This window comes from Cottoperca gobio, chromosome 20 (genome assembly GCF_900634415.1).
Source record: "Cottoperca gobio chromosome 20, fCotGob3.1, whole genome shotgun sequence".
NCBI lineage: Eukaryota > Metazoa > Chordata > Actinopteri > Perciformes > Bovichtidae > Cottoperca > Cottoperca gobio.
Genome location: NC_041374.1, coordinates 4,910,382 through 5,147,543, shown reverse-complemented (window position 1 = coordinate 5,147,543; position 237,162 = coordinate 4,910,382). Strand labels below are relative to the sequence as shown.

At 42.9% G+C, this 237,162-nt stretch overlaps 9 protein-coding genes and 1 long non-coding RNA gene across 34 annotated transcripts in view; 5 read left to right on the top strand and 5 right to left on the bottom strand.

The window, feature by feature from the left end:
- Window positions 1–30,569, bottom strand: part of slc4a2b (solute carrier family 4 member 2b) — a 33,181-nt gene extending 2,612 nt beyond the window's left edge. The window contains exons 1-19 of one of the 4 annotated variants that reach the window (XM_029457488.1): window positions 30,548–30,569; window positions 23,968–24,046; window positions 19,472–19,637; window positions 9,975–10,143; window positions 9,624–9,847; window positions 8,673–8,797; window positions 7,547–7,767; window positions 5,296–5,432; window positions 4,370–4,462; window positions 3,652–3,832; window positions 3,422–3,557; window positions 2,579–2,780; window positions 2,383–2,491; window positions 2,105–2,289; window positions 1,616–1,829; window positions 1,302–1,508; window positions 1,009–1,157; window positions 515–709; window positions 1–61 (exon numbers count right to left, since the gene is read on the bottom strand). The exon at window positions 1–61 is cut by the window's left edge and continues 146 nt beyond it. In XM_029457488.1, the coding sequence (XP_029313348.1) occupies window positions 1–61; window positions 515–709; window positions 1,009–1,157; window positions 1,302–1,508; window positions 1,616–1,829; window positions 2,105–2,289; window positions 2,383–2,491; window positions 2,579–2,780; window positions 3,422–3,557; window positions 3,652–3,832; window positions 4,370–4,462; window positions 5,296–5,432; window positions 7,547–7,767; window positions 8,673–8,797; window positions 9,624–9,847; window positions 9,975–10,143; window positions 19,472–19,525 (2,662 nt within the window). In that variant the 5' untranslated portion in view covers window positions 19,526–19,637; window positions 23,968–24,046; window positions 30,548–30,569. Of the gene's footprint in view, window positions 62–514; window positions 710–1,008; window positions 1,158–1,301; window positions 1,509–1,615; window positions 1,830–2,104; window positions 2,290–2,382; window positions 2,492–2,578; window positions 2,781–3,421; window positions 3,558–3,651; window positions 3,833–4,369; window positions 4,463–5,295; window positions 5,433–7,546; window positions 7,768–8,672; window positions 8,798–9,623; window positions 9,848–9,974; window positions 10,144–19,471; window positions 19,638–23,967; window positions 24,214–26,889; window positions 27,204–30,547 lie in introns of those variants that run through there. The other 3 variants (XM_029457489.1, XM_029457490.1, XM_029457491.1) reach the window with 3 other exon arrangements.
- A 2,050-nt stretch (window positions 30,570–32,619) lies between these two features.
- Window positions 32,620–40,590, top strand: LOC115025249 (uncharacterized). The gene is made up of 17 exons (XM_029457293.1): window positions 32,620–32,764; window positions 33,626–33,732; window positions 33,866–34,005; window positions 34,155–34,315; window positions 34,463–34,621; window positions 34,717–35,167; window positions 35,973–36,074; window positions 36,212–36,302; window positions 36,563–36,786; window positions 36,905–37,147; window positions 37,234–37,332; window positions 37,563–37,756; window positions 37,865–38,039; window positions 38,145–38,301; window positions 38,407–38,560; window positions 38,749–38,860; window positions 38,961–40,590. Exons 1-17 carry the CDS (start codon window positions 32,744–32,746, stop codon window positions 39,134–39,136), a joined length of 2,766 nt encoding a protein of 921 aa, XP_029313153.1. The 5' UTR covers window positions 32,620–32,743; the 3' UTR covers window positions 39,137–40,590.
- Window positions 40,591–40,592: 2 nt separating this feature from the next.
- Window positions 40,593–46,994, bottom strand: abcf2b (ATP-binding cassette, sub-family F (GCN20), member 2b). Of its 2 annotated transcripts, none has more exons than XM_029457295.1 (15): window positions 46,849–46,994; window positions 45,864–46,024; window positions 45,481–45,693; window positions 45,048–45,230; window positions 44,712–44,883; window positions 44,162–44,257; window positions 43,975–44,077; window positions 43,727–43,822; window positions 43,370–43,489; window positions 43,196–43,285; window positions 42,867–42,977; window positions 42,717–42,779; window positions 41,578–41,706; window positions 41,289–41,492; window positions 40,593–41,174 (listed from the first exon to the last, which is right to left on the bottom strand). In XM_029457295.1, the coding sequence occupies exons 2-15, from the start codon at window positions 46,003–46,005 to the stop codon at window positions 41,055–41,057; spliced, it is 1,842 nt and encodes a 613-aa protein (XP_029313155.1). In that variant the 5' UTR covers window positions 46,006–46,024; window positions 46,849–46,994; the 3' UTR covers window positions 40,593–41,054. The 2 variants fall into 2 exon arrangements, with proteins under 2 accessions (XP_029313155.1, XP_029313156.1); XM_029457296.1 differs by having other exon boundaries at window positions 45,864–46,017; window positions 46,849–46,991.
- A 413-nt stretch (window positions 46,995–47,407) lies between these two features.
- Window positions 47,408–52,387, top strand: chpf2 (chondroitin polymerizing factor 2). The gene is made up of 4 exons (XM_029457294.1): window positions 47,408–48,661; window positions 49,286–49,850; window positions 49,996–50,178; window positions 50,507–52,387. Exons 1-4 carry the CDS (start codon window positions 48,390–48,392, stop codon window positions 51,779–51,781), a joined length of 2,295 nt encoding a protein of 764 aa, XP_029313154.1. The 5' UTR covers window positions 47,408–48,389; the 3' UTR covers window positions 51,782–52,387.
- Window positions 52,388–54,526: 2,139 nt separating this feature from the next.
- smarcd3b (SWI/SNF related BAF chromatin remodeling complex subunit D3b) lies at window positions 54,527–85,958 on the bottom strand. Of its 8 annotated transcripts, none has more exons than XM_029457663.1 (14): window positions 85,750–85,958; window positions 69,298–69,497; window positions 66,600–66,689; window positions 64,344–64,386; window positions 62,823–62,945; window positions 62,482–62,607; window positions 61,791–61,886; window positions 59,242–59,370; window positions 58,828–58,989; window positions 58,440–58,537; window positions 57,949–58,084; window positions 57,502–57,624; window positions 57,266–57,367; window positions 54,527–57,158 (listed from the first exon to the last, which is right to left on the bottom strand). In XM_029457663.1, exons 1-14 carry the CDS (start codon window positions 85,759–85,761, stop codon window positions 57,105–57,107), a joined length of 1,494 nt encoding a protein of 497 aa, XP_029313523.1. In that variant the 5' UTR covers window positions 85,762–85,958; the 3' UTR covers window positions 54,527–57,104. The 8 variants fall into 8 exon arrangements, with proteins under 8 accessions (XP_029313523.1, XP_029313520.1, XP_029313519.1 ...); XM_029457660.1 differs by lacking the exon at window positions 85,750–85,958 and adding an exon at window positions 76,970–77,247 and having other exon boundaries at window positions 62,482–62,604; XM_029457659.1 differs by lacking the exon at window positions 85,750–85,958 and adding an exon at window positions 76,970–77,246.
- A 1,964-nt stretch (window positions 85,959–87,922) lies between these two features.
- On the bottom strand, window positions 87,923–97,138 carry nfx1 (nuclear transcription factor, X-box binding 1). Its single transcript, XM_029458133.1, is given in 25 exon segments — window positions 87,923–88,263; window positions 88,420–88,524; window positions 88,630–88,778; window positions 89,632–89,698; window positions 89,832–89,969; window positions 90,253–90,354; window positions 90,449–90,522; window positions 90,861–91,091; window positions 91,189–91,268; window positions 91,344–91,463; window positions 91,620–91,728; window positions 92,067–92,149; window positions 92,236–92,266; window positions 92,370–92,467; window positions 92,641–92,858; window positions 92,950–93,049; window positions 93,148–93,287; window positions 93,431–93,502; window positions 93,753–93,858; window positions 94,009–94,086; window positions 94,372–94,533; window positions 95,258–95,774; window positions 95,776–95,841; window positions 95,843–96,189; window positions 96,895–97,138. Coding segments are annotated over 25 exon segments (3,288 nt in total). The 5' UTR covers window positions 96,914–97,138; the 3' UTR covers window positions 87,923–88,187.
- A 1,724-nt stretch (window positions 97,139–98,862) lies between these two features.
- Window positions 98,863–139,637, top strand: asap1b (ArfGAP with SH3 domain, ankyrin repeat and PH domain 1b). 7 transcript variants are annotated; one of them, XM_029457460.1, is made up of 30 exons: window positions 98,863–99,583; window positions 113,937–114,009; window positions 115,199–115,344; window positions 117,112–117,186; window positions 117,627–117,676; window positions 117,870–117,999; window positions 121,261–121,346; window positions 122,887–122,962; window positions 123,191–123,277; window positions 123,884–123,892; window positions 124,165–124,265; window positions 124,388–124,457; window positions 125,931–126,018; window positions 126,196–126,244; window positions 127,753–127,919; window positions 129,953–130,086; window positions 130,300–130,391; window positions 130,470–130,656; window positions 131,957–132,042; window positions 132,830–132,945; window positions 133,034–133,101; window positions 133,508–133,615; window positions 133,969–134,197; window positions 135,216–135,284; window positions 135,925–136,086; window positions 137,057–137,135; window positions 137,225–137,289; window positions 137,373–137,938; window positions 138,083–138,205; window positions 138,316–139,637. In XM_029457460.1, exons 1-30 carry the CDS (start codon window positions 99,458–99,460, stop codon window positions 138,388–138,390), a joined length of 3,492 nt encoding a protein of 1,163 aa, XP_029313320.1. In that variant the 5' UTR covers window positions 98,863–99,457; the 3' UTR covers window positions 138,391–139,637. The 7 variants fall into 7 exon arrangements, with proteins under 7 accessions (XP_029313320.1, XP_029313321.1, XP_029313322.1 ...); XM_029457461.1 differs by lacking the exon at window positions 123,884–123,892; XM_029457462.1 differs by lacking the exon at window positions 135,216–135,284.
- Window positions 139,638–139,740: 103 nt separating this feature from the next.
- eef1a1l3 (eukaryotic translation elongation factor 1 alpha 1, like 3) lies at window positions 139,741–142,012 on the bottom strand. The gene is made up of 7 exons (XM_029457467.1): window positions 141,759–142,012; window positions 141,500–141,679; window positions 141,133–141,429; window positions 140,901–141,051; window positions 140,425–140,681; window positions 140,112–140,346; window positions 139,741–140,036 (listed from the first exon to the last, which is right to left on the bottom strand). Exons 1-7 carry the CDS (start codon window positions 141,900–141,902, stop codon window positions 139,927–139,929), a joined length of 1,374 nt encoding a protein of 457 aa, XP_029313327.1. The 5' UTR covers window positions 141,903–142,012; the 3' UTR covers window positions 139,741–139,926.
- A 646-nt stretch (window positions 142,013–142,658) lies between these two features.
- fam49bb (family with sequence similarity 49 member Bb) lies at window positions 142,659–170,783 on the top strand. Of its 5 annotated transcripts, none has more exons than XM_029457470.1 (12): window positions 142,659–142,805; window positions 150,788–150,879; window positions 159,249–159,331; window positions 160,444–160,565; window positions 161,445–161,550; window positions 164,293–164,432; window positions 165,904–165,981; window positions 168,376–168,492; window positions 168,577–168,656; window positions 168,746–168,872; window positions 169,391–169,461; window positions 170,355–170,783. In XM_029457470.1, exons 3-12 carry the CDS (start codon window positions 159,259–159,261, stop codon window positions 170,416–170,418), a joined length of 978 nt encoding a protein of 325 aa, XP_029313330.1. In that variant the 5' UTR covers window positions 142,659–142,805; window positions 150,788–150,879; window positions 159,249–159,258; the 3' UTR covers window positions 170,419–170,783. The 5 variants fall into 5 exon arrangements, with proteins under 5 accessions (XP_029313330.1, XP_029313331.1, XP_029313332.1 ...); XM_029457471.1 differs by lacking the exon at window positions 142,659–142,805 and adding an exon at window positions 143,209–143,228; XM_029457472.1 differs by lacking the exons at window positions 142,659–142,805; window positions 150,788–150,879 and adding an exon at window positions 156,017–156,156.
- A 6,270-nt stretch (window positions 170,784–177,053) lies between these two features.
- On the top strand, window positions 177,054–183,342 carry LOC115025554 (uncharacterized). Of its 4 annotated transcripts, none has more exons than XR_003834215.1 (6): window positions 177,054–177,127; window positions 177,826–177,917; window positions 178,046–178,220; window positions 180,420–180,651; window positions 181,537–181,630; window positions 181,730–183,342. It is a non-coding gene; the product is annotated as an uncharacterized LOC115025554 (long non-coding RNA). The 4 variants fall into 4 exon arrangements; XR_003834216.1 differs by lacking the exon at window positions 177,054–177,127 and adding an exon at window positions 177,208–177,297; XR_003834214.1 differs by lacking the exon at window positions 177,054–177,127 and adding an exon at window positions 177,249–177,343 and having other exon boundaries at window positions 177,758–177,917.
- Window positions 183,343–237,162: the final 53,820 nt, after the last annotated feature.

Here is a 237,162-nt window from a genome sequence, read left to right as displayed (position 1 = left end):
TGATATTTGCTTCTGTGCTGTTGTCGAAGGAGCAATGTGTCAGCGGGTGCTCCTTGAAAATCTGCAAGACAACACAAAGGGTTATAATTAACGTACAGAACAGAATACACACACACACACACACACACACACACACACACACGTACACCCACTGCGATTACTCTCCTTAGAGGGATCATCATTTATCACTCTTCTAAGGTACCACAACAACACTTTCTGTAAAAGGAGATGATCCCAAACGCCTTTCAAGTCCGTGCCATAAAACTCTAAAATAGCAAACCTTCTAAAATCATAATCCTGGATAATAGTCAAAATCTTAATCCATTTAACTTTCAAGGACAATCAATCACAACAGATTTCAGGTGCACTCGTTAGAAAAACACTCATTTCGACCCCGAGATTTGAATATTGTCCCAGATTAGTCTGTTCAGTTTAGTGTCGGGGACGTGAACACGCAGCTGGCCTACAAAAACGTCTTCTAATCAGCAGTTGTTATTTCTAGTCTCAGGTGTACCCTGCCGAGCTTGATGAAGGTCTCGCAGATGAAGATGAGGGAAATCAGGAAGGAGAAGATCTCCTGGGTGAAGCGGGAGACGAAGCGGACCAGGAAGCTTCCCTCAAAGGCCACCGTGACGATCACGATGATGATGAGCCAAAACCCGATCCAGACGCGGCCCGTCAGGTACTCCATGTCGTTTGCTTTGCAGAACTGTGAGGACACAGAGCCAAGAAACTCAATTCATCCACTGGAAAATGTTCACAGTTGAAAACTGTGTTGGGATATATTATTTACTATTCCAGTCTTTATATTAAGCTAAGCTAAGCTAAGCTAAGCTAAGCTAAACTAAGCTAAGCTAAGCTAACCAGCTGCTAACTGTAGATTTCTGTTCTTTGAAAGAATATCCTAACAATTTGGATCCTTGAATGTAATGATTCTTAAATTGTAGAACGTTATTGTCCAGAGACACTCGTCGGCAGTTAGTAAGCCGTTACTGTTTATCAACTTACGCTGTAAAAGGCTTCTTCAAAGACCAGCAGGGGTCCGGAGAAACCCACAACGAGGAGCGGCTGCGCTCCGAGCAAGCAGAAGATCACACCCTGCACTGATGTCGACACAATCAGCTCAGAAACACCAATCAGACCTTCCGTCTTCTCACCTAGCAACAGACACAACAAATTAACACTGTAATAACACCAACGAGGTTTAAACCTGTTCTAGAGAGCCATGAAGACAGAAGCACGAGGGGGGTTTGACGTATGAGACGATAAACTCGACTCCAGCTTTCCCACGTGCAACTCACCCAGTAGGCCTCCGAATGTTATGGCTGGAGAGAGGGCGGCAAAGTAGATGAAGATAACGGCAGCCATGCACTGACTGTTCAGGGCGTCCTTGAAGTCACTGAGGTACTTTGGGTAACGACGCCGCACGTCTCGTATCAGCCCACCGAAGGGGCGACCTGTGCGCTTTAAAGGGTCATCTGACTTTTTCAAGGGTGTGAGGAGGGCCTCTGTGTGACAGGAAAGAGCGGGTTAATAATTACGATAACAGGAAGTCATAAAACAGCAGCTGAAATGTCCTTTGATAAAGGCCACAGATATTTCAGGAGATGCTTACCTTTTTCTTCAAGGCTTTTAGGCTCCTTGGCCAGTTTGACCCCCTGCTCCTCCCTCTTGCGCAGCATCTCCCTCTGAAAGCGAGCGACAGAGCGCAGCAGCTCGTCGCCACCCATCTCCGAAGGCGGCAGCACGATGCTGCAGTCCAGGAAGCTGTTGATGGCATTCAGCAGGTCCTGCCTGTCGTCTGCCAGGTAGGCTGCCTCGTGGAATTGCTGGATGGTGATTCGGATACAAACAAATGTTACCAATAAATCTCCCTTTAAGCCTTCAGCTGCTTATCTTTTGTTTGCACGTCTGTTACCAGTTTATGTGGCAATGATCCATTTCCTTTATTGCGTGATGTCACTGATAAAAGTATTATTGCTTTATTCTCCACAATAGGCTGCTTCCTTGTTTGTGTAATTGTATGGAGGTGAGACTTTATGTAACTGATGTGTGATGTACGTTGTGTCTCTAAATGATAACTATCCCTCTACACCTCGCTTACCTTGTCAGACATGAGTGTGGAGATGGAGCGTCCTATCTGGTGATAGTCCATGCTGGTGGTGGGGGGTCCCAGCAGGACGAACAGAAACCTGACCGGCACGGGGACCTCAAGGACCGACTCCAGCTCCACGGCCTCCTGCAGCCGCACGAACGCCATGGTGGGCTGCTCCAGGAAGTCCAAACTGCCTGGAAAATGGCGGGACATCACAGTCAACATACAGTTGATGAAAAGATTTTAAGTTTGTGTGGTTTTGAAGGCTTGAGCAGGAGATAACTCACCCACAAGGACGACAGTGGCCTCAGCATTTTCAGGAATCTTCTCCAGCAGCTTCAGCTCATGTTTGGATTTGGACCGATGCATACCGGACACTAAGGACGGCTCCTTCTGCTGCAAATGGAAAGAAACACAAGAAGCAAATTTAGCATAATGACAAATACTTTTAACCGGGACTTTTTGAAAACACTTCAGACCTACCTGTACCTCGTTCTTCTCCATGTCGATGCGTGTTTCTGTGTCCCCCGCGGTGTGGGTGGTGCCCATGAGCGGGTCGGTCACCGACGGTTCTGGCTGATGGCTGTGATTGGCACTGTGGTGATGCGTCATCAGGCTGCCCAGGCTGGCCGCGGAGATGTTCCTGGGGAAAGGGCTACTGTGCTCCTTCTCATCGCTCGGGTGACTAAGGGAGGCAGGGAGAGGAAGAGAGAGGTTGAGCAGGAGGAAGCGAGGAAGTGACCAGGCGTGAAGCCACCTAGTAGCAGGAAGTGTGCAGCAGTAAGAAAAAAAGTCAGATTTGTCGCCGTTTATCCTCATAACAGAAAGTATGAACTAGTATTAGCTAGCTAGTCAAAATGTAGTTGTGAGTCAACACACTGTAATGATTTAAAGCATCACAAGACGCCTACCACATAACCCTCAACGTCCGTGGTTGGAATCCAGCTAAGGACTTTTATTGCATGTAATCCCCATATAGAACAATTCTGTGCAACAGAAATACAAGATCTTTCCCTTCTTGTCCCTTTTCTAATCTTGCAATGACTGATTTGCATGGATTTAATGTTGTTTAAATCCATGCAAATAATGCCAGGTGCCATTTCAAAACAACTTTCCAGCCAATCAGCAGACATTACAGTGACCAAACAACTAGTGCTGCAAAACACAGTTTTCAACACTAACAAATGACAAGACAGAAACGTGATATTGTGGTAAAAAAGAATGAAACTAATGTATCAGTTTAGCTGAAATCCCCTCACTAGGTTACTTAATATCCTCTGAAGGTAAATCCCAGCTTGTTTGTTGCAGTCTGGTGCTTTAGGTCACCTGTGTTTCAGCAGCAGGGCCCTCAGGACATTGGCTCGGTCCTCAGCTTTGATCTGGTCAGAAATAATCATCTGCTCCACCACCTGATGGGCGATGCCAGGCAGGGTCTTCTGGTCCAGGTCCAGCAGCACGGCACCTGCGGACGCACACATACTGAGCTCAGTACTCTGTGAACTGCATCACGCTGACTTGAAAGCAGTCCACAATTAAACTCCATTTCCACCTCTCACCGTGCGAGATGGTCTTTCGGAGCTCCAGCAAACTGCGGAAAGACAGCGAGGCCACGTGAGGTTTCCCCCAGCGGTCGGTCTCCTCCTCCACGTCCTCCTCAAACTTGATCCATCGAGCCGTCTCCTTCCACTGCATCTCCTGGTTCTTGTCCATGGTCAGCTCATTCAGCTCCACAAACACCTGGAGACAACATCACAGGTTAGGTGAGATAGAGAACATCCTTACCGTCCACAGAAAACCACATGCACGCTTCAGCATGTGCCCAAATGTTCAACTTAATAGCCAGAGCACTTTGTATCGAGCCAGTTGACACAAGCGTGGTTTAGTGGAGTAAACGTTGGTGGAGCATTTTGCATGGCAACCTCAGATACGACAACAAAGATCCATGCTCACTGGTTTATTGAAATTCACTCAACACACAAAAGATAAATCCAGTCCGTGTTATTATCCTAAATGTTCAACTTGGAAGAATTTCCAGAAAAACAGCCAATGACTTAAAAGTTTAATACTAAAAAGTGAGAGGAGAGACCGTAATCTTCAGCTCTCTCAGCATCAAATATCTGTTAACAGGTTATTAATTGAACACCATGCTGGTCGGTCCTAAAAAAAAAAAAAAAAGACTGCTGGAACACTCCCTTCAATTATCGTCTGCTGCTGCATGCCTGTGAAATCACGCTCACACCGATCAAACCTGACTGGCCGGTCACCCAGCCTCACCTTCTGGTACCGAGCCATTTGACCGGAGCCCATCATGTCCATCAGTACGCCTTCAAGCCGCGAGGCAGAGCGATACAGAACCACCGGTGGCGGCTGGAGGAGCAGGACGGTGCAGGAGAGGACTCAAACACTGATACAAGCGACAGCGGCACAGAGGACGGGACCCTCACTTTTACACACACCCAACTCTCTCTCATCACACACACCTGACAGGCACCTGTTGTTTACCCTGGGCTGCTGGGGGCTCAGAGCTGTGTATGAGAATGTGTGTGTGTGTGTGTGTGTGTGTGTGTGTGTTAATAAAACATGGCTCTCTCTCTCTCAGGAGCTCCCAGTGTCTGGTTACCTAAGCTTCTCTCTCCCCTCTTTTCCGTGTGTGAAAGGAAAGAACTCATTCATTCATTTTTAATTGTCTCCTTCCCTCCCTGTCCCATCCACAAAAGAGACAAGGCAGTGCTAAATTTGAGCGAGGGAAAGAAGAGAAAACATTTCCCAGGATTTGTTACAACTTCTGGTAATTTTTGGGGAAATTAAGCAAAGTCTGAAGTATAAAATAAAAAATGTAAACATAGTATTTCCCTCCTCGAATTGCTGCTGAATAAATAAATAAAACAGTCAATGCATTTATATAACTGCAGCATTTGACATACTGATTATTAAAGCGTTATTTTTATTAGCACCTGAAAATAATCATTAAGTTGTCATCTTACTTTTGTTGCATTAGGATCACAGAGTGTGTCTTTAATGTTACCAAAACTAAAGAGTCCTTTATATCTTTCATGAATCTGCTAAACTTCTTAAATGCCAAACTAATTGTAGGCAATGATGAGGCAGAAAAGCAACAGGCTAAAACTGGAGACAAACATCATCAAACTTGGCGTAACGTTAGAGAGGATGGATGACAAGAGAGCTCTGTAATGTCTCACCTCGTGGGGGGTTCGGTCCTGCTTACGGCTGCGAGTGGTCGGCTCTTTGTGGTCCTTGCCGGTGTGCACCACTTGACCCTTGGTGCTCTTTCTGACCAGGTGTCTGCGCACGCCGGGAACATCTTCGAAACGATGACCTGGTGAAGAAGAGGAGAAGGGTGAGATGTGTTAAAGAATACAGAGAGCTTCAGACAGCCACATATCCTAACCGAAAACTAAAAGCATACGCAATTAAATAAACATGATCTCCAAATAATATAATTGGAAATGGAATCCCAGCGCGTAGGCGGAACAATGTTACAGTCTTATTTTATGCTTCTGCAGCCTTCGGCATGCACATGTTGACCTTGCACCCGGTCACAGAGGGCCAGGCCACTTTGCTGTTGTTTCTGGGGTCCCTCAGCGGGGAGTAGAGTTTCTCAGGCTGGCAGCACACCAGGCACTAAAATGACTGTGAGTGAGACACCGGGTGGCACAGACACGACACTGCGAGTAGGAATTGTCCAATCAGGTTTTGAGAGTTAAAAGATAAAAAGAAACTCTGATTCGTTCAATTAGAACAACAAACACTCGTGAAAGATAAGCAAAGTCTTACGGGAGAACCTGAACTACTCTCCCGAAACAAATCCATTGAGAAATAACAATCTTGCAATAGAAAAATCAGAAATAAGTGAGATTACCTTTAAGAATACCAATTGCCTTACCTTTATCGGAGCTTATATGTCCAATGAAACAAACAGTGATGCTTTCAGGGTTCTTCATCAAAGTTTCAACTCATGATGTAAAAACCAGCCAGTCATTGCAAGTTCAAAACGAGATGTTAGCTGCTATCCTGCCTATTCTAGCTTTCCTGAGAGGGTCCCTTGTCAAGTCGCTCCATGATGTCTGAGGTTTAGGGCAGACCCTGCAGTAAAAATGCAGCTCTTGAAGGAAGAGGGGGCTTTGCGGTGGGTGTAGGGTTAGTGCTGGCACAGCCGTCTGACTACGTGACACCCTCAAGCTGGAGCGTGCAACTTGTGCAAGTTTCGTCAAATTAGGAAAAGTTGCCATTTTCTTGCCCGGCGCCTGACCCTGCTGGAACTATCAGAATGCATCAGCGAGCAGAGGTGTTCATTCGCTCAGGTCGCACAAAAGGGGAGGGACAGTGATCTAATAATTCCTATTGTTGAGCAGCAGCCAGAGACGGAGACACTTTCCCAGGATGATTTACGGTGGCGGGAAGCAGATAAAAGAAGACAAAGAGAATATCTGTCGGGGGGCTCGACTCCATAATGACCAAATAGGTTCAACGATATCTTTACTATCCCAGAGGGTGCAGCCAGCAGTAACCTACTGGTCCTGCATCTCGGCAGATTGTACGAGGCCTTCTTAAAAGACCCGACCCTGTAGTGGAAGGTCATTCATGGTCATGCAAGCAATCTTGCTGCACACATCTGGACAATATCAAGTCCATACCTCCATCAACAGCCTTCAAGTCCACTTAACTCTTCCCCTTGTTTCATTCCACTAATGATAAAGGTTGTGAACTGAGATCCAGGTTTCTCAATTAGCCACCACGTTGGCCCGGGCATGAGTCCAAGGACCTCAGCTGACAGCAGGAACGGCTAATTTAATAATGTGGGCCTGTCTGCCACACTCTCTGATAAGCTGCTGCTCTCTGCTGAGGGGTCGACTCCCTGACGTAAATCTCCCCGGCCCTGAAAGCAACCCACGCTGGGGCCGGGGGCCGGGAACGTCACACGGCAGCGGGGAGCCGACTGCATTGTAGAAGGGACTAGAGATTACTACTACTACACTTCTACTGTTCCTAATGTTTGCGACAGTGTTGTTGATTAAAAAAAATTAAAAATTTCTGACCACTAGGGTGCAGCGGGGGAAAGTAGTAAATAAAATACTGACATATTACCACTTCATCATGAAGTTGATTCTTCTGCAGGTTCATCACTACACTACTCCTTACACACACACACACAAGTAGTCATGACCCAATATAAAAATGATGATTATAGCCTGTATTTCTTCACAGAACACAGAGATAATGCAGCTTTTGGGGTTTATTTCACGTGGAGGTGATCTCTGTATCAAATGTCCTTATAATGGGTGAACGTATGCACTCCAAATGCCATGAAACTTACTTTAAAACGTTTTAAAAAGGCACATCTACTTAATTTAAATAGACAACCGGTGTCCTTCTATCCACCTGGTGTACTAAAGTCCTCCAAGAGTACAGTGAGAAATCATCTGTACTCACTCTTGATGCCGTCCAGGTCCGCGGAGGCCAGCGTCTGAGCCTCGATCTCGTCAGTAGGGATGCGCTGGTACTTGGCCTCCTCAGCACCCGTCATGTTGCCTGTGCGCCGGCGCTCTTGCAGGTCGTAGCTGCGGCTGGTGGACGACACCCGGGCCAGTGCTATGTGTTCAGGTGGCACCGACTGGGGGGAGAGGCTGGAAGCGTCGGATGAGGCCGGCTTACTAGATGAAAGCAGAAAAACAAAGACAAAGCTTTAGCTTATGGAGTTGTAGCTATTTCTTTTTAGTTGATCGAACATTTTCCGCAATAAAAGTTTAACATGTGAGGCTGGAAAGACAAAAGAAATTACTTATTTTTACTAATTTATTGCCACTGAACCACAAACATTTCTCTTGTACTGCTCTCCTCTTATTGGTGATTTGGTTGGTCAGAGGAATAATATCTCTAGACTTTGGTTATCATCTTTTCATTGATGTATTAGACCCCACTAATGCTACTCCTAACACAATATGCTGCAGTTTCTCAGGTAAAATGCGCAAAAAACTATAAAAAGTGTATCCAAGATGCTCGGCCACTACAAATCCTTAAAAGCACTTTTGAAATAAACATGATGAACTCACCGTCCTTTAAACGTCAGCGGTCCACAGCATTTCAAGACTGTGAAAAGCAACTTTTTTTACCCAATTATTTCCCGCTCAGGATGTTTTATAAAATGAATCTGCTGTTATTAGGTTGCTCTCCGATCGACTGAAAACAAGCAAAAGGTGTATACACGCAGCTTTATCCCAGTTCAGATTACACCCTCATGAAGTGTAACAGTAAATGTAATGGATGGAGCCTGGGGCTGCTGAGGTGTGTTGTGTCGTCTATAGCGACAGGTGATATATGGGTCTCCGAAGAGAGGATTACTCGGGTCCATCAGATCCTGCCCAGCAGGCCCACTGGATGCCTGAGACATGGTAACGTACAGTGTGTGCCTCACTGGCCTGAGCGGTCTCACCCAATCAGAACGTCTGTGAGAACAATATGGCAAAAACATGCAGTCTTCACAGCAGGTAAAGCATGATTATAAAGTCTCTCACGCCCCCTTTCTTTTCTTTTAGTCCAAGATCTAGACTTGACTCACTCTGAGGAAGATGCATCTTCAGTATCTGCTCCCACCCCAGACTGTGGCACAATATCCAGCTCACGGGCAGAGTGAGGGCTGTCTTTGCCACGTTTGGCCACTTGGTCCTCATCCGAAACGAAGAACTGTGCAAGGAAAACAGAGCGTGAGTGCACTGCTGACTGTAAAAACACACAATGAACACAAACAGTGGAGAAACAAAGGTGGAACAGCCCTGTGCACATTAGTCCAAGGTAGAGAAGAAGACTTTTATTGAATTGAAAAAGGATATTTACTGTTAAAAATCAGGGATTGTTATCTAAAGGAAATAAAAAGAACAATGGATGGACATAGTAAAAGATATATTGTACATGTGATGGGAAAAATGAGAGACCTTTCCCAGAAAACTGGAAAGATTTATCACCTTAACTGTGAACAACTAACACACCATCATATCTCAGTCTGGATAATATGCACATCACGTCAGCAGAGTTGGTTCACACGCTTTGTTGAGGTTCATTTTGGGCTTTTCTTTTGTCAAATATCTTTTAATTAAAAGTGAATAAAAGAAACAAAAGTGTGAAACCTGAAGCCAAAAAGAAAAACAGTTAAATTAAGTGAAACAATTCATCTTAATAATCATTCATCATTAATTAATCATTAATCACTCAATTATACACGTTCTGCAGGGGTGCATAGTGCAAATCTGGTCTTGTTTTGTGAAGCCTAATAACAACCAAACCTGAAACCCACCGATGAATGATTAAGACTATACTGAAATATTCATAGTGGAAAATATGGCAACGCTACCACAGTGAGCCGGTTGGGAATCGGAGCGTGACCTATAGCGATATACAGCAGCATAATATTTTTCAAAAGACTCAATTGAAACGAAAACAAATAATGTTTTAATGCAGAAGTCAGTTCCACTCATAGTTTAACTTAAAGATTAGTATGAAGTCGAATGTTTACCTCCACATCTTTGACTTTCTCCGACTCAGATGGAGCAGAATTCTCCGTCCCCTCGTCCTCCTCCTCCTCTTCATCCTCTCCCTCCTCTATGGGGCCACTGCTGGGAACATGGCTGCTTTTGTGATCTTTGTCCTTTCTCCTTTTCTTGTTGCTCTTCTTCCTGCGTCCCTCGGAGGGCAGTTTGGACAGGGGTCTGTGGATGTGGTGAGAGGAGTGACGGTGGTCTGGGGGGGGGGGGGGGTGATAAAGCAGAGATACACAAACATGAGTTACTTCCATAGAACATTTTTTACATTGCCCTGGCTTGCTGAATGTTGAAATGCATTGAAGAGGGGATCACCAAGTGCTTACATTCAATGTCCTCCTCATGGTAGTTGTGGTGCTGTTCATCAGGTACAGCAGCAGCGGGGCTGAGGATCTGCTGGAAGCGCTGGACTCCCAAGGCTTTGTTCAGGTCCCCATCATCCTCCTCTTCAGGGCGCGGAGTCGCGTGTAGTGCCGAGGCAGCAGGAGCCTCTGGCTGCAACAAAACAAGAACATGAACCATTAATGTTAAATTAAATAAAGAATCAGTCAATTGATCAGAATATTTGACATACACTTTTCAATGAATTAATAAGACATTAGGGAATACATAACAATATAATTACATTTGGACAGATACATAATAAAACCATATAGTGTCCATCAACAGCAGGGCTTTTAGTCTGCACACTAACATTAACACTTGCAGAGTATGTAGTAAGGATTTTGGATATAATATATTGCTTTCCCTTAAACCAACACTAGAGGGAGTTCTGGTTCTGCAAATACTTCACAGTCAAGGACATCATGTGACGAGTCCTCACATGCATACCTTCCTGAAAATGTGTCTTAAATTGGAAACAACAGCCATGTGCTTTGATCAGTTAGTCTTTTTCCACGCTGTGGTGTGACAGGGATCATGTGGGTGGTTAGATATCTGTTTTTCTTGCAGCAGGATGCCGTGCCATGCTGCGCTCCGCTCCGCCGGTGGGATGTTGTGATAAGGCTGGGCTGCAGTGACACAGCAAGTGAATCTACTCTGGCCAACAGGATCGTGCTGTAGCCACGGCAGAGTGAATGTTGCCAGGACTACAGCGCAGGTGCCTCATATCCTGCGGCGAACCCTTCCTGTGGCAAAACTCAGGGGCCAAAAGTCATCGGATGCTCCCACAAATGGTTCTCAGGACACCCAACATGTCAATCATATATTACGTTTTCTCCAGTGCTGCAGGGAGTAACAGCAAGTATGTGAAGACTCCTCTCCCACCCGCAGCTCCGGCATACTTTTGAGTCAGACTCACACTTGTTCAGTGAATACACAGCAGACAGAAAGTATATTTACTCTAGCACTGTGCTTAAGTAAAGTACATGTACTTTATACTTTCTATGGGAAAATATAGAATTTTTTACTCGTTTTTACCTTTCAGATTGAGATTTTTGAACATTTAATAAACTCATAAATACAATGTAATACCCTCTTCTAGGGGCCTTTTTCTCTGCAGAATGAGTTATTTTACTTTAGCTACTTTAGCTGATCAAACTTCTGAGTTTTGAATGCACAACTTTTTACTTTTACTTAAATTTAAAAGTACATTTACAGTAAATTAATACTTTTTTTTAAAAACTGCAACAAACTGTTTCAGGACCCCAAAATAAATCTGGAAATAATATAATAATAAATCAACTCTTTCCATCACATCAACAGATCACATACAGAATTGAGCGTAGTATGTAAAGCAGCTTTGCCACAATGTTTGTTACACGTTTATCACATAAAACGCATCAAAACAAGAAGTATTTTACAGGAAACTCAAGAACTCCTGAATATATCATACTTATAGCTCGACAGTTGTTCCTGAATTAAGGCGTGTCCAAAGAAAGTGTGAAAACCTGATTCCCATGACTCGCATAGCCGTGCAGAGTTTTACTCTTACCTGTTTTTAAACGCAACACACAGGTGACAGAAGCAGAAAACCCTCCATTGACCTGTGGATACGCTGAGACGTACGAGTAAAAAGAAGAGGTCGGCCTGTGAGGCACACATTCAATATTTACCCAAGGTTCAATTCCTCAAATAGCTTTTTTAACTTGACAGATCAACAAGTCTCCAACTATGCTCACCTCAGTGACCTCCAGGACAAACTGCCGTAGACAATTCAGCACTTTAAAGCACCAATAACACCAACGCTGTACGCAACAGAGCCTCTAAGGGCCTCAATGGTAATGTGGCTCTTTTAAACTACACATTGAGTAAAAGTTAATATAATGGAGAAGCACGACTCTGTTAAAGCTAGCCATCACCCCACGCATACTTCAGCATCTCAATACTTCCAACATTTAATTAGATGACCGATCCAACAACCTTGAACCGTGTCCTATCCAGATGTGTGCTGCTACACTATCCGGGCAGTTTATTTTTACAGAGCTCTCATTCATATCAGGGTTTCACAGTGAATCCCTAGAGGTGGGAGAGATGTGTGAGGGATTCTCAAAGAGGTGCGAGAATGTTTCACAACCGAACCCATGTGCAAAGACAAGCCGAGAGGAGCCGAGAGAACACAAAACTAACCAGACAATGCAGAAAACTAAGCGTGTCGGGGACTTACCTCGCTCATGGCAACGTGAGCTTAATTGCAATCAGCGTTTTGATGGGAACAAGTGTCACTGCGCTCCAACATGACAAAACTGCAACTCTGATCCTTAACACCTCTACTAAGAACTGCAGGCAGGAGACATCCCTCTCTCCCTGCTTATCAAAGCCTCGTGATGCCCTAATCAAAGCCCTATCGGCCAACCTGCCACCTTCACCAGTCTGCCTATTGTACCAGGGCAGAATAAACAAGACTCTTGTTCTCGCTTTGAGGACAAATGTTGCCTGAAAGGACAAGCCGTGTTTGAACAGCCAGGAACAAAACCTCACGTTGACTTTCATCTCCACACTTTAACTTTGACACATGAAGCCTAAATATTGACCAAGGTGCTCGTAGTCGGTGCGCATTGAAGGGCAATGTAAATGCATAGGAAATAAACATCTTACAATTGTGCAAGGATTCCTTTTGATGGCTCAGATTCAAATATTGTGTGTGCCAGAAAGGTGAATGACAAAGGATGGACACATTGCATGCATGTTGGCACCTTTCAACAAGATCATTCTCATCATTCTTGATAAAAGTGCAACTAATCTTGTATTAGCAATCAATACGATCCCAATAAAAGAATTAGGATGCATGTTCACTTATGGGAATCAGCAGGCCAGGAAGCTTATCCATTGCACTTATCCAAATCCAAATCCTATTTAACGCTGTGTATTTGAAATTGTAAACCTTATGACATATGCAAAGCAGGAGAAATATTATTAGGCACTAAATATTGTGCTGAAAATAAGAAAAGATGCAGTAAAGTAATGGAATCTTTTTGCCTTTTCTCTTAAACGTAGTACAGGAGAACAGAGTTATGAGTTAAGATATGCAAGTAAACAAGCTCTGCTACCAGATTTGTGAGTTAACGCTAACTTGCAGATTTTCTGCATGTTAACATTCTAATATTTGCTAATTAGCACAAAACACAACTGAGGCTGGTGGGAATGTCATTAGTTTCACATGTATTTGGTCATAAACTCAAGAATTTTGTCCTGATGATGGCGCTATATGGAAAGTTAAAGGATCATCAAAAGGTTGTTGGAATTCATCCTGAAAGGCACGTGACTTTCCTGGAAATCTGTTGAAATATTTCAGTTTGGACCAAAGTGGTGGAAAAGTTCAACACTAATGACTCATACCAGGCAGCCTCAACAGACTGCAGAAAAAATAAAGTAATGTTCTTGCCTTTTAACTTAAATGGACCCTAAATTTATTAGCATGTTAATATAAATGATTAGCTTGTGAAAGAGTTAATCTTGTGTGTGTGTGTGTGTGTGTGTGTGTGTGCACTGGCTGTGTTGTATAACGAGATGGACACTCGACCTTGTGTGAAGGCTGCAGAGGAGATTATCTGTGTCGTGAGGTAGGCTCAAATCCCACACAGTCAGCATTGGAGGGGAAAGGGGGAGATAGCTGAGGATGTTGTAGTGATCATGTCATGCAGCGTGGCTGATGAGTCATTGCATTCCTTCATATCTTAAAGGTTCAATGTGTAATTCCGAGCCACCTGTTCCAGAGAAATAGGGGGCAGTATTTCACCTCTACTACTTAGATATCTGTGTGTTTACCGTGGCACTGGGGGCTGTATGGTCCGTGTAAGTTTTGATAGTTTGTATGTTGGGGTCCCGGCGGCAGAGACAAGAGAACAAATCGTGTTTTACTTTCCTCCTCCGCGCCAACATAGTACTGCATCCCTGCAGCCGCTGCGTGACTCACTATCGCCTCTAGAGGAACAAGTGGTATTACAAAACTGGACGGAGCGGAGCTGGTCAGTTAGCATGCTGTATTCAGAAGATCTCTCTGCGATACAACACATAGACGTCTTTGTTTTAAGGTTAAATTCTTGCATATCTTACACATTGAACCTCTAACATGAGTCTGCAAGGTGGCCCGGGTGCACCATATATGTCCTCAGCCAACTGTGAATGCTCTATTATGCAGGCACTGATTTACACAACCTTCCTATTACATCATGAATTTAAATCAAATACAAATGTTTACGTCAAGTACTCAGTGAATCTAATCAAGAGATACTCCAGACGACGAGAGGCTGGAAAATGCGTCTCCTATTCATTTGTTTTTGCTTCCTGTCTGGTGATACCGTTTGATTATATTTGTATTGGGAATTGGGCTTTTAGCAGTCATGAGCTTTATCAATTTATATAGTGCAAACAAGGTTTTCAGTAGCCAAACACTGAAAAATCATTCGCCTGAGAGATAAAACCGAGTGAGAACACCAAGTTGAAGATGTCCAACTGATAAAATCTTATGAGCAAGGGTGGATTCTGCATGAGGTATGAGATGCACGTCACAGGAAGTGTATGAGGTAAAAACACATGATATGGAGGAGGGTGTGTGAACCGCAATGTACTGATCCTTCTATCTGAGGTCTGATGGCTCCCTCCCAGACAGGGGCTGTGTCATCAAGAGTCACTGATACGGTAGCACCATAATGTCAAAGTTCACAATGGCAATAAATAGCATGAGGATATAACATGATGACAGCGACGTTTGGGTGTATGTCGTGGTCTAGAGCAGGAGTTCCACACTTGGGGGGTCAAGACCAACCAAAAGGGGAAACAGGGTGAAACAGCTAGCCTGTCTCTGTCCAAAGGGTAACTAAAACTGCCGACCACCAACTATAAAGTTTACAAATGAACACCTTATATCTTGTTGCTTTAATCCGTGGTAAAACCCGACGTGTACGTTTAATGCTAAGCTAACCAGCTGCTGGTTGTAGCTTCAATTTTAAAGAGAGACATGATAGTCGTATCAATCTTCTTAAGGAACTCTCAACAACAAAGAGAATAAATGCATTTCCCAAAGCATTGAACCATATCTTTAAAGTTATAGTTTTACTTCTATTGTCATCACTGTGAGACTCAAGGACTGCGGTCCAAAAACTGTGTGTAAACCCACAACCTGATATTACATCCAATTTGTTTAATCTTTTACAAAAACTGTGTAAAACATGTTATTTAGAGACCTTTAGAGTTGCTGGTAGACGGATTTTGTTAAATCTGGACAGAGCCAGGCCAGCTGTTTTCCACTGTTCCCAGTCTTTATGCTAAGCTAAGCTAACCGTCTCCTGGACAGACAAGTGTGGCCTCAATCTTCTAAAATAAATAGGCACATTCATTCATTTAAAATGTATATGAAATGTATTTATTTAAATTATAAAAAGTACACCACAGCAATAATCTAATTTGCTGATTGTATGGTTAAGTTTCTTACCACCTCATAACAAACGTGCAGTATGAACTTGCACTGCGATGATGAGAGAAGCAGTAAAGCAACACTACTATGTCAGCTGGAGTGCGGTTAAGTATATAAAGTTCATCACAGCAATAATCTCAATCTCAACTCAAACAAAGATGTTCAACTCTCCTTTCCATTCCTCAACTCTACATTTCTTACCGCCTCCCTTTGTCCCTTTAAACCCCAACATTTAGCAACATGTTTGATTCATTTTAACTTATTTAAAATGTTGCTGTTGAGACATACTCTGTTCCATTTGAACATTTGTCCGGCATGAAAACGGACACACGTACACACCTAACCAATACCAACGTAGTGCTAGCTAGCAAGATAACGCAATATAATGTAGACAGTTTTCATCCAATGCGTGCATATATTATATTCAAACCCCAATAAGCTTTGAAATAAATTTTGAACACGCTCAAAACATTTTCACAGACTCAGCGTTCAACAACGCACCCCAGCGTAACACAGCCTGCTCTTAACGAACACTACTTATACCTTATATCTACGTACACCAGCGTGTTGCCGATATTGTTGTATACGTTATGCATTTGTTGGGTATTCGTCTGATACATCTTGTATAAGTAAGTGATGCTCTATCAATAGGTTAGACGTGAGTATCTGTATACGGTCACTTTTCTGATCCGATGACAAGTTGGACATATTTGGACTCTGACCAATTGTGAGCTATTTTCGTATACGCCTTAAAGCATGACACTGAATCCCTATCGGATCCAGTGGCTCTGTGCTGCAGCTGACCCTGACCTCTGACCTTTCAGTGTGAGAGGAGAAGCAAAGCCAGCAGCACAGCAGGTTTCTTAATATGACATTTTCCTGTTAATTAAACCAGATGAAATGCTCACAGTGCTCCCCTTTCCAGAAACCTTTCATAATCCCCCGGCTGACATTAGAGAGGTGACTCTTTGAACTAGTGACGCATTACGTTAACATTAGGTTGTAATTATTACCTTGGATTTTTAATGCCCGATAAAAGTCAATGAGCTGTTGACGAAGTAAAAGTGCAACTAGACTGAACATTAACCCGCTGAGGTGTTCGTGTCGAGGTGGAATTGACCTAAAGAACCAAAGTCGGAAGAAGAAAGTCAGTCTACACATAAAGGCTTAGAAAATCTCCATTTGCCCAGTGTCGGATAATGTGTAATAAGTGACGGATTGATAAGAACAAGACTTAATATCACGTTACCTTGAGTCGTCTATTAACAAACTACTACTAAACAAACTCACCTTTAAGGAATACAGATAGTCCATCACTTTACACACGTGTGCTGCTGCAGCCTAAAATACAACAAGATAGCTATATTTGCTTTTCCAATGTCAAAAGTAAAAGCCAGAGTCGTCCGCCCCATTCATGGAAGGACAACCCGTTTCCCATTTAAGTTAGCCCTCGCCGTCACGTGACCGGGGCAGATCTCCAGGGTGGGACCGAGACATTACTCACTTACTTTCACAATGTTAACCCTTAAAAATCTCAAACAGGATTATAAGAACTATCCCTGACCACACACACACACACTGTAAAGGAGATAATAATTAACTTGGCAGAGTTGGAGCCACTGACTTACAGCAAACATTTTTATCTTTCGTGAGCTTCTTGGTTATCAAGCTACACGCGGGAGAATCTTATTATAGCCACGTCATATTGTAGTCTGCAGTCTCAATTTGTTTTATGGCAGTTAACCGTCCTACTGGCTGTAAAGGGCAATAAACAATATCTTTAAGGACGATCGAAACCGTCTGTAAGAGATCCAGGAGATCCTCTTTTGTAGAATTACATTCTACAAAAGAGCAGAAGTGTGTTTCATTATGTGGAGTCAAACTATTTTAATTTAGGTAAATGAATGGAGACCAAACAACGGGATCATCCGAACTTAATGAGTGTTTATGTTAAATATTTGTTTATGTTTTGCTGCGTGTACCTTGGTCTTAAAAAAGATTGTTCTCCTCCCTGCTCCTTTTAAATCATGGGATATGTCTTATGTTACATATTGCAGTTTGTGTTTTATGTGGAATTATGAAGTGATTGTACCGAATCAGTTAAATGTGTTGCTTTAGATATACGACGTCTTTTGTTTCTGACCGTTTTAATAAAATGAATCTGAGAAAATGTAAGAAATAAATCACCCAAATGGTAAAACACAGTATGAGAGGGCTCTCTGTCTCTCTGCACCCCTTCATGGATCAGTAGTTATTCCACTTCCTTTATACTCTGCGTTCTATGAACTGGTGGCGTTGGATTTCAAACTTGTACAGCACTTATGTTGTTTATGTGCAGATTGCATGCAGGTAGATGCAGTGGTTGTCAGCATGACCACACAGTTGTGCAACACTGGAAAAGGAAGCAGCTGACAGCACACTGACGAAAAGTGCAAAGCTATTAAAAGCAAGCATTTGCTACATTTGTGTTGCAATGAAGAACACATCAGATCTGGACAGTTTGAAGGTAGTTTGATGAGCTTGAATGAGCTCTCTCAACAGTACAATAACATATAAACCTCATCAGAAGTGGCCTCTATGCTCTCAGCGCTCTGAAACATCACTGTTTTCACTCACCTACACGTTCAACCCACGACACAGTGAACTCTCTCCTGAAAGACGTTCTAAGAAACATAGAAATCCTTCATTTAAGTGAAAGAACATGAGAATCCGTTGGTAAATCAATGCAATCCTTATAAATCCTGGAATGCAATCGAACATAGTAACTCCTGGAATTAACTAACCATCGCAAACTGATATCTGACAATATGAGGCTATTCGTGGGAGGATTTTGCCTTTAAGCTTGTGATATTTTCTGCTGCAGCATCTTAATCGTTCTAAAATGAACTTGTTAAAAGCCTCTTAGGTTGGGGAATGCAGCTTTCTTTGGCTGCTGACCAGCTGCCCTCTGGGCAGCGTGTTTATCACATCAATCCCACCAGCAGCCAGGCAATTATGTTTTTCATTATATGACAATATTATTTCAGTGTTTCCAACACGGGCAACCCGGCGACTTAAAGAAAGAGGAAGGAAACTGTTTCAGTTGTGAAACATTCTCCAGTATTGTAATGAAAAGGGAAATTCACTGCAGATCTGAAGTGGGTTTTAACTGTTCTGAATGTTTTTATTTTTGCAGTCAGAAGAACTGCATGTTGGCTCTAGGATGGGACTTGATTTGTAGACACATAGTTCTGGAGGGAACGGCACTGTCCAAAATATACAGTCCGATGCCAGAGAGGACTGAGGGAGCTGATGCAGCAGACATTCAGCACACGGAGAATATGAAGGGAAGTAGAGGAAAGTTACACATTGAATAGCTACAGTCTCATGCATTAAAAGACATAAACTGCTAATAGTCATCTCCTCCTGAGGAGCATTTAACAAGGTGTATTACCCGGGTTACCAACTCTGCCAATTGTGTAGGGATGCAAAGTTCCGGGAATATTCAAAGGGAAAACTTTCGGGAATAACGGGACATAACAGGAATAACATGGAAATATAGGGGTGATTTGCACAGGTATTAACCATGTCATATGCAACCTAGCCTTTCACCATATCATAAACAGACATAACCTATTATAATGCCAAATGTATCCATTAAGTGGGAAAATACATACTATGTGGAGAGTTAGTGTAAAGCTAGTTTGCAAGTTATCTAATTGGGAAAGGTACTTTAAGCAGAAACTACTTAGAAAATAAATGTTTTATTCAATCAAGCAACATCCCGCATGGTATCAGCTGGTTAGGTGCACAATAGAAGTGTTAATAGGTTATAATCTGTGTACTATGCTTGAGGCTGCAATCTTCTGGTTAACTAAATTGTCATAAACAAATATGAAATGCTGTGTATTCACTCCAGTAATATAATCAAAACTTTACATGAATGGGATGCTGGCAAATGCTGGTGGACTGAGGCGGTTGTGTACTTACACTGTGATTAACCGACGTGTCTGTAATCTGGTTGGGAGCGCTGGGGTTGCTCATGGCTCCACAGTGGAGTCGCTTGTGGAGAGGCTCGGGAAAGCTGGTTGGGATCGATGTGGCTTTAGCCCTTCTCTTTCTCACTAGGACTCAGACAGCTTTTGGGCAGCATAACCTGGAGACAGACACAGATCCGGGGGTTAGTCCACATGAAGCTGAAGATTTACAACAACAGGCACTGAAATACTGAAGCTGTGGTCAGAAAGTAAAGTGTGTAAAATGTGTTTTTAATTGTTTTGGCTCTTTACTCCAGCACGTTAGATTAGAAATGAAACAATGAATGTGAAGTGCTGATTTTACAGTCATATTGGATGAGCAGTGCAGGACTTGAAACCTTTCTAACACATTGTCCTCCAGTTTCAGGACACTGCAGCAGGAATATGACCTTGTTGTGTTAGGGCAAAAGTGAGGATGTGTTTCACTGGCGAACACCAGGCTGCAGGCAAAACGTTCCCGAAACAAAGAAATAAGGGAAGATTGCAAGCAAACATTTAATATGAAGATTGTTAGATTATGTTATGTTACTTTCTCTCCTAACTTTGAAACAAGATAAGTTTTCCTCCATGCTTGCAGCTCTGCGAGGCTTCACTTAGACGCAGCACTGCGGTTGAGCACGCCAACACACTCACAGTGACAATGCTAACATGCACTTTAACCTCATAAAGTGCTGACTTTTTTTGCAAGTGCAAAGCCAACGAAATACAAAAGTAAAAGCAACACGTTTCCCTGGAGAACTACAGTAAGGAGGGATCAACAATATCAGGATTTCCTGGAAGCCCCTAAAGTACCTTGCAGTGCCCGGACCCACTTTAGAAACTGACGTAATCGGAATATTGTTTCAAGTGGAAACACTGAAAAATGACATGATGACAATGTTAGAAGAAATACATTCCAACATGCTTTTACAAACAATGACAGCTCGTCTGTTTTCATATCTAGGATTGTAGATTTCAAGCCCTGGAGCACTTCCTCGCCGCCATTCAAGGTTATTAACCATTAGAGTCAGATAAGAGCCTGATAACGCCGTGCTACTGTGCAGAGGTTCCTTTGATAAGCGGTGGCACGTGCCTCAGCTGACCTCCTCCGCCGTCACTCTCCGCTGCACGACCTACGACCACAGGAACCCAAAAGGTGATCAGAATTCAGTCGGCCAGAGGAGCTCACAGAAAGAAGCAGAGGAGCTTTACAGAGAGACGGGGCAATATGTTAACGGAGAGAACTACAATAAAGAATAGAAGTAATATGCTGTGTGGGAGAACTATTTTCCTAATTGATCAATTGTTTTAGTCCCAAAAGGTTGTGGCTCGTCAAATAAGAATATATGGTTTTCTACGATCTCTTTGGGTGTCAGACTGCTGGCGAGCAACCTTTTAGTTTTTGTTTTTGGCCATTTTCTGTTAGCAGAACAGCGGTTTTCCCGCAGTCTAAAAGCAGAGGAGGGCCCTCTTATGGTTCACTTTTCAGTGTCACAGTTAGATATCCTTTTCTGGTTGTCCAACAGCAGCTATCAAAGATAACGATAAGCCTCCCTGCTGCCTGACTACAATCATGTCAATGACCTTGTAGATGGCGATGGGATTTCAGAGAGATATACATTTAATTATAGCGCAATCAATGACGAGATATTATATTCAGTGCAGACGTTCTTAGGAGCTGGGCAGCGTATTTAAATGCGGACTGAACAAAGACATTACCTGCCAAAGAGACACTGAAACTGAGACACTGCGCAGACTACACAATGTTTTGGCAACGCTCTTCATTTGCTCTGCCAAAATCTGGTAATCACAGCACGAAATGTTAATGACCTACCAGCAGCTGTTCGATTCAGAACAACAACTTTAACTTGTTTGAGACATTGTAATCCGTGCAGTAGTGGCGATAAAAGGAGTCTATTGGTGTGAGCTCGGGTGTGTTTGAAGATTACTTTCTCAGTAAACCTAGACGCCACCACTTTGGAAGAGGCAGGGGTGACTACACAGGGATAACGTTACAGAACCCTGGGATCCTGAGCAAAAAGCATGGGAACCAGCTTATCTACCTCAGGGCATGGCTGGAATAATATAGATATCAATAATGGTCAGAAGAAGAAAACAATAATGCCAACTACAATTGTCTTGGTAAGCAAGCAGCCCTCGATGATCTTATTGCTCTTGTCTGCAATCAGGTGCAGTCAGAGGACTGAAGAAAAGGGCACTCTTATGTAATAACAGAAAGGGCAAAAAGGACATGGATGAGTGCTGACAGTGCAAGAGGAAGTGAGGACAAGGTAATCAGTGTTTCCCCTGGAAGATGTTCATCATGCCTTCCCAGCGTGACTCAGCAGCTCGCAAACCTTTCTAAAACAAGAAGAACACACATTTTTTTTCCACTTTTTCCATGAAATATTTAGTCACAGCCTCTAATGTGTACACGCAGCGCTTTGGGAAAACTATCCTTCTGGGAGGAAGTAAGTATGAAAACAGGAAGAAGGTAAGGAGGAGCTGTAAACGTATAAAATAAATAGAAACGGTGCACTTTGGGATTCATTCTAGTGAAACTCATGTCAGACTTTAGAAAATGGTTAACTGAAAAACCATGTGTATGTTTGGACCAGACCATAATCTGGGTTAATACAAAATGTGTCAATGTCTACTCTGTGACATAACAGGTTAAAAGGACGTGTCTCAGCATAACAGGCTGTCAGTGTTATCGCCATCGGTCGTCCATAATCACGCCACATGTGTGAAGACGCTACCTTTGACCACGGAAACTCCTCTACAGAAAGTAAGAACCAACTTACAGCTAAACTATAGATGTTTCAGCCACATGAGCATTAGATGTTGCACCTTTTTAAAGGATGCGCTGAAGAGACTAGGAAAAACGTCTCCTTTTATTGGTCAAAATGCATCACAACTGCTATTTGAAGGACATGACAGCTGATAGTGAGTGACCTGCCATTTAGAGTTTCTAAAATAGGACTGCAACGAAAGGAACTAACGTTTCCTTTTGCTAAACTAATCAAGTTTGAAATGTATCTGAATATCACCAAAATGGTGACAGTTGCGTCATACCTTTAAAAGGGAAGTTTTATTTGTCATTACTAAGATCTTGGTGGTGACTCATCTCTCCCACAGAGTGCAAATATACCTACATACATACATTTCCAGTTTCAATACAGATGCACTGCTCCCCTTCAAACTGTGGAATTTCCCTGAAAATACATTTTCCTCCTTTTACTTTACAGACTTTACGGCACATTACAGACACCTTTTAGGGAAGTCAGATGTTAACCGGTGTCTTTGTTTCAAAATGTAAGTGCTTAAAAGGTATTGTTTTTACTTCTGTAGGGCTTTTCTCCACGAAAGGTAAAGGAGCGTGAGAGCGTAGAGGAGTCAGCGCACAGAACAACTCAAGATCTGACAATTTTGTTCTTCAACATCTTTCACTGTAATCTCATGTGACCTTTGAGGTTAAAAATTCTTCGCCTCCTCATAATGGAGCAGAGGTTACGAGTCAGACTCAAGTCACAAGCCGACATACGTCTCAACCAAGTGATCCGCCAGGACACCCGGACGGGCCCGGCTTCAATCAGGAAGCTTAGCACGTGAGTGTCGACCACAGACTTGCATGCTCATCTACAAATTCTATCAGAAAGGGCATAATTAAAGAACGGTTCAATAAAATACACAATAAAAATGCCTGTCCAGGAATAGCAGCTTGATAACAGTGTCCAAACCTCCACCAACACACAGGCCTGTACTTACGCAGGACAATGACAGAGAGGAAAGGAGTGGTTTAAGGTTTCATTAGAGAACTGGGCTCACAAGAAACAAGACAGTGAGTGATTCATTTGTTTCCTTTTAGCAGACAATACATTTTTAAAGAATGATTTTGTCCTTAAACACTGATTGTGTTGCGATATGAAGATAACTCATGGCCTTAAAGTTTTATCTAACGCAATAACAAGCTGCAACTTTCTGAACGCTTCTTTGAATTTACATATTCAACAGCAATGTCGCCCGTTTAAGACGCATGCAAAGTGGTTTAAGAAAAGAAAAAGGAAGAAAACACTGTTGCTATGAATGGCCAATTCTGATTGGCCATCACTTCACAAAAACATGTCCTTTAAAGGCTTTAATTTAGGATTTATAAGAGCATAAAAGCATGTGTGCTACTAAAACTCAAGTGTGCTCAAAGTGACTTGTTTGGGTTTTTTTTGTGCTGTGGAACTAAGCAGGATCTGTTTACAGTTGTCCGTGCTATGGTTGTTCAAGCCTGAGTCACTCACAGGAAGAATCCTGCTAACAAACTACGGCTCTGGTAAACTAATTGAGGAGTAACACATATAAACAATTAATGAAGCAGACAATAAATTACATTGATCAACAACAGGCAGTATAAAGTGACATTCTGACAAATAAGGTAACTTGAAGAAATATAAAATAATATTCATGAATGTACCATACCTTTGTGTGCTCACAGCAGAAAAGCCACCGCAGACATTGTAGTGCAATTCTGAACTCTGCTGTGAAGAGAGACCCGGGGCTGGTCAGAGTGCAGGGCAAAAACAAACAGCGGGAGAAACGAGAGATAGGGAGACAAAAGAAAAGAGAGTTAGAGATGAGGAGCTGTTCATGTGCGGTCCAGCCTCTCGCCGAGCTCAGAGCTCTCTCAGACCAATATGCACGAACTGATAGCAGCAGCCTTCCTCCTCAGGATTATGTTTCCTCCTCTAGCCTGCTGACAAGTAGCCATGTGACTCCTGGACCCATTCAACACTGAGTCAGAGGCTGCTGTTTAGACACACAAATCAATCTGTCTGACACACACACACACACACACACACACTTTGCATGTTTTAGATCAGTAGTTCTCCCCTTGTTTAGCTTGTGACCTCTTAAAACATGTCACTGGTTGCAAATATCTACCAGTTGTGACCAATTCAACTAATGAGTGATTTTCCTCACTAATTTTTTACAGTCCTGAAGAAGTTTCAAATTATCCAGTAATTCACCAAAAAAGCAAGGATTAAAGGCACATCTAAAAGATAATAAGCATAACAGGAACATGTTTTTTCTGCTGTTACCATCTGTTGACTATCTCCTGAGCGACCCGGGGTTAACAGCCACCGCAGACTGTATATAAGACATTTGTAGCCTACATTGTTGTCACATTATTCCACACTGTAATACTCAGTCAGAGATCATAAAAGTGGCTGAATATCAAAACAATGGACCGCTGATGCAGCTGTGCACGTCATATTTAATTGATGTTGATCTGACAGCTCAGAGAAAAGGATGTCTCATTGCCCTGTTGCCTCGACTCCTCTTTCCTCATGCTTCTTCCTCGCCTCCTCCGATCGCATCTCCCGTGGGCGGGACTAAGACGCAAGGAAGGGAATCGAGGATGTACAAACTGGGAAATGGCAAAGGCACAGTGTGTCCCTTGTGGAAATACTGCATCTACTCTATTGAAAGGGTCTATTACAATCTCTTTCTCAATCTACAAGAGGGACATACATTCATGTTGCGACACAGAGACAATATGTGCGATTCAGACAAAGGATTTGCACACTGTATTAAAAGCTCCCATCGATAAAATTCTTTAACTGATAAAAATGGTCAAATCACAGAGACATTAGGTGACCAGCTGGTACGGAAAAGGCTTTCGACATTAAAAAATTCAAGTGTGACATGAAAGGGAGTGCCACAAAAGCCTAGTTCACTACTGCATACAAGCGACATCTCTCATTCCAATAATAATACAGAATGCATGACAGGGAGTGAGTCATTATGTCCTGGCATTCTTTAGAAATATTGGGCAACTTGACTTCTCACCAAGGGCATTGCAACTTTGACAGGAAGCTCTGTCCATTTGCAATACGGTGAATAAGTAATCGCTATTCTGAAATAAGCATTGCAAATTTATTATTGCCATTATCTCAAGTTCAAATTAAAACTAGTGCACATGCTTTTGAACTGCATGTTTATACATGTGCACAGGATGTTTATTCATTTGTTCATATGCGTGCATAAAATGAGTGGGAAAGCAACGTTGCCTAATATGTCTTTAATTATTAACTGGTAATGACTTTTGATATAATTGTGGATGCTGAAATGTCCACACAGAATTGCGAGTATCTTGGCCCCATCAGGAGTTCACCTGGACTTTCTGCTTGTACCGTCTTCAAATACAACCTGGCAAGCCACAGGTTCTTAGTGTGTTTGGCAATGGAAAAAGAAACATGTCATGTCATGGAGGAATCAACACAATTAATCCCACCTAAAGTCATAAAAGCCGCCAGATTAATCGTGTTTTGCAGCGAACAAAGAACAGCCCTGTGATCTAAACAAGTTGCTTACCCGTTCGCCAAATAATCAAGCGCTGCATTCCACATCAGCTTATATGAGCCTTAGGGCTAAAGAAATGCCCAACCTCAGGAGGAACCTGTGTGTGTGTGTGTGTGTGTGTGTGTGTGCGCGCGCGTGTGTGAGATATAACTGTTTGTCCCCGGGATGAGGGATCACTGTGGAGTCACATGCATGTCTTGCGTGGAAAAGAAACACAGTCAAAGCCACAAGCAGCTAAAATTGAAGTCCACTTCAAAGGCTGGGGCTTTCCTCAATCCCAACAGTGTGCTAATAATAGCATTATCCACCTGTGGTCAACCATTTTAAGAGCTGTGACTTCATGCGTGCAAGGTTGATTGACAACTTTTTCTTAACCGTGACCAACAGACGATATGCTTATTTCACACACCCAGAACAGAAACGCGTTATTCTTGCTGTGACCCATTGTTTCAAAGTTCAAGGTGGATTTATTGTCACCATTTTTGTGGCATAAAGATAAAATAAAGACTTCTGTGTTACATCGAAACCATCTCGTGCACATTTCAAAACATGTTTTCTCCGCTGAAAGAAAATAAAAAGATAAAATTAACGTTTAACAAGAATTTGATCAACAAAATCCCACCTAGTTTCTCTAGCTTTTATATAAAGTGTTAACACAACTCGGAAATTCTCCCTCCAGCTTCCTGTAATTCTTCTCTCCCTTCAAGTCTTAAACCAGTCTGCTGGGTCGTATTCGGAGGCATGAAGAAAACACGCTCAAGTGGACAAACTGTTTACTTTACAGAGAACGGGGTATCGTGTCAACAGGTGACCATTACAAACTAAATCTTTGCAGCATTATTTCAAACTCACCAGAACACTGCTCAGTGCTCTCGCCCACTCAGGTCTCCTGCAGCCTGGTAATGCAAAGACTGACTTCGATGCATCACTGATAGCTGCCCTGTTTGTGTGTCTATGGGGATTAGGCCCTGGTGTATATTATATTATATATTATATATAGCCTGAAATATCTCAACAGTTTAGAAGTTACCCACCCACCTTCTCTTTCGACATGCAGACGTCTCTACCGCTCTGCTCTGCTCTTAAACAGCACAGCCACACTAACTTCACTCAGGGTTTGGCAGGGTCCAGCACTTCAGCACGGATGTGCTAAGTTATGTGCACACAGTCACTGGAACACTTCTAGTCTCACGGAGCTAACAGCTGCCATCAGTTAATGTATGCCCATCTTTATCTCGCTCTTTTTGTCCCGTCAGAAGCTTCAGCAAAGCAGCGACTGTGTTACAGCTGAGACAGCACCTGTCTTTGGGGTGAAGAGGGATTGAAGAGGCAACTCAATCTGGGCAGTTTACATAATGCCTGCCTATTGTCCTCTACTCTAGAAAAGAAAAAGCAATCATCACGCAAGTATTTTTATACCTTGAACAGGGTTATAGTGTATTGTAGAAAGCCATAACACATTCTGAAATGGAAACAAATGTCAAGTGGAAACATTTTTACTGCCTGCAGACTAGAAATGTCCTTAAACTAAACCAGCTATATTAGGGAGTTAGAATATGAAATGTTCATGCTCAGGGGGACAGAATAGTTAAAAGAGCTATATGTGCAAGTCAACCATGAGCTCATGTAACATATCATGCATAACAAAAACAATCCCTTCTCAGTTAGATTGCAATAAAACCACTGGAGTGGCACCGAGTCTACAGAGACTTGTTGTAATGCTTCTATTACTGTAAACACCAATACATAATAATATCTGCAAAGTCCATGGTGTATTACCCAAAGGATTATACATCCAAGAGCAACTGAGGCGGATACATTCAAATAAAAGGGGAATACTAAATGTTGATCAAGGCCTACTGCATGTTTTACACAACAGTGCTGCAAAATGGACAAAACACAAGATTTAATGATTCATTTTTAGACAGTAAGACCTTTTTTTACAGTGAGCTACAGGTCCTATTCAGCTCCTGAAGTGGTAGGGTGTGGTACTTTCTTGTCACACTGGCATCCAGGGCTGCTCAGGTTGCACGAGCTGCACAAAAGATAAAGCCACATTCTCACAGAAATACGGTAATTGTGGAGCTTTGACCCAGTGCACTTGTAATAACTGTATTTACTCTCACGAGACTCAAGACTCAGATGGGAATATAACATCTCCCGGGATCCCAGACCCAAAACAAAAGATCTAACATCTCATACTGCGGTCAAATACAAATCAACTTGCTGGGAAACAATGTAAAGCGATTAAGTTTCGGTGGCAAACACAACCATAAAAACTAACTGCTGGTTAGAGCGAGAGAAAAGGCATAATAATTTAAACTCATACCCACATTGGAAAGGATGACAACAGCGAAGGAGGAGGTGGGCAGAGTGGAAAGGATGCCTGACTATGTCGTATGCAGTCGAGTGAATAATTATTGCTCCAAAAAGACTACAAACGTCAGACAGCTTAATGGGGTTTAACGTGAGAGGACGGTAGCCCAAACTATGCACGTGCCAAGGTGTACTGCCAAAGCTCTTAATAGTAATTTAATGCAACTTAGAGCAGACCGACAGCCAAGCAAGCAAACTGAATGATAGACAATGATGCGACTTCACGATTTGTAATAGTAAACAGACCTAAAATAACAGTGTTTAGTTTAGGTTAAGTCAGATTTTTAGGCTTGATGTGTTTAACAAAACGCTGAGTCTGTTTATGTGCAAAGGGGAAGGTAAAATAAACATGAAGAGCCGAGAGGCCATTAAAAAAAAAAAAAAAAAAAGAATAGCTTCTCTTTCCCTTCCTTGTCTTCTGCGTGACCAAGCAATTCACAACAACAACGTGGAGACACTCTGCTCAGCTGTTTGTGCCTTGACATTTTTTTCCTTCAGCCATTGTTGACACAAATCAGTTTACGAAAAGTATGTTTGACATATTCCACTGAGGCGAAGGAAAACAAACAAAAGGCTGAGACTGTGATCATGCAGATAAGATGGATCTATCTGATGTGTTCAAGCACCGCGCAGGATTACACGGCAAAAAGGAAGCCGAAACTCTCTGGAATTTGAGAGGGCAGATCGAACAAGGTCAGACTCACCAAGGCAAACATTTCAGATTCCGCTTTTGCACGAGTCCTTGAAGCGCTCAGGTTTTGCAAGACAAAAAAACATCACAGCGGTTTGATTTACTTTGGTTTAATAATCTCTAGGAAGAGATAATCGCTTTATCCTGTGTCTCGGCTTTACATCAAAGTGAAATATATCCTCAAATAACCTGCAGTGCACGTGGCGATGATATTGGTGAGTCAGCAGAAGGGAGACATCCTTCCTCCATCCTGCCAGAGGGCATGTCCTGACATCTATTAGCCATGTGACAGAAACACTTGTGGGAGAATGCAGTGACCTGGAGGGAGCCTGAACGGGGTTTCAAATGGGTCCGTGGCACACAAATGTATTGTGATCTCATACATTATATAATTAACTATAGTAGCAAATGGAACAAATGGAAAATTACATTTTTACTTGTCACAGCAGGAAAAGCACAGGTGGAGCTACTAATAACACAAACTATGGCTCAGTTCCAGTAATCATTTCTACTGCAGCAATTAATGTTATTAGTTTCACCTGTGTTTGACAAGTCAAAATATCAGCTGATTATTTGCCGGTTACAGTTTTACAAATGAGATTAGTTGCCTGGATTTCCGTTTGATATCATTACACGTTGAATATTTCAACTTGTTTATGGTTGGTCAAACTAAGAAAGAACTTTAATAGCAACTTCTAAGGGCTTTTGTCATTTGTCATGTGGACATTTTTGTAGCATAATGCTATATTATGCTCCCTCATTAGTGTGCTCCACTTTCATCCCCAAATCTATCGTACAATAGAAGCACAGAACAAAAGCCTCAAATGGAGGTCAATGGGATGAAAAATGGGGTTTGAGAATCAATGGTTTACATTGAGATAGATTTCATCTGTTGAGAATGTGCAACACCATTTTATGACATCACTGAGAAAACAGATTAGCAGTTAATGAAAATAGTTTTTTGTCCCTATCCATACACTTTAGAGACTATGTACAGGAATCAATACCAAGTTTCATATGTAAACTAACTTGGCAATGACAGCTGTCACCCTATGTAGAAACAGAAGACATGGCATGCTGCTGTGACCAGTGAGCAATAATGAATGAGTGATACATTAATGATAACGCTGTGTCCACTAACAAAGACTTGATGTGGACAAAATGTGGACAAAATGTGAACTCACCCCAGCCAACTCTTGGACATGCATCACATTTCTACCCTCCAGTTACTGTCAGGAGGAGTGACCGCTAGCTTGCTAGGATGAGGAACTCCTCTAACATTATGGCTTACAACCAACAAGTCAGGGAAGAGACTTAAACCACGACAAAAGTAAGTAAGTCCGAGCACATTTCCAGCACTTTCCCCCCCCTTTATATTACCAGGTTAACAAGTCGAGGAACAAAGCGAAGTCATCAACCAGCAGCAGCAGCAGCGGACACTTTCATGCATGTGTGGCAGTTAGTGGCTGTCAACGCCGTGTGTCTTCGCAGAAAAAATAAGTCAACATTCAAGACCTGTTCATGGCCTTCAAATACCGATATTTCAAAGCAAAACACGCGTTTTCACAAAGTGAACTCCTTCTAAGGCAATTATTCTGGCTTATTTATTCACCGGTGCCTGGTACTCACCTCAAACTCTCTCTGAATGACTAGCTCAACTGGTATCAAAGTGACAAAAATAAAAACACTTTCACTTCCGGTCTAAAATTCAAATTAAAACTCTTCGTGACGAGCATAATTGAATACGTGCATTTAAAACAAAACAAAAACATAATAATATAACTAATTATGAGCTCATACTAAATAAAGAATAACAAAACATCATATTTTAACATCATACGGTTATTGGCTTCTTTAAATATAATTTAACGCGTTTATTTTGAAGTCACCATTAATCAACTTCCGGTTTAACTCTGTAGTTTTTGGCAGCTTGTTGCCATTTTCAACAGATAAAAATTGTTGCGCCTGCGTAAATGATGATTCATATTTCTGATGGAGGCCTGGGGTTGAGGGCATGGGCGTCGTACCGTTATGATGCTCATAAGGATCTCTAACAACATAAACAGGAAGACAATTAAACTAAAAGATCCATTTAGTACTTGCCATTAAGCTTTTGGTTGTTTCACACAATCTTCAGCAGATGGAGCTTGCCCAGGAAAGGAGAAAATAATAGACGTCCTCAGAAGTCCTCAGAAAAAAAGTTATGATGAAGAACTGGGAAAACCCCATTTGCTACTGTAGAACATGTGAATCAATAATGTCCTGGTATCAAGGACAAGAATGAACTTAGAATTTTTACAATATTCTCAGCCAAGAGCCCCAAAAAAGGTCCAGGCTTACTAATTGTCAACTGGGTTGTGGTAATGTTATAACACATTTGTTTAAGAACATGTACCAATAAAGCACAGTATCCACTGGCATAAAAGCATTCAGGTAAGTCCTGCTTTACCTGATCTTGACGAGGGTCTGTGGGTCAAAATTTTGTTTAAATACATTAAAACATTTTTTTAATGCTTATAAGGTGCATATTCCCATTAGTTCAGCATAATTTTAATATATGTTCACAGACCTCAACCCTTCCTGCTGCTCTGTAGTCAACTACCTGCACACCTACCTCTCATTTACCCTAATTAGTCACGTAGTGTATATATACACACCAGTCCATTAACTCACACGCTTTGCCAGATGTCAGATCAGCTATTGTGCTTCATAGCCATAGTGGTACAGGCTTTGGCTGTTTTAGTTTTGTATCTGCCTACCTGCTTCCTCTTGGACATACTTGTCTTTACTAACTGCCTAACTGTTGCTACCCAAGTAAACAGCCTGCTTTGCCTTTGTGTCCTGCTTTTAGTCCCTACCACAACTTATATCAAAATTAACACATACACTCAAACATAGGATCAGGTAGTATTCTGTACAAACTGTACACACTGCATAGAGAGCGGTAGAAATGGGGTGTAAATAGGGTACCAGCAGTTAATTTTTATCCTGGGACCCCATTTTCAACTATGTTAACACAGATCATATCAAATCCACCAGTACATATGTAATTATTTATCATAATTTAGACTTGGGCCTACAATTACTTTTAAGCGAACAGTACAAAACACAGGTAACATTTCTAAACAGTATAACGAAGCAAATACTCTTAGATTCCCACATTCATATATTTTGTTGTGAAAAATTGAATCATGATAATGACACCTTAGTTAAATTTACTTAAGTAAATGATTTGTATCTTCCTTCAGTTGCTCATATAATATTTACCTTATGTGTTGGGTGTATGTAGTATGCAGCATGCATGATGTCACATCAATATAAACAGACCAAGACTGACCCCTGCTGGTGGTGTGTCGCTACTGAAGCCAGGGGTTTCACCTGTTAAATATAATAATTATCCTGTATATCTTTTCTTTCTTCCTGTCTTTCTTTCTTTATTTCAATGTGGTTTAATTATGCAATAATTTACCTGAGAAATGGGAAATGGTACTGTACTGTTAATTTTAACTTTAAACTGCAGTATAGTCCGTCTATATATATATCTACGGATTATATAAACATGTTAGGTATAGATTTATTAATTATTGTCAAGGGCTTGGGGTTTGGGTCTATCATGACTAAGAGGTAGACTTGATTTGTGCACCGCTGCCTCCTCGCGGTGATAGGCTGGTTTCTTGTTGATATGCTGTCAATCCCATAGGGCTCAATCGGTGTTGTTAAACGAGCCTAGCAGTCAGAGCTGCAGACCCATCCAGGAAGTCAACAAAGTTGCTTATTTATATTAGCTTCACTTTGATTTTCATCAATTAACGTTGAAACAACGGCATGAGTTCTGCTGCCCCTCCGGTAAGCTGCAAATTACCGAGCTGCATTTAACATGACACCGCACTGCACGCATATATTAGCTTGCTAGCTGCTTTAGCTTTAGCGTCGCCATCGTTCTCAGCTAACTGTTAGCCGCCGTGCTAACGTTGTTTGTTGACAGCCCTCACTACCATAGACAAAACGACATACCTAGCGTTAGCTTGAGGTTAGCTTGTCATCTTTTGATTCGTATACATTCTCTGAGTTGACTGAATGAATGTGTTTACCCTGACAGAGGCTAACTCACGGCTATAACTTTGCAAACACATTCACTTTGAATTGGACAGTTTAATGGCGAAACTGCAGGTCAGCTCCAAACACAATAAATGAAGGACAAACAAAGAAAAATAAACATGTTGTAGCTAATTACGTTTAAACACAGTTAATTGTATTGGTAGATGGCATGCATATGAGTTAAGGTTAAATGCAAGGTTAAACAACATCTATATAAAGTCTCTATCCTATTTCTATTGTAATATTTCTTTGATAAATGTAATGCACCATACAATAGTACTGGAAACAGTAGATAATGTAATATGTTGTAAAGTAAGGTCCTTTGGTTTTAAAAATAGGAATAACTGGTTGGATAGCAACCACATTACATTGCAATAACATTGGATAGGGGTATACATTGTGTTTTTAACACATCATAAACAATAACTCTGAGTTAGTTAAGCTGAAATGTAAGGTGTCAATAAAGAATATATCTGTAGTCTGACAAATTCATCAGGATTCAGACAAACTGTACCCCAGTAGTCATTGTTTGTGCATCACTGACACGCACAGAGGTCACCCCTTGTTTACATGCCTTTTTGATGCATATTTGATTTGCTTGTTTTGCAGACTATTGGGGAGCTATTCCTCATCCTCAGTGAGATGGGGTTCTCAGAGGAGCAGATCCAGGCAGCTGTACAGGCGGGGCATTTTTCTGTGTCAGATGCAGCTGAGTGGTGAGTTGTCCCAGCTCTTGTTAAATCTTAAATAGTTAGCATTCATTAAATGCTAATATCATTTCCCTTCAGAGTCTAAAAGATGAATCTTTTCAGTAAATGACTTCTATATCCCTCTCTCATATGTTGACAGGCTCTTGCAGGGTCAGTATCCACGGCACAAGTTGGTCAAGCAGTCATCACAGCCAGCTGAGACAGCATTTTCTGCTTTCAACCTTCCTAAAGAGGCAGCAAGCACGTCCGAGACACACACATCCCCTACTGACAGCAGAGGTATAACACCATGTTCGCTAATGATTGGGTTTGGATAGAGAGTCATATATAAATTGAAGCCACCATTGCAATATCCTCCATTGAAGTTTTCAATTAGACTTAAATGAGTAGTTTATGGTGCAAAATTAACTGTTTCTTTACTTTAACAGCGTCCCCTTCATTGCTGCTGAGACCATCACAGTCAGGCACCCTGTCCCCAGACCCACTACCAGTAGAGTCCCGCATCAAACAGGACAAGAGTGACTTTGAAGAGCAGCAGAGACAACGTGTTGCTCAGGAGGCTAGAACAGAGAGAAGACAAAAGAAACAGGTCCGTAGTGCTGAAAAGACTTCGGGTCTGCCAACTCAGCCGGACTGCCATATTCATTGATGCCACACAGAAAACCAAATATTTCAAGTGTCCGAGTTTGTAATGTCAGACCAGAACATGTTGTCTTATGTGTGTTCGGTCTGCCAGGAGCGCGAGTTGGTGTTAAAGCGGATAGCTGAGGATCGGAGGAGCTTGCAGGTGAAGAACCAGAGCAGCGCCGCCACAGAGACGTCTCCTCCCAGTGTTCAAGAGCAGAAGCTCGGAGGAAATATTCAGACTAACGTGGACAACAACTGCGTCCTCATGGTGAGGCTATCAAGATGTTTAATTTATGTGTGTACGATGTGAAACAGTCAAATAACAGAATTGCAGTTGTTTAAACTTTGTGTTTTTTGCTGCAGATTCGCCTCCCATCCGGCGAGTCCATGCGTGAGCGCTTCCCTGCTGATGCTCCTCTGCGCAGCGTCATGGAGCACATCACCGGACGTCACCCCTCCCTATCCTCCTTTTCTCTCCTCCAGGGCTTTCCACGGAAACGCTTTGGGGAGGCAGAGCTTGCTTGTTCACTGCACTCCCTCGGCCTCACACCCAACGCTGCACTGTGTATTCAGACCACTCCTCCAGAGACACCTCAGGATCCACCGAGTCCTGCAGATCCACCATCAGCGGGACCGAATGAGCCGCCTCCTTGTGATGCGTCTCCTCAGCCGCATATCCCTGTCCTGGAGGGGGCGGGAGGGCAGGACTTTGTTCTACCTCCTCCGCTACCCAACCAGGTGTGGGAAGAGGCTTTGAATTACGCAGGGATTCCTGGAGTTGGTCCTTCACTGTCTGGTCCATCTCACTCCTGGGGTAAAAAAACTCCTTACGTATTATACATTAAGGTTTTGCTGCTGTACTAAATGTTTATTCATCAAAGCTCGTTTGTCGTTTACAGTTGTGTTACTGTACTGTAGTAGGTTTATAGAAAAACATTTAGAGAGTTGCAATGTGGGAGCTTCTGGTTCTGGAAGTATTTCTCTAAAGTCCCAAATGTTCTTTTAATGATGTCCTTCAATGTTTCTCGACATAGAAACACGTTCATCTTCCAGATGATGTTACAATCGTATCGGTTTATGTTGGGACAGTTAGTTTGAATTATTTAAACCTAATCAGTTTTGCATGGAGTTTAGCACCGACTGCTTCAAACACTTCGATACCCATGAGCAAAGTAGCAAATTTAAAATGCTTCGTTGTTTGCATTTGGGAACACAACACGGCGTCATAGTTGCATCCAAAATAGTGAAAGTGAACTCATTTAAGGTGCAGATGCAGATTGTGTTTCTGGTTTTATATATATAATAATATAATATAGTCTTTATCTAGCTGCGCACTGCACATCATTTGAAGCTCTGTGATTGGATGTTTCCTGCCAAAATGCATAGTGGTAGTCTTACACCTAAGCTTCTGTACATACATTTTTATGTACATAAGCTTTTACCTAGAACATCATATTTCCTAATGCAGTTGTTCATCTTTTGTTCTGATAATTCAGCCAGCAGAGTGTCAGTCCAAGTGAATCGCAACAATTAGGATTTTTACATCCGAAATAGCTCCTCCAAGATTATTAAAAAAAGCTGTTCAGTCATTCGATGACATTCCTTGTGCTGTTCCACAGGCCGAGGCCAGAAGTTGGTTGCTGGTAATGCTGAGGAAGCAGCTGGCATAGAGGTGGATGAGGAACAAGGCGAAGAGGAAGAACCACTTCACATGCTTAACGGTACTATCCCTCCCCCTGCTCCCCTCTTCCCGCCTCCATGCATTCTATTTATTTATTATCACTTTCAGCTGTTGGAGTAACTTTCATTCAGTTTCATACTGTACATTACACAAGATTCACTTGTGTATTTCTCTCAGGAATGCCGCGGCTGCCTTTCTTTCCGGACAATAGGATTCGTGTAGAATTTGAGCCCAGGCACCACTGGCCAGAGCAAGGCAACCGACTCAGGTGGGTGTATAGACAACATGGCACTAATACGATGTAAGAACTGTAATGCATGGAAATTGATGCAACTTTATACGTTTTACAGCAAACTACAATTGATTTCTAAAGTGTTTTGCAGCTGGTATAATGTATAATGAATCATCCTGTACCGGGCTTTGACACATTTCCAACACTACCAGCTGACATCCACAGTATATATCTGACTATGGAGATGACTGATTTCATATAATTGGACCATGAACCTTTTTATTTTTGTGTTTCAGGGAGGCTCCAGAAGAGGTCCCAGTGGAGCCTGAGGATGCGGGAGGTCGGGAGGCCCCTGGAGCTGCAGGTCTGGCTGCAGTGGAGCGTCTCCAAAGAGCTGCACAGCAAGAAGACCCCCGTGCCTCCCAGGGACAACCGTCACCCCCTAAAAAACCCTTCAGGGCACCCAGCGTGCCGTCCCTATGTGCCTTGGCAACCCGCGCAACTGTCCATCTCATGACTGGTGAGAGACCATGTGAAATATGTACTTGTAAGATTCACTGATTTTCCAGGAAATGCGTCTTGACTGCTTTGCTTCCTCTCTGTCGTCATTCTTTGGCCCTGTGTCTCTACTCTCTCAGCTCCCAGCATGCAGTACAGCAGCAGTCTGGCATGCCTCACCCCGGAGCTAGCAGAGCTTCTGCTGAACCACATGTCCCGCGAGAGGCTCCTACGTCCACGCACCCTGGAGCTTTTCTTCGGCTGCCCATTGCAGAAGTTTGTCCTAAACTGCTACCCTTACTCCACCAATGAGCTCCTGCGGCAGTTGAGGGCCTTCACAGCACTGAAGCATCTGAGTCTGGTCAACTCGCCTCTCATCACTGGTATAGAGTGTTATCTCAGGATGGATTTATTTTTTGGCTTTTTGTGCTATTTAATTTTAATCTCCTCATTTTGTTTTGACTCTCAGACTCTGGGCTGTCAATCCTGTCCAGCCTGGTCAAACTCCAGTACCTCAACCTGGCCTCCTGCAGCAAACTGACCAACTCCTGTCTGCAGCATATCACAGGTTAGGCTTTCTGCAATCTGAAAACAAGGCTCAGATTGTTTCCAGAGGGGACATAATAGATTATGTAACACCACTTTATAGTGTATGTGCGTTCTGGCGTATGCAAGAACGCCAGATTCCAACATAAGCTGCTCTTTGTTAAGTACGTGTATTTAGTGCTGAATGGGTTTTTGCCTTGGTGATTTTTGCCACGTATTAACACATTTTTACCTTCTTTCTTCATCTACAAGGTTTAAAGAGCCTGTATTTCCTGTCCCTGGACCACACCAAAGTGACGGATGCTGGGATGGTACTCTATCTCCAGTCCGCTCCATCCTGTCTCTCTCAGCTCAGCCTGAACCAGACAGCTGTGACTGAAGCCACACTGGCAGTCCTGCCCACCTGCGTGCCACAACTGCGGCTCCTTAGCATCAAGCAAACTAAGGTTACTTCCGCTCTACTGGGCACATCATGCCATCATGTCTGTTACCTCACAGAAAAGTCCGTTTTTAACATTTGTGTCTTTGTGTCTTGATGGGTGTTGATCTGCCAGGTCATGGATGTGTCAGCTTTGGCAGAGATGTCCAGCTTACAGACTCTCAACCTGGATGGAACAGGTGTGACAGAAAGCTCTCTGGAGCACCTCGCCACCCACCCTGCCCTGTCTTCCCTTAGTTTGGCGGGAATCTCTGTAGCGGACGGTAATCACTACCTGCAGATCATCTCAGGTACATAAATGGAAAGGAACATTCAAAAATGAGCAGACAGACGGAGTGAAACTAAATGTTCCAAGTCAATCAAACTCTTAAGAGAGGTTTTTACTTTCCTTCCAGGTCTAAAGTTGACTCAGCTGACCCTCCCTGGACGGCACTCCGTTACAGACAGCGGTTTGACATTCCTCTCTAGACTGTCTGTGCTCTTGGAGCTGGACCTGACTGACTACACACAAGTCACAGACCAGGGAGTCAGCCAGCTCTCCACCATGAACAGGTCATTGGCACACTTTCCAGCTGTACTACACAACACATGCAGGTCATTGTTTGCGTATGATTACAACAGGGATATTGACAGGAGTATTGTGTGTACTTTGTGTAGGTTGAAGAAGCTGTCACTTAGCAACACACAGGTGACAGATGCAGGGCTTCCCTCGCTGCGGGGCCTGCAGGAGCTGCAGGAGCTGTGTTTAGACCGAACAGCAGTCACCAGCCGAGGAGTGGCCGAACTCATCACCTGTCTGCCGCACCTCCAGGTGATTTTTACGGCTGACAGTTCTGTCGACTGCCTAGCTTAGTTTCAGATATGGTAGAGAAATACTATGTGCTGCCCTGTAATCTTAACTTTGTATTATAATAAACAGGTTAAGTTTGGATGTTCAAGAGCTAAATGATCTCATTTCATATGCATGAAATGTTGCTGTTTTTCTGCTGTGGTTTTTAGGTGTTGGGGTTAGCCAGCACTCGGGTGGGAGACACAGTAGTGAGGAGAGGTCTGATCCGCTGCAATCAGCTCGTGAAGCTGAATCTGAGCCGCACACGGATCACAGACCACGGTAAGGTCAAACTCTAAAATAACTAGCCCCTCTTCATCTGACTCGCCCACAACAGACACAAGTTATCTTTTCTTATATGGGTTTTTACGTTTCCCCTCAGGTCTAAAGTTCTTGAAACACATGCGTCTGGCACAGGTGAACCTGGACGGCACCGGTGTGAGTCTGATGGGCATTGCGAACCTCCTCCCTTTCACTAACATCAGCAGCATTCGGGCGAGCAACACTCGCAACATTCCTCCTGATGAGGTGTCCGATGAGGAGTGGGAAGCCCAGTGAGCATCTGGGTTGGTCTACGCAGACTGTACCTGAGCACGCCTCTGACTGCTGCGGTCCCCTTATAGCCCCCGAAACACGCTGCTATCGGGATCCTCTGAAAAACAACATAACTGAAACACTCCTCCTATTCAACTGCAGCTCGTGCCACTAATCTGTCAATCACAAATTGAAACCTTAAACGCGAGCCTGGTTTAAAAAAAAAACATCAGCCAATAATAGCGTTTACATATACAGAATACATTTACTTGCCTACACTGCAGCCCTTTGTCTCTGGAGAAACTCCACCTGACAAACGTCAAAGCTTTACATGCAGCCTTATAGGTTGGAACTATCTGTGTTACTCCTGGTCGGCACTTTTTGAGCCGACTGGCAGAAACATATTATACGTCCGAAATGTAACATATAACACAGCATGTATTTTAAGACTGTAATGACTAACAGCCTGATATATGTATAAGTTCAATGAAAACCTAAATGTCACTTCAACCACATATGGTTGAAGGTTTTTTTGTTTTTGTTAATGTGAAGGCAGATAAGTCACTTATTAAAACAAACATTGCATCTGGAGCTGTATTCATGTCATGTTGGATTTATTAGAATACATTTTAAACTGAGATTTACACCTGATGTTTATTAGAATTAGGACCAATGTTTATTTGTTAGCGTGAATATTTGACAGTATTAATCAACAGTACATGCAGCAACTCCTTAGTTTGGTTTAAATTCATGAAAAGAAAAAATGGCTGTTGCGTCTCTATAGACGTGTATTGTGTTGCCACCATGACAATATTTGCTCAGCTTCTCATTTAAATTAAATGTTAATGACTCTTTATTGGCGCAGTACATACAAATCAGTTATAACATCTTGCCAGATGTCTGTTTTAATAAGTTTCTTTTTGAAACATTTAGTATGCAGTAATAACCAAAATGTTGTACCATCAACATTTTTAAAAGGAATGATGAGAAACTGAACATAGTTGTCATGGTGGCACCAAAATGTGGGCATACGTTGACATGAACACAGCTTTACTGTAAGAGCTCATAATGAAGGTTATATAACTAGTCCGCTGTATTGATGTTAGTTTACAGCAAACCACAAACGCCACCTAAAACTTTCATTGCATCCTGTCGATCATTGGATTCAGTTGATGTTTTAAAAAAAATGGCGGTCATATTCTCCTCTTAGCATTACGCCAAGACATGCCACCATTTTTCTAAGACAGCCCAACCATTTTCAGTTACATGAAGGACGGGGGCAGAAGTGTACAGTGGTCTGTGCAGACACGGGGCTCACGAGCCAGAATCCAAAGCAACTTCTTGTAACCACTTCAAGTTTTGTCCTCTTGTTTACAGAGATGTAAAATAGTTTATTTTCCCTAAAGGCTTTTGATTTTTGGATACGAGCACTGTATTCATTAAGTGTGAAATTAATAATAAAGTCTTCTGAAGCTGAATATGCTGTTTTTATGTTCCGTTTATTTCAGACAAACCTTTATTGCATTACATTGTTAAATAAGGCAGAACTGCTCTTTTACACCAGGGGGGAAAAAAAGTCAACTTTGAAATATCATAAAATATGACCTAAAAAGCTGCTGCATACATGTTGGGATAAAACAGAACATTAGGAAAAATAAAACTTTTCTATGAAGACAGCACAATGGAATGCTTTCCAAAATGCACTGAGATGCTTCAGGTGAATCAGCCAATCAGAGTGCAGGGGTGGGGAGGGATGGGGGTTGGACCGAGATGGAAATACAGTACAACATGTACAAGAGACTTGTCCAATAATATGCATAAGAGATTGTTTCAGTTCTAGTTATGACATTTCCTGCAATGTAAACACGGCTCATTCCTTTAGGAGCTTGCAGGTCAAATCCATGATGAAAGATAAAGGAGTGGCTCAAAGTGTGACGTTTCTTTAGATGTCATGCGCTTGTTGCTTTTCAATCTTTGATTTCAAGTGCTCCTTGTATGCTAGGATGTCCCTATTCCACTTCGTGATGGTTTGCTTCTCACATACCCAGATCTCCTGAGCCACCTGAAAAAGAAATAAAGATTACAAATGGTGCTAGCTACAAATGGTTAAAAGTTAAATGTTCTGTAAACAGTGTAATTTCCAACAAAAATGTTAAATCAAATGAAAAATATTAACCTGCTGAATTAGCCTGAAGTCGTGGCTAACTAGCATCATGCCGCCGTCAAACTCGTTGATGGCATCTGCCAATGCGTCGATAGTCTCGATATCCAAGTGATTGGTGGGCTCATCAAGGAACAACATGTGAGGGTTTTGCCCGGCCAGCCAGGCAAAACACACCCGGCACTTTTGACCATCTGACAAGTTCCTGATTGGGCTGACCTGGAATACATTTCTGGTGTTAGAGCCAATTGCAAACAAAGCACTTTCCTATTTTGTATCATCTTGATGAATATCCCAATCCTACCTGCTGTTTTCCCGTCAGCCCGTAGCGACCAATGATCTTTCTCATCTCCTCTTTTTCTTTGACAGCTGGGTAACATTTCATCATGTACTCCAACGGAGACAGGTCCAGTTCCAGCTGCTCTGTCAGATGCTGGAACATAGGTAGATACATAGACATTTAGTTTTACAAATAATATTCCTTACAATTCATAGCATAGCATGATCTGAATCAAATGGAGCCATTTAAGATCACTGTAATGTTCTGGTTGTTAAAAAGGGATGGTGCCCATAGTATTGCGGTCAACAGGCTCAGTGTTATTGTCAAGTGAAACTGGAGCTGTCCAGATAGTAATAGGACAAACCGGATGCGACCAATCTGCCTGAGTGTTTCCCATTTAAAAGAGCGCCGCTTGGCGTTATGGCAGCGCAGAGAGGATGTGTTCTTGACGATGTCGAAATCCAGAGCAACATTGTGCAGGGCCGAAATATCTATCGAGACCGAAGAGGCAGCCGGTAAGACGCTGAACCTTTTAGCTTGAGAGACTGTTACCTGCTGGAGATCGCTGCCGCTACTCGTTCGATTGACGCTAGATTAAGGTCATGATCGGTAGCGCGCTTTTGTGTGTGTGTGTGTGTGTGGCTCGGTGAGCCGATTGTGTACATGTTTGCAGTACGGCTTGTTTAAGTTCTTATATTGTTTGTGATTTAAAAATGACTGCATAATTGTATTTAATTAAGAATGATGAAGTACTTAAAGTTAAAATGCCATTAGAAGTACATATTTACTTGGTAAAATTAAATACATTACCTGTTAAAATTATGGCAGCAGTTGTGCATTTGTTATTTTCATTTAGTGAGTGCATTAATTAATTAAGGTTCAAATGCTCGAGGAGACAGAAATATTTGGAAATTACAATGTGTGTATTTTTGCTATTTACATTAGTTTGAGTTAGTGTGTAATGTATATTAATTCTCTTTTCTGTTGTTTTCTAGTCAAAAGGTTTTTCACCTAAATACCGATTGCCTTGTCTGACTATTTGCTGAACTTGCAAAAAACAGCAGTTTGGCCTTTGAGTGAAATCCAGTTAAACTTTGGGTAGATGTTTCCATCCCTTTCAAGTAGGGAAGCTGCACATTTAGAAGATAACTTGACAGTTATACCTGGTGATATCTGCCAATCTTGACGTGAGAATGTTTGCGGATCATGCCATCGGTGGGTAGGAGCTACAAAGACAAGAGGAGAATGAACTTTAATTACGCTGACAAACTGCAGGTTGTTGAGGGACAATGGGGAAATAATACTGTACCCACCTCTCCCATCAGCAGCTTCAGCAGTGTGGACTTTCCTGCTCCATTGGGCCCCACCAGAGCCACTCGTGTATCCAAGTCAATACCAAACTCCAGGTTTATATATATGTGCGGCTATAGGAAACATTATCAGATGAGTGAGACTGAGGAAAAACATCTGTACGTCAGTGGACAAAGCTCCAAATGGAGTTACACTGTCCTGTTTTAAAGGCTGCATTACAGTAATTGTATTTATTATATATAGTTTGTGAGCCAGGTCAGATGCATTTCATTGCATGTAAATGTACTTTTGACTAAATATGACAATGGACTTAAATATAAACTGTACTCACTGTGTCGTCACTGTACTTGAAGCTCACATTCTGAACCATGATAACGGGAGGAGGAATCTTCCCACAGGCAGGAAAATTAAATGATAGAGTCTGTGGGAGACAGAGGCAGGTATTAGTACCACAATACACATGTGCCACAATTCCTCAAAATGTGTCACTGGGTCATTACAGTACCTTGTCATTCACAACTTTTTCAGTCAAGCCTGAGGCCACCATCTTCTGCAGTGTCTTCTCTTTGCTCTGTGCCTGTCGTGCCAGCTTAGCAGAACCGTGACCAAACCTGGCAATGTAATTCTAGAATAGGGGGTGTAAGAAGAACAATGTGCCTAAGAACAAATAATGATTGTGAAAAACATAAAACTACACAGAAACCCTAAGGATGACTACACGTTATGAAATAATGTACATCAAGAAGGAGTAGGGTTCACGGTACGACACATTTCAGTTTGGGGGGCCTGTTTTAAAGTGTCTGCTCCGGACTATCCATTCCGTGCGGTGAAAACATTTGATCACATGGCGTCTCTCATTTACCTTCATGTGTGTAATCTGGTCCTGTTCCCAGTTGAAGCGCTTCATCTGGTTCTCTTCCAGCTCCTCCCTGGTCTTTATATACTGGTCATAGTTACCCTTAAAGCAAAAATAGATATGCATGGTCATCATACAGGGCAGCACAGACACATAATTAGTAACAGCCATCCCCAGTTTCCATTTATAGATTCCCATTCAAAACGTTCCAAGGGATGCTGAGGCAGTCAGTTGTGTCAGCCAAGTCTTCTTACCGTGTAGTATTTCAGTTTTCTTGAATGCAGGTTGATGATGTTGGTGCACACACCGTTGAGGAAGTCTTGAGAGTGTGAGATGAGCACAAGGATTCGCTTGAACCTGAAAACAAAAAGCAGGATGAGCAACACAACAATATGAACTGTTAGGACTTATGTAAAGTGAGAAAGTAGGGCGCGAACTTACGAACTAAGCTCCTCCTCCAACCACACACAAGCGTCCAGATCCAAGTGGTTAGTGGGCTCATCCAGCAACAGCATGAAGGGTTTGATGAACAGGGCTCTGGACAAATATAGGATAGTCATTCAAATTAAATTGAGGAAACTTTTCATTGTGAAACTTTATGATGCATTGCATCAGTTTTATATTACAATTCAAGAAGTAATATAGACTAGTCCTCTTACTTCTGTCTTCATTTGACAGCAAAACATGACCTTTCCGAACTTGAATTGGTAGTTACACAGTACTTCAAATTCCGAATCGACATGACATGGTTTCGTAAGTGGAGCTTTAGATAGCAAGCAGTTTTCCTACCACCTAAAATCTACACAGGACAAGCAGCACTACTCAAGAGCACTTCCCCCAAAACATTTCTGCATAGTAGTTCTGAGTTGTAGTATTTTACAGAATCGAGCAAGGTATATCAGAGGATTAGACTGTTCAAATTCATGACAGACAGGAAGGATGCATTACATTATGTCTCTTCATAGTGTAATACTAAGCACTTTGTCTTTACCTGGCCAGAGCAACACGCATCCTCCATCCTCCACTGAAGTCCTTCAGTTTCTTCTGCTGCATAGCAGCGGTGAAACCCAAACCGTGGAGGATTCGAGAGGCTCGCACCTCTGCCTTGTCTGCATCCAGCTCCTCAAGACGCTCATACAGCTCCATCAGCTTCTCACACTCAGCTATGCAGGGGTGAGAGAAAAGACATTTACTATTAATTTCCATCAATATAGCTAAAGGACAACTATGTGATACGTGGTATATACAGTTTTCTTCATCTTTGCTTTAAGTCAAGTTCACGCAAACTAGGGTGTGTTTTGTTGAATTTATTTCAGCATTCACTCACAGTCCTCAGCAGCAAGTCTCTCTGCCTCTTTCTCTAGCATAATCCTTTGTTCATCCACCTCCATGACACAATACAGAGCAGTCTTCTCGCTGGGGGACATCTCCCGGGTCAAGTGGTAAATATCTATGTGCTCTGGAATGGGAATCTCACGATGCCCGATGGCCGACAACAGCATGGATTTTCCTGGCAGATATAAGTAGATAAGAAAATGAATTTTGCGCCACAAAGTATGCAACATCAAAAATTAATTCTGAGCAACATTCATCCCACTTTGATAACTGCTGTAAATGAGCAAATGTGTAGGTGTAGTGACTAGTGTATGTCTTTTAGACTGTCCAAGTTCCCAAAACAGCCAAAGGAAAAATGGAATCAAGTACTGGGAAATGTACAGGCTACTGACTATTAATGTCATGTTCCAGCATAGACCTTTTACCTGTGCCATTAAGACCAATGAGACCATAGCGTCTGCCTGAGTTGAGCTCCAGGCTGGTGTCTGCTAGCAGCTCTTGACCATGGAAGGTGAGCGACAGGCTGGCGACGTGGACATCAGTGCTGTTGGGGTGTGAGGCCAGAACGCCCGTTACTGCCCGTGCCTCCGTCTTTGCCAGTTCAAATTCATCCAGCTCCTTTGTCAAACTTACAATACCTATAAAAACAAAATACGTCTCACCATTTTGCGTACATTTCAAACTAGACATGAACCCATTTGACAGAAATTCAAATGTAGTTTATTTACAAGGAATATATGCAAGTCAAGCGCTGGTGAATCACAACCAAGCCTATTAGAATTGACTAAAAGATCAGTCCTCCTCTCACCATTGCTCACTGCTCCATTACTCTGGGTCTCTACTTGTTCACCCTCCTCGCCCAACTCATCATCAGTTTTCTTGGTACGCTGACGGTTTTTGGCAGCATCCTTCTTCTTCTGTGCCTTCTTCTTGGCTAAATCGGATGGCATGGTTGTGAAAGCCTATTCACTATCAGAAAACAAAAAAAGGGGGGGGAGAAAAAACACAAACACTCTTATTCTGTAATAATACCATGTTGTGGTATGTGTATACCATATCCAGATTCTCAGTTAAGAGATTTCACAATTTTGAGAATACTTTGATAACATCAGATTGGTATAACTAGAATAAATCCGTTAGCTATTCTCCTAACGAACGGAAAGGGGCCTAGAACAATCGTCGCCGATTATGTTAACCGGCGTCTGAAATGTGCCGGTAATTGAAGCCAGAACGTAACTTCAACAGCGGACTTGAAGCAAGGACTAACGTTATTGGAGGCCTAACATGTTTAACGGAACAGGCTAAAGAGCGGTGATGATGATGACGACGCTAACCACGACCGCATTTTGCTTCGTTCCGATCCCACCTGCTTGCACGTTGGGCTCTTCACATTAAAAAGCCTGATAGCCCAACTATTAGCGGATGCCGTTAACATTGACGGTAGATTTTTTTTTCATATCAGAGTCAAATGATTGACAATAGTGCCCAAATAGTAGTGTTAGGTGATAATTACAGGCTACCATATATAGGGGAAATATCATATAAATGTTGATAAACTAGCCGTTGACTGCGTTAACGTTAGTTCTCTAGCTAAGCTAACAACGGTAGCTAACTACAGCTGACAGGCCTGAGCCGCTAACTTGACTCAAGGCCCAACTAGCTAAGACAAACTCTAAATGCGGCTAATTCGGTGGTAATGTTTCTTTTTGAAAGCTATTCTTTATTTTGTCTCACACATGTATATGTTGCCCTTTTGAGTCGCAATTGTCAGACATCGTAAATATATATCTTACCTAGATAATGAATTACTGGTCTCCGGAGCTCACTGATGTCTCGTGTCCACTTTTTGCCGGGTGGATGTAGCTGCACGCCGAACCGCCAGACAGACCATATATGGTCATAAAGGGCGGTGAGAATTTATGTACCCTCCCCTTCTCGTGGGACTGCAGTGAAATGTCCCTTTTCACTCCAAAAGTAGTCGCAGATTTAATTTATAAAATAAAAATAATGTAGTTGCTGTCTGGGACTAACTACACAGAGGCTAAGTTATAGCTAATAAACCTGGCCAATGAAATAAAACCAACGGCTGGAGTGATGGATCCATCTTACTGAGGTGTAACCATACTGATACGGTTTCTAAATGCACATTTATCACATCATTAGAAATATCCATATCTTGACACAGTCTTACATTAAGCATACGCTAATATAAATATGATATTTTCTTGTTGTGGTTGTCGGGTATTCTGTAATAAGCTATCCTTATCTCAAAAACACAGGTCCCTTCAGTCAGTCATAGGTGATGCTGCAGCAGTCAGTGATGATGAGGGTAAACCCTACGTGAGAGGGACGTTATTCCACTCTGAGTGTGTGTGTGTGTGTGTGTGTGGGTGGCACTACATTTTTGAGGAAGTCAAGAAACTGAAGAAAATGGACGACATGTGTATGGCTATGCTTGATGGATTTTTTTACCTGTATCACCGGTGAAATATGGGATCTATGCCTTTATGTCAGTGTTCGTGGAGATGGATCGAAGAGCAGCGACATATCGGCACTAAAACAACGATGCTAGCTTCTTTGCTAGCTTGCTCTCTGATGTTTGTTTCTCCGACCCAACGTTACGGTTGATGTTACAATTTCAGATACAGCGTTTAAAACTTAGGTCCTCTTGCTTTATTACTTACTAATTGGAGTAACGTTAACTTAAAACGGCCAACTTTACCAGGTGACATTTAGCGTCTTGCTAACGTTACATTAGTTAGCTGACTTTAGAGGTAGCTATTGGCGTTAACCCTAGCCAGAATTAGTTAAGCTAATTAACATAATGTTAGCTCAAAAGTCAATGAATACCCAAAGTAACGTTACACAGTTTAGATGACAGTGACTAACACAAACAGCTTCGTTTGTTACTCAGCAATTACGTCGCAATAAACGTCAATTCTGTTAAACTATTTGCAGTTTATTTGTTCTTACAAACGGACAATACCGTTACCTCCACGTTTACAAATGAGGCATCCTCAATTATGAGGTTAAAGGTAAAACATAACTTCTTACGTTTGCAAAATCTGTATTTTATTGTTCTTCTAGGTAACTTTAAGTTCAAATATAATCTTTGCTTGATATAAATTTCATAACGACTAACTCACCGGATGGGGCTGAAAAAAAAGATACTATTTTAGGCAAATTTCTCTGTGTCAACAAATCAGTTTCCTTTATTAAAGTAGGTTATCTAATGGCTAAACTGTGTTCAATTAGGGCAGGAGAGTTGGCACATCTGTAGGTAGTAACATTTTTACAGAACAGCCTCATCAAGTGTAGCTCATAACTACCAGAAATGCGTCTTTCCTCTTTTTTGGCCGTGTTCAGGCCTGCTTTACCCCTTATCCTCGGGCTGTCTCTGGGATGTAGTCTGAGCCTTTTGATGGTGTCCTGGACACAAGGGGATACCGATGACTCCTGTGGAGATGAACTGGTCAATGGGAGGCTTTTCATGGGCAGAAGAGATGCCCAGGGAGACTCAAGGGATGGTGCTGGAGATGAAGACGTCCAGCCACGTATAGTGCCTTATCACAAAGATCCAAACAAGCCACACAAAAAAGTCCTCAGGTGAGTGTCACAGCAATGCTCTCCTCATTATCAAATTATGCATGGTATAAAGATTGTGTCAATAGTTTCTGTCAATTATATAGATAAGGCTTTCTGCAACATACATGCATACATACATAGCTACATATGCAGCCATTTACTTTTTTTTAAGACAGATTTGTAGCAACACAACACATTACTTTGTATTTTAAGACAATTTGAATCCTCAATTTAATTCAGTTACTAAGTTACTTCTCAATTTAATAGGCTTACAGCCAAATCTCCCCTGCAATAATCTAAATTCACTAGGATATATAGTATAGGTGGTTGATAGATTAGAGATTGCAGCTAATCTCTTTGTACTGATTTACAGTAGCTCATATGTGAAGACCAGACATTTGGATCTATGGATGCAAAAGATTTCATCCTATTTTTCATGTCCTATTTCAAATCTGACTGCTAACAATCTTATTTTATCTCATCGCTTTTAAAATGAGTTTTACAATCATTTTAAAGCTTTGTTTAAATTAGTTTGAGTCTATACTATACGTTATGTGACGGAAACAACTTGACTGAAATGATCACCTTTATTCTGTTTGTGCTTTGATGTCCTCTATTTATTTTCTTTACCTACTACCTCTCCAGAACTCGTTATATTCACACTGAACTGGGCATCAGAGAGCGACTGCTGGTGGGTGTACTGACCTCCCGGGCCACCCTCAACACGCTGGCTGTGGCGGTGAATCGCACAGTTGCCCACCACTTCCATCGCACCTTTTTCTTCACTGGCCTGCGCAGCCCTAAGGTGCCTCACGGAATGACTGTGGTTGCCCACGGCGACGACCGTCCAGTTTGGTTGATGTACGAGACAGTGCGTCACCTCCACCAGCACTACGGCTCTGACTATGACTGGTTCTTCCTAGCTCAGGATGACACCTACATGCAAGCAAATCGTCTGTCAGAGCTGGTGGGCCATCTCAGTGCAGGTCAAGACCTGTATATGGGCAGGGCGGAGGAGTTTATAGGTGGAGAAGAGAAAGCACGCTATTGCCATGGGGGCTATGGCTACCTGCTGTCTCGCAGTCTGCTGGCCCGTCTGCAGCCCCACCTTGACACCTGCCGTAATGACATCCTCAGTGTGAGGCCTGATGAGTGGCTGGGCCGCTGCATTATTGATTACCTGGGTCTCAGTTGCGTGGAGGTGCACCAGGTAAAACACAGACTAATGCATGGACACCAACACAAATGTACTACATAAGAAAAGAGTAGTTTTGTCAAATGAATGCACATTTGACACTTTTATTGTCAGAATATCAACACTTCTTTTCTCTGTCAATGGCTTGTGTGGCTCACAGGAGATGACCTATCATTACTTTGAGCTCGGGAAAAACGCAGATCCAGAGCGCGAAGATAGTGTACAGTTTAAAAATGCCTTCACAGTCCATCCTATATCGGAACCAAATCTCATGTACCGCCTGCACAAACGCTTCAGCCAGATTGAGCTGGAATGGACTTACCTACAGATTCAACAGCTGCAGGTTTGTAACACTTAACACTGCTTTGAGTGTATCAGGGGGGCTGCTTTGATGTTGAGAAATTCCTGACTAATACAATATTTAAACATGTCAGAAAACTAAGACCATAGATTAGAGTTTTTGGCTAAGGCATGAAGTGTTACATTCCAGTGTCATCATCATGTGTATACGATCTGCCTGAGAAACCTTGTTATGTAATTCATTAGCTCTCTGTTGACTTAACTTTAAATGTACTTTACATCACAGATCAATCACACACATAAAGGCAAATGTTTACACACTAGACAGTGTGTTCCTTATCTTTGATTTGACAAATGTGTGTACTCATCAGGTGCAGATCAACAACCTGAGTGACCTGACGCCAGAGGGTAAAGCTGGAGTCACGTGGCCTATCGGTATTAACCCTCCCTTCAAACCTAAAACCCGCTTCGAGGTTATAAACTGGGAGTACTTTACTGAGGATCATATTTACTCGTGCATTGACAGCTCCCCAAAGTGCGAGATGAGGGGGGCTGACCGTGCAGATGTAAACGCAGTTCTGGAGATTGCCGTGGAGCGTCTGAATGAACGCTACCAGCCCCAGCTACGCTTCCGCAAGCGGCGACTACTTAACGGTTACCGGCGCTTTGATCCCACGCGTGGTATGGAGTATGTGCTGGACCTCGCGCTGGAGGCCTACACCCAGAAAGGCCACAGTCAAGTCATTGCGAAACGGGTTAACTTGTTGCGACCTCTAAGTGCAGTTGAGATTATCCCCATGCCCTATGTGACGGAGGCAACACGGGTGCAGGTCATCCTACCTGTCACTGCCCAGGATCAGGACTATGTTGGTAACTTCCTCGACATGTATGTGATGAACACTTTGGACACCCACGACAATGTTTTACTCACGTTCTTGTTCATCTATGATCCCTTTGATGCCCAGCGAGTCAGCCAGACCGATGTGTTTGCCGGCATTAAGGCCATGATAGGGGAGGTGGAGAAGCGCTACGGAGACGTGAAGATCCCCTGGATCAGCGTGAAGACGGAGGTGCCCTCGCAGGTCAAGCTGATGGACATCATCTCTAAGAAGCATCCAGTGGACACGCTGTTTTTCCTCGCAGGTGTGTGGACAGAGGTCAATGCCGACTTCCTGAACCGGTGCAGAATGAACGCCATCAGCAACTGGCAGATCTTCTTCCCCATCCACTTCCAAGAGTACAGTCCTGCCGTCATGTACCGCGACCAGCAGCCCTCTGCCGCCTCCTCGTCTTTCGCTTCTGAGTCCCTGCGAGACGGCCACTTTGACCGCCAGGTCTTCGACGAGGCTTGCTTTTACAATGCGGACTACATGACGGCGCGGACCAAGATGGCTGCTGACATCTTGGACAACGAGGAGCTGCTGGAAAGCATGGACGTGTACGACATATTTGTCCGTTACTCGGGCCTACATGTGTTCAGAGCTGTCGAGCCGGCGCTGATCCAGAAATACGTGCGGCGAGCGTGCAACCCACGATTCAGTGAGGATATCTACCACCGCTGTGTCCTCAGCAACCTGGAGGGTCTGGGGTCTCGCTCACATCTAGCTATGGCTCTTTTTGAACAAGAGCAAGCCAACAGCACCTAAGAAGCCTGTTGGGGAAGCTTCAAAAATACTGTCTGGACTAAAGGGTACTCACGCAGAATAATGTGAATTATAATATGGTACTTTTGTGATTCATACACTGAAATGTGCGCCCTTGTATTTAGCAGAAAGAGGTCAGGATCAGCTCGAGAACAGCATCGTCTTGCCCTTGGACACTTTGACAGAGCAAATGTGTGCTGATGCATAAATTCCTCCGGCTGAAAATCTCTCTACTCAGTATTTATGAGTACTTCTGGATTATGAGTCAATAACTTTGACTCTGTCGTGACTCGTGTCTAGACGACCTCTGAGTCATGGAGATGTTTAAGCGTGGACTGCTGTTACATACTGTCGGACTACTTGTATTCCTGCCGTTGATGTATTCTTACAGGAGCCGAGCAACAATATTTATACTCCCAATTAAAAAGAAATATAGGAGGTTGTGTTTTGAAATATTAAATGAACAAAGGCCTTCATTGTTGATGGAAACACTTGAGCCATAAGTCTTCCTTATGTGAAGACATTTAAGATACTGGAAACAGTCTGAAGCCGTTGGCTGCCTTTTCTTTTCTTTTTTTTAAAGAGGTATTAAAGAGTGTTATTTCCGTTCGGAGTTGTTTCTTCATTCATACTCTTCACGTGTAGAAATGCTGCTTTCAGTGTCATTAGAAAAGGAGACAACAGTTTATAGGATCTGTAAGCAGCGTGCGTGAACAGTTACTCCTGGAGGTATCCGTTATCTGCTTGGCAGAGCTGAAGAAAAGGCAATATGGCGGAAAAGTCTTGCGGCCAGTTGTTGATGGTTAGGGTGATGGCGTGCTCATATTCAGAATAATCTAATGTAGTATTTCCGGGTTGCTTAAAAGCTATACTGCAGCGCCTGGAGCCAGTGAACAGTTTGTTCCAAAGCGACCCGCCCCGCCTCGTCTCCCCACATTAAGTCAGTAAATCTCCACCCTGTCCCGGGCCTCCCTGGGTATTGGCTAGTATTCTGTACACACATGTCTTTGGGGAGAGAAGTGAACCCAGCGCCCAGAGGGAGGGTCGTGTCCGCCATGCCAAGGTCTGCCGTGGTGTGGGAGGTTAACCTTCACAGCGAGATGGTTGAACAAGCTGAATGGCTTACTTCACACAGCCTCCTCTTCTCTAAAGGGGTGAGGCGATCGCACCGAGGCCCCAAAAAAAACCTCCCCACCCACTGAACTTCTCCATGTGAGGTTTGTCAGGAGAATAGTGGAGCAGCAGAGTGAAAGAGGTTCTTTCTGAGGTGGGAGCGGGGCTGCAGTCAGCATTACACCACCGCTGCGATACGCTGTGGAAAGGGCCTCCACCTGCTTCCTTGTGGTGAGGTCAGTGAACAATAAAGCGCCTGTCTGCCACCTTCTGAGGAACGCCTCGCTTGTGCAGAGAAATTTAACCCACTGATGAGCTTGAACACAAAATCAACACTTTACTGATGCAGTGTGTGTGTGTGTGTGTGTGTGTGTGTGTTCTTTTAACGAAGGGTTTTTATTTACATTAACTGTATTTTTAGATACAGCTAATAGCATAGATTTGGAATATGGAGGAAACAACCTTCATTTGAAGTCATTTATTCATTTTTAGTCATTTTGCCCCTCAAATGTTTGAGTATAATAACTGCTTATTAAAGTATCAGTTTCTTTTAATTTACCCATAATTACAGAGTCCAGGTAGGTTAGTCTTACTGTGACCTCAAGTGTCTGCAGAACTGAGTGCATGTGCTCATCTGTCCTCATCAAGTAAGCGTATATAGAATTAGTAAACAGCGTACTGCATATATGAAAGTTGAAATATTGATAGATTTAACCTGTTGCTTGATGAAAAGCTTATAAAATCTCATAATAATTATGCTTTGTGCCTTGACAGTACACAATATATGTGTGTGAAGTTAGTAAAAATCGAACAAAAGTGGATTAAGAAGGCAAAACTCCAGCCACACAATCCTCTGCTTTAAAACTACATTGACACGATTGTGTGAAAATAAAAACATTGCTTTGTTTATCCAGCAGTACTTCACTGTATGTTGTGTGTGTGAGTGTGTGTGTGTGCACATGGTGAATAGGAAACACACCTTGGTGCCTGAGGGAAAACATGTAATACACGTTTCATTGTGAATTACTCATCAGATATAAACCTGTGATCACTGCAACAGAACATAGTGCTATTTTATGAAGTCATGTTACGTATAAAATAATCCCTGTCTTTAATTATCCTTATCCCTTTGTGATGAACTTTAGATGTGGAAACAAGAGGCACAACTGGCTAATATCTTGCTACATTTACTATGTAGATATATGTTCTGTCACTCATTGGTAGATATCATTTCTACAGAATGCTAAATCTCTTCAAATAAAAATGACAATCTAGCATTACATAACCAGATGTCAAGCCTTATTTAGATTTTGTTTGTCTACGTATGAAGCAACGGCAGAAACATCACATATTGAAGGATCATTTCTCCTATTTGTAGCTTTGTGAAACCTGTTTTCTCAGAAAGTAAATGATATATTCTTTTGAAGCACATTACCACACTATAAAACATTAAATGTAGCTTTAAGAGGCTCAGTTTAGCACATTAATATGAACATTTTTGCAGCAAAGCACCAACAAAATGTAATTTCATCATTTCCCTACAGAGGGAACCGAAGTAAAGTTTCTATTAAATGCATAAAAAAGTATTTAAAAAATCAACATTGTGGTCATAAAGGTGAAAAAAGACACTTCAGATATCATGGCATTTACAAACTTTGGCAAGCGCTTCTTTATTTACATCCAGGCTGTCTTGCAATGTCACAGCTGTTTTCCCTTTATTTATTTCTTGTTTTTTTATTTTGTAGAACCACCAAACAAGTTTTTGCTCATTACAGATATACAGTGTCGTGTGTATACTAGTATCTCCCTGTTGGTGACGCTCTGACAACAGTGTAAACGGAGACAAAGAGCACTTCCCGCTCTTCACAAACACATGCAGGGAGTGGGACACGCATGTCAACAAGTATGTCAGGGCTGGGCAACAGAAGATAGTTGTGTTAACATTTCTGTCGGGGTATTCTGATGCTGTGGCGCTCAAAGCTGGGGAGCGGCAGCTAGTTTCCTCCACAAGAGGGTGCAAGTGAATCAGTGACTGTATGACAACAATGTGAATGCCCTGGCCATACGAAGACAAATCACCCCTGGTCAGGACTAAGATACTACAAATGACTACTGTTTCTCCTCTAATGAGTGCAGTTAATATAACTTAGTCCTAGTAACAAAAACACAGTTCAGAAAAAAATCACACCTACAGTTAGTTGCTGGTAGGGCATATCATTTTTGGCAAAAGAGTTTCCACAAGGCATTTAAGTCTTTTGCTTGTCACACAGACTGCCAGCTTTTTATATGTACACATACTATCTCATCAGATGTATTAATAATGTCCATGGAGCATGCATAGGTCATCGTGAAATCATCCAATCACTTTTCGTGTATGCTGGGATTATAAAGATGGGTCTCACCCATGACGAGAAGAGAGTCCCGACAAAAAAGAGTTACAGCACAGTGCAAAGAAACCTAGAAAAAGGTTCCAGCTAGAAACTGACTGCTGAGAGAGAAGAAAAACCCTCCATCTGACATTACAACATATACATACAAGTCAAGTGTCATTAAAAAAAGTGTAAAAGGAGATCGGTGCAGATTATATCATGTTACAGCTACTGAGATTGAAAAGAGAGGGAGGTCTTTCTTTGTTGCAGCTTCTAGCTCCCACGATAGTTACGGGATAAACCCAAAATAAATCACCCCAACCCAAGATAGTACACAGAGGAACACTAACATTCCTGCCCTACTAATTCAAAACGCATGGAGCTCCCATAATGCACCATGTAACTCAGCCCCCCCCACTCCCCCAAATCCAACCCAAAACAAACACACAAATAGTCTGTCGGATACTGTACAGTCGGCCCTGTTAGGGGGAAAAAAACATATTTACATTCACATCTCTAAAAGAAAAAGAAAAATGTTTTTCTTCTTCATGTAACATAAAAAAAAAGTGTAGAAATGGACAAAATCCTCCAAGACCTGGGTTTAAGTGTTCATTACAATAACAGTTGTAGGGGTTGTTTACAAAAACCTGAGGCCTAATTGGCTCCAAAAGAAAACATTTGGGACTAAATCCTTATTTTATGACCACCTTACAAGGAAATGTTTTGCAATTTCTGTTTAAACCCAGGTGAGGAGTGTTGCCCACTTCTATTTCAGTGATCGTGTTCTCTTCTTCTTGTCGCAACCTTTGGTAACACCTTCAGGACATGTACTGGCAAAATACTACACAAGGAAGAGGCAGTGAGCGACTTTTGACCAATCAAATCAGTCGACAAGTCCCAACGTGTATAGGCATATTTGTCAGTTTGATTAAGGGAAGAAAAAAAAAGCTATTTTAATGATGATCAATACTTGTTTCTCCTTCATTATGATAATACTTCATCTAATACTGTTGTGGGAATTACTGTAATTACTGGCGGATAAAACTAAAATGAGACACATATGAGTAACTTAAACCTGAAAATGAATTAAATCCACGCCTCAGGTTTATAGATAGAATTGATTCCCTGCAACCCAATGCGTCACACTGTAATCTCGACTTTGCTGGTGTAATAAATCAAATCTTCGCTCTCCTAATGAGAACAAAACAAAGAAACACACGCAGTCCCACTTACAATCACGCAATAAATCAGCTTCAGAAACATCAAATGTGAAGACTCATCCGGAGCGCTGTGAAGACGTCGTGTGTACGCTTCATATCGGACACAGCGGCAAACTCTTTCGAATGCAAAAACACAAGCGGCGCGCGCGCGCGTGTGTGTGTGTGTGTGTGTGTGTGTGTGTGTGTGTGAGCGGCCGCTTCAGAGTTTGTCTCGACGTGTTTGTGATGTATTTACAGAAGCGGAGAGCACAATGTAGAGGATGTTGTGTTTATGAGGCAGGGATGCTTGAGGGGCTTGACCTCTGAGGGTGCAAGCTGAACACATGCGGTTAATGATGATGTCTTCACAGTGCTGCACAAAACAGGAAAAATATGCAGTACGTGCGTCGAGATCTGGGCTTCCATACGTGCTCACGTCGCTCCTGTCGTGAGAAAAAACCTTCGACTTTGAAAAAACCTCTGCGATTCCATTTTCGTTTACGACTTTTTTTTTAAGTTACCAACATTTTAAGAGTTATACGTTTTCACCGGACTACAGCGATGGCCTCACACACATCCAAAACACACACACACACACACACACACACACACACACACAGCTCTGAAATTCAGATGCCTCAGGGTTTAGGTGTTGCGGACAGCTAAGGCCTGTTCCAGCTCCTGTCTCCTCTGCTGGATCTGTCGAGGAAAGAGGAGAAGAAGAAATGAGGAATACGTCCATCCAAGCATCTAAAAGGCGGAGCTGGAGAGCTGTCGTGAAGTGAGTGTAGAAGACAATTCATCACCTTGCAGTAGAAATAGCGGCTGACAGCCTCCTGGGACCAGGGCTCGTGGTAAAACTCCGCCATTCTCTCTTCTTCAGGGTTCCCCACCACGTCTGTCATTAACTGCAGCCAATGAGAAGGAAAATCATCATTAATATTATATATCCAGCATCCCAGTTGTGTCTGTATGTGTGTGTGTGTGTGTTGTGTGTGTGTGTGCGTGTGTGTGTGTGTGTGTGTGCATATAAATATCGAACCTTAAGGTCTCGGCTCTGTGATTTGAGCCAGTCCTGGATGTAGCCCTTGGGATCTCTGGAGAAACTGAGCATGAAGTCCCTCTGGATCTTCAGCTGGTTGATTGACTCGATGGTCTCATGGATCTAAAAGAGGAACATCAGGAAAACTTCCTTTATTCATTCAATATTTTACTGTAACTCAACACTGAATACTCCATGTATCATGATAAAGTAATATACACGTTTAGTGATTAGTTTTCCTGTTCACACACAGCAACAAATCTTTCGTGTAAAAGTTCAAATGTGTCCGTTAAACAGAAATCTTGGTTCCACATTAATAGTGCTATATAATAGTATAATATATAATATAATAGTGCACTTTGAAAACTACTAATATATTCAATACGATTGGATGTTCTCACGAGGCACCTTAAAGGTGAATCAATCCAGTGACGCTGGAGAGCTCACCTTGTTGTCGAGTGAGGCGATCTCCTGCTGGTTGGCGGTGGAGAGGAGGAAGCTGCTCATCTGACCCTTCAGGGGGTCTTCCACCTCCACATCAATGTCGTAGCAGGCCGTCTTCTTCTGGTCGTTTGGATCCACGCTGACAGAGAGCAAACATTCATTTATGAATAAGAAAATCTTTACAGAACCAAGAGAGAGAAAACTTCTCTATGTTTATATATACACATTATTCTTTTTATTCTTATTCTAAAATGGAGCAACAAAATCCTATTTCCCCCCCCGGGGATCAATAAAGTATTTCTGATTCTGATTGGTAAAACTGCTGCCACATATCGTTCATGATGCCCAATGGTGCACGAGTTATTTTAAATTAATTACATTTTATTTCTAATTTAAATGATTCTATTTTTTGTTTAGTAATAAAGAGAATTGAAAATAGAAGAAAGACACAGTACAAGGGAACATGTGCTCGTAACTCGTTGAGGTGAATCTACCTGATGACATGGTTGATGACGATGGGGTCGGGGGGTAAGAGGAGGTTAGTGAGACGCTGAGGGATCTCGGAGAACTTCAGCCGAGGGCAATCAAAGATCTGGAGAGGAGGGTACAAATATATCTTTATTGTTAATACACATAAAATGTATAAAAACACATTTCACATGGATGCATATATAACTATGGACAGGCTCATTGATTCTGCTTAAAAAAAGATGTGGAGGCATGTGGAAGTGTTCAAATGAAACGGCACACTGGTTGATTTTACTTGAGTTAGATAGATTTCATATTACTCACGTTGTCCCAGTAATATCACATTTCTCAACAACGTGACATTAATATTTATGCGACAACAGTGTGATTTATAGCGCATAGAGAGTCCCATACCTGTTGGAAGTACTTGTCACAGTTGATGTATTCCTTGTCATGAGAGTCCTGCAGCTTGTTGGTCTTGACGTACTGCCAGAGGGCCTGGATGATGCAGGAGCGAGTCTGAGTGTGAATACCAAGCAGGCGAGCCAGCCGAGGGTCCAGCTTAAACTGGGGAGGCTGCGGAGACGATATAATCGCATTACAACACTTACAAGTGTACAACCGCCCACCTCAGAGCCTTTTACATCACCACATGATGACATCCTTATCATATTTCCCCGGCTTGGAGACGGATGTCAGGTTGGAAATGCTTTAATGCACTCTGAGATGTTTCTGTAGACCGTTTAGTGACGTGAGGCCTGCACGTTGTCAGAACAACGGCTGGTTTCATGGCATGGATTAGTCACAGAGACTGTGTGGCGCCCTCACCTGGTAGTCAAGCATCAGCAGCAGAGTGCAGCGCACGCTCACGTCTCCCGGCCTTTTCACCTGGAAGCCGTCCGTCTCCTGAGTGGTGGCCGTGCGGTGCCACTGTAAGAGCAAACCACCATACATTGACTACACACCCCAAACTGAGGTGGTTTATTCAGACAGAATGGTATTTGTTTCTTTGCTTCACACTTCATTTGCACTTTGTCAAACAGAATTGCTAATTCCTGCTTTAAAAAGGCATCTCATTCAAATTCCTATTGTAACACATAATCATCCACTTATCTACAAATTACAGATTATATTTTACACACTGTCTCATATTGTAAAAAATGTTTTTTAAGCAGCTCTAGTTCCTATAGAAACACTGTGAAAGTATCAAGATGCTTAATCCAAAGAGAAATGCTCACTGACCGTATTCAGAAACTGTCCCTTTAAATGAGCTTTAAGGACCTTTGTATGGTTGTGATGTCACAACTATACAATATATAGGTGGAAAGTGCCACTACTAATATGTCTCCTTTAACATGTACATATGTGCTAATTAGTTAGTATGCTAACATGTGTAAAGAAATACGTGTTTAGTGGCTTTTAAAGAAGCTGCAGACTGTTTGAAGCGCTACATTTGGCACAATTAACAAATGTACAAATAAGTCATGTATCTAGCAGCTTTGATCTTGACCTAGAGTGCAAAGCCTGTGGTGTTTTTTTTGAGAGGTTACATTTCTGAAAACTAGCCATGCACTGTGTGCTTAGAAACCAAGATAGCAATAGGTTAACCATTTGGCTGTGCAGCTGAATGTTATCACACTCAGCCCGGCCAAATACAACCATTTCCACAAGATTCTGTTTCATGGTCTTTGTGTTTATGTATATCAGAACCTCCTCTGTATTTAACCACAGATGGAATACTTTTTACAACTACTCAGAAAGTGAAAAGAAAAGCACTTTAAGCACTATCTTCAGCACAGTGGATTGGAGTAACTTGGCATGCAATACAGAATAATGTTGTCCTTCAACCAATGGCTGAATTAGAACAGATCAGGTACTGATTGTACCTCAAGGTAGAGAAAAATATTTTTTGATTGAAAATCATTCAAAGCGATGCACCTGAGTGCCTTGCCAAAATACCCCCTTAAAAGGAGGAACCTTGAGAAGTGGTAATTGTTTTCACTTTTGAACTCCTAAAGTGGGTTTTTTAAAGTCTCATTTTGTGAAGGCACAAAGTGAAGGGCAGCGAATGACTGTTTTTAATAAGTAAGCACTTGTCTTCTCCAGCTCTCACACCTACCTGTTACAACAACTGTCCTTTCTGTTGTTATAGAAAATCTAATTATTATTACTTTTATTTTGTATTTATCCAAAGGGGATGTAAAAAAGAGGCAGGTTAGTTGAGGTGAATGACGCTCGAGACTAGACTTCACAAAATAACAATTGTCAGTGAATGCCTCTCCTCTGCACGATGAAGCGGCCATCGCTGACCCTGACTGCATGGATGTACTGTCCGAGTCGCTGAGTTGTGCCGCGTACAAAAGCTCTTTATTACTAATGGATCTCAAATGAAAGCACTGACCTATTAAGTGACAAACAAGTTGTCTGGATGTGAATGTCTAAGAGACCATGACGAAGCTACAGTGCAGAGAAAATATGACTATTAACCTTCATGCAGAGAGATAATAAAAGTATCTGCTTTAGGAGGAGGTCTAATCAGGCAAACGTAAGTGTGGATGTACTGCAGGCGGTGTAAAGGAACTGAGCCATCGCTAGTGACATTAGCTTCACCTGTGATATCACTCACTTCTATCTGAAAGTAGAAGAGAGGAAAAGGTATAACTGCACTAATCAGCTGGTCTCAGGTTGCGTGCTTTAATGTGTATAAGAAAGAAGGATGAAGAATTGGAAAAGTGTTCAAACGTACAAGTCCTGTATGTGTGTGTAAAAATGAGCTCATCTGGATCAGCTGTGTGTCTCCAGCTGCAATCAAAGGTTTCCATGGTGACGGTGACTGATGTATGACTCCCGGGTGTCCTGTCCTTGGACTGTTCATTTCATAGAAATTAAGCGGAGGCAAAACTCTGCTTCCCAGACAAAAGCCGTGAGTCCAATCAACAAGGTTTTATCATCACAAGAGAGAGAAAGACCCGGGCGAACATGTTGATGTAGATTTTATGTTTGTGGTGTCAGAAATGTGGGAATGGGAAGCAGATTAGAGAACTGGCACTGTCCTCAAGAAATGTCTAAGATCTATGAGAGTCAATGCGGCAGCTTCTGGGCACTCGTGTCACTTTAAGGCTCGCAGTACCAAATGTGTAAGTCAAAGAAAGAAATAATAAAGAACAGAAAATACAAAGAGCCACAGCATGTAGTTCTACCACCACTGCTGAAGCTGACATTACTTCATTTAGAAACACACTGGTCATAATAATAAGCACTAAAAAGTCTGCAATCATTTGGTATAGCAGGTAAAAGTTTGATCAAAGTGGGCGTGCACTTCTAAAATGAGCCTCTTCCTTTTGTAGACAGTGTGCACCGGCCATGTTTGAACTAACCTCAACCAGGTGGTTGTCAGGACCATAGAGGTCTTTGTCCAGCTCGATCACCAGGCTCTTAAAAAACGAAGAGAACTTCTTCTTCTGCTTCCCTGGCTGTGAAATGGACAGAGAGAGGTAGTCAATTAATGTCTAAAATCAGACACACAAATGCAAAAAGCACACATTATTCGCCATGTCTTTGCTTATAGAAACGTTACTCGTCGGAAACCCACAAGAGGTCGCGTGAGATCAGAAGGAAAGCGAGACACTAGACATTCTCAAGGTTCACTTCCTCAGAGCTCAACCAGAAATATTTGTGGTTTGTGAAACCTAAATGCTGCGAGATGACGGCCTTGCTCCAGACTGCTAAGAACATCAGAGCTTTTTAAAAGCAAAGGTCCAAAACAGTCTCTCTTAATACTCACAGCGTCAGCCATTCATTTTAAATTCTAAGCACATCATCATCGAGTGGGACTGCTGGCCAGTAACGAGCCAGAGAGGCACACTCTCATACTCAATGGGAAGAGTATGATCATGAGGACACGCAGCTATTTGATGACATAATAGTACACCCTACAGAAGCTCATTATCATACAAACTCTTTAGTTTTAAAGTTATTTCACTTTTAAATTGGCTATGTATTAAATAACATAGGTATAAAACAACAAGTAAAACATGCACTGCATATTTTTACATGAATGAAACTCACGTCATCCAGCAACTTTCCCTCTACTCGCAGTTCCCACGATGCAATGCTGCCATCTGAGTCATCAGCGTCGGGTCTGGCAGGGTTGAAGGTGTTGGATATGTAAAGCCTCAGTTTACGCTTCTGCTGCTGACACAAGGGCACATAGAAACACCACAAATTAGACCTTCCACAAAATCTTGAATTGCAATTTCCTGCTGCAAGTGCTGTAGGTGCCCCATCTGATGGATGTTTAAAGGCAGATTAAAATAGTACTTTAATATATAATTGTTGAAGACAAGCAAAAAGCCAAAAAACGTGCAAATATGACAGTGGTTTATTGGCTCCTGATTTTTTTTCCTTACCTTCATTGGTCTCTTCAGAGCTTCCTGGATGTCCACACGTTTGCGCATGATGGTCTGGTCCAGTTTGCGCTCAAACGCCAGCAGATCCATGTAGGCCTGAGACTCAGGGACCAGCTCACGGATCTGCTCAGAAGGGGAGACAATCTCTTTATAAGTCTTTATATAATCTACATAAGATGAAGAAGTCAGATATTCTTCACGTATACCATCTGAATATCACTAAAAGGCTTAAGCAGATTAGCCGTGTGTTCTGCCTCGTCGCTACAGGGGGCCCGATGTCTTGTTTCAAGGGCATCTAGCCCCATAACATATAGTTTTGTTTCAAGGAATGATAATATATAGGATACCAGGACAGGAAGGAAAAGACATCAAGACTCGGTACTATTATGGCTGCACCTTTCCAACAAATATAAATAGTCCTTGATGCCCTGTGTCATTCAACCTGACATGCATCATACACCTGTGACAAACAACAAGTGAGAGGAGAGTACTGGACTAAATACCTTGTCATCCAATAAAGACTTCATAGCTCACAGTATATATGGAGTAGAAGTAACTGTGTGCATGTCTCTCTCAAACTGTTACCCAGCCCACCATTAATACGGTGGTCCACACCATCCTGGGGACACTGGGGGATAAAAATGAGATGCAGAGTGTGCAGCCAACCAGCCAGGACTCAGACATTACCATACCGATGAAAGTCCTCGGAGCATCAAGGGCTGCTGCTTACTTACCAAACTGTGCACACACACACACACACACACACACACACACACACACACACACACACACACACACACACACACACACACACAGTCCTGCACTTCGCTCCTTCTCCTCCCTCCCTCTTCTTCCGTCTTTCATGTTTCTTTCTAAATGGCTGCCTTCATTGTTCCCTCTCATTCCTTCTGTATCTCCATCTCCCTGCCTTTCACCGGGGCCGAGGTGCCGAGCAGACACAGGAGTGTGGCAGACATTCCCTGTCCCTGAATCATTATTGTGGAGTGGCGCCCCAGCCATGCCTACTGCTATCTCTCTGTCTGGGTTATGTTGTGGGATAAGACTTGAGACAAGACGCGCACAGTCTCCAGACCTCCATAGTTTCAGTGTGAAAGCCTTGTGTGTGCTGGCGAGGACGCGGTGAGGTTATTGTGCGGCACAGGGCCGACGACTGAGACAACGAGATGAAAATCACAACATCAGTCGGCACAGACTCACCTGTGGCAATTCTCTTTCACTTCTAACGTTCTACTTGAGGGTTTGTCCCTGCAACATCCTGCTGTCTACTCCCATTTCAATGAATAAGCCACCATCCAAATAACAGAATGAAACCCTAAAACCTGATCGCGCCCCTCATCCTCTCTCTCCTCATTTGGAAACGACACATAATCATCTGGCCCTCTGCGCCTTCCAGGAACCCCTGACATCAAAAAACAACCAGGATTTTTCATTTCTGCGCGCAAAAAATAACACACGTAAAGAACACAGAAACAAAAAGGTAAAAACAAATTGCAGCCTCACCCTTTGCGGAAGAATCTTGTCTGCCATTTTCCTTCTCTTAGCACTAGAGAGAGGGAGAGAAAGACGGAGAGAAAGAGGAAAAAGAGAGCATGTTACTATGGTGACTGATAGCGTAGCACCCGGGCCATCTGCTAAAATGCTGGGCCATATCCAGCACCCCAGCATCCCAGCTGTGTCTGTATGTGTGTGTGTGTGTGTGTGTGTGTGTGTGTGTGTGTGAGCATATGCGTGTGTATGTGCTCATGTGTGGTTTCTGAAATGCAGCAGCCCACCTGGAGAACGAGAGCCTCTAACAGCCAAAAAGGTGTCACATTACACACACACCTCTTGCCTAATACACAGACACACACACACACACACACACACACACACACACACACACACACACACAGACACCAACTCTTCAGAATCACGGGCCCCCCGGTGCAGCAGGACTCAGATGTTGACAAGATGTGTGTTCAAGAGCTTTTAGGAATGGTTTCACAGAGGAGAATGTAACTGTGTGTGTGTGTGTGTGTGTGTGTGTGTGTGTGTGTGTATATATTTTCATTCATGGATTCCTGGCATTTCCTGCTGTGTGATAACAACATTGTTTACCAAAAGCATGTTTTTTATACTTACCAGGGAGGGACTAAGAACAATGAGACAATCTGTGCTAAGTTGCTGCCGTTGTCAGAACTTTATTACTCGGTGACACTGATTACAAAAACAACACTTCGGCTTCCTTCTCTATTTAAAGATCCCTTAAATATTTAATCTGTGGATACATGTGATATGTGAATTCATGCGTAGGTTCTGCTCTTGGTGCCTGCAGAAGGACACTGCCTGTTAAACACTTAGATGGCACTACACTGCAAAAAGAGACAATCAAAAAAGTCAGAATAATTGATTTTTTAGGATTATTTAATAATATTTGTGTCATCGAAGATAAATAATCTTGCCCAATGGGAGCATTACATCAAAAAGATGTAAAGAAGATAAAGAATTTGAGAGAGTTAGATGAGAAGATAGATTGATACCACTCTGCTAAATATAAGGCAACAGCCTGGTTAGCCTAGCTTAGCATAAATAATGGAAACAACTAGCCTGAAGGTAACAAAATACACCTTGCACCAGATCTCAACTAATTAACACATAACATCTCTTTTGTACAGATTTAACAAACACGATGTATAGCTTTAGTGCTGCTGGTCGCTGGATCTTGTGTCCCACAACAGAGCCAGGCTAGCTGTTCCCCCCCGTTTCCAGTCTTTATGCTAAGCTAGGCTAACTGGCAGCTGGCCTCTTTCATAGCCTACAGGCCTGAAAGTGTATTGACCTTCTCATCTTACTCTCTGGATCAATGTGAAGAAGCACACTTCCCAAGAATGTCAATCGATTCCTTTCAAGGGGGGGGGGGGGGGTGGACTTTTGTAGTGGTCGGATTTCATTTTCTACTTTCTAATCTTTTGCTGACCTGATTTTGTTTGTTTGATACAGGAGGTGGGCGATATGGATGAAATCTTCTGTATCGGCCGTTTGTTTTATTGCGATATGAACATATATTGGGATTAAAAATGTTTAAAAAGCAGGAAAGAGAAAGAGAATAAAAAACAAATGGGAATGTCTGATTTTGGCTTATCCATAATACCTGAACAATCAAAGTGCATGTTGGTTAATAACAATGCCCTCAATGACCTAATAGAGCTATATATATATATGTAAATGTCTCTTTATATGGTATATGTATGTCGTCATCTTGCCCAGCCCTAGCTGATTGTACTTTTCTTTAGATTACATTATATGTTGTCTTGTTTGTAGAAGCTGATTTTTTTGCAGTGTAGAGAAATGTTCTATCACAGAGCACTGCAACGGTCTGTGAAGCAGTGTGTTACATCAGCATGCCAAATACTGAAACAAGCCTTCTGCAAGGAGAATCAAAAGATCCAGGGGGGGGGGGGGGGGGGTGCATTGCAAAGGAAAAGACAAACCTGCATCACAACAATCCGCCATTTTAAATTGTGTTTAAAGGGGGGGGGGGGGTTTGAGATTGGATTCTACTTTATGTTTCTGTTGTGGCTGAAACAAACTGTTCCCATCATGCCATGCTCCAGTCCAAAGCATGCACCACTACATTTTAGAGGGTGAACGTCTAGGCCTGAACGTATGGTTGGCCAAAAACAACTCATTCAGGGAGTGCTGGGCTCGGGTGAAAGGCTTAATAGACCAGAGTCATCAAACGTAAGAAAACGGACATGCAGCAGAATAAACTCCTACTTTGATCCGAGCGTGGGATCTGATTGTGGCTCTCTCATGTCCATCTGCCTCGTCGGGATCTCATTGGCTCCGGGGAATCCGACTGGCTTCCTAAGAATTGGTGAGGATTCGAAGGTTGTCCGATTAGAGTTGTGGCGAGACACACACTCACGTACGATGTCAGAGGGGGAACACCTGGTGGTTCTGGCTGTTTGTATGTGTTGGATGTGTGTTAAGTTCAAGGGTCTGTTAGTAGGTGCAAACTCTAAAACTCAGACAAGGGCAGGCACTGGGATGGGCGTGTAACTGCGTCCATGCACGCACAAAGTGCAGCAGAGGAGGAGCCGGGAGGCGTCCTGCTCGTTCCGAGGGACACGCTCATTCAACAAAGTTTCTCTGTGAACCAAAACAATCATGCTTCACACACACAGACAGACAATACACTGACAACGGACACACTGTGAACTTGTGTATCACAGGAGAAAGAGCAAACAGGCGGTGTGCGAGTTCAGCTCTATTATTCGGCTCTGAAGTGCGGATGTGGATGTGGCGTCGATAAAGTAATGTGCAGTGGGTTGTCAGGTGCAGATGAAGACAACATGCATGTTACTCACACCTTTTCCCTCGTTTCCAAAACCAAATCACAAACCTTTCTAAGCTTCCCCCCCCCCTACTACTGTCCAGCTTAGACCAGCTTCCCTAGCACCAAGAAAACGGGTTCATTGTCACATGAAGCTACAAATGTTCTCACGCAACCTTAAGTGTCCTAGGTAACCACGTGTCGTGAACAGCAAAGATTGTTTTTAAGGTTTCTTCAAGGACAAAGACCAACATTCATCAGGGCATTATAAATAATGCCTTTTATCAAGTTTTACATTTTTACTTTGAGTCTAATTTGAAACAAATTTCATGGAACTAAAAAAGAGTTTTGGCCTCAGACTTTGTGACGCAATACGAGAACTACAATAATAAGCTAAATATATATTTTACAGAACACTTTAAAGCACATTAGATAAATCCACACTTTGCTTTTAAGAAACTTTGTCAGACGCGCTATCTCAAACATTCCCTGCTACGTGACACACTCACCGTCGGGGTAAAAGCCTCTACATTAAAACATATGCTTTTACCTCATTGTACTTTGTGTGGTGCAGAAGTTTTACTAACACGTCTCCTCAAAATCACATCTATTTATAACGGCAAAAGGTTTTCTATTAACATGATGAGAAAACGTTGCGTAACCAAACGTGGCGCTGGTGTCAAAAGTCCGGTGCCTGCCACCTGACTATTAGAAATGCTGTGCTTCCTACAGAACGCAAAATGTTTCCGCATACGGGAAATTAGTAGTATATTACCGTAATTCCTAGGACACAAGGTTGAGTATTCATAGCACTTTATGCAAAGCCAACGGGAATCAAATCCTATTTTAGCAGCAGCAGCAGCAGCTTTGTGTAGGACGGCGTTTGCTCTGCAGAGCGAGTGTGGCTGGGACCATAAGGTCTCAATGACACCGCAAACACAGGTGGCCCTCCCTCAGCTGGCAGGAGCGGGTAGCTGGAGCATCAACTTAGTTTGCCAGAGGACACACACTCTCACAGAGCAACAGAGAGACACCTGGACGGGTCACCCTGGACCATCGATCAGACCCTCGGCAGCCAGCCGGGCCGCTGTGGGGGTTGAGGCCCAGACGCAGGACAACATTTCCCCTGACCTGTTCGACAAGCCGGCCTAATTGTAAGTGGATCAATCGTGCTGCAGATACTGAGAGAATGAAACGCAGAGAGACGGAGGTCCACCGAGTGCGCATATTGATCTCCTTTCTAATGACCATACATGCCACACACTCATCTCCTAACAGACATTCACTGTGTGTGTGTGCGTGTGTGTGTGTGTGTGTGTGTGTGTGTGTGTGCCTGGGATACTGATGTTCAGATCCTTTGTCAAGTAGCAGACAATAGATAGTACTAATAGAAGTACTAGAGCCTGAACGCCTGCAGACAACAGCATGGACAGCACATAGATAAGACCATGGGGCAAACTATACAACAAAGAAGACACAAGAGGAGCGAACAGAGGAGAAGCATTCAGTCACAGCAGAGGTTGGGATGGTGAGAAGTGGATGCACAGAGCGCTGAGCAAGGCGGTGGGGGAGAGAGAGAGGAAACAAAAGTTGAAATGAAAGCTGAACGGAGACACACAAAGCTTGTAGTTTCACTTCGCAGCAATATGATCAATGAGATCAAATTCTAGGAGATCACTGTATGTTTTCTAAGAAATGTTTTGATGCTGGTGGCGGTATGATACGTGTCTAGACTACTATACATTTATTATTTAACCCTTTTCATCCTTTAAAAAAAACCAAATGCGTTGTGTTGAATGTCGTCTTCTCACGGGACGCTGCATGCCCGTTTGCCTGCATGACATCAAGTCTAATATTAGCAAAATGACGAGTTCATTCTGGAATTGAGTGATCAGAAAGTAAGAACCTGCTAAAAGATATTGTGGTTGGGTGCCCAGCTCTTACTGCACTGCCTGCGCATGATTCCATTTCCATGTTTGGTTTGAAAGATCTATGCCAGACTAGTAAAGTTCAAAGTGTAACCACAGCCTCTTCGTGATCTCAACCGTTCCACACCAAAACAGACAAATAAGAAGTTCTGTACGCAAGCCATGCGGTGTTTTGGGGTAGACGTTGGAGGTCGACTGGATTCAGACTCACTTTCTGGTCCGGCCCTGGACGGCCTGCTGCTGCTGCTGCTGCTGGACCTGCTGGGAGGGGGCAGGCCTCTTACGACTGGGCTCCATCACCGGGGTGGGCAGGCCGGGCCGCACCGCCGGGCTCCCTCCGTACGGTGGGCCGGGGGGGCCCATGGGAGCTCCCTGGTGGGGCATCCTCGCTCCAGACGGCATGCCAGGACGCTGCGGGAGACAAAGCAAGAGAGAAGACGGGTCACACATATATGTAGAAAACATTCTTCACTGTGGCGGCTGATTAATTAGAATCACAAATGAGCGCTTCTAAAAATATAACAAAGGAAACGTTAGATCAATAGAAAGCGTTACGCATTTTGAACGAGTGAACTAAGGAGGATTTCTTTGGTAAACTTCATTTTATCTGACAAAGTCGAGCTGTCACATCGACTCCTGCCGCTGCAAACATGAAAGAGCGTGTCTAGTAAAGCTTTAAAAGATGTGCAATCCGTTATGGGATATGTTTGTGTTAGATAGTTGAAATTAGAGACCGACGTAAAGAAATATGGAGCATGTACTTTCATGCAACTTTTGAACCCTAACAATGTGAGTGAAATCAATCTGCCAGCGGTGCGAAATGAAGACAACATTTGTAAACTGATACTAGAGCGGTGATCTTCCTCGTTTAAGGATAATTAACTACGTTACACACACACTGAGAACAAGCAACATTGTTTCTATTGTATTTTCTCTCTTGTCCTGTTGCTTTAAGACAAAAATGTAAGAAAAAAAGGTTTGACGGCTGAAAAATTGAATAAATTAAAGTTTTTTATTTTATACACACACACACACACACACACACACACACACACACACACACACACACACACACACACACACACACACACTCCTCTTAAACAATGCAAACAGTGTCAGAGCCCACAGTTTCACGCCCCCTTTTGACGCCTGGGAACAACTGGGGAACTCTCACCTGTGCCTGTCACTCCCAAGGCAACAGCTGCCTCCCGCTTCAGCTCATTGTCTGAAACCAAATTGGGGATTGTGTGATACCAAGAAACGTATGTCAAATACATCATATTACTGAAGCTAAATGCGCTCTAACTGAAGATTTACTGTGACTTTAATACCTTTAATATCTTCTTTTATATATATTATATTAAAAAATATTTTTTCTCTCTCTACAAAACTCGTTTTAAGGCTTTATGTGCAAGAGAGTTGACAACGAATACAAAATTACATTTGATACATTACCCAGCTACAGTTGATCTTATGCTTACATGCTACATATTTTTACATAATTTTGCATTTAATCAAATTATAATCAAGCTAAATTGGGGAATTCTGATGATGGGCCCGTGGCTTACTTTTGCCCTGGGGCCACCTAGCAGGTTGATCCGGCACTGACTGCATCTTATTTCATTAGATCATCGCAGGGTTTATATATAACATCTGAAAAGTAACTTTAGCTTTCAGATAACAGAACTTTAGTACAAGTACTTCAAAACTGTACTTAAATACATGGCTTGAGTAAAGTACTCCGATACTGAAATGCATTATGAGCACGAATTGATCCAAAAATATGACAATCATTGATGGTTTCTCAGTTAATATCAAACTATAAATATTCTACAAAGGACAGACAGCTTGTCACATTGGACATTTTAAACCATGAAAGATGCTGAGAGTCTATTCTTCTTCTTCTTCTTCTTCTTCTTCTTCTTCTTCTTCTTCTTCTTCTTCTACCTCTCTATTATTAAATAAAACATCCAAACCTTGTTGTTTCGCAGAGCTGTGACTTAACAAACCCAAATGTTTAACAATCACCTTGCAAAAACAATGTCCTCTTTCAAATGTAGCAGGATTTACCTACTACATTTTGTAACAGAATGAGTAAATGCTGAAGAGAGAGAGAGAGAGAGAGAGAGGGGGGGGGTGGGTGGGGGGCGTGTTTGGGTGTGTAGGTAGAGATGAGTCAGGGCCGTACTTGAGAGGGCGCTCTCGCTCAGCTAGCTTCTGGGATCAGTATCCACTCCTTAGACGTTCTATCTCTACTCTATCGTCTCTCGCTCTCTCGCTCTATCTCTACGCTCTCTCTTTGTCTTCTTGTTTCTTGCCTCCGTTTTTTCTTCTCTTCTCGCCTGCTCGTTTCGCTCTCTCGAGCGCTCTCCTTCTCTCGGCTCGCACGCGTGTTATTTTTGAGCTCTTTCTCTCGAGGGCTCGGGATTGGTCTCTCTCTTCTCTCTCTCGTTTCGCCGTGCGCACTCTACGATCTCTCTCTTCTGACTCGCTTCCCTCTGACTCACTTTCTCTCTCTCCGCTCTATCCTCTTCGCGTTCGGCTCTCCTTCTCGTCCTCTCTTCCGCCTCGACTCCTTCCTGCTCTCTGCTCTTCTCTCTCCCGTCGCGCGCGCTCGCGCTCGCTCTCACGCTCTTGTAGAGAGAGACGAGGGATAGGAGAGGGCGAGAGAGAGAGGAGAGAGAGGGGTGACAGACAAGACAGAGACAGAGACAGAGAGAGAGAGAGAAAGAGAGAGAGAGACGGAGAGAAGAGGAGAGAGACAGAGCAGAGAGAGAGAGCGAGGAGAAGAGACGGAAGAGAGAGAGAGGATAGAGAGAGAGAGAGACATTAGAGGGAAGAGAGAGACACGATAGAGACACAAGAGAGAGAAGGGAGGAGGTAGAAGAGACAGAGGGAGAGAATAGAGACATGAGAGAGAGAAGAGAGATAGAGTGAGAGAGACGGAAGAGAGAGAAGAATAGGCAAGAGTAGATAGTCAATCGAGAGATAGAGAGGTAGAACCATAGAGATAGATGGTAGGAAGCCGGAGAGAGAAAGAGAAGAGATATAGACGATATATGCTCTCTCCCTCGTCTCTGCTCTGCTTACCGCCGCCTATCTCTCTCTCTCTCTTCTCTTCTCGCTCTCTCTCTTCCCTCTATCTCTTCTTTTTCGTCTCCCTTCTCGGTCTCTCTCCCATAGATCGCATCCCGGCGATCTCGAGGCTCGCGTAGTGGCTATCTCCTGCGCCTATACTCTCTCTCTCTCTTCCTCCGCCGCTCGCTCGCTCGCTCACCGCTCCCGCTCTCTTCTCTGCGCTCCCCTCTCTCTTCTATCGCTCTCGGACCCAAATCGAGGCGCGCGACCCGCTCAGACAGAGAAGAGAGACGAGACCGAGAGCGAGCCCTCGAATAGGATTAAATTTCTAGAACGTATATCGAGAGAGAGAGATGAGAGAGAGAGAGAGAACAAGAGACCAAGAGTATCGAGCTATAGATAATAGAGATCTCTATAGAGAGAGAAGATAGAGAATACTAGTTATCGTAGACGGATATATAGAGCAGAGCTAGAAATGAAGAGAAGAGAGAGAGAGATAGAGCGACAGAGAGATAGAGAGAGGGAGAGAGACATGAGAGAGAGAGAGAGATAGAAGGAAAGAGAGAGAGAGAAAGAGAGAGAGAGAGAGAGAGAAGAGAGAGAGAGAGAGAGAGAGAGACAGAGAGAGAGAGAGAGAGAGAACAAAGAGAGGAGAGAGAGAGAGAGAGGAGAAGAGGAAGGAGAGAAATCATGAATTACAAATCAAATTCATACCCTTTCGCAACAATTTCATTTGTCACCTCTAAAACTTAGATTACAATGGGTAGCAAACACATATCGGGTTTGATCTTTAGACTGGTCCACAAACACACATGAACAAACAAAGACGAAGGTAATAAAAGCAGGGAGGGCACAATAACAGAAGTAGATATCAGGCGGGGGTCCAAATGTAAACGCGTGCATTCACGGAGAGCTTTAATAAGTGAAAACAGACAGCATGCTAGAGGCTACGCTGACGAATTATGTGCCCTTTGAAATGGTGACCAAGCAGAGATCCTGTGATAAGAAGGCCGAGCAGGCGTCGCTGTCACTCTGGCCGGGAGTTTGGTCGGCGAGGGGGAGGGGATGTTGGGGGTCAAAGCAACTGAGCAGGGTCTCAAAACGGGAGAGGATAAGACAACATATGGTCGGGGCCTCCTGCTCCGATGTTGTCACCTTGTGGAGCTTTAACAGACTCCTTCCTTTTGGGTCTAAGCTGGAGCATAACACCAAAAAGACAGGCCAGGCAGAGACTTCCGTTACAACTGCTCTGTCTGGAGAACTCAAACTCGCCTTGAACAGATACAGAAAAACCATAGCTGGATCATGTGTAGGATGAATTCCCCCGAAGTCCAAACACACACACACACACACACACACACTATGAGGGATACTTTATAATGTGACCTGCTGAACTGACTCCAACACTCTGCCCCGGAGCTCTGCCAGCCAGCCAGGAATCGAAACAGCCATGTGGATGGATATCTGAGAAGTGTGTTGGCATCTCTGGAGGGATGTGAAGAGGCCAAACTTAACCCACACTGTACGATACAAATGAGTGTGTGGGTTGCAACGCGGATGGTCCCTTTTTTTAAAAGGCCTTGATTGGAAACAAATCTATTAAAAGAATGAAGATGAGGGTCAATTTAGTTTGAATAATTCTTTCATATTACTTCATATCTTCGTAATTAAAGATACGATCATGATGTCTCATCAATGCGAGGGCTTCTTCAATGTCAGGATGACTTAGATATTTTCTCTCTCTCTGCCTCCACCCCAACACAATACGGCGAGCTCTCTCTCCAAAATAAAACAGTGTCCCTCTTCGTCTTGATCTATAGAACAAATTCTGGACGGTTTTCATGGCAACTATTTCTTTGCTAGAAAGACATTTCAATGATCATGGCAAGGTCTATGGATTAACCGGAGTAACTGTGACATTGTGTTGGGAAAAAAGACGAGTGCATGTTGAATCTTTTTTTAAATGCTACTTTTCAATGCTCGACAGAACATTTCTTTCACCTCCTTTGTATTGGTGTGAAGGCAAAACAACTCGCATATCTCAAGAAACCAAAAACTTTCTGCGTGGATAGATATGACTTTCCTGTAAATCCGCTGAACGAACCCCACAAGATGATCCAGGTTTGAGATTAAAGGTGAATGTCATGTTCAAAGGTCTCACGCGAACGCGCTGAACTATCTATAGATGACGACGCTACAGTGTGTCGCATTTTGTTTTGGCTTATCGGGGTTTCCCACGCAGAGCACTGGAAGGCTTTTCTCATCGCCGCGGCCCTCGCTGACCTCCACACACACATATACGAGCCAGAGGAGTGACACAGCAGGGGGGGGGGGGAGGTGAGGCAGATAATAAGAGAGAAAGAGGAAGAGACCTCAGCCAGGCCTTCAGCCCACCCATCAGTCCTAGAACCAGAACTCGGCCAAACACTCTCCCCCACATCACACACACTGCTGCTGGGCGGCAGGAACACCACGACCTTCGGTAACCACAACAATGTGTGCATGTATTTAGATTGATTCTTATGTGTGTGTGTGTGTGTAGCATTTGGACACGTGTGTTACTGTGAGTATAAAAGCTTCATGAAGTGGGGGGGGGGGGGGGAGGAAACGTCATCTCTAGCCACAAGCTAACAAACTGCGCCGAATCGTCCCCATATCCCATAGTGTAAATATTTCTACATTCTGCAGTATACACAAAAAGGAACCTGCCACAACTATTATAACAGGACTTTTCCATCTTTAAATGTGGGGGAGAGACAGAGGAAAAGGGAGGGTGGAGGCAGGCACGAGAGAAAAATAAGTGGAGGGAAATATTTGGCTTGGAGCAGCCAGAACCTCATCAAGGTTAATTGGTCTGTTGAGAGGACACACTCATCTGGCTCATCAATCACCTGGTCCATTGTTTCCCTAAGTCTGTGTGTGTGTGCAGGGCTTCAGCTCCAAAGCCCCCGTAATGACCGCTCCTGTCAAGGAGACAATACCTCATCTTGTTTCAGTGTATAAATCTACCTGGTGTCAGTACGCCCGACATTAGCACTGATTAAAACACAGGAAATCGGACCTTAGTCAAGCTGCTTCTGTGATTTTAAGTCATAAAACGATCTGACAAAATAAGTCTTTTTGACCTTCTCCATGTACCAGAGGATTAGGAAGTGATGCCAAGTTTCAGGAACAGCGCAAAGGTGAAGTTCAGTTCAGCAGAAAGTGGAAATAGCAGAAAATGGTGAAACATTTCCATCACAATTGTCAATTAAAATGCCCCAGAATATACATTTATTCAAAAGAAATAGCCTGGAAATGGAAAATCATTTGACCTTCTTGATGTACAGGAGGGTTAGGAAGTGACTCCAGGTTTCAGGATGAGCGCAAAGGTGGAATTCAGTCCAACTTAACCAAAGAGGTGAAGTATCTCAGACTTACATGGACATATCTGACAAAGTAATACTTTCCACTGTCGGGGTAAGATGAATCTAAATGATGATTAATGTGGTAGGAAATTTAACCGCACAAAAGTATAATTATTTTCTGGGACTTTTCTGTAACCTTTGTGCTTTTATTGTGAAATACTGTGTGCTTTACTTTTTAAGGCTATTTCCCCAATTCTCTTTCAATTTAATTTCAAATGAATTTGATGTCGTCTCAAATAAAGGAACAACATGCCGTATGAAACAATTCCTCAAGCAAATATTTTAATAATTAAATTAATATTGTTTCCATGCAAAAATGGTAATAAAAAAAAAAAGACACCTTCTCCAATTTGAGGTTTTTCTTCGTCATATATCAAAGAATCCTGAACATCATTTGGTTCTGTAAAAATCTAAACATTTGAAAATGTCACCTTGAGCTTTGGAAAGTTGTAGTAAAGAAATCTAATTAATGCAAAAGATAATTGTCAGATTAATGGATTGAACGCATGGACGACGTGAAACCTGTGACGAGGCATCGCAAGCACAAAACAGATTGGGGATCGCTGCCATAAATAACCACTTTATAGACGCACGTGAGGCAATGTCAAAGCCACATCTGCTAAAACTTTCAAATGTCACCCACCAGCACTTTCACATCATCCTCAACCCTCTAATTCATTCAGCTCATTACCAAAACACACTATTACTTTCCTCCGTGATCTGGTATTAGTGTAAAGTATGGTAACAGTTGCCTAACCTCTAACCATGAGCAACACTTGACTTGACATTTCATGCTAGCTTCACATGAATGGACTGATTGTTCTGCATGATCTCCAGGATTGGCAGCCTGCCTCGGCTCCGTCTACGCTACTACGTCCGTTTGTCTCGTGACCTTACAGGTTCAAATCCTTCCACCAACCAACAACACGCTGCCTGGAAGGCTACTCTGACTGTGTTGTTGTGAGGGGGACTCGTCATTTCCCCGCTCCGTCTGTGACTCTCAGGGAAGCAGTGTGCTCCTCTGTTAGCTAAAGGGGGAGCTGGCTGCTTTCTGCTGCTGCTGCTGCTTAGCTTCTATTCCTACAATTATCCATTTTAGTATGTGTGTGTGTGTGTGTGTTAGAATTCCTCTGCTCCCCATCCTTCTCCTGCTCAGCTCCATCCATCCATGCTGCTCCACTTCTTGCTCTCTCAAGCCATCTCCTAACAGGCTGGGATCCAGGGGGGCTGGAAATAACCTTCACATGGCCAGCTTTACCCCGCTATCTCTCACACACAGACCGCTGCTGCTGCTGCGCCGACTCATGCACACACACACACACACACACACACGCACAGGCGCTCACACACAGTTTCATGCCAGCTCCCTTCACGGGAATGATGGACAGCGCCACTCACCACTCCATGGACCAGGAACTCAAACAGTTTGCTCTTGGTGGCTTTCCTGGCTCCCCCCGCCGTCTCCTCCGTAGCCATTTGCTCAGTCCCCTCCGTTCACCCTGCTATGTCTCCCCTCTCCTTCTTTTGTCTTTCCCTCTCCCTTCACCACCAGCCTCCTGTTCCCCTCCCCTGCTCCACTTTCCTTCTCTTTGTGCTCTCTTTACAGCACTGCCTGTCCCTGACTCTCCTTCCCTCTCTCTCGCTCTCTCTCTCTCTCTTCCCTCCCTCTGACTCTATTTTGAATGTGCAGCAGCCCTGCCGAGTCTCTCACTGTGTCTAGCTCACTTTTTAGTTGAGCTGCCTTTCAGGAGCCCAGCACGTCGCTTGGAGGTGGAGAGGGGGGTGGGGGGGGAGGCTGTGCGGGGGTCTGGCAGGGGGGTTTCAGCCAGCCCACCCTACTGCTCCCCCGCACAGCTGTTGCATTCCATTGGTAGATAAGGGCATGCGGCGCAGCGAGGCTGCCGTTTGGTCTAAACGGGGGCTGGGGAGGTTAGAATCAGTTTCTCTGCTGCAGCTTCCCCCCTGGTGACCAACCCAGAGGCCATGGTCAGCACACACAGACCTCCGAGTCCTGGGCTCATTTTCAAAAAAGGACATCGGGCTCTTAAAGGGGCCACGCTGCATATCATTAACACATGTGTACACACATAAACCGCCATATATGAAGGAGGTGATGGTGACGAGCAGGAGGGGGGGATGTTGCTTTCTCAACTGAAAGCAAAGGCAAAGGAAATTATTATTATAATTAGCCTTTGAGTGAAAAGCTTTTCTCACTACGTGCTCTGAAGCCAATTTCACAAAAGCAGAAGGCCACGTCAAGAGCACCTTCACTTCCTGTGTTCCGTGGTGGCCTTTGTCAAAGTGCATTCATAGGTTAGGACTATTTCCTCCGCTCACCTCATTAGCTCTTACCTTTCACCCACTAGTCGACCCAAAGGCTACATGCAGGCTGTGTAATGGCAAACAAACAGGCCGGTGTGCACAGCAAGGTGACTGTGTCACTTGACACGTGTAATTAGGTTCTATTGGGATTTCTTGCAGGCTGCTTTTTTTTTTTTTTAAAGATTTCTTCTAGATATGCAGACAACTGAAAGCCCCAACAGTGGGGGGAAAAAATCCCTTGATGGACAGAGGGATGTGAAGTCAGGAATAAAAGACTTATTGAGGGATTCTTTAGGTTGTAATGTCTCACACTCCAATTACACACAAGCCCGAGCTTCGCCCGTCGCCACACAGGTCATTACTGTGACAAAAACCACGCCATGTTGAAGATTATGACTCTTTCATGTCTTCCTCTGCTCCAGCCTCTCTTTCTTTCTCTCCCTCCCTTCTTCCAGCCGTCAGATCAGGGGAGTGAAATATTCATGAGGTTATTTGAATGACAAAGGAGGTGAAGTGGGGCAGATTCAAAGGGGGCTTGGCTTGTGACACATGACGGCAAATAGTCACTGTTATTGTTTCCCCTTCCTCTGCCGGTGTTAAAACGACAGACAAGTGTCAAACCAGGTCTCAAAAGTAGAAAGGAAATCACCCTCAAGAGTTGATCTCAGCTCTGACAAACAATCTGTCTTTTTATTATCGCAACATCATGACAAGCTTGTTCTTTAAAAATGGCGCAAGGAATATTAGGCAAGGGATTTTTTCCCCCCAGTTGTGAAACAGAAACTCTGCAGTTATTGTGTGGACAGCTGGTTAGTGGTTCTGGGACCTCTAGGCCAGAGGTCATGATCTTCCGGAGGATGCACCATCCCTCAGAGGCGTTTTAAAAAAGGACTCAAGCTGTTTTTATGCATTCATATTATCCATTACACGAGACGAAAAGACGCCATCACTGACAGAATGTTCGGATTGACACCTAAAGGAGAAGCAGGAAGTGAAGCAAGATCAAAATGTATGTCCTTCAAACTTCCTTCACACCCGTGATTATTGGAATTGACTTATTGATAGGCAAAAACTGGCCCTCCCATGTGTTGCTGACAGCTTGTAGCATTAGTTTGCTTGGTAGGTGACACCTGGTGTTGAGATGAGTGTACTGCTGCTGTCAGTAATCCGGTTTGAAAGGCTTTGAGGAACATAAGGAATATAAACCTCCTCTGCAAAACATTCTCTTTGCTGCCTCAATCCATCTGTGTCCTCCCTGAAGTCATATACTGCAAAAACATCGTTCCTTATTGAAACTGTGCGTTAGATTAACCCCGTGTTACGTAACATATGACACAGCTTTAAATATATTAATCACACAGGCACACAAGGCTGTCTCAATTTCCTGCAAGGTCAAAAGCTCAACCCCGTCGAGCGTATCCAAGCAGATTTTGCGATTGTGCCAGTTGAGATTGTGATTGTGTTTCTCCGGCAACCACACGAGGGTTCAACGATAACAAAGGGATCCAGCAGCTCGGGCGATGCAAAAGGGAGCCTTGAGCGCAGGAGTACCCCCTGCCGGACCCCCACCGGCTCCCTCACCAAAGCCAGTCAGTCTCACCAAATGGTAATGTCCCAGTGTGTAGCAGACAGGGGGGTAGAGGGGGGCTAACAGGGGGTAAGGGAGCAGCAGCAGTATTATTAATGACCAACAGAGGGAGCAAACAGCCAGGCGGGGAGGCGCTGACTGTTTGAATGCAAGGATGGATCCACGGCCGGGTTGCAACCAATGGATGAAGTTGCATTATCCACAGAGACCCAAACTTTAATCACTGCTCCAATTTCATTTTCTAAGCATCTTTTTATGTGTTCTTTTAATTTAAATTCTTCACTTCCTTATGTGTCCACTAGAGGGAGACAAAGGTTCACACTAATATTCACGCTTCATGCAATACAGCACGCAAACTATTTACGGCAAAACTTCTACGGCTGCATCAGTATTTGTGTATATGTGAGAAAATAATTGGTGTAATCTTCAAGCCTCCAAACAAACCTTCAAAATGACACAATCAAGAAGTAGGGCTTCAACTAGCAGTTATTTACATCATCCATTACATTCTTGATTCATCGTTTGGTCAATAAAATGTCCGAATGATAAGAAACCCACGTCTTAAACTGACTTGTTTTGTATAAAGCCCAAATATAATCAGTTTGCAGTGATATAAGCAGAAAGTAGAGACAAATGAGATGTGGTTTGATGACAACTGTTATCAGATTTTGATTTAAATGTTTCTAAACTCGACATGAAATCATCTTTTCCAACTGAGCCTCGTCTACTTTAAACCAGTGACTAAAGCGAAGAACAAAAAAAAAGAAATCTCTCATGTGAAATAACCAAAATTGATATCAATTTGGCATAAAAAGCTGCGTTACTGTAGGACAGCATCTCTAATACATGCTTTAAAAATAAAAAAGGATTTCAGGGTCATTAAGGGGGATTAACTGGATCACAGTTGGAAATGGCATAATTGAAGTCAGCTTTGTCTTCCATCTTTTCTAAAACAAATTACATATAGTAAAGTAAGAAAAGCTTGGTGAAGGTAAGTGTATGCGTTTGCTTTGCTCCTTTCAGTCGAAGGTAAAGTGCAACAACGGTGGGCCGAGCAGAAAGCAAGAAAGCAAGGACGAGAAAGCCATACATTGACGCTTTTGACCTGCTTTTCTGCAATCTCTTCACAATTGGCCCGGTGGAGGAAGGGAAAAGAGAGACTATACAAAGAATGAAAATGAATACAGGTGCTGATGTATTACGCACAGTTCCCAGTAGCAACGTTTACATACCAAAAACCACGAACCTGCCCTCGTCAACGTTATTGTCACAGACAGATGGGGTGCACGAGGGGGGAATATGGACTGTACTGAGGGCATGGAGTAAAGTCGGATTCCCTCCCGCTGCTGGGCCCCTCTCTTTTTCTCTTTCTTCAGTTTAAGAGCTGCACACAAAACCCAGCTCAAGCTGCTTAAAGGCCAGAGCTCTCTGAAAGCTACTCAATGGCCCTCAGCCACCATCAAAGGGACTGTACAAAAGCACGCAGACCTGCACCTTCACTGAGGGGGATTAAGGAGTGGAAAAGTACATTTCAGTGCCGATTTATTGCAGCTAGGCATATGCAATGAAGAGGAACCTATGCGGAGAGAGAGAGAAGTCTCCCATGGTCGCTGGAAATAATAGGGCATCTGGTGATAATTTGTGATCAAAGTGATTTGGCACAATATACCGCGAGGAAATAGGCGAATGATTTTGCACAAAGCAAAGCAACCGAAGAAGCTGGAGATACAGAGTTCAGGGTCGACCTTGGATTTCAGGGCTTGTTTGGGACAAAGCATCTTTATCCAGACAGCGTTTATGGTTCAGCTCCTTGGCAGCTACCGAAAAAAAAAAAAGGAGGCATTGTGGGAGCAGATGGAAAGACGGAGCAGCAGTAATGAGCCTAGTTTTCCCGCAAGAAACAAGCAACACACAGAAACAACGCCTGAAGCTTTACCTGCTTGGGGGCATTTCCTGTTTGCTGTAGCCATGACAACGGTATAATCGGCCTTGCGTCCAAAGCTAACAGCCAATCAGGTGAGAGCGACGCCGACTGCTGTGGTTTTAAAAACTGGAGCAGCAGCTGGTGAACTGAACAAGGAACTATTCCAGAGCTTAAACTGTAAAACTTAAAAAGAAATCTCAGTTTTTGAGACTTCAGCTCGCCGTGTTAGTCAGCGCTGAAGTCATCGGGGTCAACTTTGACACAAATATACAGTGAAAAACAGTCACTTTCCGTGAATAGACTCGACCCAACTACCATATAAAATTCAATAAAACTGGCAGAATAATCCCTCCACTACAAACTCTCTCTCTTCTTTCCTACTCTTCATCCAAGCTACGCATTAGCCCTGATCTTTCAGCACCACTTTGCCCGAGCAGGATGGGAGAGAGAGCCGACAGATCGAGGGCAGGGTTGGTATGTGCAGGGCCGCAACGAAACGACTCCAAACCCAAGAGATGAAAATCAGGAGGCAGAGAGGTAGCCTGAAGGATTAACTGTCTGCAGAGGCAATCTGCCAAGGAATGAACAACACTTCATGCTGAAAAGTAGATCCTTCCCCTCAAAACAGCATCCAAGTAGCAATTCTCATCTCTAAACACACACATACTGTATAAGCACTAGTTCCCTTAAAAAAACCTTACACATGTTATATTGTAAAGGACAATATATGAAACATAAACACTTTCAGTTTCATGAACAACCACACAAATGTTCATATTCCTCAATCCCACGGTAGCTGCCTGTGCTTTACCTTGGGCTTAAGGAAATAATAAATTGAGAAATAATCATCTTAATTATCTGCTAATTAAAAGAATTGTTGGTTGCAGCCATAAAAAAAAGAATTATGATACAGGCGTTCATTAAAGCCTGACACAGATTAGAAAGGGAAAAATAACTTTTAATAATTGTTATTATTTATAAGCTTTTGCAACTGAGAAGTACGGTGAAAGTGCTGGTTTACGTGTTATATTGGGTTATATTAAAGCTCTCCAACAGAGTGTGGTGCAGTATTGAGCGTTCACATCTAAATGGGTCAACCAGCCGCTCGGTGAACTGTAGCACCGTTAGGACCCAGACAGTTTGTCTCCCGAGTCGAGCGCACAATCACATCCGACAGCTAACTCTACATTATGAATGGGATTAATATGCGACTGAAAGAAAGAAACCTACATATAGTGCTTTAGGTAAAATAACAGTGATTAAAAAGCACTGCTATAATCTGTTGGCAGGCAGGGAGGGTGCTATGTTAATTAGGTTACAAAACACTCGATTTTAAACCATAAAAAGCTATAATCTCCGTGGAAATGACACAGTGGAGGTTAAGAGGGCTGTGGAAATTGTATAAACTTCATCTTCAGTATTGCGCCTATAAGGGTACTTATATACGTCTGTGTGAAACATGGCAAAGCTGCACCTCTACACAGTTTGCCATATGCTCCATTGCTATACTGCAGCATTCTAGATATTGTAGGAGTAAAATAGCACTGCACCTAATACATATTTAATAAATATAAATAATGCAAGATTATTTCCTCGATTATTATACAGTATATTATAGGAGAAAACGGCCATCACAATTTGCCAGAGCTAAAGAAAATGTTTGTTTTGTCTGACAAACCGTCCAACATTAAAGATATTTAATGTGATATCATATAAAATAAAGAAAAACATTTCTTTTTTTTAAAAAACTATTCCTTGATTATGAAATGGTTGCTGATTTACTGTCGATCAACTCTTCGTTTAATCGTTAAATAAATAGTTTTCCTGTAAGCTCATTTGTTTCCAGGGTAACAAACAGCCATTGGGCTGGCACGTTCCTTTATCCCTGCAAATAACACGAAAACACAAAGCCGGAGGACATTTAATTGGGTGACCTGCTATTTTCGAGGAGCAAAGACAAATACGTATGACTTCCAGTCGTTTTAAATCAATCTCACTGCTGGGGCAGAAACTGTGCGAAAAAAATAAAGTTTGACAAACTTTGGAGCGGTAACATTTAGTCAACCACTTGATTGACCTTGATGAGTCGCCCAAACTAAATTTCAAACATGACTGAACAGAGTGACTGGGGTGTATATCTGTGTGTGATTGTGTGTGTGTGTGTGTGTGTGTGTGTGAGTGAGGGGAGGAGGGAGCGGGGGTCCTGTGCAGCTTTCCTTAAAAAGCCAGGTCATGTATTCAGCAGACTGTAAAAGGAGCTGATCCTCTGATCCTCTATGAGACTTCAGGAGCTGTGATGGCACCTTGCATACTAATGGGGCTGTTCTCCTTTTCTTTTAACTGAAAGGAATATCTGTGCCAGCAGCTGGGCCAGGACACTGTGGTTTGAAATTTAGCTTATTTCAGTCCTAAGGATCCACCACGTTTACTGGCAAACATTGTTAGTATTCACGTCACAATTTAAAAGCAATCACAAAACAAGTGCAGAGCAGTTCACAGGCTTCCTTTACAAGATAAAATGCAAAGTTTTTTTTCTTCCATTTCAAGCATCAAACTGAAGTGGGGCTCTTTGAAATCAGCAAGAAGCTGAGTCACCAAGTCCTTCATCACTCAACAGTTATGTGCAAGAAACCAGAGCAGGACAGAGAGAGAATGAGATGATACATTCACCCTTTCTTGCCCAGAGTTAGATGAGAAGAGTAAATATAAAAGCCAACAGCGGGTGAGATTAGCTTAGCATAAAGGTTGGAAACGAGGGGAAACAGCTAGCTAGGCGTTATCTAAGTTTACACAATTCACCTTACCAGCACCTGTAAAGATCACTAATTAATACTTTATAGCATATAACAACACTGTTTGGTTTAATGGGAGTGTATAGTTTGTATTTATAGTCAGGAACATTATGGCAGCAGGGGTCAATGCTCAGGGGAATCTGTACTGCCCCGCTGGTCATGCTGCTGAACAATTCAGGAATAGACTGCATGTGCGAAAGGGACTTTGTATTATGGCTGGCTTTTATTTTATTTATTTATTTTTACTGCCCACATTGAGAATCTACTAAACTATGTATGGAAATTGTTTGACATTTTGGAAAATAGCTTTCTTGCAGAGTTAGATGAGAAGAGTGATAGCACTCATATACAGTATGTGTGCTACAGCTAGCAGCACGTTAGCTTAGTTTATCTTAAAGTCCAGGTGGAAACACTTAGCCTGGGCACAATGAACAAGATAACTATAACCTCATAGCTACATTAAGTGTTGGTGTTTGTACAAATTTAAAAAATGAGATATAACATGTTAGTTACATTTAGTTTAGCCAGGCTAGCTAGTCCCTGTTACCAGTCGTTATGCTAAACTAGCAGTAGCTTCATATTTAATGTACATGAGAATGGTATCCATTGGTATGGTATCTACAAAAAAAAAATACAAAATGTCCCTTTAATACAGAGTTCAGTGGTGTTTACTACAAATACTTTAAGCCTCTATAAAGAGTCAAAAGGCAGAATGAGTTGCAACAGAAGTGAATATACTGCAGCTGGAGTACAAAAACTACATTTTCCTACGGATCAGCAAAAGTAGATCTGGCGTTAACTGCACACCCCAAATTCCTCTCCTCCTGCTGTGCCTGCCAGCAGATTAACAGTGAAACTGAAACTTTTCCTGCAAGATCCAAAACACACATGCAGACTTAGCTGTGGGGGCACTAACATGAAGCACCATTATATCATTGTATGTGTGTGGGTCCTGAATCAAAGAGGGGGAGGGAAGGTGAGGGGAAAGACGACGAATGAATTAAAAGCATGCGTAGAGAGGCGAGAGGATGGTCCTCACTGTGGCTTCACCGTGCATCCGCTTTAATGCTCCTCAAGTGTCTGCTTCCCACACTAGACAAGGTTAACAAGCCGCGCTGGTGTCTGCAGTCGGCTGGAAAACGGGGAGGGGTGGGAGGTGGAGGTGTAGGGGTGAGGTGCTGCAACTATACAGTGTGCCGTGTGATGATGCAGACAGGCTACTGTAGCCTACAGTCCCCCTTAAATATTCCCCAGCACATCCCACTCCGTGCTCAATATTCTCTAATACATTATGCACCATGCAGCTGTACACCGGAATAAGCCTAAATACACCATGAGGTGGAAAATAATCTTTTTTTTTTTTTTTTTTGATGCACAATAAATTACAGCTAGACGAGGAAAAACTCCAGTGCGCACTAATCCGGCTGGCAACCCGCCTACAGGATGAATACAAATATATAAAGAATAGTTTTAATGGTGGATGCGGATACTGAGCAGCGCGGCGAGGCAAAGTGATGTGGAATAAAACAAATGGTAGCACGAGCATCCATACCTTTCTCTCCATCACTATGCGCTTTTTTTAGGCTTTCTCAACAACAGGAACTGTAGGATGTGTCTCTGTGGAGGTGTCCGGTTCGGTGCTTCCCGTCACTCCTCAACTTCCTCACGGCTTTAAGACAGCAGCGTCTCCCTATCACTTCCCCATTACTGGGCAGCTAGGCGACTTATTAGCACTGGCCTGTGGGACGCCGAGCCGGGGATGGAGCCAGAGCCAGGATTGGTGAAGCCTTGTTCGGAAGGGAGCAGGAGCGCAGGCGCGGTCTCTGCTGGAGAGTCGATATAATGAAAAATTACCAGTGCCAGGGAGTGTCATCAAATTATCCTCAGGAGCGGGTGTCTTTGGGGGGGGGGGGGGGTTTACTGTCCGAGGTAAGCTCTAACAAAAGGATTGTGAAATGATAACAGCTCATTGTTATATGTGCACTGTAAGACTGATGTTTCTTTTTGTGTGTTAGGTCTCCATGATGTGCTGAATAAAAGCTGTGTACTACAGTAACAGAGGAGCAGCCCCTTCAGCTCCCTAACCAAAAGAACTGTAGCACTTTCTCACAAAGCACCCTTTATATTGGGTTTGCAAGTTGTGCACCACTTTAATTAATAATTTACTGATGCAGTTATAAAACATATTTAAAAGACAACTTTTGGTTGCCAGATTATGAAATAACGTTTTAATGCTATAACATTAGTCTTTATAGATAGTATGTTGTCCTGTAAATGCAGGTATATCGAGAGCTGCTGAGAACATTTTCATTGGATCTGTCAACAAACTTGGACAAAAAAGTTTCTGGTATTATTACAAGGATAAACAAAAGCAAAAGGAAATGTTCACAACCTGGCAACCCACATTCTGTTCCTATTAACGGCTTATATCGATCTATAAAACATTAGTAAATGGCCTATTAACAATTAATAAAGCCATTAGTTACAACTTGTAAACCCTTTCCCTTTCTACAAGACCATTTTTCTCCCGCGGTAGACATTAAAGTAACCTTAACCTTTATAAAGGCTGGCTTATTAGATTGTGGTATCTAAAGTTGAATATGACATTTGGGAATGTAGGACTGCTACAGACATATATTAATAGCGTGACAAATTAAACATGTATATTACTAAGCATAAAGGCATTTTATCAACATTAAAGGGATATAAAAACAGTTATTCTACAAAATATGAGAAACGTTTATAAGCTTTCCTTTCACAGCATGAACAAGTATACCTTTAATAAAAAGAAATCAAGGACAGAGGGTGTTATATGTTTTGTAAAAGCTTCATGAGTTAAATTGACTTGAAATCTTTTAACCACAATAAAATAAGAGTAAATTAATTTAGCCTGTACAGTATGAGGTACATTTAAACTTCACTTGTAGGTGAACTTGAAGACGTTCAGTTCATACGCTCAATGTTCGTGCATTAAAACGGCACAATAACAAAACCGGTAAGCACACACACACTCTACTTGATGCCTCAAGTCTCTTGAAATCAACAAACACACAGTGAGACGCGAGGAAGGCAGCGAGGAACGGTCTGTGTTTGATGGACTGTTGCTCATGGTTTATTAAAAAAGGCAAAACAAAATGCACATCTGGAAGTGTCAAGTTAGTGTACTGTCAGCGTTCATCTGAGTCTGCATTTAAATTCTATCAGCGAGAGATCAGGTTCAAAACAGTCGGACTTATATCCCTCCCCGTTTAACGTGTCCTCGAACGAGACACAAATCCCTCTCAGGTCCACAAGTTCTGAACCTTACCCCCGAGTGACGCACAACATCTGGGTCATAGTCGTGTTCTGAGCGCAGCTTTCGTTCCGCAGTGAGCCCACTCCTTCCCACCCACAAACTCAATCAGCAGAGGTTTACTACTGAAGCCTTGGCGCTACACCAGCAGAAAGAACTAAAGATATCCCACGGCTGAAAATGTTTCTGGCATTCTGCTCGAGAATCTTGAGCTCAATCTGAAAAAAAAAAAAAAAAAAAAGCCTCCATTGTTGAGATATTACCTATTGTTATAAGAAGTGAATATAGAAGCCGATAAGCCCACACAAGCCGATGCATTACATTTATATGAGCAATTGTGTCTTTTTAATAGGGAATAACTAACTTTGTATTAAGTTGGGTTCAATGAGCGAGCGGTTGCACACAAAAGAAGCAAAGAAAACACTCGAGAGCCTTTCAGAATGATCCGTGCATGGCTCCATCAACTTTAATATCTAAATTCAAGTGGACCACTTGACACAGCATTCATTCAATTCCTCCTTGATATACCAAGTGTGGGTGTTCCCAAACAAAACCTTATTTGATTATAAAGCCACAGCGATTCTTATTGATCTTAGATGAAATGAAATAAGGTTATTCAGACTCTTCGTTTTGGCCGATGTCGACTGATGTTTACGAGTAGATCCTGAGCTTTTCTCTTCTTCTTCTGGACCTCATTTTTAGTCCTGGACATCAAAATAATCTATCACAGGCTCTTCTTTAACCATCTTCGACCAGGTGCCTCCACTGGCGGCCCTGGAAGGAGAACGGAGAGGAGAATTAATCATGAGCAGACAGTAAGTTCTGAAAACTAACAAGAATCAACGTTATTCTAAAAAGCTTTAAAAAAAAGAAAAGTTAAATCTCAATCCGTTTGAGGACAGTTCCCTTTAACCACAGAAGAAGACTTACTTGCTGCTGTGCTGTTTGATGTGAGCGATGGGAGGAGGGGCCCTCACGGCCGTCTCTCGCTCTATCAGTGACGTCAGGGTTGAGTTTGGACAGGCGGACTTCCCCCTGAGAAAACGAGCAAAGATACACACATTGTTCAAATCCACGCTTTCATTGGACACAAAAAGGAATCCAGGCTGCGTGTGAGTTACCGTTCGCATTAAGTCTTACTTTTGTGCTGTGATGACCACGTTGCGTTTGGGCTCGCTGTCGTAGCTCACGCTCTCCACAGTATAGACCTCGGCCAGCTCATGAATGATCTTCCGGTGTTCTCGGTTCATGGGCGGGAAACAGTGGCTCCTCTTTGGCTGTTTTTTCCCCTGCACACATCAGTAATACAGAAATGAGGAATTTATACTGAAAGAGCATCAAAGACAGTTCTAAAATCTGTTCTCAAATAAAGTTGCAGTAGATTGCAACACAACTCTGCGAAGGATAGGAAAGTAGAAACATTTCTGCAACACAGAATCTGACTCCTAAAGAATTGTTGCCCCTTCTTTAAGCCACGCCATGAATAAATGGTTCTCAGTCACGTACATGTCTGGGTGTAATGTGCGGATGTCCTGTATGCGTGACCTGTGGCCTGACTTATTAATGCACATTGAGAGGTAGCATCGCAGCTACATTTTGATGGACGTTAAAAACAAGCCCACACAAGCAGGATAAGAGCAGAACATGAAGTCAAGGCAGCACAATATGCAGCAACACTAAGACAACATGATGAAACCTTTCATTAGGCAGAAACGCTCTGCCCCCATGACTCACTGTCCACATTTTTATTTTAGTTTTTGTATTTGGCAAAGAAACCAAAGCAACGGTGACCTTGACAACCTCACGCCTCAATGCAGCTAACAAAGCTGGAAAAAAAAGAGAGAACATGACGACTGGTTTTCTAACTGCCCCATGAGCTGCTTACTAATTTAGTCTGGCGTAGAAACAAAAACTAAAAGAGGTTTCACCGTCCTGTCAGAAATCTACAAGCCTACCACAGCTGGTTCCATCATTGAAATGTTAAGGTCATCAATGTGCACATTTTAAAACATTTTAACAGTTATCGTTGCCTCAGAGCACCGGGCGCCAATCACAGCCAGCAGAGGGAGCGCAAGAGGTCACTCAAACTGACATTAGCATACTGGCACAAAGGATTCCTTGTATCATTTTTTTTTTTTTTACCTTATTAGCAAGCTCCACAAGATTCTTGATCTCCTCTTCTACCTCTGTGACAAATCTCAGGTCTTTTCTGAAAGAGGGGAGGAACAGAACATCGGTTTCCTTTTGGCCGTGGGAACAAACTGCACAGATGAGATTAACCAACCCGTGCAGTTATAATGAATGGCCCGTAATAGAACTGTGGTAAAACAGAAAGGACGGACCTGGCATCGTCTTTGAGGCTGTCGCTGTATACGGAAGTAGAGCGGGCGTTGAATGGGTCAGAAGAGGAGTCGATCTGCAACGCCTCCGCCAGACGCCTGTTCCTCTCCAAAGTGGCGCACTCTTGATCACAGTCAAGCCTGAGAAGACAAACCAGATCCTTCAAAAACAAAAACATGCAGGCAGATTGTGTTTGAACCGGTTTCATAAGAATCATTGTAGTGGAACAAGATAGATCTGAGTGGCCGCTGTAATCCATTAACTGCGTTACGTTTGATTGATCGATTCGAATATTAATGCACAAAAGAAAAAAAGGTGATCACTCAGAGAGAACAGGAAATCCATTTCTGTGCAGAAGAACATTTAAATAATGTTTCATTATTGATTTATCGTGCCACGCCTCGACTGAACCCATCGCTCTACCTGGTCTGTTTCAGCTCCTTCTTCGTGAGGAACGGGCCGATGTCCATCGAGTCGCCAAGCTGCATGTCAGACAGTTTACTGGCCATGGCGATGGCTGCATATCTGCAGTACAGGGGGATTTTCAACCACTTAATACAACTAACCACTAACCATATATATAATGCAAACAGCTGAATACAGGAACTGTTGCACTGACCTCTGATATGAATTGGCTGCCTCCGTGCACGCCACCTTTTCCTTTCTCCGACCGCACTCGCACTGTAGAGCGACCTGTGAAAAAGAATTAGTCACTTCTAGCGGTAAACATTTTATCTCCGCAGCTGTGTCTCATTGTTTGTTGAGCTTTTGAGTTTGGAGGACTGCCACTGAAATGTTATTATTTCAGCAGAGTTAACTCTTTATGACAGTAACACACTATTAGGGCACACTTTGTCAACTGCTAGTAAAGAAGGAACAGAAAGAATAACCAGCTGGACTGAACATAATCTTCAATAATTAGGAGATTAGTCACATTTATAAACTTAATTTATTGAGAAAAACCATCTGGACAAGCCATTTTTTTCCCCACTACTGGAAGTCCAGCTGTTCTCAGTGGCCGTGTGTTGTACCTTGGTGGTGCAGGTGGTGCGTGGGCAGCTGCTGTCCTTATGACAGGGAGCGGAGCACGGGTGGCCACAGTCTGGACGAGGCAGCGCGCAGGGCTGACGGCAGCTGCCCTCTGCCAAACACTCGCTGCGGTGGCAGATCCGTCTGCAGTGGTGCATTTCACACGGCAGCGTTTTATTACATATCAGGCCACATGAGATGTCTTGCAGATGACACGCGATGTTGCTGCGTTGCTGCGGGTCGGGAAAATAAAGAGTAACTTTAAAAACCACAGAGACTGAAAAGAAGAGACGATGGAGTTGTGTAAATTGCCAGCTCAGAGGAGGTTACCTCGTGCTTCCCCATGCACCATTTCTGAGTAAGGTATGTGCAAGGTGGACACTTCTCTTCACTGTGGCAGTTGTGGAACACTAAATGACAGAGAGTTGTTAGGATTCTCATTGTAGTTCATGACTTCATGTGAACGTTTGCGGTTTTTATCTCACCTGGGTGGTCGCACTCGTGTCTTCTCGTACACATGTTTTTGCACTCTGGTGGTTTTGTGCCACAGGGGATGGGCGGGTACAAGACAGTGAGGGCGCAGTGACACGCCAGCTCATCGAAACCTACAAGTGGAAGGCATCAGGACGCCACAGAGCGGAGATGAGCGGTTTGGCAACATCCATGCCAGATATAATACCACAAAAAAGGAGAAATGACACAAAAGATGATTGATATGACTATGCCTCATAAAGACAGTGATGTTGGACTGCAGGACTCACTGGACTGCCAGCAGGGCTCACAGTTTCCACGGTGACAAGCCTCCTGGCAGCGGTGGAGGCCACAGTTGAGCTTGTAGCCGCAGATCAGGGGGCACTTGTGCTCCACATTCTGGACGGAAACAAAGTGACACCAGGTCATATCGTCTCGCGCCGTCCCAATAATTAAACTTGTATTGCGATTTTGAATTCAATACATAAGAACACTTTTATCAGATGTGTGCTGCAAACAGAGCTGTGAGTATTTGTGTCTGGATTGTTTGAAAAACTCACATAAGTGATGATTGTACGACCTTATAGTTTTAGCTACGCACATGTGTATGGTGCATCATGTCTGCTACATGTTCAGTAGTATAAAACCTTTTTACATCGCTTTGTTAAACTCTGCTGACTGCAGTGTTTGGACAGTATAAAGTACACAACACTGACACACAGTCACTGATCACTCACCACACAACACAGCTCGCCGCACTTGTGTCGGCCGCAGGAGCGTTTCTTGTTGCAACGCTTCTCACAAGTGAAGACGAGCTCTTCTGAAATAGAAAAGAGTCAGAAGTGAAATCCCAGACAGCGTAAGCAGGTGGTAATCTTACACGTTTAAAATCGCTTTAGATCTCACCTTCTTTCAGGATAGTTGCACATGGGACCTCCTGAAAAACACAAGATATATAATTCAACTCTTACATACGGTCGGATCATTAATAAAGCATAACTAATGACGGTGAAGATAAATGTTCTGCTGGTGCCGTCTACCTTGGTCTTGGAGCGACATTTGCACCGGACAGTGGAGGTCAGGGCGCAGGGCCCGCAGCTGCCATCGTGGCACAGTTTCTCACATAGGTGGATGGTGTCTGCAATAACACAAGTTCTTTCAGGGCTGACAAAGTGTAAGAACAATGCATGCAAGCACAACATGATGCACGTCCTGTCTGAACCTTGACTCAAGTTTGAAAAGAGCCTGGTGGAAAATGGTAGAGAAATCTGGTCAGTTGCAGATCTTGCGTGAGGATAGTTTCATCCTTACCGCTGGAGCCACAGGCCAGGGGTTTGTTGCACGTCTTTCCACAAGAGGGGATGGCATCAGAGCAGCTCCGTCGCTCAGAGTAGCCCAGTTCAAGAAGTTTGGTCAGCGGTGTCTGGCTGCAGGGACACGTCTTCACCAGGCTCGGGGAGAGTGGGCACTGCTGGCACGGACCGCGGTGGCACTCCTGCTGGCACCGGTGAGCTTCGCATTTTAGCATCCTGAACAGAGGAACGGTGAGTGTCAGGCAGCGGAAATGTCTGACACTATCAACGAAGGCCGTGCCACGGGGGGGGGGGGGCTCAAACTTACTTCCCACATAATTTTTGACAGGAGAAATGTCCAGAACCATCAAATCCTTCTTTATCAGTGCCGCACAGGACATTACGAGTGGTAACGGCACAGTAGCACACTAAAGAAAAGAAAAACAACTCGATTATAAAGAGCAAGTTGCAAATCAAAAGACGACTCCAGGATAACTTTGTATGGATCTGGCAAAATGAGACTCACCCTGCTCAACCTGAAGCTGGCAGGGTTGGCATTTCCCACTGTGGCACACCTGTGTGCAGGTGTGTTTAGCACAGTTGAGTAAGGCACCACACACCTTGTCACACTGGAGCACTGTACCCTGGCCACAGCGCATTGGTTGACTGAAAAGACATGGTTGTATCAATATTGTGGGGTCAAAACCGCAGATAACAGGAAGCAATCTCTTTGGGTAACACATACAGAACATGTACTGTGTCCAAAGATACAGATAGGGAGAAGCAAACATGATTCACATGTAGAGTACCTGATCTTCCCACATATACAGGATTTTGTTATAAAGGCGGGACATTGCGGACAAGGTCCAGGGTGACATAAGCTGCAGGGAGACACAGAAAATATTGTTCAACACAAATACTCTTCTGGAGAAATTCCGATTGATGACATTTAAAATACACGGTGATATTAAAATAATCACGTTCAGGTATTAAACAACTCATGCAATTTAAGATCAACTAATAATAATAATAAAATTACATCCAGCTTAACACATAATCTTCCTGAAAATAACTCCAAATGACAAAAGAAAGACCATCAGAACACGGTTTTCTGCGATTCTCAAGGCTCACATGTTACAGGGGTGATTACAGTCCAATCCGCTCCTTTTCTTCCCACACATGTCGCCACAGCTGTGGGGAATCTCAGTGCGCTGCCACTCTGGGTTTGTCACTTTACCTGCCGATCAAATGTGGAAGGAAAAGAGTGAGACTTGATAAGTTACGGGACTAAAAATGGTGAAGAAAAAGACAGTCAACACACAAAATGACACATTAAATGATCTAACCTGACAACAAATAGATCTCTCTTTTCTCTGTAGTCACTCACCACAGAAGCAGGTGTAGGAGGTCGGTTGTTTCAGTGCAACATTCTGGCAGGCCGGACAACGCCAACCTTCGGCGGATTCTGAAAATCACTTTTGTTTCAGTATAAATACATTTTTTATATAAACATTATATAAAGAGAACAGCGGATATTCCCACAGGCCTCAAACTGCACTGCAACACAATACATTGTTGATGCAGCAGGAACTTCAAAGTTCGAGAGCGGGGGGGTTTTTTTTTGTCCATGGGGCCACAGTGCCTGGGTATAGCCCATCTACACAACAGTGGATTATGCTGGAGGCCTGTTTTGTGTGAGTGTGAGTCAGTGCTGGATAGCAAACATCCAGGGGTTGTTTAAGGGTCGTACCGTCTGCCTGAGAGGCCGGGGATCGAGCCCACTTCTTGATGCAGTTCAGGTGGAAGACGTGGAAGCAGCTCTGGCAGCTCCACACCGGGGACATGCAGCGGATGACATCGCAGCAAACCATGCACTCATACTTCTCTTCAGACAGCTGCTCAATCAGACAGCCTGCGGAGGGAAGAGATCAGAGGTTCAGGGGACAACAGCGATTCAGATAATTAGCCTCCATCAAATAATAATGACGTGCTGAGGAGCCCTGGTCCATTTAGCGCCGTCACAATATCACATTTTCACTACTCTGTCTGGGCCAAAAGGACTCACAATAACAATATTATCCTGATTTCTTTAGAAAAAACGGACAAATATGAAAGTGTTGAGGTGGAGAGAGACTCTGTAACCATAGCTGTACTAAAGCGCACAAAAAGAACCAGAGAAGAGAAACGGGAATTATTTAAGAGGCGCTGAATTGTTTATGTGATACTATCATATGTATGTAATTAACATATCAATATTTTATTTTTTTAATATCAGTCATCGTCAATCCTGGCATAACGAGACACCCCTCGTTCTAACACACAGAATATTACCAACACAGATTATGCTAAATCCATGATGCACAACAGACATCTTGGTAAAATGGAGGAGCAATATCAAGAAGTGGTTAATTATACAACGTTTCATGAGTGTAAAGATTCCTAACAAATTCAATTTTGGAGTTAGGTAGATACAAACTCCTGCCAAATGTTGGGAAATATCTACTGTGGCTATATCAACATCCTGTAATTTTACAGATATACTGAAAGTGAAAGTAATTGGTGTATTTCCCGTTTTTTTATATCACTGACCCCTTGTTGGTTTCTGTATAAGCGTTCACAGGGAGTTAAAGTCTAACCTGTCTGCGTCTCCTTGCTCTCTGGCATCTTGTTCCAGTTCCTCTGGCCCGGCCTTGGGTTTTGCTGAGGTGTTCTTCTCCCCCCTCTGGCCTGAAGGGGCGCGTGTTGTCCTGAGCCTCGTCCAGTTTTAAAGGCAGCAGGATCCTGAGATGATCTGCCATGTCCAGAGTCATCTTTGACACTAGCTCTGCTCTCTGAGCCCGTTTCCTCTTGAGATGATGGTTTGGGAGGTTTGATTGGTCCTTGGCGTCGCTTTGCTTCAGGGGGTTTCCTCTGATGATCATCATATTGAGAGTCTGGACCTGTCCTGCTCCTCTGACTTCTTTCCCTGATATCTGAAGTGGGGTTTTCTCCTTTGGTGTCATTTGACCTCTGACCCTCTATAGCAGTGTTGTTCCCCTTTAAGCGGGTACCCTTTTCATGTTGTGGTCCTCTCTTCTGCTCCTGGCTAAACTTCCTGGATTTTTTAGCCCGGGCCTCGTGGTCTTCGTTGGTTTGTTCAAAATTCCTGCCCAGCATCTTCTCTTCGCCAGCTGGGTCGATCAGGTCCATCCATGGGATGTGGCCCTGAGTGAAAGGCCCCCTGCACCTCTGTTGTTACCACAGTACGGATCAATATCACCTCCAGGTCTTTGCCAACTGGAGCCTCCAAAATTTCCATTTACACCTCTATTCCCTTCTCTCCTCCCTCTACCTCTGCCTCGACTTCTGGCTCCATCCTCTCCGTGGTAGTGAGCATGCTGATTCGATGCATAATTTGAATTATCATGGCTAAATGGGGGTTTGAAGTCCGGATGAAAGTGTCCATATTGCTGAGAAGGATCATAACTATTCAGGTTTCTGTCATTGTTGTATCTGGGTCGGCCTCTTCTGGAGTTGTGCTGATAAGGTTTTTGATGCGATGCCTCATCAGGATTGAGGTCGGGTGGGTCTGCAAACAGAAAAGTGAGAGTGTTAAAAGCCTAAAGCTGTGTGTATAATAATCTCAACTAAATACAGCCACATATGTTTAATAGAAGGAATGACAATGATCGATTACTGTGTCCTTTAATCAGTCTATAACCATTCAAAAAGCTACCCAGAATAATATCTTAAAACGTACATAATTCTGATTTACAAAAAAAGAAATGTTCTTTACTAATGGTATGGATTCATTCACCCTTTCTCGATGTATTACTCAGTTACAACCCATATCTAGGTTATGTAGCCAGCTGTTATACTATACCTATTCGGCAACTAGTTAGTTAGCTAGCAATCACACATACACAAATGTAAAAACTATTAGACGCACACACCGGTTAGCTGACAGGCTGGTCACATGTTTATTATCTCCTGGTAATATATCTCGGATCAATATAATATTAACTTTCAAAGTTCACGGTCACGTCAGCCTGATGACAACAATATGAAAGGCTAACGTTAGCAACCCTTAGCAAGCCAAACGTGCATCATAAATGAAGTCAGTTTGCTAATGTTAGCTGAAAGTTAATGTTAGCTGTCGTTAGCTTTGCTAACTAGCCAATTTACAGTATGTAAACGTTATCAAGCACGTTGAAGTGGGCGGTCTAGCACCACATAGCAATTATGTTGGATTTTTGACAGTAAGTACTTGTTTTTTAGACAGCATATTAGTTACCTGAGGAGCCCTCGGCCATTCAGTTTGAACTTTGGATACTGCTTCTCCACGCCACAAGTTTAAAGACAACAGGATGATTTGTGAGAGGATGACAAGCGTATCCTGGTACTCAGCGACTATATCCACTTTGTCACCTGTGTTCTGGTTGTTAAAACTGAGATGAACTCCCTAAAAAAGCAGTAACAACCTCCTGCTACCTTCAACTCACTTTATCAACACTAGCTTAAAGCTAATACAAGCTATGTTAAGCTAGCGAGAAAAAAACCGGAACTTCCGGTCAATATTTTTAAAGTAAAAAAGGACAGAAAACACATTACACATAAAGAAAAATACAGTTTGGACCATAAAGGAGTAAAATTAAGAGGTATAATAATTATTAGAAATTAATCTATGGCTGTACAACCCATTCAAGGATCCCTAAGTATAATAATACTTTTCACAGATAATAATGTTAATAAACAGCCACAAGGTGGCGCTCCATGTTTGGATTAGTACAACAGGCTCCTCTGGTTGAAACTGAGGTAGGGGAAAACATTAGATTTGATAACTGTACAACCACATCATGGTTTTGCATAATGGTTATGCACTTTTCTATGACACCAGTTTAAAAAGTGGATATTTAAAAACTAAAAGGGGGTGTTACCAGGCTGTTCTTCGAGTGCACTTCATATGATTTTACAATATATAAAGACTTTGAGATGAACAACCTTAACAACAAATTGGTTATGGAAAGGTCATGAACTCTGGTTTGAGAAAAAGTCTCATTGTAGCCTATCTAAGATTTTGGAGATATTATGACACACAGCTGAAGTTGATTTAAAATAGGAAGTATTTCATGTTACTTTGTGGTAAACGTCCTATCTGTTTTTGTATTATACATACACATATTTTATTTACATGTGTAAAAAACATTAGTATGTGTCTGGCCGCAAAACATTGGGAACAATTAAGTTTTAAATGAATTGAACTAAACTGTATTTATTGCAGAGGTTGATTAGCTTAACCATACAAACAATGACAGTGCATTCATAAAATTATTATTTGGACACCTATATGACATTAGTATATCAGCACTTACTCAATTCCCAGAAGACACATTTTTCCCCCCAAGTGACTGTCAGCTGAACTCAATTTAAATAACTCATCTGACAGTAGGGGACACTAGTGCAAACTCAATAAAACCAACTGTTCTGTTTAATCAGCCCATGTTAGCCTAGGAGAATGAATGTATGACTCATTGTGATTCATTTGGATAGCTGTTACTAACTTTTGACCCCGCCAAAACATTCATTTAGATGAGCTTCTAGTCTTCTAATGATACTCAGGGCTGTACAAATCCTTAAAATTGTGGCATCAAGTCAAACAAACGAAACATTGTTGCTTGTTGTCTGCAAATCATTGTATTCTGTGGCAAGCCTACAGTCGAACGGGGCTCTCCCTGCAGTCACAGATTCCAGATCACGCATGCGCAGTGCGGCTCCTCGACTCCATCAACCAGGCGAGGTGGGTGGGAGAGAGTTGAGTCAAGATGCCAGTTGGAACAAAATACAGGAAATCGGGTAATTTTGTTTTCAAAATAAAATAGAATTATATCGTGACGAGAAAAAAAAAAAGCCATATCACCAGAAGCTTTAATAGCGACTCATAATGTATAATGTATACATCATTTTGAAACTGGCCTTTCACTTTCACGCCTACACAGGCAGTTAAACCTCAGTCATCTTTGGGCGACTGGTCAGTAGCTGTGGTGTGGTGCATCAGCCTAAAATGCTGAACTTTTCCCTACTTTGTGATGTCATATGGTTCTCTCAGGTTTGAACCCTTTTGCCATTTAACCACAACAGCTTGGGCAGTACTAACAAAATGTGACAAAAGGTGACGGCCATATAATAAAGCTTCACCCCCCCCCGTGGTTTTAATTTTGAAATCCTTGACCGGAAATAACATATTTCCTTCCAGTTAGCTTGACTCTAGCTTTGAGAAGCTCGAGCGCGGAGAGAGTGGTAGTGAATGTGTCTGCAGCAGCGTTTAGCGTTAAAAAACATAAACTACGGCTGAAGAACAGAGGACCAAACCCCGCAGCAGTTAGAGACGACCCCGGAAGACCATGGACTATGATAAATTCTAAAAAGAGGATAGTAACGGTGGGCTGTTTTGACGACAAGCGGTTTATTGAACATCTGTAGAGCATAATGAGGGCATCCGCTATTCTTTACGGTGGTTTTTCCTCTGAGGTTTAGTTAGACGCAGAGTGACACTATTTATAAATGCGTCGCTTTTAGACATCCACTCAAGGAATAGACACACCGACGGGACACATCCTGCTGAAATTTAGTAAATTCCCTCCTCCCATGGCCCCTGGGGAACAGTGAAGTCATTTGAGAAGTCACCGGAGAAGAAGACACGTCTTAATCATCTCGATAGTTTTCGCGAGGAAAATCGACTTTCCCCCTCCATCTGCTCTTGGTCGCACCAGACTCCCTCTGCCTTTTCCTTATTTTTCCCCTTTTTATTTTTATTTTTTATCTTTCTGAGAATTCATCGCCATTTCCCCCGTTAAAGGATGCCGGATCAAATATCGGTGTCCGAGTTTCTCTCGGAGACAACAGAGGATTACAATTCCCCGACAACATCCAGCTTCACCACCCGACTGCAGAGCTGCAGGAACACAGTGAATGTGCTGGAGGAGGTAAGGCCACGGTGTCAGCCTGCCTGCAAGCTGTATGCATGATGGATGGATGGATGATTGAAGATGCTTAATTTAACAATACAACCAAAGAGACTAGGTTATGATATTAAAAATAGATCTTTAATGTAAAAAGACAACAGGCTTTTTATGGTGTAATGTACTTATACGACCACGGCTACATGCAATGAACCATGAATGCAGCTAGTGATATTTGACAGCATTTCAAAATCCCTTTAGAGGCCCAAATGCATTATTATGTTGCACATCCGCCCACTAGAAAAGAAAATAATTGCACCTGTTGAGCTGCAGTAGTACCTGATGCAAAAATCGACATCCCCCCACTCCCACACACACACGCACACGCACGCACACACACACAGCTGGTGTGTGTAGGTGAACTCTCATCCTGTGTGTTTGTGCATTTGCTGTTCTTTCTTGCCAGATATGTAGAGTTATAATAGAGGGGGTGGATGGCTTTGGTGGTATAAGGAATAGCAGAATGTGCACTCAGGCCTGCAGCTCTCTGTGTTCAGTATTACATAACTCACAGCTTCAGAGTGTGTGTGTGTGTGTGTGTGTGTGTGTGTGTGTGTGTGTGTGTGTGTGGACCATCTCTAGTCACTGGCAGTCAAATCTGGATTGAACTGTTTCAGGATTATCGAGATTCCCCACTCTAACATTGGTCAGATTGCATTTAAAAAAACAGAAACAAACCCAGTCACACTCTATGATGCTGTGTCACCTTTGATCGTGTATAGGGAGTGTAATCAGGCCAGGCAGGTGGGTTGCTATATGTGTGTGTTTCCCAGCTCCCCACCCCCAACATCACCCTCCATTGGCATCCTTCCTGATATAATTAACTGGAGCGTCAAACCAGGGGAGCGCACACCTTCACAGTTGACCATGAATGCCAAAACGTGACCTAATTTCCCACTTTAAAGCGCATTTAGTTGCAGACATGAATTACTTCAGGCTCACAGTATTTAGTTTAATCTGTCATGTAAAGCAGAAACATTGAAAGTGACTAAATGGGGTTTATTTACTGTACAGATCACATGTAAACATTACGATGAGCAGGATAGTAACTAGATATGTTTGTTTTAAAGGAAAATAAAAACACCCCTTAAAGCTACTATAGCAAACAGTATCCATCATTTCTATCTTCAAACCTTCACAAGCTTAATAAATCATGATAATAATAAAAATACAATCAAAACAGAACCAGGCCCGTGTCTATTCTCAACCCGGAGCACACTTTCTGTCTGCTGACTGTAACAAGGAAAAGGCTCGCATCATGAATCACCTCTCTGGCTCTGTGCCTCTGAACCCAGAGACTGCAGCAGCACAAACGAAAAACATCTGTTAGAAAGGGCCGCCATGTGCGCTGGGCTTCAGTAGCCGCTCTGGAATTTTTGCACAGATCACATGACAAGGAAGACCATTATACTGGTACCAAAGGGCGAGCAACATGCTCTTCAGTGTTTAAACAAAGGCAAGATGCCCCTGAAACATTTGGCCGAGGATATTCAGCCCGTCGGGTAATTCGAACCGGGATCCACCCATCAGATGGTGGCTGTGGCGAACACACGAGCAGCAGCCAGCCAGCCTAAAGCCATAAATACTGTTAGATCAGTGTCTGTTTAATAAAATTAGCTACCCCGTCTGATCCCTGCGTAGAAATGTAAGGAGTGAATTGCATCATAGACCCAGAGCTGCTGCAGTGAAGTAAAACTGCCTTCGGCGTCACTTTGCCTGAAGAGGCGTTTGTTTAAAATGTCCCAGGTTTCTGCTGAGCTCCCGAGTTCCTCTCCTCAAACTTAAAGCATTTATCCCTTTTTTGTTTTTGTTTCTACAAGTCATTTCCTTGGTATGTTGACAAGGTGTAAATTATGCAAAGGTACAACTTGAATATTTAATGCTGTAACTTGAGGGGGTGAGTTGACACACAGGAGGGTAGTCCCTCTCTTAAGTCATCTGGAGGTGCAACGAAAGAAAGAATCATATTGCAGCATCATATCGTCCTAATTCATCAATTATTGATCAATGCATAATGAGTATTCACGACTCACCAGCCTCTGCCCTTTCATTGTGCATTGTGTATGTGTGTGGGCGGCAGACCGGAAGCTGTGTTGGTATGCAGTGTGGGTTTTATTTTGGTGTCATCTTTGGTGCTAAGCAGTCGTGTTGTAGGTTTTCTTTTTTCTACAAGATGCATTTCCCAGAAAGCAGAGTTGGATTTGCTGTTGGAGAAGTTGTTGAGGTTGATGATCATATTTTGTTTATCCAGATTCCAGAGATTATAGCTGCAAACTAACAACAAGTATTTCCATTCATCGACATTAAATATTCTCTCGTATTCCAGGAACACACAGTCGTAGAATTGGTTAGCAATAACATCTTTGGCTTTTAGGATCTGGAACCCAAAGATATTTGGTTGGATCACGTTGTTGGTTCGTCTGACAGTTTGTGGCAAAGCAAGATATCTTAACAGCTACCAGCCATATTGCCATATCATTTTCTTTGTTCATTCATGCTCCGAGCACATGATATATCATAACCTAGTTAGCAGATTGTCCTGAAATTTGCCAAGCACACTTTGGCTATCGAGGAGAATACCCTTTTTGTTTGAACTTCTTTTTGAGTGCCACCCTCAGGACAAACGTAACATTTTCAGGACCACAAAACAATACTGATACAACCTTATTCTGTAGATGGGGACATCCAAACCTGTATTGAGTTGTTCCTTGACAATGCTTGTGTTGTCTCTGGTTACCTGGCAAACAGCTTTTAACAGTTAACCCAAGATTGTCACTGAATAACATTATGTAAACAATTGACAAATCATTTCAGCAGTAGTGGAGATTGCTGATAATATACTGCTTTCTTCTATCAATTCTAGAAAAACACCAAAATTGCTTATATTGCCATGCCTTCTATAAACTTTAATATATTACATAAGGTACATTATGTATTATAATGTCATTGCCAAGTACTTTTCTTTAGCTATTTAGGGTTGTCAAATTTGTGTCATCTTGTTTCCTAGGAAAATGTCCCTTCTACCTTTTTTTTTTTTTTAAATAAATAAAATTAAATGAAAAAATAAATTAAAATTTGAGCTGCAACGTGCAAAGTCGTATAATTGATTGGTCAATAGATGGAAAATTAATCTGGGCAATCAATTCATTATTTAAGAAGATTATTAAATGTGGGGATTTACTGCTGTTATCATAAAGTCTATTAAAAACACACAATCATCTTATAATATAGGCTTTAATCAGATTTTCTTGTACTCTGTCAAATAAAACAGATAAATCTTATTAACACACAAAAATATCAGTGCATCTCTAATTTGTTCCGCAAACATTGCAACCTATAACTATCTAACTACAAACACTTCTAAGCAGATTGTGCAGAGAACAACAAATCTAACACTTGCTTGCATGCAAATGTCACAGGTTATTACTTTAAGACTCTCCCGCTTTCCCTGATACACCGTAAGTTAATAATAGCAGCAGGCACTTGTTATTCCCCCCGTGGGGCATGCATTGTCTCCCTCTCTACCCCACAGATGGTACTTTGCGTCATTGGGTTTGCTTTCCTAAACCACAGAGAGCCATAGCAGCGATACAAGGGAAACCCTCACTGCATTGGCATTCCTTTGAGCATGCACCACATCACATGGGCTGCACCAGAAAAATGTTGACTTTTCACAGTCATTCTATTCAAGCATGGCTGAGCTTGACCTAATAGGCAGAGGCCCTTTTATATTTTTTTACTTTTATATAACGGCCTTTTCAGTCGCAGCATTTTAAGCCTGAGACTCTTCAGAGAGTTTGACGCTATTCTGTACTTAGAAGAAGAAGAAGCTGAATGAGGAGTTTTATTCCAAACCACTGCATATTTATATTGGAGTGAAAGTCATTGCCTGAAGTCATCATAGAGTAATTTATAGATTGCAAAAGATCTAGTTTATAAAATGTCCCATAGCTGTTGCCAGACTTAACATTCTTACCAGTCTTTTAAAAGCTTACATTTTTATTTATGTTCATTTTATATGACGTAGCGGCACTCTCCATTTGGCTTTAAAGGTGCTGTGTGCAGATTGTGACCACTGAGGAGCTGTAAGCAAGAAGCAGACATGTATAGCTGAACTGTGCTGTAAAAGCCAGCAAAGCCCCCCCCAAAAAAAGGAATACAAGACAAACTGAAGCTAATGTGAACAATGCCGGTTTTAAAACAAAAGAAAGGCGTTTTCACGTGTGATTTATGAGGTAGGCGGTGGCGGTTTTCATAGGCTGAGACCAGTATTCACTTTGAGGTGGTAAAACTCAGTATCATGTTCAGTTTTCTTTGCGTAGAGCTGCATCCTCACTATTATCAGTCAATCACTCGGGCACGGAGACTTGCAAATACACTTGGGGTTGCCATTAAACTTCCAATTCCAATTGAATAGTCATCTGGTCTATAAAACAACAAGGCATCACAGTTCCCCAGAACCCAATGAGCTGGCATCCTCGTGTCTAGTTTTGACCAAAAATGCAAACTTATTGTGTTTACTCTCCTAGAAGACGAAGAAAGGCAGCAAATCTTCACACTTGGATTTGAATTTAGAACATTTTTAGCATATTTGCTTATTTCTTTTATAGCCCCTGAGATGAAACGATGTCTGATACCCTCCATGATGAAAGTTATCAAACAGTGGAAGTTAGAGGATGTTGATGACAGCCAAATTGCAACAATATTATCTCAAATAAACCCAGAAACAAGCCAGGACTTATCAAAAAGACAGGAGAAAAAGAGGCCTGAAGGATACACACTGAGTTTTGGTACGAAATGCTTTAAGCAAAAAAAAAAAAACAAGAGCCGGTTTGTTTATGAATAAACATCCATTGGGTATGTTTTAGAGAAATCTAAAGTGAGTTAGTGTTTAGGATTAACAAAAGCATTTCTGTTTGTGTTATTAGTTACAGATACACTCAGACTATTTGTTAGTTATCACAGCTTCAAGCTGTTTGTCTGAAAAGCACCTGAGGTCATTTGCTAGAAGACACGCTGTCATGTGAGGCTTCATGCTTCGTCACATGTAGCCTCACATCCAGTCCACCAACAGGGAGTCAGTTGTAACGATATCTACACATCTATCTATCTATCTATGCTTTTCTTCTTACATATTTGTCATTGCGCTTTAGTGGATGAATTGGCTGCTTCTTTGACAGCTCTCGATCTGGAAACTACCTAGAAGTCTTCTTAAAACAGGGATTTGTGTTTCGCCTGTTGGGGAATGTCTCCTTTCATTCAGGCCTACTTCATTAACACTGAAGTCATTTGTGTGTACCATGTGCCTGTCTGTTAGTTGAGTGTTAAGTACTTTAGAGGATTAAAACAACTTTTTAATTGTTTGCTGAGAATCAAGGAAAAAAAAGATGAATAATTCAAAATGTTCTCTTTTTTTTTTTTTACCATATTTGGCTTTACATAACACAACTGAGTGCACGCTATTTAAGGCTCCATTCTACAGCATTTGCAACTGTGCACAGCTGTGTCACATTTAATTATTAATAAAGTTCTGGCTTTTTTATTCATCATTTGTCCCCTGTGTCACCAAACCCAGTGAATCATACGGTGTGAGAGAATGGGAACATTTTTCATCCCATGGCACCGTACCTCACATGACATCTTGTTCCAGTTAAACTGCACTATAAAAAAAAAAAGAAGCAGTTTAAAGTGGTCATTAGCAAGATACCTAGTAGTTTTTACATTTTCAGTGTGGACTTAGTGGTGTTTCAGAGATAACAGTGACACCAGTGCTATGATATGAAGTTCACTACTTAGCTACCTGCTATCACAGGCCTGAAGTACCTGCAGTAAAAGACAGATTAGTTTTGCATGACAATGTTTCAGACTCGAGCACATACAGTAGTTCAGTAGAGCTGAAAATCTCACTCTCTTCGCCTCGAAGCGTTCATGTCATCAATGGAGCTATTATACGTGGGTCATGTGATGCTTATTGACCACAAAAGTTGAAATTGGAAGACGGAAAAAAGAGTGAAAAGAACATAAAGAAAGTTAAAATGATCAATTTCAATTTGCAACGCCTCGACTGCTCCGGCTGCGTCTACGTGCTAGCACCCAATGAGCAGCTAATGCAGTCGTGCAGACTAGAGTGCAGCTACTGTACCGCGTAGCCTACGGCGTCACTCGCGCCATGTCGTCACAATGTAAAGAAACTGGAAGATCATCGGGTCACGCTTTATTTAAAGATGGCTACCCCCTTTAGTAACCTTGTTACACAACATAAATGTAAATGAGCTGTTTATATTGTGCTACACATTGTTAGCCGTTTGCTAACAAGTGAAACCAGACACAAACAAACAGTTGGCTCCTTTTTAATTTTAGTTAGACGTCAGTGATGGTGTCTTTGCTGTCATTTTGCCACCAGTTTGACATTTCTGTGTTTACTATCATGAAGGAGATGCAGTATTCAGTATATTACCAAAGGAGCATCCAAGGGAGGGATGTTCCTTTTTTAAATCTCCCTCTATAAATACTAACAAACCTACAATCCATTTTCTAATTTGTTCCGTCTCCCACAGCGGGAGGTGAGACTCTGTTGTGTTGCTTGTTTGTCGGCTTCTTTGCCGTCTGTGGCTGAAATCTGATAATCGGTCTGTGGGCCACAGCTGTTGGCCTACCTTCCTGCCACAGCTGCACTGCGTATATCATCAAGGGCTATTAGCCGGCAGCGGATTAGCCCCGGACCAGACTCTGCCCCGGCACTCTGATCCCCCTTCTCTACCCCAGATTTAGGCGAGGAAGAGTGGGTCAGTGTTCACATCTGTCTGCAGCCTTCCTCACACGAATAGATGGTGTTTAAGTCTTCCTCACACGAATAGACATTTTAATCTGTGATGGAGAAATTCAGTGTGCCATCAATGCAGATAACAAATGTAATGTAGGCAGATATTATATGTTAGCATTTAGCTGCTTGCATGGCTGTAGACTCTTATGCTGTGTCTCAAATGGGATACTTCCCATAGTACACTGCCTTGTTGTACACTGTTGCCCAGTGCGTAAATCGTTATCGTTCACGGTACCAAATCATTACAGACTGAACCTCAATGAACCCAATGAAATGAATGACGGCTTCTATCCGGCATCTGTATAGTTGTACATTTATTAAACGGTGGATCCTGCCACTTCCGTTACATGCACAAAGATGGTGGGTCTTTGAGGATGAGAAGCGTTCCACACTCTACTTTTCCACCATTATGAGTGCACCATCCGGGAACTCATAGTGCACTATATTGTGCCATATATTGCCTCAGTGTGAACGCACTTATGATCTCAAAATAGCCAGTGTAAGTACAGAAATGCGCAAATTGAGACACGGCACTCGTCTCTCCTCAGTTCATCTTTTGTGGCTTCTATGATTATATCAGCGCAGTAGTAATATTGTGGCCTGCCCTGCAGAACCAGGAGACCGTGTTGTCCTGTGACAACAGGCCATCTTGTTGTGGCCTGAGGGGTAAACAGTGCATCTCTTGTCTGTGAGCTTTGATGATGTTTGCCCCTGGACTGTGCGTGTGCTTGTGTGCTTGTGTGCTTGTTACTACAGCTAAACAATTGATACAGCTTTTCAATGTCAAATTTGTATACAACCTTTCCCAGAGCACCCAAGTGCATTCAAGCCTGGAGGAAAGACATTGACGGGCCTTCAAGACAAGTCCATTTAATGTCAATGAAAAGTCTTACATCACTTCCTTTTCTACATCATAACAGCATCTGTCAAAGCTCCAGTCACTACTCTCTGAAAGTAGTCAAATGGGGAAATTCAAGTGGAAATGTGCATTAAGATCGGTTAAAGCTTTTGTAGGAAGACGCAGTAAAGGTTTATTTCTGTTCCTCTGTATGTCCAGTTGCTCAAAATATCTGAATATCCAAAAGGCCTATGGGAGTGGATACACCTGTGGTTTTGGAATAGCTGCTCGCTCACCCAGCGTCCCATAAAGTGTGAAATTCGAGACTGGTCTGCAGAAAAACTTCAAGGAATGCTGTAAAGCGCTCTGCAGAGTCTGTGACTTTGGCCAAGGAATCATGACCGAGCGGTTGTGCAGGAACGTTAGAAAAATAATGTTACTTCTGATTGTGCATGTTTATCAAGGGAGCAAATCCTTTGGCAGCGTGCCCTACAGATTTACAACGCGGGCGGCTGGTTGGTGGGAAGCAGAGCTGGCAGGCTTATCAGCTGATCAATGATAAGGGAAAGATTGAAGATAAAAGCTTGGAGTAGTTTATTTTAGTTTTGCTTTGATCGACCTACACAGCGCTGGTTTGTTAAAGTGTTGGTCTTTTGCCAGCTTTTCTAGTGTAGTATTGTAGTCCTGTGTTATAAATGATCAATACTTAAGTATTGTCGTTGTTTCTCATTTGTAGCTAATTAACAACATGACAACACTTAAACAAAACACACAAGAATTCGCACAAGGTCCACTCGGTAGTTGAAGGCTGCAAACACTAATTATTTTCATGATTAATTAATCCCTCCATTATTTTAAAAGTTAACGGAGGAACATCTTCTGCAGGTTGATGGATACTTAATGACAAATAGGGCTGCATAAACCATTATCTTATGTGTCATTTCAAGGACTAAATGATCAATCAAAACTATAACCATAGAACAATTTGTTCTAATTCCTCTATCCCGGTCTACAAAGTGGTTTTGAGGTTCACATTTGTCTGGAAACAAACAACCTGTTTGCTTTGCTGTTGTTGGTTTTCTCTCACTGATCTCAAACACTATAAGAAAGAGGATGCTAGCTGTCATTCTTTAATCATCAGCTGAATCTTCCTCCCACTGTTCTCCTGTTAATAGCAGCTGCTTCACATGAATAATCACTTCCTGACTGGTAAACACAATACAGATAAAGGTATGCAGCTTGTTTGCTTTCAGGTGAGGTGAGTGCAGACTAATGCAGCAGTGTGTGGGCGGAAGTGTGAAAAGAAACCCTGCACATTGCTCGAAACAAGTAGTGGGCTGATGGAGAGACGGAGACAGAGAGAGAGAGAGCAAGCATCTCTGCGGGAAGCTGCCAAATGAAGTGTGAATGTAACACTGCTGAATGCTTGGCTTGACTTTTCGCCGGCTGCACGCATGCGTGTCAGTTCCTGTGAGATCTGCGGCAAAGAGCAACCTAGCAACCGAGCGAGTTGGCGTTATCCACCGTGTGGCCTCACGAAGCACACCACAGGAAGCACACAGCTGAGCAGGTCATTCTCTCTCTGAGAGCGTAGAGCAGGATGCTGATAGCAGCAATACATAATGGAGTAATCTCTGACTTGTATTGACTTCTCTTCGTGGCCAATAACATTAGCAGGCCAATATTGATGCAATAGAAACCGGCTAATTAGAGCAGATATCTTACATAAGCTGCCAGTGACTCAGCTTACAGAGTCGTATTTCGTATATCTCCACAGTAAATGTCTTTATTCTTCGTCAAAGTAACATTATTATCACGTTGCGATACAGTGGAGAGCTGGGCTGTTAAAATTTCATTGTGGTTTGGACTTCCTTGTGGGACATTGAAGTGCTAATGGGAGGTTGCCACAAATGGGAATTGAGAGTTGGCTGCAAAAAGGCGATGCATCGTCGAGCTGCGCTGCTGGAAAATCTGACAAAGAAGGCCGAGCATTGGGGGCAAAAAATGCTTTTATGATAAAATGACGTTTGAACAAATCAGAGAATAGCTTCTCAATAGGCCAGGGGTAATATTACAGCAGGAATCTGATATCATTCTCAAAGGCAGTGTTACTTTAGACACTGAATGCAAAAACAAGTGATTGCGGTGCAGCTGCTTGTTTGTAATATTTGATTACAAATGTTGTTTTGGCAAATCTGACAATTTGCTGTAATTTGGTTGGTTACACCTCATATTAAGTAGCTTGCCAAGGCCAAAGGATAATGTAAGTTTAGCATTTTCCTTGTACTAAAAAGGCGCTATATGGCAGCCAAGTTTCCCCACCAGATAGAAGTACTATGTGTATATACTAATGTTATTTTTGCACCAACAAAGAAAACATAAACTTGATTAATTGTTCATTTTTGATGGATCACCTACAGTATATCAAGGACGTTACAATTCTCTGTAAGTTGATTTATATACCAGACTCTCCAGAACTGTAAGAAATATATCTAAAAACATGATCTGCAGTAAAAGCAGTAATGTAGCATGATTATGATATGTACATGATCGGGGCTAAAACATGTCAAACTGCCCGTTTGTCGATTTCTGCGTTCATGTTGATCGATGTTTGGGTTTCTCATTAACTTCAAAAACCTGAAAGAGATGTATTCCCACTTGATCCTTCTCATTTTATTTGCCATTTCAGACCAAAATTAACCAAAACCAAAACCACTGGCAGTCAATCGCTCTCTTTCAGTACCGTGTGTGTGTGAGTGTGTGTGTGTTTGTGTGTGTGAGAAATAGGCCATCTGACCTCAGCTGCTTTTGGAAATGTAACATCCTCTCATTTTTACAATTCCACTTGGAAAGCTGTAGGCCTCTCCTGCTGCAGGCCCAGAAAAAGGGATGTGCATTTGTTTCCTGCCAATGAAAGCTCCCCACCCTTCCTGCTTGACTCATGCCACATAGACTCAACAGACAGATAGACACACACACAGCCCGATCTCTCCTATGACTTATTCATATAGACAGAAATAACAGCAGGAGGTATTGCTGTAATGTACAGTACGTAAACATATACACTTGTTTTAGTTTTTTAGTGTATCTTTTATTGTAGCAGAAATGAAACACGTTTGATGTGGACAATTAAAAAACAAACAAACAAAGAAACTGATCTGGTCTGTCATTTACCCTCTAAAGATGGGTTTTAGCTTCATGTCTGGCTCCGGGGAAGTCTTTTGATAATTGTGCCCTTTCCGGTTTCTTCTTCGAGGAAATAATTAGCATATTAGCAACCCTGAGAACTCGGGCGTCTGATCTTTGCTTGGTGAAAAGCAAAATCTGCCACAGTGGCACAGTTGAGTCCCTGTGTGCTGCTGACAAACAGAGAGCAGGCCAGTTAGTCAGAGTAGCTTCCCCACAATCTCCACGGTGAAGAATGTTGAGACGATGCGTGAGACGGCCAGACCACATCTCCAGGGTAACCGTGTGGCCGCCCCTGCCCGGTGCGATGCCAAATGCAGAGGTGGAGGACAAGAGCGAGGTTCAAGGAGCTGGGAAGGATGAGTTCACGGAGAAAAAGACAAAGACTACTAACGTGTGCAGTTAGGGACAGAGCAGGAATTTCTAGATTGGATCAGCGGATCAAGAAAAACATTTTCCCAGACAGCCCAAAAAAGTATTTTGTTTTTACTCCTCAGCTGTCAGCAGAGAGCAGTTAGTGTCATTACACGGAGTGCTGCCGACCCGGGACAGGACACCGACAAGCCTGGCCGCTTCCTGCTTCCTGTCAAAGGACGGCTGCAGGGGAAACGGCAGGGCTGCTGAAGGAGGATAAGGCCTCGGGCAGGAAGCATGAAGCTGAGACAGCCTCCAGTCAGTCATGCCCAGTCACTTCAACCGCCAATTTCCCCCAAGGATTTGACCTCCTCGGCATGACTTTGTGTTGTTTGGAAACCAGGAAGTCAGCCCCATTAACCCTATTGGTCACATGGGTTCTTTCTGGGGTTATTCCTGTTCTTCTATAAAAAGTTTTTTTGCCTTACATTTCCCAAAGTTTGATTTCTTTCCCAAAGTCCAAATGTGTCTGCATCCGTTATGATAATTGATTGATAGTTTGAAGTCATTTTGTTAAGCAGAAATGTTAAAGTCACTGCTTTCCAGCCTTTTAGAATACAAACCAACATATATATTTAGTCTTTTATGTGTTTTAGACTGTGCTCTAGGATATTAAAATGAAAAATGTTCACTATGTTGTGGCTTTTTATAGACCGAATGACTAATAATTGACATAATCAAATGTGAGATGTGTTAATAAGTCAAAATTATCCCTAAAAAAACTGTTTGAATAGGATGAAATACCAGAAATGTTTGGTCTGCCTCACATCAGACATTTTATAAACTATCAAGGACATCTATTTGTGACCTCGGTGCTCACGCTGGTTAGAAAATGTGTTCTTGCAGAGGCACCATGCACCGCCTCCGCACCTTCACCTCCTTTAAGCTGACCCTTGACCTCTTTGGCTCCGTCTCTGACAGACTTCTACTTAAAAGCATTCTGACGCTGACATGTTGACTTTCACAGCACAAATGGATCTTTGAGATAGACATTTTTCAGTGGACTAACACAATGTATTCTTTGCTTCTTTTTCTCGCCGGCGCTAAACACATCGTCCACAGAGACGAGCGACCGCAGATGTTTTGGCATTGTCACACCGTCTAATCCCCCTGGGTTGAGTGGGAGCTTGCCATTGGTTCCTGGCAGATATAAACAATCCTTTGACTATATTCAATAGTTGTCGGCCTTTTTGGAGAGCACAGTTTGGATGCATTCCTGACTGTTGCCAAGGGTTTGCAAAGAATGTGTGCCAAGACAGCGCTATTTCATTGATTTGTTCCCCCCCCCCCCCCTTAAAAATCTGAAGATAACAGGTTTAACAAACCATCTCTCCAAGTTACATGTCACATTTACCCCTTGAAAAAGTGCTGTCCAGTCCGTATGGATGTGTGGACTTCCCCCAAAAATACAGCGAAGGAAGAGAATCTTTGGTAACTTGTTATGTTACGATTGAATATTTAATTACAAACACAGACAGAGTGGATTATGGGTGACCCTCGGGTGGCGGTGCCAGCTGCTCTCAACATGACCACCACAAAAGTCAGCCCGCCTGCTCAGCCTCTGTTCCGTGCTCTCCATCCTAATCGCCACACGACACTGCAATCCTCTGAATAATCACAGATTTATGTTGGAGACTGACGCGAGCTGAGTGATGAAGGCGGAGTTTGGTGTGTTGCGAAGAGGGTGAGGAAACGCAGCTTGTTAGTAAATGTGTCGGTTGTTATGGGGATCTAATGTGTGACTATAACGCACGACAGTGTCAAATCATTTGGATGAACTTTGCTCGGAGTCGCTGTCATACAAAAAGGAATCTCATGGAAATAAAGAAGTCTGCTGATTATTTCCATGATTTATTGTTTAGTCTTTAAAATGAAAACGGTCCGTCACAGCTGCCCACAGCCCACGGTAACATCTGCAAATGTTATGTGTTACACAAAGATATTCACTAATAATAATAAAAAACACAAAGAGGGTAACTCTGCCTCCCATAGAGAGGCACCTCATCCATGATCAGACACCAGGTCGGGGATGAGTAACCTCAGGGGTTTGAGCTTTTTCATTATTTAAGCATGTTTGGAGATTTTAATAACAGTAATTATCAAGATAATGTCATACACAGAGACACTCTTTGGCAAGATAATGGCACTATAAATGTTTCATATATGCACAAGGTTGCTTGGGCCACTGTTTAGCCAAACAGACACAGGGCTAAATAATGAGGCTGTGTGGGGAGGCATTGGGCAGCAGAGTCTGTTCACATATCCAGCGGGATCAAAGGGCCCGGCCTGCGGCGGCAAACTACTGCTGCCATAATTGGGGAAGAGCCATGTAAAGCTGTCCAGGGGAGGCCAAGGACGCCTTAATTATGTTGCAAAATGTAATTAGCTTGTTGCGTGTGTGTCTGAATACTTCAGGTGTTTATCACCAGAACATATATGTTGGACAGATAGTGATGGTGGTTGAATGGGAAGGGGTTTTGTATTAATACATGCATAATGTCCTTAAAATATTAGAAGTAGACATTTTTTTTAAGGACATTTTTTGCAGGATTTTCTCTAAATATAGATATGCATGATCGTTAAATGAATTTCTGTTTTTACATTAAGTAGTTCGCGATTTACAGTGAACTAACTGCAGGGACAGTCTCCCTGGGTGCTCAGGGGCACAATGAGTGCCTGATGTGACTGAACTCACGACCTTGTGGTTTGGAAGGCGTACCACCAGACCACTAGGCCACCACCACACATTGAATAAGCAGCCTAAATGTCATATATTTGTCATATATATCTGTGAGAGAGCACAAAGGCTTTGCTCCAGCAGTCAGCAGTGACATAATGATAATGCCACATTCAGGTCACTGTATTGTGAGCACTCTGTCTACGTGAGCTTTATGGAGTATGCATGCTTTGAATTACTGAGCAAATATTGTTCCTATGCCCTAAATTCTTCAAGCTAGCTGTAGCGTTACGTCGACATTATCCTCGCCGTCTTTTGACGTGAATGTTTTTCAATGTGTCGTTCGAGGTTTTAAAAGCGTCCTCCCCTCTTTTCTCAGGCGTTGGATCAGGATCGAACATCCCTGCAGAAGGTAAAGAAATCAGTGAAGGCCATCTACAATTCAGGACAAGGTGAGACTGTTTTCTAAATTCATCAGGCCTTAATGTGCGTTAGCTGATGACAACATCCCCAGAGGAGAGCCCAGGCTGTCTTAAATATCTTTAATAAAAATCAGGATGTGTTTGTTTGGATCACAACCCCTTTGTGGAACAGATGGGGTTTTGTGTGTGCGGCGTTTTCAGGCTGTCCCAGAAACCAACACCTGAGTTTGTTTTGCTCGTTGCTGTGACACGTCATTTCCCACTGAATACTTTTGAGGCAGCCTCCTCCCTGTAAATTGACAGTTTCAGATGTTTGTTTGTTCTCCACAGAAACCGTTTACCTTACTCCCATTGTGACTCTTAAAGAGAAACTCCTAAAGTCCCAAAACAACTGGAACATCTCTTAAGTGAAGTGTCTTATCAGTTAGCCACTAGCTTCAATGGTTAGTGACTTTGGCTACATCTAGTTATAGAGAGAGAGAGAAATACTGTCTGTGATCTAAAAATAGAAATAAGAATGGGATGATTATTCTTCCTGCAAATGTAAGGAATAGTTAGACTCAGGGGCGAAGCCAGGATTCCCTGCAACAGTTCTAATCCTTAAGATATATCAGTCCTGGTTGATTTGGCAACACTTGTGGTAACAACACACACTTTTAAACACTATAAAATACCAACCGTGTGTAGGTTTTCGATTGCCAGTATGCCAAAAGTTCAAAATGGCTGCTGCAGGAATGAGCTCTACAGGGTGCTTGTCTCACCTGACCTTCCTCTCAAGACTCTTCCTCAGATTTGGTCAACAGTCTGAAACCCTAACCCTCCATCTCCTCTCCTTAACGGCATGGACAGATGATGCTGCCGTTTGACTGACTGCTCCCGCAGAGTTTCACAGACCTGGAGAACCAAACATCAAACTTGACATTTGCTGCATTTTAAAAATGACTGAGCAGACTCAAACTGTATAAAACAAAGTCTCCCTGGAGCAGCACTGATCACAAATCACAGACGAAGGTCACGTGCGCCTGGTATTGTATCACTTGTGTTGCTGCACTGATGAAAGACCTTTCCATTGTAGAATCTGTGGACCCTTGCACCTGCAGTACACCCCCAACAGGACATTGCATAGACTGCCGGCCGCTTCCAGCCCTCTACACATGCTGATCATCAGCCAGTTCAGATAACTGACCAGTGGTTGGTTTTTTCTCCATTTTCAACACAGACCACGTCCAGAATGAAGAGAACTACGCTCAGGCTCTGGACAAATTTGGCAGCAACTTCATCAGCCGAGACAACCCCGACCTGGGAACGGCTTTTGTCAAGTTCTCCTCCCTCACCAAGGAGCTGTCGGCCCTGCTGAAGAACCTGGTGAGTTCAACACGTCAACGCTTTTATAATGTCATTGAAATGAAAAGCTCGTCCTGCTGTGCGCTCGTCTTCACACGGGTAGAAAGAGAGTTGACTTTTTCCTGTCTTCACTTCTATAAATGGTTTAGGATTTAGGTTTAAGGGTAAGATTAGGATTAGGGTTGGGATGAGGCTTGTGGTGTGGAATGTGAAGAGGTTATTGATGAATGTAGTCACTAACACTGGAACGGTAGAGGTGTACGTGCCCTCGGGTTCATCAATCTCTACACTTTTCAAATCTGTATAAACTGCGCCTACACAGCCAGTGCTGTCATCACAGTCGGACGGTATAGCTGACTGCGGCTATATCCACCTCCGAGCTCTGTGTTTTTTTTTCCCAAGTCGAGGCTCTTATCTGCCCGCCGTGGATTTCCCCTGACGTTTCTGTTGAATAATGTGTCCTGTTTGAATCCTCTGTGAGTGATTGTTGTTAGAAGAAGAGCCAGTCTCCGCTCTCTCCCTCTCTTCCTGTGTGGCTGACAGCGAGATTAGACTCCATAAATACACTTGGCAGCACCAGGAACAACTCTGTGTGTGTGTGTGTGTGTGTGTGTGTGTGTGTGTGTGTGTCCATAAACCTTCCTAAACCACCCACCTGTTGGCGCTATCTGCATAGTGCAGCAGGAAAGTGAAAATCTCTCAGTTTTTCCCACTCTTGACTCTTGTCTTTGCCATTTTCAGTATTTTATTGAGTGACTTTTTTTAGACTTCAATAACTGCGCCCCGAGGGTTGCTGGTGTGTGCGAGCACTACAAATGAGAATTGATGAAAAGCGCTTGTCCTAGATGTCCTTACATGTGTTATCGGCTTCAATGTAAAGATTTTTGTAGACATATTTGGTCTTGTTGTTGCCAGCGTTTGATAATTTCTCTGAATAATTCCTTCCTTTTTGTATACTATTAAAGACACGGTTACAGGATGGGCTGTTAGAGCACACCGGCAGCCATCCAGGATTGATCCTGACGTTGGCCATATGCAAGACAGGCACTTAAGAAGCACATTAGCGCCCATTAAGCGCTGTTTACTTCCTTGACCGTGTGTCTGTGTGGACTTGGCAACAGGGACTTAAATGCTTAGTACTGCTGTAAATGACCTTGCTGATCCTAATGGTTAGAGCTGCTGAGCACAACTGTGGCAACCCGAGCTGCTGGCAACAAGCTAATTCTTCAATAGACTAACTTGCACTTTTGCTACGATGTTGCTGATTTCTTCAGTCAGCAGCGGCGTGAACGTGCTGATGCACTGCGTTGTAGGTTAAAGGGTAAGGCCGGTGTTCTATATATTTTGTTTAATGGTCAATTAATCCCATAAAAAGACAAAAATTCTAACAATTTGTTAATCCTTCTTTCAGTACTTAACAAACCCCCCCCCCCCCCCCCCTCCTGGTCGACGTTACTCCGACGTTCCCATTGAAGAAGCCATTTAAAGCTGCGATGATCAATATTTTCATATCACCAGCGGGTCAATGACATGTCACTCAGTGTAACGATGTGGATCATTGATGTGGTTTTTTTTATAGTTTGGGCAACAGTAGAGCGCTGTGACACAGAGCAATGAGTTATATCGAGCTTCGGCTACACACACACGATACTTGTTTGTAAGATCAGTTCAGCCTCAGCCTTATCTTAGAAAAATGTGTTATGATATTTTAGCTGTGATTTATCGTGTCAACGGCTACATTCTAACTCCAAGTGTTCTTCCTCCTCCATTCTGTGTGTTCTCCTACAGCTTCAGAGCCTCAGCCACAATGTGATCTTCACTCTAGACTCGCTGCTAAAGGGCGATTTGAAAGGCGTGAAAGGGGTAAGATTTACTCTTAAACAGTTTCTCTTCCTGTCATTCTCTCTCTCTCTCTCTCTCTCGCTCTCGCTCTCTCGCTCTCTCTCTCTCTTTCTCTTGATTAAAGACAGAGAAAATGATGCCTCGTCAGCACATCTCTCTATTAACCTCTGTATGTTGAGTGTAAGCCAGAAGAGACCAGAGAAGGCAGGGAGGGGAGGGCTCACACTGTAAACCTTGCAGAAGTAAACACTGTCTTTGTGTTGCGCTTGAGGCGAGTGGCGAGTAACTGGGTCATGAACCGTTGATGTTTGGGGTTCAAGGCGTGGTTGCTTGCAGGCCGTCCAGGGCATAAATCTTGAGCGGAGTGAGGCAATCTGGTAGTGATCCAACTCTGCGAAGAACTCCGTCCCGCGGTGACCTCTTTGTAGTCTGCTGATGCTTGTCCTCCTTTGTTTCCGCAGGACATAAAGAAGCCCTTCGACAAAGCATGGAAAGACTACGAGGCCAAGTTGTAAGTGGATAATTAAAGTTTGCATAATTGCGCCATCTAGCTCATTATAGAGTTCTGAATAATGGATCAAACACTGTTTTTAATGTGCAGCAATATTGGTTCTACTCTCCAGAAGATATTGCACACATAATAGAGCACAAACCTACACGCACGCTCTAAAGACAGACAGTGATTGTCCTCTCCTCTGTGTCAGTACAAAGATCGAGAAGGAGAAGCGAGAGCACGCCAAACAACACGGGATGATCCGCACCGAGATCACCGGGGCTGAAATCGCCGAGGAGATGGAGAAGGAGCGGCGTCTCTTCCAGCTCCAGATGTGCGAGGTAGGTTGTGAAAGGAAGCTTCGGTGTAGGACATGTTTGGTTGGCTTCTCAGCAGCGAGGACACGCCACAGGTTAAATCCCCACAGCACATGTCCTCCTTTATGCTGCTGTCTCACACACTGACCTTCACATGTATGTTGTGTTAACTTGTGTCAAACAACATGGCCTCCTCATTCATTTCAATGGCTTTTCATATTATAAAGCACTGTGTAGTGTTTTAGCACCTGATAAGCATTCAAACTCGTGGGTCCGACACCCGACACCGACCTTCCTTTGTCCTGTTTCGTCTTCTCACTGCAGCAATTCAAACCCGCCAACGCCAACGCAGTGCTATTTTTGATTTGAGCACCCACTTATTAAAATCACATATGTATATGTATGTAAAGTCTTCTTTACCAGCTGCGTTTAAAGATGATTCTTGAGCTTGAGTTGACTTTTTTCCTTCTCTCTCAGATGATTTGAATAATTTATAGAATATCTTTAAAACTCGAGCAGCTCCACATGTAGGGATTACAGCGGATCCAAAAGATACAGCTGTACCTACATCAATTCATGAACAAGGTATGTGCAGCTGTCTGCCTCAATACCAGCCTGAAACTGGCTGTTACAACGATTGTATGTAAGTGGATATGATTTAGAAAAAATAACATCTCGTGGCACGTCATGAGTACAAGTCGGATATTTGAGCGGCTCATACTAAACAGTCGAACCGTTTGCCTTTTTAATTTAAGTGTTTTCAGATGTTCCTTTGGTTCCGTGAACTTGTTTGCTTCGAAGCATGTTGTGACACAGTTTGAGTTCTCTTTGGTGTTATCGCTCAAAGACTAAAGACTTAAAGAAATCTGACAGCTAGAATTAAGTGTAAAACAAATGTGAGTTCTTTATGTACCCAAGAGATTTAGAACAAACTGTTGGAGCTCACTCTGCTTTGCCAAAAAACCTCTCTTAGTGGTGGGCGGTGACGCCTACGCCTTGTTCACTGTTTTATCCTTTTTGACTCAAATTACATAATGCACCGATGCTGTTGCACTGCTGTTGGTTCTTTGAATTATTCACCACAGAAGTTGCTGCTGTCCTTTCGTGGCTGAGCTGCCCTCCTCTCACAGTGACCCTTATTCTCCACCTGCGTTCACACTTTTTATTCCTCGTTAGACCAGGTGTTTAATCTAGTCGGCCATGCTAGCAGTGCTTTGAGCTAAGTGCTAACGTCAGCATGCACGCATTGACAATGCTAACACGCCTGATGCCTGAAATGGCTGAAATCATGGAATTTAATACATGTTTTAATATTAAAGTTGAAACATTTGAGTTTGAACCTGAACGTTTTTTATCTTTTTGTTATTTCAGTCACTGTATTATCCATTGTTGTGCCGCCTCCAGTTGAATGCCGGATGCCAAAAAGGAGTTGGAGCTCCCACGTTGTATTATCACCGGCTTCCTCTTTCATTGGCCGCCTCATGTCCAGATTTGATTTAACATTTCTAATCATCAGCAAAGCTTTTCATGTTTGTGCTCTGACTTACAGTATGATGCTGATTTGTTGTGTGCTGGTAAGACTGCACGAGTCCTCTGAACAGTGCCTGTTGGTTGTTCCAGGCTAAAAGAAAAGTCAGACAAAAGGCCTTTGTGGTTTTGGCCACTTGTTTCTGAAGCAGCCTCTCTGTAAATGGTAGTTAGTCAACTCTGTGGTTTAAAGAATTTGCCCTAAAAAGGATTTTGTTATGAGACCATAATTAACTTGTTTCTATACATATATGATGTGATAGTTTCAGGCCAAGTGAACAAGCGAACAAGATATGCTTCTTTTCAGTCAGTCATTTGTAAACTGCATAAATTTAGGTTCTGTCTGGACAAAATCATTTTTAATCAATCCAGAAAACAGCTGGCAGACGAATCGTTAATATACATAATGGTCAGTCGCAGCCTTACAAGATGAATTATTGATGTAAAAATGACAAGATCGTGTCCATATTGTAACCTTTGTTTAATCTGACCTTAGCTTTGTGTTCTGTAGTCGACCGTTATGTGATTCATCTGCATTTTTAAACCAATAAAAAGAAGAGACTGACATTTCCTAAACCAACAGTCTTAAGAAAATAAATTCCAGCGCTGCTGCTGCTGCTGCTGCTGCTGCTGCTGCTGCTGCTGCTGCTGCTGCTGCTGCTGCTGCTGCTGCTGATGTTGTGTGTCAGTCGGGACAGTCGCTGCAGTCAGTGGCACAATCTGTTCATCCCACTTAACCTCATTTCTCTGTGTGTGCGTGCACTCTCACGCTCTCTCCGTCTCTCGCCGTGTTACTCAATCACCAGATTACTAGATGCACTCACTCTCGCACTCTTTTCATCCCTGCGCTGCCAGTGAAGGAGTGCAGAGAGGCAGGGCTCAGCAGGCTGCATTATGTCCCGCTCAGACACCGCAGCAGTGCGAGCGATGCTGCTCATTCACACAAAAGAGTTCCAAACACGCACATGCGGCAGCGCTCTCCAAAACACTGAACCCACACAGGGCTCAGACAAAATGTGGATAATCTCCCATCCAACAGGCGCTGTCACACAGACAAAAGGGACAGCACATGCATGCATTCACACACATATATATGCACATACACATGCACTCATGCGTACGCTAACACACATGCATCCACGCACGTGATGTCAGGAGCAAATTGAAACTGTATGAGGCTGTCGGGAAGCTTCAGAAAGTGTTTGTGTTGTAGATAAAAATGTTTTGCTGTGGAGCTGAAAGTGGTCTTTAGCTGTGACTCTTTGTAAATCTCTGCAGATTGGCATGCTGTGGGATTAGCTCAGATTAAGATTTAAATTTTTTATTTGTTTGTTTTGGATTCTCAGACACCCAGACTGAGTGTACCACCAACAAAGCACTTCCTCTGGAGGCTATTCTCTCCTTTTGTACGATGCTAATGTGAAATTATTTCTCAACATCCTTTTGAAACTTTATTTAGATCAAGGCCGACTGGTTGGTGTTCTCTTGTACTGCCGGTGTGTTTACCAGTCTGGTCCCCACTCCAAGTTTCAAGGCAGTCTTGGCTCGTACATCAAAGCTTTCATGAAGCACTCAGATGAGATCATCATAATGCAAAATGTTCATACTCTTAAGTGTCTATGGCAAAGCAGAAGTCTGTATTCTCTGTGTAACAGCTCTGCCGCATTATACCTCATTAAACCAAAAAATAAAGAATCCTTTAAACACTCCCTGGATTTAAACTCCTGGCTGAACTCTGCACTTCTCTTTGCTTTGCAGTACCTGATCAAAGTAAATGAGATCAAGACCAAGAAAGGAGTGGACCTCCTCCAGAACCTGATTAAGTATTACCACGCTCAGTGCAAGTAAGTACCACCTTAATCCCCCTGAACCCGAATGTGTGAAGCTCCCCTGTTGTGTGCATCACACCCACTTAGAAATGTGTCTCAAAATACAGTAAAGGAAAAGGTTGTGTGTGTCTCTCCGTCTTTGCAGCTCTTGATGTCAATTTTCTATCTCCTGTATGATTCACAGACCTTGAGGGGGCACAGTTGTGTATATATAGCGCTCATAAATATGCACAGGTCATCATACAGATATGTTCTGACAGCTGTGGGGTTTGGTGGGTAAATAAGTGGGCGCTAGAACCGCAGCTCACGACGGCCTGTGACGGAATGACAAAATTTCTCCCAGCGTTGCTAGGTCCTGTCACAACACTGGGACAAAACAATATACTTCCCCAAGTAATGTGTTCGACCTGGGCCTTGATCGATCGAGGAGCTGCAGTGGTGATGGATTAAAAAGCAAAAGAAAGCAGGATGACGAGTGTGACTGCTCGCAGCTAGAAGGAAGAAAACAATCTGTACATTGTTTTGCCATCTGAACTACTTCATTCAACAAAATAAGAACGGCAATTAAAGGAAAATGTATGTATTTAGCACCAGCCCCAAGAAAACCTGCACTCTAGGAAGAATGACATTAGACATTCGATAAACCTTTTGTAGTCAAAGTAGTATTGTCCAAATCCCTTTGGTTGAATGCAGGTAAATTGTCTGTGTTGAGGGCAAAAGGGGGGGGAGCGCATTGTCCGAAATGCAATTTCTGAACGCATCAGCCATCACCTGACTTATCATCATACGATTTAGCTTGATATTAGCTTGTAAACGGTTTACTTGTGTAAAAATCTGGCCTCTTAACTCCACCTCCATTCTCGCGTCTCAAGTTGCTCGTCGGAGTGTAAACAAAGAGCAGCTCACGGAAAAGGAAGTCTCGGACCAGATATCCGCTGGCTACACCGGAGCTCCCCAAATAGATAACAACAGCAAAGTGTGTTGCTTTTCTCTTTAAACTTACAGACGCATCACTTCTACGTCATGCACACAAGCTAAATCAAAAGGGAGCTACAGCCTCGTACTTAACGTGGGGAGCCGGATGGAGTGGGAGCAGAAATGTGGGATCCTCCATGTGCACATTAAAAGAAAACAAGCAGAGGAGAGATGTGACAGAGAAAGTAATGAGCAGAGGAAGGGAGGGGAGGGTGGGGTGGGGTGGGGTGGAGAGAGGGAGGTCATTAGTGGTGATTTGTGACTACAGCGCTGCATCGAGGTGTGTAACGCTGACAGATCTGTGATGGATTTCAGGATGTGCTAAGCACCTCTGCAAATTTGCTGTGGACTCGGCCAGCTACGATTTCTGTGCCAAGACGCAAAGGCGCCAGAACAAGCCGAGCCATACATTAAACATAAACTGCACCACTCTCTCCGAGTGGCCTTCACAGTGGCCAAAAGCAGCACGGTCTAACACCTGACATTTGCAAAGTAGTAATTCCCGTAAATGACCGACGTGTCTCTCATATTTATTCCAATGCATGTCAGTGAGCTTCACGTGCACCTTTTTGTTCCGCAGTTTCTTCCAAGATGGCTTGAAGACAGCGGATAAGCTGAAGCAGTATATAGAGAAGCTGGCAGCTGATCTCTACAATGTAAATACTCACATCTTTACCTTTCCGTCTCTTTTTATGCTTTTATTTTGGCTTTATTTTCCGAGAATCAAAAAAAAAAGTATATTTTCAAATAAAGAAAGTAACGGGGAAGTGTGAGACTTTATTTTGTAGCAGAGAAATGGATTCCAGTGTTGGTATTTATTACACGAGCTAAATGTAAACACAGCTGGTAATCACTTTTCCTCAACTTTGCGTTTTCTTTCTCAGATCAAACAAACTCAGGATGAGGAGAAGAAGCAGCTGACTGCCCTACGGGATCTGATCAAGTCCTCCCTCCAGCTGGACCAGAAGGAGGTAGGCGGGTCACATTCAGAGACACACCGGACACATTTAAACGTGAAATTCTTAACAAGGTCAGCCCAAACACAGCCGTATAGGGCTAAACACAGCAATGTCAGACCTCATTCACTTAACCAGCCATGTTGCTCCAGGTGCCACACAGACATGCTTTTACCACGCACCTCCTCTCACGCCACTACCCGGTTTGGAGCTTGTCTCCTGCAGCACAGAGCGAGTGCCCAGTGCTGTACCATGCTGGTAGCCAGTGTGTGGTCGGCTTTGCTGGTGACCAGTGTTGTGCCTCACTGGCTGCTCAGTGGAGAGCCACTCACTGCCGACTTAACACCACATTTCATCACTTAAAAACACTGCCAACTCCGGATTTACTTGTTTTTCACACATTCACTCTCTTTCTCAGTCCGCTGTTCTGCATGACACAATCTATACAGCCTATCACATGTAATGTTCACTTCCTGTAGCTTCTCTTGCCAATAGCACCCACGTTAAGCACAACATTTAGAAAGTAACACTTTCACACACAACGCATTGCACCTGAGCTGGATCTTTCACACCTCTCCCCTCTATCTCTCCCCTTCTGCCTTCTGCTTGTCTGGAATCAAGTCTAGAAGAGTAAGTGCTGGTGCATGCTGAGCATGCTGAACATGCTGAGCATGCTGACATCTGTCTGTTCTGCTTGACAGTAAAGTGATTTGGCACTTTCAGAGGCTTCAGAGCATGCCTTATAGATTAAACTTTCCTGTGAAAAGACGTTGTACTGTGATGTTTAAGTATCGGTTTGTGGTGTGTTTGTGTCAGTGCTGCATGTCTTTCAGCAGCTTCTCTGTATACTGCTAAACATCTTTTTTGTTTGCTATGTGCACATATTGTGTGGATTCCCACAGGACTCTCAGAGTAAGCAGGGTGGCTACAGCATGCACCAGCTGCAGGGAAACAAGGAGTTTGGCAGTGAGAAGAAAGGCTACCTGCTGAAGAAGAGTGATGGGTAAGCATTATTTAAAAACACTATAGAGCGCCATCCATGGTGCATTAAAACTTAAAGTGCACACAGATAAGAAAGACACGACAAGGCCTTTCCTAATGTGCTCCCTCCCCTCTTCTTCACAGACTGAGGAAGGTGTGGCAGAGGAGGCAGTGCTCAGTGAAGGGGGGCATGCTCACAATCTCTCATGCCACAGTGAGTACAAGACACACACACACACACACACACACACACACACACACACACACACACTAATTGTGCGGATCAAAGGGAGAACATCATGCGGGGAGGCTGTGTTGGGCTTTCTCAATCTGGAGGCTGGCAGAGTGGAATTGACATAGATGGGTTGTCATGGCAACCCTTTCTCCCCCTTCTCACCGCCCCTCCCCCCTCCGCCTGCTGCGCCTCGGTGACTCATCGCAGAGAGTGTGAGCGTACTGTATATGCTGGCACGTCTGCGGGGTCGTCTCCACTCTTGTGCAGCTGCAGAAGCCGCTTCCCTGCGGACACTGCCGGACTCTCAAAGCTGAATTCAAAATCTGAATTAACTCTGTGACGCTGTCTGTCGTTTGAGTTATAACCTCCCACTGAGCCTCGGACAAAGACTGAGCAGCTTAGCACAATCCGTAAGTTTAGCTAATTGTGGCAGAGAAGTGGCAGATGTCTCGAGGTATAGTCTGTGAAATGTTGGCCTGATTGTCACTGTACGTAGGAGCTTCTATCCACCATACTTTATGTTACAGTAGGACTATAGATATCATTCAAACAAAGATGACCTGATTCATATCTCTGTGGATCAAACTGAAGTTTGTGACAGCTGCTTGGGCAACACTTCTTCAACAGGCTGGGTAGCTTATATGAATAAATGAACACAAACAATAAGTAACCCTTTTTACCACATCCCTTAGTGTTCACATGAACCTTCCCTATATGAAGGCTCCCTGTGGAAGATCATGTCGGATCAAGTTGTTACCACTTCTTAAATAAACTCTTCTGGTTTGCGAGCCTCACGCAGTGCAGGATATTTTCTTTTCTGCTTTATTAGAAAGCTTTGAGAGAGACACACATTTCTTCTGCAAACAAACTTAGTTGCTCAGTTGCCCACGAGCTCAGGGGAAGTGGTTGTCTCAGATATGGTTTGAAAGGGACTAAATCTTTAACCTATCTGTCACACTTGGTAGATACACGAGAGCTTATAATCCTTTCTCTCTGTCTGGATGCTGTTTACCGCCACTCCAAGTTCTTCCTTTTTCTTTCAGAACTTGTGGCAGATGAACTCTAAGTGACTCGAGTTCACATGGCAGGTTGCCAGCAGGCCAGCAGAGCTCCACGGCTCATCACAGCCTGTTAGCATTTCATTAGCACGTGCCCGGGCACTGGCAGGAGACAATACTCAGTATACATGTGCCAACTGGGCCCATTATTACAGCACACAGCCCAGCCATCACGGTCAGGGGGCCAGGAGAGGTCCTGGGTTCAACCTGTTTCTGTGTGACACAACACTATAGCTTATGAAATCAAATATTAGTATGTTGCTTATTTATGTTGGACCAATCCAGACATTTGAAAATAAATATCAACTGAAACAACAATAATTCATTTCTAGAGACCCTTATGTGTAATATTTGTTATGATTGTATATTTCCTCAATCTGTTTGTGCTCCACAGTCCAACAGGCAGCCGGTCAAGCTCAACCTGCTCACCTGCCAGGTCAAGCCGAGCACAGAGGACAGGAAGTGCTTTGATCTGATTTCTCGTAAGTTTCACATGTGTTGCGTGTTAGTTGTATACATCAGTAGGAGACAGTTGGGGAGTTCCTTCCTTGTATAAACATCAAGGGGAAAATAACAGACTATTTACTGTTTTGCCGTCTGTTGCTTCTCGTATTCTGAAGTGCGAGATTACTTAACGTCTTCGTTTCTGTATTCAACAGATAACCGGACTTATCATTTCCAAGCTGAAGATGAACAAGAGTTTGTCATGTGAGTAAAATTGCATTTATCAGAGTTACTGAAGGTGTCTGAGTTTACCTTTAAGCTTCTCATATCTGACCACCTTTACCCAAAGTGAATGAGTTGATGACAAACTCTCACCTAATGTGTTATCAATGGAAGACAGAAGAGAGACTGTTGAGGCAGCGACAGTTCCAGGATAAAAGTGGGTTTTGTGGTCTGCAGTAATTCATCTTCGCTTGAGGCTAATGCTCAAGGCTACATTAGCAGCTACTAGCATAATGTCCGACTGAACTGTGGTCGGTTGAGTTGCTTTGTGGGTAATGTAGGCGTATGTTAAAGGAGTGCAATGCTAAAAGTACCGCTTTAACAACTGCTTATTGTTGAAAGAATATCACATGTAGGGGAGTAATACATGTATTATTTATAATAAGTTATTTCATACTGTAAGAAAACATTTGGGGAAAAGAATCTGACTTTTTCTAAATTCAATGTTAGTTAAGGGCACGGATAATTAAAATATGAAGCTAATATGGACATTTCTTGGCCTTGAAACGCTCAGACAACACACTGAAAACTGAATCTTCTTGAGCTGTCTGGACTAAAAACTCTTTTGCGACACACTTCTACTCTGTTCTGGACTCGCATGTTCTCACTCTGATGCCTTGCTGTGGTTAAACACTGCATCTCCATGTAATTGTCGTCCATTGGGATCCAGCTTGCTGCTCCTCACTGCTACTTCTGTCACGCACTTCCACATGCAGCAGCAGCATCTTCATGGGATTTTCCATCAAATATTTAGTATTCCATAGGGCTCCTGCTTTGTGCAATCACGCTCCCCCTTCAATTAGGCTGGGAGCATAGTGTAATGCATAATACAACACACAAACGCTTTGGCTCAGCATCTGTACACCTACGCATCTGTGGATTCAAATATCTTGTTCTTTCACACATACAGATAAACACACAATCTAACACATTGGTTCATGTGCCCACTCTCTGTCTGGCCTCGGCCTTTGCAGAAAGGGTTGAGTGACAATGACGGAAGAAGTGCATACGTCAGGCTCATAAAGCCCAGCGTGCGTGCGTGCGTGCGTGCGTGCGTGCGTGCGTGCGTGCGTGCGTGCGTGCGTGCGTGCGTGCGTGTAAGAGGGTAGACTGCAGGAGCAGATTGTGGGTTGTAGAGAGCTACAGGAGGCCATGTTTGAAAAGCAGCTACATTGTTTCCTATCTACTTGATTCTTAATAACCACAGCGTGTGTGTGTGGGTGTGTATATTTGTGTGTGTGTGGGTGTGTATATTTGTGTGTGTGTGGGTGTGTATATTTGTGTGTGGATCAGTTCTACAGATAGTTGACTTAAAAGGTTGGCTTTCATAACCTTACATTATTATACGTTATACGTTATTATTTTCTAGAGAATAAATTATTATTTGATTCCCAGAAAGATTATATATATCTTCATTAACTAAAGAAAGACTATAAGTAAAAACCTCTTATTGTTTTATAACACCAGTAATGATGTGCTCCCTTGTGCAGCTGGATATCGGTGCTGACCAACAGTAAGGAGGAGGCCTTGAACATGGCGTTTCGTGGCGAGCAGCGCAGCGGAGGCGAGGACGGTTTAGAGGATCTGACTAAAGCCATCATAGAAGACGTGCTGCGCATGCCAGGCAACGAAATCTGCTGCGACTGCGGAGCTGCAGGTGTGTACTGCTGCTGTTCTGTTTGTCCAGAAAGGGATACAAACATACACATGCTCATCCTGTTTGTGCTTCATCAACCCTCACCTTGTTACAGGAGAAGACGAAACACCTTCACTTCAGCATTTTCTGATTTCACTGTGTGCAAATGTTTTTTATTTAAAGACACACACCAATTTTGATTTCTCTGCAATGTCACAGCTGCCCTGAACTCAGTGTCCTTCAGTTAGACGGTAACTGAACAAGCTACAAATCCCCCTGCAGCCTTCGACAAACGAGCGCGCGTGTGTGTGTGTGTGTGTGTGTGTGTGTGTGTGTGTGTGTGTGTGTGTGTGTGTGTGTGTGTGCACAAGCGTTGTTAGCATTCAGGACACAACCTGATCCTGATCCTCCCCCCACATTAGGAAGCAAAGACTCAGCACTCGGCAGTGGCGTAGACATTCAGGCCCTCTGATACTTAACACACACACACACACACACACACACACACACACACACACTCTGTCAACACAAACACACACACACATACTCTGAGGGTTGAAAAAACAACAACATCCTTACGTCACGTCGTTACATAAGTTACACGCGCTCTGTCGACGCCTGCAATCTGCAGAGAGGGGCGGTACTCTGTCATGTCTATACTCTTGTTCCTGCATCCGATCATGTACAGTACACAATGTATGTCCCAGATGTGGAGTTAAGCTCCGTTTCCTCTTTGATTCCTGTTGTTTTTTCCTCTATCAATGGCTCTGACAGGGTTTCCTTTCCTCAGTGCATAAAATTCACGGTTGGAAGGTCGTTTTAATGACTTTGAAAGGTCACCTCATTGTTCCCTCTGGTCTGAGTAGAAAGAGGACGACTCCATCTCATGTAATATTCTCCCAGGATCTCCCTCGATAAGAGACAGCTTTGCAGCTTGAGCATTAAGCAGCTATAGAGGTCACTGTGCATCAGCTCATCATGCCTAACATGCACCCTGTGACCTATCACCAGCGTGCATCTGTTCATTACGTTGTGAAGATGTGTGTGCGGGCCTGCCGACTGCCTGTGTTTCTGTGTATGACTCATTGTTTTTTGGACATTACCACCGCCGTCTGCCTGGTGCTCACTTGTCAGATCCACACCGAACAACATCAGCATCAGCAGGCTCACAACCAGCCCAGCTCTACGTTTCCAAGCTTGTTTTAATCTCCCAGATTGCATCAGAACATCAGGCAGTGACGTCGGTCAATAACAGCGGTTTAGAGAGGAGAGCGCTACATCACGGCGCACTCGTGCCGTTTGCTTGGCAGTCGGTTACACAATGGGCTCTATCTCCCTCCTGCAGTGTGACGTGACTGTGGACACTGTGTGTGCCTGCCACAGTACTCTAGTGGGCTGAAATGTATTGTTGTTGATGTATGAATAAAGATAGCGAACATCCGGTTAATTTAATGTTCAGAATAATGTCTCATCAGCTGAAACTTTGTTTTTATCAGGTGAAATAATTGTGGAAAATTGTTGTGTTTATTGCCACATTTAGAAAGTGTGTCATCTCGTGAAGACAATCACAGCACAGTAATAAAGGAGTTATGGAGCTGGAAATGTATTGATGGTTATCTTTGTACAGTGGCTTCAGTGGTTGTGGTGTTAACCCTCACAATTAAAAAAAGAGTAATCGCTCCTGTCAAGGCTCAACATTTCCCCCCCCCAAGTTCTGCAATCATACAGGAATAAATCAAATGTAGTGACGCTGAGAAACCAATTGTTGTACTGACAGGCTTAAAGGGACAGGACCTCATTTACTGCTGAATCTCTTGCTTGTTTATTCTTTAATACTTATTCAGGGTATTTATGTGATGGTTGAGAGCAGCGATAGGATGACGTATCCCAGGCTGGACTTGGGTTGAAGTTTGTGAGGCATATGTCCAACTTGTAATAGTGTTACTGCACTTACACCATATGTCCACCCACTTGTGATCACACCGACTACAGCAGCAGACTGTAGATTATGGAGAACATTAACAAAAGCTTTCTCTTATTCTCTGTGTTTATAGATCCTAAGTGGCTGTCCACCAACCTGGGGATCCTGACCTGCATCGAGTGCTCTGGCATCCACCGAGAGATGGGGGTCCACATCTCCCGCATCCAGTCCATGGAGCTCGACAAGCTCGGAACCTCAGAACTCTTGGTGAGTCAGACATGTGAAGCCAGCGGTCCCCCGCCCTTTTACTATTTTAATCTCAAGTGAAATATTAGAAATAATGAAAAAGTAGTGGAAACACTGGAGAGGACGGAGATACTCCCAGAACCAATGTGCTCATCTGTCTCTGAGAACATGCGAATGCTCTTCAACTTTTGTGATCTAATGCTGATTTTTTTCTTCCCCTTCTTCCTCGCCCAGCTGGCCAAGAATGTAGGGAACAGTAATTTCAATGAGATCATGGAGGGAAACCTCACTACCCCTACTCCAAAGCCCACTCCATCCAGTGACATGTGAGTTCTCTCTGAGCAGAAAGCTAAAACGTTTGTTTGAACGCAAACAGCCGACTGAATTCTTCTTCTCCTCCACAGGACGGTGAGGAAGGAGTTCATCAACGTTAAATATGTGGACCACAAGTATGCGAGGAAGACGTGCACGTCTGCGTCGGCTAAGATGATCGAGCTGTTTGAGGCGGTTCAGTCCAGGGATCTGCTGTCCCTCATCCAGGTCTATGCGGAGGGGGTGGAACTTATGGAACCGCTCCCCGAGGTTGGACCGGTGAGTCCTCAAAGTGTATGCACAGAGCTTACATGGTCAGGTTAATCTTCATCGAGAAACAACATGCTGATCCTTTATTTATAGTCTATCAAGATTTCTGCCTTCACTCACTGTGTTTTGGCCACTTGGTGGTTAATATGAGGAACTTGTTAGCAGTTAGCAGCACAATGATTCTTCATTTCATTCATGTTTCTGTCCAATATTCACTCTCTTTTAGCTCTGTGTTTGGTCTCTTCCAACTTCTGAAGGAAATATGTGGATCTTTAGCAGCTAAATGCAGTTTGCAGTGGCTTCAGTATATATATATATTTCTTTATGCCACACACCATGATCTCACACTGGACTTACAAGCCCCAGAATCGTCCCTCTCGGAGCTCTCCACGTGTTACTGCAGTGGTTCATCGCCACGGGAGGTTTTACAGGCAGCAGGACGACCAACGCGGACACATTTCTACCAGTTGGTGAATTATTTGGCCGGTAAAAAAAAAAAAGGTGTAACAGTTGGAAAACGTAGAGCCATCCGGATAAGTTCACCAGCAGGTGGTGATATCCAGCACATTGTAGGGCATCATCTCATTTGAGTTCATATTTACTCCGATGACGACATCTGCGGCAGCATAATTCATGTCTCTGCTTTTCATTCTGTGGCTCGGCTTGGATGTTGTAAATGCCGTAAAACAACACGGGTGATCAGACTTCATCTGACATAAATGGGTCAAGGTTTTTATAACACAGACATGGTAGTTCCCCTGATGAAAAATTAAGTGTACAATGCAGCAGCAGAATAAAAGAGGATATCGCTTGGTGACAGAGGGAGCTGCTGCTGCTGTCTGCGCTGTGAAGTGTGACTCACCGATATCTGATCTGCTGTTGTCAGTGCATCTGAATGGCTGCTGACAGCACAGTGACATCCCACTCCCCTGCAAAAGCAGACACAGACAGGGATGCGTGACTACATACAGTCCTTACTCTTCCCTATAGAAGCCAAGATGCCACCAAATGCACAGCACATATTCCCCCCCCCCCCCCCCCATATACATTTAATCTTTCATCTCCATCTTTAATGCTGCACCTAAAGAAATTACATCGAGTTTTAATTCACAGATAAAAATTATTGCAAGATACTCGCAAAACTGTACAAATGTTAGCTCTGCCTGCTGAAATATAATTTTTAGGAGCCATTTTGTTTACTGCAGCTTGTTTAAATGCTGAAAGAGACGCAGAGAGGGAGAGAATACAGAATGGATGCTGCACAAGATTGTCTCATCGTGTCTTTGCTGTGTTTGATGGCCCCCTGCAGGAATCCGGAGAGACAGCACTGCACTACTCTGTACGGACTGCTGACCAGACCTCACTGCACTTAGTGGACTTCCTTGTGCAGAACAGGTACAGGTTTAAGATCAATGTTCATCAAATAGAATTGCATAAGTGTGCATTGGTTTACAGCTGTCAAAATATGTTCAAACACATCAGCGGTTTTGAGATGAATGATATAGTAAACAACAGTTTTGTGGAAACACGCAGGATCCAATGATGTCTGTGTGTCTGCTGTGAGTGTTTCTTGTTCTGCGCTCTGTATTAAAGCAGAGGACGTGCAGAGGAAAGCTTAGCGCTGCACAGCTCCGCTCATATTCCCACAAGGCAAACAGAAATGGGTCAAGCACTTGTTCCCTGCCTTAATTTATTCCTCTCTTTTCAATTGTTTACCCACCACTGCTCTAACTGCACACACAAGAAGTGGAACCCTGTCATTAATTAATAGCTGTGCTCATATGGTTTCATGCTAAGCCCTCATTATTTAAGATATTTCTCTTGCCCCTCTGTAAAGGGATTATTTACCTGCTGTGACAGCGAAGAGGGAAGCTGGTTCGGCATGGCTAATACATCAAACAATCTTTCTTATATTTAGTTTTTACAGCTGATTACAAGTGCAAACCTCAGAGTATCAACGGGAACAGAAAGAAAATGTTTTCTCTCATGCAAAATCATAACTTTCTGGATAATAACACCTGAAGCTGCAGGAGTGTGGAAATCCCCCTCAGGATTGTGACCTGTGTGTGTGTGTGTGTGTGTGTGTGTGTGTGTGTGTGTGTGTGTGTGTGTGTGTGTGTGTGTGTGTGTGTGTGTGTGTGTGTGTGTGTGTGTGTGTGTGTGTGTGTGTGTTTTCTCCCAGTGGAAACCTGGATATGCAGACGGAGTGGGGGAACACCGCCCTGCATTACTGCAGCATGTACGAGAAGCCCGAGTGCCTCAAGTTACTCCTGAGGGGAAAGCCAGCTACTGATATCAGTGAGTCACATGTCGAGGTCCATCCTTTCATTAATGTCATCTGTACGCCAGACTCTCAACTGTTGATCATGCTTCCTCCCCCCTTCAGCCAATCAGAACGGAGAGACGGCGCTGGATGTTGCCAGGCGACTGAGGAACATTCAGTGCGAGGAGGCAGTAAGTACAGCGGATTTTAATGCTCTAAAGAAAAAAATGTTTCATCGAAGAAGAAGAAGAAGAATAATAATAATAATAATACACGCAAATGACAGAAAAGGTTGTGGCGTGTAGATTGTGGTTGAGTAAACATCGTGTTAGATCATTCAGAACACTAGATGGCAGTCAAAGGTCTGTCTCCAGCCTGAGGCAGCAGTGACAGCAGAGTGGAAGTAATTGTTGATGTATGTTAGTTATTAACGCTTACATGGCCATGCAGACAAAAAATAATCTGTTTTAAATGCATTATAAAATCCAGGAAAGATGAAATGATGTATGATTATCCTTATAGTGTTACACGTTCCCATGGCTTGGGATAGTATCTATCTATCATGTAAGTGATGAGCGTGTTGTGTTTGCGTGTCAGCTGGTGCAGGCTGCAGAGGGGAAGTTCAACCCTCACATCCACGTGGAGTACGAGTGGAGCCTCAGACTGGAGGAGATGGACGAGAGCGATGACGACCTCGATGATAAGGTTCGAACAGAGCGTCGCATTCAGTCGCTTGGGCTTGAATTCAGTCAGGTTTTCAACACGCGCCGTGCAGTGCTGTTGAAAGCCAGCTAACGAGAGACGACCCTGCGCCAGTAAAAGCGCGTGATGAGGAAATATGACTGAATACAATAAGTTTGGAGTCAGTGTGTCGAATGTGGTGAACACCCGGGATGTGTTGGGAATATTAATAGTAATTTATTTGGGTGCTACATGGTAAGAAGTGGGCCTTAAGTTACAAAAGGTTGAGAACCCCTGTATTAAAGAATCTGCATGTTGGGTTATGACGTTAGCTCTGCATACGACTGATGTCGGCTCCGTCTCATGTCCCTCTGCAGCCCAGTCCCATCAAGAAGGACCGGTCCCCGAGGCCTCAGAGCTTCTGCCACTCCTCCAGCCTCTCTCCACACGACAAGCTCTCCCTGCCGGGCTTCATCAGCCAAAGGGACAAACAGCAGCGTCTGTCCTACAGCGCCTTCACCAACCAGATGTACAGCGCCTCCACCGACCTCACCTGCTCCCCCGTGGCCGACGGGCCGCCGCTGCCACCTAGGAACCAGGGCAAAGGTCAGAACTGCCTGCTCCAACATCCACCGTGTTATCAGTCTCTAGTTTATAACCACGACGGGCAGTAAATCCAGGAGATCGTGTTCTGCTAATGTCTCTTGTGCAAATGTCAGCCTGCGATGCAAATGGTTGTCTGTATGATTTACTGTGTCTGATCAGCGGAGAGAAGATAGTCTTTGTACTGTACTTTATTACGTCTGTTAATGTTTGATTATAGCCAGGACAGGATCAGGTGCACAGGAATCACTTTTCTGGAAAGTTTCTTCTTTGTCAGTCAGTCAGTTCACACACACACACACACACACACACACACACACACACACACACACACACACACACACACACACACACCCTACAGTGGAATGCAATTTGTCAACACAAAAATCAGAGGGCGGGGGGCAGGTGTCATTAAGATTGCATTACACAGTAAACATGCAGGAGAGGGCAGTGTGGCAATAGTTAGTCAGGCCTGAGAAAGAGAAGCTGGATACACACTTCATCATTTTCCTCCACACATCATGCACGCGTTGCACTGTGGCCGTGCTGTCGTTGCACTATTGCAATTAAAGATAACACTCCTCCCTCTGTGGAGGGGTTTAAAACACTAACCTCTTTAGTACAAGTCATTTTAACCCTTTATTGAGCTTTTAAATCTTATTTTTATTAACAACAAGTGAAGTTTTAAAGTTTGATTTGCGCAAAAATAAGATTGAAAGGCTGAGTAAGAGGCTAAATGTACACACACACACATATATAGAATGACGTGCTAGCTCTGCACATGCTCCAGATTAGCAGCGCTCGCTCCCACTGGGTACTGAAGAGCTCGCCCCCGGGGGCTTCGCACCATTTTTCCTCTTCTTTTTTTTTTCCTCTTTGCTTTCCACTGATAAGATTTCATCTTGTTATTTTACAGTGTGTGGGAGCAGCTCTTTTGAAGACTGACATACTGTAGATTCTCTCCCACACTCCTCATCTCGCTCTCTTTTCTTTCTCTTTTTTTGTTTCTCTATTCTTTCAGCTCCACACTTGGCATTCCTTGGCTCTCATTCGCACTACGCCACTCTGGCTGGCACTCGACCATACATCAGTGAATATCCTGGTTTTATGTTTTCCCCCTTACTGGGCTGTGTGCCCCCATATATACACTTATCCCTCAGTTGTTTCCTGCTTTACAGCTCACATTTACAGGGTGGTGGTGTTTATTTAAGTAAACAATGGGGCCATGTAGGCACGCTGCGTCTCCAGTTTATTATTTCTTGCCTACATGAATTTTTGTCTTACTGGGAATCATGTCCCGCCATCCTTGAGCTGTAAACTCTTAACCACAGCTGATTCCTCCCTGGCTGAGCTCTCTGTTAGCTGCTCTTCACTCTACTTTTCTCTATATTAGTGAACAGTGAGTCCCATTAGACACAAACAGGCGTATTCCTAAACAAATTCACGAGTAAAGACACCAAAAATATGCTCACACCCCAAATCCTAGCGTCCCTTTTCATTATTTTTGTATTCCCGTTGAGAAATCTCTGTTTTATATTTGTTGTTTCCTCATTTTGTCCTGGAAAAAAACGTATTCCTGAAAGCAAAAACCTTTTTTTCCATATTTTCCACTCCTCCTCTCCTCCATGCTTCATTTTCCTCTCCTTTTATCTTCTCTGGGTTTTGGGGGTTAACAGAATGACTTTTGGGAAGCCTCGTCACCTCATGTGTTTTATGTATCGCTCCTCCAGCTCCTCCCCCATCTGGCCCTCCCTCTACACTCACACCAGGAGCCAGCTCCACCCTGTCCAAGAAGAGACCTCCGCCCCCACCTCCTGGACACAAACGCACCCTGTCTGACCCACCCAGCCCGCTCTCTCACAGTCCACACAGTAAAGGGGGCTTGACTGGGGGTGAGACACAAGCACACGTCCGAACAGTAGGGCTGGTTTCACTCAGGCATGACTCCAGCCTGAAGCTCGGATGTTTTCATTGTTTCAAAATTTTCAGGGTTATTTTAACAGATCCAGATAAAGCTTGTAAGAAGACCTCGAGTTAGAAGGAATTTTCAATTGTTTAGAGATTTCTTGGGGGTTTGAGGGTTTTTCCATTTAGAGTCAGACTATTGCATTGTTATGTCTCTCTGTGCAACTCAAAGGTACGCTTAATGGATATGAATAGGACACAACTTTGATTATTATGGATTAATCTGTATTTTTGTTTTGATTAACTGATGAATCATTTGCTCTAAAATAAATCTCAATTTTAATATTTATTTAAGTCCAGGGTGACAACCTTTTAAACGTTTTTAAGAAATGATTCAGTTTCACTAGAGGTAAAAGAAAAGCAGCAAATCTTCACACAAAAGCTGGAACTCTGGAGCTTTTTCTAGAGAAATGAAATGAAACATCTCAAGTTCAGTTAAGTTCACCAATAAACATACGTTCAAATTGCACAAAAAGACATCAATGACTCAAATGAAAGCATCAGTTTGTTTGACTCTGGTTCATGTGCACTGAACAGTGATACTGTAACACAGATAAAATCACCTCAGTCATCTTACCTGCAATCATCTGTGGGTATAATGGGGATAAATGACACCGTTATTCCATTTATCATTGGTCCTCTGTGGTGTTTTGTGCATTCTGTGTCACCCATACAGTAACACCCAACCACTAATTAAATGATGACACTTAATTGCGCAACCTCCAAATAACTCGGGCTCATGGAAAGCTCAGCCAGATGACGCCTCCCTCCATTATTTTTTTTTTTAACCATCACAGCATGTTCATTTATTTCCACATTTATATCACACTAATCTCTGGGTTAGTGCTCTGTTATGGTGTTGAGTAATCTGTGTCGTCATCAATGTCAATGTTTTAGGAAGCGACTCCACCCCTCCTCCTGTCAGCAAGATGTCTCCTGTTTCTAACAAGTTTGAAGGAATCCCTCAGCAGCAAAGGTACCGAAACAATGTCATGCATCTCAAGCATCTTCTGAGGTTCTGCTTTATTAAATGTATTTAACGTCATATCAAAAATGTTTTCCCAGCACTACTTCCATCAACACAAAGTCAACACTTGGTCCAAGGGTTCTTCCCAAACTACCTCAGAAAGGTACAGCCTTTGTCCAGTTTTTATTTTGATGCAAGCTGTTAGATTGAAGAAGTTTTTAAGTAATGAGATGCTTTTCTCTCCAGTGGCATTGCGGAAGATCGACACCATACACCACCCGTCTATGGATAAGCCCAGCCTCCCTCCAGAGGTCTTCCAGAAGTCCCCGCCGGCAACCGAAACCCCGCAGAAGGCTCCTCTGGCAGACCGGCCTCATCCGGGAGACCTGCCCCCCAAACCCCAGCCGTCTGAACTTCCTCCTAAACCCGGAGAACTTCCTCCGAAGCCGCAGCTCTCTGACCTCCCTCCTAAACCTCAGCTGGGAGACCTCCCGCCCAAACCCCAGCTCAAAGACCTGCCTCCGAAGCCTCACCTCGCAGACATCCCCCCGAAACCTGGAACAGCCGAGTCCACTCCCAGGCAGCCTCCCGGAGACACGGTGCAGAGGCCTCAAACGCAGCCTCCACCTCCACCTCAAGCTCAGCCCCAGCCCCAGCCCCAACCACAGCCTCAGCCTCAGCCTCAAGACTCGCCGTCACCTAATCAGCAAGCAAATATAGGGACCCCCCCCCAACAATCTGCTGAAGACACCAATGGGACACCAACAGGGACTGCAGAGACCCCAGTGCCCCTCCCGCGGAAGATCAACACGGTATGAACATGCTTCTTTTTCAGTAAAAGTGTTTTTTACCCAATGATGTTTTCAGCAGCATATATTATGAATGCTAAGCTAACTAAGCTAAGTAAAAGAGAAGGCTTTGTTAGCTATGAGCAGTTTTGTTATGTGTATGTCCAGGGGAAGAGCAAATCCCGTCGGGTGAAGACGATCTATGACTGCCAGGCTGACAATGATGACGAACTGACGTTTGTTGAAGGAGAGGTGATTATAGTTACAGGAGAAGAGGACCAGGAGTGGTGGGTGAGTCCAGCCTCAATACTACACTTTTTTGTTATTTCTAGCCCTTCTTGGTGTTCTTGGAACCATCACAAGAAGCAACTTTTTCTCACACGTTCTCTTTACACTTCCAGATCGGGCACATTGAAGGAGAGCCGGAAAGAAAAGGGGTGTTCCCTATGTCTTTTGTGCACATCCTGAGTGACTGACAGTCAGAGAGACTTGCACCACGCCTCTCCCTAAATTGGGAGCTCCTGTAAATAGCTATCATAACACCTCTTGTCACACGACAAGTGTCCTAAAGAAGAGGAAAAAAAAAAACAAGAAACCCAAGAAGGCTCATCTAGCCATGGATGCCTCATCCATGCTGTACAAAGAATGTGTGTATTCTTCCTTTACCAGTATTATCTTAACCCTATAGCACGGCTGTGAAGAAGCCACTCTCAAAACCCTAGCACTTACCTAAAGTCTATGTTTATGCTGTTACTGTGTATATATGTATGTAAATATATATATTTGTGTGTGAGTGTATATACATGTTTTATTGTACAAAACATGTACCATTGCGCTCTACCCGTCAGAATAAGCATCAGGGCGGTAGACTTTGAATTTTATCTGTATTGATTTTACTGGCCCTCGAGTAATGATCAGCTTATTTCTGGAAATTAAAGAAATGGAATATGAAATAGGTCATGTCACTATCCACGTCTTGCATCCCCCGTTTACCACCATAGTTGACTGAAGAGGCTGCAGTCTCCCACTGATCTTCCCCCAAAAATCGAAACCATTAAATGTACTTCCTCGTTCTTGCTTGCTTTGTGTGTACACGTATTATGGTTGTTTTACAGTATAGAAACCTGCTGCTACTGTGGTGGAATATCAAAGCCTGTGGTTCACTGTAGGTCACTAATTTACTCCTCGTTACACGGTTCACTGTATGTATGCTCTGCGTAAACGCGACGCCATCTCCAGTTCTTTGACTTTCTGTGCATGGTGCAACAATGACTGGAATTGAGTGGAGTGCTGCGTTCAAGGACACTCACCTCAGGGTTAGAAGAGCCACTATTACGCAGGACTACACATAAGGTATCCTGTTTTTAAAGCCACTATTGACGACAAGTACGGGAAACTCAAGGACATCTTAGCAATAACTTGATTTTCTGACAGGTTCGAAACGTCACACCTGTGTTCAGTGTCTTGTAAAAACCTTATGAGCTTGACATTTTTAAGTTTGAGTCATGCAATATCATTCCATGTTACTGGATGCAGTACATTTCCAGGTTTGCCTGTGAACCAGAGATGTCTTTTAGAAGCACGGTGGACTTTGTAAAAGGCTGGAGAGCTGATGTATTTTCACCTAGTCCTCACTGACTTGCAGTTTCTTCTCCCCCCCCCCCCCCATGTTAAGGAACAAACCCATCAACCCATTGTATCATAAATAAAGTGCTGTACTGAAGTCCGAGCCTGTTCTTTTGCTTTATTGTATGCATTTAAGATAAGACAAAGCTGTGGTGGATTGTTTACTTGCAGTAGCTGCACAATGATCCAATCAGTCAAGACAATGTTCAAATAATTCTTTTATTTTGTAGTCTCAACAACTCAACCAAAGTTTTACAGCCAATGCAACAGCTTCTTTTGGATTTAACATTAACACAGGAATAACTACTAAACATAAATATTTTGTGTCACAACACAAATTACCAAAAAAAATAAAGCAGCCATACCAGAATATACTGGTAAACAAACTATTTACACACTTGGGCTTTCTGTGGAAGTTTTGATCCTTGGTCCTTCACCACTGACTTGATGACGCCTACAGCGACGGTCTGTTTCAGGTCTCTGGCTGCAAAGCGACCTGGGGAAGAAACTCAAACGGTAAAAACACTGAAGGGCAACATGTGGAGATTTTAGACTTATTGGATTGACGTACCTAAGGATGGGTATGAGAAGAAGCTCTCCACACACAAGGGCTTGACGGGGATCATTTTGACTGTAGCAGCATCTCCAGACATTAGTTGCTGCGGATGGTCCTCCAGTTTTTTGCCGGTGCGCCTGTCAAGCTTCTCCTTCAGCTCAGCAAAGCGACAGGTCACATGGGCGGTGTGGCAGTCCAGAACAGGAGAGTAGCCCGCTTTGACCTTCCCAGGATGGTTCAGGATGATCACCTAAGTGACAGAAATGCACTTTTATCAGTACAGGTGGCAACTACAAATAAGTTTCAATTTTAACTTCATTGAACCAACCTGAGCTTCAAAGCTGCTGACATCTGATGGAGGATCCTGCTGAGCGTTGCCAGCCACGTCTCCGCGCCGCAGGTTCTTGACAGCCACGTTCTTAATGTTGAAGCCAACATTGTGTCCTGGCAGAGCCGTCTGCATCCCCTGGTGGTGCATCTCGATGGACTTCACCTCAGCAGTGAGCTTGGCAGGGGAGAACATCAGGGTCATGCCAGGTTTGAGGACGCCAGTTTCTATCTTACCAACCGGCACAGTCCCAACTCCTGAGGGGGATGAACAAAGAGCATTTTAAAGTCAACAGCAGTCGTAAAGTTTTAAGTTTAAGCTTTCATCAACTGGCAAACATTGTCGTTCTCCCCCCCCACTCTAATCCCTGCATCACACCTGTACCTCATTTTCTTGATTGGACCTGATCAATTGAGTTCAGGCTTGGACACAAAGTCAGGTCAACAAACATTTAATTTACTTGCAGCTCTTTCTACCTCCAATTTTGTAGACATCCTGCAGAGGCACTCGTAGGGGTTTGTTGATTGTGCGCACTGGTGGTTGAATGGAGTCCAGGACTTCTAGTAGAGTTTTCCCACTCGCATGTCCGTCCCTTCGTCTGGATTTCCAGCCATGGAACCAGGGCATCTGTAGAGACACACACACACACACACACACGTTTGTGTTGCATGTCCCGAGCAGATATTGTAACTTTAAAGCCATCCTTACCTTTTGAGTTGCAGTGATCATGTTCTCCCCAGTCCAACCAGAAATGGGCACGAAAGGCACAGTGGTGGTGTCGTAACCAATCCTCTTGAGGAAGCTGCTCACGCCTCGCCCTACTTCGTCAAAACGTTTCTGGCTGAAAGGTGGTTCAGTCAGATCCATCTTGTTCACACAGACTATGATCTGCTTGACACCCAGAGTGTAAGCCAGTAAGGCGTGCTCTCTGGTCTGACCACTTCTTGATACACCGGCCTCATATTCTCCTTTAGCTGCAGAGACCACCAGGAGGGCAACATCAGCCTGAAATGACAGTCATGATATTAGTGAAAAGAACTAGGAATTTAAACTTAGAGAAAGTGAAGAGACTTACCTGCGACGTCCCCGTTATCATGTTTTTAATGAAGTCACGGTGGCCAGGAGCATCAATTATAGTCATGGTGTATTTTTGAGTGTTAAATTTCAGCAGAGATATATCGATGGTGATTCCTCGCTCCCGCTCAGCTTTAAGCTTGTCCAACACCCAGGCAAATTTGAAGGAACTCTTCCCCATCTGTGAAATATAAAAGTATTTATAAAAAAACAGGTTTTAAAACATTTGTCGCAGGTTTTTTTTCCTCTTCTTTGCTCACCTGTGCTGCAGCTTTCTCAAACTTCTCCAGTTTCCTCTGATCGACTCCACCACATTTGTAGACGAGGTGTCCGGTGGTGGTTGACTTGCCGCTGTCAACATGGCCGATAATCACCACGTTGACATGAGCCTTCTCTTTCACCATGCTTGAAGTTGGTTTTGCAAACAATTAACGATACGCTTCTGCGATGAAATAGACACGTTCACGCTTCCAAATGCTATCGTACAATGTTTCTGATCAGCCAACTTTGGGGCGACTTTATACGCTGCTCCACCTGGCCACAGGTGATTGAAGACAGGTGTGCTTAATTAAGCTTAATTGGTGGCTGAAAGCTAAAAGAAGTCAAACGTTATTGTGAACAGCAGTGAGAAGGATTACATTATCTTTCATTAATATGCAGCAACATGCAGTTAAAGTAAGTTGTCACCTAAAGATCTCACATTACAGCATGACAGAGTTTGAATAAGTAACGATATATTAAAGAAACTATGGCTGCAAAGCATAAATGGACCAAACTAAAGTGGCTTTTAACAATAAAGAGACTGCTGATTGTGTCAAATGTGTTGCATATGCATATAAAATAGGGAAAACAGTCTTTTAGCACAGGTTTAAAGTGACTCAAGGGTCAAAGTGTAGGGTCAAATGGCGTATTAGCGCCCCCTAGAGCTTGTTCAAGGTTTATATTAGCTTCTTGCTCAAGGACACTTCGGCAGAGAGCATCTACTTTAACTCACTGTTAGAGTTTCTAATTAAAGCCGCGGTGAGACACAGTTAATAGACTAGGTCAGTTGTAATCCGGTTGACACCACCGTTAAAACACTGACCGGGCGGGACTATCTTCAGCTAGGGAAGGAAGGTGTATAACTTCCCCCTCCGCGCTCAGAGGTGGGACAAACCGAGCTCCCCTCTCGTTTGACGGCCACAATGACGCTCAATAACTAACCCGGAAACAGCACATCGCTTTCCTTCTTCTTTCAGCCCGTACCGCTGGCTTTCTAGCGTGGTATCCAGACGTCGACTCCAGTGTTTCCCCCTACGAGCATCAAGGTAAAGAAACAGAGAGTATTACCACTTTATCTCGCCTTCTTCTGTCCTCTCTTTCCCCCCCCCCCCCCCGGTACTATCCACCGGTTGCCATTCAAGCCGGGCTTGTTTTCACTGTTAGAGGCAAATTTAAGGGATGAATCATAAACATGTCGGGCGAAAATCAAACCCCCTTTACATTGCATTGCGAAGTTACTGTAAAATACAAATAGTGGCACTTGTTTGTTTTGTGTTTTTAAGTTACATCCCCGTTAACTTCCCCTTTTCAGGGCAGCGGTCTCAAGGTAGACGTCCGGCTACACCGCTAGCTCGAGCGCTTCCCTTTATTTGGCCAGAGGCATTGACTGTTACATGCTTGACCCATATAGCCTATTACTAATTCCAGGTTATCAGCTGTGTTGGTCCTCGTCTACACTAGAGAGACAGGTAATGTATTCCGTTTTAAACTCGGATTAGGACTGCTCGTTTCCAGGCAGCACATGATCCATCATTACAGCTGCATTAAAGGAAATGCTCACACTGACAGCTGGTTATAGCTGGTTTGTCTTTGATGAATTTCCTTCTGATTTAATGTATGATAGTACAAATACTCCCTAAATTCAAAGTATGATCAGCAAGATGTAGTGCTATTTCAATGCATTGGGTTGTAGCCTTTATGATCATTATAGGGTTTTTAAATCCACATATGCAAATCTAATATATATGAATGTAGCTGCACATCTGCAATATTTCCTTCTGAATTATAGTATAAAGTTGCATGAAATGGAAATATTCAAAGTTGTACTTTAGTACAGTATTTGTATATTCCTCCACTAATAAACTTGTCACATTTATTTCATTTGAAATGAGCTGACTGCGTGGAGTTGGTTGTTTTCTCGATGCATCAGTTTTCTGCACAATTCAACCCTTGCAATGCGCCATTTCCTTTCCGCCCAGTCTCTGCAAAGGTCCTGAAAGTGGAAGTGAAACATCCCAGAAAGCAATGATTTGATGGTATGTTAGGCAAGTGCAACTCTGTTGTGGTTGTGATGTAACGTTTGTCTCAAGTCTCATGGTCTCAGCTTGTGCAAAAAAGAAATGGGCCAATTGTGCTACACTGAGGTTGGTTAGACACAAGTTTAGAGACTCATACATTAGTTCAGAGATGTATATTTGTACCCTTTTACCTCTTCATGTCACAAAAGCATAAACAAGCTCTACAGACATGGCTGTTCAGAGTGTGTTTTGGGGGAAGAAAACACTGCTGGAGCTCTGCTGTTAATGATGTGCTGCATTTGTTTGTATCAGGAAACCTGGATTTACTGCAAGCCAGTGTAAAAAGGGTCTCTGTCCGTCATGTCAAACCCTGTTTTGTTGTGTCAAATAACATGCCTCCAGGTTATTTAATATGTCCTGCAATTCGTCTTCCTTATAAGTGCTACAGCACATTTTGAAAGAAGGAAGTGTTGCATCTTTCTCTATTTGCTTTTACCAGATTGACACACATAGTTCAGAGTCAGTGTCGACCTGTAAATATGGGCTGGATTATTTTGCCTGTAAAAATTGCAACAGCAGTTCAAAGATTGCAAAAGTGAGAGGAGAGAGAGAGAGAGAGAGAGAGAGAGAGAGAGAGAGAGAGAGAGAGAGAGAGAACTTGCGTAAAGAAAGTGAGATCTAGTGTCGAGCATTTTGTGGGTTCAGGAAGTAACCAGCGGGAGCTTTTTCTCACCTTTTTCGTGGAACGAGCATGAAATGAGAATATGGCTCATTTGGCACGATGTATTCCCTCATAAATCCTAGTCTAAAGCAGGTAGAGGCATGCAGGTGTATTTAGGCACGAAGCTTTCTAAATGAAACATGTATTGGATACTACCGCCACACCGTTGTACAAAGCAAACATTCAAAGCCCTCCCCAATAAGCAAATCATTCTTTTTAGCTTTTACGTGTTATTATTTACTTCTAATCCGGCTGTAATCTTGTCACACAGTTTTTGACTCCCAGTCTGTTTCTACGCGAGGATATTGTTGACATTAGATAAGATTTTTGCCGGCGCTTTACATCGGTGTTTGCGTTATGGGAGCTTTAATAACAATAGGGGCAGAGATGTGTTGAGTATGAACGTAATGAACTCTGTTAACCCCAGAGGAAGCCCGTGCAAGAGGATTCTCCACACACTTTCTCCAGTAAATATATTTTCTAGTTAGGACAACTGTAGATACTGTAGCTGGGGCGGTGACATGAGGGTAGAGTTAGTGTAATGGCAGGAGTCCTCCCAATTACCTTTTTAGGGCAGATCTGCTTAGACGGTTAAATGTCAAAGACCTGCAATTTATCGTTGTAGTTGAAATGTTTATTAGTCTGTAAGCGGTCCACACATTAATTTGGGAAACACTAGTGGGACATTATCTAATTGGGAATAAATTGTTGACTTCACTGGAATGTGACACAAGTCGCCAAGAGGTCCAGACCCCTCTTTGCAACCCACCCCCTTAAACACACCCAGTGTCACTGAGCCGCCGGCTGCAGGTTGGGTTACTGCAGTTATTCTCGGCATGAGGTTCACTGTAGTCTCCTGCTGACAGTCGGACTGTTTATTGTATTTCCGGCAGCAAGTAGATGCACTCGTGCTAAACGTCTCATCTAGAAGTCGTCGTTGTAACGGTTAACGAGTGCGGTTTTACTCTATTGTTGGGACAGGAAACCGAAATGTGTTTATTTACTAAACAGTGATGAATAATACTTCTCATACAATCTGCTGCGTTGCACCTTTCTTTGTCGTAAAATGGTGATGATTCACCAGAGTGGGAATTTATGATTAATGACTAAAGCCCCCCCCCCCCCCCCCCCCCCACCCTTTCTTTTTTTTTAATTAGTGCTTTGTTTGTGTGATCTATGGTGGGAGGACACAATAACACGAGCACTTGTGCAACGTCTTGTAATGTTGTGAAAATAACCACAGAGACACCTCTCTGACACAGTCCACACCAAAATTATATTTTATGATTTAGAAATCTGTTTACATCATATTGTTAATGTGTCCACACACACACACACACACACACACACACACACACACACACACACAGGTCAGGTGCTGCTGTCTCCAGCTTTATGCAGAATAGAGCTGTATTGATCCCTTTCTGTGGCGTAATGCTGTTTGTTCAGTTATTTGGATTACCTTCCTCTCTGTGATTTGGCCTGTGCAGCATTGTGCTCTAACACCGTTACCATGACACGGCTTAATGCTGGAGAGTTGGTGACTTCAGCGTCATTAAAAACATTTTTAAACGCTTTGGATTGTTGTTTTAAAAGAATGTAGTTTAATAGGCACTTGACTTACAATTTCAGCGCAGTGGACAATGCGCCGCTTGACATTTAAAATACAAATTGGAGTTTGTCATACACTTCTATGTGCTATAATCTCATTTGCCTCTTGAGTACACGCACTCCCTTCCATTGCAATTGCATGCCTCCTCTTGTCCATGAGCAGATCATACTTGAAATGATGACATGCGTGAATCACTCGGTAGGAAAGGCTGACTGTGTGTGTGCCCCCCTCCGAAGTAGGCCTGTTTCTGCACACAGCTGAATTATTAATATTTGAGAGCAGATATCACAATGTATTGATTGGATTTGCGAGTCACCGTCTACTTTTAAAAGTAGTTTTTTATGACTGCATGTGTTTAGTGGCCTTTTATGAAGAGTCCCTGCTGAGCAGCCTGAAAACAGATTTATTTAATAGGTGTTTTGATTAACACATGTAAACTGCGTTGCTGTTAAATAAGCAGAGAAAGATGGTCTGGAGGTCCTCGCTATTGTGGGTTTGCAGCCTTTGGCGGTGGCGGCTAATATACTTTTGATGCGTGTCTCTGATGTGTATGTGTGCCAGCGCCGGCCGTGCTGGTAGACTCGACCCTTCTTACTTCCGTTCTGTGATGTTGGCTTATCTGAAGCTCTAAGCGTGCACATAATGAGAAGAGAGAGTATCTGGCTTTTTCTCTTCTCCTCCTGCAGGCATGCCATCCAAAGGCCTCCGACAGGATGCTTTCATTTGTTGCTCCCCGTAATATACAGCAGCAGCAGCATCATAGTAAATGTAGTGGAACACACCGCTATGAATAACTCACTCGAAAGGAGAAAAAAAAAAAGCTGTCACCTTGTGCGCCCCTACCCCCACACCTTTCACACATGCACAGAAAACCCCCTCAAGGCTGAAATGGGAGCTTAGATACAGTAGAGAACAGGGTCTGTTGGACATTTGTCAACACTCGTACTCTTATTTGATTGTCCTGCTGTATTACAAAAACTTCTCCTGTCGATTTTTTCTTTTTCTTTTAGTTAAACCAGGCAGGCATGATGGCCTCATGTGGCTGCCTGCATGTCAGTGGACACACATAGCGGGGGTGTTGCCACAGATGGCAGATCAGCACGCTGGAAATTCAGCTTTTGCATGAAACTGTTGCTGTGCTGCCCCCGCACCAAACCTCCATCCTCACATGGTGTTAAAACTGTCAAATAAACCCGTCCTACTATTTAACCCAACTGTCTTAAGAATAGATGAATGGAAATATGTCATAGGCCAACTTTATATTTTTATATTTATATATTTATCATAGTGATTTAGATTAGATAGGACCTAAGGGGAGAACTTGCCCACTATTACCCACAAATATGCACTTTACATTATATATACAGTACATAAACGGGTGATTGAGCGTATATGTATGTGTGTAACAAATGGACCCGCTCCACATTGATTTACCTCAGAGGCCTGCTCTATATCCCCATCCAGCTCATGTCTGTAGCTCACACAGTTTACAGCGGGTCCACACATGCCGGCCCACATTTATTGACCCCTTCATGTGGTGGAGAGTCAATTAAAACCAAACAAACGTGCTCGGTATATTGACTTATTGCTGCTACAAACTGAAGATGTAAGAACACGCGTTTAAAATGTGTCTTTTGAACCTCAGATCTGCTTTTTTAATAGCACTGTTGCAGCCTCATAAAACAGTCCTTGTACACAAAACCTTCAAATCCAGTTCTGGTATGTAGCTACTGTACAGGTCTCTGGAAATGACAAATCAAAACAAGGAAATGAGTCTTTGAAACAGCAGGAAGTATGCGCTTAGTCCAGTGAAACTACACTGAGCAGCGTTTGTGTTATTGCCTCTGATCCTGTGGGAATAAAGTAATATCAGACCAGTTGTGCTGGTAAACATGAGCGTGCTGTGGAGTCGTGTGATTTTAAGGGTATTGAATTCTCTGATTTGTCCTCCCTTAACTTGCTGTTACTCGTCTCCTCCCATGACTTGGTCCTTATTTAAACTTTTCATCGGCTCGGAAAAGTGAACGTATACAGATACTCACGTCTAACCTATTGATAGAGCATCACTTACTTATACAAAATGTATCAGACGAATACCCAACGTGTATGTATAACGTATACAAAATATCGGCAACCCGCTGGTGTACGTTGATATAAGGTAAGGTATAAGTAGTGTTCGTTAAGAGCAGGCTGTGTTACGCTGGGGTGCGTTGTTGAACGCTGAGTCTGTGAAAAAGTTTTGAGCATGTTCAAAGTTTTTGGACGTACCCAACGTGTGCTTCATAAGTTATGCAGACGTTACACATAAGTTACGTTACGTTAGACATACGTGAATACTGAATACAGTACGTGAATACAGTACGTGAATACGTTAGCGGTACGTTAGATATCGGCTACGTCGGCTGACGGTGAACCCTACAGCCGACTTATTGATAACGAGTGGATAACCTATTCCTACCCTATGATAACATTATCCCTGACGACGGAGTAACTTATTAAACGTGTTTCTACAGTACAGCTAGCGTTCAGCTAGCGTTCTGGGAGCTTATTGGGGTTTGAATATAGGATATAGGGTCCCTGTGAGTAGCTCATCCTCACTTCTTCATTGCACGTCTTGATGAATACATGAACCCATCATCAGAGAGCATGGAGGATGCTGAGAGGCTGCGACAAGAGTACGTTCTGTTCTCCAGCATCAGCATGACGTGAACCAGATGGCACTTTTCCAGCTCCGTTGTCCAGACGCTCTGATACGTTTTGTATAAGTAAGTGATACTCTATCAATAGGTTAGACATGCGTATAATAATTCGTTATATATACGTCAGCTACAACATCTCTGTGGAAAGGTTGGACGTATTTGGACTCTGACACATTTTGAGCTAATTTTCATATACGCCGACATGTTTCTGCCGTACGGAGCTGTGTGACAGGGCCGTGTGTCTGGCGTGTTCGACGTATCGTCTGCGTCCTTCAAACGATCACAACTTACCCTTAATTTATATCAACGTATTGCCGATATTTCGTATGCGCCGGCATACGTTTCTGCCATACAGATATGTGTGACAGGACCTTAACATGGCTGTGAAGTCTTGTTTGAACGTCTAAGCAAAAGCACCATGTTGGGTATTCTTATTTATTTTAAAATGTATTATTATGAGGGGTACAGTCTAGACCTGCTCTATATGAAAAGTGCCCTGAAATAACTTCTGTTATGATTTGACGCTATATAAATACAATACTTCTTTTGATGCGTGTTTAGACGAGAACAAACAAAGTAGTGATCCAGAGGGTTACAGTTTGTGGAGTCTGGTATTTTATAGTTGATATCGGTACATTCTGTGAAAGCCCCTGAGCATTTCTGAATAACTGACATTTTAAATATTCTTTTACTTCAGTTTGAATTGCGGGAACAAGACGCTTATTATTTAGTCGCACATGACTCCATCGTTCTGTTAATATTGGTGTTTTGTTGTAATCGTATTGACCCAGTCCATCGTTTCCTGTTTCCTGACATGCTGCATGTACTGCTCCACAGCACTGTCGCTACTATAACCTCATGTGCTCATTCAAGGAATGATTTGGCCTTATGTTGTGGCCCCCCAGCTGTAATCATGATGCATAGCTGACTCCCATGATGCCCTGCCACAGATGTCACCCAGAATGTCCTCTGTGACATGTCAGCTGTGGTGGATTAGAAGCAAGTCGTCGTCAGTTTGCGTGAAGGGAAACCCTCAGTAAGACCGAGGGATGAGAAGAAAGACCGCTACACCGTCATTTTCTTTTCTCTGCATCTAGTCTACATCCTGCTTTTTAGTTTTGTAGCTTTGTGTCTTCTTTCGATCGCAGCGTTCTTGCGGGTTTTGGAGTTTTGAAGTCTGATCACATTCATGCATGACCAACACGGCCACGATTTCCATGCATTTGTATGCAGCGCTGGCGAAGAGAGAAGCGGCCCCCGGTCCTCATGGTCTCTGAGTTTACCGAGCTTGTACTCTCAATCTCCATTGTTAACTTTCAAATGCCTTTTTTCAAAATCGTTCACCGAGTGAAAATACTATAACGTGAGCTGGATGGTGCTGTAGAGCTCTTACAGGAGGTAGCAGGGAGCCTTGTAGAAAACCTGAAGTGAATCAGAGGAAGTGTTGCACAATAGGAAGTGGTGGGTTTTTGTTTGTGCATAGATTTGTTCCATGTCTTATAAAAACTCTGCAATCAGGGAAGGTAGCACATGAGGACAACCCTGTTAGTGCATACTTAACATCTGCAACCATGTAGTTTAAAAAGGAAGTTCAAGTACGAGGTCATGAATGATGTTACATGCAGTGTTTTGTTAAGAGGTGTGACCAGTGTGTGTGTGAAGAGAGCGCTCAAAAGGACGCCGTCTGAAGCCAGAGGAAAATGGAAACTATTTTTCCCTGTAAAGATATAGTTGAGTAATGTCTATACCTGAGCAGAGAGTGTCTCCGCCATGTTGAGAGCCGTGTGCAGACGCTCAGAACTTTGAATCGAGAACCTTTTTAACGAACATTTTTGAAATGTCTCTAATGAAGGCTTTATTTTGCGTTATGACGCCACAGCGGGCAATGTTTCCAGTAAACCCTGAAATCACCTCGTGTAAGAGATTGTTATACATTCCTTGAGCATTATGATTGACGTTTTGTCGACTCGTGTTTCAGAGGCGGTCCTCTGGTGCAGGACTGCGACCCGGTGCCACCTGCCAGGCCGGGCCTCCCCGCTCCTGACTGACAGTCTCACAGCTCCACTGCTGGTAAGTCCTCGCATCAAGTCACGTTTTTCAAGATTGCATCAAGGTTTATTGCTGCGACAGAGTGTTTTCATTATCAAGTCAATGTCAGAAAATTGAGAAAAGTGTCGAATCTGTAAACATCACAGCTGAGAAGCTCGTTCTCGTCAGTAGAAATCACCACAACCAATAACATTTGACCTTTAACTCCCTCTTCCATGTCTATAAACGGCATCACTGCATTATATTCATTTGACTATTTTCACACTGTAGGCTTTCATTCTCTACTCCAGATTACCATCTATATATATTTGCTGCTATTTGTTTACATGTCTATTTATATCCATTCAAGGACAGAACTCGTATCTGATTCTGATTTGAATAGACGGCGATGTTTGAGAAGCCGGTTGTTGGAAATAGGAGTTGCACTTTGCATGACTTGCACTCATTTTGTACCTCCTTATACATTTGGTCAAGAACTTGAAAAAGAGCTCCTTTTTTAGTTTTCAGACTTAGAGATACAGGTCAGATTTATTTTAGGGGAAGACATGTAAGTAGGACACCGTCTGCTTCAATTTGAATGCAACATTACATTGCTCCCTACACGCTGAAGAAGAAATGATGGAGGGGAACCGCACCATTCACTGACAACCTGTAGGAACCCTCTACAAGAAAGTTTCTCTCTTCTTCTCTACCTTTTTTTTTTTTTAAAGGTATAGTTTGAAGGAAGAAGTAGCACACCGCGCCTAGATAAAATTGCAATTTTGTTTGCATCATCCCCTCATCTGAGGTTTAAACGTGATCAAAAATTCAGAACTGTTGTAGTAGCTGTGGCACGCCCATGCAAAGTACACGTCATTATGTAACGCCTGTGGCATACCTAATTATTCTAAGTCTTATTGTGCCGTGCTGTGGGTGTATGTGTAATGCATGCTCAGGAAATGCATTGCAGAAGTGCATTGTGGGCCATAAAAAGGAGTTGAGTAAAGTTGGTGCTCCCAGCTTCCTGTCCCCCCCTCAAGGCCAGAGTGTTTATGTAACTGCAGGGCGCAGGGGTCACTGCTTGCACGACAAACTGGCAGCTCAGACGTGAAACTCACCGCTTCATTGTACATGTTTTTTTATTTGATTTATTTATAGTTGTATAATAATAATAAATAAAAACATTTGATCATGTTTCCTGCGCACATTTCCCTTCATAGCGTTCCTTTTTGTGTTTGTTGCTCAGGTTGTTTTTCTTCACCTCATCATTTCCTAACGCTTGCACGTCTGCCCATCCCTGTTGTATTTTCCTCCTTGTCTCCTTGGAGATTGTAACCATGACACATAGCCATCATTCGATTGGCTAAGCTCTGGTTCTGGAATGCTGTGCCGTTTTGACAGCTAAGCCTCAGGTGGTTCATATATAGGACCGCTAAGTGTGTGTTTGTGGAGGTTAATGCCGAGCTGCAGCGGTGCCTCGGTAAGATTTAAGCCATTTACTAAAATAGCCTGAATGGCAAGTTATTTGCGTTAGCATGCAGTACACACCCCTGTGGCAGTACAGGGGAGCAGTAGACGTGTTGCATTATACATGGAGAATGGAGCTGAGTTAAATCAGCAGGCCGAGGTTTGTGTGAATACATACAGGATGGATTAGCCTCGCTAAACCAGGGGGAGGTGTAGTAAAGTAGCCCGACAGGAAGCTCTTCTTGGCTTTTCCTGGCGCCATGATCATATTTGGGTCGATACTGCCCCCAGGTGGTGAAGCCTAGTACTGTTATACCTGTGTAGATGATGCCTTGTGCACAGGAAATATAAGATTTATAGCTTTAGAATTAGGGATTCCCCGACTATCTGTTATGTCTGTTATTTATTCTATGATATCAGCAAGTATGTCATTAGATACACATCAAAAGGTGTGTTCGTCCTATTTAATCAATTTAGAAGGCATGCTAAAATAGTGTGGAAATATCAGTTGCTCATATGGAAGATGGGCCGGCCTCGTCCTCACCCGCTGAACGGGTCATTTGAGATGATGCATCTGAGTGGGTGTAATATGTAGAGTGGCTTGTTATATCAGCTAAAAGCTCGCAGCTGCTCTATTATTTATGCCACTGAAGGGCTGACTCTGTATAACTTCCTGCCTACGTTCCCTTAAGGGGCACGCCAGGCCGCTGTCATTCCTCTGCAGACGTGCGTGTTGTCTTCATGTCTGGCAGATCAGTAAACGTGGCATTAACATTTAGTCTGCAGAAATGGCATTTTGTTTGTGGTGCGTTTTAGCCTGAAATGTCTGCATGTGAACACTGGATGGTGCTCTTACATCAAGGACCAGTGCTGTCCATAAAACTGACATGTGGCCTTGAGTTATAAGTGCATTTTCTTTGTTGTTTTCTGCAAAATTCTGCACCAATAGTTCTCTACAAAGACATTTCACTGCAACCGCTGTCATTTGCATTTTTATATCTTTTCTTTTCTTTTTTTTTTTTTAAGCAAAAAACCTTTCCCGATGCCGGCATGTTATAGCAGAACGGTTTGGGAGTGGTCTTCCCCACCGTTCCCTCTGTGCAACTCATACATGTTTGCATCCTCCAGGTGGCACTCCTCTCTTACTGGATGAAGAGTCTGGTGCTCTTCAATTTATCACTCATCATCCATCCAAAAACCTCCACTGTGCCCCACCCAAAATCCCGTTAGGGTAATATTGTGCAGGGGAAAAACTAAATATGTAAGATGATGCTCCCCTTGTATTCCTTTTCAAATTTAAATTGGTCTTAAATTTGGCTCAACAACTGCTTATGTGAGGCATTCGCTCTCCTGAATGCTCATCCTTAATTCTCACTCTGAGTGTTGACGGGGTGACACCGGTGAGTCAGTCAGAAGGTCAGTCGTGTAATGATGGTTTTGGGGCTGTTTGAGCTGAAGAATGGGTTTAGGAGGCAGATGCCCCGAGGGAGGTGCTGCTTAGACGGACGACATTGAGTCAATACGACCCCCTTAATGATTTCCTAAGTAAGGAAGGAATCTGAGGACTTTCAAGGGCAGGGTGGGGAGTGCTTCCTTCTGAGGCAGACGGAGCAGAGAATCAAAGTGGTTGATTTGAGTTCATACAAACGCCTTGGACTGGTTTTTACAGCTCTAAAGGACTCTTTGAGATGTATCTAAAAAAAACCCCTTGGGATGATCACATAAGGCCCCCGTGGTGTTGGTTGTAGAACTTGCTGCATTTCTTTCCCCAGTTAAATGCATTGATCTGAAATTAACATCAGTCGCGGCTGTCAGCGTCTGTCTGTGTGTTTTTGATGCTATAAAGTGGTATTGCTGTGACTGAAGTGGCGCTAAGAGCCTCTTCATAGAGCCCGACTTTCAATGGAGCCAGCGTTTTAGCTGACTCGTGTGTATGTGCCTGTTACCATGGTTTCCAACTTTTGTCAGGTGCCGTCCAAAGAGAGAGGGGCTAAGCCGAGGATGAGGCGCTCCCACTTTCATCCTCCTCTGATCTGCTTCTCTGGACAAACTGCCAGTTTCATGTGTTTCTTTCCATTTGTGCTGATTGGGTTCATTGCGGCTGCATGGAGTTTGATGCAGAAGTTGTTTACGGGGGGGGGGGGGGCTAACCCTTTAGCTAAGATGAGACTGTTGATACTGGATGTGAACTCGTCTATCGCCGTCAGTTGTAAGGATTTTGTTTGGTTTGTTTTGGTTTGCCTGAATATGGGTGAGGGGGGCATTAGCTGATGTTTGCGACAATACAGAGGCGTGGCTACGAGGTATTTGAGTTCACCCACATAAACAAACAAATGGCAGACCCCCCCACCCCCTATTTCCTCATCGCCCTGTTGCCCCTAAGCCATTTTTAGTCAGCTGGGTAGGATTGGCAGGAGATGGTCTGGGGTACGGAGTAGTCGAGTGGGGGGGGGGAAGGTGGGGGACGCATGCCAGCCCCCATTTGGGAAGTGCTCCCCCATTTTCTGCCTGTCGATTCGGGCCAGTGTCAGTGAGCTCCGGCGGGTTCAGGTCTGGCCGAGTGGGCTAATGCGATGTGGCGTGTCACCCGGAGAATCTAGGTCAAGTTTAAAGCTGCCTAGCTCTGCCCGCCTCTGCTGCTGCAGTGTGACGCTTCACGACCCCTCCCCTTCCACACATGCAATAATATTCAGCACACGTCCTTTACCTACAACACTATGTTTTTCTTAATATAAAAATCCTTTATAGACAAATGAGATATGCATTTTTCTTTCCAGACTCGCACAATCTCAGACATAAACATACACCCTGCTGCCTCTCCCCATCCCCCCCCCCCCCCCTCTCTCTCTCTCTCCACACCCCAGGCAAGCTCTCAGCCTCTCCACGGCGGAGCCCACGTGATGCTCCTAGCTGTGTCTGCGCCTAGCCGGGGAGGGGAGGGCGTTGTTTTTCTTCCATAGTAAAGCAGCATGGCACGTGGATCCTCATGCTGCAGCCGAGTAGTGGAATGTCAGCACTATCCATCCCGTGCATTATCCAGCCATCCGCCCCCGAGCCATGTTTGTAGGACGTTGCCGCAGTGTGCTCGGTTTCAGCAGTGCCCTGCTTCTCGGAGAGCATATTAAAGGGGGTGCACAGAGCTGGGAGATGTTAAAAGGCAGTGCCATCCAAAGGTCACGCTGCTGCATGGGCGTGGCACTTTTTTGGTGTCTTTACCAAAACAAGCTTCAACCTCTTTGGCGCAATTTACAAATATTTGGGAATAGATTTTTATTGGTAATGTTTTAGTTAAATAAGTGATGCAATGTATCATTGCGTTCAGCTGCAAATGAAATAATTCCTTATTTATTAGCATATGATGATGATTTGTTTTTTATTTTAAAATAATTAATAATAATGTGAAATTGCTGAGATGCACAAAAAAAAAATCAAATCACATTAAATCACTAAGTGCTCAGTAGTGGAATTAAATATTTCAGTTGACTTCACTCCTCCACTAATCCGCTGTTTTTGGCGCATTACCTCATCTGTATTAATATATTCATGTGCTTTCAAGTCCTACTACTACTGTACTCGCTCCTCTCTCGGAGCTCGTCTCTGATTGGCTGCTGCAATGTTTTCAATGGCACCAAATTTTTTTTGGACTCCATGGATACAGTGAGCTGTTGGGTAGATCGGCTCAGCCAATAGGAGAGCTGCGCGGGCTCTTGCTTGTCAGATTCTGCCCCTGGCCTTAGAAGCAGCCCTCCCGCCCTCGCTGGGAGCACGCGATGGCTCAGTGGGGGGGTTCAAAACAACAACAAGGCTGTCGTCGGACTCTCTGTGGTGCCCTGGACATGCCAGCACTACTGGGTACTACTACAGCCACTGAGGGAAGGAAGGAGGGAGGGAGGGGGACGGACGGTGGCTTCAATTCCTCAATTTCTCTCTGATAAAGTATCTATGCACTTCATCCTCTTACTACGCTATCGCTAAGCAACCAGTTCCTCTGTTACTAACGCTTATTGTTGTGAATGTATCTTTAAAGGGAGGGGTTGTCATCATGTATGAGCTGCAAAGTTGATGTTCTTCTATAAATGACGGGACATTTGAGTGGAAGAGTGGGATATAAAAAGCTGGTAAACTTTGAAATACAGCCATGTATATTCCCGCCCTTAAAATGACCTCATTTCAAGCAGCACAAGGGAGCAGCGCTGGGCCTACGAGTGTGCCAGTGCCCGCGTTGAAGCGCTGCGAGTCTTGGCAGCTCTGGCAGCCAGCCGGTCGGCTAACCTCAGTCTGTGAGCGGCTGAAAGGTGGCAGTAGAGCTCCAGAGGAAGCCTGGCAGTGATGGGGCAGTGCCCACATCATCCAGCAGGGTGAGGTCAGTGGCAGCTCTCATCCCTTCTGAGGCTGGATCAGGTGCTGCTTTCAGACAGCCAGGGAGGTGCCAGCGCTGGCACAGTCAGACATTCAGGTCACATTAGTGAAGGGTAAGAAGACGAGGCTGGACAAGGCAGGTGGGTCTTTGCAGGTGGTCACTGGGTCGACTGAGTGACTAACGGTAGTTACGGCTGCTTTCGAAGTAAATAAAAGTTTTGTTTTTTTTGGTTGTGGGATAAATTGGAGTAAATTGCATTAGTTGTAAATAGAAAAACAAAAGTAAAATGCTCACCAAATATTTAATTAACAGCATTTATTCACAGAGCACATAAAGGTGAAACACAGGCCTGCAAACAGCCAGCTATTAAGTCCAAGGTAACATTCCTTAAATGTCTTGTTTTATCCTAAAAGTCCACAGACCAGCCTGAGAAAACCAGCAAACATTCACATTTAAGAAGCATAAACCAGGGACGTTGGGACTTTTGACCTAAAAAATATCCTTAAAATAGTTGCCGCTTAATGTCCTTGAAGAAACTAAAGTGACTTCTGACTACAGCTGAAACAATAGTGTGTGTGTGTGTGTGTGTGTGTGTGTGTGTGTGTGTGTGTGTGTGTGTGTGTGTGTGTGTGTGTGTGTGTGTGTGTGTGTGTGTGTGTGTGTGTGTGTGTGTGTGTGTGTGTGTGTGTGTGTGTGTGTGTGTGTGTGTGTGTGTGTGTGTGTGTGTGTGTGTGTAAACCTGAGGAAGCATTAACATGCCAAAGACGTTGCTTTCTCCTCTAACATCTATTAATAGACATGTCGATCCAGTACCTGGTAGGAAGGTGATCTAATAAAGTCTTTGTGCACTCAAACTCAGCAGTGTAGAAATTGTCCATCACTAATATTTTCTGTTAGCGTGAGGACATGACCCACTGCTAGGTTTTCAAGACCCCCCCCCCCCATGGTGCATCTCATGCATTTTAAAAGCACTCCATCTAACCCTCTGCTCCTGACTGCTGAGTGTGTACTTTGCTCTGTCGCAGCACCTCCTTGTCTCCCAGCGTTACCTGTGTTTGCATGATTTACCCTGTCACCACTGCCCCTTACTCAAGTCACTTTGGCTGTTCAGCTGCCACTCATCTCCGATGACATCGGCCTGCTGAAGTTTAACCTCTTCATTTTTCCGCGCCGACCCCGCTTCCACCCTCCCAGGGTACATCCTGTCCGTCACCGAGGGTTAAAGCCGTCTCCGTTGATGCAGCCTGCCGCTGTTTCTCTCGACAAACTGCTACAGATCTGACCCGTCGTACGTCTGTTACGTCGACTCTATGCTTTCTAGGAGTGATAACGACGGCAGATCAGAGAGCCGTGCAAGGCTGTCACTTCTATCACCGCTGAGGTGTGCGTTGTATCAGTGGTACGTGTGCCTCTGCAGGGAAGGTATGGATAGTGAAGTCACAGTATGACCACACCAGTCGCCCGCTCTTCCCCAGTCACCAGCCTCATCTTCGAGTCACGGTCTCATTTACAACAAGTATATAGCACAGTGATGCAGCACAGTGTTATAATGTAGTTATAAGTGTCAGCGCTCACGATTCTTACAGGGGGACTGTACAGTTCAGGCTCTGCGTTAGTTTTGGTGCAGGATTATCTTCTCCCTACACACTCTGTCTGTTGATTAGCCCGTCGTCAGAAAGCTGATAATCTATGTATTGCATTCCTCAAGCTCAGGACGTAAACACAGGCTGTCTTCACTATCTGCAGTGTGAAGATAGTAGTTCTATATTATTGTAAATGTGTTAGACGACACAATCAAAGGCGTCAATATTGTGATTGGCATTTATCTTTTTTTTTGTGACATTTTTAAACGAAATAATTAAAAAATTAATATAATTGACCGTTTTTTTTCTACAATATGAAAATTGAACGCAACATTGTGGCTTCATACTCTATAGTAATTGTACCATCACATTTGTCAAAGTAAAGCAGCACATTCTCACATTTAAAAGGCAGAAACTTGAGAAATGTATTAAAATAGTGACTCAATTATCAAAATAATTGCTGATCATTTCAGCTTTATGATGAATAATTAGGTGCAGTTGTACTCTCCTTTCTCTAGAGTTTTATTTTTTGTTGTACAGATCATATACACACTTCATAAACTCGTCCTTATGTTTCAGTATAACAACTTCCTTTATAGAAATGTAATTGTCTTCTTCCTGTTCTGTGCAGACAACATGTACTTCATGTGTGGATGCGATTACATGTGAGTTCCCTGCTGTAGAGTGTAACGTTCTGTAAATGCAAAGTAAAGAAAGTTAACAAAACAGAATGTTTTTCTTTTTATGGACTTTTTGGTTTGACATCTGGTTTGACAAGAACCTGGGCACAGGAAACACACGGTGGGGGGAGGAGAGGAGAGGAGAGGAGAGGGCGGGAAAAGGGGTCCGAGGGGAGTACTGGTGTCTGTGGGCACATCTGGGGCACCAGAGCAGTGGAGCAGAGCAGGAGTGTGGTGTCATGGATACAGTAGTGTTTCACCTCACTGCTGCTGCATTCCTCTCATTTGCTGATCCCTCTCTCTCTCTCTGTTCCTCTGCAGGTATCGTAACATGGGGAACCTACTGAAAGTTCTGACTTGCACAGATCTGGAACAGGAGCCCAATTTTTTCCTCGATTTTGAAAGTGAGTTTTTTTTTTTTTTTAAGTACTCGCTCCCCCATCCTGATATCGATCACATGAATATCTTAACATAACATTATCAACTCTGAAATGCTTAAGTCTTTTCTCCCCCCCCCCCCCCCCCTCTCCACACACACACACTTATCTTTAGCACTGTTCTTCCCAGCGGCAAAAGAATCAAATCTACCACTAGAGCTTCTGCACTTTCCCATCAACCTGCCGCTTCCATGTTGGGATGTGTGCAGAATATCAAGCAGGGCAGAGTTGCAGCAGAGCCCCCTCCTCAAATGTAAAGCACTGAAGTTCAGATGCTGCGTAGCCTAAGGCCCCTCAACATGGCTTGATCCTGCGCTGTAGTATTCTCTCACTTGGCAAACCCAGAGACTCGGTCATACCTATAAAGGAAACAATGCCTCATACAGCTCACACTGCTTCTAGGTGATTCTATTATATTCAAAGAACATCACAATTATGAGTCCAACAAATATGTTTTTATGCAACACTTTAGTTTTTGTAAAATGTCTCTAAATTATCCAAATTCTCAGAAGAAGAAATGATAAATTACAACACAGAGCAAAGAATATATAGAAAGTAAAAAGAGGATTCTGTAGCTGCCGATATGAGCTGTGTTCGAGGTTATTGCTTCTGCAGGGGAGTAGGAGTTTACACTCATCACACTTGGCAAGGTGTTCTTGCTTCAGGTGGTGGAAAAGGTTCATAGTGTTCTTCATTGCCACTTCTCTCAAAAACAAACTGCAGCTCTGGGTGAAGAAGATGGTTCATCTTCTTCACCCAGAGTTGTTTCAGAAAGGGTGTGCATAACCCTTTTTTTTTCTCCTCACATCTGTCTTCTCTTATCTTGCTCCATTTTCTTCCTCTTAGCCAGGAAAGTGGGTGGCGTCAAAACTAAGCACTGGAAAGATGAGATTATTTCAGTGAACTCTCATTTGCATAATTGAAAGTTGCATATTAGACTTCTTAACATATCGGAGGATTGGATGGAGTTCCTAGAGCTGCCTTTTTTTTTACTGAATGTTGAGCCCAGTGTGAATATGGATTAATCGCCAATCCCATCGCCCTGTTGACCTTTTTGTTGTTGTCGTCGTCCTTTGCAGATGCCCAGCCCACAGACGCAGAGCGAGAAGTGTGGGAGCAGGTGGACGTGGTGCTGAAGGACGCTAAGGGGATCCTGGACGAGCTGCAGGCGTACAAAGGAGCGGGGCAGGAGATCAGAGAGGTGATGATGCCCACCTCCGACTGACGGGACACAGAGCTGCTGCACAGTTAGGACAGACTGCTGTGTTGCATCATATATTGCCTTTTTTTATTTCTTTGTGTGTCCTCTTGGCCACATCTGAAGTCAGTCAGAGCCTTCATTATCCACAATGTTAAAGCTTTCAATCGACATGAATTGCAAGTGAGACAATAGTAAGAAACAGTAAAAACATTAGCTTGAGGCACGCTAAAGCCCCTTCCTGAGGGAAGCGATGCAAATCGTGAGTAGAATGGAGCTTCTCTTTTGTGTTCAGCACATGCCGCTTAGTTGCATCTGTTGCACTTAGAACTTGTGTCAGAAGCCTTGTGACTTCTGGCCTCAGTCTGTTTGCCCTGGCCTCTACGTGAAGCCGGACGCTAAAGAAATTCTACATTTCTTTTCCAACTGTAGAAGCGTTGGCATCCTGTTTCTGACTCCACACAGGCCTGGAGTGGACCACAGTGGCTTTGTGAACAGGGTGAGGTCAAATGTCTTCTGTAGCGTCAGAAATCTGCAGGTTGTGAAACTTTCACGGCGAGCTCAGGGGCACAGAGTGAACATTGTTTCCATCTCCAGAATACTCCTATAACATCCTCACACTCGGTTTTAAAAACAAATAAAATCAATACAGCAGAACTTGTAGGGAGGAAAAACAGGTGGCTACATTTCCCACAATGCAACAGACAGACAGAGAGTTCAGGTGTTATGCTAGTCTACTGTAGCCTTCAGCTGCTACCCTCATGAGACGAGGAGTGGGCTACAGACGTCTGGAAAACTCACTTCTTTCTAACTCTACCTCATTTTCCAACTTGTGGTGATGAATGTATATTAATATATCTAATGCAACGTTTGTATTTCCAGGCGATCCAGAATCCGAACGATGAGAGGTTACAGGAGCAGGCGTGGGCGGCTGTGGTTCCCCTGGTGGGGAGACTGAAGAAGTTCTTTGAGTTCTCCCAGAGATTAGGTACATCGGTGGTTCTCACACAGGTTTCAAGTAGAGCGAGCTCAGTGTGAGCTTTTCTTCAATGTCACATGTGACACGGGCGCTGCAACATCCCAATGTGCAATAAATTGAGCTGTGCAGTTTGTCATTTTAAGCTCAACGTGTTGCCATGAAGGACGAGAGCAGACGTCCTTTAACGCAGAAGGTCTCGTACGCAACCTTAATTGTTTGCATAAACATCTGCATTATTGACTGCTGAGCTGCACAAGTCAAAAGACATGCAACACACACACATAACATGCACCCCAGCCTTGTATAAACATGCTTTGAAAACCCCCACAGCCGTGCATTTCTCAGCATGCTGCTTGCGTTGCACTGTGCACTGACCTCTGTGTTGGATGGGGCTATAGGTTGTTTAATTAGCGTGTATACAGGGGGGGAAGGGGGAGTAGGCATACTGCTCCCTGATCTTCTTATGACCCTGAGGCTGATGGGGGGGGGGGGGGGGTGGAGCCCGCCATGCCTCAACGCCCTCAACCCCGTGAGCTCAGTGGCGGTGGTGAAGGTAGTCAATGGGAGCAGTGGGCGGCAGACGCCTGACGAAGGCTATTATGTAATAAAGTAGGCCACCTCCCAGACTCTGGCTGCTGCTCTATTTCACCGCCTTGACTTTAGGCTTCAGGGGCCGTGGTGGCCTCCGCAGCCGGCCCTCCTGCCTGATATGCATGAAGCTGGAAGTCTTTTACTACAGGCTGGTGGATCTGCAGAGCACCACGAACAAGGATTAAAGATATTATGGAGGGATGTTATGCAATTACCCTTTTGTTTGCATTTGAATTGAAGGGACAGATTTCTCCCGCCCCAAACACCAGTTCTTGCATTGAAACACAAAATGTGTCTTGAACTTGACATTGTTGACAGAAAAAAAAATACATTCTTGTCACAAAACAACATAAAATCCAAGTCGTCATCCTGATATATCTTGTACTGCGAGTCAAAACATAAAAAACGAAACCTTCCGTATCAATTTTACAGCAATAGCGACAACACTGTCACATGTGAGACGCTGAAATCAGCAAATGTTTAGCATTTTTGCTTGACGAGTGAAAATACATGAGATTTGTTATGTAAGGACCAGCTCTCTGCTTTCTGCTCTCTGCTCAAACTACTAGTCTTTACATCGACGCCTATATTTAACCTGACGGGACGATATACATTTTCTAGCTACAGACCGTCTACTGATTATCAAGATTGTAGATTTGAACTGTTACTGAAACAAACAAACGTGATTCAGTTAGTCTGGTCCGTCAGACGTTGTAGACCAGACTAAAGTCCCACCGCAGTCTGACCCTCCCCTCTCAGGGAGTAAAGCGCCTACATGCCCGCATTCTGCTCGCCTGCTCTGCCGTGTCCTGATGAGATCAGACATCCCCCCCCCCCCCCCCCCCCGCCGCCCCGCCTTTCCCCGACTTCCCGACATACTAGAGTGGCTCATTTCTGAAGGCCTGAAAAGCAGCTCCATCTTAACTTCTGTTTTGACTGGGATGTAGAGGGCGGGGCTAAAAAGAAAGAAAAAAAAACTGCACTAAGGCCATTTTTAATCAGCCGCATCGCTGCAAACGCTGGCCCAAGCAGATGGGAGTCATTACTCAATGGTAAACGTGCTCAATGTACTGCACTGTACTGCCAGCGCTCTGCCCGTCTCCTGAAAGTCCCCGTACGATTATCTTAAGTAGACCGCTGTCTGAATCTGCCCCTTTTTCTAGGTTATGTTGACATGCTCATCGTCATATGTAATCAACAAGTATTATAAAGTACACTACGAGTAAATCTAAAGCGCTCAATTTGGCACCGCACAGCCTTATTGCTTCAGATGCCGAGCTCGTCTGCGTTATGTCACTGTTGAAGCCTCTTCTCCGGCGTCTAGACTGCGCTGTGAACGCAGTCTGCATCTATAAATAAGATTTCCCTCTGGGCTTGAAAGGTTTTCTATTTCTTTCTTTCTTTTTTTCAAACTGTGGTCGAGCAAGACATGTTTGTTTAACAATATTGCTCGTGTGGAAGTTGTTCGCTGCGCTTCTCTTAATCTTTTCCTCATTTCCCCGCCGGTGCTCCTTGTGCACGCTTAATCATCGGTCTGTGGGTGTGGTGTGGTGTGGTATGTCAAGGCATGGCACAGGCTTTGTATTTACTTACTGTCAAAACAATGAGCGTAATCCTGCTTGAATGAAATCCCGTCTCCCCCCCCCCCCCCCCCATTTCATGCCAATGAGATAATTAGTCCCACGTCTCATCTGCATCTGAGCAGGAAAGCCTCTCGGCCCCCCCCTTGCCCTCCCTCTGCCCTCACCCCTCCCCCAGGCTGGCACTGGGCCCTGGGCAGTTTGGGCACCACCGCTGCTGCCCCGTTATCTATCCATGTCCTAATCAGGATGCTTCAGCTGGCTCACGCTGTACACTGTTGACATATCTAGCTGTGTTATGATCTGTGTCGGGAGCGCTTCTTTGGCCTCATCCATCGCACATGTAGAGGAAGGATCGTTTTTCTGTTTTGGAGCGAGTTTTGCATTATCTGAATCGAGGGTCTCAGCAGGCAAAGAGGGCGTCGCCCTAAAGCATTTGGCACATTTGTCATTTTGGGCAGTTTTAGTCTTCAGTTTGCTTTGGTGCAACTGATACTCTTAATACGTGGTTATTATTCAGCAGTCTGTGTCTCTGACAGCGCTGCACCTCTAACACCAATATATCTCGTGTAATTCACAGAGGCGGCGCTGCACAGCCTGCTGGGAGCTCTGACCAGCGAGACGTACGACGACCCCACTCAGCACCTCGAGCGGGAGCAGGCGCTGGCCAAGCAGTTCGCCGAGATCCTGCACTTCACGCTGCGCTTTGATGAGCTCAAAGTACGACTGCCTCTTTCTCCAACAGCATCCGTTTCGGAGTCTTAAACTCCCAACTCACCTTTTTCGATGTTGATATAAACTCTGCACTTTTCTGCTGTGATACAAACCCGACCTCTTAGTCGCCGTACAAGCTGCTGATGCCCCCACAAATTGATTTTTTTTTCAACTCTGCAATTGTAAACTGCAGCCAGTGAGCGCGTGCTTAGCATTTAATTAGAATCCTGATTCTGCTTTGCTGTTTATAATACAGTGGATGTCAGTGAAATGGCTAATGAGGGTTATAGCGTAGAAAGAGGCCTGCAAATTGTTGTTATCCTGAGTCGACTTCTGCATAATGTAGCGGGTTTTTAGAAACGATGGAGGGAGGACACTTCGAGAACCTGAATTAAGACGCAAATTACAACCCATAAAAACACCAGGGCTCGAGCGCGGGTGTCGGTCGATTGTCAAAAACATGATTGTGTGAGCACTCATCTGGTTCGACAGGGGGTGAACTGGTTCCCTTAAACCCTCGCTCCTTAGATACAAAAAACGCACCCCAACACCCCCAGGCGATTTTCTGCGATGTCCCAATTAGTGCCCACTACCCAGACTGGCAATCTAGAAAAACATGAAGGTAGGGGGTGCAAGGTGTCATGCCAGGCCTATTCATCAATCTTTCACACCCATACACGGGCTTCTGACCTAGTTAAAGTGTCTGTGCGGCGTGCAGCCCCTCCCTGGCGAAGCAGGCTGTCTCTCCTGGTGCACACAGTGGACACAGACTGAGTACCAGTCTATTGTAGCGGGATTAGCATGCTGCCAGTGCAGCTTTTGACTGTGACAGGCTCATACAGGAATGAGGATAATTAACCACATGATGAGCTCTCACTGGTGGGGATGTCTGAAAGCAGCGCTCCGGTTCCTGTTTGAGAGGGGTCAGTTTGGCTTCACGGTGAAACCAGATGATTCCTAAAAAAAAATCTATAGTTGGAATCAAAGAAGACGACTTCTGAGGCTGTATGTTTTAAATGATATGAGAGAGTACGCCTACATTCGTCTCTCTCCTTAATGAGTCCCTTTACACCTTTTCTTTTGTCAGCTCTCTATAATTGTTCCCCCCCCCCCCTGCTGCCACAAACTATACTGATGCACGGCCCGACTGTAACGACGGCAAAATAACCAAATAGTTCCCGACAGGATGAGCGGGGATGTGGATGTAAAGGGGGGGGGGGAAAGTATCAGAGGATTCAGATCCAGTTCAGCAAATAGAACTGTAATTGTATCCGTGTTCTTTTCATGTCATTTCCCCCCAAAGCTCCGTTTCTGCCTTGTTGGCTAAAACATTGTGTCATGATGATGCCGTGTTTGATCCAGAACTGAATGTCCTGCTGCAGGCGGTGCCACCTATAGATGAGCAGAGAACCCCCCCCCCCCCCCCCCCTGTCTTTTTATCTCCCCATTAAGATGCATTTTCTTTTTCTTTTTTCAGATGACAAATCCTGCCATTCAGAATGACTTCAGCTACTATAGGAGAACCCTGAGCCGAATGCGGATCAACAACGTACCGGTGAGCACATTATGTTCCTCTCTCCTCTCCGGGTGGCTGTAATCAAAGTTTGAGCAACAAAGGATCACTACTTGTGATGCAGTGGACTGATTCTGGTATGTGAGAGGAGTCGCTCGTAGTGATGAGCTCACAAAGAGACAAATCAAATCAAATCAAATGTATTTATATAGCCCAATATCACAAATTATACATTTGTCTCAGTGTGCTTTACAGACTGTACAGGTTACGACACCCTCTGTCCTTAGACCCTCGCATCGCACAAGGAAAAACTTCCTAAAAGAAACCCCATAATTAAAGGGGGAAAAATGGAAGAAACCTCAGGGAGAGCAACTGAGGAGGGATCCCTCTCCCAGGACAGACAGACGTGCAATAGATGTCGTGTGTACAGGATAAACAACATAGTACAAATACAACATTTGACAGAAATGATGTCGTGTTCGAGCAGTCTGTCTTCCTCTCAATGTTTCCATGACACTGGCCCTGAACAAATGCAAAACAAAGTGCGTCATCATGATTAGTGTACACTCAGACCTGATGTTGATTTCAAAGCCATCAGTTCTCATTATAACCTCAGTTCAGACGGCAGCAGTAAGTCAGGAGTGATGATGAAGTTTGCAGACTGTTAGAGCCCCCCCAGGAGTCAGGAAGAGTGCGACAGGAAGCGTCTCGCAACATGAAGCCGGAGCCCCGCGGGGAGTTTCAGCCAGTTCGAAGCACAAAGTGTGGGGCAGCAGCAGCAGCAGCAGCGCGTGGCGGCAGAAACTGATCCCGAATCAGCAGCGTGGCCCGAACCCTCTGGAGATGAAACTCCAGGTCAATGTGGCGTCTGTGCAGTAAATGACACCCAAGACAATAAAAGCTCTTTCACATTTCTGCATTTTAAATTGTGATTTCCCGACATGGATGCAGGAAGACATCGACCAAACTGTCCAATCAATGAGCTATTATGAGCTGGTCCACATGACTTCATGTTTATCGCTCCAAAAGGCAACAAAGCATCTTTATTTATTTATTTTTGGGCCCAAATTAGGCAACCTAAAGGTCAGACCTGCCAGTGTACCTTAGGGTAATATCTTTGTGGTTTAAGCGCCTTTAAAAGTGAAGCAGCTCACTATATTAAAGTGCATGTTTCCTGTATTGATTGCAGACAATAGCGTTCTCCTCTATCACTCATGCTGCACTCTTTATTCAGCAGCTTCAAGGACATTTAAAAGATGCTTTAATGCAGGAATCGTGTAGATTGTTCACAAGGAAGTGCTTCTTAGATTTGACCGTCTTGACAGGAGGTTTTTATTCTCCAAACCGGTACGTGCCATTAGGCAAATGGGACCCAGACAAGTTGTCTTTAGGACCTGTCACTGCTGAAAGACGCGCAGGCTGCCGTCCTCACGCAGCAGCCGCGTCTTAGTCTGCGCTCAAACGACTGAATCATTCAGACATCTGAGATGAAACGCATCTGTCCAGGCGGTAACAAAGTCTTTGAGATTTCATGTCATCATTGGTTTGAATTGTTTTGGGGAGGGGGGGGGGGGTATTATTCATATTCTGTCAGTGTTCTTATTATTTAAATATGTAGCCAAATTTAGAACGGGCTGTTCAAGAGACTCCTTGTTCTTTGTTACCCGCCAGGTGTTTTTATTAATGTCTCGCTCAGTCTGAAACTATAAAGCAGGCAGCATTTGTTAGTCAGCTGGGAAACCAGGAGGAGCAGCAGGGCTCGGTGATCGGGTTCATACCAGCGTCTCTCACTTCTGATTTTATTTAATTAAATTCCTTTTTTTTATGTGCAATCTACTGGAGCTGCATGACAACGACGTGCGCGACGCCAAACAAAACTTCTAATATTTACAGATATCATTTTATGTGTCATGCTTCCTTAAGAGCTTTCAACTCTTAAGGAAGCATGACATCAAATGAGCTGGTTATGGATTGTAATAGCAGAATTGTCATTTCACAGTAAAGAGCAGTTCAGATATGTCACTCATCTGTCTCATGGAAAAGATATATTGTATTTCTGCAAACGTATCGGACTCTGAGAGACGCACATGATGATTATTTTGCTGTTACTCGCCAGATATTTAAAGAAATCTGTTTTGTATATCATGGTTACGTACACTTATGAATTTTACATGAGGTCAGTGCTAGGTCATCGCACCATAGCGTTAACTACACATTCAACACGACATGGCAGGACACGGCTGCAGTACGAACACCCGTAAGTTCATCAGGATGCATGTTTTGCATGCGTGTGTTTTGAGGTAAGCAAACGCAAGATTCTTCATGAGCTCCAGGCGCTCTGTTCTGTCCCTAAAGCGTGACCTTTGACCCGAAGAGAGGCAAAAAAAAGCAAATAATTTCACAATAAAATGTCATTATTTTGTATGTATTTTTCAGGCGGATGGTGAGAACGAAGTCAACAATGAACTGGCCAATCGGATATCCCTGTTTTACGCCGATGCCACGCCCATGCTGAAAGCATTAAGTGACGGCACAACAAAGTTTGTATCCGAGGTGAGGCTGACGGGAGAACGCAGTGAACACTTTGAACATATATTTGAAAGCTTTGTCTCATTTCTTTCTCTGTCTGTTTCACAGAACAAGAACCTGCCCATCGAGAACACGACGGACTGCTTGAGCACGATGGCGAGTGTGTGTAAAGTCATGTTGGAAACGCCGTAAGTGACCTCCTCCATTGTCGAGAGCTGCGTCACTTCCTGTTCTTCATACGTTCACGCGTCTTCCTCCCCGCTTCGTGTCCTTTCAGGGAGTACCGCAGCAGGTTCACCAGTGATGAGACGGTGTCTTTCTGCCTCCGGGTGATGGTCGGGGTCATCATCCTGTACGACTACGTCCATCCTGTGGGAGCTTTCGCAAAGTCGTCCAAAATAGACGTGAGTCCAGCCACGCTCAGTGCTGGAAGAAGTGTTCAGATCCTTTACTTGCACGTATATTTAAGTTGGAGTATATTTAGCTTATAATACTTACATGCTTTAAGGATCAACGTCATCAGACTCTATAAGATCATTGTATGTTTGTAGCGTCGGTGTCCTGTGAGAACCACCTATCTTTTAAAAGTGACTTCCTCAGGTGCTTTTTAAATAGTTTATTTAGCTTAAGAAGAAGGTAAATGTTCCCAACCTTTTTAAAGGAACATTTAAACCTTCAGTTTATTACAAACTATGTAGATATAGTTTCATCATGCAGAGGAGAATAAGGAGTATAAAGATGTGTAACCTCAGCTGTCAGATAAATGTAATGGAGTGCAGTAGAAGTATAAAATAGAAGAATTACCTTGAATTTGTACTTTAGCACAGTACTTGAGTTGATTTACCTCCACTGGCCCTGTTCACGCCACTGACCCACTTCACAGCTTGTTGTATAAAGCTAACAGCGTGTTTCTTGTCCGCAGATGAAAGGTTGCATCAAAGTCCTCAAAGATCAGCCTCCGAACAGCGTAGAAGGCCTTCTCAACGCTCTCAGGTAAGCTCATGTTGGAATCTAATTGAGTTTTTCCCCCTACAGCCCAGCGTGTAATGTGATTGTAGCTAGAGTTCGGCTTTCATTGAAAAGGAGAGGTCTGCTCATGCTGTGAGTTGAATGATATTGGTGCCTGTTCATGAGCAGAGACCTCTTGGTTTATTGTACTCCCCCCCCTCCAGCACTGTGACTCACTCTCTGCACAGTCCAGCAGGGATCGGGTCAGCTGTGAGCTCTGTGTGTGTGTGTCAGGTCCGGGTTGGGTGTTGAAGCCTCTCCAGAATGGCGGATTACATCTGACACCTTGTCCCCCTTACGGTTTCCCAAATTTTCTTTAGTCGCCTGGCCTAATGCTCAGAGCTGCTGGAGGTGACGGGGCTATTTGTGTGGTGACCTCGCATCTTTATCTCTCTGTGTGTGTGTGTGTGTGTGTGTGTGTGGGGGCTCGAGCCACGCCAGCGTTACCGGTCGCATGAAGTCAGACTTTCTTATCTGTAGTGGTTTAGTGGATCTCTAATCTGACAGATTTCCAAAATAATGTGGATTTCCAAAGTTGTGTAAAGTATTTATTCAAGTACTGTACTTGAATAAATGTGTATATAACTTTATACTTCTGCTCTACATTTCAAAATGTACTTTTTACTCCTCTACAGCGATGGTTACTTTTAAGAGTAAGACTTTTCATTAAAAAAAATCAATGATAAAATACAGAGTTGTGGATTTAACCAGTGCTTCCATACCTTTATGGCTTTAAGAAGCTCAAGGTTTGATGCTTTTAAAATGATTGTTGTTGTTGCATTGGTACTTTCTTGGGTAAATGATCTGTATACTTCCTCCACCGCTGTGTGGGAAGATGTGATCTGAGCACTGATGTGTTTCTATTACCTCACCTGCAGGTACACAACCAAGCATCTGAACGATGAATCAACCAACAAGACTATCAAGAGCATGCTGCAGTAGGACTGAGCTGCTACAACTGCTTGCCTCACACCCTGCTGGGGGGGAGACGCCACTCTCCTGACTGATGTCAGTGCACAGAATGTTTTTGTTTTTCTTTCTTTTTGTTGCTTTTTTTAATTTTCTAATGGAAAAAGAGCTACAGCTCCGCCCTCTTTTTATAATGCAAAATGCTACTGCCATTATGAACGTCTTTTTCTGTGCCAAAAAGATGTTGCTGAGATGTAATGTTTTCGATAAAAGGCCATGCGACAATGGCAGCTAATGAAAGCATTGTGGATCCTCTGGTGTTTTAAACTTGTTTTTCCCTAATATAAGGGACGGGAGTGCTTTGACTTGAAAATTTAAAAGAGAGATATATATATCTATATAGATATAGATATATAGATATCTATATATATCTATCTATTTATATATATCTATTTATATATATATATATATATATATATATCTATTTATATATATCTATTTATATATATATATATATATATATATATCTATTTATATATATCTATTTATATATATATATATATATATATATATATATATATATATATATATATATATATATATATATATATATATATATATATATATATATATATATATATATATATATATATATATATATATATATATTATTTTTGTTTGATTCGTTATTTAATATTACATCCTCTGCATGATGGAAATTATGTCTTTTTCCTTCTATTTAAAAAAAACCAAAAAAAAACCTAATGGTTCAGTTTAATTTGTCTGCTCTATTGTGCATTATGTTATTGAAATGGTACTTGTCGAAATGAGATTTAAGAGTACTGCTTTTTATATTTTTTATAGGTTTTAATTTGTGCATATGTCTTTTTTTTTTTTTCATAGTTGTGTTGTATTCATTTGAAAACTTTAAACTGTGATGTGTGCAAAAATCAAATTTAAAAATTGGGAGTCTGTACTGTAATTGGACAGTATGTTGTGGCTGGAGAAATTAAAAGGAGAACTCTTGTTTTCTACAACCCACCTTGTCAGTCTCTTATCTCTGTACATTGTCTCCGGATGGCTGAGAGGAAGTTTTGTGGCAAAGGTTTCTTTCCCATGTAAAAAAACCCCAGTGAAATACAGCTTCTCATGCACAACCACTACACAGGCAGTGAGGAAGAACGTTTTAGATCTCACAGCTTGATTAAATGCACACAATGACACACACACGGGCAGTTTATTTTCTCACTGCAATGTTAACTGTCACACCGCCGAACGGCACGCTGGGTACAGCTCGCTCTCCATCTATGTCGGGAGCTTTCGCACCCGAATGACGTGTAAACTCTCGCATTGCTGGAGGATGAAACTGTCATTTGCAGGTGTATTGCTCAGGTCCTGAGGAAGAGCATCTCCCTTTTTCATAAAAAAAAACCCTCTTCTGAATCCATTATTCATTCCTTACACATTTAACTCTCATCCTTCAGTAAGAAAATACAGAAATATCTTTTCAGTTCATTTTTAGTCCACTCAGTTTTATTTCCTCTCCCCTGGTTTCAGTGGTGCTTTAGAGTGAGAAGGGGGCTCCTCCTGGCTGGGCACTGCAGCACTATCAGCAGTGCGTTGGAGAACTTCTCAGGGTCAAAGACAGAGAGGCAGCGGAGTGTGCATGGGTGTGTCCTCTGCAGCATCACTGCACTAACAGACATGGGAAAGGAAGGAAACGGGAGGGAGGAAATAAAGTGGTTTAATGTTGGGTTGGTTTTAAAGTCCTTGAGGGAGAGGGAGGTAAAAAGAAAAAATGGAAAAGTGCTGCCCCAATGCAGTGTTTTTTTTAATAAATTAAACAATGCAGCTCAAATGTGGTTGTAGAGGATGCAAAAGGTTTCCCGTTGGTCACCGTCACAACTTGTCAGTGGGCAGTGGTAACCTTATTGTGATCTCCCTCAGAGGCGCTCGCTCATCCTGCACCATCAGCTGCTGCAGGCGGAGAAGACGGCTCTGATATCCAGATGAATGAACCGTTTCTCAGGGAGGGCTGTTGTAATTAATCTGACACCGAGTCAACTTCTGACGTGATCAGATTCATCACACGTGAAAATGATGCGGTTCGGAGGCGTGGCTGCAGACTAAAAACTCTTAAAACTTTGTGCTCATAGTCAAAAAAGTGCACTGATCAAACACTTCACATCCAGATGGTATTATAGATTAATACTCTAGTAATAATTCCTTTTCCATCCATTTTTCCAGGCTATTCATATTTGTGTGACGTTTGGGCTGGTAGATGCTGGTATGGATGCACGATGTGAAGAAGGTGGACACTGCACATCCAACTCAATGTCACAGGTGTCGGACAAAAACTGCATACAAAAGCAAAAGCAGAGGAAAAAAATCAATGAGGCGACAGAGATCTTGATCTTGAATGAGTGAGTGGACTACCTGTCTTAACTTTCAAATAGTTACCGGTTGTTGTAAAGCCATGCCTCCCCTTTTCTTTTCTTTTTAAATCTTGTATCTGCTCTTAACTTGTCATCTTGGACGAGCAGGAATTAGACTGCTCCAACATTATTCATTTCATTTCTGTGGTAATGATGCATGTTGTGAAGGTGCTGTTATTATTTTATTGTATTTTGATATATTATGTTCATAGAAAACCTCTAATTCAATGCAGAAATGTGGAAAGATATTTTTCATACGTTTGATTAATGCCCGAATGCCAAACATAAAACATGTTGCACTTATAAATAGTCTTTTTGTTTTCCCTTTTTGCATTTTTAAAATGCTTTTTCTGCATTTGCCCATTAGAGAAGCCGATTCTTCCACCATTACTGTGTTACTGTGCATATAAATCATGCCATTTTCATACTCATTAAACATTCAGTGACCCCTAGTGCCCTATATGGAAGCATCTGGATTTGTTATGTTGCTCCAACCAGGTTTTCCCTTAATTTGACACCCATCTGTACATATATTCTGTGTTCAAACTATCAAAGCATACATTGCTGCTTGATTAAAAACGACCTAGTTGCTCAGTTGACTTGGAGATAGTTTGGTTGTGTCATGTGACCTAACCATCTCCATGATAATGGTGATAGAGTATCTATGGGGAAATAAGGCTAGCGATATATGAGGGAGCCAGTCTGTTACATAGGTAAACAGTCTGTTTTATAATCAGCTCTTGTGCGAACCTGTAGCCAATGCATCAGTACGGCTGTTATATGATCCAACTTCTTAGATCTTGTGAGGACTCTGACAGCTGCGTGCTGGACTTCCACACATAGGTCCCTAACAGAGGAACATAACAGCCGTATGAGAATATCCAGGCAGCAGAGGAAGTGAATTATGATGTTGGTAACACCTCTGAGATAACATCTCTTTCTCATGACCCCAATCGCTCCGGGGGCCTCTAGGATAGTTGTCACCATGTGGCTTGTCACAACTCGGGGAGAAGTGAGCTGATATTGTCTAAAAAAGCATATTAAAGAATCGTTATGCAACTATTTTACCTTAAAAAAAAAGCCTGTTTCAAAATCATTTTGATGGTACACTGACTTGTTAAAGAAAGACTGATGCCTTTGTCTTTCCCGCTCTGTGCCCTGAACGCCTGTTCTCACACTATGTAACCTTGGTGAGCAGGTACAAATCTCCCGCGAGAGGTGCTCAAGGCTTTACGCCACTAAGTCACACACCACCAAATATGCCATGAAATGTTATGAAACTGGGTCATATTTTACAGAAACAATCTTTTCTGAGTTTTATTTGTTCTACCCTGCTTTAATCCTCTGTAAGTTAAAGAGTTTCCTGGTGAACAGAAAGCTTTACTTATTGCTTAAGTAACACTCACCGCTAACTGCTAACTGCTAGCTGCTAGCTGCTAGCTGCTAACTGCTAGCTGCTAATGGTTGCTAACTGGAGCTGCTGTAAGCTGGCCTTCTTGCTGTTAGATAGTAAGTAATATTAGGCTTGCTATGTCTTGTGTTGTTGCACTTGCTTGGCATTTGGCTTTGTTAGCAACGACTTGTCGACTTGCTAGTTGATCTTAAATAATGTAATCGTAAAAAATGCACGCGTACGCTGTCAATATTTACGGCAGCGGTGTAGGCCTATAAGTAAATTGCACCAAATTGCAAAAATACCAATTCCTACACTACGTTGGTAAGAGGTAAAAGGGAGAACATGGTTTGAAACATTTTGTCTGCCTCCTCTTACATAATGAAGCTTTTTCTAAACACACATTGAGTTCCACTGATGACAGTTTGACATTTGGACTATTAGAGTATGCACCACAGTGAACTGGCACAACTGTCAGTTATTTCTGAGTAAAGAGTTTCTTCTTTTATTCCAGGGAAAACCCCGGCAGCCTGAGAACTGTGTTCTGTCCATAAACCACAAGACCCTAACACATTGCTCATCTGTCTCTCAGGAGAGACAAGTTCACTTTTCTGAGAAAGACAACGGCTATCCTCTGAGACCACCGTGCCAACCTCTCAACCACCCCTTCACACACTGTCACAGATGTAGACCCCCCACCCCCTCCCCGCCATCCACCAAAACATCCCACTTCCTTCTACACGTTGCTTTAATCGGGGAGTCTTAGTTAATCAGTGGTGTCAAAACATTAACGGCTCATTGGAGATCATGTTTCATGCCAGTAAAACTGAACCAAGAGTGCTGTAATCTCTGTCCGTTGGGCAGATAGCACTGTTTGCTTGGGCAAAGCATCAGTGCTTTATCAGGAACTAAGAGAAAGTGTTGCTACACACCAGTGAGAGGGCACAAGTTCCTCTAAAATAATGTCAAAGAAAGTGAGAAATATGTGCTTTTCTTTTAGTGAACTTCTGCTCATAAATATCTTTTAACACATTGAATTTTTTCTTTCTATATTGAGATTTCAGCGAGGACACATTTCACACACAGGTACATTTTAATTAAAAGAAAAGAAAACAACACAAACGAATGCTGAAAGTGTGCTACACGATTAGTGGATTGATGGATTACTTGATCGACAGGAAATTAATATTGACATTTGTTTTTAATTGATTCATTGTTTGCAAACATAATCAGTATTACTTTTTTTGGGGGGAAAATAATCATTAGTTGAAGCATTAAAGAATTACACAGATTTCTTTAATTGACTTGATCATTTTGAGTTAATTGTCAAACATTGAAAACAGCAGATGGCACAACAGTTTAACGTTTATTAGTAGCTGCTCTGGAGCTTTCATTCATATCACACAGTCTTCCTCAGTAGCTGGAGTTGCCCAGTTGTCATGAGAATAGATATTAGTGAACTTTTAAAAACCCTAACCCTAACCCTAAAAGCACTTTTTTGTAAATGTCGAGATTCATAATCTTAAATTAGCCACGCCAGCGTTGTGGCTGGAGGGTTGGTCTCTGTCATGTGTTGGTGCATCACTTTGGTCCAGATTGAAATATCTTAACAACTGTTTGATAAATTGCGATGAACTTTGGTACACCCATTAGTGGTGTCCCGAGAAAGAGGCCTAGTGACGTAGGTGATTGCCTGACCTGCCCTCTAGTGCCACCAGCAGTTTGAAGTTTTCCCTTTTCCAGAGAAATATCTCAACATCTACCGGCTGAATTGACACAAATATGTGCGAAATAAATGACATTCCCATCAGCTTCAGTTATACTTTGTGTTTAGTGCTAATTATCAAATGTTAGTTTGCTAACATGCTAACATATGGTGAGCATCACACCAGTTCAATCAAGAGGATGTAACAGTTACTGTAGTATCGCGTGCAGATGAGTGGTGACCGTACTGTGTGGATGTTTCATGCTTCACACCTTCAGATGTATGAGTGTGAGAAACATCTTCAGTATTTGTAGTCGTCTTGTTTTACATGTTGAACCTCGCTGACGCTACACAAGCTATTCACACATTGCCAAGCTGTAAACAACAGCTTGTCTGGAAGGTGGAGCACGCCACAGAGATTTACGCTAAAGATGCAAGTGAATGTTTCTTTCCTTTTATACTCAAACAAACACTGGTTCAGTTGTAATGATATGACCTCTGCTAAATAAATGCTTGACAAAATGATCCGAACACATGGTCTATGGCCGACCAGCTTAAGTTTGTGCATTTTGCTCTGGAAAAAGCTTGTCTAGTAAGTGGACCTTAAATACAATTAATATGCCAATCTAAGATTAATAATACACTTTTAAGATCAAAATAAATAATGGTAGCACTAATGGTAGCAAGTGATAACCATTAATAAAGCCAATTAAGTCATTTTGGCTAAAGCTTATTATATATAAGTGGCACTTAAATATAATTGTACACATTTTGACAGATTTTCCCAATGAATTACAAGTTGATGAAGTATTATACATAATTATAAATACAATTATAAACTATGTATCATTAATGTTAAATTTGTAAGAAATGTAAAATTTTGATTTTTACTAATTTTGACAGATGTTTTCCCAATGCATTACAATTTATAAATCATTAATGAATAATTCATTAACCATTAATGAAGCCATCAGCTTCACGCTTACAAAGTTCTGATTCTAAACTGAGAATAACCTCAAAGCTTCAGGTTCAGATTAAAACCTGACTTGGACATCAAGATTTTTTTTGTCCGCGTATACAAAACTGTCGTACCCACATTCACTTCCACTTGCAGGTTTGATACATCCTGCCTATTGCAATTTTCTCAGACGGAGGTCCTGAAGGGAGTCGACCGTTTTCTGTCTTTCTGTAGGACCATAAATCATGGCGGTGAGTCCTGATGACTGTGCAAATGTGGTTACGGTCTCCACAGTCAAGGTTTGTCTCCAGCCATCCTGTCACTGAGTAATATCCGACAGAACGGCGCAATGGTGTAAAATCTGCTGGTGTGGTCTCACAAGGTTATTGTGTTTCAGTGGTCGTCCTCTTCAGGCTGGATGGTGAAATAGTTTCAGTTTTTTTATTCTTGGTAACAGGAAGTCTTGGGTACGACAGTGTCGAAATGTTTGAGACCTTTGTAATACTTAGCCAGCAGCCGGTTAGCTTAGCTTAGCATAAAGACTGAGAACAGGGGGAAACAGCTATTACTCTGTTTCCAGTCTTTATGCTAAGCTAAGCTAACCTTCTCCTGGCTCCAGCTACTTATTTACCGTACGGATATGAGAGTCAATCTTCTTGTATCTTGCAAAGAAAGCAGATTTCCCAAAATGTCAAACTATTCCTTTAAGGTCACATGTGATGTGTGCTGCAATGTGCTACACTATGATATTTATTTGTTGGAATTATCTCTGCTAGGCGTAAGCCTGTGTGTGCTTGTGTGTATCTGTCTGTCCGTCTGCAGCTAATCTTGCATACTTCTGAACCCATCAGCATAATATTTTCTGTGCACATTTACGACAGTAAGCTCAAGGACCTCTCGTGGTTTTGGTGATTCACAATATTTGAAACGTTTTATTGACGGTTTTCAGCCGTTATTGACTGCTGACTCCTCACTCCTCTTAAGTGGTCGGTTGGGGCTGCAAGTGATCAACAACTGCTTCCGTAGCAAAATGGATTCCAGGTAATCAGCTGGGCTAAAAACAAGCTTTACCTTGTCTGTTGCAGGCCGCATTTTGACATTTGCCATCGCTCAAAAACTGACATCCGTAGAAAGGTTTTGTCTCATGTTGAACATCTGCTGATTCACAGATGAATAAATCCCCGGGACACTTGAGTGAGATTCACCTCGTCTTTGTTTGGGAGCGGAGAGGGAGACACACCTGGCGGAGATCTGGGGAGAATGTCCAGTTTAGGAGGATTTAGGTCTCAGAGCAACTCTGAGCAAGGAAGGGACAGAAAGAGTTTTTGAAAAGAGGACACTGAGGTAATATTTAGTCTCTATTTAGACATGATGTAATTATGAATACTATTTTATGTAATGAACAATGAATTGTAAGCCATATTTTAAAATAAGCTTATTATTTAAATGCTTTTTATATTTATTTGCTCACATTTATTTACCATGCTGGTCATTTTAATACTTAATATATTTGATGTATAAGCGAGGGGAAAAATGGCTCAGCTTTCATTAATTTCTGTGATTACTGCCGGGTGTTTAAGTAGCGGCGTTGGTTGGCGTGTAAATCTAGCACAAACAAGCCATTTTATCCTCCGCTTAAGAAACTCCTAATCCTCTCAAAGACCTTCTCCCTACTCCTCACAGTGTTCCACCTCAGGAGCTCTCTCAAGGACTAATATGCTTTATGAATAACCTTTATCTTTACCATGGGCTTTAATTGTAAGGAGGAAATTCTTAAACAAACCATCAAAATTCAAAGAATTATTTTAGAATTTCGTCACTAAGAGCAACTCTGTACAAGGAGGCTTTATAAACACAGTCCCTGCACTCAACTCAAATGCATTTGTTCACGGTTTGTGTATATGTGCTCGTGTTAATTAATGTGCATTGTCCCTAAATAAACATAATGTCTTCACAATGCTCACATTTCGAAACAATCAATACGTTCTTGTGTGACGTGGAAATGTCACTGATTATATCTTCAAAATCATAGATTGTGTCATTGATACTCTCTTTTGGCTCTACAATGTTTCCCTCCAAAGGCTGATGGGAGTGTATTTATATTGAATTAGAAACCAGGCAATGTGTGTGTGTGTGTGTGTGTGAGTGTGTGCTGGGAGAAGGGCGGGGTGTGTCAGCCGGTGCAGTGCTGCTGCTGACTTTTGCGGAGAAGCTCCAGCTGCTACTGAGCGTTCACATTACTGTAATCAAGCCTTGTTGGCACCAGTTTTACTGTTCCTCTCCACCTCCAGCCTTAATGCCATGCTTCAGGATGATCTTACATTACTAGAAAGGGTGCTGTAAAAGATGTCCGGGTTAAAAAAAGACTTTTTAGGGGAGCAGAGTTTTGCACTGTGGGGTTATTAATCATCATTGAGCTTGTTATCTGGGCTGCTAGAGTCTTTTTTCGTTGTTGAAAAAGATAATAAATGCGTATGATGTCGGATCACTTTATATTAAGAAAGCATTAAGCAAGATTCAAGTGGAAGTAAAATGATCTCTCCTGATTTCATGATTTGATTTTAGGACTAAGATGCATATTGGTTGCAGTGCTCAGCCCTCACCAGCAGCACTCTCATCACTGACCTGTCAGTCTGCAGGGCGTGTCACATGAGCCATGAAAGGTTAGCTGCATCTACAGCTGCAGTCTTTTTTCTTTCTTCATACAAGACATCCTCTGCAGCAGATATAAGTTGCACCCAGAATAAAAACAATCCAGAAGGTTATACATTTAATATCCTTTTTTTGATATAATAAACTAGAGAAAAACTTCCCAATGTCAAAATCATTTTTAGGACGTATTGACACCCACACACACACTTGGTCTGGTTGTGAGCCTGCAGGTGGTGCAGTAGCATCAGCTTTGGCTCGCAGCTCTGTCTGTCGGCCTCTCCCTGACTGAAGAAGAGCTGCTGACTGGAACACATTTCCTCCGCTCCGCTCTGCGGAGGGAAAACACTGATTCAGCTCTTATGGGAGAACCCCGTCTCTGGGGTTAGTGGAGCCGAGGATATCACCATCGCTACTAAAGCATCACCCGTCCTCATCCCTCTGACACATCAGAGCACTCACTTTAAATATGTTTTAATGTAACACAAGTATTGATTTGCTGTAAAATAGTGCTAAATCTATTAGTTTCTGATGATTCTGAAGATTTTCTTGCACGTCTCCTAAATTAAATGCATATTTGACATTAATAAGAGCCCAGGTTGATGCTCAGGCTCTTCTGGTGTGTCAAAACCATACAATTGCTGATCTCAGTGCAGTATTGAGGAGGGGGGGGATTGTTGTCAGTGTGTGAGAGCGGCCTCAGGGTGATGATAACCGTTGGAGCCCAGTTTCTGTGTGTACGACCTTCTATGGTCTTTACAGCCTGGCAACACCCTAACACCTTCAAATGCCCCTGCAGAGCGTCTCACCCCCCTTTTCCTCCTCCTTTCTCTTTTACAATACCCCTCCTCAACCACCGCCACCACCAAACCCTCACCCTCTCCTGCTACTCAGCATGATGAATAATGCAAGGGGCCTCCTCGATCGTCGCTACCAACATGCCACGGCATGTTTTATTCACACTAAAGTCAGACAGATCTCCACCCTCGCCGCTGCCCGGATCCGTGAGCCGGCCGTCGGCCTTAAAGACATCAGCATCAGCTCAGTGTGTCTGCTCGCTCAGTCTCCTTGACCCTCACGTCCCTGCAGAGGAGAGCCCGTTTTTAATGGAAGTACAGAGCTGGAGGTAAATATTTGCATTTAATTTTGGACACCCCTGTCACATCCTGCTGAAAATAAATGCTGCTTCATTCAGCCGTCTGCTTCTCATTCCATTAAAGCCGCTGTCTCTTTGTTTTGTTTGTACCATTTCAAGGTGGCATCATTTCCACACTCTTAAAAACATAGTGAAATCAAAATAATGACCTTTTCCAAGTCTTTGTCTTGTGTCACGGCATGTATTGTTCTGCTGTCTTTTACTGTGTCCTGAATCTATGTAAAAGAAACATGGATTTATTTCATAAACCCTCTCTTTTTCTCTTTTGTTTATTACATAAAGGATGACACATTCTGCACTTTGCGTTTTATAGATAAATTGGTACCACTTTTTTGAAGGGGAGCCCATATTGAGGGTCAATAATAAGAGTCCCTTTGGACTGTGTGACCTCTGACCTTCTGAAAAAGGGCTACAGAGGATCTAGACCAAATATCCATTCATTAACAACTTATTAAGCAGTTATTAATAGATAACTAGCATTTATAACTGCATTATTACCAAGAAAGAATACATAACAGCAGAAAAGGTGACAGGACTACATTTGTACCTATACAGGGTTCATGGTGAATAATTACAACTTTATACAGGGTACATTACACATTATTATAGTCACGTGTGATTTGGGATCAGCTCATCCCTATAATCAAACACAATTAAAGCATGCAGTGTAAGCGAGGCCTGGAGTGTGTTTGGATAACTTGTTTACATTGTTGTGGTCAAACTGGATATACATTTCTCACCCTGAATGGAGGTTAACTGTTCCAACAACGCAGGAGAGGCAGTTGATCAAATCCTGTTTTTTATTTTGACACAGGCTCACCCTGCTCACATATTCTGTTTCATGTCTCAATAAAGGTTCTCTAACTGCGACTTCCCTGTGGCTCGAAGACAAAGAACACCACACAATGTTTACCTGTAACAAATGTTTACTCAGACCTCAGTCCTCAAGGTGAGACGTTCCCCAAACCCAACTGTTTTGTGTATCATTTAAATATGCATGCACCTGTGTTCCTGTTTTGAAAACAACACGCTTCCCTTACTCTAACAGACGGTGTTGCCACATCAGAGTTTTTCACCCTTATCTGGCAGCCCGATCACCTGCGCTCATTACTTATGGCACGGTCCGAGAGGCGGCTTTGGTCACGCGTTACCGACCCTCCATGGCCACGTCAGCGAGGGATGACAGCCCCTACGGGACTCTTGTCTACGTGCCTTTCTGAAGTACTTGATTTATTATTCATCGGTGTTCCCGATGGGGCTGCACAGTCATTAGCAGGAAGGTCCCAGGTTCAATTCCTTTGCTTTCTGTGCAGGTTTTGATCCCATTTTGTCCCACAGTCCAAAGGCATTCAGCTCAGACGGACTGGAGACTGTTTTCAACCATATCAACCTCCTCAAGGGCTGGAAAAAGATCAAACGGAGACGTTATGGTACAAAGCCGACGCCAAACTTAACTTTCACCAACAATAACATCTTGCATCATCCCGTCTCTCTTTAGTATGCATCCCCCAAAAAACGATCCCTCACCTCTGCGTGGTGAAACGTCCAGTGTCCAGATGGTCCGTCATGGCAGCCTCTTCATCCTTGGAAGGATCGTTAAGTGCTAAGATTGGCTGTTACCAAGCACAAATACTCTTATAGAATACAAGCAGGTTTACCCGAAATCCATGTAACATTATGACATTTTTGATTTTCCGATTGCATCTCACTGATACACCTCAGTGATGTTAATGGCATGTTTTCACTAATGTTTCCTTGTTTGCTCTTGATAACAGAACATATTCAAACATGCTCTGTTTACATGCAGTAAATGGGTCAAAGGCAAGTCAATGTTTTGGACTGTTTTAACTCTTTAGATCCCTTCACCCTCTTTATGATACGTTTAGGACTAGGCCACACATACACGTGTTCCAGTACGTCTTAAAACATAACTTTTTCTAGCTTATGTTTTAGCGGCGTCCTCTCCTTTGTCGCCACAAATGAGGCGACTATTCGTGCACTGGCTTACGTGACAATCTCTTAACCATAAAACATGATCTTAAAAGCCTCATCTCTTCTAAAGTTCAAATAAAACATAGTCAACTGTTTGAAACACAGACAATAAGCAGTTATGAAAGATCACTGTAAGCAGCATCATTTGGAGAGTGGCGTAGCAGCAGTAGAGACTATAGATGTGTTTCCATCAATCTTAAGCGCATTTTCTATTTCTTTTATGCCAATTTTCTCAAAATGATAACCCAAATGACACACTTAGCTCTTAGTAATTAGATAAAGAAGGCATTTTGTCTTAGAAAAATATATTTGAACATATTTTCATAAAAGATGACAGTCTCAAAAGTACCAATATTCATCTATCCTCTACGCTAACTTTACATTATCACAACACCTCTTGGTATAAACATAATGCTGCCTGGATTATGTTATTATGTGTTTTTTGAGTATGTATGAAGATGAGTTGTAAAGGGAGCTGGTGCCCCTAATGAACACCACACACCATATGACAACCATATTTAAAGACCCTTAAAGCACTCAATCATGTCTAACATGCCTTATTTTATGGATTATGGATGCTGAAATGCCCTTTACACCCAACAAGGAGCCTCCTGGGACTCTCAGAATCTGCTCCTGTCAGAGTTTAGTAAATAAAAGCCTGAAAACAGATGTCCCTGCTCAGATAGGTATCAGGAGGAAGGACGCTGGGCCCAGTGGAGCGATCGTGGCCGACAGAGGTCATGTTCTGCGGTGGGAGAGTAACTGAGCACATCTTGAGCGTTCAACTTGACCCTTTGGTGAGTTATTGTGTGGAGGTGGTCTGGTTTGCAGGGAGGCCCTACTCAGATCACTTACATCCCACGCTACCTGTGGTGCTCCCGAGAATGTCCAGAGAGGGTAGTTTGTGTTAGGTGTAACATGTATGGGTGTTAGAGAACTTCAAAAAGAAAACCTTTTTGCTTCAGCGGAAGTCACATTTTGTGTTTTTCTCATGCTAAATTCATAAGAAACTGAGCTGCTGTACATCAATCTCTTTCCCTTTTCTCTCCGTGCGAAGTGTTCCCATCATTCACTCAAGGCTTACTTAACCAGCAGAGTGGAGATGAAAGCTTGAACATTGGAGTACCCCCAAGATCCTTTGATGCCCAACCATGAAGTATGTCTTAGAGCTTTTAGCATTCCTGACTCTGGAAATCAGTCTGAAAGATTTTTTTTTGTCTCAGGGAGCAGGAGGTCCTCACGGTGAACGCTTTCCCTCAATTGAATGTATGTTGTTAGACTGTTGAACCGAAATGCACTGAGTCAGGTACACGCACAGCCACAGTGTGTCTAATCTCACCATGCTTGTGGCTGCAGATAGCCTAACTGCTGGATTCAAACCGCTGTTGAGCGTTACGGGTGAACATGAAGTTTGTGATAATGTGCAGCAGTTGTGCATTGTTTGTTCTAGATACAGAACAGAGCCAACAAACGTTTCTCTTCTATTTTGAACACAGCTGTCTATTAGCTGAGTGCCTGCATGCCAGTTTTTCTGCTCTCAGCTTTTTGTCAACTCTGCGGAGATTTGGGTAATGGCTTCCGCTCAGCTTAAGGAACAGCTCTAAGTGTGCAGACAGACTTCTTATCCTTTCCTCAACGGGCTCTCCTCATCAAAAAGTCCCAGAGGCCGCTCTCCGCTGCCTGCACGGGCCCTCATGGGCTCAGCTGCTCAGGCTCTGGAGAGCATCGGGTCCACTCAGCTGTCTGTTCCCGTCCTGAGCCTCCCGCCCCTCTGCTAACCACTGGCAGTATAGCCCCCACTAGGATTGACAGCATCTGTCAGCGTCACTCATTCAGCAGCTTTTTGATGTTTGACCTTTTGAGCCAATGTGCTAGAACAGTAAACACCGTTTGTTTTATCATTATTCTCCACTGGTGCGCTGCGACAAGGGGATATTACTGCTCGTCACGGCTGTGAATATCCTCTTTCACTGTTGTGTGTACAGTATACGACTTAACGTAGAACATATATATATTATATATATATATAATATATCATATATAAGAGTGCATAAACAGATAAATTACCTGCAGCGGCACTTGTCATTGACCTTTCCTTTCAGATTGGAAATAAGAACCAGGACAGACGCTTCGTGATAACATCACACCCTCACACTTTTTTTATTAGATGCACTCACTGATCCGCGGGCTCCGTTCCCCTCGCGGGGGAAGTCGTTTGTCAAAGACAGATCCCCTCAGGAGCTCTGCAGGATTTAGGGGTTTCCTCTGCTGTTCATGGGCCACATTTCCCAGAATCACACTCATTCATGATGAGTGAAAGCATCCAGAGGAGAAAAGAGCTGCCTCTTGCCTCCATTCAGCAGCCCAGGCCCCTAATCTCTGCTGGGACGGCCCACAATGAGAAAGGAAGGCCGGCACTCACATCAAGCACCGGTCTCTATAATAAAGGCACGATGACAATACGTAACATTTCATGGTATAACATGGACTGCCTCATCTGTGTGTGCCGCTGGACACTTTTTTAAACACTTAAAATACCTCGCATGTCTTTAAACCGCATTCCTTCGCCACACAACAGTAATTACGGTGTCATTATTAATTACCACTCGTGTCACTTTTGGCAGATTTATGAGTCTAGTTTTGAATGGTATACAATTGTGCTCCTTTTCAACACAAACGCAAAGCGATGCCATTTACAAAATATTGCAGCACAGACAAAGACACATGCACATTCAACCCCTTCACATACTGTTTCCCACTTTTGTTTCCACTATGTACCTTTAAGGTTTTCAAATCATCTTATTACACAGACTGTGTTTCAGCTTGTTCCAGCTCTCGGGATTTGTGCAACATGAAACACAGTTCTATGGGTTTTAATAACGCTTGGCTGCACAGCGTGAGTTTGTAATGATCCATCAGTGGGCCACTGCTTGGTTAAGGTGTGTTCACAAACTTAGAAAAAGCAGCTGGATTTTCAGGTTTCATGGAGTTTTACTAGCTGAAGACGTGAAGAGACTTTTCCCAGGCCAAAGAGATCAGTCGTGTCCTAATCATTTCCTGCAGACTTTCCTGGAAAGAACTTAATTTGTAATTATCAGGGGGGGAGGGGAAATCCTTCTTAATTTATTATTGTATTGCATTGAATGCTTGCCTTTCACATTTCTGCATGTTCAGCTTACTACACTTTCTGGATTATGCTAGCAATTAGTTGTAATTAAAATTAAATAGTTGGAGACTAATTTCCCTGTTATTATTATCAAATGACATACCCTGTTTCCAAGAAACATTGAGGAAATGATTAGGAACTTATGCATTTAATAATTCAGTTCATCAGAAGTCATCAATATCATCACATTTGGAGATGATGGTGACAATATGCTTATTCCAGAAAATGCAGATATTGCTTCCTATACAGAGACAGTATTGATTTAAATGTACAGACCTGTAAAATGTATATACCTATTCATTAGTTGCAGTCTTGGCACTACTGTACATCAATAATGATCGGCAGTAACGGCTCTATGCTCCTTATGTTTTGCTTTTAATATCAATATGCGTTGCATTGGTTGTGAAAACTGTTTGGAATGGAAACAGCAACCTGGGAAAGTAAATACTCGCTGCAACTTGTCTGTCGATTGCATTAAGCGATTGCCTGGAGGCAGTCTGCAGGATATCTGGCATGGAGGGAAAGACTTCCCCCCGTGGCTCTGTGACCTGATCATTACCTGGGTGAACACCAACGAGCGTGCTTCTCATTCTTACTTCACACCTGCTGCAAACCACAAACAAGTACATTATAATCTGTCCTCTGTCTCCTAACCACTTCAGTCTGGTGCACCAGAACCGGTGGCCTAGTTTTTGTTTTGTAACCAAAACAGCCAAACAAAGCCAGAGGACGCTTTGGTAAATAGCAGTAGCCCTTAAAGCCGGTGCCGCTCTCCTCTTCTGGTGTTGTTGCTAGGAGACAGTGGGTCTAAAAATCTGGCTTTCGACGAGGTGCACCTGCTTCATGGGATCTGGCACGTTCAGTGTCTGCACATTCAACACATGGGAGGAAGAACTGATCTGAGCTGCATGAATATTGAGGGACTGCTTTCTACCCAGCTCCTCATGATTAGATAATTGAGCTGAGTAAAACTCCTCACGGACAGGTGTGCGTGTGTGTGTGTGTGTGCGTGTGCGTGTGTGTGCAGGTGTTTTCTGCTCTCCTGCCCGTGCTGTCCCGTACATTTACAAGTTACTTGTGCTCTCACAAAACTGCCGAACGTCCTTCGTCAGCAAACACAGCATGTGCTCAAAAGTCAAAAAAGGACAAAAGGATTTAGAATCACGCAGCTTATGTGATTTAAGTGAAGCAGAGCATCCTCTCTGAAAGCAGTCGCACCCACTTACAGCAGCGGCTCAACTCCATTAGGTCTATAAAGATGGAAACGACTACTTCTCCGTGTGAAAAATGGGTCAGTTGCATTATAATTCACTGACATCTCATGCGGGATGTGAGGTGGTAAAAGCACAGAATGTGTGATTATATAACTAGGGGTTCGGCTTTAGGGTAATCCCCAGTTGCTTTACTGTTTACCAGTCAGCTGGGGTCTAACAGCTGCCTGCCGTGACCCTGCAAGCACCAAGAGGAGCTCTACTGTACCCGCCATCATGTGGGGAAACTACATCAGCCTGCACACCCATAATACCTTCACACCTTTTGTCAGATGCTATTCCTGGGGAGTAGAAAATAGACCTCATTGACAGTATTCAGGAAAGTGAAACAAAGCATTTCTGTGCATCACATGAGGATGGAAATAGCACTCGGGCATCACTTTTCTGGTGGTGTCTCATTGGTGCTGCTATGTGTGTCAGCCTCCTTCTGTGTGGCTGCAGGGCCCCACTGTACTGTGCATGTGTCAGACTGGAGCGCCTCCAGCTCCAGTCTGGAAGATGATCAGCTGGGCGCGACAGGGTCCGCGAGGGAACCAAAGCTAACAGCCAATAAACACGTCCGTATCCGCGCGCTGACCCGCTGGGCTGCAGAGTGTTAATTGTGCTGTGGGTCATTAGGCTGAACACAGGCATATTTCAGACCTGGCCTCTTTGCAGGATTTGACCTTCTGCTGGGCACCCTGGGTAATACTGGGTGTGGGCGCCAGCACCAAAGTGACTGGTGTGTGTCGCCAAGCCAAAATTATCACTTTCTTCATAAATAATGATGAGGATGACTGACCTAGTGGCCGTGTTACCAGATATATAAACTTCTTAGATTTCCTTGCTGCTTTTACATTTACATTTGACATTTTCGGGAACATTTCAACATTTTGAGGTTCAGTATTCAGTTTGTATATTCTACATCATATCAGTCTGGTGGAAGGGTGTAGCATGGGCCAAGGAAGAACATGTGCAATTTAACCCTAACCCTCTGAATCAAAGGGCAAAAAAACACACTTAGTCATGAACACAAATGTTCTCACACACACACACACACACACACACACACACACCTGAAACTACAGTAAATCATAAATCATTCATTTTCATGACCATAAATCTTTAAAGCTATATTTACCAAGCTTCACTATCAGTATCATTTCCAAGAAAATATGGGAGTGTTATACAATAACTGCCCCGACACAGACAGGGACACAGAAGGATTCGTTTTTTGAAATTGGGGGCAACAAAAAGGGTAAAAAGGTTCCACTTTATGACCCTTTTACCTTGCAGAGAACTCACCTCTGGAAGCCATCCCAGTGAATTACGAGCCCACTCAGGTCAATGGGCAGCTCCATTTAAGAAGCTCAGTGAGGCAGATGGAGAGAGTACAGTAAGACTTCAGGGAGGGCAGGAATCATCCGCTCTGCTCGTTTGATGTGTCTGTCTGGGGACGGCGCAGACGAGACTTGGGGGTGTGTATGATGGGTGGTGGTGCCCACTGGCGATTTATTTTTCCAGTTTTTGGGAACATCGACCCGGTGCCTTGTTTGGATTCTTTTTTTCCCCTTAATGTTTATTTGCTCAGCGGGGCTAAAGGGGTGCAGAGGAAAGTAAAGTAAAAGACAGATAAAGGCCTGGAGCTTCAGACCTATCATCCACCATCTCCACCTCTCCAGGGCTTTTCTCTCTAATAGGCTGCTGGTGGTGAGTGTGTGTGTGTGTGTGTGTGTGTGTGTGTGTGCGTGTGTGTGTGTGTGCAGGGGTGAAAATGGATTATCTTGTTTAACTTTCTATTGTTATTAATATGTCTTTATTTGGCTTACTTAGAATATTATTCCCCAAGTTCCAACATCCCATCCTCCTTTAGTGTGAGAGGACTGACCAAGAAAGAACAAAAAGATCTTACAACATGAATGATCTACCAGGAATTCTTTTTAATTTTGCAATGATTCTATAAAGTTGCGTTTATCAGTTACAGCTGTTCAGCTAGATGTATTGCAGTGTGGACTACAAAGAGATATGCAGAAGTAGTCAGCACCTGTCTTTTAAACTTATGTATAGAACCATTATTAAGCACTTTGTTTTCCACACACACACGCAGAACCGCGTGTGTGTTGAAAAGAGATTGAGACGTCCTCCTGTCTGTTATCAGCTGCTACAACAACAAACCGAGACCTCGGAGGAAAAAGAGGAAAGTTAAAGACTCAGATTAAACTCTCTGTTTTATGAAATGAATGCTACATTCCCCCTATTAAGTTGGTACTAAGTTCCCAAGATAGAATTCCACTTTACAGTATGATGTGTTTCAGATTTGTATTAAATGATCCATTTCTTTTGGTTACAAGGGGAGGAAAAAATGGAGCAATCATAACAAGTGGGTTTAACTATTCCACACAGCAATGTATTAACTGAGCCCTCCTAAGCTTCTCCTTCTTCAGAAGAACCATCACCTCATGTACCCAGTGGCTATGTATAGGAGGAGGGTCGATTACCAACCATGTAGAATGAGACTTCTTGCCAAAAGCAACGTGAAGGGCTCCGTTTCAGCCTGGGAGATTCAAATCATTACATGCCTCACTAAAAACTGTTAAACTGGGTTCTGGGTCTATGACCTTGTTAATCATGTATGGAAAGCTTTCAAAAACACCCCTGACTTGACTGTGTCCAACACTGAAGGTGTAAATAAGGGCTATCTATTGTCGGCGTAGGAGAGTGCGCTTGTTTTAGTCCAAAGTGGCTGCGACTCTGTGCCCAGATTTTTAAAGAGCCTTTAATAACAACAAGTTAATGGGTAGTGGAGCACGAGGATCGTACGTTTGCAGGGCCATTAAGACTCTTTTCCCATGTTTATCCTTTAATCCTTCCTTCTTGCGTCATTGATGAACAACTGAACAGACAAACCTTAACGTTTAGCGGTTAAGACAATATCCATCATGGCGTAAATGCATTTTAAATTATAGTGTGTCTTCAGGAGTATAAGCTGTTCGATGGAAGCAGCTGCGGCGGGTTTAAGGTGTTGAAATTCAGTTTATGTCCAAGAAAGAAATTCCACTCGACATTTTCATTCACGGTGTGAACCTCTGGGGTGTTTCTTGGTAAATGACAGATCAGCAATGCCAAACGACAGCGTCTGTGTTCCTTTGTTGTCTGAGAGACACTGAGGAGGCTTGTTGTCGAGTGCCACTCCCACATCCTCTGCTCCCACTGTGGCACGAGCCTTTTAACCTTGACTTCTTCCACACTAAACAGTATTTCCGTCAGACGGCGCAGAGTACCCTGGTGGTTTGCATTGATGTCGCAATCAATCTGCTTATGCCAGCCAACAGGGACCTTTCAACAGGGAAACACGCAGAAATCAAACACTGAGCAGCTACCTTGAATCACATCACGTCGAGAGGTTCATTTAGTTTGAACATCACATTTGGTATTCACCAATTCTATACGTTTGTTTTATCCAGTGGGAGCTGGAGAAAAACATGACGAGTGTCAGGAAGTTTAAAAATCAGGAGTACATATTGTTGTGGTGTTTTGAAATGATCATGATGCTAATATTGGTGGAGTCGTGTTTCTAGACTTTACTTGACTTCATAGGGAAGTCACTATGAGATCTATTGGACAGGCCGGTAAACAAGTCATGGTTGAGGTAAAAGGCTAAACTCATATTGTTGTGTAACAATGTCAACAACTCACTGTGATTATCAGTACTGGCAGGTGTACGGCTGTTTTTTGTCATTATCTACATGTTTCAACCTGCATTTTGCTACTGTATATAGATTTGTCCCTGGTTAAATAAAGGTTGAATAAAAAAAAAGTTGCCACCTCATCCTTACCAGCAAAGATAAATACATTCTTGATTACAGTGTTCTATATGGAGAACGCCTCAGGTTACTCTTTCCCAGCAGGGTATGATATGGTCGCGCATTCCCATTTGAGGTTTGGCCCTGATGCCAAAGTGGACGGACTAAGAGTTCAACTGACGCGTCGTATTCAGGATTCATGTGGTTCATCTCCTCACCTGCCACCCAGCTCCTCATTCCTCAGGTTCCATTGAGGTCACTCCCTGGATCCTATGTAGGTCAATGACTCAAAAAGACCTTCCCGAATGTGGAGCATACCGTGTCCTGCAGGTGTCAATCTGCCACATGACCTTTGTAATGTTATGGTGTTAACCACAACGAAGAGGGAGACCGACCTGAACATTTCCACATGCTGAAGCATCCTACAGAAATACAGCGTTGCAGTTAACCTCTGACCAAATGAGAAGCTAATTTACAGACAAATATAGTAACGCTGGCTTTGTTTGTTTTGTTTTTCAATGTTTGTCTGGGTGAAAAAGGGTTAGGGTTAGGTTAATACAACAACTTCTCAACCTAAAGTGTAAAAACTTTTTTGCATTATTTTTTCCTACAAGTGAATACTAATCTCACACATACAACTTCTATCAGTCACATATAATAGTGAACCATACATGTGGACTTTCTCCAGACTGTTGTTTCGTGTGGTTTATTAAATTAATTTGTAAAGAAAAGATGCTTTGTACCAGAACATTTGTCTGTAGTCCCTGGGCAGGTAAAAGGAAACACGAAACATCAACAAACACACAAAGAAAAGAAAAACGTTTGTGTCTGTGCTAATGAGAGGAGTCGGGCTATGGATTAATTAGCTACAGCTATTAGTTAGCTAATTATAAAAGGCTAATTTAGCAAATCAGTCAATGTTAAGGTATGTTTGCTTCTTCTAAATACATGCTGAGCAAATCAAGTGTATCAGTGTGAAAGTTATTACACATTAACCAAATCTTGACATGTTCATTTGAACCTGAAAACAATTAGCAGACCGCCAGAAGTAATGCTGTCTATCAGGTCGTTATGTATTCCTGCACTTTAAAAGGCATTTCAGGGGTGCACATGTGTGTAAATAAGTGTAATAAGCTCTGTTGTACTGTTTGACCTGTGAAGTTAAACGTAAACTCCATAAGATAAATTTAGGGAGAGCTGTCCATCATGTCCATCATCTAATCTTATTTTCTAAAGAATCTTTCAGTCCTCTTTGCAATCTTGTTTCCAATTCTCTTGTGTGTTATATACACACATATATATATATATTTTAGGACTGTGTGTTTTTCTGATCACTGTGATAACCGTTTTGTCAAAATAGGGCCAGTGGTGCAGCAATCACCATTAACATTTTGTAGCGTCTGTCTAGTTTAAAAAAACCCAGAGGCAGACACAGCTTGATCCATAACCTCCACTTCCCCTCTTATTCTTAATGTTTCCCTTTAATTAGATGGAGGAACATAAAGAAAGTACAATCTGAACTCAGTGGCCAGATGTTAGGATGTTTGGACCACCAGGGTACAGACCGGTGACACCGGGAGGACGTTCAGTACTTAGACCAATTATCCCAGCAGGAAATGAAAGGCTCCTATTATTAGTGTAATGTAGCAGAATACAAGCTCTACAGCATCTCTACAGCATCTCTCCACATCGTGGCTGCAGCGTGAACCACTGCTATTCACTCCAATCAAGCAGAGAGTTTGTCATCTTTACACTTTGCATCTCTTACAAAAAGCCCACATTATGACCTGGGGGGGGGGGGGGGGGCGTGGGGTTTAAAATAGGCAGAAAGTGTGTAATGAAAACATTTTACATGCACTATGGGAAATGTAGGACCCAGTGTTTTTATGTGTTTTAATGTCAGAATATCTCTGCTTCTAATGTGTCAATTTGTTTTTACCATTTTTGCCGACGTTGAAGTGTGAGACTACATCGCTGAAGTGACCCCTTTATTAAATACTCTGTTGCATTTAACAATCCTCCTCCATCTGATATGTCAGAGATGGCTGTCAAAGAGATATCTCTTTAAATGCCAAAAGCTACAAAATTCACATCAGTCTTAAATTAGTCTCCGGAATCCTTGCTTATTTAAAGGTCCTGATCACAGAGATGGGAATCGGGAGTGTCCTTGAATGCACCACCATGGAGAAATAACAAAATGGTCTCCATCTCAATAATGTACATTTGACAAAAGTTGCACTATATATCAAATGTGATGGAATACCAAGCACATGTATTTTCAAACAATACTTAAACACATTTCTAAACGTGTGCTATACTTTGGTTTACGTGGTAATAACGTAACCTTTAGATGTTTTTGTAATTCACGGGCTAAAACCGACAAAACCACAGGTATGGTCCTTTAAAGAGGAAAAGGTCTTAAAATATTAGACACTGTGCGTTGGTCTATTTCTTCCTGCCAGTCAGCGAACAACACAAAGCCAACAGGATTCTACAGCCATCTGTGAAAGCAGCTAGTACCACCAGTCACATGCAGACATCTCAGGGCTCTTCTGATAATAGGAGTTAATAAGCACAACAACCTAATTACACTTCATAATGGAGATGACTAGCATGTCTCAATAACACGGAGGGGGGTCTCCCATGAACAATGGGATCCATTGCTGGCGGGATGGAGACCTCCTGACTGTGACCCTGACACATTCACCCACATCAAATAACTGCTTTACAGAAGGAATCTTTTCTTAACCATCCAGAGACCAGTCCACGTGATAGATCGTCTTTATTGACACCAGAGGCCACAACGAGTATTTCTTTCTTATATGAACCAGGCAGAGGTCAAACAAAAGGTTTGCACTGTACTGATCGCTGACAATAAATCACATTTAACGGAGCAAAGTTTTGATCCAACACAGATCTTTGTCAACGCCACAGAGCAGAACTAAAGATATGTGATCTGCATGACTAAGAGTCTCTCAGACTGAACTCATCACAGCACTGTTGGACAAAACTAAGTAATATAAAGACAAAGGATATATAATATACAATGAAAAGATATACACATATTACACGGAACATTAAATGATGTCAGTGTAATATAAAACATAAATCACACATCATTTATCCACGAGGAAACAGACAGTTTTCTGTGTCTATATCAGTTTTATTGTAGTATGGTGTAGTACTGCCATCATTTATGCCAGCAGACAATGTCACCAGCTTTGCTCTAATTGGTCCATTCTGCGAGTAGATTTACTCTGAATCATATGGATCACAAGCTCCTGAGTATTTGGTAAGTTCTTGTCTATATATTACTTTTCGGCTCTGTGGTGTCTTGACAAAGAACTCTGTCGGACCAAATTGAATGAAATGCATTGGAAGCAATCAGTACAGTGTGCGGATCCTTTTGTTGGCCTTCTGCCTTGTTTCTTTTTTTTAATTTGATTTGATTTTTGGACGTCCTCGCAAGTTCTTGGAATCCTGTTACTGTAAAAATCCTTTGGCAGTTATTGTGGAGTTTCAACACGAGTTTTGCAATAAATCAACATAATCGTATCACATCAGCGGAGGAGAGCAAATGTGATTGTAACTTCGGTCACGGCATCTATTTCTAAAGTCCTAAAGCTTCATGCAGGTAGATCGTTCGCAGCATATGAGTTCTCTATTTTCCAAATGTTATATTTGTTATTTCTGTTGGTGTGCTGCACAAAGAATGAACTGTAAAAGTTGTAGTCAGTGATCCTAACCTGTTGTTGTGCACTCTGCCCACTCTGCCTTCAGGCCATGGTTGACAATGTGCCGTTTCATGTCTGGAACAAAAGAGCCAAACTAAACCCTCCTCATATGTTCAAGTTGTGGGAATTCCAAGCCCTTACCCTGGTCATTAGAGCTGTCTCATAATGAAACTCAAGCCTCACCTTGACTCAGGGATAACGGCAGTAAAATGAGCCAAGCAGGACGTCCTTAGAAACGTGTGAGAGTGTGTGTACGTGCATGAATGCTGTGTTTAAAAAAAAATCTTAGGTAGAAGTATTTGAGGATTGCATCCTTGGAGTGTAACATGTTTACCAAGGACAGACCTGACGTATGTGCATCAGCAAGTCATGTATACTTTGTGTTTCTTTCCCTGCAGCTACTTCTTGTTCAGGATATCTGGCTGCTTTTTTCTCAGCTACTGTGTGTGTGTACAGAACATTTCCTAACTAGCTGATTTATTGGGCTACACAAACATCATACAAACCCAAACCGCATGTGAACTACCCCCTTTTTTTTCCTCAGGGCTACTCTTTTCCGGCCTCTCATGCCCCTTATAGAAATATGCGGGAGGTTGTGGGGTCAGCACATTCATTGCAATGAAGGTGCTACAAGCGAGAGCGACCTGTTTGATCTCAGTATGGTGCTTGTCTACAATAAATTAACCAGCAATCGAGGCTATTTAGTTTGGTTGGGGGCCATTTGAGCAGGCATCATTAACTGGCCAAATTCAGGTATTTATGGGAAACGTGGGCTTTGTCCTTATTGAAGCTCTTTGTAGAGGCTAAACATGCAGTGCAGGGGTCCTGCTTAAAATTGCCTTGACTCAGTACCCGGATGATGAACTTTCAGGGGAAAAGTACAATAACTTTTTTAATGAACGCATTGCAGAGGTGGTGTTTTTTCCACTTCAAAAGCCCCTCGCTTCTCAAAGGCACTTATTGCAAACAGAAGCCTCTGAATTATACTTGTCTCAATACATCAATCAATAAAGGCCTTTAGTTGAACCGCTATCCTCATTCAGTCCAGATGATTATAGTTTTTCATTAAAAACCATTCTAATCCTTATAGAGATTAGAGTTTTATAAGACAGTGAAATGCACCTTGTACACCTCCAGATTGAAGCTAATGCAGTGTGCAAACACCCACCACAGACCCACCACTTCCCTGCTGTGCTAAACCAGAGACGATGCTTCCTCTCTGCTGCTTCAGTAATGATGAGAACGGGAGGCTTTGACACACTCTTCTCTTACTTCTAAGTTTCAGGACGGCGAGGCGGGACAGCCTCTTTCTGCCGTCGATGGATTTCACATGGTTCCCTTTCCGAGAGCTGCCGTGAAGTCATCCGCCAACACTCCATTCCAGGTGGTCAAAGCGTCGACTGTTCGCCCACGTCACGGCAGCCTTTTTAGCGTTCTGTAAGCTCAAGCAGAGGAGGATTCCATGAGGAGGATTGCTCGGCTCTGATGTATCATCATCTGGCCAGACTTCCTTCCTGCTTAACCATGTGTTTGAACAAAGAATATGAGAAAATCATGATGTCATGGAACAGATTAATTTTTCTGTTGGTTTTTTTATTGTACTTTTTTAAATGCAAGGACGCTACTCTGTCTTATGGCTGAAATGGTATAGCAATCCCCCACGTAGTATTCAGTCTGCTGGAACTTATAAGCCTTAAAACACATTTTTATAGAGTCATTTTCTTGTCTGACTAATATATCATGCCTAATCCTTCTCTGTCATCTTTGCTTTTTCTTTTTTTAAATATTTAATGTATTTTAGCTTGTCTATTTATAAAAAAAGAGGCTTGCACGACACACTTGTAAGATTATTATTGACTGATTTATCTTCGATCTTCTTTTTAGAGATCTCTTATTGATTGTTGTTGATATCTATTAGTCTAAACTATTGTTGTTTCTTACACTCTATATGATTAGAATACAATACTTGTTAATATTTCACTCCATTTTACTTTGTGTTGTAGTTTAATTTGTACTTCTCTCTTCAAAAGTGCTATATATTTTCTTTCTTACAGAAACCTTAGGTGAATTTTTGCAAAAGATGTGGTTCATAAGGTTGATAACGTAGTGACTACTTGCAGCTGGTGAACTTCTGTAACTGACAGTGTCTCCCTCCTAGCATTTTGCTGTCATTATTGTACATATTTTAGAGTCATTTAAGAGGGAGAAGAAGGTCTCTGACTGTCAGCTCATTAGGTGGTGAGTGTAGCTTGTTTGCTAAAGGCCCTGTCACACAGTTCCGTATGGCAGAAACGTATGCTGGCGTATATGAAATATCGGCAATACGTTGATATAAATTAAGGGTAAGTTGTGATTGTTCGAAGGATGCAGACGATACGTCGAACACGCCAGACACACGGCCCTGTCACACAGCTCTGTACGGCAGAAACATGCCGCCGTATATGAAAATTAGCTCAAAATGTGTCCAAATACGTCCAACTTTTCCACAGCGGTGTTGTAGCTGACGTATACATAACAAATACATAACATATTATTATACGCATGTCTAACCTATTGATAGCGTATCACTTACTTATACAAAACGTATCAGAGCGTCTGGACAACGGAGCTGGAAAAGTGCCATCTGGTTCACGTCATGCTGATGCTGGAGAACAGAACGTACTCTTGTCGCAGCCTCTCAGCATCCTCCATGCTCTCTGATGCTGGGTTCATGTATTCATCAAGACGAGCTGTGAAGAAGTGAGGATGAGCTATTCACAGGGACCCTATATCCTATATTCAAACCCCAATAAGCTCCCAAAACGCTAGCTGAACGCTAGCTGTACTGTAGAAACACATTTAATAAGTTACTCCGTCGTCAGGGATAAGCTTAACATAGGTTACCAATAGGTTATCCACTCGTTATCAATAAATTGGCTGTAGGGTTCACCGTCAGCCGACGTAGCCGATATCTAATGTACCTCTAACGTATTCACGTACTATATTTACGTAGGTAAGTATTTACGTACATATTCCGTATTCACGTATGTCTAACGTAACGTAATTTATGTGTAACGTCTGCATATCTAATGAAGCACACGTTGGTTACGTCCGGTAATTTTGAACATGCTTAAAACATCGTAACAGCGTAACACAGCGTGCTCTTAACGAATACTGCTTATGCCTTACCTTATATCAGGGGTGGGGAATCTCCGGCCTCCGGGCCGTATACGGCCCGCAAGACCATTTGATCCGGCCCTCGAGGTAATTCTTAAAACGCACGCAAAAAAAATCCACTAGCAAAAAAAACTAGACGGCAATATTTTAAAGGGGCAACTGACCAAGGTTAGGGTCCTTAAACACAACACGACCGGAACGTGTCATCACGTGGTCACGTCATGTCAAAAAACTTTGATTTTAAATGAGACTGTCGTTGACATCAGCCAACGCAGCGTGGCGAGTGTAAAACAGAAAAAGATAGATGCAGAATGTCGTACTTTCCAGGAGAAATGGACAAATGATTATTTGTTTGTGGAAGTAAAAGTTCAGTGTGTCTAGTTTGTGCGGACGTTGCGGTGATTACAAATAATCTCGAGCGTCATTACTACACGAAACATGCCGAACTGCACGAGCTGAAAGGACGAGTGCGTTTGGATAAAGTTAACACTCTTCGGTGGAACAAGCAGCTCTTTGCAGAGCGTAACATACAAACATGGAAAGATAGACAGGTGGACCACAACACCAAGAACAGACTAAAAAAAGTTAACTGTAATCACCAAAATTGTGCTTATTCACATAGGAGAGTAGTATTGAGTGAATTCTTGTTGCAGCACACTACCCCAATACGTTAACTCTGCACTAATCACAGCACTAGACAACATAAGCTCCTCTGCAATCGTAAAGGGTTTCTTGCTAGCAGCAATATACATCGTAAGCACGGGGGACAGGGGGGCTATTTTTGGAGTCTGATAAAATATTTTTTTCTCAAATGTTACTTTACGATATTGGTCACCGTCACCAAGTGCTCAGCTTCACTGCCTGCCATTATTGCCATATTTCTTCATAACACGCTTTGGAGCTTTTACTGGAGCAGGCTTGTCTTCTACTATTCGTTACAAAAAACCTATCCATTTTGTGTCACTGCATCCGAGGGAACTTTAGCTAGCTAACAGTGGCAACGCACGTTTGTCTCTCCCTGATGTGTTGTGATATTCAAATGTAAGTGGTCATTGAAATTGTGCATTTTAATTCAATATTTAGATAGTAAAATAACTAGCTTTGGAAATGACTAAATAATTACATTTTTTATTTAATCTAACCATTTGGCAGTACCTCCAGGACCAACTGGAAGGCGCTCTGAGGCCCATTTGTTGAGAATAGCTGTGATAAGGTATTGAATAGTCTAAGTGCTTTTATTGCAACAACTTGTCAAATTAACACTAAATTATGATCACTAACATACACTTTATCTGGCCATACAAACTCAACAAACTGCTGCAGTGGGTTTAAGCCTCTCTGGTGTACAGGGAGAGGCTGCCTGTTGAGTATACCAGGTTCATTCACAACTCAAACCCTGTGGCCCCAAGGGATGTTTGTCAAACTCCATATTTTCACAGCACCGGCTTTAGCTGCTTTTGCTTTTCTTTGTAACTGTCTCTCCTGCTCGGAGGGACCAGCTGATGTTGTAGTGGCCACGGCAATGATTTACAGTAGTGTGGAAAGACTCGTACTTAAACGGGACACCACGGGGGCCGACACGTTGGGTGTAGGAATGGTATGATTTAGCTGATGGGCGTGTATGTAGGGGATGGTACTTCTGAAGAGCATACATGACTCATGCTCATAAATACCCACAAACACTTGGATGTGTTCGCTACGGTATATATATGAAACCAGGTGCAAGATCTCTGCTTGTATGTGGCACAAGCTTATCCCTGTATATTTGTCACTGTGTGTGCGTGTGCGTGTGTGTGATATGTACTGTAATATAAGCCAACAGACCGTATCCAGATTCACTCTCTAAAAATGGGGAGAAGTCAACGACGTACGCTTTCTTGGCAACAGGAGTTGCTGTGCAGTGTAGTTTGCTAAGTTAGGACACATCTGTCTGTGTTCACATGCACACACACTCTCTCTATCTAACGCGCGCGCGCACACACACACACAGCTGAAATTTATGAAGCTGTTTTCGTGGAATGTGGAGCTTGCTCAACAATTACACACACAACTCACATTGCAAGTTAAAAAAGACACAAAAGTGCCAAGGGGGCCAAAACTCAATTTGTGTCATATGTTAGGTTAAGGTTAAGTAGAGTCAAAGGTCAGTAAAGGGTAAGACGTATATAGTATGTGTGTTAGAGCGTGGAATCGTGAACTAATTACACCTATAAACACTATTACTACATTAGATTTTCTTAAAGCAACTTATAGTAATACAAATACAAATAATACAAACATTTTGACAACTGTTTGGTTACCGTAACATACGAATGTTGTCCTACCAAGCAGGTCCTACACAATTGGTCACCAGTATGCGGATGTAGGTATCATTACACAACACACCTACCTGGAGTAGCCGATGTGTCACATGTGGATGGACAGTCAGTTGTGAGCGGACAGGACTGATAAATATGGGCAGCTGCACTTTCATGACATTGACGGTAATCGAATAGGACGTAGTTTTTCTGGATTGACACGTATCATACGAAACATGACACATGTGCATCATTTGTAGGATTTAGGCTATTTAAGGTTAAAAATATTTTGAATTTATGTCCGTCCAACTCAGATTTCGGTCTTGAACTTCCCACCAGGGTTTGGTTCAGCGGGGGTCAGTGTGAGGGTGGTGTGGGAGTGATGGTCACAGTATGTCCTGTCCTGGCCCCTCTCCTGCAGCGAGGCTCTGCTTGCTGACAGCGGAATGACATCACCAGGGGGGCCCTTTGTCCCCTTTTTTGGGAGCGTTGAAATTTTGCACACAAAGGCCGCACGGCGCTCCTATCTCCAGGATCTGAGTGGACGCAGCACTTTTGAAAATCCCTAACAAGATTAAACCATAGCGCAATCAGCTGTCAGTCCGCACACACTAGCTGCTTCTCAGAACTCACATAGGATCTAAGCCCTGCTGTTTAAACTGAACACGCAAGGCCCACATCCACAACTATAGTGGGTTGGGTGGAAGAATATACTGATCCACAAAGGCATAGAGCAGTAACCATAGAGAGCAGATACGATAGAAATGATAGAAATTGTTTGAAGTTTGTAACAGATAGAAAAGTAATGCCTTCATTTTATGTCTGTTTGGGCTGATTAAGAATTTAAGCAGAACTGCTTTAGAATGTACAAGACTTACAGCTTTGGACAGTCTTTAGGGGAAAACAGTATCACAAACAACATGTGCTCTCACCCCTCCTGTCACTTTGCTATGATACGTCTGAAACACTGGTGAATGTGAGTATGTATGGTAGTGATAGGACTTCCCACAGAAAAGCATGCGGGATTATGTTATATCTTTAGATAAATCTACTACTAATGAGAAATGCAGATGTTTAGACCAGATCCTTTGGACAGAACGCTTCTTTCCAGATGGCCATGTCGTTGTGAAAGTATTTGTGTATTGGATCCGAATTGAGAAGAGCCTTCTGTGTGCACTCTTGAATTTAGTCGTTTGCCTGCTTTCCTCACTTCCCTTTCTCTACTGGCGCACTGATTCGCTTAAGCTGAACCGCCAATCAGAGTGATTTTTCTCACCAACAGACACCGCCGCAGATTCAACATGTTCAATCGGCCAAAAAGTCGCAGACAAAGGGAAGACTTGTGCCAAACCGCGCGGGACACGCCGCAAAAACTACCACAGACACTCACCGGACCTGGTGTGACCTTTTAGGGTCATATAGTCCAACCACCCTAGCCCCTGTTTCTTATTTCCATCTGTGGAAGTTGGTAACCCTAGTCTACCTGTGACAATTTAACATGCAGTCTCACAGAATTATATATTTCTTTGGCATAATATGTTAAACAGATGCCATGAAGTCAGACTCCTGTCTTTTTTAGGCCTGTTTCTGTGACTCGGGTGATCTTTTGATCCAAGAAATTCCAGGTTTTTACATTTCTTCTTCTGTTTGAATGTTCTCATGCTAATTTAGCTAATTTACATGTCTAGCTGTGTTTGTGTTGTGTCTGTACATTCTCTAGCCTGCAGGATCTCATGCATATCCATCCTGTTACATCACCGCGCCCTTTAGAGCTGCGGACTACACGTAAATCAAGGCCATACAAGTGGGTTCTTTCATCCTCTTTAATTTGAAATAAATGTATTTCTTGTGCTCGTACAGTTAACCCTTGTGCTCATCTTCAGAACCAGATGAGTAGCTGTTGCTGCTGTCCAGATGTGTACCTACAGTATCTCAACATTTCCTCAGAATACAACCTAACTCAAAACGCACATTGTGATGTGAATATGTTTTCAGCGTCCGTTCTTTGTGTCACGGCATATGTCATGATTTCCCAACACGTCATTTTGTCAGGATGCAAACAGCTAATAACGTCGAGGCCGGTGCTCCATGATACGGCTCATGTTATCACATCCTGTGAATTTCAATTTCACAGGCTTTGACTTCTTAGTAAGCCACATGTCAGGAGTCTGTGGTGCAACTTTCAACAACAGACCTAAATATAGAAACAGGACAATGTGAACCTTTTGGAGTCAGGCCAGGGATAAAGAGTACTGTAAACTATTACATAAAGCCTACTATTAGCAAGTGTATTGTTACATGTCTGATGTGCAAGAACAGTTGTTAAAATACTTTGTTGACTAACGGTTAGATTAAACTTTTAGATCTAATTAATTAAGATTTGGCAAAATTCAACCTCCTCGGGGCTGTTTTTAATTGAAAGTGTCTTCCTCAAAAGAGTTTTAAACGGGTGCTTTCAACAATGGGAAGCTGATTACCTCAATTGCCGTTCAATGATCGTTTGTTTCCAGGCGACTTGCTTTGTGTTTGTGTGCTCTGACCGTAAACACTGAACATCTGATGACATGTGCATGCATATATTAAGGATATCATGGCATCGGCGCTAATAGGATGAGTTTGAGACAATTGAGATGATTTCCTTTGGGGAAATCAAGGATGTCATAAGAAGATGTTTGAGCTTTAATGTGAAACTAAAATTAATGAGCATATTACTTCCCCTCATTTGAGACTATATCTAAATAACATGTATAGCTTTTTGTTGTAGGGCGAGAACTCATATATAAATCTTGAATTATAGTGAGCCGATGTTAAAACGCAAACTTCTGGGTGAGAAAACCTCATTCAAAATCCTATTGACATTTGTAACTATTCTAATTCTAAACATCCAGCTTAGAAACAGAGTTTTTCTCTGTTTAAGGGAGAGAAATGGTTTAACTTTGCTAAAATATTGAACTTTTCATTGTCTTATTGTAACTGAAATGGATTTGTCTTTGAATATGGTAAGTGCTTCTTTTCTTTCAGAAAGACTGAGGAATGAAATGCTGAGGTTATACAAGGTAGTGGAACTTTATATTTACCCCGTCTTAATTAAATAATGAATTAAAGTAGTTAAAATCTGAACAATGAGGTTTCAAAGAATGGAGTCTCTCCTTTAATTTCCGTCCTGAGACATTTGGGGGGAGATGAGCTGACATGAAGACCTTAACGAGGCCGCCAAAACAATGGGAACGCAAAATAGGTCAGTTTTCCTAATGAAGATTAAGGGCTGCCTTTATTAGTGAGGGCATTTTCATTGCTAACAAAAGGGTGTCACTTGGCATTTAACCTAACTTGTACACATTCAAGTCATGTGCCGCATGAGGCAATTTGAATGTGAACACCAGTCTTTTGATTATTGAACAGCAGTGGTTTGGGAAATCCACGGAAACTTGAAATAAACACTAATTTCCACACTGCTGGCAAGTACAAAGCTGGAACATTTATGAGAGTAAATGTTTCTGTGGAAAAATCACTGCTCTCATTGAAAAAGCTTCCGGCTCCACAGTCTCTAGTCAAGGGTTTAACCTCTGTAGACTGGAGGTTAACACCACAGCTGCAGGATCTAATCAGAGTCTTTGCATAATTAAAATGAAAAATGTGGAACAATTTCCAAATAGTTTGCAGTTAAGTATTCCTTTTCATTTATCCTTTTTTGGTATAAAAACGGTGTGTTCGGCCTCTACAAACTGACATTTTCCACATCTTTCTCACAAAAAGCTAGAAGGCAGATTTAAAGAAAATCAAGGTTTCAAAGTTTCATAACCTTACCCGTGTCACTGATGCTACATTAAACATTTAAGTGACAACAAAACAAATGAATGCACATCTGTCAAATCACTGCAAACAAGTCTTTGAGAAATGAAAGGCTCTCAAAGTATGGATGACCTCTCCACCCCGCCGACCCCGACACGGCCGTCTGTACATTCAGCCGAGCAGGTCAGACCGGTGTCAAGCCCTGTAGTTCAAAGGTGGGAAAAAGAACAGTGTTGTCCTGGAAATTAGACCAAACTAATTGTCCATCAGTCCACTTCAATTACAGTCCAATCAAAAGCATGTCTAGTTTACCCGTTCCAGGGCCATGACACCAGGCATGGGCGGGGGGGGGGGGGGTTGGGGGTTATTACGGATGGAAAATAGAATTATGTATGCTGCAGTACTCTGGACACAAAAGCAAATTCCCAATTTAATTAACAAAGACCCTTGAACAAGAAGCAGGCACTGTAGTGGGGTTACAACAAATACAGTGCAATCTTTGGAAAACAGACTTTTCCTTAAAGAGGCCTGTTTGTGTGGCATGCTGTATTTACAGAGAAGAAATCCCAAATAGATCAATCTAGAGTCTGTAATTCATCCGATAATTTAAGTCTCCATTTGTTTTTCTGCAATACATTCACTCTAGTAGCCTGTAAACTCAGATTTCAGATTTCACATAAACATGTATTTTCAGATTGTAAATATTTATCTGAACAGATTTATGTCGGTGAACATGGCTCTAACTCCAGCCGTGTTTACCATTCCTGCCTGTCCTAGAGGGGAATCCTGACCCTTGTTAAATTGCTTGATGCCCGGGCTAAATCCCTGCGCCAATGTGGGAATTGTGATTAGCATATTAACATTAGACTATTAGCATGCTTGCTGCTAGTTAACAGTCAGGGCAATCCCCCCATGTTACTCCCGCTGCAGTCTGTTTAACTCAGTCAGCAGCAGGGATCACCATCTGCAGACAGCGAGCGCTCCCTTGGTGAAAGGTTTAGTGCACTTCCTTTGATCAGATAAATCCTTATGCCAATGGTTGCACCACGCCTTCATCTGTCTCTGCTGTATTTTCAACCACCTCTGGACGAAGAAAAAAAAAAAAACATCGATCCACGCTCATCAAATCTGTAAATCTCGAAATGCTCTAGCATCAGACGCCTTCTTTCATCACATCACATTTCTGTGCAGAAGTGGCAACAACATGTGAAGCACGGACAGTGTAAGTGCACTTCAGTCTGTAGAGCACTTTCTCTTGAAAGTGCCACCAGATGGAGGTAGGAATGAGCTGAAGTGGCGTGGCATGTATGGAGCTTGTGCTTGGTTGTTTTGTTGACCCTGATGCATAGGCCTATGCCCCAGTATGCTCTAAATGTGTTGAGCTGGTGTCCGCATTCTCTGCTCAAAGTTTACCGCCCAAGGTTTGAGCCACTAGCGGCTCAGGAATATAGAATATCCTCCTGCAAGCAATTCCTCTCAGTGTGGAATGCCTATTTTTGGCTGGACTGCTGCATCCTTTCTGTATGGAAGAAGAAGAAGAAAAAAGTCAACCCGTCCTGACAGCACTGTTGAGCAGTCCCAGCCATCTGTGAAGTGTTGCTTTTAAGGACTCTTACTGTAAAACATGTGGCTGCTTTCCTTAAATCAAGCTATTTGTGGCTACATGATTATAGTCTAGACATGCTTCTGCTTCTTAACATGAATCTGGAGTTACATCTGAATCTACAGATAACATACACAGACTTTGTGCAGCAAAAAACATGGAGTCCGGCACCAGAGGAGGGAAAAACCCATTGGCTATAAAGAGAAATGTGCATTAGAAATAAACCAGTTTGTCAATGTTATAATTGATTAAAGGAATAGTCTGACATTTTGGGATATACGCTTATTCACTTTCTTTCTGAGAGTTAAATAAGAAGATGGATCCCACTGTGTCTATAAAGTACAACTAGCAGCCTGTTAGCTTAGCTTAGCTCAAAGACTGGAAGCAGGGGAAACTAGGCAACCAGTTCAGAAAGTCACTGCACCCAGCTATGAAATAGTCCAGCACTGTGAACCACATTGTTTTGTTTTGGAATAAACAAATGAGGTATAACATGCATAGTGTGCTTTGGACAGAACCAGGCTAGCAGTTTCCCACGTTTCCTGCCTTAATTCCTTTAACCCTGCAATCTAACCCTCACCCTAACCCTAACCCTGTAAACCACACATTTCATCCAAGTCAAATCTTCTTTATTTAATTTCTTTTTAATGGTTCCCTCATCCCGATATAAAACAGTAGGCTGAGAGGCTAACCACCCCACCAACGAAGGCTAAAACATCTCAAAACGATCAACAATTCAAGTGCAACGCTATTAAAAGTCACTCAAAAGGACATTAATCTAATGCAACTGCGTTTTCATTATACAGTACTTAATCTTTTTGAGATGTTTATCACTGTTCTGCAACAGCCTACCTGTGATGTGTGTATAATTATGCTGCATTTGCATTTGAATTTTGCCATTTAGCTGACACTCTACTCACAACACTATTCATTACAGGTATTTCATTACCATGAAGGCATAGGAGGTTCTTCAATTCAAAGACATCATGAAACAATAAAAAAACAGTAGCAAAATCATTAAAACTGGTATTTTTAAACACAAATATTGCCAGTGTTCACAGGGCGTTCATGTGTAATAGACAAGCGTTTTGAATCCAAAGCGTAGCGCATTGGAAAAACTTGTTTGCTGCTAAATGAAAATGACATACAAACATACCTGTTATCTTATAGTTATGCAAAAGATCATCACATGTCATCACTCCAGTTTAGATCCTGTATTTAGGCTTCCACTACAGACAATGCATCTACTAAAGACATGAGGAATAATAAATCTGTCCATATAAGAAGGACTGAACACACACCCCTGAGAGAACTGGTGAACAGTAAGTTCACATAATAATGCCTTAATGGATAAACGAGCGACACATGTCGGTGATATAATCTTAACGTAGAGACACCTAGATAAATCTCATTATGGAAGAATGACCTGTATGTTTTACTTACTGCGAACAACATATTCAACTAGTTTGACAGTTCATCCTTCATATCAGTGTTGACAGATAGTAGTGAATGAATCGTCATTAACATCACTGATCCCTTTTAGCCTTTAGAAAAGTTAGACAAAGTTGAAATGCTAATACCAATCAGAGGCGTATCTTGAACACTGTGAAGCCATGAACTGTATGATCACATCCTCTTGTAGGCTCAATGTAAAAGGGAAAGTCCATCAATCAAAGTGTCCTTTAGGGGAGCCATGAAAGGCTTGACGTTACACAAACAGTAATTTGACTCGTCCTACCTCTAAAGGGGCCCGGGCAGTGTCACGTTGTCCCCCTGCGCTGAGGTTCACAGCGGGGGTCTATACAGGCCCGACCAGGATTCCTGCATCAATCTGGAAGTGTCTCCTCGTTCAGAGAAGAGAGGCCTAATGGGAGAAAATGTACCACCTCATCACCACCTCCCAGGGCTGCCATAATGGAGCATCCATGGTCATTATTGAAGCGTACCTCCCTCCTCAACAGTCTCTATTCAGTCTCTGTCATCATTCACGGCCATCACTTCCTCAGAATTTAATGGTTTTGGAGGTCCCTTTTATCCCATTGTCTCTACTCCTCTGTGTCCCTTCCCATTTAGGAGCCCAAACTAGAGGACGGGCCTGTTAGTCGGGCGTTGGGGCTGACCTCTGCACCCCTTCACTGGAGACTCCTTCAGCTTTGTTTTGGGCCTCTGTCCCCCTTGCCAAGGCAAATCAGACCCCAGGCGGGTCATGGAGAGAGGGAGCCACTGGGGGTCTCATTGTCTTCCCATTCACATCATAGACAAGTGGCCCGGAGTGGACATCAGACGCTCCCTATAGCCACACACACTGAAGGGACAATGTCCACACAAAGTGACAGCTCCTATTGGGAGAGGAATGCATGTGAATCGAGAAGGTTCAAAGAAGCACGCCAGCAAACCAACGACATGGGAATATTTGATTGCCAAGCGCTATTTCTCCCTCTTCTGTCATCTTCAGGCAACAATGAGGAAGATTACAGTCAAAACGATTTATTGTAATGTAAAGTTCATCTTATAGCATACTTAATGTGTTAGGAAGGTATTCGTATGAAGCTGAACGTGGCATTTTCCACCTGCTTTATTCAAAAATACCTCAGGAAATCAGGAGATCCACCAGGACTGACCTTCACAGGCTGATCCTACGTTTTGTGCTTTAGGGGGCAGGAGAGAACCAGAGGAAAAAGATTGGCTGGACCGCACAGGCAGGGCCGTGGGGTCGGAGAGAGCCTGTGGCTGGGTGGTAAGATTAAGAGGCAGCTGAGGGCACACAGCCATCCTCCAGTACACATTCCCGCCATGGCCTGAGGCCAGGAACTGGGGATTAATAAAGACTAAAGAGAAGGGCTGGCGTTGGCAAGTCACCGGCAATCATTCCCATGCATTTTTATAGTCGTCTTTCTGATGACGTGTATTTGAATGCATGCAAATCAGGGTGCAAGGATTAATTAATGGACTGTGACAAAACTCACGCCTCGCTCATTTAATCACAGATTCATTCAATTACCCTCTTGTACTCCTGGCAGGCTCTGCAGATCCATATAAAGTACGGGGTATGTTGCTATTGTGTGCGCTCTAATTTACTGCATTTCCTCTGCTGGCTCAGAGTGCGTCATCGCAGCATATTCTTTATTCTCTACTCTCTATTCCCATCTATTCTCAAGTGTTAATGTAGTGAGATTAGAGCACCAAAGCCTCCTGTAGATCTATTGACCGCCGATTCATCTGCTCATCACAGGACATATTGCTGTTTTGTTAGCCCTGTGACAAGCAGCTTAAGAGGTTCATCCTTGGCGATACCTGCTGAGAGTTAGAGCTGAACCTTAATAGCAGCCTGTAATAGTTTTTCCAGTGTCTGGAAGGGGTGACTTCAATCCAAAGTGTAATCACATTTGCAGACCTGGAAGCTGAAAATCGAAGTTTAAGTGCCAGGTAAGTCGGAATTGGATCTTTTTGACACTGCTTCCTATTATCTACTGCAGCAAACCCAAATAGAGGCAAGTAATAAAACAGTGGCTGCGGGGTTTAAAGGCTTGAATCCTGAATGAATGAATCATCCATAACAAATGTAATACGTTTTATTCATAATTAAAATATTCAAAGGGTTAGATGAGGCAAGGAAACATTACGTTACTCATCCTGTGCTGTTGAGATCCACAGGAGGCATCACGCTCACTCACTCAGCACACGTGAAGCACAGAATGTGGAGCTCATAATATTTTCATAGGTAATGGCAGTAATGATCAGACTGTTGATTGAGTCCAATCTGATTGAACACAAGCCCAACTAACAGATCTCAAAACAAAGCATTCATGTAGGAGCCGCACACGGTCTTGTGAAGCGTAGCTCCAGACGATGAGCAGAGAAATGGCATCGATAAATACATGAATAAATATGAACGAATCACGGCCACGTAAGATAACACGTCGATAACTGGCATTTCATTGTTTACAACCTGAACAAACAAAATAAGAAACCCTAACAGACTGGTAACGGAAAAGGTCACCTATTTCTTCACTTCAGAAAATCATATTTCCCTGTTTTCAGAACCGGTGAAGGGTCAGAATGTGAAAAATCCTTCTTTTGTGGAGCAAAGTTGTCTTCATTTGATAACTAACACTGTTAAGAGAGACAGGAAATATAGGGGAAGAGACACAGAGGTATGATATGCAATAAAGGTCCAGCCTTGCACACTGATGACTCGACTTGACAGAGTTAAAATGTGTCTTAACAAAATGAAAGAAATCCATACAATATATATCAATATCTATATAATCATATGTGTGAATTACAGAAAGATGCCTGATGCACTTTACATCGAGATTATTGCATTTGATGTATTGGTGCAGCCACAAAATTGAATCTTCGAATTCTAATATTACACTAAATGTAATTGTGATAGCACTTAAGTGAATCACTGGAACAAGTGGGTACAGTATGTGTGATATTGTCAGATGGGGACAATATTAAACCGTTTTACAGGTCTTTGCGGCTTAAGGAAGATCAATCGAACACCGAGGCGTCTGACTTCGCCCCCTCACCTCTCAGCCTTTCACTGTTGCCACGTCAACGTCATGGAATGTATGATGTCATCGCCAGAGCACACACACAACATGCTCTCACCTGGTTTCCACAGCGACCAAACCACAGCAGTTTCCTCCCCGCAACATGTTGCAAGACGTGTTCAGTGAAAGGCCCCATGCATACCTGGAAAACACACGGGAGAATTAAAAACAGCAGCGGTTACATGTATGTGTGCCGTGATGGACAACAATAGCTTTTTCTCTGCTTCTCTCTTTTTCCTTTGGTCTCAAATCATCGTGTCCTGTGTGTTCCTGTGTGACTCACTGCAGCTAAAGAGTCAACACCTTTCACTCGCAGCTTTTTAATACATCAAAGGCTCAGTTTGTGGCACACTGAAGACAGCAAACTTGGAGGTGAAAAAAACAAAAAGCATTTAACTCCTACTAAAATACTTAAAGCTGAATTTAAGAGATTCTGACATTATGGGTCCTAAATGTTTGTTTGTTTGGGTAAGAAGTTGATTTTATTCTGGTTTGTGTATCAATCTTGAAAAAAACAACCTGAATTTACTCCGCAGCTGCATACTGAGGCTCAATTATGCGATCCAGTGGATGACACAAACTGCCCGGTGACCTTTCTGTTAATAAAGACTATATAGGAGCTTAATTTTCAGAGTGTGTTTGCCCCCCCATCAGTCCTGAGCCTACACACACACACACGATAAAAGGCTGCACAGACTTTCTATTCTATACAATCAAACAACCAGACAAAGGACAACGTTCAATTGACTTTAGCCAACTCTCTTGTGCACATTGTGTACGGACACAAACACAGAATGAAAAACAGTACAGTGCGTATCCACTTAACAGGCTCAGACTGACAAACAGCTGGTAATGGCAGTTAATCAAGAACCTTTTCTTTCGTTGCCGGTTGACAGACCACACGGTTTGACTTCTAATAACACAGACGCACATTATCCAGGCACACTCGGCGTGCACGCACACACGAGCACGCACGCGCTCGCTACACACGGCCTGCTCGGCGCAGCGCCAGGCCTTATGTGTAACTGGCATGACTGGTTATCTCCATGGCAACGGGAATGTTGGCCCTGGCAAGTGCCAAGAGAGCAGCTGGTAGGTAGTGGCAGATTAGTCCCCAAACAGATTTACAGCCAGTCAAGTACTGCATGCCCTTTGAACAGAGGAAGAAATGATAAAGAAGCCATTAGAGTGAAAGAAGACAAAGAAGGGATTGTAGTACAACTGAGTGAGTCCACTAACGGAGAGGAGGAGAAACCTTTTTCTAGTCGATCTGCCAGCTCGCCGTAGGAGTCGAGTGCGAGCGAGGAGCTAAAAGTTAGAGAGCGAGCGATCAAAAAGAAGAAGAATACAAAGCAGACAAAGTCTCCTGCTGTGATTCAGGACTGTGAGGTCTTATGTAGGGAGGAATGGATTTCAATTGATTATGTGAAGTTATTACTCAGTGATCCAGTCTTTTAAGCGGGGGTATCTTATACTGTCGATCAGGATAAAGACCACCTGCGGTCACATCCGCATTGTCTTTTTGAGTACATGCTAGAGTCATGATTTGACAATATCTTGGTTTGAATACAGAAAACATCTGCTGATGAAATGTTTCTGCATGATGGATCTTGTGAGTAAGTGCTGTTCCCAAGGTCAAGGATGAACTTTGAACTTCAGCCTTTGAGCCAAAATGGACGAGAAGTCCCTGGGAAAACTGCTGATGAAGAATGTTTTCTCAATTACAAACTGTGGAAACGGATTTGTTTACATTGAACACGGCTGCTATCGACTGATATCATAAAGACAAATGCAGCATCATGCTTTAGACCAGGGGTCTTCAACTGGTGTAGCGTGGTGCAGGGACGCCCTAGTAGGTCTGTGCGTGGCGGAAACTTCTTTTAGTTCACCCCTCTCCTTTCCTCCACTCTGTCTCTGACTGTAGGTGTGTGTCGCCGCCCTTTGCGAAGTACAGCGGAGCAGGGAATGTGATTAGCAAAGCAAACTCTAATTATTATTATTATTTTTTAAATTGCTTTATCTACAAACAATTTCGCGACCCCCCCCCTGCAGTACCTCCACGGACCCCCTGTTGATAAATGGACCAACATCAAGTTTTTGTGATCATTGGAGTCAATGCAGATGCCGTTTGCATCCTCACATTAAACGTACAAGTGTGTTTTCTTTGTCGTGTTTATTAAAACATCATTCAAAATGCAAGCCGTGTACTAATGTTACAATGAGCTACGCTCGCCCTCCTGGTTTAATATGCTTTAGCATACGCAATTGCTTTTATGACTTTTCAGAAAATGCCAAAAACACATTCCTCATTCTGGCATCAGGTGATTTAAATTCAAAGTGAGTCTGTTTCAGAAGACTCGGTGTCCATTAACGTGTTTTATGTCTGCTGCTGTCACAATTTACTGACTTTTATTGCCGCATAAAAAAGAATAAAGTAAAGAATACGAGCAACAGAGACATCGTTTTGAGTATCGCTGCTTTGAGTGCTAATGAAATCCTTACGGGATGATGAGAAGGACAGCAGCAGATGTTTTAGGTTTTCTGACACCAGCGTATGATACGGCTCACGCCTACTTAAACACAACTTCCAGTTTACTGCCACCAGACAGTGAAGAATCACATCAGTCATGCAAATTACTCTCATTTTGCTCCCTCCTTGTACCGTTAAAATAAACAGACATAAAATGGAGTGGCAGTCATTGAGCATTTATGTAATCATGAATGATCATTTGGAACGGAAACATCACACCCTACAATCTTTTTTATTTTTTCGGGGAGGGACTGATCATAACATTGATTCGGTTTGACTCGCTGTAGTATTCCCAATCCAGTCTGACTCAGTAATATCCTCGCTAACAAGCTTCCCCTTTCTGCACAGCTCATCATGTTAACACTACGCTGCACGCTCCAGCAGCTCTGATGAGATAAAAGGCAGCATAACCAACAATGAAGGCGGTGATTAGCGCACCATGTAAGTCCATTTTTAGCAGTCAGAGTGTTTTTTTAATGCTCACGAAGGAAATGTGTCTGTTCGCATGTCAGTGGGTGTTCGGCTGGCAAGAGGTCAGAAACACCTTGCTGCAGGCCACACACTTGACATTACAAACTTCCAACTTGACATTACCTCCATTATCTTGATGTCAACATGACATCACTGGTGACCTTGTGTCCGCTTATCAAAGATAATCACCTTAAGGCAGAGAAGATACATGTTCCCGAGAAGGAAATAGAGTAGGAAGGATTTTAGCCCCCCGATGAACAATTAGGAACAAGTCCAGGCATGTCGAGCGAGCGCCCCACTGCCATCCCATCAGTGGGTGAGCATGATGTGCAGCATGAATCCACAGACTGTTGGGAGTTTGCACTCTTTCTACAAACCAGCAGCTGCTTCGTGCAGCTGTCCGGGGATGCAGCTTGTGAAAGATCCAACAGAACTGGTGAAAACAGCACACCACGAAATCAGAACAGGTGACATGAAAAGGGGCTTGCTGCACATAGTCTAGTAACTGGACGCATGCTGGGCTTCCAAATGACAGTTTATTATTTATCATAACAGGATCCATCCAGGATGTATTGCTGAATGGGCCCACCAAGTCGCAGGCCCCGGGGCTCAAAGCATCAGGCTGCTCAGGCCAGAGCATCTGTATGAAGTGACCGTCAGCGTGTCTTATTTCTCACTTTGCTTTATCCTCTGGTATTTTCTAGGTTCTGGTTTTTAATTTCTAATGGAAAGCGCTTAACAAAAGTGCTATATAAATAAAGTTTTATTCATTGTTATTGATATTATTATTGTAAAGACAAATGAAACGACCGCAAAAACACACAAAATAAGTATAAAGACACAAAATGAACGCAAAGACACTCAAAACTACCAGGAAAAGATGCAAAGCGACCACAAAGACGCACACAACGACTAGAATGATGTGGCTGTAGTCATCCACAGGCTGGGGGTCTCGCTCCTATAGGAGGGGCTGGGGCCTTTTTAGATGTCTGTGCCCAGGGGCCAATTGTCTCTTAATCTGTCAATGACTTGCTGGACAATGAAGCCATTTATTTCAGGACTGAACACTCCAGTGTACAGCACTCATCGAGTATCAATCAGAACTTTAAAATAAAACGTTGGTATCGTGGAAACACACAGGCAGAAGGAGCCAGTGTCTCTTAAAACCTTCTGTTATGTAATTCTGTAACTTGTAAATTGGCTCAGTGCCTCAAAATATAATGAAAGAGCTTACAGAGAAGTTCATTCTTTATATAAAAAAAGTGCTAAGTCCACACATAAGGGCCTTTAACTTGTCCTAAACCTCAGAGGAGCAGGAACAATGCATAGAGAGGACATCAGTGGGAGATAAGTGACGTGCTTCTGTACAGTTTGCAAACGGGGCTGTATATGAGGAGGGCTGGCACTCTGTCAAATGTCTGATAAAAAAGGAGGGAGCACGGCTTCTCACGTGGAGTTCACCGAGGCAAAAATAGTTCTGCGTAGTTACTGTGTGCATAACAACAACTTTAAAAGCTTCTAAGCTAAAGAAATTATTATTTCAGGTCACTTTGGGAAATACACTTTGTTCTCATCATCTCTGAGAAGCAGCTAAGCTAAGGCTGTAGCCTTACCTTTAGCGCACAGATTTGAAAGTGGTATCTATGTTGTAATTCATCTCTGTGAAGTGTACTTCCCAAAATAGCCACACTGTTCCTTTAGCAGCTCAAAAATGTGTCTTTCCAGCAAAATGAGTCATTGCTTGTCTCGATTTGTACAAAGCCATAATGGTGTTGTTGTTTTATTTGATCCGACACACTGATTTCATTACTTCACGCCACATGTTGAATTTCATAAAAGAAAATGTGTTATTTGTGAGACACTCTGGTGACAAGAAGAAAGGGCGATTATCACTTTCTGTGCAAAAACAAAACCGTTTTTTTTTCAAGAGGGAAAGCAGAGGAGGAAATCAGAACCACATTTCTTGCTGAAAATGGGAAATCCAAATGAATGAAAATGGGTTTTTGTAATATTTTCCATCCGAGCCCAGTTACCTGTACTGTAAGAGGCAGAATTTCCATACGGTGTAATTATAAGTTCATATGAATCAGCGTGTGGTTTGTTCTAAAGTGGGAGAAAAGTGAAAAAGTACAGGCAGCGTGGATTCTGCTGCGGTGGTTAATGGATAAACAATGGACTGCATTCTCCACTCTCCTCCTCGTCTTTTTATAGACGCCTTTCTTTCTTTTTAATGTCTCCTTGCCTTTCCCTTCGACATGGGTTTAAACCAAGCCATATCATTAGTGAGTCAAGAGCATCTCTGTTGTGCCTGTGAGGTTTCCCCTCTCGGTTATATAATGATCTTCCCGTAGGCCTCTTCTGGTGTTGGCGGCGCTCCCTGCCTGCTAACCCGGCCCAGCTTTGGCTCAGCTCCAGTCCAAACAGAACCCACTTTGTCCTCGACTCTGTTTTTGGCACCAGCTGTTCGTGCACGACTCCAGCAGCTGACTCCTTTGTTTTACTTACAGTCGCTTTTTCTTCTTACATCACCTTCTTCCCCCCCACCCCCCAGTTTGATCTGTTTTTCGGGCCTTGCTGTTCCCTCTCGTTCTCTCTTTCTCTCTTTCTGTTTCTCTCTTTTTGTCTCATTTCTATTGACATTTTTTGCAGCTCTCGCCTCAAGCCCCTTTCCCCCCCCACTGTCTGCAGAAGAGGCTGTTAGTGCTGTGATGTATGAGGGCAGCTGACGCCCACCTGCTTCCCAGCAGTCAGTCTGGAGGGTGTTTCTAAGCTCCACCATCGGCTATTGGCTATTCACTCGGCTCTGCGGATGAATCAATACCAACTGTCACACCTGTCGCTGCTCCTGGTAAACGCTAGCCACACTCGGTGCAGTTAAACCATTAGTAAAAATGACTAATGATGATATAATTATATTTTTCTATCACTGCCAACAATGTGTCATGATTGGTTATTCTTTTACAACTTCATGATAGCCCACTTAAACTGGATTAAGTCGTATTTTCTAAAGGAAGGACGGCGGTGTCATTAGCAATGATATACAGCCTCAGTAAGTGCTTTGAAACAGTAAAATTCATAAAATGAGGAAATTGGCTTAATAATTGAGAGCCACTGAGAGACGATTCTCCAATAATCTCTCTCCTGTCGTCGGCAGAATCTTCCCCTTTGCTTTCTCAGTTTTTCACAGGTAAAAGGAAAGTTGGTGACCTTCTCCTCTTGAATAAATGACTGACCAGTGGTCTTAACAACGCCCCATGATACAACTTTTCTTTATTGTTCACAATGTTTCTGTCTCACAAAGACAGCCAAGAAAGGAGAAGCCTTTAGTCTCGGCTGGTGAAGCAAACGAGAATGCCGTTTAATATCGGCAAAAGACCCGCAGAAAAGAATCAATTAAATTGTTAAAGAGCACTTTTGTCGAGAACAATGCGAAATTAGAGTCGGCTCTTCAGAAGCTGTCAGTGCTCATTTCCATTTTTAGCACAGACAGAAGAAGAAGAAGAAGAAGAAGAAGAAGAAGAAGAAGAAGAAGAAGAAGAAGAAGAAGAAGAAGAAGAAGAAGAAGAAGAAGGGGCTTAAAGAAACAGCACAATATCAACACTGAGGTCAGATGTCCCCCCTATCATGACTTTAGTCTTGCCTCCGTACATGTCTCAGCGTCAGTCACTCATAGGGGTAATTGAGCTGAAAGATATTGATTTGATGTCCAGGCTAATTGTGTGTTGGAGGTGAATGGCTGCGTTACGTGACAGGTTTATGTGCCGGTGATGTATAAAGTGTTGAATTTTATGTGGTACATCTGCCAGATCGGGGTGGCTGCTACCGTCTCTCTATAACGGCACAGTGTGTTCAATTGATTTGTGCTGCAGGCGTCTCTCCACAGCGTGCTGCAGACCTTGATTGATATTTGCTTCATGCAGGTTTTAAGCAGACAACGCTGCCTTTTACTGTGAGGTATTTTGAAATGTTACAGATGGTTTTGGTTTGCATATCGCACAATTGGGAGGCAGCCAACCTGCCAGCCAACCTGATTGGCTGGCAGTCTGACAACACTGCACGCTAAAATGTCAAACTATTCCTTAAAAAAAGAGGAGGAGTGATTTATCTTATTATTTTACCGTGTTTCATGGTAAACAGCACAAAGTATGTTTTCATTTGTCTTTCTGTCCCTATGAAGATCTATTATGAATGCATTATTGGACTACATTAGTTTAGCATTAGGCTTTTAGATATGTTTAGATTGGACTAAAGAGTTGCTTGGCTATAGAGGGTTTTCCTGCAATAGTTTAGGGTCTTTACCTCCACAGGGAGCACATTTTTTGTCCAGGGATCTGGGACCTAGAGCCAGGTCCCCCTTGTTGCAGAACAATTGGCATGACATTTGGTTCGCACATTAATAATACTCAAAGTCTGAATCCTAATGACTTTGTTAATCCCTTCACTTTTCATCTAGCACCACCAGCAGGTCAACGCTTTCACTTATAGAATGAAATACCTCAACATCTACGTACATTTTGGAGTGACATTTGTGGTTCCCAGAGGATGTATCCTATCGACTTTGGTGATCCCCTGAAGCGCCACCACAAGGTCGATAGTTTTAGTAAGATATCTCGACCACTATTGGATAGCTTGCAATTAAATATGGGAAGGACATTCATGGTCACCAGAGGATTCATTCTACTGACGTTGGTCCCCTGAGCTTTCCATCTCTTCTTGTTTTATTTGTGTCTGCCTTACACTCTCTGTCTGTTGCATCCACTTGTCTTATTGACAGCTGTGCTATGATGGATTTCCATCACGCTGTTCCTGCTGTCACATTATTTAGCTTCTTTAGTTTCAGAGTCTGTTTAGCTGTTGCTCTCTTTGTGAAATGACCAAACACAAAAACAACAAGCCTCAAAAAATGTCATATGTGCTGGAGGGATGGATGCCACTTATCAGTCAGAGACATTTGAGTGAAAAGGAAACTCAAACACCAACACCCTCTGCTTTGTGGAGACACATTTATCACCAAGATGTTCCACTAATGGCTACCTCCGCCCCTGTCTGTCTATTTGAACGAGACGTCTACGCCTCCACCTCCTCTCGTCTCACTCAGCAGCACTACTTAGAGAGTGATGAGGAAATGGACTCTTCCTGATGCACCTTGACAGGATCAGGGAAAGTGTATAAATGTGTGGTTAGTGTGTGTGTGTGTGTGTATTTTACAAAAGTCTACACTGCCTGTGGGGAGAATTTGCTGTGTAATTAGAGGAGAGAGCGAGAGATAGGGACAAATAGAAAGTGTGTGAAGCTGAGAGGAATGTGCTGATTAATGGGCGATCGAAGGCTGCGTCCCTAAGCAGCCCGCCTCATTACTGTTCAGTCTGACCCGACACTGCCTTCATTAGGCCTTAAAACAGCCTGTTAAAATACTGCCTGTGTGAGGTATCCTCATTAAAGCTACAGATGATAACCACACAAAGGCCAGATTCCCTTTTGTCAGTTCAGACTGCTGTGCTTCAGCCAAAAAAAGCTGTGTAAATGGGGTTGTTTTCTGCCATTCATATGGTTTTATTTCATAACTGTAGAGAAGACACGTTCTGTTTGGGAAAATTAAACGGCTGGATCGGCAAAAATACAAACAAAAAACTTTTTCAGGTAACTCTGGTTCCAAACTTGTTTTTTTTTACACTTTAAAGGACAACTAATCAATATTCTGTATTAAAAAAGAATCATGTAAAGGTGAAAGAGGTCGTTTCTGCCAAAACGCTCTAAAAAAACCCCCCACTGTACATTCGCTGCTTAGCACCAAACACTAGAGAGACAAATAGCAACAAGCTGGTGAACATATTGGAGCGTTTAGCAGCTAAATTGTTGATAGAGGCCACGCGGCAACCTCCGGGGCTGACAAAATGAAGCCAATGTGGAAGTGTCAAAGACTGCAGTTCCTCGAATGGCCACTTGAGACTGCCTCCAAAAGCGGGTTAATAATCCCCATAGACCCCATGTTTACAGCCTTGGTCTCTACAGCTCATTTCCTCATTCATGACATCTACGGCATGCACCATACAGCGTAATTATTCCCATTTTAAAGTGTAATTTGTTGTAATAAAGGTATGCTAGTACATTACATTACAGTACAGTACGTACTGAGATATACATGTAGGTGCAGGGGAACAAGATGTGAAGATCCCTAGTTTTAATAACACCTCTCTAGTATGTATCATCCGTGAGATTTATTTTTCCACGGCAACAAACTGGAGGTAAATGGGAATTCATTTGTGGACCTCGCAGTGTTAGAAAAATATGTTTTTTCATAATTTGAGTGAACCAAACTTCAATATTGCTTTCACTTTCACTTATAAACCAATTGATAGGCAGGCTTTCAGAGTGATAACACTTCACAGATTAATGAGGTTATAAAAGAACAGATGAAAATGACTTGTTTATATGTGTCTCAGCATTGTCAGTGATGATTTAACTCCTGGCATCACAGCATCTACGTGCTCTGCTTAGTCATGACTTCAACACCATCACAGACACTTACTGCATTTCTGAATGCAATAAAAGTGATTGATGATTGGGAGTGCAAGTGCAAGTGCCATTCCGGCTGCAGATGATTCTAATTAATCTGGTAGAAGTTCCCGCTGACGTCCGCTTATAGATCATTTCTGTAACGGTATAGAACATTACAATAAAAGGGAAAGATCCCCAAAAAGTCAGTTTGGTGCAAAAAAGGGCAGAACTACAGGTCAGTGTGGGCTTTATCAATCAAACTGCACTATAGAATACAATAAGTCAGGTCAAGAGGCAATCATTTAGATTGTTGTATTTGCTTTAGTGTCAAACACTTCAGATGTTTATAAAGATGCTCGTTTGGATGATGCATAAGCTCAAGCTTACACAGACTGTCAGGTAAGAAGAAAAGTCTCATCCTCGAGTGATGAAACAGACACAGTGTGTCTGAGTCTCTAAAATGAAACATTTAAGAATCTGTGACTGGGCTGTCGTTTGTGCCGCCGTCAGGTCACATCGACCGTTTGATCAATCACGCTGTCTGGAGGATATATTGCCGTGGTAACAGAGTCGGCCATGCTGGACAGTAGAAGGGAAAGACTGACTCATCACGCTCAATAAAACAAAGAGCAAACAACAAGTGCGTCAGGGACGGATGTGCTGCAGCCATAAATGTCAAAATCATCATTTCCCAGGGAGCGAGGCGCTCGGATCACAACAGAGCTCTCCAGGTGGGATGTTATGACAGAGAATAAGTTACAGCTGACTGACCTCGTGACAATTTTCCATACCTGAAGAATAATCTTTTACATTGAGAGCAGGTGGATGGAGAGACAAGCTTGTTTTAAATAATCATAACACATGTTTTATTCTCAAGGATATGTATGCTGTACAGAAAAAAACCCCCAGTGGGTGTGAAATACAACATGTTTTAATAAACTTCAAGAATCAAATGCTATTACAGCTCGTTTCAAGAGACTGTTGTTGTTTAATTCAAAAGGAAGCAAGCAAAGAGCATGGTTTTTTGACGTGCTGCCTACTTCATCGTCTGTTTACTATGTGTCAAACTGCCACTAGTGCTTCAAACAGGCTGTACTATATTCGGAAAAAGAGTAAAAGTACGTCACTGCACCAGACTGTGTCTCGGGGAAATCACCACCCACCCACTCTATTACTTGAAGGGTTATTGTTAGCTGAATTGTTTTGCTTTAAAAGTGCAATTTATTGTCTTTTTTACACTCTGAGATACTCGGCCACATAAAGGATACGACTCTTTTACTTCATGTGAATTATTTTTCCTTCATTTGATATTCAGGTATAAGATCAATAAAACAAATTGTACGCAGCAGCCAGACCAACAGATACAACAAAAATAAAAATACAGCACAATGTTAATAGAAGTGTGAGTGACGTATATGTTTATTTTGAGGTGAGAGGGGTGAGGGGGGAGGGGGGTGTTGCTGTCTGCTGTCAGGTCTCCCACCTTATTGTTCATAATAGAACGTCCATGGTGAGGACACTTATGTTGATGAATAATACTGTGTTCCAGATTAAATGATTTAAAACACAAGCATCAGTCTGAGACTTTCTGTTTCTCTTTTTGTTACTGTAGATAGAGGGAGCTGCTCTCCTGTACGACTCTGAACCTGAAGTGTGACAGTTGGATGCCACTTCTTTTATTATAAAAAAAACTTTTCTCTTTGAGGGTCAGTGTGTTCCCAGTCACACAGCTTCTACCCTTCACAGTAATATGCCGCTCTATCACTAGCAAACTATCTTTTTGTTCAACATCGCCAATTTCACATTGTGTTCGTATAAAATGAATAATTTTTATCCGGGCTCTTACGCTGACCTTCCTGCTGTTGAATTTTTAATGACAGGAGATTGGACGGTCAGCTCCAGCTCTTGTACGTCCGTTCCTGTTTCTACAAGCGGTCGTATTGGCTTTATTTGATTCGAGGTCAGTTCAAATGAATGCTCTATACTCCAAATGGCCATCTGCTCTAACCTTGTTTCATCGACCATAAACAGGCCGGCTCCATCAGTGAAAAAAAAAGGTCTTGGCCAAATATTTGCTGCTCTTCGACCCCATTTGGTTTAGTGTGTTCTCTGTTTGCATTTCAATGACCCACGGTCAGTGTCAGAACGATGGCACGTGTGTCCCTGACGAGCTGTCCCCTGATAAGACGCCTACGGTAGAGAAAGGGACCGAGGCCTTGTGGGATAAGAGCAGGGTGAAGGATGGAGCAAACGCAGACCGGCTGCTGGTTCACACACATATACACACACACACAAACACACTCCAGCTCTGGTATCAATCTCCCTCACACACACATCACACACTCTGCTGCACCGCCAACCAGCTCTCTGATAGCTGCTAAAATCTCCTTGTCTTGTGTTTCCTACCTCTAACCTGCTCGTATAATATCCTCACCGCAGTGTCAAGAAAATGCATCGGGGAGCAATTGTTATTCATTGCTTTATTATCTGAACGGCACTTGTCGATTAAGTAACACCTCCCACCGCGCGCCTCCTCCGTCAAGCATGCCTTTAATCCCCAAACCTCCTAATTATTGCTCATGCAAATCACAGATCAGGGCTCACCAAATATTTTTGGGGGATACTGAGAAAGAAAGAGAGGATACAGGATGCAGGAGTGCCTCTGTGCATACATGGGTGTAGATGTGTGGCACTTTATTATTTTTTTAATCGCAGCAGATTTGGAATTAGCTGAGGAGGACTGGATTGTGCGGATTAGGCGGAGAGATTTTACCAAACGCAGACTCCCAATGCGTAATTCATTTTGGCGTCCTTGAAATTGCTACTGTGAGAAATTCAGCAGCTGCAACAGCAGCACTGAGAGTCCTCAAATAGGCAGAATCCAGCCCCCCTACAACCACCCACAACACCCATACCACCACCACCACCACTCTCACGTTTCTCTGAAGCATGATTGCGTGAAAGCCGTTGGGGGTGTGAATGCAATGGTTTGAGTTTTTTTGTGAATTTTGCTGCTCCTAAAAATATTTGAGCCTTTGTGGGGGAATGGATGACATATCTCACAGTTTAATGCCTCTCAGTGTGCACCCCTAATCCTGTGAGAGTGTGTTAAAGGGTTGGTCTACCCAAATCACAAAAAGACATACATTCCTACGCTTGGTTGTATCTGGCCACACAGATATTTTCTACCAAGACTTCTGCTGCCACTTCATTTTGATGAAGGTAAATGGAATTTATTTTTTGGTGCTCACTGAGGAGCAGACTGGTGGTCAACCATAAACCTGCTGCTATCTCTCTCCACTGTCTCTGACAAATAAAGGAACATTCTTCTTAGCAGAAACAATCATCTTGATAATACACAGACTGTGGACAGTTTTCATCTGGAACTATTTTCAAACAAAGGGCCAGATTATCTCAAGTATCCAGGACGCTGTTCGTGGAAATGCTGCTTGCCGAGATCTTTCGTTGTCATTATCCAGAGAAGGGGGCACCACGAACAAAATATATTGATGTGTTATTGCATTTGGATTGGAGATGGATTCTGAGAAGGGAGAGATAAAATGGAAAATAAAGTGAGTAATGATGGGTTTGCAGCAGTCCCACAAGAGATACCGACATCCGTTGAGAGCACCATCATAACACAGAACAGATGTATCATACATGATCAGACCGTATCACGCTTTTTATATAATGCTCACAATAACCGAGTTTACAATATCTTATTTGCTATAAATATAGAGCTACAGTGGGCTATGCACATAGGCTTTGATATTTTGTGAACTACGGTTAGATGAGAAGATTGATCTGTCCGTAAATATGAAGCTACAGGAGACTGTTAGCTTAGCTTAGCTTAGCAAAGAAATATGTCGGCACAAACCCTCTGTACAACCACAACATGTTGTTTTTACACTTTTTGAAACAACAAACAAGACATACATTGTAAATAACTGAGCTTTTGCGTTTGTGCTGGTATGCATTTTGTTTTAACATTTGAACAGAAACAGCAGTTTCTCACTGCTTCAAGGATTGATGTTAAGCTAATCGTCTCCTGGCTGTAGCTTCACAAATATCCTACAGATAGACGTGCCTTATCAATTCTCTCATCTAAAGGCCCTGTCACACAGTGCCATATGGCAGAAACGTATGCTGGCGGATATGAAAATTAGCATATACAACGTATATGAACGTATACAGAGTATTACGGACCACGGAACGAAAATACACAACTCAAAACATGTCGGACGTTCAAACAAAAAGAGCTTTAATCCAAAGTTTATCACTTTAACAAGAAACATACACGTGATTAATCTTTACAAGACGAACTGGCACAAGACAAGGGGAGACAGGACTATTTATACATGAGGTAAGGGGACACAGGTGACAACAATCAGGCAGACGATCACAGAAGCGGGAAAACACACAAAGGCAAGAAGTTAAGTGACCTGGAACGAGGGGGAAATGTGAGTTTCAAAACAAAACAGGAAGTGCAAGACGACACTAGACAAGAGTAACATAACGTGACCTGAGAGACATTAAACACTGAATATTAACTAAACTATAACATAAATACATGACATAACATTAAATAATCTGACGGGACATGACACAGAGCCTATTGATAGCGTATTACGTACTTATACAAAGCGAATGCGCCAAAAGCAGCACTTGAATGATAGAAGACAGTATCAGTGTCGAACATAAAGGTTAGTAGTACAGGCAGCATTCATACACAGCTCAGGGAGTCAGGTGTTCATGAAACTGTAACATGCACTCATAAAAAAGATAAACACTGTTATACTCCATGCCAAGGCCACTTAGTGAAAAATGACAGGGGTTTTTTCTGAATCGGTGCCTGGAACAGCATCAGAGAACAATGCTGCCACAGGTTACATCTTTAAAAAGACATAGATGGATGATGAAGTGCAGCATTTCATGACGCGTAACATCATCGTCAACATGGCCTCCACTGCTGCACCTGTGAAGGGGATCATTAAGTTCCCAGCTGCTACCATCCATTTAATAAAAACAATCCAGCTGAGAACAAAGCCTGTGATGTGTAAATTCAGAGCTACCTGTCATGTTCCTCTCTGCTCGCTGCGGCTCTGCAGGGCAGTCGAGCCCCGAGACGTCTCCTCCAAGTTTACCCAACCCATTGCACCATACAGTACAGTAAGAGGATTATATACCAATCCCCTGATGTCACTGTAAAGCCACAGAGGTCTTAGCTCAGGGTGAAACCCTCCTGGAACCCCTTCCTCACCTTCTCCTGTAAGTCTGAATGGTGCCGCCCGTCACGACCTGGCATTTAGCTCACAAGTTCAAACTATTTCCTCTCCAGGTCAGCAATGACAGTGGCTTCTGCACATGCTCAGATGATCGCTTCACTCTTTGGCAGAACAAACATATGTTGTGAGCAAAGGTACTATATAAAACCATTAAGCCATTTGTTCCTTGATGTGGAGGTGCTCTTGTTTGGGTTCAGGCGGAGTTACCCTGGAAATGGTCCTTTTGTCATGTCCACCAACCAGGGGCTAAAGCTGGCTCCTAAACCAAAGTTTAGCTTCTCTGACTTTAGCTAAATCAGCTCTTTTCCAGCCTCTTATGGCAGGTTTTCATAACCTGAGAGTCGGGATTTACAAAGGGTCGCAAAATAAATGTAAGAGGTCATGAGATGATAACTAATGGAAAATGCTGTGCTGAGAAAGATGACTCATACCTCAAAGATGCAATCATTTACTTCACTCGCTTCTTAAGAGTGCATTCTTTAATTTGTTAGGAAGTCAATCTTTTTTTCTAAGAAAGCTAAATAAATATATCTGTTGCATTCTTGTTAGTAATGGATAGTTGTTCCTCGTCTTCCTGCTAAAAGGGATTCAAACACCGCACAGAAAGAATCCCCTTTGTGGTTGAACTGGTCACAAGGTGCCACAATTAGACCTTTTAACGTTGAGAGTTCACAAGACAGAATTATTATATCATATTATATTTAAGAATAATATTATAAGGATAAGGCTAGTGTGTTTTTATGTTTTATCATAAACAATATTAAAAGACCAGACCTATGGATAAACCATTCTGATGTTCCAAAATGACCTATCAACATTAAAAAACTGTTTCTTTGTCAATGTCCATTAAAAGATTCTGATTTTGTGAAGTTCCAGGCGCTGAAGGACGAGCCAAGACTCGTACCGAACTAATCTTATATTAAGATTATTCCAATGAGTTTCACGGATAGGACACAGAATTTAAATTTGGGAAAAGGAGGCCTGGTATTTGATTGGTTTTTGATCGTGGCAGATATCACATTTATCATTGCTGACACGTATAGAATGACATCATCGTCCCAAAACAAGTAAAAACACATTTAAAAAGCCTCATTGTCACATTTGAGTGACATAACAATGAAGACAGGAAGTATACACGACGTTCTCAAAGACAACAAGGATCACCAAAGTCATTCTGATTGACTAACCTAGCTCCGGTATCGTCCTGTTTTGCAGAACGGCTATATTTTCTCCTCCAGTCCACTCCTCTTAAACACAGATGGCCCTCAAGAATGACGTGTGCCAGGTAATGGACGTTTGCAACTCAGCATTTTGGTTGAGGTTAAGTGAAGGCTGTTCATTGTGCTTTGGGCCCCAGTGCCTGACTCTTACCTTGGATTAAGTCCCTCCATTAGTTAATCGCCCTCGCACTAAACCTCCTAAGCCTGGCGCTCAAACAATAGAAAACATCTCACAGAATCAATCAGGATTTCACGATGCGATTGCTCAGAGTGATCACTGCGCCGGGTGTCGTATTATTCATATGGGTCGTCTCTGCTGTGGCATCTGTTGAGTTTTATATCTTCCATCTTGCATCCACATGGCAGACATTTTAAGCAAATTACTAAACACATTCCCCCCGTCGGCGTGATCACTTTATTGACATAAAAAAGGTTTTGTTGCTTTGATGTCAGACACTGTAAAGCTAAGCAGGCAGTAAATATCCAAACCTGGAGGGAACAGGGTTGCGTAGGTCTAGATAAGAGTCTCAGTTTGTTTCTACAGTCCTGTATTAGTCAACCATGCTTGACCCATTGTGACATTTAAGTTCAAAGTGGTGGGTCACTCTGACCAGATCTGATTGATACACAAAAGAAGGGAAAGGGCACAAATAAAAAAATCATCATAACGGCATGAGGTCATCGTATTTGGCAATGATTATTTGCTTTTCACTTGAAGTTATGTCACACACACACTTTGGTGGTTCCCGTCTCACTTGTGTCACAGAAAGCATATAATCAGTAGTTTTGAAATAAATGATGATAATACAGCAATTTCTGAAGAAAGAAAGACAAAAAAGTACCAATTAGCTGCAACATTTCCTGACAGTAAGCTCCACAGTTTATTAAACCTGGAGCTCTGCTTCTGCTGCGCTTTTCAGAGGGGAGAGTAAAAACAAACACCCAGAGAAGGCATGGGAGAGTGTTAACTGTCTTCTGTAGAGCCATTCATAGTCTCTCTACCGCTGGAAATGCTGGTGAGGAATTCAGAGAATGCAACTTCTCGGCAGAGATCAAAAGGGTTGAACATTAACTGCACTGAACTCTTCAGCCCTCCAGTGCTGCTCCCAGGGACTGCCTGTCAAGTTCAAGGGTCCCGCAGGAGCCCTGTTGAATGCTCAGTGTCAATAACAGGTATGTCACATAGAGCGGTTACACGTGAAGCATCCCCTTTCTCTTGCCCCACGCACACATATAGATTATACCAGAAAATATATAAACCATTAGGTGCTCATACGCACCTGCCGCTGCCACTATGAGGCAGAGTGCGGGTGACTTTCAGAGCGATAAACACAATCACGGAAATAAGCACACGAGGAAAGTTTCGAGGAATCCCCAGAAAATGTTTCTGCGAAGGATTACCTCAAGCGGTACACAGAACATTCATTTGAAATTCCCTGGCAGCAGTTTTCCCATTTATCTAAACTTTTGCAATAGCTGAACATGTCTTTTGCAAGAGAAGCCCGCTCTTATCCCGAGTTGACAACACCTACAGTAGTTAAGGCCTGCAGGGGCTTTTCTTGGTGAGAAACTTTTAATAAACCTGCCCCAGTATGTAGGAACTGTCAGAGGAGGCAGCACCTGATCCTAAAGATAATCTATCCAGATTAGGGATCATAAATAAGTGATCTTTGTACGAACATGCCACTGGTCCTAACAATCTACCTGCTGACGACTGTTAAAAGCAGTCTGATTAGCAAATGAGCGAATCGGAAATTCGATTCTGTCCGGTTAGATTCAATTCACTCCAGGCCACATAAGGAGAAAAGAAAAGAAAGGGAAAGTCAGCACCAGTTGATTGATCAGAGCAAAAGATGCACACATACACATCCAGCATGCACACAGACACACACATAATACAGCTGAGGAAGGATTAGTGTCAAACGCTACAACTATTGTACATACAGTATCTCTTTGCAGAGGCCTTGGCCGCATTCCCAGGTAGTAAGCAGCTACTACCGAACAGAGCTTTGGATGGGTGCCATGTTTTGACAGTGAGGGATGGGGACGTCCATGCAGCAGCTGTGGGTCTCTGTCACAGGGCAGGAATAGGAGGTAAGAGGGTTCACTGGGTGACGCTGCGGTGGAGGCGCCCTATCTTATAAGAGGCTAAAACCAGCTTCCTGCGGGAGGCCTGGACAGATTTATGATCCGGCAAATGAAGTTTTAAAGCAGGATGTTCTGAGGAGCCGGAAACTTGGGCGTGGACAAATCTGCATGTGTCCGCTACGCTATTATAACAGTTTGTGCATATACTGAATTATAGCCCTGTTTGCAGTGAGAACTTTGTCAACACCTCAGCACACAGATTTAAAGCAGAAATCTATATGTATCTGTATGTGGCAAGAGGTAATCACATGTTTACATTAAATTGTCACTTCAACTGGACTTGCTTGATTGTATTTCATTATGTCACCACTATCTTAAACAACAAAACCAACACAGCTGTCTGCATTGGGCTGTATTCAGTCTGAATCCCTGCTAATGCTAATGCTAATGCTAATGCCTTGGTTCGCAATTATATGTGCAAAAACAGCAACAAAATTGCATTTCCTCGAATAAAACATGTACATTTTTCACGTCGGTTTTGGAGCGGAATCTATTTGAACATGACACAATACATTGCAATTTCATTTCCAACACAATGTATTTATATCACTAAGATTTGTACCTATCTTAAGATAGTATTGGATAAATAGACAATCAATCAGTCGCTGCTGCTTCACAGTGCACACTCAGTTTCTGATCAAAAGCTCCTCACAACACAAACCCCATGGGGGACAGCACTCTCACATGAATATTTGACAACCCATCAAAGACATGCAAAAGAGGCTACTCATAATTATCAGGGGCGCTTTTTGCTCCCTCATTTTACAGGCTTTTTATATACCTTCAAGGGCCCTTTTGCCCTGAGCTCTCGTTAATTACTCACCCTGGTTAGTGTGTGTGTGTGTTTGTATGTAAATGTTTTTTTTGTCTTATTTCTTCACTTATCATGCAGTCTGGTTATTAGATAACTTACATTATGTTGGTATGTAAAGGATTTCACTCAGCTCTGTACTTTGAACCGTCTCTGTCCCTCTGAGGAGAGCAGGGGCCGGTTTTGAAACTTCTGAATGGGGGGAGCAAACGTTTGTGTTGTTGCTTTTTGCTAGTCATTTGTACGTGTCTCGCTTGTTTCGTGTCTGTGTGTGGTTATTGTGGGTCATTTTGCATCTTTTATCGTTCGTTTTGTGTCTCTTTGTTTTGTTTTTTGCATCTCTTTGTGGTCTTTTTGCATCTGTTTGTGTCTGTTTTGTGTATCTTTGTGGTTGCTTGGGTTCCTTGTAGTTGTTTTGAGTCTCTTTGTAGTCGTAACAGTCAGTTCATACAGGGCCTCTGGGCACGAGGCCCTAAGTCTGTGCTCGTTATGTCAACGCCACAGTAATCCATCCATGATTACTAATATGCCAGCTAACTATCACCTTCTGACATGTACTTGTACTCTCAGAAGAGAGTAAACAAATGACGTTGGAGGGTCAAGTTTGTGGACGGTGCAGGTCAGGGCTCAGCTGAGGTGGCCCTTAGCCCAAAACCCTGAGCTGTGGAGTTATTTTCAGTCCAAAGTTAGTAATGAGATGCATATTTGTGTGAACGGCAGAGACACAGAGGGCCCTTCATGTACACAGCATCCCAGAGTCTCCTCCTCTGTGAGCTAACACAGCCAGCCATTCACTGTCTGTCACACTGCAGCACATGATCCTCACACCCACAGCCGTCCTAATCAGCCTATTTCTGAACGTGGTGGCACATAAAAAAGACATTTCGTCTCGCGGCTGTGACTGCGCACAAAGACGATAATTGATTTATTAAGTCTGAATAATAAAAAGCTTCTTTCATGAGGTCAAGGGCGTTATTCCCCCCAGAGTCATCACTGTGGACTCAGTCTTTTACTGAGTGTTGAATCATCAAATGTTCTCTCTTACTTGACCTTTTCCTGCTGTTGCATTCAATCACTTGATAGTAAAAGAAGTGAATTAATTTCCGACGCCGTGGGGTTGCACACTGTGAACTCTTAACTTTTTTTTAGGCTTGAGCTGTCATTTGTGGATGCACATGATTCTATGCTGCTTCCCCAGGACTATATTCATCCTGAACAACAAGCGCTATATTAGATGGGAGATGCCTAAATGCCACTGCGCTGAAAATTACAAGCTTTGATCCAATTGTGGTTTCTGTGTGTGAGAGAGTTTGAGCTGTTCTCCAGCTCTAACGTCACATGATATCTGCCCATCAGATCACTAACCAACACAGTGGGGGGATCGAGCAGCTGCTTTTCTGTATTTCTATTGTCTCCACAATGTCTGAGGCTCCACAAGTCAATTCCTTATTGAATAAAATAGATGGATTAATGTGGCTGCACATACTATTAAATCAGGAAGTCCTGTTATGTCATGCTCAACGAAGAGTATCTCGAAATCTGTCTTATTTGCTATCAGCATTGTCTATCTGAACATTACATGCCATCTGAATCAGAGCATCCTACTCAGACAAGAAGTTTTAGAGACATTTCTTGAGACCAATCTGCATGTGTGACCTGGAAACCATTTATGCACCGAGGCTTTCAAAAACACACTATAATGTATTTGTATTTGTAAGTGTTTGTTCAGGATCTTCATATGAAGCATCTGCCACTGGTGTATAACAGTTAATGCATATATCTAATGATATATAAATATCTATTGACTGTTTCTGCACATGTACAAGTCATTTATTAATAATACATGTGCTCTAAGGTCCATCCGTAACTCAAGGTCTACTTACCAGATTTCTTTTCAGGGACTTTCAGCTGCATGTCATGGCCTAAATATAATTATAAGTTCTTCATTAAAGTTGCAAAACTTAAAGACTTCCATCCTGATTGACAGTGAAACATTGAAAACTAAATAACATAAATACATTGTATGTATCAAACAAGGGGTTCTTAGGTTTATAACTTTAATAAATGTAGCAAAAAATATAATGATTCATATGCAATATAATAACATCAACCATCAGTCACCAATGTTTTACATTTACCTACAACTCCACTCGAATGTTTCATTGTCATTATGTGTTTAAATATATGCTTAAAGATATTTGTCCAAAGCAAAGCTGAATACTTTCCTGCTCGTCTGCGAACTGAATCCTCCCCGAGTGAACTTGAAAAGGCTTGGTCATAAATAATTCTGATTTAGGAGTAGGTCTGCTTAATATTTGCAATTCTGATAACCAATGCTTGAAGTGCAGGAGAGGACAGAAGGTGGAAACGGGAAGACGGGTTGGGGGGGGGGGGGAGCCATCTACCACGGCTGCTTTTCCCAAATTATACCTCAAAATGCTGACACCCTCTGGGGCACTGCAGCCACATGGGAGTTCATGAAATACACCGACAAATAAAATATTCTTGAACAAATTGGTCTGTGTGTTTTGTTGATGCATATTTCATGTGCCTTTATTAATTTAATAAGGTTAATCCTGTATATTAATCCCTGGCTCATTATATTAGCCTTCATAGAAAAATGTGAAAGCTACAGTGAATCTATAAGAAGAAAATATGCATTTTAAGCAAAGAGGAAACTGCAGTTTTAATTTAGGTTCACGCTACAAAGAACATGCTCTAAATTCTGCGAACAAGTGACACCTATCATTCCTAGAAGTGCACATCACGGTCTCCATTCAAGTAAAAGTAAAGCGGTTTACCACATTACTTTTAGAATAAGCATGCTGACTTCCTTCTGAAACGTACGTGAAGCAATTTCCTATGTTGTTGTGCAATTTAAATGTTAAAGCGTGAGTCTGTAGTATCTTTAAGCAATAAAGATAAGTGGCAGTTAGTGGGTTTAAGCCCCCTATAAAAGCTGCTTTTCTGCTTTTAAAATGTCTGTTTTCTGCATTTCAAATTCCAATCAGCTGTGAAACCGGTGTCAGAAAGCATCTCTGAGTGATGTTAGTTTGCTTAACCAACATTCACACACCCTTACTGGCTGATTCATTCCCAGGGAGAGCCCCAGGAGGGGTGCAAAAGAGAAACAGTGACACCCACTAACACAAACCCAGCAGGTAAACAGACAAGCGAGATGTGCCATCCTCTCACAGGCCGTTATGTTAGCCCTTAACAACACACTCTACTATAAACATTTAGGCGGGCAAAATGATTCAGTGCCTGCAACCTGATCACTCTGTCTTTCCCAGTTCTCATGGCCCTGTCTAAATGTCAGCATCTGTGTAAACGCTAAGGCAATTCACTTGTCGGCTCCCCGCTGTTAGCGTGGAAAGAGCAGAGGATGAGTGAATCACTCTCTGTGCATCCTCTTGGATCAGCTGCTACTGCCTCTGATGTTAATTACTGTCAAAAGATAATCATTTGTGTCATATTCAAAGAGTTATGTGGCTTTTGAGGAGATATTTGAATGTGGATTTCTGGTACGGGCACTGCTGCATAATTTAAAAGAAGAGTCTTGAGTCAGAAGTGATAAGAAAAATCTTCCCCCTGCAGTTCAATGAGGTTAATGGAGCGATGTAGTGAGTGGATCCACACTATGCTTAGCAGAAGTGAGAGCCTGGCTGACTAGGGGGGGGGGGCCCCATCGCAGACGGTAACATTTCTAAACTGCACCTTTTATAAAAGCAGCACTAGTTTTCACAACCAGACATATGTATAAAGAGAGCAGCAACTTCCCCTCATCATGACTCAGAGTGAAGATGCTGAACAAAATAGATTAAGCAAAACAGAATCTTTCAACACCTATACGGCTGTACTTTTTCCACAGACATTAACAGCAGCAGCTTAGTGTTTTCTCTGGAATCCAAATATACCATGAGTTTTATGGTACAGCTTTTGTGTGAGAGTGTGAAGTGACTTTCTGAATGTGATGGTGTGAAATGAGTTCAATGCACATGTCGTCAAAACGCAACCAGTTTTCAAACGTTCTCTGATGGACCACATCACACTTGAGTCAGAATCGCAGAATCTACGTGTGCAAAACTGTTTTATCACACGTAGAGAAAAGTATTCACAACGTGGTCATGACTGCAAGTACAAGTGACAGGGAAAAGGAAAAGTGGTATTACCAGAAACAGATGTCACAGCACGAGCGGCAGAATCAGCAGAATCGGGAAATTGGGGATTTTGAATCCTCTTGTAATATTCACACACATGTACACAGCACACAGTGACACTGAGAACTATTTAACCTTTTCTAGTATTAGGATATAAGATATAAATGGGCAGCTATTGTATCGTGGGAGTCCAGTGCCTTGCTCAAGGGCTCCCAGGAGGTGGACTGGTACCTCAGCTTACATGGTCTGTCCGTTCGTGGACTTGAACCGGCAACCCTTTGGTTCCCAAGCCAAGTGCCGACTGCCGCCAGCTGCTCACTAAATACACAATAAACACAGTTTAAAGCAACAGTGGGACATTTTCGGAGATTCGCTTGCTAAGCAGAAACGTGTAAAGCTAATTCTCAGATGATTTGCAGCGGTGGAATGTAACTAACATTTACTCAAGTGCTCTACTTAAGTACAATTTGAAGGTACTTTTCGCCTACTTAACACTTCTACTCCGCTACACTTTGGAGGCAAAGATTGTACTTTTTACTCAACAACATGTATCTGATAACTTTCATCACTGTATCAAGTCAAATATCTGAATACTACTTCCACTGAGGGTTTGTCTGCAGCAGATTGACAGTTATTTTACTATCGTTGACTCTTTTTATCTTCTTGGTCAGCACCGATATAATCTCATACACCTCAAGCCAAATCTTCATAATATGCGAGACGCTGCCAAGTCTTTCCTCTTAAAGTATGTGCTGATGGAAAAACACACATTACAAACGTCAGAAGTCCTGTGGAAAGTCTTTATTTAAATGTTTGCCGACAAGAGTCACACTGTGCATACAGCACTGACTGACTGACAGTGTTCTGGGACGAATCCAATCACTACTCCGTCATACATCCACATTAAAACACAACACGAGTGAAAAGCTCAGCAGTCACGGCCGTGACAGAGTCTATATTTCAACGGCAGGAATGAGCAGGGCTCACTAACAGAGTCTTTTGATAAAGTGCGTTGGAAATGCAGAGCGGTTTAACTCTATACAATGTGTGACAGCTCTGTATACTGTGGCTTGTTCAGCAGTATAGTGTGCGCCGGTTGCATTAAATTCACTTTCAGTTGTATCATCGTTATTTGTGACTTCGAGCCAAGCCTTTGATTAAAGACCGCTGTTTAAATGTACGTTGCAACTTTATAGCCTTTTACTGTGCCCTACAGTACAGACTGTTATTTTAAGAAATCTTTTTAACCCAAACAAAGTGATGGGTTTAAATGGAATAAAAGTGCCTCGCTGGGTATGGAGATCGGTGGAGCATGATTCCTGGAGAGTGCTTTCGCATGTGTGGGCGGGCAGATCAGTTGGACAGGAGAAAGTAGCAGCCTGTGCTGGTGTTTGACTTAGGAGAGGGCATACTTTTGAACACACTCATGCCAAGTTACAGGCACTCAGAGACCTCCCACAGCTGGGACACCAAGCCTGGGAACGCAGGGTTAGCCGCTCACCTGCAACATGTCAGGACACTTTTTAATCTACAAACTCTCTGCTCCAGGCAGTTTCGACAAGGACTGTACCTGACAGATCTGAGCAAAATGGAAAAACAGAAGAAGATAAATGAGATAATGTGTAGTGAGGGCGGCTGTATAATATTACTTGATGTTGAGATAAGAAAAGGCAGTCGCTCACAAACACGTAGATGCACGTGTACATGCACATTAGTGCAGGCAACATGGATCAGATCCTTTAGATAAAGGGATTAAATGACAGGCGTTCTGAGCAGTTACTTAATTGAAGATGTGCTGATGAAGACTTGCTAATGCTTCATGGACCTTTTCTATTTGTATCTCACGACACCCTCACTGACCTTTAGTAGTAAAAATATACAGGGTAACGGAGTCACAGCAAACTGTATTACTGACTTTAATACCATTAAGTAAGTCAGTTTCATCCTATGAAATCTGATCTATGGAGCCACATGTACTACTGACGCATACTGTACGTGGTAAGTTCAGAATGCAACGGATCAAAATCTAAACACGCCTTTTTAGCATGTTTGAAAATAAGTATTATAATAATAACAGTGTTCCTATGCACGAGCAGTAGAAATGGTGAAAGTGTTATCCGCCGGGCTCAGTATCAGAGGTGCCACCGGGTGCTGTCATGGGTTCACGGAGTTCATATTTGTGAATGAAGCTCCTTCCATATATGGTACTGGTGGGGCTGTCAAGACAAGCGGAACTTAACGTGATACTTCGATGGTTTCCTTTCTTCAGTTTCAGCTGTTATCTCTCCTTGTCAATGAAATACATTTAAAAAAAGCTCTGCCGCCTGAGTTCACTACACATGTTGGATTACAGTATTCATGATTGGGACAAAGCAAATGTTTCATAAATGTAAATATTGAATTATTTGCTCTTCGATGAAGTAGTTGCCTTGCAGTCTGGTATATGAATGAGTGTTAAACAGCTAAAGTGAACTCTCCTTATCTTTAATAGTTCATGTGAGTGGTGATTCTTAAAGCTTTTGTCTCTCAGCTTTAGTGGAAACTGTGAATGAAGTGAATACTTTTGTAGCTCTTCAGACTGCCGAAGGGTGCCGCCCTCGACTCTGTAATCATGACCGTTTATCACCATTGCCTGATAACACTTTAAAACTAAAGGTATGTGTACTCAGCGAATGAATCATGGTTTCATGGTAGTTTGTTCTTCTCATGTAATCATTGTTTTACATTTGAGTCAGAGAGCTGCTTCTCTTCTCTAGGTTTAGTAAATACTAAACAGAAACTCTGCAGCTTGTTCGACAAACACGCAAAGACATTTTCAGATTCCTCGCAGACTTCTATGCAACTGGAACAAAAAAGAACATTTTATAGTTTCGATAATAAAGTCATTTTTCCAACCCGTGTCCCACTTTCTGACTTTTTTTGTACATTAAGAAGCTTATTTTACAATCATATATATTTATGTTTTTATTTATTTTACATTAAAAATCACTGGGTTGAATAAAGACTCAATAATAAAGAGTTTATTTTATCAATGGGTTGTTTTCCCTGGTTCACATCAACCCTTTGGTTGGGTGTTTGTTTTACCCATTGGTACTGGGTAACATTAATCCTGTGATTTTAAGTGTGTATAATGGTGTATTTTTACAAGTAAATCTGCAAACATTTTAGTTTTATTGGGTTAGGGTTAGGGTTAAAAGTCCTTTCTCAGTGTATGTGAGCTGGAGGTCCAAGTTGCATATTGGACCATGATTTAAAATGGTCTCAGATTAAAGTACAGAGAACATTTCCCCTTCAGCAGATGAATCTCAAACTCAACTTTATTAGCCAGCCTTCAAAAATATAATTTGTTCCAGCAGGATAGAAATAATAACTAATAATAATAATAACAATTGGGATAAATGTGTGTAGAGGTTGCATTAGTGACGACACTGGAACCCATGCTGGATTTGAATGCAGGTGAGAAGTCACACCTGATCTTCTGCCAGGTTTGAGGCTGCAGAGGTGTGAACGAGGCCGCGTGTTTCTCACCTCTTGGTGTAAAACGCAAACAATGCAGCCGTTGCCCGGTCAGAGTGAGGGATTTAGCAAGTGGCGGATTGTTGAATGGGAGCGAGCAGACCGCTGGCGCTGGTGAACAAACAGAGCAGCCACATCAAAAGGCGGAGGGCGTGAACAGAGGCTGGGCTGCTGACGATGAGGTCGGACAGTCGGGACATTTTTCTACACGGAAAAGCCTGGAGGATGATGATAGTAAAGAAACCTATTATAATGCTAATCCACTTTATTCATTTAAATAAATTGTTACATGGAATATTTATCATCAGCGGGTTAGTAATTTACACTGAGGCTGTAAAAAGATCAGGATTTACATTCAGTGGAGCACATGGTTGAATTAAATTACAAACATTTTAAGGGTATTTTTGATTGGGACAGTGGTTCCCAATGGATTGGAGGGTCAACATGATAGAGGTGCAGAACAAAAGCCTTCATCGTACATTAAATTACA

Excerpts from the sequence above, each read along its gene's own strand:
- LOC115025249 (XM_029457293.1), top strand. The coding sequence starts at position 32,744 with ATGAGTTCTGCTGCCCCTCCG. Across the intron at positions 34,316-34,462 it reads AGAGAAGACAAAAGAAACAG|GAGCGCGAGTTGGTGTTAAA; the intron begins GTCCGTAGTGCT and ends TCGGTCTGCCAG. Across the intron at positions 36,787-36,904 it reads AACTGTCCATCTCATGACTG|CTCCCAGCATGCAGTACAGC; the intron begins GTGAGAGACCAT and ends CTACTCTCTCAG.
- abcf2b (XM_029457295.1), bottom strand. The coding sequence starts at position 46,005 with ATGCCATCCGATTTAGCCAAGAAGAAGGCACAGAAGAAGAAGGATGCT. Across the intron at positions 43,286-43,369 it reads AAAAAGTTGTGAATGACAAG|ACTCTATCATTTAATTTTCC; the intron begins GTACTGTAATGA and ends TGTCTCCCACAG. Across the intron at positions 41,175-41,288 it reads ACTTCAGGCTAATTCAGCAG|GTGGCTCAGGAGATCTGGGT; the intron begins GTTAATATTTTT and ends TTTCTTTTTCAG.
- chpf2 (XM_029457294.1), top strand. The coding sequence starts at position 48,390 with ATGCGTCTTTCCTCTTTTTTGGCCGTGTTCAGGCCTGCTTTACCCCTT. Across the intron at positions 49,851-49,995 it reads GTTGCGTGGAGGTGCACCAG|GAGATGACCTATCATTACTT; the intron begins GTAAAACACAGA and ends TGTGGCTCACAG. Across the intron at positions 50,179-50,506 it reads TACAGATTCAACAGCTGCAG|GTGCAGATCAACAACCTGAG; the intron begins GTTTGTAACACT and ends TGTACTCATCAG.
- smarcd3b (XM_029457659.1), bottom strand. The coding sequence starts at position 77,047 with ATGGCTACGGAGGAGACGGCGGGGGGAGCCAGGAAAGCCACCAAGAGC. Across the intron at positions 59,371-61,790 it reads CTGACAACCACCTGGTTGAG|TCAATGTATGGTGGTTTGCT; the intron begins GTTAGTTCAAAC and ends TGGGGTGTGTAG. Across the intron at positions 57,625-57,948 it reads TCGCCTCACTCGACAACAAG|ATCCATGAGACCATCGAGTC; the intron begins GTGAGCTCTCCA and ends TTCCTCTTTTAG.
- asap1b (XM_029457460.1), top strand. The coding sequence starts at position 99,458 with ATGCCGGATCAAATATCGGTGTCCGAGTTTCTCTCGGAGACAACAGAG. Across the intron at positions 130,657-131,956 it reads CGCTCCCCGAGGTTGGACCG|GAATCCGGAGAGACAGCACT; the intron begins GTGAGTCCTCAA and ends GGCCCCCTGCAG. Across the intron at positions 132,946-133,033 it reads AAAGCCAGCTACTGATATCA|CCAATCAGAACGGAGAGACG; the intron begins GTGAGTCACATG and ends TCCCCCCTTCAG.
- eef1a1l3 (XM_029457467.1), bottom strand. The coding sequence starts at position 141,902 with ATGGTGAAAGAGAAGGCTCATGTCAACGTGGTGATTATCGGCCATGTT. Across the intron at positions 141,680-141,758 it reads TTGAGAAAGCTGCAGCACAG|ATGGGGAAGAGTTCCTTCAA; the intron begins GTGAGCAAAGAA and ends TATATTTCACAG. Across the intron at positions 141,052-141,132 it reads TGATCACTGCAACTCAAAAG|ATGCCCTGGTTCCATGGCTG; the intron begins GTAAGGATGGCT and ends GTGTCTCTACAG.
- fam49bb (XM_029457469.1), top strand. The coding sequence starts at position 157,975 with ATGCTTTCTAGGAGTGATAACGACGGCAGATCAGAGAGCCGTGCAAGG. Across the intron at positions 161,551-164,292 it reads TGAGTTCTCCCAGAGATTAG|AGGCGGCGCTGCACAGCCTG; the intron begins GTACATCGGTGG and ends TGTAATTCACAG. Across the intron at positions 165,982-168,375 it reads TGCGGATCAACAACGTACCG|GCGGATGGTGAGAACGAAGT; the intron begins GTGAGCACATTA and ends TGTATTTTTCAG.